General features: G+C 48.2%; 3 protein-coding genes across 9 annotated transcripts in view; 1 reads left to right on the top strand and 2 right to left on the bottom strand.

Annotated features, from left to right (window-relative positions):
• The window catches only part of SH3BP2 (SH3 domain binding protein 2), a gene marked incomplete at its 5' end in the record, with an annotated part of 17,675 nt that extends 5,095 nt beyond the window's left edge, over nucleotides 1-12,580 (bottom strand). The window contains 7 exons of one of the 2 annotated variants that reach the window (XM_079707376.1): nucleotides 1,187-1,255; nucleotides 1,516-1,604; nucleotides 2,459-2,529; nucleotides 2,885-3,002; nucleotides 4,539-4,641; nucleotides 5,812-5,951; nucleotides 12,498-12,580. In XM_079707376.1, the coding sequence (XP_079563502.1) occupies nucleotides 1,187-1,255; nucleotides 1,516-1,604; nucleotides 2,459-2,529; nucleotides 2,885-3,002; nucleotides 4,539-4,641; nucleotides 5,812-5,951; nucleotides 12,498-12,580 (673 nt within the window). Of the gene's footprint in view, nucleotides 1-1,186; nucleotides 1,256-1,515; nucleotides 1,605-2,458; nucleotides 2,530-2,884; nucleotides 3,003-4,538; nucleotides 4,642-5,811; nucleotides 5,952-6,954; nucleotides 7,119-12,497 lie in introns of those variants that run through there. The other variant, XM_079707375.1, reaches the window with a different exon arrangement.
• A 47,116-nt stretch (nucleotides 12,581-59,696) lies between these two features.
• TNIP2 (TNFAIP3 interacting protein 2) lies at nucleotides 59,697-87,209 on the top strand (the record flags this gene model as incomplete). 4 transcript variants are annotated; one of them, XM_079707913.1, is made up of 6 exons in its annotated part: nucleotides 59,697-59,975; nucleotides 81,547-81,831; nucleotides 83,755-83,844; nucleotides 84,660-84,926; nucleotides 85,032-85,136; nucleotides 86,451-87,209. In XM_079707913.1, 6 exons carry the CDS (start codon nucleotides 59,697-59,699, stop codon nucleotides 86,712-86,714), a joined length of 1,290 nt encoding a protein of 429 aa, XP_079564039.1. In that variant the 3' UTR covers nucleotides 86,715-87,209. The 4 variants fall into 4 exon arrangements, with proteins under 4 accessions (XP_079564039.1, XP_079564038.1, XP_079564040.1 ...); XM_079707912.1 differs by having other exon boundaries at nucleotides 85,032-85,151; XM_079707914.1 differs by having other exon boundaries at nucleotides 81,547-81,838; nucleotides 83,759-83,844; nucleotides 85,032-85,151.
• A 9,404-nt stretch (nucleotides 87,210-96,613) lies between these two features.
• FAM193A (family with sequence similarity 193 member A) lies at nucleotides 96,614-273,631 on the bottom strand (the record flags this gene model as incomplete). 3 transcript variants are annotated; one of them, XM_079704779.1, is made up of 21 exons in its annotated part: nucleotides 96,614-97,320; nucleotides 107,608-107,689; nucleotides 118,237-119,089; nucleotides 121,752-121,982; nucleotides 123,028-123,211; nucleotides 123,799-124,072; nucleotides 125,605-125,877; nucleotides 126,844-127,042; nucleotides 137,257-137,508; nucleotides 143,219-143,398; nucleotides 143,514-143,667; nucleotides 146,029-146,271; nucleotides 146,406-146,518; nucleotides 148,111-148,188; nucleotides 158,565-158,712; nucleotides 163,453-163,577; nucleotides 169,672-169,906; nucleotides 172,954-173,121; nucleotides 173,459-173,604; nucleotides 198,782-199,027; nucleotides 273,404-273,631. In XM_079704779.1, 21 exons carry the CDS (start codon nucleotides 273,629-273,631, stop codon nucleotides 97,227-97,229), a joined length of 4,506 nt encoding a protein of 1,501 aa, XP_079560905.1. In that variant the 3' UTR covers nucleotides 96,614-97,226. The 3 variants fall into 3 exon arrangements, with proteins under 3 accessions (XP_079560905.1, XP_079560906.1, XP_079560907.1); XM_079704780.1 differs by having other exon boundaries at nucleotides 173,459-173,601; XM_079704781.1 differs by lacking the exons at nucleotides 172,954-173,121; nucleotides 173,459-173,604; nucleotides 198,782-199,027; nucleotides 273,404-273,631 and having other exon boundaries at nucleotides 143,514-143,661; nucleotides 169,672-169,851.
• Nucleotides 273,632-288,358: the final 14,727 nt, after the last annotated feature.

Below are 288,358 nucleotides of genomic sequence, written 5' to 3'. Positions count from 1 at the left end.
GGGGAGCGGGCCAGGCCTGAGCCCCAGGGTTGTGCGCGTGGGCACCCCGGGCAGCACAGGGCTGGGCAGGAGGGGACTTGGAGCACCAGGTGTGTGGGGCTGGCGAGGCAGCTGAGGGCAGGGAGGGGGCCCTAGGCCAAGTGTCACCCTCGGGCGCTGGGGTGGGAACCCTGACGAGAGCGTTCTGGGTGAGGAGCTGGGAATGCGCAAGCAGGTGTGCAGGAGCGCTGGGCCCCTGGAGGTCAAGGTGGGGATGAGGGTAAGGCCTCCACGGGCACTCTCCAGCCGGGGGTGGGGCAGACAGAGGCAGGGCTTCACCAGGGCTGCGGTCACAGGCCCGAGAGATGAGAGAGCGAAGCGGACGAGCGCGGGCGCAAAGACCAGGGGACGGACGAGGGTCTGATGTGGGCTCGGTGCTGGCCGGCAGGTCCTGGTGGGCTGAAGGCCTGTGGGAGCTGGGGCCCCAGAGGGAGGGAGCCAGTAGGAGGGAAGAGGGCTGGCCCCAGGTGCACTTGAGGGAGACACAGCTAAGAGGAGGCCACGAGGAGTTGAGGGGGGCAGAAGACAAGGTGGATGGAGAGGAGGCCAAGGAACAGGGAGTCCCCGGCCATGATGAAATCAACAAGAACAAGAGGAACTGAGGGAGGAGAACTGGGGGTGGAAGGAATAGCGAGTGATGGGACAGACGGCAGGACAGAGGCATGGCCCTCCCCCACTCATCCCTGCGCTTCCCTGGGATGCCTGGTACAGGCCTGTCTCCCTTGCCTGGCTGAGTGCTCTGGGGGGTGGGGGTGGGGTGGGGTAGCTGAGTGACCATCTGGCCACAGGTGCTCACGGAGAGCTATCCTCCTTCCCTGTTCTCAGCCCCCAGGGCCAGCCCTGGCTCAGCATCCCACGAGTGGGGCTCCCCCTCACCTACCTCTGCACCGCCCCTCCCCCATCCCAGGCCAACTGGAGGAGGTCAGAGGAGCAGGTGAGCATAGCCAGCCTCTTCTGCTCTGTTCCTCCCAATACTCGGGCTGAAGGAGAAAAACTGAGGCCCGAGGTGGAGACGGTCAGGCCTCAGGCCACCCAGAGCCGTACCCAGGCTGACAGCCCCAACCCAGGGTGGGGAGCCTCTGCTCCAGGCCCCAGTCCCTGTTCTCTACTCCCAGGGCTCCCCAGGCCCACCGGCTGCCCCCCCTACCCTCAGGCTTCCCGGACTCGGGGCAGTCGGGCTCCATGTAAGAGTCGTCCTCGTCGTCGTGCTCGTAGTCTGTGGGGCAGATGGAGGGTCGGACTCAGGGCCACCCAGGCCAACTGCACCCAGGCTAGGGTAGCCGGGCGGGGCTCTCAGGACCTTGCTCCCTCAGGGGGGCCTGGGGCCAGGATGAGGTGGGCAGGATGGGAACCCAAGACCCAGGCTGCCTGGGAAAGCCGAAGGGACGGAGCAGGGAGGCCAGCCAGCTACGTCTCCCGCCTGGGCAGCAGCCAGGCGTGGAGGGACGGCAGGCGGAGGATGGGGACGCGCCTCACCTTCATTGTCAGTGGGGTACGGAGAGAGGCTGATGTCCACGGGCCGCTCGATGGCACCGTAGAAGCTGTCTGTGTCCGAGCTGGAGTCGCTGAGCGCAGGGCGGGCGGGGCAGTGAGTACCGGGCAGGGGGTCTCCTGCACTCACACTCTCGGACACGCAGACAGACACACACACATACAGACACGGACGCAGCCACATGCACGTGGACACTTCGACATGCGGATGCAGACAAACACACAAACACGAGAACACACACGGAGACGTGCGGACACAGAAAGATCTAGACACACATATACACACAAAACAAGGGCAGACAAGGGGACTGGAGGCTGTGGTGTCTCCCTCCTCAGCCCCACTGTGGTTCTCACCACAAGTACACCCCGACTGCCCAGACGGTGCCAGGCTTCAAGGCTGGGCCCACGTCCCCACCTGCTCCTGCCCTGGGGGCTCAGGCAGGGGCCTGCGGGACAGCCTAGGTGTGCCCAGCCCTACCTGGGCCTCCCTATCCTCATCTCTGAAAGGACCGGGTGGATGCAGTTCCCGCCCAGAGAGCCCCTGCTGCTTTTGAGCCACCTTCACCCTGCGGTCATCAACACCCAGACAGGCTGGGTCACTGCTCTGGGCACTCACTCTGCTCTCACTCCCTAGTGAGGGGTGCTGGGAACCCAAAGGCCTGAGCTGCTAGAAACGCCGGGCTTCCTGGGTGGGCGAGTAAAAGCACGTGTAATCCCCAAACAGGAACTACCAATGGGGTGCATGCATACACATGCTTACACACTTGGGTGCACACACACAGGTGCACACACGTGGCCCAGCTGGCACCTTCAGAAAAGCCTTCAAGGAGGGGATTCTGGGCCAAGCCCCCAGGGGTCAGGAGGCAGGCACACGTGTCAAGTCCAGGGCCCTAGTGACACCCGCCCACCATCACACCCCCAGGCCCACCTGGCATCCAGAGGCAGCTCCTTCTTCTCATGGAAGTGGCCAATCTCCCTGCGCAGCAAGGCCATCCAGCTCTGCGGGTCAGTCAGGCCCTCAGCGGGCATGATGTTGCCCAGGGGAGGAACCCACCCTCATCCCTCCTCCCCTGCCCGCACTGGCTGGTCTGTGTCGACCACCAAGGTTGGGGAAGACGACCCTGGCTGGCCCTTCTGGGGCCGCGGCCCCGCTTCAGCCCACCCGGGGTTCCTCCTGAGACAGCATGCTCTGAATATGAGGGGGCTGGCGCCAGGCCCTGGGCGTGAGGACCGGAGACTGGGGGGCGGCACCCACCCAGCTGCCCATGCCCCAGCCACGGCCCCTCAGGGCCTGGACGGGGGCCCTGATAGTTCCCCGTCCCCACAAGGTAGGTCCAACCCGGCCCCCCATCACCTTGCGCTCATCCTCAGAAGAGGCAGAGAAGAACCACGTGCGGTGCTTCTTGCTGATGTGGACGATCTTGAAGGGGAAGACGTTGCTGGACGTCGTCTCCTCAGCTGCCCGCATCACCCTGAGGGCAGTGCCAGTGGTCACCATGCGGCCCATGCCCGCAGGGACGGCCCAAGCACAGCCCCGCCCCTGGACAGGTCTTGGCACCCAGCACCACGCCCCGAGGGACATGGGAAGATCTGGACGGTCGGCCCATCAATGCTGCTGGCTGAAGGCCTGGATGCGTCAGGCACAAGGAAGCGTGTGGGCAAGGGTGGGCAATGAGCGGAGGGCACAGGGGTCCAGGAGGGTTTCCAGGGAGCAGCGCGTGCAGGGCTCTGATACGAGGACTTGCCACCCTCGCTGCCCACCAATGCTACTTTACTTGGATGCCTCGGGCCCTGCCTGGCCCCTGGCCTACCTCCTGGGGACACTCATGGGGCTCATGTCACCCTCAGCCCTGCCCCTGCTGCCAGGTGCCAGAGGCCCAGGGAGGCCACAGAGCCACTTTGCTGGCCTGAGAACATTTCAGGGAAGTGACTCACTGCGGCCGCTCCTGCAGCCAGGACATGGGGTTTGCGTAGAGATCACAAACTCTACCATGGGGGGCGCTGTCAGGCTGGGCGCCTGGGGCAGGTGTGTCCATCCGGCCCATCAGAGGGCCTGGACCATCCCCTGCTGCAAGGCTGCAGTCCCACCAGGCCAGGGGTGGTGTGTCTGGGGAAAGGAAATGTCCCTCCCCAGGGGACACCAGAGTCTGATCCACCAGTGCCCGCTGGCAGCCACAGGGCCCTGGAGCCTCCCCTGGCCTCCACCTGGGGGATGGGCACTGGGCTGGGTGCTTGGGGCAAGTTTCCCTACTGAGCTTGTGGCCAGCATGTGAGTGGAAGCCTAGAGTCACTCCCCAGGGGCGCCAGTCCTGCCACTGCACCACGGGACCCTCAGGTTCTCATAGGCAGGAAGGGCTGGGCCCTCCCGGTGGGGGGGGAGGCCGGCAGGGGCACAGACTAATGCCATTGGGTGCAGGACCTGGGTGGTGTGACACCAAGACCTAGAGCCAGGAATCACACTTGACCCCCGCGTGCAGGCCTGAGGCCATGGGTGGGCCCACACGTGCCAACATGCCCCATCCCCCCAGGGGGTGGGGGGGAGACCCAGTGCCCATGAGTCAGAGAGCTCCTTGAGGGCAGGCTCGTGCCCAACTGATAGACTGGCAGCCCGCAGCAGGGAACTGGCCCCAGCCTGGGAGGCCCCGGGAGCCAGGGGGGCCTGGGGCGGGGCCTGGGGTAGTGGGCTGGGCTCTTGGCCAGAAGGAGGCAGAGATGGTTGGGGGGGCAAAGGTGGGGAGGAAGGAGGGACGCAGAAGTCAATGGGCTGTGACCGAATGGGGACTCTGTAGAGCAGGCTGTTGCAACCCTTGAAGCTGATAAAGCGGCAGGAAGCCCCAGCCTCGACCCCGGCCCTCGGCAACGGCCTGAGGCTAGGATGGAGCGGCAGAGGCTGGACCCATCTGAAGGGCTGGGGGTGTGAAACATCTCAGGAAAGTCTGGACTTGCCTTGGGTGGGAACCGGGGGCGAACCCACTGGCCGTGGGGCTGAGGGTCAGTGGGGCACTTACCGGTTGTAGCCACTCAGCGAGAAGGCGCCCTGCGGGGAGGCGGACGTGCTGCTCTTAAAGTAGTAGATGCAGCGCTTGTGGATGATGACGAAGCGCAGGGGCCCTGCGGAGCGGGGCGAAGGCAGGGGCTGAGCCTCTGGGCAGGCCCCACTCCAGGGACCACGCCTGGAGGCCCTGGGTGACTCCAGGCCAGGCCTCCTGCCCCCTCCCCAGGAGTCTACCACGGGGCCAAATGCTGACAGATGGATGGGCATGCTGGTCCCTCCAGGGCAGGGGAGATTCAGGGGGCTGTGTGGCGCTACCACAGGCCCCAGGGACAAGGGACTAAAGTGGCTCGAGGAAGGGCAGAGCCAGGGCTAGAGGCCCAGGGAGGCCACAGAGCCGCCTTGCTGGGTGGAGCGAGGCTGGGGGCAAAGAAGCCCAGAGATCTTGCCAACAAGAGCGGCAGGTGTGGAGCCAGTTATGGTGAGAACCCCTGGGGCTACTGCCCCATCCCTGAGCAGCCCCTCCCAGGCCTGGAGGCGGCTCATTTACAGCCACTCCTTGGAGGCTCCCTGTTCAAAGAGGAGAGCAGACCAATCGGAGCCCACAGAGAAACCAAACCAGTCGGCCTGGGGCACCTCAACCAGGCAGCACAGGGCCAGGGAGTCCCTGGCAAAGGGCACAGCTTGAGCAAAGGCATGGGACGCTGGTGGCTGGTCAGAGGGGTGGGCAAGGCCCTGATGCTCTTGGGCTTCAGTGTCTCGAAGCCTGGGCATCTCCCAGGCCTGGGGGCTCTCTCCCTCTCCCAGCCTGCTGTCCTAGGCACCAGAGCCCCGGTCTCATGAAGCTCTGGAGGTTCAGCACCCAGATGGCTGTTGGCCTGGTACGTGAGTTCATTGCAGACGGAGTGACTGCCTGACTCACTGAACACCCACCTGATAAGGCGAGGGCACCTCCCAGGGGCCAGACCTACCAGGCCAACAAGGGCTCCTGCCCCTGGCCACAGGCTGAAGCTCCCTTGTCCAGCTGGTCAGCACTGTGCACCAAATGTCCTCCTATCTCCACCCGCTGCACCACCCCAGACCCTTCCACAGTCCTGGGGGCTGGGAAGGCCAAACTCAGGGCCCCGAGGGGGTGCCGGCAGGGAGAGAAGGGAAACTCTGGAGGGCCCACCAGGTAAGGAAGGAAGAAGAAGCTCAGAAAGGAAGGGTGCTTGGCCAAGGAGGTCCAGTGGGGCTCAGCCCTGTCCCCACGTCCTCCCATTGTGCTCCCCACCACCCAGGGGACTCACATTTGAGCAGCTGCAGCTGGGTGCCGCCCTTCTTGTGCAGGTAGCCAGCCTTGGCCACACCCCCAGGCATGGTCAGCAAGTTCTGGGCACCAATGGCCTTCATGGGGACGGGCCAGTGCATCTCCTCGGCCGCCATGAAGCTACAATAAAAAGGGAAGGGGACATGTCTCAGCCAGGGGTGGGGGCCGCACCCTCGCCAAACAATCCTTTGGTGGGTTGGCTGGGATCCACGCAGTCTCCCAGTCAGCCTGGGGCATCGTTCGGGCAGGGGCCACCCAGTGCACAGTCTCCAGGGGCAGGCTGCCTGCCTCAGGGTTAACCCAAGCCCGCAGGGCCCTACATTCCAGGCCCGGCTGTAAGGCCCCGCCGCTTAACAGCCTCTTACTCATGTTCCAGCTGCTCTCCCAGAAACCTGGCAGGTTCTTTCAGTTTCACACTTCCGGTCTCTGCCTGGAATGACTGCCACCCCTCCTCACACGGAGAACTCCTACTCGTCCTTCAAGACCCAGATTCAGACTCCCCTCTTCTCTGACGCACCTCAATGCCCAGTCACATTCGGGGCCTCCCGCACCGCACCCCTGGTCCCTCTGAACAGCACCCACCCACCCCGTACTGTTTTATCTAGTGCCTGCCCCCACCCCACCCGGGGGTCCGTCCGGTGGCCCCAGTGGAGTTGGAGGAGCAGTTGGGGTCACACCCAGAGGCCCAGCCTTGCTGGAACTCCTGCCCCATCCCCAAACACACACACACAAAGAAAACCACTCCGCTCTCAGCAAACCGGCAGGCTCCAACAGATGTTTACCGCCTCCCGCGTCCCCGGACGCCTGCTCCTCGGCCCCTGCCCAGGTCGCTCGGGCTGCCCGCTCCAGCTCCACCTGCGCACAAAGCCACCCCTCTGGCCTGCGCCCCAACCAACAGTGGAGCCTCCGACAAAGCGCGCCACCCCCGCGCCCGCCCGGCGGCCCGCACCGGACAGAACCCCGCGGGCGTAGGGAGGAGGGGGCCCCGCGCCCACCCGCCCCGGGAGGTGCTGGCAGACGGACAGGCCCCCGCCCCGTCCGAAGCCCCCAGACCCGCCGGAGCCGGCCCCCGCCCGCCTTTGTTCCCGCCGGAAGCGCCGGCTCGGTCCGGCTCGGTCCTCACAGTGTCCACGCGGCGGGCACGGCCGGTTTCGGGGGATCGGCCCGCGCCCGCCTCCCCTGCGCGCACCGACACGGAATCGGGCCGCGCGGCCGGGCCGCCGCCTCGCCCGCGGCGCCCTCCTCCCGCCGGCCCCTGGCCCGCGGCCGCAGCCCCTCGCCCTCCATGCAGCCGCGCCCCCAGCCCCAGCCCCGCCCCAGCCCCGCCCCAGCCCCGCCCCCCTGCCCGACCGCCGGCTCCGCCCCTCGCAGGTGAGGCACCGCCCCGCCCGTCAGCCCGCGGGGCCTCAGTTTCCCCGCCGGCTGCTGCGAGGGTGGGGGTGCAGGGGCGCGTGGGCGCGGGGCGGACGCCTGAGGGGCCGCCCGGAGTCTGGAAGCCACGGAGGCGAACGGGCAGCCGGCCTCACGGCCCCGCGCGGCTGGAGGGCCCCCGACCGCCCCCACACCCGGGCTCCAGCCCCTCCGGCTCCTGGCGGCGGAGACCTCGGGAAAGTGCCTCCTCCTCCTCCCGGAGCCCCAGCCCACAGCTCTGTCAAGGGTGAGTGCGGGCCGCCCCGCCTCCCGGGGCTGAGCTGGAGTTGAAGCGGGGCTGGCTGGCGAGTTTCCCCTCCCCTCGCCCCGCGGGGCGCGAGCACTCAGGCTCCCGGGCGGGGCTGCCGGTCCTCCCTCGTTCCTCCCCCGTGGCCCCCTCTGGGCGGGCTGCGTCGCCTGTCTGACCCGGGATTCCTTGCAGGGGTCAGGGCTCCGGTCCTTGGCAGCTCCACCTGCCTGGAAGGATGTGGGCACCTCTCCCAGGAGCCCCCTAGGCTGGCTACAGGCTGGCCTCCCAAGCATGCTGCCTTCTCTACCTCCACTTGCATACAGGCTGCCACCGAGATGGGCCACCTGCAGCAGAGGGTGGGTCTAACAGCTTCCGCCCTGCTCCCACCCAGCGGGAGGTCCCTGGTTTCCAGGCCTCTGCCTCAGGCCAGCGCTCTGGCCCCTTCCCGCTGCAACCAGCCCCTGCCTCTCATGCCTCTACAGCAGCCTCCCTACACTGAGGCTCCAACCAGCCTCTGTGCCTGTTCCCAGTGCCCTTGCCAACCCCACGCGCCCAGCATTCCCAGCCCTCTAGGCTGCCTCCTCGCAGCCCCCTGCCTGTGCCCCCCTCCACCAACTCCGGGCAGCCCCACCCCACCTCCTCTCCTCAAGTCCCTCCCTGGCCTCCAGTCTCTTTCCTCCATCACCCTCCCCTCAGCACAGGCTCCAACACACACGCCATGCCCATCACTGCTCTGTTCTAAAGCTCAAGGACCTGCTCATGTCCAGCTGGCCCTTCCGGATCCAGCCCCTGTGGACCTTTCTCACGGGCTGCCCTCCAGCCCTCCACCTCCCGTGCGTGTGCCTCTGCACCAGCCAGGCCCGTGGCTTCTGTTACTCAAATCAACCGCGCTCCCCCCTTCAGGCCTCTGTCCACACTGTTCCCACTGCCTGCTGTTACAACTGAACTAACTCACCCTCAAAAGAGTTGGTTCAAATGAACACCAGTCCTTCACAGACTCTTCCCAAAACCGAAGAGCAAGGCACTCATTCTATGAGGTCGGCGTTACCCTGATACCAAAACCAAAGACCTCGCAAGAAAAGAAAACTACAAAAAAAAAAAAGAAAGAAAAGAAAACTACAGACCAATATCCCTATGAATGTCAGCGTAAAGTTCCTCACCAAAATACTAGCAAACTGAATCCAGCATCATATAAAAAGGATTCTACACCATGTGGGATTTATCCTAGGAATGCAAGCTTGATCTAACATTCAAAATTCAAAAAATGTGGGGAATTGCCTGGTGGTCCAGTGGTTAGGACTCAGTGCTTTCACTGCCAGGGCCTGGGTTCAATCCAGGTGGGGGAACTAAGATATCGAAAGCCTCACAGCACAGCCAAAACAACAACAACAAAAAACCCAAAAAACAAAATTCAAAGCAGGTAATACATTACATCAATCGAATAAAGAACAAAACCCACATGCTTATGCTGATAGATGCAGAAAAAGCATCTGACAAAATGTGACAATCCGTCATAATAAGAGCAGCCAACCAACTAGGAGTGGGAGGAACCTCCTCAACCTGGAAAGGATATCTACGAAGAACCGAGAGCTAACATCATAAACAATGGTGAGTGACTGAAAGCTTTCCCCTACAAGCAGGTACAAGGCAAGGACATCAGCTCTTGTCACTTCTATTCAACATTGTACCAGAGGTTCTAGCCAGGACAATTATGCAAGAAGAAGCAATAAAAGCTATGCATGGGCTTCCCTGGTGGCGCAGTGGTTGAGAGTCCGCCTGCCGATGCAGGGGACACAGGTTCGTGCCCCGGTCCGGGAAGATCCCACATGCCATGGAGCGGCTGGGCCCGTGAGCCATGGCCGCTGAGCCTGCGCGTCCGGAGCCTGTGCTCCACAACGGGAGAGGCCACAACAGTGAGAGGCCTGCGTACCGCAAAATAAAAAAAGAAAAAAAGCTATGCAGGTTGGGAAGGAAAAAGTAAAACTATTCAAAGGTTAGATGATTAGAAAATCCAAGGGATCCACTAAAGAAAGAATGATTAGAACTGATAAACAAGCTCAGCAAGGTGGCAGGATACCAGATGGATATACAAAAATCAGTCCTATTTCTCTACACTAGCAACCAACAATCCAAAAATGGAAGAGAGTTAACTCAAATGTCCCCTCTTTCAGGTGGTTCCACCAGCTCAGGTCCAGCACACAGGGGGCACCCAGGCAGTCCCAAAGGAGGTGTAGAAATGTTGACCCCACTGGGTGCTGGGGAATACAGGTTGCCTGGAAGGCGCAGGAAGCTGAAACAGAGCCCCACCCTACTCCATCGCCTCCTCCCCCATCTGTAAGGAGACCTGGCATCTGTGTGGGGCAGGGGGTGTCAGAGGCAGAGCTGAGGACAGATGGGGCCCACCCCGAGTCCTGGCTCCACACCTGAGCGAGTATGGGGAAGGAGCCGGGGCAGCCCATGGTCCCACCCTGGTCAGCTCGGTGGCCAGGCAGGTGCAGGCCTGTGAGGGGCTCAGTCTCACCTGGCCACCGTCCCTCTGTGGGCAGGAGGAGGGCTCTTGGGTGTCCACGGGCTGACCTTGGGTGGGGAGGGTGGGCTGTGGCAGGCCTGGTCGTGCTCCACCTTCACCTCCCCTGGGAATGTCCCTGCTTCAGGGACAGACACCGACATCCACCGCCCCTCTCCAGAAGATGGACCATCGAAGGGGAAGCTCATCCTGATGGCCGGATATCCTCTGGCTGCCCGGCCCTGCCCGGCACCACTGGGTGAGCTGGGTTGGGACCCGCCCAGGAGCACGGTGCCAGGCACGCTCCCCAGTCTCTGCTCCGTGCCCACCCCCACCCTCTCTCTCAGCTGAGATTGGTCTGTGTGACCCAAGGCCCGAGGCTGCAGGGGTGAGGGAAGAACAGGCCGGGGAAAGCCTCTCTTTCCCACAGAGACAGCCCCGTTGGGCTCCAAGAAGCGCAGGCTCTGTGGCTTCCACCTGCCTTGGGGCTGCGAGCCTCCGGGGCGTGTGGTCATCCCCTGCACAGGCCCACACATGAGCCGTGGCTCCCCACACTCGGTCATTGTCACAGACGGTGCACCCAGACAGGATGTGTGCATGAGCCACACGGCCCGAAGGCAGAAGGTTCTGTGTGTGCACATCAGTGTGTGTGCACACGCGTGTGTACCGGTGTGAACCTGTGCACCAGGTTGCCTGGAAGGCACAGGAGGAAGACGCTGGAGGGTGGGGTTCCCTCAGCTCTCCTCTCCCACACCCGCAGGTGCGGTCTTGGCTGTGGCGAGGTAGCTGGCACCTCGTGGGACCACAGGATCAGGGTTCCGTCAGTGGTGACCAGGCCACCCATGTGTGGGAGCTGCAGGGTGAGGGGGGCCTGGGGGGGTCCCAGCCCCGACGGAGAGGAGACCAGGTCCCCCAGTGCACTCACTCACACCTATGCACACACTCACTCATCATAGGCCTGCATGCACACTTACACACTCACACCCGAAGACACACTCACATACCCACCTGCATATAATCATACACGCACACATACACACATGCACTCGCACATACACATGTACTCGCTCACACAGGCTCACACGCATACGTATGCACACACTCATCCTCACATGTACATGCTCACATTCATTCTTTTTTTTTTTTTTTGCGGTACGCTGGTCTCCCACTGCTGCGGCCTCTCCCATTGCGGAGCACAGGCTCCGGACGCGCAGGCCCAGCGGCCACGGCTCACGGGCCCAGCCGCTCTGCAGCACGTGGGACCCTCCCGGACCAGGGCACAAACCCGTGTCCCCCGCATCAGCAGGCGGACTCCCAACCACTGCGCCACCAGGGAAGCCCTCACATTCATTCTTATACATACACTCATTTTCACACATGCCTGCTTGCACTCAAATGTACTCATACACACACACTGACTCACGTGTATATTCACAAACACACATACACACACACACACACACACACACACACACAGCCTCCAGGGGCTAGCAGGACCCTTCATGGGTGGCCCCAGTGCCCTGGGCAGGCAGCTTGGGCACAGGTCAGAGTAATCATCACTACCCCACAGCCCTGCACTGGTCCAGAACCAAGTCTGACCCGACAGCTCATTAAACCCCACAGGCGTTGCTTTACCTCCATCTCACACTAATAAACAAGCTCAGCAAGTTGTCAACTCGCATGGAGCACACCGGGCACTCACCGTGGGGACCAGACTCTGTGCTTCTCGAGGACCACCCCATGTCACCATCCTAACAGCCCCTGACGTGTGAACCTGTGTCACCCCCACGTCACTGATGAACACACCGAGGCTCGGAGAAGCTGAGTAACTCAGAAGTCATACAGCCAGTGAAGAGTGGAGCGCTCAGCCTGTCCCGCCCGCCACAGAGCGGGCGCTAGGTGGCGCTGGAGGGGCGGGACCCCGGCGCCTCTCGGTTCCGTCTCTCCTTTCAGTTTCTCCTCCCCCTTCCTCTTCCCAGAATCTTTCTCCATAAAAGAATGAAAACCAAAAATCTCCAATGAAGGCCAGTGACGAGCCATGCCAGAGGGAGGGAGGGAGGCACGACCTGGGCTGGGGTCCCTGAGCCCCTGAGGCTCTTCGGCTCCCTGCGGGGCCCCCCAGCACTGCGCTCCCAGGGCAGGCAGGCAGTGGGGGCTCACACAGCTCTCCGTGTCCCCGCAGTGCAGGCACGGTCACACTGACACACCATCACACTCACACACGCACACACACAATGTGTGTGTACCCGGGACCCAAACGCCAAGGCCACCCAGGCAGGGCAGCACATGACCGGGGGCGGGGTTGTCCTCTCTGGGCTCCCACTTGCCCCGTCCAGCTGAGGGCTCTCCTCTCGGGGGCCCAGGGCCAGCGTCCTGTGCGCCCCACCGCGGGCCCCGTTGAGGGGGGCTCTGACTCCACACGGGGCCTCCCTGAGCGGCTCTACAGGTGCTGGGCCGGCACCACCTCCCGAACCCCCAGCCCCAGGGCCGCCCTGCTGACCTGGTGGCACTGACCCAGCACATGACTGTCTTCCTGCCTGGCGACGGCTTGGGGGCAGGTGTCCTGGGGCCCAGGAAGGCCATGTGGCTCAGGGGCCACGGGGCGGGGCTTCAGCCGGCCTCCCCCAGGCAGGCGCGGTGCGGTGCCCCGCGCAGCCCAGAGTGCCGGGCCGGCTACACCCGCGGTGCCTCCTACTGACAGCCGCCTGCTGCATCTGGGGCCCGTGGCCTCCAGGGCTTCCTCCCCGCCCAGGGTTTCCTGTTGCCGGGCCCCTGGGCAGCCCCGGGTAGCCAGCACTTCCTGCCTTCCACCCGTTGAGGTCCTGAGGCCCAGCGCTGTGCCCAGTCAGTGCCGTGTGGCCTGCTGGCTTTGGGCCATGCCCACTGTCGTCAGAAACCACAGGTCACCAGGCCCTGGGATGAGGCCAGCTGTGCCCCCGGGAGGCAGCTCCCCGCCGGTCCCCCCTAGGGACACCTCTGTACGTTTGACTTCTTCCCAGCAAATCGCTGAAGCCCCAAAGCCCAGGGCGCCAGGCCTGGCCTCCCTGACCCCAGAGACAGCCACACAAGAAGTCGGTGCTTACGCCCCGCACGGGGAGCTCACTTCTACCCGGGCGTGCTCCCACCACCACCACGGGCGCCACTGCCCAGCTCTGCCTTCAGAGGCTACACAGAGCAGCTGTGCCTCTGGCACCAGAGCCTTCTGCGTTTCAAGGTGGCCACCTCTCTGCCCTTTGACACCAAGGGACCAAGGGATGGATTCCGAGCCTGGGCCCAGGCGTCGGCCCGTCACCTTCCCTCCGTCCCCCAAGCCTTCTGCCCCACTCCATCCCCCCATGCCAGGCACAGCCACTCTCTGCTGCCTCTGTGAACACCTGGCTGGCTAGAAGGCACTTACAACCCCCGTGGCAAAGCACGGTCCTGTCACCACTCCTTGGTCCCTGACTGGGTCCCTCCCAAGCCTGCTCTGCCCCACCAAGCCGGGCTTCCTCTCCCCGCCGGGTCCACAGCCAGGAAGCTGGGAGCAGGCATTCAAGCCCAGGCTGCTTGGTGCTGAGCCCCCAGGCCCCCTGCCTCTCCTCCCCTGAGCTTGGGTCTCAAGGTCACACCTCGCCCAGGGAGGACAAGACCAGCTGGAGGAAGGAGTGCTTTGGGGCCACGCCACGGCAGGATTTGAGGGTGACAGAGGCCACAGACTACGGGTCCTCAGGCGTTGCAAAGGCCTTGTCCTGCCCGCCAGGCTTCCCAGGGCATAGCCCCACAGCCAGCTGTGCCAGTGCCTAGTCAGCCTGCATCCCTGCGTGTCGGGGCCTGAGGGAGGCCGGCCCTGGGCTGGGGGCCTCCATCTCCCACTGTGTGCACAGCACCAGACCCCTGCCAAGGCCCCCGCACCACCCGGGGGCCAGTCTGGGGTGTGAAACTACCTGCTATCTCCTGGAGGATGGGGAGCTGGGGCTTTTGTGTGCGAGCTGTCCTCAGGGCGGGACCCTGGCCTCCGCAGCCTGTGTCAGCCTCAGTGCCCTCGGTGACCGTGGGCAGGCCATGCCTTCAGGAGAAAGCTGACACAACAGATGGACGGGTGGTGGCAATGGGGAGGTTCAGTGGGGCCCCCTGCCCTTCCCCTTCGCAGCCTGCCCAGAGTGGGGAGAGGGCTCCCAGTCAGACTCAGCTGGGCACACCACCCACCTCTATCCTCTGCCAGCTGTGGGCCTCAAGCTACTGACTTAGCCTCTCTGAGCCTTAGTTTCTTCATCGGTGCTGAGGGTTGAGATAAAATAGCAGGTTAGGAGCCCCTGGGGCTTGGGCGGCCAGGACAAGCCAGTGGAGCAGTTCTGGGACGGGGCAGGCACTTCAAGGGGCCGTGAGGTCCAGAGGAGGTGCCCAGCAGGCACTGGATCAGGGGAGGCCTCCAGATGAGGGGCCAGGTTTGACTGAGAAGGAGTTTGCTGGGGCAGGGGTGGCCTGAGGAAGTCAAAGTCCGGGCAGCAAGTGGCCAGAGCGGGGGGAGGCTGGGGCGGTGGCGGGGGGGAGGGGGAGGGTGTGGGTACAGGCCTGCAGATGAGAACTGCCCGGAACTGGGAGCCCGCCGGCTCTCCCTGGGACATCCCATCCCTCACTGGAGAGACAGAAGGATGGATCAGGAGGCCTGGGGTCCAGGAGCCACAGCCTCCCCTTGCCCCTGCCCCAGAAGGGCCACCAAGCACTATCGACAGCAGAGGTGGAGTAGGCAGAGGGCCACACCCGCTGGAGCCCTGGCTCAGCACTAAGATGTCATAGGGTCAGTCACAGCCCGAGCAGAGGAACAGGGGTCTGCGTGGAAGTCAGACCTACGTCGGCTCCTTCCCCAACCCTACTCCCTCTGGGAGTCTGAGGTCAGGATTCCGGGGCTGCTTTGTGACCTCTGAAGGCCCCACCACTCCAGGCCTCCTGTGCCCTCCCATCTCCCGAGGCAGCATTTCATCCCTGCAACAAATAACACAGCGATTCACATTCCTCAAACAGAGGACATTCAGGGCCCCTCCTTCAATAGTCTTCCACCCCACCCTCCCCAAGTTGCAGCTCTTCCCCCAGCTCCCAGGGCGGCTGCCTCTAAATTCCAGGCTTGGGGACCACCCACCATGCCAGACGCAGCACACTTAGCAGGCTGGGTGGGACTAGACTAGCGGCGGGGCAGGGGCCAAGAGTCGGCCTGAAAAAGAGGAAGGGAGAGCCTTCTGCGTTCCTAGGGTCCTCAGCCTGCTCTGGAGCCAGGCAAAAGCCCAGGCAAATGCCCACCACCTCTGCAGCAGGCCATGGAGCCTTCCCCACCCTGATGCTCACAGCCCACTCACCTGCGGTGACCATGGGGATGTTAGGGTTCAAAGAGCAGGGCACTGGCCGGGCCGATGGCCAGGGAACAGAGGTGTGGGGACTGGAACCACGTCCCTGGGAACCCCAGCCCGGTGTCTCCCGCAGTCTCCCAGAGCCTTGTGCCCAGTCCGGTGCCCACCTGTCACCTTCATGCCAAGGAGGGCCTGCCAGGCTCAGGGAGGGCCCTGGGCCCAGGGAAGGGTGGCTGGCACCTCCACTCGTGAAAACCTCAAGCTCTCAAAATAAGATGCTTTGCATCAGTCCCTCACAAAGGGCCCAGGGCCACCCACAGCCAGCCTGGGACCTACGTACTTAGTCCCCACCCTCCCGGGCCAGGGCCACGAGCCCTTCCCCTCTCTGAGCCGCACTCCTCTCTGCACAGGTGCTGTAACCTGCCTTCCTGCGCAGGGCTGCAAGGATTCCCGGGAATTTGGTCCTGGGTACCATCCAGCTGGGCAGAGGGAGCGGGTGGCATAGAGGGCAGGGTCCTGGTCACGGTCATCCAGTGTAGTGGGCTGAATGGGGGCCCCCAGATACTTATGTCCAAGTCCTAGTCCCTGGGAACTATGATCCTGACCTTACTTGGAAAAAGGATCTTTGCATATGTAATTAAGGATCTCACCACGGTTTAGACAGATGGGCCCTAAATCCAACAACAAGCATCCTTATAACAGACAAAAGAGGAGGGGGAAAAAAACTCAGAAAAAGAGATCAGACTTGTGGTTACCAGAGGCGGAGGGTGGAAGGAGGAAGAATTGCAGGAAGGTGGTCAAAAGGTACAAGCTTCCAGTTATGAAATAAATAAGTCCTGGGGGTGGAATTGCAACACGGTGACTGTAGCCAACAGTGCTGTATGATATGCAGGAAAGTTGTAAAGAAAGTAAATCCTAAGAGTTCTCATCACAAGGAAACATTTTTTCCCCTTTTTTCTTTTCTTTTTATTGTCTCTGTATAAGAAGATGGATGTTAGCTGAACCTATTGTAATCATCTCACAATATATGCAAATCAACCATCATGCTGTGTGCCTTAAACTTAAAAATAAAAAGAGAGAGAAAGTGAAAAGACACAGAGGAGAAGGTGATGTGAAGACAGAAGCAGAGATTGGAGTGATGTGGCCATAAACCAAGGAAGCCGAGGGCTGCAGGCAGCCACTAGAAGCTGGAAGACAAAGAAGGAAGGAAGGATTCTCCCCTGGAGCCTCCCATAGGAGCATGGCCCTGCTGACACCTTGATTTTGGAGTCTGGCCCCAGGACTGTGAGAATAAATTTCTGTTTTTTTCAGCCCCCAGCCTGTGGTACTTTGTTAGGGCAGCCGTGGGAAACTATTTTACACGGGGACTCGCCGAAGTTCTTCCCCTGGATGAACTCACAGTCAGTTTGAAGTCCTGGGTGTGCCAGCAGGGTGAGGCTCGCTCTGTGTGAGGCCCCCTGTGGGCATCCAGCTGGATAGGGTAAATCTGAGTGGGCTTCCACAGCCTCACCACCTCCCACCCTTCCCGTGCACGGGGTCGGAGGCCACACCCAGCCTACACCCACCAGACTTGCTGGGCTCACCTCCTGACCCTGGTTCCCAGCCCTGGCCAGCCCTTCCTTGGCTCTGTCCAGCCATTTCCACCACGAAGCAGAGGCCAGGCTGGTTCCCTGGCTGAGCGTATGGGGTCTGGCCCCTGCTTGCTGCCCTGAGCCCTCGACTCTGGGCCTGTCACACAGGACCACCGTGCCCCACTCTGAGTACGTGCAATCTTCTCCACCTGGAAACTATATTCTCTCCAACAAATGCTCCTTCATCCTCTGAAAACAGAACCATCTAGAACCTCACCCCCTCCTCTGCAATCTCCAAGTCAATGGCACAGCCTTGCCCACCAGGGTGTCACATATGTATGTATCCCTAGCACTCCCCATGGGCCTGGGTCCCACTGACTCCCTAGAGCCCGGTGCCTGGCCCACAGAAGGGGGCCAAGAGCCCGATGGATGGGTAGACAGATGGGTTCAGCATCACATCTACACACACGGCCATACCCCTGATGTGGCTATACCAGCACATGCCTGGACCTCAGAGCCAGAGTGAAGCACTAATCTGACCCCCACCAAGAACTGATGCCCAGTGGCTGTAGCAAAGTCCCATGGCCCCAGGACCCCCGCCTGGTGAGGTAAGCCGCCAGCCAGCGCTGGGTGAACACTGGAGTCTGCTCATTGCAAAACAGAGAACAGGCCAGCATCCCCCGAAGACAGCAGTGTGCTGGGGTCTAGGAGGCCCCCAGGGGCTTCTCAGGGCTACCCAGGGTGGAGGCGAGAAGCAGTCCAGCCACTCCTGTGTCGGCGGCAAAGGGAATTAGGGGAAGTGCAGAAATAAGCCCACATGCACAGATGCCCACATGAAGCCTGGGCTTCGGAGGGTGGTGGCCAAATGGGGTTTCTACTCTGGGACCCTCGGCCCTCGAGCTCTGTCCCCATAGAGGACTCGTAAAGCCCACGTATCGGGCTTCCCTGGTGGCGCAGTGGTTGAGAGTCCGCCTGCCGACGCAGGGGACGTGGGTTCGTGCCCCGGTCCGGGAAGATCCCACGTCTTGCGGAGCGGCTAGGCCCGTGAGCCATGGCCGCTGAGCCTGTGCGTCCAGAGCCTATGCTCCACAATGGGAGAGAGGCCACAAAAGTGAGAGGGCCGCGTACCACAAAAAAAAAAAAGCCCATGTATCCCTGGATGCCTCCCACCCCGCCCCATAGCAAATTGGGGCCCTCGTCTCCAGGCCTGGTGTCTCTGCCTCTAGCAAACATTCCCAAACTGGGCAGCATCTGTCAAGGGCCGGGGTTGAGGGCTGGATTAGCCTGGGGAGCAGAGCTGGGGCCCCTCAAAGAGTCGGGGCCGCTGCACACCCCACACCAGGTGCGGGACACACTCAGCAGAGCCCTGGGGAGGAGGGAGCTTGGGGCCTGGCTAGCATGTGGGTGGGAGGGAGAATGGCTGGGCAGGGGCTCCAGCCCCAGGGTCCCTGTCCTTGGATACGGCCATGGTGGGGTTGGTCTGGGGGAAGCATAGGTTAGCATCGTCACTCTCTTGACTCAAACCACAAGCCAGCAGAGGCGTTTCAGGATTCACACTTCAGTTCATCACAACACTGACAAGTTTCCACTTTTTAATTGCTTGAGGAAAAAGCTCTCCAGAGTGCTGACGTGTGGGCCGGGTCCACCCCCGCGTTCCTGGCCCCCCCGCCTGCCCGTGGATGCTCACTGCTGAGCATCACAGCCGGCGCAGGCACCGCAGGTTCCCAGCCCCGCCCACCAGGACAGGGCTGCTCCACCGTGGGACCTTGGTAGGCAGGACGGCGCAGTGGTGATGGCACAGGCTTCCTTGGGGACTGGATGGGCTCAGTCCTAACCTTGTGGCCCACAGCTCCTGTGCGGGGCTGTCCTGAGTACCACCGGGCATGGCTGGGGGGCAGGGTGACTCCAGGGATTCCGTCGGCCACGCCGTCATCACCGTCACGTCAGGAAGGGAGAGCGCTCTCCTGAACCGCCCCTGCTCAAAGCCAGGCGACACCTTCCCATCCTGCCCCCGTGGGTCTGGAGCCCCGAGTATTCCCGCCTCCTTGCTCACCACTGGCCCCATCTGAGCCACACTCGCAGGGTTGAAAATTCCAGCCGAAGGTGACGGACACCTTTGCCCAGTGCTGTGCTTGGCCTGGAGCGACATCTCCCTTCCCCTTGGTCCCACCCCTGCCTCCTCCGCCCCACGTCCAGACCCACTACCTGCACACACAGCCCATGCCCTTCTCCTGCGTAGGCTCCGCCCACGGGCAGGGCCACACTGACTGCGGCATTTTCAGCCTATCTGTTGACTCTCTGACCCTCCTTCGACACAGCTCGATGGGGGGTGACATGACAGCCACTCCTTGTGTCTGTTCCCTGCAGTGTCCCCAGCATGAAGCTGGCCTGGGCACCTCCTGCAGCAGGAACAGATCCCACCTCGTTAGCTGGACACTCCCGACTCCACATGGGGTCCCATCACGGAGCTCCTTCACTGAATGAAACCGTTCATCTCTCCCTAAGACCCCCCACTGCTCCATCCCTGGGGGGCCTCTGGCTGCAATGACAATGCCTAGTGCGGGGGCTCTGCCACCCACTGAGCAAGGCCTGGACACCCCGGGAGTGACCTCGGCCAGGCACTTGACCTCTCCCAGTCTCACTCTTCTCACTGTCCTTGTCCACAAAGCGACCAGCAACCGGCACCGGCAGAGCAGGTATAGGGCCTGGACAACGCACCCTCACACCCCGAGCGCCCGGTGGGCTGAGCCCCAGGCAGACCAGGCTGCCCGACACTGCTGCCCATCCTCCAGGGGCCAAGGGGGTGTGGCTGGGCTGGAATCTGCAGAGCCCCGCTGTCAGGTCACCCAGAAGGGGACAGACCGTCTCCTCTGAGGTCACTCCCGGCAGACGAGGAACACACAGATGGCAGGACTTCCCCAAACCCAGCCTGCTCCACCCTCTTCCCAGCGGCCACCATGCATGCTCCTTGGGTCATGTCACCGTGGCTTCCTCAGCACTCCAGAGCCTGGCCCTCAGTGGAGGGTCTGGTCCCTGACAGCAGCCCCAGGCCTCAGGAGCACAGGCTACCACCAGCCAGACCCTCCTGGGGACACATGTACATGTCACATCCTGTGGGGACAGGTCCCCACCTGCTGAAGCCAAGGCAGGGGGGGTCACAAAGGCTGGGGGCGCTTTCCTGTCTATGGTCCACCTCTTGTGACAGGAGGGACAAGTCAGTGGGCCAGGGCAGGGGGCACCCTCTGGGAATATCCGCCCAGTGCCAAGCCGTCAGACCCCATGGCCCACTCAGTCCCCAGCTGCCCGTCTCCTGCTCTCCCGATGAGGAAGCTGAGGGTGAACGGGCTGCAGCAGTGGCCACACAGCCAGCACCACCCATGTGGCCCAGAGCCAGGGCCACTTCACCCACCACATGCAGCCTGGCACTTCCCGCCAAGCCTGGGTCTCAGGGGCATGAGGAGGAGGAGCCCCAGGGCCTACTCTCAGGAAGGATGCCAGCTCCCACCCGGCAGAGAACCCAGCAGCCCAGAGGAGGGCTCCAGGTTCTGGCCAGAGGCTGGGGCACACGGGGCTGGGACACACAGCCTGGGGACGCGGGCACATGCCAGCCTGTCCTCGTGAATTCAGAGTCTGCTTCTGTTTTACACGTATCCCCAGAGCCCAGGGGGAGCTGGTCAGGAGACTGTCCCAGCCACAAGCCCCCACCCTGAGCCCTGTTCACCGCTGCCACCGGTACTGGGACAGAGGGAGGCCATCAGGGCATCGCCACCTGTCAGCAAACGCCGCACCCTTCACCCCCGGATCCAAGCTGGGCTCCCGATCTGCTGGGGAGGTAGCCACCTCTGACTCACATCCTTGTGACAATGCTTCCACCCAGATGGGGTGACACATCAGCCAGCATCCGCACGCCATAGCCAAGCAAGAAGATCACACGGAAAGTGTCTTGAGTAGCAAAGAGCTTGTGCAAAGGGCCTGGGGTTGGGGTGAGAGGAGGCATCCAGAGAGACCTGGCCCCACTGCTCCTTGCAGGAGCCGAGGGTGGAGGCCAGAGGCTGGCCCTGACAGGCACGCTGCAGGGACACTTGCTGTCCACCGGTGCCAGGCCAGGGCAGCTGTACGAGCCCTCCACACTGGCAACCACCTGCTGGGGCGTCCCAGGGTAGGCCACCAGGGGCACTGACCTTGACACCAGTAGCATCTGTTCCTTTACTCATCTCTTTAGGATCTTTCGTGCCATGGTGGCCTCCCTCAGACCACAGGAACCAGAAAGTTCCTGAGTACCTTACAGCATTTCACCAAGTCAGGGCTCCCGGGTCAGGGCAAAGGGCATCAGGACCCAGGGGCATGAGGTGTGGCCCCGCAACTCAGCTCCATATATCTCTGGGGGTCCCTGGACCACTCACTCACCTAGGAACCTGGTTCACCAATTGTCCAGCAGTGTTTTGGTCTCCTGCCCACCCTGCCACAGGCTGGAGCCCGTCAAGGCCAAGTCCATACCACAAGGTCCCTTCCCTCCTTCTTTTCACTTCAGCATTTTAGGGTTTGGTGTCTCTTCAGTTTTAATCCATTTATTTTTATCCTTTTATCACTAATGTTCTTTTTTTTTTTTTGGCTGCACGGCCTGCAGGATCTTAGCTCCCGGACCAGGGAGCGAACCCCGTGCCCCTTGCGGTGGAAGCGTGGAGTCTTAACCACTGAACCACCAGGGAAGTCCCCCTAATGTTAATATTTTTAGGCTGTTTTCAAACATTTTTTTCTTTGACGCTGTTGATTAACCTTCACTCTCTGAGTTTTTTTATTTTATTGCATTGTTTCTGCTTTTGCTCACCTTTTATTCCTCGGTCAATTTTAAGTTGGCCTCAGGAGGGTCTTCTTGCCCTCTCACTGGCTACTTCCTGGGGTTCCCTGCAGTCGGGGGGGGGGCGCCCCGTGACGGGGCAGCCCCTCCGCCGAGCTGCCATGGACAGGGGCTGGGGGAGCAGGCCGCAGCCACTCCCAGGCCTGGGTCTCTGGCTGGACAGAGGCAGGGGGACAGGGACACACCCAGAAGGGAGGGAGCCAGAGAGAGGCCGCAGGAAGAGGCACGGACAGAGGGGCAAAAGAGGGAAGGAGGAGCAGGCTGGCCCCACGTGTGGTGCGGGGAACCGAGAACGCTGTTCCTCCTCAGCCTGGGAGCCCTGGGCCGGGCGCTGGATGGATGACTCACGGCCCTGGCTCCCCTCCGAGCCCCTCAGCTGGGCCCACAGGGGGCCTGGCTGGCTTGACTGTTCCCAGGCGCCCTCACACTGCCCCATTGTTCGGAGGCCCAGAGAGGAGAAGGGTCTGGCGGTGGGCCCAGGATGGCGGGAAAGGGGCCCAGCCCCAGCTCTCCTGCCCCTCTTGGGCAGCCTTGACAGATAGGACAGGGGACAGGAGGGGGTGGGGGAAGGCTGTCTCCATCCAGCCATGCTGCCACCCTCCCAAGGCTGGTGGTCCTGCAGGATGCTGTGCCCCGGCCCCTCTCTCTGAGCCGCTGTCCCTGCCACAGCTGGGAGGCAACTCTCAAAGGCAACCGGGCTCAGTCTCAGGCTCAAGGCCGTCACCCTGCTGGTGCTCAGCCACGACGACGGACAGCTCGCACGCCTTCCCTGACCGCCTCGTGCTGTCCCCACCCTGCAAACTTAGGTCACCCCGGGACACCCTGATGCCCCACAGTCAGGCTGCCCTCAGGGGACCTCAGAGCCCAGCGCAGGACTGGAGGAGAGGGCCTCTGCTGAGGCTCATCCCGCTGCTCCCTTCCCCCAGGCCCACCCCCTTCCACTGGCACAGCAGCCTTAGAAAGCTTCCCCAGATCCCACAGGCAAAGTGCCCGCGGGGCCCTTGTGGGCAAGGCAAACGCTCTCATCTAGCCCTCAGCCTAACTAAGCCTCCCAGAGGCAAGGTGGCTCCTGATGGTCAGCAGAGCCAGGGGTCAAGCTCCCGAGTGCCAGCCCCTAAGGCCTCCTCCTGGCTGGGGAAGCCTGCACCAGGTGGGGGAGGGGCATGGCTCGGTGGTGCTACAGGGACACCCTCCCCTCCCCAGGCAGACAGCCATGGGGTCACACCACTGTCGCCAGAAAAGCCAGCAACGAGGACTGGGGGCGCAGGGGGCGGAGGGCAGAGGCAGTACGACCAGAGCCGGGTGCTACCCCACGTCTGCCTTCCCCCGGCCCTGGCGGCCCCTCAGCGTGAGTCACTGACTCCATCCTGCTCAGCTGAGCCCCTGCGCCCACCGCACACCTAGCCCTCCTGCAGGTCCGATTCACCTGCTTTTGCCGAAGCTCCTTACAGCCCCAGCTGCGGTGCGGTATGTGCGGTGGGGGGCAGGAGGCAGTCTTAAGACCCCAGAGTGAGCTTTCAAACCACAAACCAGCCCCTGCTCAAAACCCTCCCATGGGGGCTTCCCTGGTGGCACAGTGGTTAAGAATCCTCCTGCCAAAGCAGGGGACACGGGTTTGAGCCCTGGTTCGGGAAGATCCCCCATGCCGTGGAGCAACTAAGTCCATGTGCCACAACTACTGAGCTTGTGCTCTAGAGCCCGCAAGCCAAAACTACTGAGCCCACACTCCACAACTACTGAGCCTGCGCTCTAGAGCCTGCGAGCCACAACTACTGAGCCCATGTGCCACAACTACTGCGCCTGCGCTCTAGAGTCCACGAGCCACAACTACTGAGTCCGCGAGCCACAACTACTAAGCCCACGTCTCACAACTACTGAAACCTGTGCACCTAGAGCCTGTGCTCCGGTGGCAAGGGAAGCCACCGCAATGAGAAGCCCCCGCACTGCAACCAAGAGTAGCCCCTGCTCGCCACAACTAGAGAAAGCCCGTGCGCAGAAACGAAGACCCAACGCAGCCCAAAATAAACAAATAAATAATTAAATTTATAAATAAGTACATTTATTTAAAAAAAACCCTCTCAGCCTGGCCTCTCCTGCCCCCTTCCTGCCCCCACCCCAAGAAGGCCCTACCCCAAATGGCACCTCCTACACCATTCTTGGGGGCCACCCCCCTGCAGGGCGAGGAGGTTCCTGCTGCCTCTGCAGGGCTGGGCCTGGGGCTGCCTGTGGGGAGGGGCCCCTGCGGGTCCTCCAGGCGGCAGGTGCATCAACACGGAGGCCACTAGGGTGGGGCCGTCCGCTCCTGCTCTCCAAGGCCTCACTCTGGAACAACTACCTGTAGGTGCCCGGCTGGCAGGAACCTTGGGCTTGGGGCAGGGCCTCCTAGGTCCTGTGTGTGTGCGGGGGGGGGGTCTCTTTCTCAACACTCTTCCTTCCCCAAGTGACTTTCTGCCCCCAGAGCAGGCACAGCCACCACTGACCACAGAACTTCACCCTCCTGGTCACATTCTCGAGAGAACGGAAGGCTGATCTCAGAGAGCTCCCGTCCCAGGTGGCAAACCTTCCAAGACTGGTGCCCAGGAACCCCAGGATGGCTGGGCAACTCAGGGATGGGCTCCATGCCTCACTCCATTTTATAGCAAGTGGACACCAGGGCCACCGGTGCTGAGGCCCAGCTGGGCCAGAACCTGGGCCCTGCGTGCAGCCTGGGGCTCCCCCTTACCCCACCCTCAGGTCCGGGACACCTCTTCTGACAGAAGGACCGGGCATCGGCCTCCTCTGGCAGCTGCAGCCCAAGGTCTGGAACCAGATTAGGCTGGGTCCTGGTGAGGCCCCGAAGGGAAGTGATTCCAGAGTCTCCTGCCCCCATGGCCCACCCCTGAGCAGCTCCCCTGTGTGGCAAGGAACCGGCACTGGGGGCCCCAGCCCTGGTGCAGCGAAGTGCCAGGGTGGGGTCCCCTGGAGCAGCATATCCTTCCCCCTGGGTGAGAGTCCAGAGAAGTCAGGAGGTGGGGGTTTGGGGGAGGACTTCGTGGGGTCCGGCTGGTCAGTGGGGCTGCAGCACAGCATCGACAAGCTCCCGAGATGGGGGTTGGGGGGTACGTGGTGGTGATACCTCCTGCGGGAGGCTGAGGCTCTATCCCCAAGTGCCTTCGGCCCCGCCAAGATCTGGGTGAGTCAGCAGGGAGGCCTGGCGCTGACCCTGGGGGCTCTGAGGCCGTCTCGTGCATCCAGCTCACAGCCGGGCACTACCATGGATCTCGCCCAGCATCCAACAGCCACCCTGCGCTCCTAGAGGTTTCGGGCCAGATGGTGATGGCAATGGGAAGCCGCCTCTCGTCCTGTGCTGAAGAGCAGGGGACGCAGTCACTCCGTCCTCTGCCCACCGTGGTCAAACCCACCAGCTGATCACTGACCTGCCTGCCAGGGCCCGGCCCCTGGCACTGTGTCTGCCTGGGCATCAGGGGACCCAGCGGCTCTGTGCCAGCTGCCCCTTGAGAAAGGGTCTTCCTTTTCTGGCCTCAAATAGGAGGAGAGGAAGCAGCTGGGGTTACGGAGGACATTCCTCAGGAGACAAGGTGAGTTTCCTGGCATGCCTCCCTCCCCCTCTCACCTGTCCACGAAGGGCTCCCAGGCTGGCTTTTCTGGCTCCTTCCCCACCACTCTCCTACTGGTGGCAGATCTAAACTTGCCAGGCCCCATCTGGGGCACTGGGTCTCTGGGACCCAAAGACCAGGTCTCCGCTGTGGCCGGTGGGTCAGGGAAGCTCAGGCTGACCCCAATCTTGGCCCCAACGTGTGTCTCTAGGAAGGAACAGCCACGGAGAAAGGAACAGCTTCCACTTAGGGTGGAGCGCCCCAGACTCCCCGCCTGTCTCCCCATCTGAACCACTGCTGGGGCCCCTGAGATCAGGTAACCGCAGTGGTGACTATTAAGGGCTGTGGCTGATGGAGCCCAAGGCTGGGAGCCATGATAGAAACCTGGAGGGGTTCACACAAGGCCAGAGCACAACCACCCACTGTGATCTGATTGGAAATGTGGGAGCTCCTGGGATGCTCTACAGGGGGTCGTCCCTCTTCTGGGCCAGACCCATGTGGGCACCGCTGGGCAAGGGCACTCAATTGTGTCCCTGTCCTTCATGAGACCCCGGTTGGGCAAGGAGAAGCAGATGGGTAGACAAGGTGACCAGGGAATGGGCTGGGGCTTGTAGAAGGCACCTAGCTCCGGGAAGCAGGGGCAGGGGCCAGGGAGGGTCCCTGAGCACCAAGCAGGACAGACACTTATGCCTTTTATTAAACTGCTTCCGAGGGAGAGAGTGGCAGGGTGGCTAGACAGGCTGAGCTGCTACCTGTCCACGCCTGGCCCTGGGCTTGGTACACAGGGCACCCAGCATGAACGAGAGGAGCAGAGGTCTGGGGGCAGCAGCTTCTGAAGAGCACCCACCACTGCCCCAGGAGCAGAGCTCGTAGTGGGGTGGCACGGGCCCAGGCGCCCAGCCAGGGCCCTAAGTGGACTGTGGGTGCTGCCCCTGGCTCCCAAGGCTTTGGGGTCAAGCCAAGGCCTACCCTGATATTCCAGGCCCCTAGGTCGACCCCTGACCCCACATCACCTTGCAGGGGGCAGCCAGCAGTGAGGGCTGGGGCCACAGGGGCAGCCGGGGTATGAGGACACAGAGCTCTCTAATGCCACAGAACAATGTTGCCAGATTACAACATCCCCTTGGGCAAGGCTAGAGGAAATCCCCCAAATGGAGCTGCAGGGTCAAGGGCAGGGAGGCCCCAGCCTGGGACAGGGCTCAAGATCCCACAGTGGGGGCTTCTCTGCAGCATCTCATTTAACTTTTCCGAGGACACCATGAGTTATAACTGTTTTTAATCCCATTTCACAAGGAGGGACCTGAAGTCCGGAGAGTCACTGAGACTTGAAGGGGACAGGCTGCTCCAGCGCTGGGAATGCGGCCCCCGACTACTTCCTGGGAGGAGCTGTGCTGGCTCCAAGAAGCCCCTGGGGAGCCTTCCCTGGGCTGGCTCAGCCCCAGCCGTGGGGCAGCCCACCCTCCTCCCAGCAGGCATGGAGCCAACTTGGAGCGCTCACCCGTCAGCCTGGCAGCTCCTGGAGACAGGGACCTCCCCTGCCTCTGCAGGTTCCAGCAGGCAGACGCCCCACACCCCAACCAGTGGCCTGGAACGTGGTTGGCAGTGGGCCGCCCCTACCCTGGGCTCAGCCAGCATGCAATAAACATCTGATTCACAAGGAAGCAGAGGGCACTTCTCGGAATTGCAGCACAGTTGTAGGGGAAGGAGTACGGATACCAGGAGGGTGCCCTGCCAACCCCTCAGGCCCCACCGACCTCCCCAGGCCACTGCCTCGGCCACCGAGCCCACACCCTTCCCAGAGGCCAGCAGGCAAGGAGCACTGGAACCCGCTGTGCCTAGCCCACGGGGGCCAAGGATCAGTCGCCTCTGGACCTGGGGACTGGGTGAAAGAAGCGCCAGTCCTGCCAGCAATTTCCAGCGTGGTTCATGACCTGGGACGGGGACGGGCAGGGGCTAACCTGCAGGTGGCCCCAAAACTGGAACTTCAGAAGTTCTGCTGCCCAGGGAGAAGCAGGGCAGTGGGGGGACCTCAAGCACCGTGAGGCACACCCGCCGATGAGGGCCCAGCCTTGTTTTGCACTTCACTGGGATGGCGCCTAGAGTTCAAGGGCAGCTCAGGAGCCTGGCCCCCGAGCCCAGATCCTTCAGTGTGGCCCAGAGCCAGGGGCTTCTATCACCTGAGGGTGGAGAAGTGTAATTCACTCAGGAGGCTCAGGTCTCCTGGCCATGGCTGAGAGGCAGCTCCATTTCTCTCGGCATCATCCTGGCTGCCCTCCGGTGCCTAGGCCCAGGGGTGGTAAGGAGGCACCACGAGAGTGCCCTGCCAACCCCTCAGGCCCTGCCGACCTCCCCAGGCCACTGCCTCAGCGACCAAGCCCACACCCTTCCCGGAGGACAGCAGGCAAGAACCCAGAGGTGGGCGCTGCTGAGCCTGCCTGCCTGAGGCTACAAAAAGCCCAGAATGCTCCCCCTCCCCACCTCTGCGACTTAAGTGGCCCACATGTGGGACTGTCCCCAGCCCTTGGATGACTGGTCAGGGCCACTGGAGAGATCCAGAGGCCTTTTGGAGACAGGCCACCTACCTGTGGGTAGGATTTCAGCGTCCTGACAGCCCCCTCTCCCTGCCTAGGCCCCGGTGCACTTTCATCCATGCCCCCATCCACACTCTCACCACAGCCGGTGCACACCAGGCCACTCTGGTCAAACTGGTCTGCCACCCTCCCCTCTGCCAGCCTCTGGCTCAGTCTGTTCCTACCTTCATGGTCGTCCGCGTGGCTCAGACAGTCCTCCTTCTGATCGCAAACCCTGCATTCACTGGCCACCTGCCACCCACCTCCCTCAGCCAGGCTGCCGACTGCTGACCATGCTACCTGGGGTTATTAGAGAACCACATATGTGCATGCCCAGGCCTTACTGAGGCCCTCTATTAGCCAGCCAATGAGGGGAGAGTGGGGCCTGCCAGTCACTGACCCTTGGTGTCCCATGATAGAGCTTCAAGGACAGAAACCAGGAGGACGCAGGTGGTTCCCTGAGCCTGGCCACTCATAAGAGACCCTGGCCTTTGCTATGAGACCCAAGTGGGCAGGGACCTAGGAGTCTGCCCTTTGCCCCAGATCTCTCCAGGCCCAGCCCTACCCCCACTGCCAAGCAGAGGTGGCCCAGCTATCCCTGCTCTCCAGCCCTGAGGGCCAGGGAAAGCACCCCCAGTGGCTCACAGTTACTGAACACCAATCATGTGCCACCATCAGCCCCTGGACATTCAAAACCACCTATAAGGCAGAAAGTGGTTCACTACCCCCATTTTACAGATGAGGAAACTGAGGCTCAGCAGTGTGAAGCCCCCTGGCCAAGATCACACAGCTAGTAAATGGTGGCAGCTGGATTCAAAGCCAGGACCCAGCCACTCTGTGTCTCTCTGTGCTTCCTCAGGCTTCCCCCATGTAGGCCTGCAAGCTTGCGGGCATCCATGTGGGGGGAGGGATGGTGGGGGCTGACTCAGCATCTCACTTTCCTCTGTCCATGTGAACAGGAAGGGCCAAGGGAGGTTTGGAGCCGCCCACCCTCCTATCTCTCCCAGGCTGGCCTCCTTGTTGGGCTCCTCACTGACTCTGCAGGCCTGAGGGACTCCCCAGAAAGGCCAGGCCCTCTGTCAGCACCCCTCTTTCCTGATGGCCAACAGGGACTAGCCTGGGCCATCTACGCATCTGTCCTTCTGCCTGCCCCCTCTGGCCCGGGTGTGCCCCAATACGGGGCACAGAGCCAAGTAATGGAGTGGTGGCTGGCGGGGGGGCAGGGGAGGGAGGGGAATTTGACAGAATTCTCACCTTGGAGCCCCCATCCTGGCCTCCTGGTCTACCTGGAGTGGAGCCCTGACTCCCAGAGGGCCCTCTGCATGGGTGCCCTGGGTATTGGACACAGTGGGAGGAAAGCCAGGAGATAATAGAGCCCAGCCCCCTCCTCTGGTCTCGCAGAGCCTGGGCCAGAGAGGGCAGAGGGCCAACCCAGGGTTACACTGAAATCAGTGCTGGGCTAGACTTAAACCTGGAAATCTACGCTGACTCCAGGACTTGCCATGCTCCCTTGGCTGTCAAACTGTCGTGAAAAAATTCTACACATCATCATCACCGCAAGTAACATTTCCTGAGCCCCCTCTGTGCTAGGGCCTGGTTACCTGTCTCATCAGCAAGATCACATGTGTGTCCTCGACTCGGCAATCCCAGGGGTCCCACACAGAACCCCGCCCCAGGCCAGGGTCACTTAGAGGGGCCCTTTACTCAGCATGACCACCTGACCAGCAGGCACGGACGTCATCAGTGTTGACAGATGGACAAACCGACGCACAGAGAGAGGATGTGAGGCGCTCAGGGTCCAGCAGGGCGGCAGAGGGAGTGAGCTCCAGGCTCTGCAGCGGGGCTCAGGCCCCCTCAACACCCCCAGTGGGAGCACTGTCAGCACTTCACCAGGGGAAGCGGAGGCCCAGAGCAGGAGGAAAGAGCCGGGCTGCTGGGAGGGGCCGGCCCACATGTGGAAGGACAGCTGTCTCTGACCCCCAACTCTCTGACACTCGCTGTCCCCCAGAATAAGAGTCGCAGACACCCCCAGAGCCACTGGGCTATCATTCACTCATACTTCAGTATGAGTCGGCTCCAACAGGCAGCTTTTCTCCACCCTTCGTTGCATGACTTGAGGGAAGGAAACTTTGGATAACCGGGAGGAGGTGGAAGCAAATTCCCCGCCCGGGCCTTCAGAGGCCGGGATGTGTGTGTGGGTCTTGTAATGCGGGCCTGCGGAGGTCTGCGAGCCCCAGGGGCCTGGGGAAGCGGAGGCCAGAGGGACGAGGGGGACGCGGGACAGACGCGACGCCTTCGCCCCCGCTCCTAGGCCTCCAGGGTGCACCCCGCTCACCCCTGAACCCTCGCGCTTCCTCGGGCAGTGGCGCCGCCAGGCCCGGCGCGCGCTGGAGCTGACCGCCCTCCCTCCCGCCCTACGGAGAGAACCCTGGCCCCGGGGACTCCGGCCAGCCCGGGAGACTCGATCGCGCCCCGCCCGTCTGCGCCCCGCTGCCGTGCCTTACCTCCGAGGCTCTGCTCCCAGCCCGCGGGGCTTGCGTCCCGGCGGTGGCTCCCGGCTGGGCCGCCAGGCTCCCGCCCTCCCGGCGGGTAGCCAGGAGCCAGGTCCCACCCGGAGCTGTGCCCGCCCCTTCTGTCTGGCCCCGCCCCGCCCCGGCCGCCCGGCCCCGCCCCTTCGGCCTGGCCTCGCCCGAGGCTCTGGGCCACGCCCCTTCCATCCTACCCTGCCCCTTGAGTCCCCACCCAAAGAACCTGGCCCCGCCTCCTCGGGCTCCCTGGGCCCATCCCACCAACTCCTTTTGCAATGCGGAGGTCCCAGACGCAGCCAGCCGTCCTCGGATTTCGAGGTTGGGTGCGGGGTGGGGGGGGTCAAGACGTCGGAGTCCGGGGAATCCCCTCCTTTCCCCACTCCTGGTCCCGGGGAGAAGGCAGGAGTTGGCTGCGGGTGTGGACACGCCATCCCTGCACAGCACACAATAGATGCGCCGTAAATGCAAGTGGCACCTGGTGGCCCCACTGGAGAAGGTGCTGCCCCCCCAACCCACTGATCCTGATCCTGCAGCAGGAGGCGGCCTCTGACTCAGGTCAGGAGGCCAGGGGCAGGGGCAGCGGCTGACCCCTCCGCCACCCCCGGCAGAAGAGGGCTTGCTGGGAACCGAACCTCTGGAACCTCGCCCTTGTTTCAGAAAGGTCTCTAGGGCACTTTTCAGCCACTTCCAAACAGGGACACAGCCCTTGTAACAAGTCTGGACTCCCAGGGCCCAGGGTTCTGGTTCCAAGAGTGCGAGGCCCAGAAAACAGGGTACTTTAAATTTTACCTCCTGGGAGGCGCCCATCCAAGGCCCTTCCCCACAGCCATGGTGGGAGGGGGGACACAAGTCCAGCTTTAGACCCAGGTTACCCTGTTTAAGGGGCAGGGGCCTAGGGAAAAGGGGGCTTGTCAGATCCTGTAGGGGAAAGGGCTTTCTGGGAGAAAATGGCTTCCTGAGGGGAGCCCCAAGGGGTGGGGTAAGTGGTAGAGATAGAGTGAAGATATTCTTGGGAGAGGGAGCAAGGCCAGCAAGTTTGTAGGGGACTGGAGCCTTCCAGGGCAGGGGTCAATGGTTTGGGGCATGATGCGGTGGAGGGGATGGGATCCCTGGTCCCAGAGCCTAGGAAGCTGCAAGCAGGGGAAGGGCAGGATCTGGCTGGGGCCTGAAGGGGCTGGGAGGGAGAGCAGAAGGCCAGCCCAGCAGAGGCTGAGCCTTGTCCGGGTGGGAGGCCAAGGTCTGCCCCTCTGTGCTGCACTGGGCACAAAGGGCCAGAGTCCAGCAGGGCAGCAATGGCAGGGGCTGGACCAGCTACTCCAAACCAGGCAGGGTGGGGGGTATCCAGGGGCTGGATTTGGGTTATGCTGAGGCCGAGGTCCCTGAGAGGCTGGACGAGGCATAGCCAGGCTATCGGGGTGCTCAGAGTTGCAGCTGGACAGAACTTGGGCCATGTCACTGTCCACCTGTCCCAGAGCTGCCCAGCAACGGGTCCCGCGCCCCAGAAAGAGGAGACCTGGCTGCAGCAGCACACTCGGGGTCAGAGAAGTTAACTGAGAGTGGGGGGAGGTGGGAAAGGCCAGAACCAAGTGGCTGTGTCCACTGGGAAAAGACCAGGACCAAGGCAGGACCACTGGAGAAGAAGGACAAAGCCAAAGAGGGACAGCTGGAGGCAGGCGAGGCTATGGGAAACTATTTAGCCAACAGGGCCTCAGTTTCCCCATCTGTAAAACCTGGGAGGGGGGGAGGCCCATTTGCTGGAGAGGTGGCAGGAGAATTTTTTTTTTTTTTTTTTTTGCGGTACGTGGGCCTCTCACTGTTGTGGCCTCTCCCGCTGCAGAGCACAGGCTCCAGACGCGCAGGCTCAGCGGCCATGGCTCACGGGCCCAGCCGCTCCGCGGCATGTGGGATCTTCCTGGACCGGGGCACGAACCCGTGTCCCCTGCATCGGCAGGCGGACTCTCAACCACTGCGCCACCAGGGAAGCCCCCAACAGGAGAATTTTGATGAAGGGTGGGAGCAAGCAGAGTGCCCAGCACCCCAGCCCTTCAGACCCCAGGGTTGACAAACATTCACCCAGCCTGGCCCAGGGCCACCCCTCACTCACAGCACAGCCTGGCTCTCAGGGCTGGACTTGGACCCCAGAGATCCTGAAATCCTGCCCCTCGCAGCCCCCAGAGGCCATTATGGAGGTGGCCTGGCTCAGCCACCATTAGCACCCCACGTGGTCACCTCACTCTTGGAACAGGGCTCCACGTGGAAGAGGCTTGGTGTTGGCTCAGCCGGGCTGGAGCCCCTGACAGAGTGCTCACTACCTCGGGGCTGGACACGTGATCCCTGATGTCTGGTTCAGCAGACCCGGCACGGAGACGCAGGATACCCCGAGAGGATGCAGGGAAGTCCCCGCCCCTGTGGCTCATGGGAGGGAGCAGATGAACACACGAGCAGTCTCCACCATGTCACCATGTCCCGGGGTGGGTGACTGGGGAGGGGGACATCAGTGCCTCCAGCCAGGGCACGACCACAGGGCCCAAGCTCCAAGGAGACAGGGCAGACCAGGACGGAGAGGCCTCACCATCAGGGTCACTACAGACAGTTTGGACAGACCAGGTGCCCCAGAGAATTATCACCCAGGAATGCAAACTCACCTCCAAACGGGGTGCAGCCTCCACTTTGGAGGGAACCCGACAACTGAGGTTACGTTGTTCCAGCCCAACCCCAGCCCTGTGGGGGAAAGGGACCCTGCTTAGGACCTCAGGGCAGCTCGGAGCAGGCTGTCAAGTCAGGAACTGCAGGAGGCAGAGGCCAGAGGAGCTGGGCACCCTGGGGGTTCCCACTGGAGCTGGCAGGCCTGGTGTGGGTAAGAAGGAGGGTCTCCCCTCTGGGGAGGGTGTGCAGGCAGGCCCTGTGCTGCAGGTGAGCAGAGGTGAGGCAGAGACCCCTGTCTGACCAGGGGAGAGGTGTGGAGGGCCTCTGCAGAGCATGTCCAAGTTAAAGGCACACAGGTGACAGCTGAGCCATATTCTCGGGACAGCCAAAGAGCAGGACCTGTCCCCCTACCACACCCACCGCTGGGTAGCCATGGCTGCTGATTTGGTGGGCTGCACCAGGGCCCAGAACATGCAGAGGCAGCTGCAGTCTGGGGTGGGGGACAGGACCCTGCTAAGGTCAGTGCGGGGAGGGCACGATCTGCTGCCAGCCCAGGGGTCATCGCCTCCCCAAAAGCCTTGGGCTTTAAGCGGCACCTGGTGAGCCCTGCCCAGGCCCAAAGTCACTGCCGGCCTCTGCGCTGCCCGCGTCAGGCTCACGATCCGTGGCCTACTCACTGGCTCTCCCTGGGTGTCTCTAAACATCACAGGCTTAACACATCTGAAAGTTAGCCCCTCATTTTCCCAACCTTCCCCTTCTCGGCACCGAAACCTCGGAGTTTCTGGCCAGCCAGTCTGTCTGGGAGTCCTAGTGGCTCTGTCTGCAAAGTACACCCTGAATCCTGTCCCTTCTTGGACCCTCCCTGCCCCATCTCCCTTCATCTGCTCCCCCTTCCTGTCCTGTCCTGGCCGTGTCTATGGTCACACCAGAGGCATCTAATCACGAGGTCAGATCATGTCACTTCTCCACTCTGGACCCTGAGTCCTCCCTGGGGGCACACACCTGCGCAGTCCCGCTGTTCTCTCTCCGGTTCCCACGCCAGGCACGTCCCAACTCAGGGCCTTCTTGCTCGCTCTTCCCTCTCCAGGATCACTCTTCCCCGATTCCTGCATGGTCCACCTCCTCACTTCCCTCGTCTCCGCTTCAGTATCATGCTGTTAAACACTCCTCACTTCTCTTTTTAAGGCTGTCCACGGTCCTCGTGTTCCCTCCCTCCCCTGCCCCCTTTACCCCTGTATCTTTGTATGTGTTATGGCCAGGCCCCCTCTGGAGTGTCATCTCCCAAAGTTGGGACCATGCTGCGTCCCCGGGACCTCGGTGCTTTCCTGGCACTGAGTAGATGCTCAGTAACTGGTTGGTGAATGAGTAGACAAAGGCCACGAGGGGCAGCTGGAAGGAAACGGCAGGTTTAGGCAGAGCTGCCCAACTGGCTCCCGTGTCCAGAGGACCCTGGAAGCTTCAACCTTCTGGCCCATCCCAGCCCCGGGAGTGGCCCCCCGGTGGTACCCAGCACCTGCTCACCAGGCTGCCTGGGGGGAGAGGGAGGGGCTCGGAACAACTTGGCAGCCCATTCCTGGGCAGGGCCGGGGCCAGGGCTGCACCACTGTACCCTCTGGCAGCTCGCCCGCTTGGCTGGGGATGGCGGGAAGTGAGTTCCCACCCACCCCAGCCCCTCCAAGGGGAGGCCACTGGGAGTTGCCCTGGGCAGGGGCTCTGGCTCCACAGTCCAGCTGGTGAGGGAGGGGAGTGAGTGAGGCTGAGGGGCTCTGCCTGCTGCGCTGTGGGGAGGCCAGGAAGGCTGCTGCGGTGGCTGTGAGGCCAGGGCCCGGGGCTGGGACCCACTCCAGGGGACTTGCTGCCAGTTTGTGCCCTGGCAGGGAGGACAGGCTGGGCAGGGGCCGTCCACCTTGGGCTCCAGGCCGTTCCCTCATCCCAGCCCGGCCCTGGTGCTCTCTCGCACCACCTTGCCCTGTGCGGGAGGTGGGTGTGTTTTGCCTTTGCTGGAACCAAAGGGGAGGGCAGCAGAGTGGGCGCCAGGGCTGGAGAGTGGGCAGCGGAGGGTGGCTCACAGGATGACTGTGCGCTGGGCTAGAGACGGGGCGTGTCGTCCAGCCTCCGTCTGAGCCATAGCTCCTGCTGCTGGTTTCCCCTCTGCCTCCCGGCCTCCTCCCTCTTGCATCTCTCCTGGGCGCAGGGCCCTGTCAGCCATCTCTGGGTCCCAGCACAGGGTCCTCCTTCCTGCTTGGAGGCTGCCCTCAGTGGGTGGTGGCCCAGCCCGTGGGCTTGTAGCCAGGTTGCCCGCTGTGAGCACCCGGAGGGCAGGGCCTGCACCCCACCTGCCTGCTGCTCCTCCTGACCAGTTCTGGCTCGGCCTGAGTGCGTGGGTCAGCACATCCTCGCCATCGGCCAGCGGGCCTGAGCTGGCCCTGGTGACCTGGGAGGGCTCCCCTGGCGGGGGCCCAGCCTCTGCAAAGCCCCGGGTCAGGAGGAAAATGGAATCATGGGGCTGTAAGGCCAGCTCAAGGGCCGGCCAGTGCCCCCCCCACCCTCTCTTTCCCCACGGGCTGCACCCCGACTGCGGGCCTCCATCAGCACCTCCGAGCCCAGATCAGCTGCTGCTTTTGCTCTCCGAGAGGTTTGTTTGGGTGAATTTCCTACCTACCGGGTGTCAGGCAGACCCCACTAGGAAGATCTATTTTAAAACACCAGCCCCGCAGGTGGAGGATGCGGGGCCCACGCAGACACTCCTGTTTCTATTTTTACAGCCCCCGGAGCCCAGTTTGGAGCTTGAAAGCAACCCATTCTATTTCGGGTGGCTTCCGCCCTCATGGTGAGGAGGTGGGTGTTTTGTACACAGGAGCCTTCTCTGCCCTCCTCCCACCCAAACCCTCACGTCCTGGCGGCCCCTGCCCCCAGCCCCGTGGGCCACGTGACTTCCAGGAAGGCGCTGCTGGGGTCGGGAAGGGGAAGCCCATGTGGGGCTTGGGAAGGGGAAGCTGTGGCCCTCAGGATGCAAAGGCCTGACGTCACCCTCAGGGGGGCCCAATGACCTCCCCAGCCCGGGGTCAGGGGCAGCCAGCCCTTCCCTGGCCAGCGCTGGACACTGGGATGAGGTGCCTGAGGTGAGACGGGGTGAGGTAGCCTCTGCAGCTGTGAAGCCCCCCTGGACCAGAGGTGGGAGGAACAAGGGTAAGCCTGGGCAGCTCCCAGGAGCACCAGGAGGGACTCAGCTCCCCAAGGCCTGCCCTGCAGGCGACATCAGGCTGCCTGGCAGGAGCCCACCAGGCTCCTGGAACCCACCTGGCTGACCCCCTCTCTGGTTCTGGGTGGTGTCCCCAGACCTTCAGCCAGCGGCTCAGCCCAGGGCCCCAGGGGACCACTCCCTTCCCACTTTCTTTCATCCAGCCTCAGGAGTGGATTTTGGCCTCCATTCCCACTCCTGTGGGTCCCTCAAACCACGGTAGGCCACTTGAAGGCCCCCAGCTGCTGCCCTAGGTCACTACCCTATTAAACATGCCACCATCTGGCCCATCAGCCCAACTTGTGAAATGTAGCCTGACACCACAATGCCCTCCTGTGCTTCCATCCCCACCCGGGCTGAGCTGGGGGTCCCCTGTGCCCCAGCTTAGTACCTGGGCCAGCACCCAGCCCAGTAGCTGAGGATGGCTCGGTCCAGCCTGCCCTGCTTCTGAGCCCCTGCCCACAGCCCCCCTCCTCCTGTCCTCTGACGGTGGGATGAACAGGGTCCACCCACAGAGAACTTGTGAGCAGTGCCCAGCCCGGGACCGGTCTGGCGGGGGAAGGAGATGAAGCCCTAGGGTGTCAGGGGAAGTGGGCAGAGTCTGCCTGACAATGAAGACTCCGGGAGCAGAGAGGTTTCCGTCACAGGGAAGCTGGGATCAGCCTGTGAGGAAGGCCCGGAGGGGAGTGAGGCGGGGCTGAACTGGGTCCAGTCTGGGGGGCGCACCCATGGCCTTCCCTGGGACTCCCGTGGGGGAGTGGGGCTTTAGCCCAGCAAGTCTGTCTGCAGAGCCTGTGTGCAGCTCCCACAGAACCACTCAGAAACACAAGGTTGCCTTTTTTTTTTTTTCTGTTTCATGTTTCAAAAAATTCAGAGTCTGCTTATCTCAAGTTGTGCCTGCTTATCTCATTTGTAAATAGTGTTGGAATGCCTGGTTGATCATTAGGTAGAGAAAGAGACCTACCTCACATCTTATGCCAACATAAATATCAGCCACACCAAAGACTTAAAATGCGAAAGGAAAAAACCCCAAAAACGTATTAAAAGAAAATGTAGATGATTCTATACTATGGAGATGAGGCAGGATTTCTAGGTACCAAAGATAAAATAACTAGCATTTGAGTGTATAAAGGAAAGAACCAGTAGATATGGTGGCATAAAAGTGACCCCAAAAAGGTGAATGTCAAAAACACCACAAACAAAATTGAAAGGAAAACTATAAACTGGGAAGGAATATGTGCAAAGTGCATGCATTAACCAGGGGTATATATACAAAGCATTTTTTAAGTTATTTACAAGTTTCTACCTTGACTTGAAAATGGGCACAAGTAGCAATTCATAAAAAAGAGCTATATGTGACCAGTAAGACACGTTTAAACAGGTTCTACCTCACTAGTAATTAAATAAATACAAATGGGAAAAATGAGATAGCATTTTTTTGCTTTTTGAAGATAAAACTCTCACGTGGCACCTCAATAGCCAACAGCAGGTAAAAGCAGCATGAATATACATTCATGTATTCACCTATTATAAGGAGAATCTGTATTCACTCTTTCCAGGGCTGCCCAAAAATGAGTCCACCCTGAAGCACAAGTTCACATCCTGCTGATTTACCAACAAGGTAAAATTGAGCACGTAACTCATTAGAGTGTGTGTGTATGTTTGTTTGTTTGTTTGTTTTTGCCATGCAGTTTGCAGGATAGTTATCGAACCTGGGTCCCCAGCAGTGGAAGCACGGAGCCCTAACCACTGGACCGCCAGGGCAGTCCCTAGGGTGTGTGTTTTAAATTTAGTTTCTACTCATTATCAGAGTTATACATGCATGCAATTTAAAGAGCGAGTTTTACAAGCCTTCTTACAAAACACAGCAGTCCCCCACCCCTCATTTTCCAATGCAACTTTTAACTCACTCTTTTGGTTTCACCTTTGTATCCCCAGACCACACACTTACATTGTGACTTCCTGACCCCCAAAATCATCATACCTTCATTTTGTTCAGATCAACGGCCATGGTTGACATCTTCATGATACTACATAAACACTGTTCATGTCTGAGCCACATAATTTATCATGATAACTTTTCCTTTCTTGCTCAACTTCTCGTTTCCCTGGAGTTAATGTCATCTTTTTTATTTTGCTTAATTCTCAATACTAATTCAACTCCAAATTCTGCCAAAAGTTCAAATCTCCCCAGAGGCATCCTGGTGTATCAGGTATTCTATCACCTGGAAATAGACTCTGCTTTCTCAGCTGGGGCACAGCCTGCAGTCTGGGACCACCACACCAGCACCCTGAAGTCCCCTTCATCCTTTGCTCCGCGGCAGGATCCCCTGCTTCCTGCTTCCCACGACTTCCTCTTTCTTGCTTTCCTCCACCTATTTGGTGGAACACACCAAGTAGCTTCCTGAGAAAGGGTGCAGGGATGTAAATTTTTTGAGACCTTATCGTTCTGAAAATATCTTTCTTCTACCCTCACTCTTAATGAATAGTTTGGCTGAGCATAGCATTTTGGCTTAGAAAGCATTTAACTTCAGAATTGAGAGATTTTATCCGTCGCCTTCCAGCTGTGAGAAGTCTGAAGGCATTCTGATCTTAGTTATTTGTATGTCACCTGTCATTTCTCTCTGGACGTTTGTACGGTCTTTTCTCTTTGTGTCCAGTGTTCTGAAATTCCCCTTTGCTGTGCCTTTACTGTGTATCTATTTTCGTGCTTGGATCTGAGCATTCAGTGGCTCCTTTCAATCTGGAAACTCAGGTTTAATTTCTGTGAAATCTCTATTTTTTTTTTTTTTTTTTTGGCCACATGGCTTGTGGTATCTTAGTTCCCTGACCAGGGATCGATTCCGGGCCCTCAGTGGTGAAAGCATGGAGTCTAACAACTGGACTGCCAGGGAAGTCCCAAATTTCTGTGAAATCTTTTCCACTGTTTCTTTGATTGTTTTCTTCCCTCCAGTTCTCTTTCTAGAACTCCTATTGTATAGACATCAGATCTCCTAGACCGGTTCTCTAATACTTCCCTCTCCTGTTTTTCTCTTATTTTCAACTTTTTTCCCCCAGCTTTTTGCTCTACTTTCTGCAAGACTTCCTTAACCTCATCTTCCAACTCTTCTACTGAGTTTTCAATTTCCATGATTGTATTTTTTTTTTTGGCTGCGTTGGGTCTTCGTTGCTGCACACAGGCTTTCTCTAGTTGCGATGAGTGGGGCCTACTCTTTGTGCGGTGCACGGGCTTCTCATTATGGTGGATTTTCTTGTTGCGGAGCAGAGGCTCTAGGCATGTGGGCTTCAGTAGTTGTGGCACGCGGGCTCAGTAGTTGTGGCTAGCGCGCTGTAGAGCGCAGGCTCAGTAGTTGTGGCGCACGGGCTTAGTTGCTCCACGACATGTTGGATCTTCCTGGACCAGGGCTCGAATCTGTGTCCCCTGCACTGGCAGGCAGATTCTTTTTTTTTTTTTTTTGCGGTACGCAGGCCTCTCACTGTTGTGGCCTCTCCTGTTGCGGAGCACAGGCTCTGGACGCGCAGGCTCAGCAGCCATGGCTCACGGGCCCAGCCGCTCCGCGGCATGTGGGATCTTCCCGGACTGGGGCATGAACCCGTGTCCCCTGCATCGGCAGGCAGACTCTCAACCACTGCGCCACCAGGGAAGCCCGGCAGGCAGATTCTTAACCACTGTGCCACCAGGGAAGCCCTCCATGATTGTATTTTTAATTTCCAAGAGCTCTTTGTATTCTGTAATGTTCCTTCTTTATAGCACCCGGTTTTTGTTTCATGAGTACAACATTTTCTCTTTTCTTCCTGGGGATGTTAACGACGGTTTTTCTAAGTCGTCTTCTCCCAGCGATCTCTGTTTCCTCCCAGTTTCCGTTTTCCTTGTTTGTTTTATCCCGATCTTCCATGTTACAGAGGTCCCTCAGACGTCTGCTCAAACTGGCTGGCTGCTCAGGCTGGAGAGTTGGGCCCGTTGACTGTGAGCTTTATCAAGCGGTGACCTGGTAGGATCTCTTGGATGATCAGATTCCCCCAAGAAAACCCCTCTGACATCCTGTCTCGGGGCGAGACCCTGTTTCCAGGGTTCTGGACACTGAGGGTGGGACACAGCTGGGACACAGCTGGTGTCTCAGCGTTATGTAAATGTGCACTGATGTCCGCTAGTCCAGAGACCCTCTGTTGGCCCACCCAGGGAAGGAGCCTTCAGTGGGTGGCCTGGGGTGGGGGTGGTCCAGAGGCCTGGCTGTGGATGAGGGTTGTGGGAGGATCTGGCTCTCTGCCCTATTTCCAACCAGCCCTGCTCATTTCGTGTCTGTTTCACTTACACTTATAAAGGCTCCCAGGGCCATCCATTCTGAGCCTTTTCCAGGGGAGTGTGAGGCTCTGGGGTCATGGGGACATGGGGAGCCCTGCCTCTACCCTGGTGTCACCAAGGCTAGAGTTAGCCTTGCTCTCAGAACCCCAGCTCCCCATGTGCTCATGAGGATGGTATTTTCCTGGGCTGTTCCTGCCAGAAGGGACTTTACACCCAGGGAGGAGCTTCCCCGGGAGTCTCAGCAAGCACGGGGGAGCCCAGCCTGCTGTGACCTGACTCGCCACCCTAAGAGCTTCCCTCCCTGGGTTTGCCTGCCCTTGTCAGACTCTGTCTTCAAAAATCTCTTTGTTATCGATAACTCCAATCAGCATTAAGCTTTAACATCAAACATCTTAACTCAAAGGTAACACTTTGCTGTCACTCAACACCAGAGTTGACAGGTAACAACTTGATTATCAGTTGACACCTCAAATATCAGCCAATACCCTTGCTGATAGCCAAGAAAGAGGCTCTGTCTGGGAATGAAACACAGACATTCCCCTGTGTGGGTGGGTGGCTCCTGGGAGGAGGAAAATGGCTCCAACAAGGAACAGAGACAACAAAGACCTAAGAGCCGGGCTTCCCTGGTGGTGCAGTGGTTAAGAATCCGCCTGCCAATGCAGGAGACATGGGTTCGAGCCCTGGTCCGGGAAGATCCCACATGCCGTGGAGCAACTAAGCCCGTGCGCCACAACTACTGAGCCTGTGCTCTAGAGCCCACGAGCCACAGCTACTGAGCCCGCGTGCCACAACTACTGAAGCCCTCACGCCTAAAGCCCATGCTCCGCAACAAGAGAAGCCACCACAATGAGAAGCCCACGCACTGCAACCAAGAGTAGTCCCCACTTGCCGCAACTAGAAAAAGCCTGTGCAGCCACGAAGACACAGTGCAGCCAAAAATAAATAAATTAAATAAATAAATTTTAAAAAAAAAGAAGCTTTGTTAAAAAAAAAACCTAAGAGCCACCATCACCATGTAGCCCAGGGACCGTGGCACTGGGAGCTCTGGTGGGCATCACCCTCGCAGGTGAGTTCACCTCCAGTTTATAGGCACATTACTCTCATCCGGATGGGATGGCCTCTCTGGGAGCAGGGGCCACTAGCCACATTGTAGGCCCTCGATACAAGTGTGTTTAATAAATTATAAAAGCAGGCTGCACACGGCTTCTCTCCAGTGAACAGATGTAAACAGTGAGGCCAGAGAGGGGAGAGATTTGTCAAGGCTCCCCACTCCAGGGCTTCGCTGGTTTCCTGCCCTGCCCATCCTCAGTTGCCACGTCCCGTACCCACCCACTGCTGGAGGCTGCCAAAGGTGCCCAGCCTGCAAGGGCCCCCACTGGGGTCCTCACTTCTTCTCCTGGCCCTGGGGACCCTGACTGGGAGAGCCCTGCCTTGCTGATCCTTTTAGAAGACTCCTACTGCCCAGGACTGGAAGGGCAGACTGAGGGTCCCAAGAGTGGGCTTCTTGGCCCAAGGTGGGGCTGTGCAGGCCCCTCTGCTCCCATAGGAAGGCTTAGAACCTTCCTGAATCCTCTCTCCAGGGCCAGAGGGTCCGGGAAGATCTGTCCCAGCACTAAACGTGTCTGGAAAATGGAGCAAGATAGAGAAAAGTGATGTTCCCAGGAGGGCTCTCAGGGATATAGTGCATGTGCTGGGCAGGGCGGGGCCTGCAGGACCGGGCTAGGAGGCTGCCTGCGGGGGAAGGCAGCAGGAGGGGGCAGGCCACACCTTCACTGGGCTGCTCCCGCAGAGCTGGGGTTACCCTGCGATCCAGCCCCGGGATGCCTATCATGCCGGCTGGACAGGACAAAAACGGAGGGAGCCCCAATCCTGCAGGGGCCACTAGAGCTTGCTTGAGCTCCAGAGACTGGCAAGATCCTCTCCCGTCCCCCCACCCCCAGCTACCCCTTGAGACTGGGGTCCCAGGTCAGCCTCATCAAATCATTATTCAACCATGCATGGCATACATATTTACTGAGCGCCTAAACATTCATTCATTTTGCAACCGAGAGCTGGCAAGGTGGCTACCAGCCACCCCACTCCCCCGCCCCAGGCGAGGGCAGCGCTTCGCTCAGGCCCATGACCCCAGGTCCTCCTCCAATTTCCCTCTCACCCCACCCTAGTCTGTATGTGTTTCCTCTGGCTGCTGTAATAATTACGTCAAACTCAGTGGCTTAAAACAACACAAATTTATTATCTTACAGTTCTGGAGGGCAGAAGTCTGACGCAGGTTGAAATCAAGGTGTCTGCAGGGCTGCATTCCTTCCGGAGGCTCTTGCCTTTCCCAGCTCCTAGAGACTGCCACATCCTTCTGCCCTTCCTGCATCTGGAAGGCCAGCAACAGCAGGCTGAGTCCGGGCCTCTCCACAGCCGTTCCCTCTGCCTGGAGCGCTCTTACCCCAGAAGCTGCATTCCTCACTCCTTCGCGTCCTACAAGTCCTTGCTCAAAGGTCCACCTCATGTTACCACCAACCTCTGTTCCAGCACCACTATCCCTCTTAGCCGGCTGAGGAGGGAGCAAGTGCTCCAATACCAGGGCGTGCTGCAAGACAGCAGCCGCGGGCCTGCCGAGGCCTGGGGAGTAACTCTTCACGCTCCTTTCTCGCCCCCTTTAGTGAAGTCACAGCTGAGCCACGGCAGAATGAAGACTTCTCCCGTGGTGTGGCCAGGATGCTCTCAGTAGCAGAGCGTCAGGGAAACAAAAGGACACAGATTGTGGGAGGAGAGAGGACAGCTGAGGGGAGGGAAGTGCCAGAGGCGTGTCCCACCAGGCTGCCCAGGGAGATCCACGGTCCAAGTGTTTAAATATTTCAGAGCTACACGTCAAGCTCTAAACCATGAACTAGACATACTCTCTCCTTGCTTCACAGCAAATCCAGCTTGCAGCACCCTGGAAGGCCAGGTCTGGGTTCAGTCTTGGGCTCCCTGAGTTCTTTGCATGAACCTCCAACAGAGCAGGAGAGTGGGCCCCGTTCTGTGACCTTCAGGCTCCCCGCTCTACACCCCCAAAGTGCCCACCCCAGCTCCCTGCTGAGCTCTGTCTACAGCTCACCAGGGCCACACAACCAGCGGTGTAATCTGCCTTCAGTGTGACAGAGCTGGGGACGAGGCCTGCCCAGGGCCATTTGCCCAGGGAATTCCACATCCTGGCCCCCAGAGGGTGGTCTAGTAGTGAAGCGCAGGCTCTGAATGACCATATGGACCCCTCCCATAGAGGGAGGACATGGGCAGAGGAAGGCAGAATGGGGTTCAGGGCAGAGGACGCCTGCAATCAGGAGGACAAGTGTCATCACCATGGAGACCAGTCAACACCAACCAGCTCACCCAAGGTCTGCGCCACAGCAGGGGCTGCCTTCCCCAAAGCCTTGGGACCCGTGAGTTCCCCTCACAATCCTTCTAGACACCATCCTGGAGGGAGGAGCAGGGGAGGGGGGGCAGTGTGCCAGGGCCTGTTTCTTTCTCTTTTTTTTAATTAATTAATTTATTCATTTACTTAATTTTTGGCTGCTTTGGGTCTTCGCTGCTGCACACGGGTTCTCTCTAGTTGCTGAGAGCGGGGGCTACTCTTTGTTGCGGTGCGTGGGTTTCTCACTGTGGTGGCTTCTCGTGTTGCGGAGCACGTGCTCTAGGTGCGTGGGCTTCAGTAGTTGTGGCACACAGGCTCAGTAGTTGTGGCTCGCGGGCTCTAGAGTGCAGGCTCAGTAGTTGTGGAACACCGGCTTAGTTTCATGTGGGATCTTCCCGGATCAGGGCTCAAATCCGTGTCCCCTGCATTAGCAGGCGGATTCTTTTTTTTTTTTTTAATGAAAACTGATATGTGAAAGCCTTTATCTTTTTAAATTTTATTCAATTAATTAATTAATTCATTCATTTATTTAATTTTTGGCTGCTTTGGGTCTTCGTTGCCGTGCGCAGGCTCTCTCTAGTTGCGGCGAGCAGGGGCTACTCTTCGTTGTGGTGCGCGGGCTTCCTTTTTTTTTTTTAACATCTTTATTGGAGTATAATTGCTTTACAATGGTGTGTTAGTTTCTGCTTTATAACAAAGTGAATCAGTTATACATATACATATGCTCCCATATGTCTTCCCTCTTGCGTCTCCCTCCCTCCCACCCTCCCTATCCCACCCCTCTAGGTAGTCACAAACCACCTAGCTGATCTCCCTGTGCTATACGGCTACTTCTCACTAACTATCTATTTTACGTTTGGTAGTGTATATATGTCCATGCCACTCTCTCACTTTGTCACAGCTTACCCTTCCACCTCCCCATATCCTCAAGTCCATGCTCTAGTAGGTCTATGCCTTTATTCCTGTCTTACCCCTAGGTTCTTCATGACCTTTTTTTTTTTCCCTTAGATTCCATATATGTGTGTTAGCATACTACAAAGCTACAGTAATCAAGACAGTATGGTACTGGCACAAAAACAGAAATATAGATCAGTGGAACAGGATAGAAAGCCCAGAGATAAACCCACACACATATGGTCACCTTATCTTTGATAAAGGAGACAAGGATATACAGTGGAGAAAAGACAGACTCTTCAATAAGTGGTGCTGGGAAAACTGGACAGGTACATGTAAAAGTATGAAATTAGAACACTCCCTAACACCATACACAAAAATAAACTCAAAATGGATTAAAGACCTAAATATAAGTCCAGACACTATCAAATTCTTAGAGGAAAACATAGGCAGAACACTATGACATAAATCACAGCAAGATCCTTTTTGACCCACCTCCTAGAGAAATGGAAATAAAAACAAAAATAAACAAATGGGACCTAATGAAACTTAAAAGCTTTTGCACAGCAAAGGAAACCATAAACAAGACCAAAAGACAACCCTCAGAATGGGAGAAAATATTTGCAAATGAAGCAACTGACAGAGGATTAATCTCCAAAATTTACAAGCAGCTCATGCAGCTCAATAACAAAAAAACAAACAACCCAATCCAAAAATGGGCAGAAGACCTAAACAGACATTTCTCCAAAGAAGATATACAGATTGCCAACTAACACATGAAAGAATGCTCAACATCATTAATCATTAGAGAAATGCAACTCAAAACTACAATGAGATATCATCTCACACCAGTCAGAATGGCCATCATCAAAAAATCTAGAAACAATAAATGCTGGAGAGGGTGTGGAGAAAAGGGAACCCTCTTGCACTGTTGGTGGGAATGTAAATTGATACAGCCACTATGGAGAACAGTATGGAGGTTCCTTAAAAAACTAAAAATAGAACTACCATACGACCCAGCAATCCCACTACTGGGCATATACCCTGAGAAAACCATAATTCAAAAAGAGTCATGTACCAAAATGTTCATTGCAGCTCTATTTACAATAGCCAGGATGTGGAAGCAACCTAAGTGTCCATCAACAGATGAATGGGTAAAGAAAATATATATTCCACATATATACAATGGAATATTACTCAGCCATAAAAAGAAACAAAATTGAGTTATTTGTAGTGAGGTGAATGGACCTAGAGTCTGTCATACAGAGTGAAGTAAGTCAGAAAGAGAATAACCATAAGTTCTGAACCACACTTTAGATCAACAGGACCGAGGTCAAATTCTCCCCCTAGTGCACCTGGGCCCACGAGGGAGAGCAGGTTGGTGTCTCTACCTCTGAGGTGAGCTTGGAGATGAGCAAGATTGTTGAGTGGCATGAGGAGAGGTTCGGGGCCAGCAGGGGCGGATTCCGAGTGCCCAGCCGCAGCCAGGAGTTGGGGTGCGGGCCCCAGTGCTCAGGTGTTGGGGAGGGGTGTTCACACACACTCTGTTTCTGTCTAAGGCTCAAGTCCCCAGTCCACTGGCCCCTGGAAGTGCTGGGCCACATCACCCCCTTGTGGACACTCGCGGGAGGGCCCCTTTCCGCCCCTGGGGCTGAGGGTGCCGCCCCAGGCATCCTGGGGCCCGGAGCGTGGTCTCAGGAAGGAGGCGGCCCAGAGGAGCATGGCCCCGGGTCTCCTCCGCTGCACCTGGCCCCTTCCTTGGTGTCAGATGCCCCTGAGCTCTGCCCAGGAGCCAGGCTGTCCTGAGGCACCTGTGCCCACCAGAACCGAATAGGAATCCCTCAGAATTTGCATTCTGATCACTCAGTCAAGAAACGACTGTGGGCACCTGGTCAGGGGTTGTTCCTCCAGGTGGGCCCCTGGGCAGTGTGGCCAGAGGTCAGGTGGCCGGAGGGCCCTCCCAGGGCCTGTATCCACCCCGAGGGTCCTGTGCTCTCAGGGCTCCGGCTCTCCCTGCTGACTCTCCACTGCCCACTGCCCATACCCACTGACGGGGAGAGGGGGTGAGGTCAGAGAGGTCACGTGCACAGAGGGGGCCAAGGGGACAGAAGCAAGAGGCCGCCTCCGGCTCAGCGATGGTGCTTCACCCGGCTCAGCTTCAGGGGCCTAGACTCTTAAGCAACTGGCATTTCCTCTCTCTTGCCGGCCTCTCAGGGGCAAATGAGACGGTCACTGCAAGCTGCTCAGACACAGCACTGGGGCGACCTCCGTGTCCTTCCCCTGCTGTCCTGGTTCCATCGGCAGGACAAGGAGAAGAAGCTTCCCTCTGGAGCCAGGGGCGGGAGAGCGGGAGTGAGACGACAGACCCCTGTGTGCACACGGCTTGCGGAGGGCTTTGGGGAAGACCCAGGCCCAGAGCCTAATGCCCACCCTGTCTGGTCCCTCCCATGCCCCTCCCGCTTGCTCCCCGCCGGCCGGCCCTTGATCAGGCCCAGGACTGGCCGCTGAGGCCTTGCCCTGGCCATCCCCTTGCCTAGAAGTTTCCTTCCCCAGATCCTGCACGGCTCCCTCCTCCCTTTTTGTGTCCAGTGACAGGTCACCTGCCTGTCCTGACCTCTCTGGACAAAAGCCGGGAAGAGTGGTTGGGGTAGAGCTGGGAGTCCTGGCGGGGGTCAGAGAAGGAGGGGGGAGGGACATGAAAGGGTGGGTGCGGTGGGGACCCCGTCTGCCCCTAGTGCAGTCTCCCTGCTGAGCGGGACCTGGGGAGCCCTGGGGTGCTGTGGGGATGGTGAGCAGGTGGACGGGGGCGGGGACGCTGGGCCTGGGAGGGCCTCTCTTCTGGGAGCTGACCCAGCACGGTCAGTTCTGTGAGGCCCACCCCCTGGGTGCGCCACCCCTCCTTCTGCGCCCCCAATCCCAGCATGACGCACGTGCCCACCCCATGGTCTGCTGCCACTTTCCGATGCGCGAAGGCCCCACGCATCAGAGTCAAACAATACAAAACGATAAACAAAGCCAGTAGCGCTGAGGCCGAGGCCACTCCCTCTCTCAGGGTCACACCCTGTGACGTGGGCACAGGGCACCTGGGATCCAGGGGCGCGTGGGGAGCTGTGGGCGGAGGAAGGATGGCCTCCTCTGGGACGCTGGGTGACGGGGGTGCTCTTGAGCTGTCATTCTCAGCAGGGGTCTTGACAGAGTGGGGAGGGGTGCCACGCCCAGGTGGTGGGGCTCACGAGTGGGCCCGAGGCAGGCAGAGCAGACTGTGCCGGTTGGGCTTCTGGTGTCTGCCCGCTTCCGTGGTTTGTGGCCGCATCACTCCATGACTCTGTCTTCTCATGGCCTTCTCCTCTGTGTGTCTGGGCTTCTCCTCTCCATTCCCTTATAAGGAACATGTCATTGGATTTAGGGCCCATCCAGATAATCCAGGAATGTCTCATTTTGGGATCCTCACATTAAATCCCATCTGCAAGACTCTTTCCACATAAGGTCCCATTCACAGATTCTGGGGGTTAGGACGTGGACATGCCTTTTGGGGGGGCCACTCCCACCCATTGCAGAGAGGATCCACGTTGCTGCTCAGAGGATGTATCGTGTCATAGAATGCCTGCTGCTGGCTGGGAAATCTGGACGAAGGGGGATCCACGACCTCATGGGAGAAACATTTCAAGCTGCAAGAGGGCAGGGGGACAAGGGCAGTGGTGGCAAGAAACATACTCGGTCACCAACCAAACACAGAGGGCCCAGGCCAACCTGGCGCAGGCTGGGTGCAGCTGCCTGGCTCACCCCTAGGTTTTCAGCCATATCACCCAGCTGCCAACCCGGGGAGCTCACCCGGCCTTGATACCGGTGGGGAGCGCTGGTGTGACTGGTCCTGGCTACTCAACCTCCAGCCCCTCCAGAGGTCAAGATGATACATCATGGCCCACAGCCCCTGCCATAGATCACACTGCTAGCACAGACTATCTGATGTGACCCAAGGCCTCCAGGTGAGCAAAGATACGCTTACCAGGCAGGATATTCCCGGGGCTTAGGGGCTGTCTCCCAGTAGCTGGTCCAGGGCCAGTCCTGAGAGCACTTGCCCCACAGATGGTTCTGCTCGGTGGATAGGGTGTCTTGATGGGAACCCTGTTTCCTGCTCCCCACTAGGCTCTGGTACCCCAGAAGCTGGAAGGCGGTGTTACACACTAAGAAGTCCTTCTGTAACATTACATCCAGGGGCTTCCCTGGTGGTCCAGTGGTTAAGAATCTGCCTTCCAATGCAGGGGACTCAGGTTCAATCCCTGGTGGGGGAACTAAGCCTGTGCACTCCAACTACTGATGACTGCGCCCTCTGGAGCCCACGTGCCACAGCTAGAGAGAAGCCCGGGCACCGCAACTAAGAACCAATGCAGCCAAAAGTTAAAAAAAAAAAAAAAAAAAAAAATTACATCCAAATCACCCAGTCTTTGTGTGGATTTTGAACTTGCTAAAAACAAGTGGACTTCACCTATTTGTGATTTGGGCTAATGGAAATCATTTAACAGTCTGCTAAATATAATGGATATGGGGAAGCTGATGGTGAAAGTCTTTCTTTTTTATTCTTGTAAGGCTGTCAAAGAGGGAACCCAAGAAGAAAATGCAGCAAAGAAGAGAGATGAATTGGATTTCTTTTTATTTGATTTATTGTTTTTATTATTATTTAAGTATGGCTGATTTACATAGCCACTGTTTTATTTATTTATTTTTTTGGCTGCATCATGCAGCATGCGGGATCCTAGTTCCCCAACCAGGGATCAACCCCATGCCCCTGAATTACGAGCACGGAGTCTCAACCACTGGACCACCAAGGAAGTCCCCGAGATGAATTGGATTTCTAAGGAGGTAGTGTGAAAATTAATAAAGGGAAACCTCACTAAACTGGAGTCAGAAGGCCAGAAGGGGGAGCTCTCAAATGCAAACCACTGGACATCCATACAGATGGCAAGGGAAGAGACGAATCCTGAGTCTCCTGCATGAAGGGACACTACTTTATCACCAGCAGGAGGAAGAAAGATTTTCTCCTCGCCCTGCAACACAGCCAGGGAGAGGCTATCACATCCCAGCCAATGAAAAGCAACTATGCTTTGATCTCCCAGTTTCCTCCAATGGACTCTTTGTTTAGAACAGCCCCTGCCAGCTTCCCCTTTTCCTCTATAAAAGAGTTTCCTCGGGGCTTCCCTGGTGGCGCAGTGGTTGAGGGTCCGCCTGCCGATGCAGGGGACACGGGTTGGTGCCCCGGTCCGGGAAAATCCCACATCCCGTGGAGCGGCTGGGCCCCTGAGTCATGGCTGCTGAGCCTGTGCGTCCAGAGCCTGTGCTCCCCAACTGGAGAGGCCACAACAGCGAGAGGCCCGCGTACCACACACACAAAAAAGAGTTTCCTCTTCTTTGCTTTATTGCACCCGCACGTAGTTTGCCAGGTTGCATGTCCTGAGTTGCAATTCTTTGTTGCTCCCAAATAAACTGGTTTTGCTGGTAAAAATAACTGGCGGTTTCATGTTTTGGGTTAACATTACATGGAGGTCCCAGGGCAACTCAGAGGCTGATGAGCAAACAGGTGCGGTACCCACAGAGCCCAAGGAGCTCACTGCTTTCTCGCTGACCCCGGAGTTGGAGGGTAAGTTTCTCTTTTGGATTTGAGTCCGTTCTTTCTGTGTTTTGAAGCTCTCCAGGTCTTGTTCGGGATCTGTTTAAAGGCTTTGTCCTTTCTGTTAAGGCTTTGCTTTGTCCGTAACTACTCGTTTGGCACTTCGGCCTGACTATTTTTTTTATAATAAATGTATGTATGTATGTATTTATTTTTAGCTGCATTGGGTCTTCGTTGCTGTGCGTGGGCTTTCTCTAGTTGCGGTGAGAGGGGGCTACTCTTCGTTGTGGTGTGCGGGCTTCTCATTGTGGTGGCTTCTCTTGTTGCGGAGCACGGGCTCTAGGTACGCGGCGTTCAGTAGTTATGGCACTTAGGCTCAGTAGTTGTGGTGCACGGGCTTAGTTGCTCCTTGGCATGTGGGATCTTCCTGGACCAGGGATCGAACCTGTGTCCCCTGCATTGGCAGGCAGATTCTTAAACACTGTACCACCAGGGAAGTCCCTGGCCTGACTCTTGAAATCAGGCTGTTTCTACTGGAACTGTGATGGCCTTCAATCTGACTCCTTTTGGAACTGGGCGGTTCCTATTGGAACTGTGCTGGTATTCGGCCTGCAGGCTAAGAACTATTATTATTATTTTATGCTCTAGAGAAAAACCTCTGAAAAATGGGATTCCAGTTATCTAAATGTTTTGAGAGCACCCCCCATTCAGGGACCCCAGCCAATTTGGGGTTTTTTTGGCTGCACTGCACAGCTTGTGGGATCTTAGTTCCCTGACCAGGGTCAAACCCATGCCCCCTGCAGTGGAAGTGTGGAATCCTAACCACTGGACTGCCAATTCCCCCAGCCAATTTTATCTTCAGAAAATGCGGTCCCTCCTATGTGCATTTCTAACTAAATTGACTGATTTAACCAAAAGTAATTTAAAATACCTGTGACCGAACCAAACTTGGGTTCGCTTGCCCACGCAGTAAAGCCAATCTACTCACACCGGTTCATGGTGAAGGAAACTGCAGCGTTTATTGCAGGGCCAAGCAAGGAGACTAGGGCAACTGGCGCTTAAAAGACCCGAACTCCCCAAAAGTTTTCAGGGAAAGGTTTTTGAAGACAGAGTGAGGGAGGCAGGTTGGAGGAGTTTGCGATCAGCTGGTGGACGTTCTTCTGATTGGTTGGTGGTGAGGTAACTAGGAGTCAACATCGTCAACTTTCCTGTTTCAACTGCTCTGGGGTCTACGTGATTATGAGAAACATACAGTTAACTTCTTCCACCTGGTGGGGGGTTCTGTATCTGCAAAACAGCTCAAAGGACATGGCTCAGAATATTATCTATAGCCCTTGAGGAGGGACTAAATGTCCTGGACTTTGTTGAATGGCTAAACTATTATTATTTTGTCTTGCTTGACTGTTTTCCTTTCTCTACATTTTCTCACTTCTGTGATTAAATGTATTCTTTGGAATGGGGGGAAGGCCTACGAGGCTAAAGTTTTTCTACAAACAAGAGGCAGGTGGAGGACATGGTGGCGGGGTGTGTCCCAGGAAGGCCCCACAGGATCCTACTCGGTTACACATCAACGGCTGTTATGAGGAACTTTTGAACTCCCCAAACTTAACTTTCTTAAAACTGTGTTAGGGGCTTCCCTGGTGGCGCAGTGGTTGAGAGTCCGCCTGCCGATGCAGGGGACGCGGGTTCGTGTCCCGGTCTGGGAGGATCCCACATGCCGCGGAGCGGCTGGGCCCGTGAGCCATGGCCGCTGAGCCTGTGTGTCTGGAGCCTGTGCTCCACAACGGGAGAGGCCACAACAGTGAGAGGCCCGCGTACCGCAAAAAAACCCAAAAAACCCCAAAAAACTGTGTTAGATAGCCATGGCTCGGAAAGAGTCAAAACTGAATTGGATGCCTATTTTGATTGGTATTTTGCTAAAACTTTTGTCTTTAAAGGGACATAAAGTCTCCAAAAAGAATTGTAGTTTTCTCAAACTCAGCATGGATATTTAGGGCACTTGATCTTGGAACAAGGACGACATTTGGATCTGGACAGGCCTCATGGCATCCTGAACTTCCCCAAACCTAAAACTAAGTGCTGATTACAAGGTTTTCTCGGGCTAGCTGGCTACTACTGAAATTGGATTCAAAGTTTCTCTCTGATGGCTTTGCCCCTGTATGCCTTATTAAAACCCAGCAAACCTGACCCTAATTAAGGGATCAAGATGACACAGCTTTTGAAGCCTTAAAGAAAAGCTTAATGAGACCACCTGCCCTTGGGCATCCTAATTACCAGCTTTGCTTTTTCCTTTTTGCATGTGAGAGGGAAGGCAATGCCCGTGGAATATTCACCCCAAAACATGGGGAAGGTCACCCACCCATCGAGTATTACAGCTGGACCCTGTGGTGCAGGGATACCCCTTTGTCTCAGAGCCATTCCTGCCACTGCCTTTCTGATTAAGGCAGAAAGACAGTGACAGGAATTAAGGAATTAAGGCCTTAATCAGAAAGGCCACCGAATAGTTAATCATGGGATCCCCTTTAGCCATCTTCACACCCCATGCAGTAGAAACCCTCGTGAATTCTCATCACATTTAACACTTTCCGGTCAGTTGCCCCACCTCCTATGAAATCCTGCTGCTAACGCCTCCTCACATGACTCTTTCACATTGTAACAACCTCAACCTTGCTATTCTTTTCCCCTCCTTCTCCGATAAAACACCTCAGGACTCTCTAACACTGACAGGTCACCTTCTGACTCCCCGTAGTAATTTATAGGGGACTCCTCTAACCAGTGCGGATTCTTCATGATTTACTGATGGCTCCTATTGAAGATGACAATGGTAAACACCAAGCTGGGTGTGCTGTTACACCTCCCCTTGAAATTGTCAAGCCAGCACTTTTACCTTTGGCTACTTCAACCCAACAGGCTGAAATATGTGCTCTCATTTGGGCTTGTACTTTAGCCAAGGGCAAAACCGCCAACATTTATACCATTAGTCAGTATGCCTTTGGGGTAGACCATGAGCTTGGGATGCTATCGAAACAATGAGGTTTCCTTACCTCTAATGGGGAAAAGATTAAAAATGGCTCTTATATCCAAAATCTATTAGATGCCATACTCTTGCCAGCAACCTTGGCTGTTATTAAGATCCCTGGCATATAAGCCTGACATAGAGGATAAAAACCTACGTCACTGATAATCCTACCAAAATACTACTCTCAGAGCCCAGGCTCAGTAGTTGTGGTGCACAGGCTTAGTTACTCTGCGACATGTGGGATCTTCCTGAACCAGGGCTTGAACTTCTGTCTCCTGGATTGGCAGGCTGATTCTTAACCACTGTACCACCAGGGAAGTCCAAAACCCTGATTCCTGATCAGCCATACTTTCAGAGAAAGATCTTGATCAAAGGGGGGAAGTGGTGAAAATTAATAAAATGAAACTTACTAAAATGGAGTCAGGAAGACAGAAGGGGAAGCTCTCACACACGTAACACTTAACGTCAATACAGGCAGACCTAGGAGATATTGTGGGTTTGGTTCCAGACCACTGCAATAAAACATATAGAACAATAAAGTGAGTAACATGAATTTTTTGGTTTCCCAGTGCATATAAAATTCAGTTCACACTAATTATAGTCTATTAAGTGTGCAATAGCATTCTATCTAAAGAAATAATGTTGGAAAAGTGGTGCTGATAGACTTGTTCAATACAGGGTTGCCACAAACCTTCAATTTGTAAAAAATGCAACATTTGCAAAGTGAAGTAAAGCAAAGCATAACAAAACAGGCTATGAATGTACAGAACCCAACAGAAAGAGGCTTAGCTTGCGTCTCTGGCAGGAAGTGACATTGTTTTTCTACTGCAGGCAGGAGGAAGAAAGATTTTCTCCTCACCTGGCAACACCTCAGCTACTGAGACGCTGTCACAATTCAGCCAATGAAAAGTCACTTTACTTTGAACTCCCAGTTTACTCCAATGGACTGCTTGTTTAGAACAGCCCCTCCCAACTTCCCCTTCTCCTCTATAAAAGAGTGTCCTTTCCTTTGTTTTACTAGACATGCATGTGGTTTGCCATAGTTGCATATCCTGAATTGCAATTCTTTGCTGCTCATGAGTAAACCCATTTTACTGGTACAAATAACTGACTTTTATTGTTTCAGGTTAACAGTAATTAATCCATTACTTCTGATGTACAAAAGAAAGTTTATTGGTGGATAATTTTTAAGTAAAATATATTTTGTTGTTTAAAAATAGGGAGGGCCAGTTTTTTCTTTGGAGTGAACAGGGTTTGAACACAACAAACCTGCAGAGTTGACGCTTTACTGCACAAATCCAAACACTGCAGAGTTGTAGGATGTGGAAATCCAATGTTCCCTGTATCAGCTCCCACCCAGCTTCACTCTGGGTCCCTTTGTGGAGCAGGCTTCTCATATCTTTGTCTCAGGTTATCTGAGTAAAACAGTGGATTTGGTTCTGGACGTAGGAGAATCTGGGTAGCAGGTGAGGAGTGGGAGAAGGTCAGAGAAAGTGGCTGGACTGGGGGGCCAACTCACAGAGGGGGTAAGAATGGTGGGCAGTGGCCAAGCTGCCCCTAGAACTGAGGACTCTTTCCTCAACCTGGTGCTCTTTCTAATGCTCCAGTGCACCAGAAGCAAGGACATCACACACAAAAAGCAAATGGTAAAAAGAGTACCCAGTGGAACAGCTCATCATTTGTGCCGTCTTGGCTGGGAAGGCGTGGAGACACTTGGGAGACTGAGGTTTGCTTGTTCTTCCATTTGCCATGGCAGGTATGTCAGTTCCATACAGGAGCTGGAATGGGCTCCGCCCAGGCTCTCCAGGACCACCCTCTGTCCCCTAGTCCTTCTCTGTGTTCCACCTCTTCCAAGGGCAGAGGGGACATACCTTCATATGTCAGATACCTTACTAAAAAATTCTTTGTGCTACTCAGCAGCATCCTCTCTGTTAGGGACTGAATTGTGTCCCCCACCCCCACCCCAAATTCATATGTTGAAGCCCTAACCCCCACTGTGACTGTATTTGGATATATGGCCTTTACAGAGGTAATTAAGGTTAAATGAGGTCATAAGGGTGGGTCCTAATCCCATAGGACTGGTGTCCTTGTAAGAAGAGAGACACTGGGGATGTGCACAGAGAAGAGGCCATGTGAGGACACAGCAAGAAGGCAGCTGTCTGCAAGCCAAGGAGAGAGGCCTCAGGAGAGACCAAACCTGCTGGCACCTTGAACTTCCAACTTCCAGACTGTGAGAAAATGAATGCCTGTTGTTTAAGTCTCCTTGTCTGTGGCATGTTGTTATGGCAGCCTGAATTGACTAATCCATTCACTTTCCTACAACTGGGAACTTTGCATTGTGAATACCTTGGGATCCATAGAAGGGAAGAGCTGGGTAGGGGAACATGACAGCAGGTACATGCATGTGTGAGAGTGGTTGCTGGCATAGGTGTGCCAGGGGTCAACCTCACTGGCTACTATTCAGTGGATGGGCTTGGCTCCTGGGGAGGCCTCTGGCCCCTCCACCGCCTGCTTCTTGGCACAGCTGCTTCCAGAGGCTGATCACAACAAGGGCTGAAGTCCCAATGTCCAGACAAAGGGGAGAAGGAGGCCAGGAAAAGGCCGCAGGCCCCGATAGGACCCCAAGTAAGACGCCAGGGGAGGGAGACCTTTGGACGAATTTAGATTTAGTAGTTTTCCATCAGGGGAGGAACCAGAGTTGAAGAAGCAACCCATCCCCTGTCTCTTCCTGTACTTTTCACCCCTCTCCCTCCTTCCTGGTCACCTCTGCAGGAAACCCTGTGGTTCTCACTGTTCTTAGAATAAGACCCAACCTCTATGTAGGGCCTGACCCCTCCAGATCTGGCCCCTACATCCTCCCTGCCCACCCTAGGCCGCAGTCTAGGGCGTCGGCCCCGGCACTCCCCGCCAGGCCGACTCACGGTGTCCTCCCTCTGCTCAGGATCCACTGACTCAATTCTGTGCGGGCTCCTTCTCATCCTCCTTATTGCAGCTGAGAGTCCCCTCCTCTCTGTTTCTGTCCCATCCTCCTGTTTCTCTTCCTAAGCCTCTTATTTGTTTACTTTAAAAAAATTTATTTATTTATTTATTTTTGGCTGCATTGGGTCTTTGTAGCTGTGCATAGGCTTTCTCTAGTTGTGGCGAGCGGGGGCTGCACTTCGTTGCGGTGCGCAGGCTTCTCATTGCGGTGGCTTCTCTTGTTGCGGAGCACGAGATCTAGGCGCACGGGCTTCAGTAGTTGTGGCACTCTGGCTCAGTAGTTGTGGTGCACGGGCTTAGTTGCTTCGCGGCATGTGGGATCTTCCCAGACCAGGGCTCGAGCCTGTGTCCCCTTCATTGGCAGGCGGATTCTTTTTTTTTTTTTTTTTTTTTGCGGTACGCGGGCCTCTCACTGCTGTGGCCTCTCCCGTTGCGGAGCACAGGCTCCAGACGCGCAGGCTCAGCGGCCATGGCTCACGGGCCCAGCCGCTCCGCGGCATGCAGGATCCTCCCAGACCGGGGCATGAACCCGTGTCCCCTGCATCGGCAGGCGGACCCTCAACCACTGCGCCACCAGGGAAGCCCGACAGGCGGATTCTTAACCACTGAACCACCAGGGAAGTCCCTTTGCTTACTTAAAAAAAATATTGATTGATTGATTGATTGATTTGGCTGCATTGGGTCTTAGTTGCAGCACGTGGGATCTTCGTTGTGGCATGTGGGCTCTTTGTTGCGGAGTGCAGGCTTCTCTCTAGTTGTGGTGCACAGGCTCCAGAGCACGGGGGCTCAGTAGCTGCAGCACGCAGGCTTAGTTGCCCCGAGGCATGTGGGATCTTAGTTCCCCGACCAGGGATTGAACCTGCGTCCCCTGCATTAGAAGGCGGATTCTTAACCACTGGACCACCAGGGAAGTCCCTTTTATTTGTTTTCTTAAAGAATTTTTACCCCCTTTCTTTTCTATACAGAGTTTCCTTATCTTGTAATTTTTTTGTTTTTTGAAAGGAGGTCTGTCTCTGCCACTAGAATGTTTGCCCATGAATCCCGTGCTTGATTCAGTCCCTGGATATTAGTTGAAGGCACAAGCATGTTGGGTACTTCCTACCTTAACTTATTGAATCCTCACAATGCCCTATAAGGCAGATGTTGCTTGAATTCTGCCATCCCTCATCCATAATTCTGAAATCCAAAAAGCTCAGAAACCCAAAATGTTTTTCTTAAACTGGGTGCGACATCTGACTTGAACAGCTGTAAGGCTTTTCATGGTCTTTATCTCACTTGGTTTGAATGGTCATCCTGCCTTTGCAACAATGTTAATGTATCTGGTTTTGGGGGGCTGTCCAATGCCCCAGTGGGAGCACTGAGCAATACACTATTTGCTGGTTGTCTATTGCTGTGTAAAAAACGACTCCAAATGTTAGCAGCTTAAAACAATAAACATTTATTATGTCAGACAGCTTCTGTGGGCCAGGAATGTGGAAGTAGCTTAGCTGGGTGCTTCTGGCCCAGGGTTTCCCATGAGGTCGCGGTTAAGATGTGTGCTGGGGGTGGAGGATGTGGTCCCAAGGTAGCTCAATTACTATGGCAGGGAAGTTGATGCTAGCTACCGGCATGAAGTCTCATGTCCTCATCACATGGACCTCTTCACAGGGCTACTTGAGTGTCTTCATGATACGATGGGTGGCTTCCCCCCAGAGGGAATGATCTAAGAGAGGGTGAGGCAATGTCTTTTGTGACCCAGCTGCAGAAATCACTCCATCATTTCTGCAATATCCTCTTGCTTACACAGGTCAGCCCTATTCAGTGTGTCAGAAGGTGAAATCACAAGAGCATGAATCCCAGGAGTGGGATCCTTTCTGGATGTTGGCTACCCACCCCAATTATATGTACCTATCTCAAATCCAAAGATTCTGAATTTTGAAGTACATGTGATCCCCCGAATGTTAGATGAGAGACTGGGATGCCCATTTTACAGGTGAGAACCAGGTTTAAGGGCAGTTGAGTGACATGTGGGAGGTTACACTTACATCAATAGCAATGATGACTCACCTATCTCTAACAGCTCTGGGGCCAGTGCTACTTGGTTTTCTCCATCACTGCTCCAGCCAACAAGAGTGTGTCATTCCTAACCTTAGTCACGTGGACTGTGGGCTCGCAGGGGCAGGCACTCTGCACTCCATCCTCTAATCCCCACAGCACACCTATGGGGTAAGCGGGGCAACTGCCTTTGACCTTCCCTCTGCAGCGGAGGAAGTGTGAGCTGTCTTCGCTTATACTTGTCTGATTCTACCAGCCTGCGGGTGTCTCCCCGGGCTCAGCCCAAGCTTGGTATGGGTTACAAAAAGGGGAAAAAACGCCATGCTGCTCTCAGGGGATCTGGCGAGGAGGGCAGCTCTGGGCACGGGCCGGCAGAGGAGTCTGTGGGAGGGAACCTTTGAAAGATCACAGGTGTGCTTGGGCATCATTGCCGAGGACACTCAGACTTTGAAAAAGAAAATAGCCGTGGAGCCACGGAAAACCCCTCGGAGTTGGTCTGGGGAGCTAGGGGGAAGGAAAGGGATGGAGTAACAAGGACGGGAAAGGGCCAGCTCCCTCCTGCCTTCTGCCCTAAGAATAGTTCTTGCGACCTTAGAGAGGGGATGGGGGGTCTGAGCATGCTCAGTACCTCGCTGGGCTCAGCTCGTGGAAGGTCGCCGTTTTCCTGGTGCTCGGTGTGGCCAGCCGGCCTGCAGCCCGGGGATTCGGACCCACGCTCGGGGCTAACACTTGGGGTCATCTTTGGCCCCTTCTTTCCCTTCCATCAGTAACTACATCGCAGGCCGTTTGACCCCTCTCCTCGCCCGGGCCCGAGTCTCCGAAAGCTCCCCGACTCGAGGCGATGGGGCGGGTGGGACATGCCAGTCACCCGCGGGCGGAGAGGCCGCAGGCCCCGGGCGGGATAGGACTGGGGCGGGGCCACGTTCCCGGCGGCCGGCAGGGCCTGGCTTCTCGGCGGGGGGCGGGACCAAGCTCTCCGGGGGGGCGGGGCCTGGCCTTCCTGCGGGGGGGAGGGCCCGGGATCTCCGCGGGGGGCGGGGCGCGCCGGGAAAAGTTCCGGGAAGGTGGGCCTCCCGCCCAGACACGGCGCGGAAGTTGCCGGTGGCCTGTGCCCTGGTGGCCTGTGCCCTGCCGGCCAGGCCCGCAGCCATGTCGTCTGGGAACGCGGGGTCCGGCGGGCGGGAGGGCGCCCCGCGCGCTGCTGCTGCGCTCTGCGGCCTGTACCACGAGGCGGGGCAGCGGCTGAGGCGCCTGCAGGACCAGCTGGCCGCCCGGGACGTCCTCATAGCGCGCCTCCGCGCCCGTCTGGCCGCGCTCGAGGGGGACACGGCGCCGTCGCTCGTGGACGCGCTGCTGGAGCAGGTGGCGCGCTTCCGGGAGCAGCTGCGGCAGCGGGACGGCGGCGCCGCGGAGGCCGCGCTGCGCCAGGTGCGGGGCGTAAAGGGCACAGGCGGCGGAGGGGCCGCAAGGGGGCCGCGTGAGCCACGCTTCCTCGGCGTGCGGGGCCGCGTGCCCGCCGTGTCCCCGGAGTGTGTGCGCCCGTCGGGCGTGAGGGCTGTGTGGTCCGGTTGGGTCTGAGCGGTTTGTGTCTGGGGGGTTCTGGGCGGGTGCGCGCCGCGTTAGGCGTAAGGGCTGTGTGTCGTGTCGGGTCTGAGGGTGTGTGTCTGGGTTGTGTTCCGAGGGGTCTGCCCCCGCGTTGGGTCTGAGGGCTGTGTCTGCCTGTTTGAATTCTGAGGGGGTTGTGCGCTTGTGTTGGGTCTGACGAGTGTGTGCCTGTTGGGTTCTGAGGGGTCTGGCCCTTGTTGCGTTTGAAGGGTGTGCATTGCTGGCTCGGGTTCGCAGAGGTGTGTGTGCCAGTGCTCAGTCTGAAGGTTGTGTGTGGGCCTGTTGGTTCTGAGGGGTGTTTGTCCTTTCCGCTTATAAGGGAGGGGTGTCGAGTTGAATCTGAGGGGTGTGTGCGCGTGTTCGTGTGTGTGCGGTGTTACCATGTTGGGGCTGAGGGGTGTGCGTCCATATTGGTTATGAAGAGTGTGTTTGCTCCAACGCTGGGTCTGAGGGGTGGGTGCGGCCACGTTGGGTTCTTAGTTTTGCATGTGTCTGTGTTATTTCCGAGGTGTGTATTTGTGTGTTGGCTTCTGAGGGTCATGTGTGCCTGTGTAGGATCTGCTGGTTGTGTGTCCATGAAGGTTCAAGGAGCGTGTGTGCCCGTGTTGGGTTCTAGGGTATGCTTGCACCTATCTTGGGTTCTAAGGGGTCTGTGCACTTGTGTTAGTTAAGGGTTGTGTGTCATGTTGGTTCTGAGGGGTGTGTGTTTGGGTTATGTAGAGGGGTCTGCTCCCTTGTTGGCTTCTGAGGGTTGTGTCTGTCCGTGTTGGTTCTGAGGGGCATGTGTTTGTGTTGGTTCTGAAGGATGTGTGTTTGTGTTGAGTTCTGAGTGTTGTGTGGGCTCACGTTGGGTTCTGAGGGATGTGTGTGCCTGTGTGGGTGTGAGGCTTGTTTTGTCGTTGTTGGTTCTCAGGGGTATACCTGTCTGTTTTGGTTCTGAAGGCTGTGTATTTCTGTGTTGGTTCTGAGGAGTGTGTGTTTCTGAGTTGGGTTCTGGAGGGTGTGTCTGCCCTTTTCTGTTCTAGGGGGTTGTGCACCTAGACCTCAGGGTGGTTGCGCCCGCGTTGGCTCTGGGGTGTGTGTCATATCGGTTTCTGAATGATGTGCTCCCACGTTAGGTCTGAGAGCTGCGTCTTCCCGTGTTCAGTTCGGAGAGGTGTTTGTGCTTGTATGGATTCTAAAGGGTGTGTGTCTGTATTGGGTCTGAGTGGTGTGTGTCTGTGTTGATTCCGGATGTGTTTATCCCTATTGGGTCTGAGTTGTGTGTGTGTCCCTGTGTAGAGTCTGGGGCTGTGTCTGCTCCCATGGTGGGTTCTGAAGGGTGTGTTTCCCCAGTTGTGTTGAGGGGTGTGTGTATGTGTTGATTCTGAGGGTTATGTGCTCATTTTGGTTCTGAGGGCTGTGTGCCTGTGTTGTGTTTGAGGGTTATGTGTGTCCATGTTAACTCTAAGGGGTATGTGTTTGTGTTGGTTCTGAGGCATGTTTGTGTGTGTTGGAGTCTGAGGGGTGTGTGTGTTTGACTAGGGTCTGTGGGTTGTGTGTCTGTGTTGGTTCTGATGGGTGTATGTTCATGGTGGGTCTGAGGGATATGTGTGCTTGTTGGCATTGAGGATTGTGTTTCCTAGTTGGGTTCTGAGTGGTGTGTGTCCACTTTTGGTATAAAGGGTATTTATTTGTTCGTATTGGTTCTGAGGCGTGTGTGTGCCTGTGTTGGATCTGAGGGGTGTGTATCTCTGTTGGGTTGATGATGCCTATGTCGTGTCTGAGTGTGTGTTGCACATATTGGATCTCAAGTTTTTGCATCCGTGTTCGGTTGAGGAAAGTGTGCCGTGTTGGTTCTGAGGAGTGGAGTCCTTGTTGGTTCTCAGTGGTGTGTCTGTGTTGGGTGTTGAGGGGTGTGTGTCTGTGTTCGTTCTGAAGGGCGTCTGCATGTGTTGGGTTCTGAGCAGTGTGTTCCTGTATGAGTCTGAGGGGTGTGTGACCCGCTGGTTTCTGAAGGGTGTATGCCTCCATGTTGGGTTCTGAGTGGTGTGTGTGTGTGTGTGTGTGCACGCCTGTTTTGAGTTCTGAGGGTATGTATGCCTGTTTGGACTCTGAGAGGTGTGTATGTGTGTTGGGTTCTGAAGGTTGTCTGTCTCTGATGGTTTTGAGGGTTGTGTGTGTGCTGGTGTTAAAACTGATGGTTGTGTACCAGGTGAGTTCACAGGGGTCTGCTCCCATGTTGGGTAGGAGGGGAATGTGTGTCTGTGTTGGGTTGTGGCGTGTGTACCTGTGTGGTATATGAGGTGTGTGAGCACTTGAATTGGGTTCTGAAGGGTGTGTTCACCTGTGTTGGGTCTTCAGTTTGTGCCCATTTTGGGTTCTGAAGAATGTGTGTGCATGATCAGTTCTGAGGGGTCTGTTGCTGTGCTGGGTTTTGAAGAGTGTGAGTGCCTACATTGGGCTCTCAGGGGTGTGTGTGTGTCCATGCTGGGTCTGAAAGGTGTGTGTACCTTTCTGAGGGGTGTGCGCCTGTGTTGGGTCTTAGGGATGAGTGTGTATGTTATTTGTATTTGGAGCGTGTGTGCACCTGGAAGGTTCTGTGTATGTGTGTGTTCATGTTGAGTTCTGCATTGTGTGCGCAGACGTTGGGCCTGGGTGTGTGTGTAGGACATGCGTATAGGCTCCTGGTGTGTGTGTCTGAGTTGGGTTCTTGGGTGTGTTTGTGTTGTGTTGGGTTCAGGGCCACATGAGCCATAGTTATGTTCTGGATCTCTTTTAACCCCAGCTGTGAATGTGTCTTTCAGTAGTAACACTCCTGCTCTGCTGGGAGTGATGACAGAGTGGGAGCCTGCCAGAGTGTCTGATAATAGACTTAAATCCTTACTTTTTGACCTTCATATCCTTGTCAGCGATATTATGTCTATCTGTGTGAAATATTAAACACCCAGCTCAGGAGCGAGAGTAACAGTATTTTTCTACAACAGTTTGGAAGTGCCCCAAACATTTTGGTGAACTCTGGTCTATTATCCCATTCGGTGCATAGCTATTATCTGGGTTTTCCCAGGAAAGAAATTAGGCCTGCAAAAGACAATTTTCACTTCCAGGCTTGACCCTGCAGCCGGATTTTAGAGTGAAAAAGAGACATGCCTTTTTTTCTTTTAATAAAAGTAATTTTGAATATCGGAAAAATATCTGAAAAAAAAATCAAATAAAAGTAATTTTGAATATCTGAAAAATAGAGGAGAGAATAAAGAATAGAATAACCACCACAATCCCACCACAGAGAGATGACTACATGGCATAATCTCTTGGCATGCCTCTTCCCTGTCTTTCCTTTAACCATAGGGTATGTATATACTTGGCGTGTTTGAGTTCAAGCTGTCTATACAGTTTTACTTAATATCATGTCAATATTTTCTTATCTGCATCATTTTAAATGCCTTTAGAAGCCAGATGTCTTCCTCGCTCCAGCTCTCTCCCTTTTCCTGGGCAAGGTGGATTATTACTCATCAGGGCAGAAGGAAGTCACCTGGTCTGCACCACTGATCTTAGTGTCACGGACACCAGGAGCCATAGATGAGTGTAGATTGGGGTCCAGAGCACATGCTACCCAGAACGGGACTCTGCTTGCAGTCTGGTGGCCATTGGTGCTCAGTTGACATGTGTCCCCAGCATCCTGTGGCCCCAGAGCCTCTAACCAAAACCCAGACAGAGTCAGGTCTGTAATCCTAGTACTTTCAGTGTAGGTTTTTTTTGGTCTGCGTTGGGTTTTTGTTGCTGCGCGCGGGCTTTTTCTGGTTGTGGCGAGCGGGGGCTACTCTTCGTTGTGGTGCGCGGGCTTCACATTGCAGTGGCCTCTCTTGTTGCGGAGCACGGGGTCTAGGAGTGTGGGCCTCAGTAGTTGCAGCATGCGGGTTTAGTAGTTGCGGCATGCGGGCCGTAGAGCGTGCAGGCTTCAGTAGTTGTGGCTCATGGGCTCCAGAGCGCTGGCTCAGTAGTTGTGGCGCACGGGCTTAGTTGCTCCGCGGCATTTGGGATCTTCCCGGACTAGGGCTTGAACCAGTGTCCCCTGCATTAGCAGGCAGATTCCTAACCACTGCACCACCAGGGAAGTCCCTCAATGTAAGTTTTGTTTTAGGATTTTGAATTATTTCAGGAGCAATTTAATGATCTGATATCTTATGCAATTAAATATTTGTTGCTTACCCCTACATCTTTCTGGGGTTGGTCAGAGAACCTGGGGAAGAATGGAGAGGTTTATCACCTCCCAGAGGCCCTGGATTCATTGAAGTAGCCGTGCAGAGTGAAAACAATGAGAGGAATTGGTCAACAGGTTGGTCTCATCAGTGGCCATGTCAGCCAGCTGGTTAGGAGCAGGGACCCTGGATTGGTGAGGACTGAGGGCTCCCAAAGAGGATGCTGAGGCTCACAGGTGTGGATGGACTGCCAGGTGACCAGTGCATCTGTGGCCAAGGTGTAGCCAGTGTGTGATGGGACCAGATCAGTCTTGAGAATTCTGGTCTTTTTTGCCACCACAGTGGGACTCAAGACCTTGCCTTATTTGTAACATGAGACTCTGCAAAGCTCTTCCAGTTAAGATTTTCTGGAATAATAGCACTGATTTGTTGTGCAGGCTGTAACTGCTCAACCCCATCTCATCACTGCCTTGGGGACTAGCCTCATGGACCCTGCTTGGTCCTGATATAGCAACTTGTGGCTTTTCTTTCCCTATTCTGCCATGCTCTCTGTAAGTGGAACAGCATACACTCTTTACAGTAGGTTATATTAGGTTTTGTGTGTGTGTGTGTGTGTATTGTGTGTTTATTGTGTGTTTGTTTTTACCATCTATCGTCATACCTCTTTTGATCTTGTGCAACTGAAACTCTATATCATTAAACATAATTCCCCACCTCCCTACTTTGTCCCCTACCGACCCCTCCCCCCCCCACTGGCAAGCACCATTTTACTTTCTGTCTCTATGATTTTGACTACTGTAGATACCTCCTATAAGTAGAATAATGAAGTATTTGTCTTTTTGTGACTGGTTTATTTCACTTAGCATGATATCCTCAGGGTTCATCCATATTGTAACATATGTCAGCATTTCCTTCCTTTTTGAGGCTGAAGAATACTCCATTATAGGTATATACCACATTATAGGTATATAATGTCCATTATAGGTATATACCACATTATAGGTATATAATGTCCATTATAGGTATATACCACATTTTGCTTATCTACTCATCTGTTGATGGACACTTGGGTTGCTTCCATGTTTTAGCTCTTATGAATATCACTGCTGCTATGAACATAGGTGTGCAAATATCTCTTCGAGATCGTGCTTTCAACTCTTTTGGGTATATACCCAGAAGTGGAATTGCTGGATTATATAATAATTCTATTTTTAATTTTTTGAGGGGCTTCCATTCTGTTTTTCCACAATGGCTGCACCACTTTACATTCCCACCGACAGTGCACAAGGGTTCAAATTTCTCCACATCCTCACCAATATTGTTATTTTCCGTGTTTTTGATAGTAGGCATCCTAATAGGTGCGTGCTAATTTAGTACAAAATGATTGTAGTTTTGATTTGCAATTCCCTATAATGATTAGTGATGTTGAGCATCAATTCATGTGCTTACTGGCCATTTGTATATCTTCTTTGAAGAAATGTCAAGTCCTTTGTCCATTTTTGAATTGGGTTATTTTGTTGTTGAATTTTATGAGTACTCTACATTCTGGATACTAATTCTTTTTTTTTTTTTTTGCGGTACACGGGCCTCTAGCTGTTGTGGCCTCTCCCGTTGCGGAGCACAGGCTCTGGACGTGCAGGCTCAGTGGGCCCAGCCGCTCCGTGGCATGTGGGATATTCCTGGACCGGGGCACGAACCTGTGTCCCCTGCATCGGCAGGCGGACTCTCAACCACTGCGCCACCAGGGAAGCCCTGGATACTAATTCTTATCAGATATATGATTTGTAAATATTTTATCTCATTCTGTAGGTTGCCTTTTTACTTTTACTTGTCTTTTGATGTGCAAAATTTTCATTTTTATTTTCATTAAAAAAAATTCCAATTTGTTTACTTTTTCTTTTGTTACCTGTGCCTTGGGTGCCATATCCAAGAAATCACTGCCAAATCCTGTGTTATGAAGCTTTTGCCCTATGTTTCTTCTAGAAGTTTTATAGTTTTAGGTCTTATGTTTAAGTCTTGGATCCATTTTGAGGTAATTTTCATGTATGGTTTAGATAAGGGTCCAACTTCATTCTTTTGCATGTAGATACCCAGTTTTCCCAGCACCGTTTTTTAAAAAGACTGTCCTTTCCTCACTGAATCATCTTAGTACCCTTGTCAAAACCATTTGACTATCTGTGCAAGGGTTTATTTCTGGGCTCTCTATTCTGTCTCTTTGGTCTGTATGTTTGTCTTTATGTCAGTGCCACAGTGTTTTGATTATTGTGGCTTTGTAGAAGTTTTGAAATTAGGAAATGTGAGTCCTTCAGCTTTGTTCTTTTTTTTTGTTTTTTTTTCTTCTAAGATTGTTTTGGCTATTTGGGGTCCCTTGAGATTCCATATGAATTTTAGGATGGGTTCTTCTATTTCTGCAAAAAAAAAATTGAGCTTTTGTTTTGTTTTTGTTTTTTGGGGCTTTTTTTTGGCTGCACTGCACAGCCTGTGGGATCTTAGTTCCCCAACCGGGGATTGAACCTGGGCCACGGCAGTGAAAACACCAAGTCCTAACCACTGGACCACCAGAGAATTCCCTGGGATTTTGATAGGGATTGCATTGACTTTGTAGATCACTTTGAATAATATTGACATCCTAACAATATTAAGTTTTCCAATTGTGAACATGGGCTATGTTTCTATTTATTTATGTTTTCTTTAATTTCTTTTAGTAGTATTTCATAGTTTTCATTGTACGAGTCTTTCACCTCCTTGATTAAATTTATTCTTTTTGATGCTATTGTAAGTAGAATTGTTTTTATAATTTCTTTTGCAGATTCTTCATTGTTAGTGTATAGAAATACAGCTGTTTTTCATGTGTTGATTTGTATTCTGCTCAATTGCAGAATTCATTTATTCTCTCCAACAGGTTTGTGTGTGTGTGTGTGTGTGTGTGTGTGTGTGTGTGTGTGTAATCTTAAGAGTTTTCTACGTGTAAGAGCATATCATCTGAAAACAGATACCATTTTACTTCCTTTCTTATTTGGATGTGTTTTATTTCTTTTTCTTGCCTAATTGCTCTGGCTAGAACTTCCAGGGCTATGTTGAATAGAAATGATGAAAGCCAATATCCTTTTCTTGTTCTTTTTTTTTTTCCCAGCCGCGCCATGCAGGGTCTTAGTTCCCTGACCAGGGATTGAACCCATGCCCCCTCCAGTGGAAGTCCTCCTTGTCTTGTTCTTGATCTTAGAGGAAAAGCTTTCAGTCTTTTACCACAGGGTATGATATTTGCTATGGGTTTTTCATATGGCTTTTGTTATGTGGAGGTAGTTTACTTCTGTTCCTAGTTTGTTGTGTGTTTTTATTATGAAAAAGTGTTGAATTTTGTCAAATGCCTTTCTGCATCAATTGATATGATCATGTGTTTTTCCCCCTTCATTCTATTAATGTAGTGTATTACACTGAACAGTCCTTCCCTTCCTTTTTTTTTTTTTTTTGATGAAATATGTTTGTGAACTTAACCACAGCAGAGTAGTATATTACCTAAATCTATGTGGAACAAATCTGGTGAAAATTTTTCTGATTAAAAAAGTTTAATAATATCATTTTCATTTCATTCCAAGGGATTGATGCTGAGTCATAGAAAACAAACATCAAACACATAATTGTGCTTCATGTCCCTCAAAAGGCCTCATTCTCATATCATTATTGTTTACTAGATATTTATCAACAATTATCTAATTGTCTTCAGATATTAGAAGTGAGACTTAATGATAAAGTTAGGAATGTCAAGAACATGTCAAGATCAATTCAAGGCCTATCATACATAATGAAACTGATGCTCAAGAACTGCCTAGTCACTTTGCTAAAATTGGTCTCTGAACCTTCTACACGGCTGCCCAGAAGATAAATATGCTGCACCTCTTATTCTTTTAAAAAGCCAAGAATAACCTTAGTCATGTGTTTAGTATTACCTTTTCACTATCTGTAAGAAGAAACCATGATGAAGCTTGCTAAAATTTTCTTGTGAGAAGTTCACAGGGATTTGTAGAACTACTTTGGGTAACAAAACTGGCTCTTTATTAGGCACCAATGAAAAGCAAATATTACATTGAATGTTGAAAAACTGTGCACTTAAATCTGGTTCTGCCACTTTCTTAGCTATTTTAATTTGGGCAAGTCATTTAGTATTCTAGTTTTGTCATCAGTAAAACTGAAGTAATAATACCTAGCTCATAGGGCTATTTATTCATTCATTCAGCCAATAGTTATTTGTTGAATGCCTATTGTATGCCAGATGTTTTGGTAGGCCCTGGAAATGCAGAAAGGATTGAGAAAGGCAGATTCCTATCTTTATGAAGCTTATATCTTAATTGAGAAAATAGACATTGGAGAAATAATCAATTGCCTTTGTGGAAAATGCGACATAGAACAGATATATGGGATATTGTGAGTTTTCTATTGTGAGGAACACATGATTTGACATGTATATATGTATATATATAATAATCTCATACACATAATTGGGACCCAGAAGATGTGAATGTCATCTACCATAGCCACTCAGGTGTTTATTTACTGAGCTTGCATTTATTGGGCGTGTTCTGTATGTAAGGGGAATATGTATAAGCAGGCATCATGGGTTATATTTTTCCATTTCTCCCAATATGTATAGTACATTCATTTCACAATGATGTGTACATTATCAGGGTTGCACCAGTAGCAGTGTTAATCTATAGCAGTGTTAATTCAGTGTAATTAGAGTGAGGAGTGCGTAGAGAATAACACAGGAAGTGGCTATAAAATTAGATTGGGGGCAAATTTTGATGGCCTTTACTACCTTATAAAGTTGTTAATTGCACATTCTATTAACCACTAGGCTAGGGGAATGCAAAGATGATCAATATCCAATTCTTGCCCTCAAATTGTGGAATCATACATGGACATACATGATCACTGCTTAAAGCAAGTTGTAAAAGTGATGGAGGGATGTGTAGTGGGGAAATACTGAACATAGTATAAGTATGGAACTAAGCCAACTTAAGTCTCCAAATCAGAACACCGGTATCATAGTGTCAACTGCTATTTTTTTTCCTTTAGATATAATTGACATATAACATTATATTAGTTTTAAGTGTACAGCACAATGATTCAATATTTGTATATATTGTGAAATGACTACCACAATAAGTCTAGTTAACATCCATTGATCATGTTTTGTATGTTTAACCACCCTTGCAGTCTGTGAAAAAAATCCCACTTGTTCATGGTGTATAATCTTTTTAATATGCCGTTGAATTTGCCTGTTAGTATTTCATTGAGAATTTTTGCATCAACATTCATAAGGGATATTGGTCTGTAGTTTTGTTGTAGTGTCTTTGCACTTGATCTTAGCCAAAAGGCCGAGAAGCGATTGTTGTAGTGTCTTTGTCTGGCTTTGGTATCAGGGTAATGCTGGCCTCATAGAATGAGTTAGGAAGTGTTCCTTCCTCTTCAGTTTTGTTGGAACAGCTTAGGAAGAATTGGTATTAATTCTTCTTTAAATGTTTGATAGAATTCACCGGTGAAGCCATCAGTTCCAGGACTTGTTGTTGGGAGATTTTTAATTAGTGATGCAATTTCCTTACTAGTTAGAGGTCTTTTCAGTTTTTATATTTCCCTGTGATTTGGTCTTGGTAGGTGTTATGTTTCTATGAATTTGTTTCATCCAGGTTATCCAATTTGCTGGTGTACAGTTGTTCATAGTACTCATTTTATAAGCATTTTTATTTTTGTAGAATTGTCAGTAATGTCTCTACTTGCATTTCTTTTTCTTTTTCTTTTTTTTTTGGCCATGCCACGTGGCTTGTGGGATCTTAGTTCCCTGACCAGGGATTGAACCTGGGCCCTGGGCAGTGAAAGCGTGGAGTTCTAACCTCTGGACTGCCAGGGAATTCCCTCTACTTGCATTTCTGATTTTAGTAATTTGAACTTTCTTTTCGTAGTCTGTCTAGCTAAAGGTTTATCCATTTTGCTGATCTTTTTGAAGAACCAACTTTTGGTTTCATCAATTTCTCTAATAGTTTTTCTGTTCTCTATTTCATTTGTCTCTGCTCAAATCTTTATTCTTCCTCCCTTTTGCTAGCTTTGAGTTTAGTTTTTTCTTCTTTTTCTAGTTTCTTAAGTTGTAAAGTTAGGTTGATGATTGGAGATTTTTCTTGTTTTTAAATGTAAGTTTTATATCATTAGATTTCCCCCTTAACACTGCTTTCACTGGATCCTGCAAGTTTTGGTATGCTGTGTTTTCACTTTAAGTATTTGCCTTTAAATATTTTCTAATTTCCTTGTGATTTCTTCTTTGATCCATTGGTTTAAGAGTGTGTTTTCTAATTTCCACAGTTTTGTGAATGTTCCTTTTACTTCTGTTGTTGATTTCTGACTTCATCCTGTTGTGGTTGGGGAGGAGATACTTTGTGTGATGTCAGTCTTTTAAAATCTGTTGAGACTTAATATGTAACCTAACACATGGTCTATCCTGGAAAATGTCCCATGTGCATTTGAGAAGAATGTGTATGTTGTTGGGTAGAGTGTTCTGTAGATGTCTGTTAGATCTAGTTGATTTATTGTGTTAAGTTCTCAATTTCCTTACGTATATTCTGTTTGGTTGTTCTATCATTGAGAGTAGGGTTTTGAGGTCTCCAGCTATTATTGTAGGATTGTCTATTTCTCCCTTCAGTTCTGTCAGTTTTTGCTTCATATATTTTGCCTGTCTGTTATTAGGTACATCAGTGTATATAATTGTTATATTTTTTTGCTGTATTAAAACTTTTATTAATGTATAACATCCTTTTTTGTCTCTTGTAGCCTTTTTTGAAAAAAAGTCTCTTTTGTCTGATATTAGTATAGCTACTCCTGTTCGCTTTAGTTACTAATTGCATGGAATGTAAATATTTTTCCATCCTTCTACTTTCTTTTTTTTTTAATTTTTAAAATTTTATCTTTGGCTGCATTGGGTCTTCATTGCTGCACGTGGGCTTTCTCTAGTTGTGGTGAGCAGGGGCTACTCTTCGTTGCAGTGCGTGGCCTTCTCATTGCGGTGGCTTCTCTTGTTGTGGAGCATGGGCTCTAGGTGCATGGGCTTCAGTAGTTGTAGCTTGCAGGCTTCAGAGCTCAGGCTCAGTAGTCGTGGCACATGGGCTTAGTTGCTCCGCAGCATGTGGGATCTTCCTGGATCAGGGATCAAACCCACGTCTCCTGCATTGGCAGGAGGATTCTTGACCACTGCGCCACCAGGGAAGTCCCCATCCTTTTACTTTCAATCTATATATGTCTTTGGATCTAAAGTGAGTCTCTTGTATATAGCATGTAGTTGGATCATATGCTTATATCCATACTGCCAATCTCTTTTAATTGGAGATTTTAATCCATTTACATTTAAAGTAATTACTGATATGGATGAAATACTTGTTATTTAGCTATTTGTTTTCTGTGTACCTTATAACTTTTTTTGTTTCTCATTTTCTGCATTACTATCTCTTATGTTTGATTTTTTAAAATTGTGAAATATTTAAATTCCTTTCTTGTTTTTTTGTGGGTATATTCTGTAACTATTTTCTTTGTGTTTACCATGCGAATTACGTTTAACATCCGAAAGTTGTAACACTCTAATTTGAATTTATACCAGCTTAACTTCAATAACATACAAAACCCCTGCTCCCTTATAGCTAAACCCCACCCCTTTTGGTTGTTGATGTCACAGAATTAAATCATACATTGTGTGCCCTCAAACATAAATTAATCTTTTAAATGCCTTAGTCTCCTAAATTATGTAGGAAATAACGTGTGGAGTTACAAATCAAACTTACAGTAATACTAACTTGTAGACTAATAATTAAAAAAATATTTATATTAGCCTCTTAAATCATGTGGAAAACAAAAAAAAAGAGTTATAAACTGTTGTTACAATAATACTAGCTTTTATAACTTCCCATGTCTTTACCTTTATTGACATTTTTATTTCTTCATATAGCTTTGAGTTAGTGTCATTTCATTTCACTCTACAGGACTCCCTTGAGCATTTCTTGTAGGGCAGGTCTAGTGGTAACAAACTCCCTCAGCTTTGGTTTATGTGGGAATGTCTTAATTTCTCCCTTGTTTTTGAAAGACAGTTTTGCTGGATATAGGATTCTTTCTTTCTTTCTTTCTTTCTTTCTTTCTTTCTTTTCTTTCTTTCCTTTCTTCCTTTCCTTCCTTCCTTCCTTTCTTTCCTTTCTATTCTTTCTTTCCTTATTTTTGGCTGTGTTGGGTCTTCGTTTCTGTGCGAGGGCTTTCTCTAGTTGTGGCAAGCAGGGGCCACTCTTAATCACGGTGCACAGGCCTCTCACTGTTGCGGCCTCTCTTGTTGCGGAGCACAGGCTCCAGACGTGCAGGCTCAGTAGTTGTGGCTCACGGGCCCAGTTGCTCTGCGGCATGTGGGATCTTCCCAGACCAGGGCTTGAACCCGTATCCCCTGCATTGGCAGGCAGATTCTCAACCACTGTGCCACCAGGGAAGCCCTGGATATAGGATTCTTGGTTGACAGTTTTTTTTCTTTTTTAAAGTATTTATTTATTTATTTATTTATATTTATTTAGTTATTTGGCTGCATCAGGTCTTAGTTGGAGCACGTGGGATCTTTGTTGCAGCATGCAGGATCTTTTGTTGCAGTGCATGGGCTTCTGTAGTTGTGACGTGCAGGCTTCTCTAGTTGCGACGTGCGGGCTTCTCTAGTTGCAGCACGTGGGCTTCTCCCTAGTTGTGGTGCACGGGCTCCAGAGTGCATGGGCTCAGTAGTTGTGGCACATGGCATCTCCAGTTGTGGCACGTGGGCTCTAGAGTGCGTGGGCTCAGTAGTTGCTGCGCATGGGCTTAGTTGCCCCATGGCATGTTGGATCTTAGTCCCCTGACCAGGGATTGAATCTGCATCCCCTGCATTGGAAGGCAGATTCTTAACCACTGGACCACTAGGGAGGTCCCCAGCTGTTTTTTTTCTTTTAGCACTTGAATATATAGGCCCACTGCCTCTGGCTTCCAAAGTGTCTGATGAGAAATCTGCTAATAATCGTATTAAGGATCTCTTCTATGTGACATGTTGCTTCTCTCTTGCTTCTTTCAAGATTCCTCTTTTTATCTTTTGCTTCCTAAAGTTTGATTATAATGTGTCTTGGTCTTTTTGACTTCATCGTACTTGGAGTTTATTGAGCTTCTTGGATGTTTAGATTCATGTCTTTCATCACATTTGGGAAGTTTTCAACCATTATTTCTTACTTACTTATTTATTTCTGTGTTGTGTCTTCATTGCAGTGCATGGGCTTCTCATTGCTGTGGCTTCTCTTGTTGTGGTGCACAGGCTCTAGGCACATGGACTCAGTAGTTGTGGCTCACAGGCTCTAGAGCGCAGGCTCAGTAGTTGTGGCGCATGGGCTTAGTTGCTCTGCGGCATGTGGGATCTTCCCGGACCAGGGCTTGAACCTGTGTCCCCTGTATTGGCAGACGGATTCTTAACCACTGCACCACCAGGGAAGCCCTAGCCATTATTTCTTCAAGTATTCTTTCTACCCCTTTCTCGCTTCTCCTTCTGGGACTTCCACAATACGTATGTTAGTCTGCTTAATGGTGTCCCACAGGACCCTTAGGCTCTGTTTACTTTCCTTGAATCTTGATAATTTTCATTGTCCTGTTTTCAAGTTTGCTGATTCTTCTCCTGATCAAATCTGCCTTTGAGTACCTCCAGTGAATTTTAAAATTTCAGTTAATGTACTTTTTAGTTCCACAATTTTTTTGGTTTCTTTTTAGGTTTTCTGTTTCTTTATTCGTATTTCCATTTTATTCCTACATTGCTTTCTTGACTTTCTCCATATCTTCTTTTAGTATATTGAGCATCTTTAACATGGTTGTTTTAGAGTCCTTGTCTAGAAGATCCACCATCAGGTCTTTTTCAGGGACAGCTTCTGTTGATTTATTTTTTCCTTTGAATGGGCCATATTTTCCTGTGTCTTTGAGTGCCTTTTTTGTTGTTGCTGTTTAAAACTGGACATTTGGGGGCTTACCTGGTGGTGCAGTGGTTGAGAATCTGCCTGCTAATGCAGGGGACATCGGTTCGAGCCCTGGTCTGGGAGGATCCCACATATCGTGGAGCAACTAGGCCCATGAGGCACAACTACTGAGCCTGCGCGTCTGGAGCCTGTGCTCCGCAACAAGAGAGGCCGCAATAGTGAGAGACCTGCGCACTGCGATGAAGAGTGGCTCCCGCTTGTCACAACTAGAGAAAGCCCTCGTACAGAAACGAAGACCCAACACAGCAAAAATAAATAAATTAATTAATAAACTCCTACCCCCAACATCTAAAATAAATAAATAAATAAAACTGGACGTTTGGATCTAATAATGTGGTATCTCTGGAAATCAGATTACTCTCCTTGCCTAGGATTTGCTGTTTTTGTTTTTCTTTGGTTGTTGTATATTGTCTCTGTACCAAGGATCAGCCTGAGGCATAAATTAAGGTTTTCTCAGCCTGTAACTGGGAATGTGTGGTCACTTTCAAGTTTTCCCCTTTTATGTAGTTGCTTTTGAATATCATAATCTTTAATGTCTGGCTCCCTAAAGCAGAAAAAGAAAAATTAAAAGGGGAAGGAAAGGGCACTGGCCCTTTAAATCCCGTAGCACTTCAGCTGGAGGGGGAGGGTCCTGTAGCAATGGGGGAGGTGCAACAATGGCCGCCTGCCTGTTTGGCTGCATCTCTGTGATCAGAAGCAGGACACAGTGGTCAGAGCACAGATACCCAGTATTTGGAGGACAGGGTCTTTTTTGCCCACCTTGGCTCCTGCAAGCTGTGTGCAGGCTGTTCCAGAAACAGGTGTATGGCCTCCAGTGGCATGGCTAGGGGTGGGATGGGTAGCTACTATTGTAGGAAGAGCTGAAATTGACTGAAATTAACCTCAATTTACTGTCCAAGTGCTTATATGGAAGTTGCAAGTCTTTAGGACTTGTGATCCAAAATAGTCACACTAGACAGATTTCTGCCATTGCACTGTTTTTCAGGTGAGGAGAAGATTCCCGGTGCTCCCTCCTCTGCCATATTCCCAGAACCTTCCAGGCTGTGCTCATTTTTGTCCGTACCTGTTTGCCTGCTCCCCCCTGCACTCTTCCAGTGGGAAGGAGGTGTGCTGCGTCCTCATCAGTGCCTCCCCTGGTACATCTTCAGTGCATGGCACTTGTGGTGAAGGCCCAGTGAACTGACTTTTCTTAAATTCCCTGCTTGCTCCTGTTATCTCACTCCCCCTTCAGCTGCTGGTTTCAAGGTAACCATGGGCTGGGCTGCATTCTGCACATGGCCAGCCACTGAGGGCTGCCCAGGAAGGAGAGAGAAGAGGACTGTGCTGGGCTGGATAGTGTCTCCCCCAAATTCCTTTCCACCTGGAACCTGTGATTATGAGCTTATTTGGAAGTAGGGTCTTTGCAGGGGTGATAAATTGAAATGAAGCCATATTGGCCTGGGTGGACCCTAATCCAGTGACTGGTGTCCGTATAAGACAGCCATATGAAGATGGGGGCAGAGACTGGAGTGAGGCATCTACAAGCCGAGGGTTACCAGCAACCCGCAGAAGCTGGAAGAGATGAGGAAGCATTCTTCCCTAGAGTCCCGGAAGGCACGTGGCCTGCTGACACCTGGATTTTGGACCTCTAGCCTGTGAGAGGATACATTTCTGTTGTTTTAAGTTACCTAGTTTGTGGACTTTGTTATGGCAGCCCGAGCAGACTAATAAAGGGATGAAGTCCAAGAGGCTATGCCTCCTTTTTTTTTTTTTTTTTTCTTCAGTACGCGGGCCTCTCTCTGCTGTGGCCTCTCCCGTTGCGGAGCACAGGCTCCGGACGTGTGGGCTCAGCGGCCATGGCTCACGGGCCCAGCCACTCCGCGGCATGTGGGATCTTCCCGGACCGGGGCACGAACCCATGTCCGCTCCATTGGCAGGCGGACTCTCAACCACTGCGCCACCAGGGAAGCCCTACGCCTCTTATTTTTAAGGTTGATCCACAAGACTATTAATAGAATTCCTCACACTTTTGTATCCTGAGAATGGAGCCATGGGAGTTTAGGTCCCAGTGACAGGGTCTCCGAGGGGTCATTGGCCATTTGCTGACTTCTGTGCATCACGTCTGTGTGTGTAATGCCGGGATTCTAGGACAGGCCTTGCTTTTTGACAACAGTGGTCTATGTTCTGTATCCTAAGAACTGTTACTGATTGGACAAGGGCACTTAGCCAGATGAGCCATTATGTGTCTCTCCAACTTCAGAGCAAGCAACGAGTGCCCAAAACTGGGGGCTCCAGGGGTCCTGGGGCCTCTTACACTGCGGTGGGGAGGGCAGGTCAGGCAGCCCTTTTCAGGGGTGGGTTGCCCTACAGTGCAGTGCACCGCCTCCCGGTGGTCTTACCTTTGTTTCTCTACCTCTGGCAGCTTCCCAGCGGTGAGGGAAAAAGCCAGCCCCAAGTATGGTATATGTTGTCACCCAGCAAGTCTCCACGAGAGCCAGATCATTTCTAAAGTGGTGTTTGAAAGGAGGTTTTTAAGACAGACAATAAGGGCCTGTGAGTCCTTCCGATTCAACTAATCTCACCACCAGAGTCAGCTGCGTGTTTGTGGTTTTCAGTCTCTGTGTTGTAAACAGGTTGAGAACAGGGCCCAGGTCCTGGCCATTGTACCCCCCAGTCTTCTTCTCAGACATTTACTGGGGATCCTCATGGGGCTGGGCTGGACCCAGGGCTGGGGTGTGGCGACGAGAGAGTGTGTCCTTGGGAAGCTCCATGAGCCCCCGAAGCCCGGGGACCTTCTGCCCCATTGTTTCTCTTCCTGTGTCCGTTTGACCAGCAAGGAAAGATGCTCGGAAATCAGGTGTTGTTTGAAGTCCCCCAGCCTCAGAGGGTGCGAGGGAGCTGTGGTAGGTGGAGGTGTCGAGGCTGGGGTGCCACTGCCTCCTTACCTGGGCACTCCAGCAGCCACCTGGATCCCGTGAGCCTCAGTTTGCCCATCTGTGGGATGGGAGACATGATAGCAGCTGTCTCGTAGGATGTATGGAGACTGCATGGTTGGTGCATTTGCTGCTGCTGTTGTCAGTGCAGTTATCTTAGGGACTTAGAAGTCTGTGAAATGTATGATTCCATGGGAGACCAGCCTTCACTGGTATTACAGACTTTCTATCTGTGTTTGTATTGTACGTATTTGTATATATATTGATACCTCTTCTGTATGCATAACATGTATTTACTCTGAATACACTTCAGTGTCAGATAAAGACAAGGATAGAGACGTTTCTCTGTTGCGCTGTTGAAATCACAGCTTTTTTTTTTCGCGGTACGCGGGCTTCTCACTGTTGTGGCCTCTCCCGTTGCGGAGCACAGGCTCCGGACGCGCAGGCTCAGCGGCCATGGCTCACGGGCCTAGCCGCTCTGCGGCATGTGGGATCTTCCCAGACCGGGGCTCGAACCCATGTCCCCTGCATCAGCAGGCAGACTCCCAACCAATGCGCCACCAGGGAAGCCCTGAAATCACAGCTTTTGATTTGAATAGCTCTAAAATGTAATGAAAGTCCATTCTCAGGGCAGGTCTCTCTTTACCATCCGTGTCTGCTCCGGGTACACTTCTGAGCCACTGTGGAGGGTGACTAGGTCCAGCTCGGGGGAGTGTGGCAGGTCTGTCCCACCAGTAGTGACAAGGCCACCCCAGAGCTGTGATGCAGGCAGGGGAAGACGAGTCCAGGCGACGGGTGGGCCGTGGCGGGCCTGGCATCTGTGACACTGTGGAGGGAGGGGCTCCTGCTGCATTTTCCACGGTAAAGACGTGGGACAGGGGCCTTGACCAGCTGGCACTGCCTTCAAAAGCGGCCAGTTTTTAAAGAGAACAAATAAATCCAAGGCCAGGAAACAATCAGCAGTGAGAGCCTGAGCTTTCGTTGGGGTTTGGCGTTCTTTTTCCTGTTTATAGTATTTTATGCTAAAAAGGCTGTAGTTGGTTCTCAGCTGTGTAAATGCCCCATCGCACTGTCTGGACGTGGCTTCACCCAGACCAAGTGACTTGGCACCAGCCGGCAGCCCCAGCTATGTGGACAGGCTCAGAAGGCCATGCGTGGTGGCCCCCAGCACCCCCTTCCCAGTCCTGCAGGTGCAGCCTGGTGCTGAAGGGCCATCTGCTGGGAGGAGGTATGGATGCCGACTGGCCAGCTTGCAGAGAGAGGCCTCTTCTCCTCCTTTGGTTCAGGGGTGAGGTCGTCGGGGCCAAAAGGTGGAAAAATGAAAGTAATGACCTTCCAAGAGTGGATCTCACCTGGCTTGGCTGGCACCCCTGAGACTGTGACATCTGTGAGTCGAGGGCAGGGAGGTGTGATGGCGTGATGCCAACGCCACACGCCTTGGGGCGGAAGTCCCAGTTGACGGGCTCATTCCCAGTGATGTGTCACACCCGTCGTCACCAGTCCTGCTACTTCTTCCGCACTTGGTGGTGGACGTTTCCCACTTGCCGGGGCCTGACCTCCTCATCTCCCCGCCGCCCTCACGGCCTGCCTCGCCATCTGCCAGGCCTCTGCTCTTTCCTGTTTTGAGTCCCTGTTGCGAAGTGCAGATCTAGAGCAGCCTCTTCCTCTAGGCCTTTGCTAAGAGAGCCGAACCGGTCATTCTAACTGCAGTTTTTCTTCTTTCCTCTCTTTCTGTTCATTTCTAGAGCGAAGTCCAAGGAAAATGGGAAGGAGAGGACTCTTAAACATTCCCTGAGGGAATTCCCTGGGGGGTGTCCAGTGGTTAGGACCCGGCGCTTTCACTGCTAAGGGCCTGGGTTCGATCCCTGGTTGGGGAACTAAGATCCTGCAAGCCACGCAGTGCGGCCAAAAAAAAAATTTTTTTTTCCTGAGAGAGGGCGAGGTTTCCAGAATGTTTTCTGGGTCACCTGGTTGGAGTGATTTGGTCACATGCTGGGCTTATCCATGGATTGGTTATCACAGGTGCACGGGGTGTCTGCGTGCAGGAGCGCGGGGAGCAGCCCTTGCCTCGTGGATGTGCGCGGGCCCAGGGAGCCAGGCTGGGACCCGGAGACTGGCTGTGTTCCTGAGGTCCACCACTTATTGTTTTATTAATTTATTTTGTTGAGGTATAGTTGATTTACAATGTTGCATTAATTTCTACTATACAGCAAAGTGATTCAGTGACACACACACACACGTACATACATACATTCTTTTTTGTATTCTCTTTCATTACGGTTTGTCACAGGATATTGAATATAGTTCCCTGTGCTATCCAGTAGGACCTGGTCGTTTACCCATTCTCTATATAATAATGTGCACCTGCTAACCCCAAACTCCCAATCCATCCCTCCCCCTTGGCCACCACAAGTCTGCTCTCTATGTCTGTGGGTCTGTTTCTGTTTCGTAGATAAGTTCATTTGTGCCACATTTTAGATTCCACATATAAAGTGATACGATACGGTATTTGTCTTTCTCTTTCTGACTTTATTTACTATGATAATCGCTAGGTCCATCCCACCAATTACTTCTTAACCCCAGTATTAAACACAATCCCAGCCATGTGACTTCTGGGCATTTATCCCGTGGCTGTATTTGCATAAGGGCACAAGGAAGCAGCCACATGTCTCCCAGCTGGAGGTGTGTGTTCAGTAAATCTGGAATCTGTCGTGAAGCTCCAGGCTGTGGCTGAAAAGAACAAGGCAGGTTCTGTGCTGCTGTGGAATAAGGTATATTGTGCTAAGGAGGAAAAAAGCAAGGTGTCGGACAGTGTTGTAGCGTCTGTTTGTGTAAAAATACATGTGTTACAGATGCTTATAAACACTCTGGAAAGGTCCGTGCCCAAATAGTGAGTGGTTGCCTCTGGAGAGTGAAGCTGGGGGCAGAGGAGCTGTGGGAGAAAGGAATTTCAGTTTTCATTTGATTTCCTTCTGTATGTTTGAATTTTTTATAACCACGCACATGTTTTTTTTTTTTTTTTATTAGTTTCTGCTTTATAACAAAGTGAATCAGTCATACATATACATCTGTTCCCACATCCCTTCCCTCATGCATCTCCCTCCCTCCCACCCTCCCCATCCCACTGTTTTTGTTTTAAAGCAGTTAAGAGAGTAGTAATTCAGGGTTCCGTTAGTAATATTGGCCCTGTATTCCATTCCACTGTGGTAAGAAGGTTCTCGGTTCCTGGTGTCCATCCCTCCTCGTGAGCACGCAGGAGGGAGCTTGAGCACTTCCCCGAGTGGAGCCCAGATCCTTCTCCTGCCACTTCCTCACGTGGAGCTCAGGCTCAACCCTGGCTTCAGAAGCTGTTTTTTCATTTGTAGGATGGACTGGTTCATCCTGCTTTACCTCCCTTATGTACTGTTTATGCTGGTGATTACTTTGAAAATGGGAAAGCACAAAACTAAGGTTGGGTTTAAAGTAAATTGTAATTTTAAGGACTTTTTAAAAAAATTAATTGGGGTTGGGTATATTAGTTTCCTAGAACTGCTGTAACAAAGTACCATAAACTGGGTGGTTTACAACAACAGATGCTTCATCTTTCGGTGTTCTAGAGGCCAGAAGCCCAAAATCAGGGTGTCGTTGGCAGAGATGTGCTCCCTCCGAGGCTCTGGGGGAGGGCCCTTCTTTTTCTCTTTCAGCTTCCAGTGGCTGTCGGCATCCCTGGTGTTCTTTGGCTTGCGGACACATCACTCTAGTCTCTGCCTCTGTCGACATGTGTGGCCTTCTTCTGTATCTGTGTCCATGTTACCTTCTTATGAGGACGCTAGTCATTGGATTAGGGTCCATTCTAATCCAGTATGACTTCATCTTAGCTCAGTGCATCTTCACAGACCCTATTTCTAAGTAAAGTCACATTCCCAAGTATCGGGGGTTAGGGCGTGGGCATATCTTTTGGGGGGCTACCCACTGCAGTGGAGTTTCTACCCTTCCCATCAAGAAGTATTTGGAATTGCCGCACTTAGTAATTTGATGATGTAAAATCTAACATTATGAATTTGCTCATGAAAATAGAATTTTAGATGAAGTTTCAGATAGAACTTTATGGGCTGAAAACTCCAAAGTTAATTATTCGTTCAGAAGCCAACCTCCAAATGAGCGTGTTTATTACCTACTGATAGGTGTCTGTGCCGGACTTTCTTCTGCTCTATGAATGTTTGTTCCTGATATTGCTTCTTTTAGTCAAATCAACTGTGCTTTTAAATCTTCCCCTTAGGAAATCGAGAGACTTTCTGAGCAACTAGAAGAAAAAGAGAGGGAGACGCAGCAGCTGTTGAGCCAGCCGGAGCGGGAGCAGAAGGAAGTGGCCCTGCTGAGGAGAAGCGCGGCCCAGAAGGGGCGGGCCCCGGCCGCCAGTGACATTCTGTGCCGCTCCTTGGCCGACGAGACCCATCAGCTGCGGAGGACTCTGGCCGCCACCGCCCACATGTGCCAGCATCTGGTCAAGTGTCTGGATGAATGCCAGCGCGCACAGGGGGACGCGGGGGAGAGGAGCCCTGAGGTAGGCCGTGGTGTCAGCACGCCAGGATACAGACCAAGGTGCAGCAGGAGGTCTCCTCTCGCTCCTCAGGATCCCTCAGCCGTCATGGAGGTCGGGGCACCCAGGGCGCCCCCTGCTCTCCACAGTGAGGGTTGCAGCAAAGCCCGCCCATCCGGGGATTTCTTCTAGCATGGTGGAAGGTGCAGAACGTGACAGGGAAGCAGGTGGCCTGCGTCACCAGCTGCCACCCCCAGACCTGCAGCTGACCCTGGTCCCCGTGGGGAGATGGCACTGTGGTCTCATCAGCCTTCGCTGAGGACGAAGCAGTCAGAGCAGGGGCGGGAGGGGTGTCCTGAGCAGGTGCTGGCACACGTGCAGGCCGGCGAGGGGCAGCGCCTCCAAAGGCCGCCCAGGGCCAGGCCCCGGCCCCAAACACAGTGAGGAATCGGGCCGGGCGGGCCGGGGCTGGGGAGGGCTCCACGTGTCTGAGCAGGGCTGGCCTCACAGGGGCCCTCCTGCAGGGCGGGTACCCGCGTCAGGGACACGGAGCCCTTCTGTGTACCTGGCGCTGTGACCCCTGGCCAGGCCCTAGGTAGGGTGGGGCCAGCAGGGAGGGAGCCGGGCAGGGGACAGGGGGCAGGGGGCGGGGGCCGGGGGCCGGGGCGGGGGTCCTACAGGACTCAGTGGAGCTGGGCTGTGGCTGTGTGTGCGGTCTGGTCGGGGAGGGGACAGCGTGGGTTTCAGCATCAGAATTCCCTACCTGGGAGATCAGGGGGCTCCTGGCTGGGGCTGTTGGGAGCACGGGGCAAGGCTGCCTTCCCTGCCTGTCTGATTCCACCCCCTCCCGGCATGCAGTGCACACGCTGCCCCACCCAACCCAGGTTACTCTCGTGGGGTCTTTTCCAGGCAGTTCTCTGATCCTCTGAGGCTGCAACCAGGCTAACTCAGAAATGCGGGGGAGGCGGGGACAGGCCCTCCAGCCCCTTAGCAGCAGCTCCACTGGGAAGCCCGCTGGGGAGAACCTCGGTCTGAGAACCGGTCTGAGAACTGTCCGTCTCCGCGGGTGGATTCCACGAAAAGGGAACCTCAGAAAGCACACAGGCATATTTCAGATACCACAGTGCTCTCTGGGGGCAGGCTGTGTTCTCGTCTGGTTTTGAGTCACTGTGTCATTTCCCTCTGGGGATTTGAACACAGCTGCCTGGGCAGGGGTGGGGCTGGGGCTCTTAACAGGCTCTACATCGGCGTCACTTCTCAGCCCTGGACTTGGGTGAGTCACCGGGGTTTCCCGGTGCCCGCTGGGTTAGGACATGTAGTTCCTTTGTCATTCGAGGGGAATTCTCAAAAATAACGGCACCAGCATACAGCCCACTGTACTGTTAAATGCACTGAATTTCTAGGATTCAGATGGACTTTTCAGCTAGTTCTGCCCACCGCTGTTAGGGCTGGTTTGGCAGGTGGGTTTCCAGGCATGACTCCCGAGACCCCGAGTGAGGCACAGGTGGACTGCCGTGTACAGAATCACTGAGGTTAACCCTGCTTGCGTGACGTGACGTGACAGTGTGGTGGGCTCAGAGGGAGGGAGCCGGGTCCCTGGCTGGGCCTGCTTGTGGCGTCCCTGTGGCCCTGGGCTGGAAGGTTCTCTGATGGACGGTGAGATTAAGCTTCCTGCCCTCCCGACTCCCGTGATGATGGAAAGTCTCAGGCATGAGAAGATTGTGCGAGGCTCGGCCCCAGCGTGCGGTGGGCTTGGGCGGGGTGAGGACCACCCCTCCCCCACCCTTGGGAAGGGGCACGTCCTTTCCTGTCTCTGTCCCACCTGCCACAGTGCGGGCTGCAGTGACCATCTGCAACCTCAGTCTCCAGGTGTGGCTTCCTCCCCTCTTGCCGCACGCGGCAGTCACGTTCGGTGACACGGTGTCTGCTCTCCGTCCCTTTACGCAGCCAGCGTGTGCAGATGGGGACGGCTCTGTCCACGCGGTTGTTGAGAAGTTACGGGAGGAGAATCGACTGCTGAAGCAGAAGGTGACTCACGTGAGTGTCTGTTAGATGTCACTCGGGAAGAACTTTCCCCTCATGGCCCGCAGATGAGGGTCCTCTCCTCGGCTGTGCCCAGGGGTTGCCCCTGCCCTCAGGCCACTTTGGCTGATACACGCAGTCCCTATAGGCCCGACATATTTGCCTAAAAGGACGTGTAGAAGACGCTTGTCATTCTCCGGCCCCCAAGTTAACTCACATGTGGATAAATGAGGTACAAGAATTACTATCAAGTACAGCTTTTACGGTGGGAAATTGTAGCAAGTCTGCTTCTGTCTCCGGCAGTTGTTTGTGGCCATCGTTGCCACGTCCTACTGTCCCCTCTGCACAGAGCAAACTGAGACTTTTTTTTTTGGCCTTCATTCCTTTTATTTATTTATTTTTTAAAAATTAATTAATTAATGTATTTATTTTTGGCTGGGTTGGGTCTTCATTGCAGTGCGCGGGCTTCTCATTGCTGTGGCTTCTCTTGTTGCGGAGCACGGGCTCTAGCCGCGCGGGCTTCAGTAGTTGTGGCTCACAGGCTCAGTAGTTGTGGCTCATGGTCTAGAGCGCAGGCTCAGTAGTTGTGGCGCACGGGCTTAATTGCTCCGTGGCATGTGGGATCTTCCCGGACCAGTGCTTGAACCCGTGTCCCCTGCGTTGGCAGGCGGATCCTTAACCACTGTGCCACCAGGGAGGTCCCCTGAGGCAACTTTCATTTAAGGGGAAACTCACTCTGCTCCTTGTTGCTAGTGAATAGCTTCACAGTTCAGGTTGGCTTGAGAGCAGCTTCTCAGCCGCCGCCACCGTGAGCTTTCCGGCCTCCTCAGGTGGAAGACCTCAATGCCAAGTGGCAGCGCTACGACGCCAGCAGGGACGAGTATGTGAGGGGGCTCCACGCACAGCTGAGGGGGCTGCAGGCCCACCTCGAGCCTGAGAGGCCCTCCCCGCCCGAGCTGATGAGGAAGGAGATCTCCCGGCTCAACACACAGTTGGAAGAGAAAATCAATGACTGTGCAGAAGCGAGGCGGGAGCTGGCGGCCGTGAGGAGGGCCCGGGACGCCGCGCTGGAGCGGGTGCAGATGCTGGAGCAGCAGGTGCCCCCCGCCCCGGGGCCGGGTGCTGGGGGGCGCTGGGGGGCTTTCTCCGTCTGAGCAGAAGCGGCACTGCCGTCTGACGGCTGAGTGTCTGTCTCCTCACAGATCCTCGCGTACAAGGACGACTTCACATCGGAGAGGGTCGACCGGGAGCGGGCTCAGAGTCGGATCCAGGAGTTGGAGGAACGGGTGGCCTTGCTGCAGCGCCAGGTACCCTGCAAACAGGTAGAATGGAGGCCCATCTCCTCCGGTCCAGGCTGGGCGTTTTCTTCATGTTTCTTTCATCGGTTTCAAGCCCTTCTGCGTCTGCCGAGACCCTGATTCTGTGCTCCGGGCAGAGCCACCGTGCCCGGTGCCTGGGGCCCGGTGGCAGAAAACCTCCCTGTCGTACCGTGTCTGTAGAGGATGTTGGCGTGGTGGCATGTGACTTCAGGGGTGGCTCTCGGGCCTGTCCTGCACCCAGAGGGCACGTCCTGGGCCTCAGGCTCCCTACTGGGAGCTTCGCACACACGTGTCCCCTCCTTGCTGTGCAGCAGGGACCCTGGTTGCCCTGTCACACACACGCAGCCGCTGAGGCTCCAGGCGTCTGCTGGCGCCCCCCAGCTCACAGCCCCCGTGCACGGAGATGGGCCGTGCAGGCGGGCAGGCCCCACAGCTCACTCTGGGCTCCGTGCTGCCCCGCCACAGGGGCTGCTTCTTGGGAGGCCGGGCCTGGGTGGGAACTGACCGTTTCTCACTGCAGGACCCGGGGCGCCCACACGCCTCTTCCCTGCTCCTTCATGGGTCCGCCCAGAGTACCCGATACACATCCTCCTGGGGGGCTAGCACCCTGGTGGGGCGGGGATGCCAAGCTGACCCTGGAACCGCCCTTCATGGTTGGCCTCAGGGCGGCGGGAGCCACCCTTAGTGCCCCGTCCTGCGTGGCTGTGGACCCCACTGGTGGACAGAAGGGTGGCCCGGCCTGCCGAGGCTCGGGGCCTGTGCACTGAGTGGCCTCTGAGCCCCTTTCAGCTGCAGCCTGTGGCCGCTGAGCTTTGGGAGCACTTGCTCCTGCTCGGCCCCTGGGCGACACCCCGGGGCGGGTGGTGGTGAAGCTGTGGGCCAGGAGCCAGGGTCCCGCCGCCTGGGCTGAGGCTCCCACATGAGGTGTGATGAGCACTGGGGGTCACGGCGCTTCGGGGCTGACGTCGGGGGTGAGCGTGTCGGCCGTGCCCCAGGCACCCCTGCTGCCTCCAGAGACCCCCAGCCCACCCAGGAGGGATGCAGTCTGCACGGCGGCGTGTGGGAGGAGTCTGCTGGGACCGTGGCGGGGGTCGGGGGAGGGGAGCACCCCCCCTGCCCCCACCCCCAGCTCGGGCCTGTTCCTCTGTGAACACAGGCAGGAGGTTGCTCACGGAGCACGTCCTCATTTGGGCCCCAGCACCAGGCAGAGCGAAGGTGCAAGTCCCACTGTGCAACAGGTGTATGTCTAGTTGCTGGAGCCTGAGGCCAGCCTCGTAAGCTGACCCTTTGCCTTTTTTCCAGGATCCTCGAGAGCCAGGCTCTTGCCGGATTCACACTGGGGGCAAAACTCCCGGGTACTTAGAGACTGACGCTTCGGAGCTTGTGGCACCCGGTGGCTGGAGGCCTGGGACGGGATCCCAGCGGCCAGAACTCCCCGCAGAGGGCGGGAGCCCCGGAGCAGCCCAGAGAGGCCAGGGGGACCTTCAGTGTCCTCACTGCCTGCAGTGCTTCGGCGACGAGCAGGGGGAGGAGCTCTTGCGGCATGTGGCTGAGTGCTGTCAGTGAGCCCTGCTGGGCCGCCGGCCCGGGGCGCGGGTGGGGGCTCCCAGCACGCAGCATCGAGATGCGGGGCCCCCAGAACAGGCTGGGGGTGCTTCAGAGCCTTCCCCTTGGTCCCGCTTGGGTCAGGGGCACTTCCGGTAGGGCTGGAGGGAGAGGTGGGGTTGGGAGCATTCGTGCCCAGGAGGGCTCAGCCTTGCCTCTGGTGTGGAGTCTGATGTCCGAAGCTGTCAGGCCGAGGCCGTGCGAGATGTGGTGTGGGGTTCTCCCGGACCCGCAGGACAACCCTGCCCCAGCCACACCTGGGGACGCTGCAGCTCACTGGGACGAGGTGGCTGCCCATGGGAAGTGTGCCCACGCCCACCAGGAGGCGTGCACAGCTGAGCACTGTGCCTGTGCTGAAATAAGGCTGCACTGCAAGAGTGGTTGCTGCATATCCGGAACTTAAACGTGTTTATGTCACATTACTTATTTTTGTAATAAATGCACTTGCTACAGCGACTCCTGAGAGTGTGCGCTGGGGGCTGGGGTGCAGGGACCCGGCAGCATTTCCATCTGGGCCTGAGTTACACCAGCCGGGGAGGAGAAACACACTTTCTTACTGTTTGTCTGTCACCTGTTTGTTTGTTAGGGCATCCCGAGGGGGGGTCAGCGGGAGTCCAGCCTGCCCAGCACTCTGCCATCGGCCTGTTTCAGCTCCAGCCAGGATGTGAAGGGCTGGGGGTGAGGCGGGAGGAACCAGGCGCCTGGCGAAGGCAAGTGAGAGGCTTGCAGGGCAAGGACTGCGTGCATAGTCCTGGCGGGGTCAGGGCTGTGTGACTCAAGTTAACCCTCAGAACAGTCGCAGGAGGTAAGTACTTCTATTAGTAGGTGTGGAACACAGGTGTGGAAGACGAGGCACAGAGGGGTAAGGTCACTTGCCCAAGGTCACAGTAGCAGGGGACAAAGCTAGGATGTAAACCCAGGCCATCTGGCTCCTGAGCCCACATTCTACTTCCCAACACGTGGAGGAGCTGCCGGCATGGTGAAGGGCCAGCATTGGGCGCATGTGCTGTCCCTCCTGCCTGGAACACTCGTTCACCCTCTCCACTGGCTAGGTCAGTCCTCCTCCAGTTGTAGTTCAGGCGTCAACTCCTCTGTAGCATCCTGCACCCCACTTTACAGGGGCCCGACTGGAAGGGATCAGTCTGTGCGGCGTGGGTGCTAGAACGTCACAGGAAGCCTCCGTCTCACTGTCCTGAGGAGTTGGAGGAGTTTGGAAATAGATGGGGACCTCCCGGAGAGAAGGGAGCTGCAGAAGGGGGAGCCCTCAAATCCTTGGCTGACCCCTGAACTGTGCGAGCTTAGCGTTAAGACCCCAAGAATCCTGGGGCAGGAACAGCGGCTGGAAGGCAGGATGTGCTGAGCAGAGCTCCCAGCGGCTGTCCACCGTAGGGTGGCAGTTCCGAAATTGAGTCCCTTGGGGTTAGAGGGGCTGGAAAACCTTGGTTTTTCCTTTGAAACCCTCGAAGGGCCACATTTTAAGAGTAAAGTTGACATCTTGGGGCCAAAACAAAACAGCGCTGCTCTTCCAGGCAGCCAACCAGTAATTCACTGGCCTGTTGGAACAAAATCCGGCTTTCTTCAGAGCCAGGACCTTGTACTATATTAACTACAGTCCAATATACAGTAAAAAATCCTAGACATATGGAAAAGCATAATGAAGATATATTCACACAAATACGAGCTAACAAAAATTTATATCCAGCAGATTGTATGACAAGAAAAAAAATTTCCATATACTATGGAAACTACTCAGGCTAGAGGGAAATGATTCTGGATAAAAACAAGCATAGAAAGGAATGAAGAGTATGGGAATGGGGACTTCCCTGCTGGCATAGTGGTTAAGACTCCGTGCTTCCAATGTAGGGGGCCCGGGTTTGATCCCTGGTCAGGGAACTAGATCCCACATGCATGCTGAAACTAAGAGTTCGCATGCCACAACTAAGGAGCCCACGTGCCACAACTAAGGAGCTGGCAAGCTGCAACTAAGGAGCCCGCAACTAAGACCTGGCGCAACCAAAAAAAAAAGAGCATGGGAATGGGTAGATATGAACGAATATTGACTGTTTAAAACAATAATGTCGGGAATTCCCTGGTGGCGCAGTGGTTAAGAATCCTCCTGCCAATGCAGGGGACATGGGTTCGAGCCCTGGTCCAGGAAGATCCCACATGCTGCGGAACAACTAAGCCCGTGCACCACAACTACTGAGCCTGCACTCTAGAGCCCGTGAGCCACAATTACTGAGCCTGCATCCCACAACTACTGAAGCCCACGCGCCTAGAGCCCATGCTCCACAACGAGAGAAGACACTGCAACGAGAAGCCTGCGCACCGCAACCAAGAGTGGCCCCCGCTCGCCTCAACTAGAGAAAGCCCGCGCCCATCAACAAAGACCTAACACAGCAAAACAAAAAACAAAAAAACCCAATAATGTCTTGAGGGTTTTAAAACATGCAAACGTGACCACAAGAACTTTCTAGGTGAGGGACGGGAGTGTTATAAGTGTAGGGTTTTTGCGTTGATTTGTGGTGGACTAATGAACTAAGGAAACATAATCTCTAGGGTAACCACTAAAGTAGTAATGAAAATATCTAATTAGAAAGTTAATAGAACAGAAAAATAATGTTTTTATTAATCCAAAGCAAGACAAGTTAGGAGAACCAAAGGGATAAAGGAGCGATGAGACAAAGAAAGCAGCTGGAAGATGGTAGACTTAACCAACTGTATCAGTAATTACATTAAAAATAAATGGATGGTGGGATAGGGAGGGTGGGAGACGCAAGAGGGAAGAGATATGGGAACATGTATATGTATAACTGATTCACTTTGTTATAAAGCAGAAACTAACACCATTGTAGAACAATTATACTCCAATAAAGATGTTAATAAAAATAAAAATAAATGGACCAAACACTCTGATTGAAAGACAGTGATTGTCATACTGGATGAAAATGGAAGTCTCACCTGTGTGCTCATTAGAAAAGATACACTTATGCCAACATTAACCAAGAAAATGAGAGTGATTATCAGACACAGTGGACTTTTAAGACAAAAAATATTACCAGAAATATAGAGCAACAGTGCATAATGATAAAAGGGTGAATTTATCAGGAATGTACAATATACCTAAATTTGTGTAGAGCTAATAATATAAAGCAAAAGAACTAGACAAATGCATAATCACTGTTGGAGATTTTGGCATACCTTTCTCAGTAACTGATAGAAGCAGGGAAAAAAGTAAGGATACAGAAGATTTAACCTATCTACTTGGCCTAATTTCATATGTAGAACCTAAATTACACTGAACAAAAGTTAACTATAATTCTTTTCATGTGTACATGGAATGCTTCAAAAAGAGACAAATCTGTGGACCATAAATCAAGTCACAACATATTCCAAAAAACCTAATCATTGAATTCATGATCACTGACCATAGTGAAATTAAACCACAACTCAATAACAGAAAGATAACTACTAAATTCCCAACACAGTTCTAAATGATCCATGGGAAAAATAAACACAATGAAGATTAGAAAGTATTTTGAACTGAGTTGAAAATGAAAATACAACTTGCTAAAAATTATGGAATGCAGCTAAAGCAGTGATCAGGGGGAATGTATTAGCTCCAAAGGCATATATTAGAAATGAAGAGAGGTTAAACTTCAGTGATCCAAGTGCTCATCACAAGAAGCTAGGAAAAGAACCACAAATTAGGGACTTCCTTGGTGGTCCAATGGTTAAGAATTCACCTTCTAATGCAGGGGACGCAGGTTCGATCCCTGGTCAGGGAGCTAAGATGCCAGCCACATGCTGTGGGGCAACTAAGCCCCTGTGCCACAACTACTGAGCCCACATGCTCTGGAGCCTGCGTGCCACAACAAAGACCCGACGTAGCCAAATAATAAAAATTTAAAAATAAAAACTGCAAATTAAACCCAAAGAAAATGGAAGGAAATAATAAAAGCAGAATCAATGAAATGGAAAGCAGACAAAAATCAACATTGCCAAGAGTTAATTCTTTTAAGTAGTGATAAAACTGATAAACCCACGGCATGACTGACAAAGAATAGAAGAGAAAACAAATTGCTAATTATCAGGAATGAAAGGTGGGCATCACTGTAGATCTCTAAGATATTGAAAAGAGTATATACTATGAACAATTTATAAAGCGGATAAATTTGACAACTTAGATGAAATGGATAAAATCCTTGAAACACACCACTTACTAAAATTGACATAATAGAAAACCCAAATAGCTCTATGTCCATTAAATTGAATCTGTAATTAAAAATCTTTTCACAAAGAAAATTACAGTCTCAGATGACTTCACTGGTGAATTCTTCCAAACATCTAAGAAAGATATACCAATCTTACACTCAGGAAACAGAAAGTGGGAATGTCTCCCCATCTCATTTTATGACACCAAAACCTGAGAAGGACAAGGCAAGAAAGAAAATGACAGACCACTCTCTCTCATGAACATAGAGGCAAAAATCCTAAACAAAATATTAACAAATTGAATCCAGCAATATAAAATGGATAATACATTATAACCAAGTGGAATTTTTATTACAGGAATACAGGATTGGTTGACATAAAACAAAAACAAACAAAACCCACAAAACTAATTCACCAGAGGAGAAACCATAGGATCATCTCAACAGAAGCAGAAAAAGCATGTGACACGATTTAATCCCCACTCATGATAACACTGAGCAAACCAGGAATAGAAGGGATTTCCTCAGTCTGATCAAGGCGTGTGTCCAAAAGACGTACGGCCAACTTTCTACTGATGATAAAATATTGAGTGCTGCCCCGCTGAATCCCATCAGGGCAAGGTGTTCACTTTCTTAAATTTTTATTTATTTACTTTTTGGCTGCGTCGAGTCTTCGTTGCTGCATGCGGGCTTTGTCCAGTTGCGGCGAGCGGGGGCTACTCTTCGCTGCGGAGCTCAGGCTCTAGGTGCGTGGGCTTCAGTAGTTGTGGCTCGCGGGCTCTAGAGCGCAGGCTCAGTAGCTGTGGCGCACGGGCTTAGTTGCTCCGTGGCATGTGGGATCTTCCTGGACCAGGGCTCGAACCTGTGTTCCCTGCATTGGCAGGCGGATTCTTAACCACCGTGCTGCCAGGGACGCCCCAAGGTGTTCACTCCTTTTGCTACAATTACACATTGTACCGGAGATGCCCAGTGCAATCAGGCAATAAAAGGGGAAAAAAGGACAGAAAAACTGGAAGAGAAAAAAATCAAACTATCGCTATTCACAGATGACAGACTGTGGATATAGAAAATCCCTAGGGGATGTTAAGAAAAAAGTTTAGAATTAGTAAGTGAAGTTGACCATCTCAAGATACAAAGACTGTATGAAACACCTACTGTATTCCTGTATATCTGCAACAATTGGAAAAGCAAATTTATAAACCTGTTGTGGGTTGAACTGTCTCCCCCAAAAGATATGTTTACCAAAAAGATGTTGAAGTCCTAATCCCTAGAATGTGTGAATGTGACCTCATCTGGAAATAGGGTCTTTGCAGGTATAATCTCAGGTGATGTCCTCCTGGATTAGAGTGGGCCCCAAATGCAATGACTGGTGTTCTTATAAGAAAAGGACAAGAGACAGACACAGGTGAGAATATACCGTATGAAGACAGAGGCAGAGATTGTAGTGATGCATGTATAAACCAAGGACTGCCAGTGACCACCAGAAGCCAGGAGTGAGGCACGGAAGAAATTTTTCCTCACAACGTCTAGAAGGAACCAATTCTGCTGGCACCTGGATCTTGGATTTATAGCCTCCAGAACTGAGAGAATAAATTCCTAAGCCACCTAGTTTGTGGCACTTTTTTATGGGAGCCCCAGGAAACTAATGCATAACTCTACTTAGGTAATGTCAAAAACATAAAATGCTTAGAAAAAAATTATCAGAAGTGTGCAAAACCTTTACAATAAAAGCTGCAAAATATTACTGAGAAATTCAAGAGCACACAAATAAATGAAGATACCATGTTCATAGACTGGGAACTCAGTAGTCTTTAAGATGTCAGTTCTTCCCAAGTTTATCTATAGACTCAGTACAATCTCAGTCACAATCCCAGTAGGCCTCTATGACAAACTGATTTTAAAATGAGTACGCCCCCGCCCCCCATTTCTTGGACTCCAGTTACATGTGTGTTAGAATGCCTGATATGGTCCCACCGGTTTTTTATTTTTTGGCTGTGCCGCACAGCACGTGAGATGTTAGTTCCCCGACCAGGGATCGAACCCGTGCCCCTACAGTGGAAACTTGAGTCCTAACCACTGGACTGCCAGGGAATTCCCTCCCACAGGTCATTTTTTTTCCCAGTCTCTTTTCTCTCAGTACTTCATTTCTGGTAGTTTCTATTTATATGCCTTCAAGGCCACAGGTATTTTCTTCCAGAGTTTCTAATCTGCTGTTGTAGTATTTTTCATTTTAGATATTGTATCTTTTGTCCTTTGGATTTGGATCTTTTTTACATCTTCCAGTTCTCCATCTTGTTCATGTTTTCCTTTATATCCTTCAGCATTGTCATAAGATTTGTAATGGTCATTTTAAAGTTCTTGCCTGCAAATTCACCGTCTTTGGTTCTGTTTCTATTGCTTGTTTGATATTTCTTCCGATTTATGGTTTATATTTTCCTTCTTCTTGGGATGGCCTGCTAATTTTTTGCCTGGATTCCAACATTTTGAATTTTACTTTGTTTAGTGTGGGATGGTTTTGTATTTCTTTTAAAAGAATGTTGGACTTTGTTCTAGCAGGCAGTTACTTAGGATCAGTTTGATCCTTCTAAGACTTGCATTTAGCTTTAGATTCCATACTAGGGTAACAGAAGCCCACTGCCAAGCTGAGACCCTTCTGAGGGCTCCACGCCAATACCCGTGTATCACCAGGTCTCCCCACCCTGGTTGGTGGAAACTTTCCCCCTGGATTTATGGAACTTTATGCCACACGTGCACAGATGAGTAGATTTGAGGGGATTCTCTGCAGACCCATGGAGTGCTCTAAGTGCAGCCACCCCCATGCTGGTCTCTGCTCCCTCTGCTCAGAAACCCTGCTGGGCTCCTCCCCGTGCTGGGGCCTGCAGGCTGCCTCCAGGCCGGAAGCTGGGGCCCTCGGAGGCTCACCTTGTTCCCTGCTCTTCACTCAGGAAACACTGCCACGTGCCGCCTCTGTTCCAACATCCAAGAACACCGTTAAAAAAACTTCCTTGGTTTCACAATTGTTAACAGCAGGAGGACGGTTTCTGTAGCCACTCTTCCTCCACAGATGCTGCTGAGTATAATAGTCCAGGCACATGGTTCTCACTCTCCAGACGACACCGCATTCTCCACCAAAGACAAGCCGGGGCTCCCAGGACCCAGCTGGCTCCACACACTCAGCTACGTGACTTGTCTTGACAGTTAAGTTCTTCACAGTCCAGAGCTGTCTGAAATCTCCTTCCGTGCTTCGTGTCTCCCACCCCTCAGTGCTGTTTACTCTTAACATTTAGTAGTGGATCCAAAACGGACAGTGATCGCCTGTGATTGTCAAGATGAAGCAGCAGAAAGTCACTTCCATTCTGTCATTCTCTGTGATGATTTGGAGGTTTTATTTGTGTTTAAAACAGTAAAACAGTATGAACTGTGGGTTAAGTTTTTCTTCTTTTAAAAAATATAGTAATGAAATTGAGAAGTATCAATCCTTTCTGGTACCATAACATTTTGATTTTTTAATGGCACGAGTATGTAGGCAAACTTCAATAAAAGAACATTTTGCTGTTTTTTTCGCTATTGTTATTTCATCGTAAGATTACTTGTCAACGTGATCTGAAGAGGCTTCCCCAGAGGCTGACCCCAGGTTGGGGAGTGACCTCATCGGGAATCTGAGGGACTCGCCTGGGGCTTTGGTGTCCCCATCTGTCAATGTACGGACTGGGGTGAGGACCTGGCTCACACCTAGACCACAGTAACAAGTCACCAGAACCCTTGACCAGGGCCTGAGCATCCCGGGGCCTGAATCCATCCTCTTTTGTGTTCCTGAGATGCCCCCTTGAGGAGTGATCCAAAGGAACATTAGGGTTGGGTCTTGCGGGTTGGGTGGCATTTCCAGGGAACTCAGGAAGCGCGTTCCCGGCAAGGAGAGAGGCCGGGAGGTCTGAGGGGCCAAGCGTGCAGACTCGGAACCAGGTGTAGACGGCAGGCCCACGTGCTGGGCGGAGCCGGGTGTGGAGGCAGCAGGGGCCCCTCAGGAGCCGCATGTGGTGGTGTGTGTGGTGCTCAGTGCTGGGGCACACAGGGCTCCCCTCACCACGGCTCACCTCACAGCGGGGAACCTGTAGCTCTCAACAGCCAACGCGGCCCACAGGGCAGACGAGGAAGCGGAGGCCTACAGGTGGCTCGGCCCCCGGACGGCCTCAGGACTGTTCCCCGGGAGAACAGGGATGGGCACAGGCGGGTCTCAGGGCCCGAGCAGGCAGCTCCCCCAGGGGGTCCAGCCTGGACTGGTCCCAGGGTTTGCTCCCTGGCCCTGCCTGTGGTCTCACCAAGTGCCCGGCCTCAGCCAGGGGGGGATGAGCCCAGCCCTGGGCTTGGGGTCCCGGGGGGAACGTGGGGGGTCTCTGCCCCTCCCGAGGACACCCTCTGGCGCGGTCACGGCCCGGCCTCAGTTTCTTCCTTTGCTGGATCACCCCGTCACCCAGAAAAACGAGCCTCTCGACCCCAAAGCCCCTCTGCCTTGCTGCCCCTCCCCTGCTCTCCTGTAAACTAGCTTCCACTGGGCGCCGGCCAGGGTCACCTTAGCATCAGAGCCACGTGGCCAGTCTCTCCCTGCCCCACGGCCTCCAGGCTGCCCTCATCCCCACCTGCTCTTGATGCCTGGTTCCGGGGCTCGAACCCTGGTCCCGTCTACACAGGTTCATGAACACTTCACCGGGTGCCTGATGGGCACTGCAGACGGGACCCCTCCAGGGACCGCAGCCCATCCTTCCCAGAGCTCAGACCACAGCCTTGGGGTCCTCCTTGTCCCCTCTCATCCTCCTACCTGCATCCCGTCTGTCCGGAAGCCCTGTGGGTCCAACCGTCAGAATAATTCCACAGGCCAGTCCCACTCACCCTCTCTCAGGCTAAGAGCCAGGCCGGGCACGGTCTCCACACAGAAGTGGGGCCCTCGCCGTGCCCCCTTCACTCTGGGACCAGCCATATCCTCATATGTGCACAGAAGCAGCTTCACCAAGAGGCCGGGAGCAGCAGGAGCTATGGAGTGTTCTAGGGGGTGAGTGGAAGCTAGGCTGCAACCAGGCGGTTTCCACGCCAGCTTTCTGCACGCTGATGACAGAGCTCAGAAGAAAGGGACCACGCTGGGATTCCTTTTGTTCACTCTAAATACTATTAGCACATTGTTGCCAGCTTATACCCAATTAAATATTTGTAGTTCTTCACTGCTGTATTAGAGATCACCCTCCCCACCCCGAGACTGGGTGGGGGCACCTGCCTACAAGGCCATACGGAAGCCCAGCCCACTCCCCACTTCCCCCTGCTGGGCCCCCCAGCCCCTTCTCCACACCCCTGCTGTCCTCTTGGCACTTACCACTGTGGCCCACCGACAGCGCTGAGTCCCTGGCTGGGCTCTGTCCTGGGCACGTGAAGGCCCGGGTGACCTGCTGGATGGAGGATGGTGAGGGCACCAGGAATCGAGAGCTGCCGCTGCCGGCGACCCTAGAGGTGCTCCAGGGCCAGGGCCCAGGGTCCCCTCGGGGGCATAGCCATCAGCTTGCCCGCCCCCTCCCCGCCGCAGCCCATCACAAAGCAACCAGACGAGGCCTCCTGCTGTACTAATGTATTCCATCTTTCAAAAAGAAAGACATGATTTTAATATTACTTAACAATATGTTAAAAAAGTAGCCAGGCAGGCCTCCGTGTTAATACAGCCGAACACTCTAACAGACTTGATGGTGTGAGTACTGGGTGGGTGTTTTGTTTTTGAACTTTCTCATTCTGCAAGGGATCTTACACAAGCTGGCTACAAGTCAGGGGGATCAGACACGGACAGCGCGACGTGTACACTCTTAAACAGTAGATTGTGGAGGAGAACGGAGAGCCCCGTCCTGCCCGGCCGCCTCGGGTGGGACGCAGGGCACAGAGAGCTGAGCGCAGCGACACCCCGGCAGGACAGGTGGCGGGACAGGGCGAGACACAGAGGCAACGGGCCACGTGGGGATGCGAACCCATCCGGCCGCGGCCCAGGCCTCCGAGGCCGCGGCGGTGGAGAAGGTGGCAGAGCTACTGTTCCGATCCGACGGCAGAGCTACGGTCAAGGCGGCTCACTCACAGACTACACGCACACGAGCTAACAATGCAGGTCGAGCAGCAAGTTCTCGGTCGGGAGGGGGCTCGGGTGCGGCGGCCCACCCGCACAGCCCGGGGCAGGCATGGCAGCTCCGGGCCCGGCCCACCGCCCGCGTGTCCCTCTCCAGGCGGTCCTCGTTCAGTGGGCAGCAAAGGTGGCTTTTTTCAAGCTGAAATTGGACCAGTTGATGGACAGTCTCTGTCGGGTCTGCCTAGCGGAATCCAAACAGAACCTGCGAAGAAAAGAAGCCCAACGGTCACGGGAGGAAGAGGCCCACACCCGGGATGCAGCCGGCGAAGCCCAGAACCCAACAGGGCTCAGTGTGCAGGACACCGCTGGCGTCCACCATCTCCCCACGCCTTGGTGCAGGAGGAACAGGGTCCCACCTTCAGGACACTGGCCAGCACCCTGGACATCTCTGGGGCTTTGTGTGCTTTTCTCTCGTTCTTCAGGAAGCTGCCCGTCCCAGCCAAGCTCTGCCCACGGCCACCAGCCTGCCCTCATTTATCCACGAGGTCACAGTGAGTGTGATGTGGAACAAGAACTTGCATGAGACACAGTTACAACACTGCCCGCACCTCCCTCGCCCCCGCCCCCGCCCTCAGGGGCAGGTCGAGTGCACAGGAATGCCCACAGGCCTCCAAGGCCAGTGCAGCCTCACCGTCTGGCTCTTGAGCACCACCTGCGTGCTGCCCCCTGCTTCCCAGGCAATGATGGCCGAGTTCCGTACTAAATGAAGCAAAGAACATTTTCTTTCAAAAGCCCTTACTTTTGCCTAATTTCTGAAATTCTCACCCTTCCAGCACTAACATGGGTAGCAGGAATTTGGATTAAACTAGAAAATGGTATTGTTGTCACTCATCCAGCAGGTGAAATGAAGTGTTTTTGCTTCAGCTGTGGTTAAATCGCTGAACCAGTCGTCGGTGCTGTGTACCTGGAGGACTGTGTCCAGGTAGATGAAGCCCCCGGCCACCCCGCCCCTCGGCGAAGGGCTGCACCGTCTCCCAGGATCCAAACTCTCTTTCCCTGGACACAGATGGTCAACCCCAAGTCTTAGTGGTGTTACCTTTTAAACCTTCTGGAAGCTTCCACCTCCTCCTCCACTGTCTCTGCATCAGCACGTGTGTGTCCCCACCCTTCACGCCGCAGCCAGAACGCTCGGAAGCACCAACCACGTCCCTGCTCTAAGCCGCTCAGAGAAGAGCTGCAGCCCGAACCAAAGCAAGGTCTCCACGGGGCCCAGGCGACCTGGTCTGCATCCTCCCCACACCCTGGCTCCACTCTAGACACCACCTCCCATCAGGCCTCCGTACTGCCAACTGTGGACTGGGTCACGCATACTTACATACACGTGTACAGAACACGCGAATACAGGTAACTATAAGGCAAAAGCCTGGGTACCCACCCCCCCAGGTCAAGAAACCCAACACTGCCAACCCTGGGGTGCCATGCTGTGCCCTCCCAAGCAGGGAGCCACCATCCCAGCCTTTGCAACCAGCAATCCTCATGGTTCTTTGTAATTTCACGACTCGATGGTGGCTCGTGTTGATTTCTTTCTTTTTTTTAACATTTAATTAATTAATTAATTAATTAAGGCTGTGTCAGGTCTTCGTTGCGGCACGCAGGATCTTCGTTGAGGCACGCGGGATCTTTTGTTGTGGCGCACGGGTTCCAGGGCACGTGGGTTCTGTAGCTGCACCACACAGGTTCTCTAGTTGAGGCGTGCGAGCTCAGTAGTTGTGGCACGTAGGCTTAGCTGCCCCGTGGCATGTGGGATCTCAGTTCCCCGACCAGGGATTGAACCCACGTCCCCTGCATTGGAAGGCAGATTCTTTACCACTGGACCACAGGGAAGTCCCTCATGTTGATTTCTAAACACACAGGAACAGAACTGTGCTGTATGCTTTCATGTTGCTCCTTTCATTCAACAGTACGTTCATGCGATTCCTCCGCAAGGCCACAGGCGCGTGGGACTGTTTGCTGGAGTATGTGGGACGCACAACTTGGCCGTTGCAACTTTACAAGAGCCGCCAAGCTCTTCTCCAAGGTGGTCTGACCTGACCTGCTGCTCCTCGCCCATGGAGGGGGTCGGGCCCAGCCGCTCCCCAGTGCCAGTCGGGCTGAGGCCCCCCACAGTTAACTGGTCACAGGTTTTCTGTGACATCGACTGTTTCATTTGCCCGCTTGTCAACAGGGCTGTCTTTCCTTAATGGTCTGTAACGTTTACACATCTTGATACTAATCCTTTGTGATGCACTGCAAATATTGTTTTCTCACTTTCTTTAAAGCAAATTGTTGATTCTAATGGAGCTTAATTTATCCATCTTTTATTTTATGGTTGGTGTTTCTGAGAAATCTTTCCCTATGCTCGAAATTTAAAAGGTTTGCATATGATACTTAAAATCTTAACCCATCTGAAGTTGACTTTGAGTGTGGTGTGATGCAGGGGTAACACACTTGCACAGCTCCATTTACGAACACGCCTTCATTCCCACAGTGATCAGCCAACCCATCTTTTGTCATACACCAAAGCTCAGTGTTCGTACAGGCCTGTTTCTGGGCACCAATGTCACCATATTTTAATAACCAGGACTTTCCAAGTCTTTACAATGGGTAGGAAAAGGAGCCTTCCTTATTATTCCTATTATTCTAGGAGGATATTAGCAATCCTTTACAATTTTTTTTCTTTTTTGCGTCAATGTAACACATATATAGCAGGGTGAATAAAACAAATGTCTAACATAAAGAATCATTATAAAGCAAATACCGTGGATCACCAGAGTCAAGCTGGGGGATCCCCCTGCCTGGTGCTTCCTCTCCTCAGAAGTAATCACCATTCTGGCTTTTTACGTTGCTCACTTCCGTGTCTTTCTTTAAAGTCTTAACGCCTCCGTACGCATCCCTGAACAACATACTTCACTTCTAAGAACATACTTTATTTAGGTGTCATTTATGTACAGCAAATTGCAGTTAGTGTAGAGCCCACAGTGCTGACAAACTTACATGTCTGGGAAACCATAACCTCAACCAGGACACAGAACATTCCCACAAAACCCCAAGTCTCCTTTTCGCTCTGGCCCCAGGCAAACAGCAACCTCTTGATCTGTGACCACAGATGAACCTGTGTATTCTGGGATTTCGTGTCAGTGGAACCTCTGCACGCATTCTGTGTCCGGCTTCTTGCACTAAGCACGCCGCCTCTGAGGACTGTCCATGTGCTGCAGCAGCAGCTTTTTACTGCTGAGTAGCATCCACTGGATGGACAGAGCGCTGTTTTGTTTATCTGCTCATCTCTGTGGACCTCTGGGTTGATCCCAGTTTGGGGCTGCAAATAAGACTTCTAGGGACATTCAGGAACAAGTCGTTGTGCAGGCATCCACTCTGCTTTCTCTTGGGCTTTTGGGCAGACCCCAGCAGTACAGCTGCCGGACTGAACAGTAGGCATATCAAACAAGGTACTTTAGTTTTGCCTAATTTTTAGTTTATATAAATTGGATATCACATATATTCTTGAGCATTCTGTCTCTTTTGTTTAACATTCAGTTTGTAAGTTGCATCTGTGTTGCGGATTGCTCTGGTTTGTTCCTTTTTGTTGCTATAACACTTCTCCTTTGACTGTATCACAATGTGCCCATCCCAACAAGTTTTAGAAACACTGTGTTAAGTTCCACAAAACCCTTCTTGGGTTTTAAATCCACAAATAAACTTGCAGAAGCTGGAGAGCTTGAACGTACTAAATTTTTTTTTTCTTTTTGCTGTGTAGTTCCATTTATATGAAGTTCAAAAATATGCAAAACTAATGTATGGTGAAAGATCATCTTTACTTTGGGGGTGCTGGTAATGACTGGGGACATATGAAGTAGGCTTCTGGGTGCTGATAATGCACACCTTGGCCGGGTGGTGGTTACCTGGATGTGCTCACTTCGTTAAAATTCACTGAGCTCAAAGGCACTAATTCTTCTACGAATGAACACGAAGAACCTGTGTGACCCGGGTCCTTCAATGCTCTTCTGTGAAGTCTCATCGCTTTCTGTGCACGAGTCTTGTGCAACTCCTACTAGATTTATTCATGGATACTGCACAGATCTTGCTGCTGTGATAAACGCTGTCTTCACGTAAACTACATTTTTGAATTACTGATGGTGTAGAGAAAAATAACTTCTGTAAACTTATCCTACAGCCAGGCTCTTGCTAAACTGTCCTATGTTTTCTTCCGTAATTTCCTACATAGACAATTAGATCATCTGTAAAATGAAATTTTACTTCCTCCTTTCCATGCCTTATGCCTTTAATTTCTTGTCTGTCTTACAGTGCTCGCCAGGAACCACGGCTTAGGGTTGACCAGAAGAGGAAATAAGAGGGCGGCAGGGCGGCTCTGTTTTGAACGTGCTTCATCTTTCGCATTTTGGAAAACGTTTCATGCAGCTTTCTTTTCTCTTCTTTCTCTTCCTCTTTTGGTAAATTCCTTTTCTAAGGTTAAAGATATTTTCTTCTATTGCTTACTATTAAAAAAAATTAGCTATAAATGGGTGCTAAGATTTTAGCAAAGGTTTTTTCCTGAACTCACTGAAATGATCACATGGCTCTTCTTTACTATGTTAATGTGCCAGATAACACTGCGGATTTCCTAACATCAGAAACTCCTTGCATTCAATCCTGGGGTAAGCCGGTTTGGTAACATGCTGCTCTTTGAAAATACTGTACACTGTTGGATTTAGCATGTGAATATTTTCGTGATTATTTTTGCAACTAATATTCATGAGAGAAACAAATGTGTAATGTCCCATTTTTTTTCTGGTATTGTTTTTGGCAGATTTTGGTATCAACATTTTACTTCTCTCATAAAACAAAGTGGGGAGCACGCTCCTGTGCTGTCTCATTTCAATTCTCTGGTAGAATCTACAAGACTGAATAATCTTTCTTTGAAAGTCCTGGACAATTCTCTGTGAAACTGTCAGAATATAGTTTTCTTACTGGGAAGACTTAGAACTGCTGCTTTAATCTAATTGTTACTGGACCATTCATGCTATTTTTCTATTGGGTTAATTTTGTGTCTTATTTAAGTTTTAAAGTTAATTGTTGTAAAGTTGCTCCCAGTCTCTGGAGTTATGTCCTCCTTTTCACTTACGTACTCACAAAATCAAAGAAACCCTTTATATTACAGAGAATTTCAAACACACCCAAAAGCAGAGAGTGGTAAAATGAACAGAGCCACCATCCAACTTTGATAATTATCAACATTCTGTTTCTTCTTCCATCTAACTGTGGTATTTTGGGTGTCTTTTTTCTACTTTTCTTGACTAGTCTCTCAAAGGTTTATTTATTTAATGTTTTCAAAGAATCAAATTTTGGCTTTGATGATCTTATCTTTGTTTCCTATTTCATTATTGCTCTTATGTATTATCTCCTTTGTTTCACTTTGAGTTTATTCTATTGCTGTTTTCCTAATTTCTCAAATTAAATCCTAAACTCATTAATTTTCAGGGTTTTTTTTTTTTTTTTTTTTGCGGTATGTGGGCCTCTCACTGTTGTGGCCTCTCCCGTTGCGGAGCACAGGCTCTGAACGCGCAGACTCAGCAGCCATGGCTCACGGGCCCAGCCGCTCCGTGGCATGTGGGATCTTCCCAGACCGGGGCACGAACCCGCGTCCCCTGCATCGGCAGGCAGACTCTCAACCACTGCACCACCAGGGAAGCCTTAATTTTCAGGTTTTTAATACTTAGCTCCATCATTTAAGGCTTCAGTGGAAGTGCTCCCAAGGGCAAACCTTTTCTTTTTTTAAAAAATTTTCTTGAAGTATAGTTGATTTATAATGTGGTGTTAATTTCTGCTGTACAGCAAAGTGACTCAGTTTTATATACATATGTATATGTGTGTGTATATATATATATATATATGTATATATATATACTCTTTTTCATTGTGGTTTATCATAGGGTATTGAATATAGTTCCCTGTGCTCTACAGTAGGACCTTAGTTGTTTATCCATTCTCTATATAATAGCTTGCATCTGCTAACCCCAAGCTCCCACTCCCCCCTCCCCCAACCCCCTCCCCCTTGGCAACTACAAGACTGTTCTCTATGTCTGTGAGTCTGTTTCTGTTTCGTAGATAAGTTCATTTGTGTCATATTTTAGATTCCATATATAAGTGATATCACATGGTATTTGTCTTTCTCTGTCTGACTTACTTGACTTAGTATGATAATCTCCAGTTGCATCCATGTTGCTGCAAATGGCATTATTTCGTTCTGTTTTATGTCTGAGTAATATTCCATCGTGTATATGTACCACATCTTCTTTATCCATTCATCTGTCGATGGACATTTAGCTTGTTTCCATGTCTTGGCTATTGTAAACAGTGCCATTACAAACATAAGGGTGCATGTATCTTTTTGAATTATAGTTTTTTCTGGATATATGCCCAGCAGTGGGATTGCTGGGTCATATGGTAGCTCTATTTTTAGTTTTTTGAGGAACCTCCATACTGCTCTCCATATTGCTGTACCAATTTACATTCCTACCAACAGTGTAGGAGGGGTCCCTTTTCTTCACACCCATGAGCAAAACCTTTTCTGCATTCCACAGGTTTTCACGTGCAATATTTTCCTTATCTTTTAGTTCTATATATTTTTAAATGTCCACTGTGGTTTCTTACTTGACCCATGAGTTATTTACACTTACATAATTCCAGATTTCCAAATATTTAGGGACTTAAAATGTACCTATTGTAAATATGCAACTTCAACATGTTGTGGTCAGAGAACACAAATTATACATCCTTCTTTGACATGTTTGAGCCTTGCTTTCTGTGGGCCAGCACATATCCCGTTTCTGTGGATGGCCCCGTGTGTGTAAGAACTCAGCTCTCTGTTTCTTGGATGCAGGGTTTCACCTACATCCGTTAGACTAAGCTTGCCAGTCAAGCTGTGTTGATCTTCCACATCTTCACAGTGGGGCTTGGGCTGCTCAAGCCAATCAGGACGCAGAGAAATGGTCTGAGATTTCCCACCAGGATGGTGGATTTGTTTGATTCTCTGTGAAGCCCAAATTGCTTTTTGTATCTTGAGGCTATTTCATTAAGTACTTGTGTTTAAAATTCCTATTTCTTCCTGACAAATTGAACATTTTATCATTATGTAGCAAACTTCATCTATCCCTTGTGTTAAAATATACTTCGTCTGAGAATAACAACTGTAACAGTTTCCTTTTTCCTTTCTCTTTATTTCCACCTTTCTTTTCATTATAGTTTAGGTATTTTCTTGTAAACAGTATATATACGTGTGTGTGTGTGTGTGTGTGTGTGTGTGTGTGTGTATATAATTTAACACAACCTGACAAACTACTTTTTTTTTTTTTTTTTTTTTTGCTGTACGCGGGCCTCTCACTGTTGTGGCCTCTCCCGTTGCAGAGCACAGGCTCCGGACGCGCAGGCTCAGCGGCCATGGCTCACGGGCCCAGCCGCTCCGTGGCATGTGGGATCTTCCCGGACCGGGGCACGAACCCATGTGCCCTGCATCGGCAGGCAGACTCTCAACCACTGCGCCAACAGGGAAGCCCTGACAAACTACTTTTAATTTTGTCTGCTTACTGCCTATCATGGTTACCGACACAACTGGACTTGTGTCTATCATCTTTTTAAAATTTGTTTATTGTACTTTCTCTACATTTATTTATTTTTCTTTTTGTTTTGATTTTTTTCCTTCTACTGATTAGCAATTTATACACCCTATTTCTATTCTTTTAATGCTTGCTCTTGAAATTGTGTCCTGCCCATTTAGCTTAAAGTCTGAATGTTAACTACCTGAACAACAGAAGGACTTCAGGATATTCAGCTCTGATTATTTCACACTTAACTGACATACTACTGCTGTTCAGTACTGGGGTTCTTTCAAACATAATGTCAGTTAGACATTTACCTAGACTTATCAGGCTGTTTTTCATTCCTTCCTGTGTATGTTACAGTGATCTTCTGAGATCACTTTCCTTTTTCTTTTCTTTCTTTTTTTTTGGGGGGGGGGGCACGCTGTGCAGCTTGCAAGATCTTAATCCCCTGACCAGGGATTGAACCCATGTCTCCTCCAGTGGAAGCATGGAATCCCAACCGCTGGACCACCAGGGAATTCCCGATTTCCTTTTTCTTAAAGTATAATTTTAGATGTTTCCTTTTAAAACAGGTCTCTTTGTAGCAAGCTCCTACAGTTTTTCTTTATTATGGGAAAGAATAGTTTTGTGGGATACATAATTATAGACTGACAAATCTTCTTTCAACACTGTAAATATCACTCCATGGTCTCTGGTTTCATATGCTATGTCTAGATATGGATTTTTGTTTGTTTTATCCTACTGGTATACGTTGTGCTTTTGAATTTGTAGATTCAAATTTCCCATTAGTTCTGCAAAATCCTCAGGCATCTTATCTCTTTAAATCCTGTTTTTCTGTGGTCTCCATTCTCTCTCAGAGGGGCTTCCATTAGGTGTATGTCAGACTTAGCCACTCCTCCGTGTCTCTTAAGCCCTCTTTCACATTTTCTATTTTCCTTATATCTTGGTGCATTCTGGGTACATTTTCCAGATATATCTTCCAGTTCATTAATTCCCTCTTCAGCAGTGTCTCATCTGTTTATCAGGTATCTATCTACTGAGGTCTTGACTTTAATAATTCTATTTTTCATTTCTGGATTTTTATTGTTGTTCCTAGGTCTTGGGTGTTTGATAATCTTTGTTTATAAGGTCATGCATGATTTTAAGGTGTGTGAATCCTGCAGGTCTACCTTGGGAAAATATTCCTCCAAAGCTTTGCCTACATCCAAGAAATGCCCCTATTCTATCCCCTGCTCCCCAGAATCCAGCTTCAGGGCAAACTGTGTTAATAATTCAAGTAATTTAGGGACTTCCCTGGTGGTCCAGGGGTTAAGAATCCTCCTTCTAATGCAGGGGATGTGGGTTTGATCCCTGGCTGGGGAGCTAGATCCCACATGCCGCGGGGCAACTAAGCCCACGCGCTCTAGAGCCTATGCACCACAACTAGAGAGACCACGTGCGACAACTACTGAGACTGTGCGCCAAAACTAGAGAGCCTGCGCGCTGCAACGATAGATCCTGCATGCCACAACAAAGATCCTGCGTGCCGCAACTAAGACCCGACACAGCCGAATAAATAAATAAATAAGTCAATAAATAAATATTAAAAAAAAATTTAGGGACTTCCTTGGCGGTCCAGTGGTTAAGAATCCACCTTCCAATGCAGGAGACGCGGGTTCAATCCCTGGCTGGGGAACTAAGATCCTACATGCCGCAGGGCAACTAAGCCCACATGCCACAACTACTGAGCCCACACATACCACAACTGGAGAGAAGCCTGTGCTCCACAATGAAGAGCCCACTCACCACAACAAAGATCCCGCAGGCCGCAACTAAGACCCAATGCAGCCAAATCAATCAATCAATCAATCAATTTAAAAAAATAATTCAAGTAATTTAGCTACAGATTCTTTTGGACTTTGTACAAACACATTCATATCATCTGAGAATGACAATTCCACTTCTTCATTCGAATCCTTATCCCTTTTGTTTCTTTTTATTTCTTTAAAAATAGAAGTTGTGATAAGGGGCATCATTGTTATTATTTTTTTAATCTCAAGGAATGGCTTGTAATGTTTCACCATGATGTATATAACATTTACTGATTTTATGGATGCCCTTCACCATGTTTAGGAGAGGCCCTTCTCATCCTAGTTAAGGGTTTCTACTACAAATGCTTAACTTTAGCAAATGCTGTACCATCTGCTAAGATTTAAAAATACACACACACATTATAAATATATATAATTTTAAGAAACATTTAGAATTTTACAATACTTCATTTATGAATTTATGACTTTTTGTACTGCAAACTGCTTTTGTGAGTGTGTATGTACATGTGTGCGTGCTTTCTGAAACAAAGAGATTAAAGTACTTTCCAAGAGAGAACAAGGCACTTTAAAGAAAAATTTTCTTGCCATGACTCACATTGTAGATATTATTGAACATATTATGACAAATATTATTAAACATGTACTAATAAAGTCTGCATATCAGGAAACCTGAGTAAATTATCCAAAATGTTACTTTTCTCCTTAAAAGCATGCCATATCACTGTGTTCCAATGCCAGCACATACAAAGATCAGCTGGGAGGCTTGTGAGAACACGGATGTGGGGTCCCAAGTTCCTAGGTGATGTGATGCTGCTGGTCCAGGACCACTCTGAGATACGCTGCCATAAACCAGTCTTTATACACACGGGGAGGGAGAAGTGAATGAAGTGTGAGAGTGTGGGCGAGAAGGCTAGTGCGTGTATGCTCGGGGTGTGGGTGGGATGTGCACGGCAGGCCTTCACGTGCTAGAATGTTACAAAGGAGCCGGGCTGCTTGGCTAGCTGACACAACTTCTGTCCAAGACAAGCGGCCGTGCTATGTGGGAGGGTCATGCATGGTAACCACGAAACCATCCTTTTTTCGGACCACACTCCTAACAATTACCTTTTGAAATATTCCACTTCCCTCTCTGTCTCGTCCATGTCCACACTGTCTAGGTCGATATCTTTAGGCAGAAAGACATCATCTGTAAGATGAAAGAAAAGAGGCAAGTCAACTAAACAGCAGGCCATCTTAGCGGGACAGAGCAAAGCATTTGGTTTTACTTAATTTCAACAAGTTCACAAACTAAAAATCCCTTCTAAAATGAGATTTTGCATGGAACTTCCCAGGCGGTCCAGTGGTTAAGACTCTGTGCTTCCAATGTAGGGGACATAGGTTCCATCCCTGCTTGGGGAACTAAGATCCCACATGCCGCGGGGTGTGGCCAAAAAAAAAAAAAGAAAAAAGAAAGTGAGGGGCTTCCCTGGTGGCGCAGTGGTTGAGAGTCCACCTGCCGATGCGGGGGACACGGGTTCGTGCCCCGGTCTGGGAGGATCCCACATGCCGCGGAGCGGCTGGGCCCGTGAGCCATGGCTGCTGAGCTTGCGCATCCGGAGCCTGTGCTCCGCAGCAGGAGAGACCACAGCAGTGAGAGGCCCGCGTACCACAAAAAAAAAAAAAGAAAGTGAGAACTTGTCTAATAAAACTTTTTAAAAAATTAAAAAACAAAAATGAGATTTTGCAAATGGCCACAGGTGGGCAGACCTCTCTCATGCACTTGGGAACATCCAGGTCACCTGGAATTAGTGAACTTCTGTGCTGAGTGAAGGAACCATTGCTTCAGGCCCGGCAGAAGAGACATACCTGCTGCAGCCACCGGGAGAGCCCTTGAGAAGACAGAGGCTGTCTGCCCCAAGGCCCCGCTGGAGGGAGGGCGGGGGGGTGGGGGTAGCAGGGGCACGGCTGTCAACAGACGCCGTAGACGTGTCTGTACCCAGGACCCAGATGTCAGCCTCTGGAGGAAGACGGCTCTTCTAGGCATTCAGTTTATCCAAGCAACATCCAGAGACTTCATCAAAAAGCTTTTCCGGTTGTCCCTACCAAACGCAAGGCTATATTTCATCTTGCAGTTGAGCAACCCTCTTTGAAAATAGGCTACAGCAGGGAGACGACTGATGAGGGAGCCTTGGCACCTCTGAGGGTTTTAATTCCCTCTTCTGCTCTGCCCACCCTGTTTGGTACCTGCCAGGCGCTCAGAGGCTCCATCCGTGCACACCTGGGTGCTGGGGGGCACTGGCGGTGTACGCACAGCACCCGGTTCCACCCATGGACGAGTGCAGACCACCGACAGTGCTCTGTTAAAGCCAGTCTCCATTCCCTGTCCCCACCTTAGCATGGGACAATCTTTCAGGATCTTCAGTAAAGGACCCCCTTTCCTCCCATCACTGGGCATTTGCACAGCAGCGTAATGAAGGCGCGGTTTACCTGCACATCAGCAGCTAACACTGCTGAAGACTCCCAGCGCCACGCGGAGTGCCTTCACATCCGCCAGCTCACGGCAACGCCGTGGCCACCGAGGAGCCCCCGCACGCCCCCTGCACGACCACGGCCCCTCCCGCACAGACAGCTCCCGGCCTGGGTCTTCCTCAACTCCGCCCCCTGCCGCTGTATCCCTGTGGTTTCAGCCACACCTGGATACCAACACCACCAAACCAACCCCGCCCCAGACCTCCTTCATGAGTGGCTCGTCCATAAAGCCACCTCCTCTGTACATCCACCCTTCAGGCAGCTGACCCCCAACGCGGGCAAAGCTGTTGCGATCTGCTGCGGCCGCTCCCTTTCCGACAGTGATCTAGAAATGATCCTCCCCCCACCCCCTTCCTCATACTCATGTCCCACCTGTCGCCCCTGTCACCATGTTGGGCACGTTCCTCATCAACAGTTGCAGACGCCTGTCTCCATCCCACTGCTGCTGCTTCTGGGGTACCCCCCCAGCCCCCGCCCAGGCTCCCTAGTCCAGGCCGCCAGCATGCATGAGTCACCCTCACAACACGCTCCTTCCCAGCCACTGAGACCGTTCGTCAGGCCTCCGCTGCACACCTACCACAGGCATCTCCTGGAGGCCCACTGGCTGACACTGGTCAAGGAAACAGTGATGCACGAGGAAAGGTGAGGTGGGCCAGGAGTGTTTACAGAGGTAAAGAAGGTAAAGTCTTAGAAAGGCCGAACTCAAGTTATTCCATAAAAAAGTTCTAGAAGAGGAGTTGGTTCAACCACAGAAGCAAACACAGAGCAGACACGTCTGCTGGGAGTGCTCTCATTATAAAGTGATTTCTAATACTCTTCTAATTAGAACTGATAACCAGTATTAAAAATCTTGGCATAAGAAAAAAAATGGGATGGAACTATAACCAGATTCAGTATCAGACAGACATTTTTCACAACAAAACTGTTATTAACCAGGGTGGAAAGAAAGAGCGACCTAAAGAATTTCATACCCGCCAGGCTGTCTGTTCACTGTTCAGACCACAGGAAACAGTTTGCTTCGCCAGAGCTTGGAGGACTCTGTGCCCCTGACCCCTACTTGAGGACATGTGTCTGGGAACACTGCTACACGAGGACCAACACGGGCACCTAATGTATTCACGTGCAAACCTACAAATACTGTGCACTCTGACAAAGCAGAAACAAATGCAGCTGAAAAATGGGAAGAGAAAGGACAGCAAAAGAGGGCAGAGTAGAGAAAACAGGGTCAGCGCACGGCTGTCCCCCAGGCAGTAAGTGGTGCCACAGGCCCCCATTTGGAGCAGGGATGGGGCACCAGACGTATAAGTGCAGGGGCAGCACCAGTACAAAGTCATAAACATTCCTAAACACCAAGGATATATAGAAAAAAAGGCAATCATCTTACACAGAGAGAGAATCAGCGAATATAAAATAGAAGACTTCCCTGGTGGCACAGTGGCTAAGATTCCACGCTCCCAATGCAGGGGGCCCAGGTTTGATCCCTGGTCGGGGAACTAGATCCTGCATACATGCCGCAACTAAGAGTGCTCATACCACAACTAAGGAGCCCACAGGCCACAACTAAGACCCAGCATGGCCAAAACACACACACACACACACACACACACACACACACACACACACACACACACAATAATTGATCTAATAATTACAAAATAATGCCAGGGCTGTCCTATCAATAGATGGAAACAGGCTCACCTCACCTGTAGATAAGACTGTCAATGTGGCTCACACAGCAGGACGGAGGCATCTCGGCTGTATGCAAGGAAATGACCTAAAACCAAGTGGCTCAGATAGGCCAGAAATGAAGGGATGAGGACAAAGGTGCCCTACCAGGCAAACAGAAACAGAGAGAAGGGGTAGCAATCACCATCTTAGACAAAGGAGAATTCGAGCCAAAAGTGTGAAACACAACAAAAAGGACATTTTTAAACAATAAAAACCACAATTCAATATAAGAAATTAGTTAGGAATATGCACCAAGTAACAAAGAAACCACCTTTATAAAGCAAAACTACAGGAAATGCAAGAAAACACAGAAACTCAATAATAAATAACAGAATATATGTCAAGAGGACAAAAAACAAGTAAGGATACAGAAGACCTAAACCTAAACCTAACTCAAAGATATATCATGGATATAAATATATATTTAGTTTAATACCATGATAACAAAGAAAATATACTTGTATCTCAAGTGAACACAGAGCAGTCACAAAAACTAGTCACAAAGAAAATACCAGTAAGTTTCATGAAGCAGAAATATTACAAACAACACTCTCGGATCACAGTGTACAAAACCTAGAAATTATTAACATAAACAAGGCTCTCCCACCTGGAAACCTAAAAGCCACTTATTAAACTATTGGGTGAAAGGGGAAAAGAAAACCACATGGAAATTACTGAATTTCTAAAAAAGAAACCAAACGGAAACATTATCATACACTGTGGGATATACTTCAAGGAATGATCAGAGAAAATTCAAGGTGCTAAATACTTTGATCAGTAAAAATGAAGGAATGAAAAGAAATGAACTCAATTCCCAAATCAAAAAGTTAGAAAGGGGCTTCCCTGGTGGTGCAGTGGTTGAGAGTCCGCCTGCCGATGCAGGGGACACAGGTTCGTGCCCCGGTCCGGGAGGATCCCACATGCCGTGGAGCGGCTGGGCCCGTGAGCCATGGCCGCTGGGCCTGCGTGTCCGGAGCCTGTGCTCCGCAACGGGAGAGGCCACAACAGTGAGAGGCCCGCGTACCGCAAAAAAAAAAAAAAAAAAAAAAAAAAAGTTAGAAAGAACAATGAAGTAAAACAAAAGGAAGCACAGGAAAAAAAGATAAAAGTAGAAATTAATGAGGCAGAGAAAAAAACAACTGTATATACCTAATTGATAAATCAAGAGCCTGGCTTTTGAAAATATTATATAGATAAACTATTAACTTTAACTGAGTCAAATATAATAGGGAGAAAGCACAAACATACAAAATAAGAAATGACAAGAGGAAAATAACCACTGAAAGAAATTTTTAAAAAAGTATGTACTCGGGCTTCCCTGGTGGTGCAGTGGTTAAGAACCTGCCTGCCAATGCAGGGGACACAGGTTCGAGCCCTGGTCTGGGAAGATCCCACATGCCATGGAGCAACTAAGCCCGTGAGCCACAACTACTGAGCCTGCGCGTCTGGAGCCTGTGCTCTGCAATGCGAGAGGCCGCGACAGTGAGAGGCCCACACACCGCGATGAAGAGTGGCCCCCGCTCACTGCAAGTGGAGAAAGCCTTCGCACATAAACGAAGACCCCAAAACAGCCCAAAATAAAGAAATTTTTTAAAAAAGTTTGTACTTTGCAGTCATCTATGTAAATAAGCAGAAAACTGGCTGAAAAGAGAATTTACTACGGAAATACAGTTTAGCAAATTAACCTCAGTGAAGAAAGAAATACTTAAATAGACCAATTACCATAGAGGACAGAGAGAATACCATCAGGAAACTACCCCACAAAAACGCACCGGGCCTGGGGGCTGTACAGGAGATTCCTATCAAATCATTAAAGCCTAAATAGTCCCAATGGAAGGTGAATTGCTCTAGAATACTGAAAATGAAAAACAAACAAAAAAAGCTTCCTAATTCTTTATGAAGTATAACAGGTCTAAGAAGAAAAATTATGTTTAATCTCCGTAGATACTAGAAAACCTCTGACAAAATTCAACACTCATTCCTGATAAAATACTCAAGAAAAATAGGAATTGTTGGATATTTTCTTAACATGATAAAATATATAAACCTTACCCTAAAGCCAGAATCTTAATGTAGAAACACCAGACGTTTCCATTAAGTTCAAGAATGATGCAATTAAACAAGAGAAAACAAGAAGCATAAGAATTGGAAAAGGAGAAGTAAAGCTTTCTCTATTTGCAAATAGATGACAGAGTACCTGGAAAACCCCAGAGAATCAACAATAAGACTCAAACAATGAAATAATCTGCTAAGGTAGGAGATATAAAGTTAACATACAGAAAGCAATAGCTGTCATATACACAAATGACCAGTTAGAGGAGCACTATCCAATAGAAATACAACATGAGCCACATACATAATTTAAGATTTTGTAGTAGCCACATTGAAAAAATTAAAAAGAAACAAGTGAAATTAATTTTAGTAATATATACTTTATTTAATTAAATATGTCCAAAAGATTATCATTTCAATATGTAATCAATGTAAAAAATTATACTGGGACTTCCCTGGTGGTGCAATGGTTAAGAATCCACCTGCCACGGAAGACCTAAACAGACATTTCTCCAAAGGAGACATACAGATTGCCAACAAACACATGAAGAGATGGTCAATGTCACTAATCATTAGAGAAATACAAATCAAAACCACAATGAGGTACCACCTCACACCGGTCAGAATGGCCATCATCAAAAAATCTACAAACAGTAAACGCTGGAGAGGGTGTGGAGAAAAGGGAACCCTCCCACACTGTTGGCGGGAATGTAAACTGATACAGCCACTACAGAGAACAGTATGGAGGTTCCTTAAAAAAACTAAAAATAGAACTACCATACAACCCAGCAGCCCAGTCCCACTACTGGGCATATACCCAGAGAAAACCATAATTCAAAAAGACACATGTACCACAATGTTCATTGCAGCACTATTTACAATAACCAGGACATGGAAGCAAACTAAATGCCCATCGACAGACGAATGGATAAAGAAGATGTGGCACATATATACAATGGAATATTAGCCATAAAAAGGAACGAAACTGAACTATTTGTAATGAGGTGGATGGACCTAGAGTCTGTCATACAGAGTGAAGTAAGTCAGAAAGCGAAAAACAAATACCGTATGCTAACGCACATATATGGAATCTAAAAAAAATGGTACTGATGAACCTAGCGGGCAGGGCAACAATAAAGACGCAGACGTAGAGAACAGACTTGAGGATACGGTGGGGGCGGGGGGGAAGCTGGGATGAAGTGAGAGAGTAGCACTGACATATATAAACTACCAAATGTAAAACAGATAGCTAGTGGGAAGCTGCTGCATAGCACAGGGAGATCAGCTTGATGCTTGGTGACGACCTAGAAGGGTGGGATAGGGAGGATGGCTCAAGAGGGAGGGGATATATGGATACGTATAGCTGATTCACTTTGTTGTACAGCAGAAACTAACACAGCATTGCAAAGCAATTATACTCCAATAAATATATTAAAAAAAAAAAAAGGAATCCAATGCAGGGGACACGGGTTCGATCCCTGGTCCAAGAAGATCCCACATGCTGCGGAGCAGCTAAGCCTGTGTGTCACAACTACTGAGCCCGTGCGCTGTAACTACTGAAGCCCGCACGCCTAGAGCCCATGCTCCGCAACAAGAGAAGCCATCGCAATGAGAAGCCCGCGCACTGCAATGAAGAGTAGCCCCCGCTCGCCTGAACTAGAGAAAGCCCGCGCAGCAACGAAGACCCAGTGCAGCCAACCACCCCCCACCAAAAAAAAAAAAAATATATATATATATATACTGAGTTATTTTAAATTCTTTTTTTTCATACTAGGTTTTCAAAATCTGGTTATGTTTTTACACTCACCCCCTCAATTTGGACCTTCCACACTTCGGTGCTCAGGGGTGACATGTGACTGGCTACTGCACCAGATGGACAGAGTTAGAAGGTATGATTGTAGAAAACACCCCGTTAAAATTAAAAGCAAGGAAGATTAAATACTTAGGAATAAGCTCAAAAAGAAATGTGAAAAACCTGTAAGAGAAAATTTAAAACATTCCTAAAAGACATAAAGTAGACTTGAACAAATGGAAAAACTCCCCTTGTTCTTGGGAAGGACGAACAACATCATAGACACCAATTCTCCCTAAATTATCTTATAAATTTAATGTAATACCAATAAAGATACCAACAAGGTTGTTTTTTTCTTTTTTTTTTTAAGGGAGCTAGGCACACTGATATCAAAGTTCTTATGGGAATACAAACATGAAAGAATAGCCAGGAAAACACTGAAAAAGGCTATGAGGAGAGAAGAGCCCTGTAAGTCATTAAAATGTACAGAACTTCTAAAGTAGCTAACTCAATGCAATAATGGCGTGTGAATGAACACAGAGGAAAAGAAGAGAAATTCCAGAACAGACCTGAGGACACACAGTGTAGCACACGGTGGCATCCTGAGTCACTGGGGCAAGATGAGCTTTTTAATAACTGGTGTTGGGACAACTGGTTAACTATTTGTAAAAGATAAAGCTGGATTCATGCATCATATGATACAAAAGAATAAACTCCAAATAAATGTATCAGGGAGCTAAGTGAAAAAAGTGAAACCACGCTAATACTAGAAAAAAACTTGGGCACATTCCTCCTTAACCTTCGTGTTAGTATAAACAATTCTGACAATTATTTAAAATCCAGAGGCAATACAAAATCAGTGAACTGACTATGTAAAGTAAAAAAGAAAACTTGTGCATGGCTAAAAAGCATTGTAAACATAGTCAAAGACAACTTAACGACCTCAGGGAATATCTGTAGCATGTAATGCAGTTAAAAGGCTAATATCCCCAATTCATAAAGAACTCTTAAAAAATGGAAGGAAAAGACCAAAAACCCAATTAAAAAATGAGAAAAAGATATGAATAGAAAATTCACAAAAGAGATATAGAAACAGCCCTTAAAAATATGACCTCACTGTAATTAGAGAAAAATGCATATGAAAACTACAGGAATAAGTGTGCCTAACAGATGGGCTCAAGTTACAAAGCCTGACAACACACTCTCTTGGTGAGGCTGTGGCCAAACAGGGGCTCGACAGGGTGGGAGTGCAATGCAGAGTTCAGAGGACCAGGCCACATCAACAAGCCCTGTCTGCACTGACCTCTGACCCAGCACTCCCACAGAAACACCCACACAGAGCACCTGCAGTCCGCCCCGCTGTGTGTCATTACAAACCCCGAGAGCGGGGCAGTGTCCAGCGGAGCCCACTCAGCACCTGAAACCACAAGGAAGAGCTGCAGAGGGCCTTCGGAATACAGGATGTGGGGAAAAAGCCACGGGGAAAGGCATCTCTAATATGCCAACTTTTTGTGTAAAAAACATAAAAGCAAATAAGAAACTAAGTAGGAATGGGATAGGGAAAAAGAAATCAGGATTAAGGACGGGAAACAAAACAAAATAGATACAATCAGAAACAAAGGAAGCCGGTTGCACTTCCTAGGAGTCCCCGTGGCTGTACTAAATGTGCCGCACTAGGTCCCCTGGGGGGAAGAGACCTACCAACCCTCAGGCTAGAGAAGGAACCCTGAACAGACACCGAGGGCAGGTGTGCCGGCTGGTCTCCCACCGCGGTGGCAGCAGGCAATTCTGAAGCCACCCATGTGTCCCCCCAGGACCGCAAGGAAGGAGACACGCTGTGGACCGCAGGAAGGGGGCTGCAGGGAACGCAGTGGCACCGGAGCCGGACTGCAGCTGTCAGGGTGAACGGGTGGTTTTTACTGCAGAGATTAGATACCGAAAGACACAGATGTGGTGCTGGTGGCGGGGCACGAGTGCACATGTGCCCGTGTACACACACTCACTCCTCCTCCTAGGCCCTGCCAACCACACACCAGCAGCACCCAGGTCTGGGTCTCAGAGCCAGGACATCTAACTGTGCACAGAAGGGCTCAAAGCACAACGGGGTGCAGGGGCCACGCAGAGGGGGCTCCCACCAACTGAATCTGGGGGCATCGAAATAAACAGTGTTAGTAAAGGACCGTAACCTATAGCATAAAGAAAGAATCCACTAACCCGCCCTTATATAAATAATGAAGTAAATGAAAAAAATACATGGGGAAGGAGAGCTCTTCCTATAGAACGCTGAGTAAGAAATGGAGAAGGAATAACATCAGAAAAGTCACCATCATGTAGGCAAACAGCACAGTAATAATCCCCCTGGGCAATAACTGTCGTCGACGGATGCTAAAAGTAGTGGATGAATGTCTGATATGGCATAAGGGACTTGTCTCCCCATGAGACACTCCGGGTTAGCACAGGTCAGGTGTCAGCCTGGCAGAGGAGAGACGGGCCGACCGCACGCACCACGGCCCAGGAGGAGAGTTACCGCCACCGGGCAGTGTGCCTCCTGACTGCAGGGCACCCACCAACACAGACCCGTCACCCCCAAGGCGCTGCCGCCAAAGCTGCGTAATCTGAACCTGGCTGTGAAGGAATGGCACCAAATTGAAATTACTCTAGATAGTCATTTACTCTAAAAAATGGATGGGTCACACTCTCTAGAGATGTCAGGTTGTGAGAAAGTGAGGAACTGACCCATTAAAAGAAATTAAAGAGATATGACGCGTGACCCTGGGTTGGATCCTGTGTCAGGAGAAAACAACTTTGTTTCCTAGGACATTAAAGGGATGAACAGAAGAAACATGAATAAGCCTACAGCTAGATAAGAGTCTTGTGTCAGTGTTAATTTCTTGATTTTAACAACTACACTGCGTTCCCTGCAGCCCCCTCCCCACGGTCCACAGCGTGTCTCCTTCCTTGCGGTCCTGGGGGGACACACGGGTGGCTTCAGAATTGCCTGCTGCCACCGCGGTGGGAGACCACCCGGCGCACCTGCCCTCGGTGTCTGTTCAGGGTTCCTTCTCTAGCCTGAGGGTTGGTAGGTCTCTTCCCCCACAGAGGACCTAGTGCGGCACATTTAGTACAGCAACTGCGACTCCTGGGAAATGCAGCCGGCTTCCTTTGTTTCCGATTGTACCCATTTTGTTTTGCTTAGTTGTTAAAATCAACAACTATATCGTGCCCCCCCCATCTGTATCTTGCTGTATCTAATCTCTTGTTTTGAGGAAATACACACAGCAGTATTTCAGGGTAAAAGGACACCATGTCTGAAAGCACTCTCATTTGGTTCAGAAAAGTAACCAAGAGGGAGAGACAGGACAAAGCAAGTGTGGTGACATGCTGAGCTGGACGGGAGTATGTGGGAATCCTTCGTACTCTTTCCTGCAGTTTGGGGGAAGTCTAAAATTATTTCAAGGTAACCAAATATAACAACAATTCCTACGTGTCCCTCATGGCTGGTGAAGAGGCCACACAAAGCACGAAGCCACGACACAGATGGCAGCATCCACCTCCAGGAGGGATGGACCCTGAGAGGCACCCGACCCAGCGCCCTCCTCGTCCCAAGATGCCCCAGCTAGACACACACCCCTTTCTGCTCTGTATTTATTTACCGATTGAACTGCTGCCTCTGTCTCCCTTCTTCTTCTTGCTTTTCTTGCTCTTGCCCTTGGGCTGCGGAGAGTCTGCTGGCACCGGCTTGCCGCTCAGTGGGTGCTCGCTGGGCGCGGCGGGCTCTGCGGGGCCCGGGCTGGGCTTCTCCTCCCGGACGTGGTTCAGCTGCTTTCTGTTGTTGTTGTTGCTGTTGACTTTCCTCTCCTCCCTTCTGTGCTCCGCCAGGGGCGTGAGGTCAAGCGCTCTGGTCTTTGCCTCAGCCTGGGGCCGGGGCCGGGGCTGGGCCTCAGAGGCTCTGGGGGGCTCCAAGGGCTTCCTCGCCGGCTCGCTGCCCGCATTACTGGTGTGCTTCAGCTTCTGTCTGCTGCTTCCCTCCTTGTGCTGATGCATCATGTCCAGGAGGAAGGACAGCGGCTGCTGCTGCTTCCCGTTGACCCTCTTGGGCAGAAGGAGCTTGGAGTCTCTGGTGGCCACGGGGTCGGGGGTGTCCGCGTCGGCCCCCGGCCCCGGCCCCGGCCCCGTCTCTCTGTGGTCCGTGTATCTGCAGGGGGAGCGAGAGGAGGTTTCTGGGTCTTCGGTCGGCTCCAGCGAGCCGTTGTGGACGCGGTCAGAGCCGGGCGCAGATTCTGTGGTTGCCTGCAGACTCCTGGCAAGCATGTCCAACTTGGGACAGGCCCTCCCTGGCCTCTCCTTCTTCTTCTTTTTCGCGGCTCTCAGTGTCTGGAGGCCCTGGAGCCGCCGAAGCTCCTCCTGGAGCCGCTCCTCCTCCGCCTCCCGCCGCCGCTCCTCCTCTCGGAGGTGCAGGTGCTCCCGGGCCCGGGCCTCCGCTTCAAGGCGTGCCTTCTCCTCCAGCTGCCGACGTGAAAGGAAAAGGCAACTTAGGACAAGAGTAAGTGCTCTAAAAAGTGAGACACGCACACAAAAGTGAGATAAAAACTGAATCGTGCGATAAGAATAGAAACCCTGAAAGGGGCTGTGATAGGTCAAAAGCTTAAAACACACCTCCATCAGAGCAGGGGGCGGTAGTCAACAAAACATCCCTTATAGCCTCTGACGCAGCCCCGAGCACAGAGGACAAGGTCAGAGAAGCTGCCGTGCTCCTGCCCCGCGTGGGCTGTCCCGTCTGTGCGCGGCAGGCGGGGGATAAACTGGACAATAACAAGACTGATCGCAAGGCAGAAGTTACACAGCCGCAGAGGTGCCACCAGAACCTTTCCAGGTGGGGAATGCTGCTGATGCATTCATGTGGGTCAAAGCAACATTCAAGAAAATGTGTATTGAAAAGCTCGAAATTTCTTTTTCCCACCCTAGCAGGTAAAATTCCCAATATATTTTCACTAGTGTGATAGAGCAAATGACTTCCTAAAATATTCAACATGATGTGGCAAACAGACAATGGTTATTTCTGCTGTCCAACTGGCAGGAAATTAATTTTCAACTCAAGCGAAGATTGTATTTTTTTAGTGACGCACATTCCAGGAGCATAAATGGAAAAGATTCCTTCCGATTAGAAAACAAACTAGGGACTTCCCTGGTGGTCCAGTGGTTTAGACTCTGCACTCCCAATGCAGGGGGCCGGAGTTCGATCCCTGGTCAGGGAACTAGATCCTGCGTGCCGCAACTAAGACCCAGGGCAGCTAAATAAATAAATAAATAAATAAATAAAAGAAAACAAACAAAAACCCAGAAAACAAACAAAAACTCAGTAAGAGTAAGGAGAACAGCTCCTCCATCACTGGGCTCCAGTAAGGCTCATGCTCGTAAGAATCTTTGAAAAAAACATTTTGCATGGGAAAATGTAAAGGTCCTTCCGAATTTAAATATTTTTCATGTTTCAGAAGGCAATATTTTTAAGAGACAACTTGCTTGTTTTTCTAAATAACTTAAACATAAAATTAGGTTAAAAATTCAATGACAGGTTTCAAAAAAATGTAACTTGACAATTCAAGTAAAGATTATTTAAAATTCTTGCTCCATCTGTTAAAGGAAAGCTTTGCTGGAGGCAGCACCTGACAGACAAACTCCCGCAGTGTCTCCCGCAGTGGCCCCTGCAGGCACTCCAGGTCCTCCAGTCTGCAGGCCTGACCTGCCACAGGACAGAATCTACAGTGAATCCGACCCCGGTGTGTGCTGCCTTCATTTCAACAACCGGCCGGCCAACAAGAGACAAGGCAGCTTTGTGGGTCCCTCTGCAAACAAGGTGCTCGGCAGAGAGCACGAAGGGTGTGAGCGGGTGCCGAGGACGACCTGGGATACACCTGCAGCATGGTCTGGATCCAGGCCGCTTGCAAGGACAGAGGATAGGAGTCCAGGTGGGGGCAGCCCTGAAAGCACCTGAACCAGTCCAGAGGCTTCCAATGAAGCCCAGTGGCGAGTCCCCAGGGCCTCGGACCACCTGGGACCCCGGGCGCTGAAACACCCCGGTGTGGAGGACACACCTTCTCCCCACACCAGGTCTGGAGCAGAGGCAGACCGCTCCCTCCAAGCCCCCTAATTAGACCTGTGGCCAATCCAGACCTATCTCGGGACTGGGGGTGGATACAACAGTGGCAGTGAATCCACTCAGTTCAATCACAGCTACCTTAAGAGTCACGGCAACTAAGTTGGAAGCAACACCACACAAGTGGCCCGACCCTGGGTCCACCGCGGGCACGTCTCCTCCTTCGCAGGGGCCTCACGCCCTTCCAAAGCAACCCATCCTACGGTCAGAACCCTGTGGCCCTGACGAGTCCCCTCTGGGCACAGCCCACACCTGCCTGCTGAGGCAGGCTCATGGAGCCTGACACCTTCAGGGGGCTGAAACCGGGAAGAACCTCCAAAAGAACTGGCGGGGGCGGGGAGGAAACCCTAGAGGAGATGCTGTTCCCATCACTTTCAACATCGCAGGAAGTAACGGATACAATTTCTTGCCTAGCGGCACAGTCTGCGCATCACACTCACGCGTTGAGACCGCGCTCAGGTCCGGCTGCAGCTCACCACTGGGCCAGCCTCGCCAGTCTCGGCAGCTACTTGCTTTTATGGCAGCCCTCGTCCTAATGGTGAGGTGGCCGCCTTACTCTCGACCTCACTGCCACGTGCAGGCCCTCCTTGGAGTGGTACCGCCTGATCCTCCTCTGCCAGTGGGGCCGCTCGGGGCCCTGTACCAGCCTCGGGTCAAAGGTGCTTCTTCAGCCCTAGTCTCCGGAAGCCCACAACGCCCTGCCCTCGACAGCCAGGGCTGCTTCCTCTGCTTTCCTGGGAAAGAAGTTCCTTTGACAGACAAGAGGCGGAGGGGCTGCTGCCGCCCTGACGCTGGCCAGCACAAGAACCGGAGGCCTGTTTTAGAGCCATTAACAAACCCCTGGCACAGGAGGGGGCTCCATGGCCTGAAAATACAACATGGGTCTTGAAGCAGCATCCAGTTCAGGCTGGCAGGGGCGGTCAGGGGCTCTTGAAGCAACACTAGGAGCCTGTCGCCCAGCCCCAACCTCAGAGGCCCCCCTGGGAGGCCGCCTGGTGCAGACCTTCTGTTTACCTTTCTCTGCTTATGCCGTGCACGCTTGGCGGCCCGGGTGCTGCTCACTGGTTTGGTCTCCGAGCTGTTTATAAACTGGAGCAAGTCTTCCACCCTTCGATGGTCAACCACACTCTCCCTTTCTGAGAGCTGATCCGTTTTCTTAGGTTGCTCTTCTTTCCTCTTGGTCAGCCGTAAACGAAGCTTTTCCCTCATTTCTGCATAATTTCTACTTGTTGGCGCAGCAGGAGGCTAAGACAAACGAAAACATGACGAAATGCAAGTTTTAATGATTTTGAATATACCAAATTTCAGACCATAGCATTAAAAGTGAAATTTTTATTGCTCAAGTAACACATGTTCATCAGGAAAAGTAACTAAATAAAAGAAACAAATGGCGAGAAAAAGAAAAACCTTTCATCACCAATTACCCGAAGGTATTATTTTGGCACTGACCTGTCAAGCTTTACATAGTCACAAAAAAATCTGGCAGAGGATGTACAACTATGTACACAAATGGTTATTTTTAAACTAAAAAAGAAACTATTATACATGCTGTAATTGATCTACTTTTAATGTAATATGGTGTGATTATCTTCTCACGTCAATAGATGTGTCTATAGTATTTTTCCATCCCCTCGCAGGTTTCCTTTTCAGAGCCGAAAAGACTTCTCACTGACTACTGAAAACACCTGCATGAGTTGAGGAAATGCGGAGAGACTAAAGCAGAAAAAGAACAGCTCCCGGCCCCTGCTCTTCCCACCACCCACCCCAGACACCATGGCTGACACCTGCTTGTACGGATGAAATGACTGTCCTGGGACACCACACAGTATGGATGTGTCTCAATGGACTGTGCAGTCGAGCAAGAGGAATCTGCCTGTACAGGCTTGTCCATTGTGTGGACTCAACAATTCCCACGCCTGGGTAGTCAGTAGGTCCTATCTAATCAGACGCAAAAATGCAGAGATGAAATACTCAAAACTAACTTTGGGCAAATACGTGTTATTATTTCTTTACGACAACTACAACCTAGAAGTGGAACCACCGTTTTAGACCGTATCTTGATTTTAATTATGCTCGCAAATAATGCTTTACACACAGTGTAACCATACCCTGAATTCAACCAGGTACATTATTCTTGCAAAGGAGTTTGCACATTTTACAATTCTAATTTAAACACGCAATTTACAAACATCCATGGCGAAACACTAATTTTACGCACTTAAGTGCGCTCTCCGGCACCTGCCCCTCCCCTGAGGAGGCCCTCCAGCAGAGGAGAGGCCCAGGCACTTACCCCGCCGTGCCCGAAGAACTCACAGTAGCAGCAGTCACAGTACTTGCCCTCCTTCTGGTTGGTGGAGGTGGAGGTGCTGGAGCTGTGCTCGGAGCAGCTGTCCTCGTCCGCAGTCTCGTCCCCATCGTCCTGCTGCGGGTCATAGACGCCGTTCTCGCAGCGATGCCCTTCACAGTCGGGGTCGCTGCAAAACCGCGCAGGGCCCGTCAGCAAGCAGCCTGCCCCTCAAGGGGTGTGAGCATGGCAGGCGGTGGCCAAGGCGGTTCTTTCCTACCAGCCTGCCCTTGCCAACGAGGCGCGGGGCCTGCACGACCCAGGGGCTGAGCAGGCAGGACAGACGCAGGCCGGAGGGCACACCCAGAGGGGCTTCTCAGGTGCACACACACAGCCTCTCCACTGTCCCTCCCACCACCATTTCATCCTGGGGGATGTCAGGGCGGGGGAGTGGCGGTAAGTTCAAAGGTAACGAACACTGACTTTTTAAAGAAAGCTGTTGAGCGTCCATTGCATTGTTCTTTGCTCAGTGTGTAACAAACGCGACTTCAAAACACCCACGGGCCCCCTGCCGCTGCCGGCAGCCTGTGCACAGACCCACAGTGGCCCTGTGCTCTGCGGAACTGGCCAAGACCAGAGCCCGCCCCTCCCCACTGCCATCCTGGCTGGTGAGCTGCGAGGCCCCAGGCGCCAGAGTGTCTCGGGCGGTCCTGCAGGGTTAGGTCGCACGGCACCCATTCTGAAGCGCGCCGGCCTCCCCCGCCGGCCCGGGCTCACCTGCAGACACTGGGAGGCGCGCTGACGGAGCCGTCTGTGGTGGGGGCCACGGGAGCAGGACAGAAGCTCTTGCGTGAATCCGCAAACCCGGGAGAGGTGGCGGCCGTTTTGGGGAAGGACGGGGCTGCCAGACTGGCAAGGTGAGGCGCAGAGGCTGGAGAGAGGGCGGCGGGAGGGAGGGCGGGAAGCGGCACCAGACCTGTGGGGCTGTTTCTCGGGGCCGCCGGCACCCCATGCCTGTGATCCTCCTTGTTGATGCCGTGAAAGACGTCACCTGCGTTCAGAGATGCCAGAGTCACTGCCGCTGGCCAAGGTCAGGCAGACGTTCAGCCTTCTCTAGGTTAAACTTTTTTTTTTTTAAACCAACTTTTGGTCTGAAAATGTTCAAATCTATAGAAAACTTGAAGGAATAGTACAAAGAATACCCATACACCCTTCACCTAGATTCAAGACTATTTACTATTTTGTTATATTTACTTCCTGTCTCTCTCTCTCTCTCTCTCTCACACACACACACACACACACACACACTTTACTGGTGGCTTAACATGTGGAAGCAAGCTGCACTCACTCCTAAACATTCCAGCCTGGACTCCTGAGAACATGCACGCTTTGCCGTAAACCTCGACACCAGCGCCAACTACAGACAATTAACCTCAAGGTGACATTCTCATCTCATGTATAACCCCATCCAGGCTTCTGGCCTCTCCCACAGTCCTTTGCAGGTTTTCCCCCAACCCAGCATCTTTTTAAACTTTCTTTCTTTCCTTCCACAATAGTGACATTTTTTGAGTTGAGGCCAGCTGTCCACAATTCTGGATTTACAGTCTCATGTCCGATTTAGCTGAAAATATTCTACGCACGAATCCTGCAAAAGTTATGCTGGATCTTCCCATCTGATTGCACAGGAAGCACCTAATGTGTTTGCTCCTGTCGGTGAGGCTACATCTGATCAGGTGTGCAGGGGGGCAGTCGGCACCTTATCTTCCCTTTGCAACCTGGCAGTCACCTGTGGGTGCTGCTCCCAGACACCGGAAATACTGCATTCCCCAAACTGAGATCCAACGTCCTGACGCCCATGAGGACGCTTATCCGGGCCCCTGTCACCGGCTGGCTGCAGAGCGGCCTTCTATCTGTACCGGTCTTGCATACGTAGTCAGCAGCAAGCTTCCACCCAGACAGCTTCCCACCTGACTCCCTCTTTTGAGCGTCCCGAAGGATTCTCGACTTTAGCTGCATGCTACAATCCGTTTCCTTATTCTTTCCGATGCTCAAACAGTCCTAACTTTGGCTAGTGAGGCCTCTCTGATCCGGCTCCCGTGTCTCTTTGACATTTGCCACTGGTCTCTGACTGCCCCCTTGCTTTCAAGCCCCCTCTTCGCTGTGCTCAGGTCAGACTGTGACAGCAACACCACCTCCACACCAGGGATCTGCACGGCAGCAGGGGATGCATCTCGGGCTGGTCAGCAGCCCCATCAGCTGACTCTCCATGAGGCTTCTACTTTCAGATGCCTAAAAATTCCTCCACGTGTTCAGGAAGCAACGACCTCTTCCTACCACAGAACAAGAAGCGCAGAGAGGAAAGGCAGGACACAGTGTGGCAAAGCCCTAGAGGGTGTCAGTGTGACAGTAAAATTCTCATCAGAGTCCTAGAGGACATGCTCTTCATGCATGAGCATTCTTAGGTGTTAATTACACTGACATCTCTGGCCAGGCCGAGTGAAAGGGAATTACCGAGATGCTGAGGAAGAAGGAGCGAATACGCAGTGCCAACCCCGAGGGTCCCTGCGAGCTGGTGGGCCTTACCGAGGGAGGGTGGTCTCTTGGACGACACTCTGAACTGGCTGTTGCTTGACTGCACCGTGGTGGCCGTGCAGGACACAGAGGAAGTGGCTGACGACGTGGCCATCACAACTTTGTTCGCTTCCATAAAAGCATCTTGGAAATTATACAAACATTTCTTTTTCGCAGCGTTTTTTTTCTCTTTACTATCAGGAACTGCAGGCGTTTCATTGCTAGATGGAGGTGGAAGAGCTTCAGGTCTTGTTTCTGAGAGTGTTGGCCCTAATATGTCATTCCCTTCAGAGAAGAATGGGAAAATTAAGGCTTCTAAAAGAAAGAGCATTTAGCTAAAACCTAAAGGACACCTGCTGACTAAACTGTTAACACTGGGGCTGCTACTAAGTTAGGATTCCAATGGGATGACACTAGTCAACTAGTTTTCATCTCAGAAGAAAAATTTATTGAGCACCTACTATGTGCCAATTCCTGTGCTAGGTGCTTTCCAAAAGTTATTTAATGTCTTAAAACTACTTTCTGAGCTTAGTACTATCATTCCTATCCTGAAGATGAAGAAACTGAGGCTCAGAGAGGCTAAGCAACTTGCCCAAGGTCACACAGTTAGAAACCCTTTCTACGCACAGACCAGATGTCAAGTCTAGCTTGCTGTTCTGAGCACATGCAGGGGCGGGGGTGTGGGACCACCAGGGGCTCTGACCACGTGAAGACAGAGATGAGGTAGAGGTACCAACCCCTCTTAAGGCATGCCCTGCCCTGCCACTGAAGGAACAGCTGCACCTCAGCAGTTGAGGCCGCAAGGAGGAAGGTGCTTGTTAGAGGGGACAGGTCCCATGTAGGGTCAGTGCAGAAAGAGAGAAAAGGAACGTAAGTCATAGCATTCAAGCCACACCACCCTGCTGCACTGGGTCGAGGTCTGCTGGTCACCAATGCTCGAGAACCAAAGGCCCAACACTGCACCCTGGAGCCAAGACGCTCAGCAGCCCTGGGGCGGGAAAGACCCAGTGTCCGAGGCCCGTCCGGCTCCTGTGCCGGCAACGGGCCACCAAGCCCAGAGCCTTGCTCCGCTCCTGGCGGCAGGCATGGGTGGCTGGAGCAGCCTGAAGGGGCCAAGGGGCCTCCTGCCAGAGGTGGAGGTGAGGGGAAGCAGCAGCCCGGGCCCCTACTGGGGAACTGCAGCAACAGAGAGGGCAATCCACTCAGCACAGATCATTTTAAACTTTAAGAAAGTTTTAATGAGTTCCTTACCAGAAATTGTATCTGGCAAGAAAGTGCCAGGATTCCAGTTCTTATCATTCATCACTTCTGATCCCCAAAGACTTATAAATTTAGAACTATTCCACTCTGGAGTATTCCCAAAACAGCTCGGATAAATATGGTCTTGAAGAGATGCATTGAATACCTGATGTTTATTTGTGTGATTCTGAACAGGTGCTGGCGGTAAAGCCTACAAAAAAAAATGTTCTAATCATATATCAAAATTAATATTCTATTTACCTAAGTAGTTAAACTACAAACAGACAAGTCATTACTGAAACCTTGTGGGATACGCCTGCCGTGAACAGGTGTCCTGGGGAGCACATCTCGCAGAGGCTTACTTATTTATGAGGCTGTACGTGACGGGGCAAATTTGAACCAGATGTAGATTTTAAAAGCAACTGATGCTCAAGGAATATATCAGACAAACTTTAGACAACTCAGTGACTTCTAACATTCCTCCCTAGTCACATATTTTATTTTTTTAAATAAAATTATTTATTTATTTGTTTTTATTTTTGGCTGTCTTGGGTCTTCCTTGCTGCGCGCGGGCTTCTCATTGCGGTGGCTTCTCTTGTTGTGGAGCACGGGCTCTAGGCGCGCAGGCTTCAGTAGTTGTGGCTCGCGGGCTCTAGAGCGGGCTCAGTAGTTGTGGCGCATGGGCTTAGTTGCTCCACAGCATGTGGGATCTTCCCGGGCCAGGAATGGAACCCGTGTCCCCTGTATTGGCAGGCAGATTCTTAACCACTGTGCCACCAGGGAAGCCCCCAGTCTCATTTTAAACGAGGTCCATTTGCATGAGATCTGTTCCTGTGGCTTATTCTCATCTGACATTTTAAAAATCACCGCACACCGCAAGGAAGAGTAGCCCCTGCTCGCTGCAAAGTCAACTTTGGAATCACTCATAAAAATGTTCCCTCACTGTTCCCTCCCTTACACTGTTCCCTCACACTTGGACAAAGTGCAGTGTAAGTGTGAAGAAAAGATGGATTCTACATTGAGCTCTAAACCCACCCTCCCCGGGGCGGGGAGGGGAAGACCCTTGTCTTAAGGTGCCAAGGGAGGGCGCTGGGTCCACACATTTATGGGGTGACTGGCCGTCAGCTGCTCCCTGTACACGTCCTGGGCCCTCCCTCCCCTTGGCCCCCGTCTCACAGCCCCCTGCCCCCGCCCCCCATATCCCCAACAGTCTTCCCCACCGCAGCCAGAGTGGGCTCATGGAATGCGAGTAGGAGGGCGTCACTCCCACACTTCGGCTGTGCCACTGGTCTCCCACTGCTCTGACGTAAAACCCAAAGTCCTGAACGTGGCCGGCCTCCCCCGTCCTTCCTGCTCACAAAGCCCCTGGACACACGGGTCTTTCCTTGGTCCTCAAACTCCAAGCTACTTCTTGACCCACAACTTGGCTCACACTGTGTCCACTTTCTAGGAGGTCCTAATCTCAGCTCAGACCTTGCTAACTTACACTTATCCTACTGGCAAGAGCCTAGATGTCACGTCCTCGGAGAAGCCAGCACTGCCTTTGCTCTCACCACCCAGCACCCAGACCACAGTGGGCCTTCCCATCAAACACACTATAAAGTCCATTAATTTTCCCTCTCAGCACTTACCACAGTCATAATTCAAGACTTATCTTTAACCTATTGGTTTAATGTCTGCCTTGCCTCAAATTACATAAGATGCAAGGGGACGGGGCCGCCTGGATCCTGGCCCAGCATCTCACGGATGCAGCACACGGCCTTCCCTCTGCAGGTGTGTGCCCAGGCCCACCCAGAGGAGCTACAGGTCTGCGCTGGGAATGTCCCTGAGGACACAGGAATGAGCAGTGAGTGCTGTGAGCTCACGTGGGAGGGTTTGGGGATGATTCCCAGAGGTGGTGATGGTCTGGCAGAACCCTGAGGGCCTGGCTGGGCAGAGGGTCGAAGGGAAGGGTCAGAGCACGGGGATGGCCAATGTCCAGGGGCAAGTCTGCCACAACCTGACGGGCTGCAGGGGCCACAGCAGAGACAACTCCGTGTGACTTCCGTCCTGAAGGGGCTGGGGAGCCACAGAGGTTTCTACGCAGCAGGGTGAGACGGTCTGGTCAGCTGATTAGAAACATGGATCTGTGGCAACCTGGTGAAGGAGCCAGAGGGGCAAGGATGATGCGGAGAGCAGTTAGTAAGGGGCCGGGGAGGGCTGGAGCGCTGGCGGGGCAGGTGGGGAGGAAGGGGAGGGTTCGACAGCTCCAGGCCGGCAACGTCTGAGCTGAGACTGAGCTCAGGTCAGAGCTGCTGTCTCTGGCCCCACCCCTGGGAGGCGTGGCCAGTGATGGAGCTGGACGTTCCGGGCTGCCCAGTCTGAGGGGTTCAGGGCCAGCTCGCCCTTTACTAGCTGTGTGACCTCAGGCAAATTACTCAATCTTTTTGTGCTTTAGTTTTCTCATCTGTAATTTGGAAATACCTACCTCCAGGGGACGCGGTAAGAATTAAACCAGACAGTGCATGTCAAGGGTTTAGCGTATGGCCGGGCCCAAAGGAGGCATTTCCCGAGTGCTAAGGTGGGTCTCCCTAGACACGAGCCAGCCCCCAACCCCACCCCCGCCCCCGCTTCCCTCCCTCATCTCGGGCCGCTGAGCAGCTTAGCGCACCCGCTGACCCTGAACGGGCTCAGAGGGACGAAGGTGGAGGGTGAGGCTGGAGCGGATTCAGGATTTGAAAGTGGGAAGAAACAGGGCTAGACTGGACGCCCAGGACCAAAGCAGAAGCCTGGACCAGCTGTTCTGGTGGAGTAGCCCCAGGGGCAAGGGCAAGGACAAGAAACCTGTATTTCAGCAGATGTCAGTTTCCACAAAGAAGTGACAAACTAAGAGCTGCTTTGCTGAGAAGGGACGGATGAAAACTAACGATCAAATGGAAGAAGGTTTCTTAGTCTTGAAGACCTTCTGCTAAGGGCAGACATACCTGACAGGTGGGAAGCAGCCGCTTGCTCACCATGTCAGCTCTGAGAAGCAGCTTGGAACAGCAGAAGCACGTTGAGGGCTCGGAAGCTACTCAAGAACTTCGGAGACCCTCTGGGCACGGCCAAGCGTTGCTGGCTCCTTCCTCCTGGAGAAAGCCTGGCTGACCGCCGGTAGCCACCGCCTGCATCTTTCCAGAGAGCTTTTGCTCACCCTTCAGGACTCTTGATACCTGAGCATCACGTCTTTGCAAACCCACCCCACAGGCTCAGGGAGTTCTCCTTCTTCAGTGTTACTTTCCTACTCCGCATCTACAATTCCCATTAAGGTACGTCATAGTATTTTGAGTTTTCAAATTTGACTATGTTTTTGTCTTCTCTTTAGACTGCGAGGTCTCTGAAAACAAGGACTGGGACTAACTGGCTTTTATCTTTCTAGCATGTAGCACAGGGCCTGGCACATACTGGATGTTCAATAAATGTTGGGCAGAATTTAACTTGGCAGAATAAGGGGATGTAGCCATGGAACTGTTATGTTGGAGACATAAGTTAGCGATTCTATACATCTGATTCACATACTTCTTCAGAAGCCCATCTACTCAAAACAGGAGGCCCAGCCAAAGAGAACAAAGGGAGCAGGGGTCCGTAACAAGCAAGCTGTATTTGTACAAATGCTTCTGCACAAGACGCCTACTAACTTCCATAGCTATGGGTTTCCTTCAGGGAAAAAATAGGCACCTGTCACCCAGACCATTCTGGGGCCACGCCTCCATAAAAACACTAATGATTTAAGCACAAAATAAGCCTCTCAACATGTGGATAACGCTATTAAATTGGAACACTGCTTTCAATCTTTATACAAATCCACATGGCTTCAATTAACAGAAGTTCTCAATTGTTCTCCTCTTTGAGACAAAACTGACTCACGGGAAAGCAAAATTTTGCTTTCAGTGGAAGCTCCGACACACACACTAACTGATGCCCTCACCACGCACGCCTCTGCGTTTATGTAGGAACCTAAGACCCAGCCCGTCTCACACCCAGATGTCATCCCAGATGCCATGAGCACGGAGCCGAGAGAGCACAAGGCTGAGCCACTGAGCACGGGTGGGAGAGGCCGCTGACGCCCAGCATGCAAACAAAAGGGTCCACTTATATCCCAGCGAACAAAAGAGTGACAACCCCTCTACTCTGCACTTCTTCTCAGAGGCTCTTCAATACTCCTGCCAGAGGAGAAGAGGCAAGAGCCCCACCTCTGTTTCGCTGTTTCTTAGGCTCAGAAGAACTGAACTCTGCCTCTGAAATAAAACGCAGATCGCAGGTCACAACATGACCCCCAGATGGCAATCTATTTATGTCCCTATTTTCCACACAGCATTTTTCTCCCTCGAATTCCAACTGAACTTACACTTGTACCACGTTTAACTTTATGAGACACTTCTGCAGTGGTTGTACACAAGTAACCCGGCGAGGGGGTGACAGGTTCACAGGCCCACAGCCCCGTGGGAGTCACGCCACCAGGCTCCGCTCATTGCACTGAACTCACTGACTGTTTCCAAATAACCCTTATGCTCCCGTGGAGACTTCAAGACATGTGTCCACCTTCAGCTCCAGGCCCTCCCTAATGGGGCAATTGCTTCAAAACACATTCTCCAGATGGAGAAGACATAGGACTTAAAGCTGGAAGCCTCGAGCACTGCTCCCGGGCCACGCGCAGCAGGGGAGCCTGCTCTGCTGGGGAGCAAGAGGTGTGGCCCATGCACTCGTCTCCAAGGCCGCAAGTTCTCCCTCCCCGGGCGGGCGTGTTCCAGTGAAGGGGGGCCACTTCACTCGACATCCCAGATAAACGGCACCAAACACTTTTGTAACAAAGGGCTGAGCTATGGAGAAAGCAAGGGAAATGGTCCACAAAGAACCAACAAGAACATGGCAAGAAAAACAGGACCCAGTGGAGGTGCGGGAAGGGATGGCTGCCCTGGGGACGTGTGCGTCATCGTCACCATGAGGAGGGGATGGGTCTGTGGTCCCACGGGAGGAAGGAGAGCTGGAGACAAGGGGAGCTGGAGGGTCCCAGGGGGTCAGCTCCCTGCTGGCACCTTTGCACCAGCAAATGTGAACCCTCTTGAGGAAGCATCCCCCATTCAGCACCTGCTGAACAAAACATGATCTCATGATAAAAACAGATTTAGATCCTCAAGGTTTCATTCAAACACAGAATAACTATGTGTAAAATGCTTAAAGAGAGGAAAGATGAAAGAAAAAGTGATCAAGGAACAAGAGAGTATAAAAAGTTTCTAACATATTTGAAAAATAAATAAATTAAAGCTTAGAAATAAGAAGTACAGGTGAGATTAAAAACTCAAACTTAAGAGGCAGGTTAGACCCAATTATAGAGAACCACTTAACTGGAAGACTGATCCAAGAAAAGTTCTCAGAACAGACCAAGAGACAAGGAGACACATTTCAGGTATGGAGAGACCATCAGGTATGACGTGCAGGATGAGAAGGTCTAACCAGAGGTCCAGGGAGAGACAGCAGAGCAGTTAAGAGGGAATACAAACAAGATAAAATGGCTGAGAAGCATCAGACAGGGAATTTAAAATTACTCATACGCTGAGGGCTCTGATGGGAAAGGTATACAACATGCATGAACAAATGGGTAATATGGGCAGAGAGATTCTAAGAAAGAATCAAAAAGAAATGCTAGAAATAAAAAACACTGTAAGAGAAACTAAGAATCGGTAGACTGGACACAGCCAAGAAAAGAATCAATGAGCTTCAAGATAGGTCAGGAGAAACTTTTCAAACTGAAATGCAAAGAGAAACAAGAATTTAAACAAACAAACAAAACCCCCGAAAAACCACCACCAACAATGACCAAAAAAAAGAACAAAATGTCCAAGAGCTGTGCAATTTCAGAAGACATTTCAATATGGTGCCTGGAGTCTGGAAGGAGAGGTGGAACAGGCAGGAGGGACATCTGAGGGAGTAACAGCCAAGAACATCCCACACTCACAACAGATACCAAACCACAGACCCAGGAAGCGCGGAGGACACCAGACAGAATAGATACCTGCAAAATCCACACCCGGGCATATCATATTCAAACTGCAGAAAACCAAAGACAACGAGAAAATCTTGAAAGCGGTCTAAGGGGGTGGGGTTGGGCAGGGGGAGAAACCCCTGCACATACAGAATGAGGAACGCAATCACAGAGGACATCTCATTTAAAACCATGCAAGCAAGAAGAGTGGAGTTAACTGTGTTTTAAGTGTTCAAGGGAAAAAAAACCCCACCAACCTAAAATTCTGTATCCAGCGAAATTATCCTTCAAAACTGAAGGAGAGGGCTTCCCTGGTGGCACAGTGGTTGAAAGTCCACCTGCCGATGCAGGGGACATGGGTTCGTGCCCCGGTCCGGGAAGATCCCACATGCCGCGGAGCGGCTGGGTCCGTGAGCCATGGCTGCTGAGCCTGTGCGTCCGGAGCCTGTGCTCCGCAACGGGAGAGGCCGCAGTGGTGAGAGGCCAGCGTACCGCAAAAAAAAAAAAAGAAAAAAAAAGTGAAGGAGAAATAATGACTTCCTCAGACAAACAAAAACTGAGGGAACTCATCTCCAGCAGACCTGCCCTGCGAGAAATGTTAAAAGATTCTCTTCAGGCAGAAGGAAAATAATATAGGTCAGAAATTTGGATCTACATAAAGAAAGGGAGAGCAATGGAGAAGGAATAAATACAAGTAAAATAAAATGTCTTATTTTTCTTATTATTAATTGATCTAAGAAATAACTTTGCTTGAAGTAATAATAACAGTGTACTAGGTGATTAATATATGGATAAATGAAAATAATGACAGCAATGTCACAAGGGATGGGAGGGAGGAATTGGGAATAATCTGTTAAAAAGTACCTATGCTACATATAAAGCACAATAGTGGTATCTGAACAGGGACTGAGATTAGTTAAAATATATGTTCTAATACAACTGCTAAAATTGAAAAAAAGGCATAATTAATATACTAAGAGAAGACATAAAATGGAATCAGAAAATGCTCAATTAAAAGTGGAGAAGGCAGGGCTTCCCTGGTGGTGCAGTGGTTGAGAGTCCGCCTGCTAATGCAGGGGACATGGGTTCGTGCCCCGGTCCGGGAAGATGCCACATGCCGCGGAGCGGCTGGGCCCGTGAGCCATGGCCACTGAATCTGTGCATCTGGAGCCTGTGTTCTGCAACGGGAGAGGCCACAACAGTGAGAGGCCCGCATACCACAAAAAGAAAAAAAAAAAAAAGTGGAGAAGGCAGAAAAAGAAGCCTCTGATAAACAGAAAACAGTTACAAACATGGTTGTTATTAATCCAAACACATAAAAGAATCACTTCAAAAGTGAACGGTCTAAATACACCAATGAAAATACAGAGATTATCAGAGTATATTAAACAACAAGAACCTTCCCTCCTCCCAAAAAACCCAAGATCCAAGGATACCTGTCTACAAGAAACCTACTGTAAGTGGTGGGTGGGGAGAGATACACCATGGAACACTAATCGAAAGCTGGTGGAGCTATACTAACTGCAGACGGAGCTGACTGCAGAGCAAGGAAAGTTATCAGGGATAAAGAGGGCCATTACTTAATAATAAAGGGTCAACTCTCCAAGAACATATAACAATCCTAAACATGTAAGCACCTAACAAAAGAGCATCAAACTACATGAGGCAAAGCCTGACAGAGCTGCCAGGAGAAACAGGTGGATCCACTATTATAGCTGCAGACCTCAACCTTCCCCCATCAGAAACGGGGAGATCCATCAGGGAGGGATCAGTAAGGACACCCCTGAACTCAACAGCACCATCAATCAACTGCTACTTCATCCAAAAACAGCAGATTACGCATTCCTCTGAAGGAACATGGAGCATTCACCAAGAGAGACCACATTCTGGGCCACAAAGCACACTTTAACAAATTCGGAAGAACAGAAATACAGTGTATGCTCTCAGACCAGAATGTAATTAAAGTAGAAATCAGTAACAGAAAGATAGCTAGAGGATTCCCAAATATTTGGAAATTAAATCCCCTATCACTTACAGTTTTAATTTTTTCTCTAGTATTTCATCACTATATTTACCTCCTGCAACTACTTTTAACTTTCAAATAACACATCTGAACACACAAATGAAATGTATCATTGGTATGAAGACATCTGAAAACAGAAATAGTCTTCAAGTTTTTCTAATTTCAAGAAAATAAAATTTTAACAGCACTCATTCCAAGCATTTTAGGTCCTAAATATATCTGCCCCTGATGGCAAAAGTATGAATTAAAAGAATTACAACTACAGTGACATAAAGTCTTCAAGGCGACAGCTGTCATTTAACCAGAGCAGAAATTTCTAAAGGCCCTGACAACACAGAAACACCAGCAGGTCAGAAGAGCCTCAATGGGGACAGCTGCCCGCCACACTCAGCACCACCTCCCTCCTCCCAGCTGTGCGTGGACCATCACGCTGAACGGTGCTGGCCTCTCTGAGAAACCTGCTCTGACGGAGCTGAGGATGAGTCTGTGTCCTTCTAACACAGTGCATTTCTTCTCTACCGTCTCCTACGGGGCTGGGAACAAACGATGTATTTAGGTACAGACGCAGCCACAGTACTCAAGTAAGTCAAACTAACTCCAATAACACAAACCAACTTTGCAAAACCTGGTTAAGTGACAACGTAAGATTGTTTAGAAAAGCAAACATTTTTATACCAGGTACAAATGAAGTTTTCTGTCAAATGTATCTCATTTTTCCAAATAAAAATGGCATCCAACTAGTGTATTTTAAATGTATTTGAATAATCTTGACCTTAATACTAAAGTGGCTAAAATACAGCTTAACAGCTTGTCCTCCATATTTGCCTTTCCAGCCACGAATCTTTCACATCTATCTACTGGATTACAGTTTAATGGGTATCAAATAAATAGATTTCGATACAGATGATGCTCCCCCCGAAATGTTCTCCTTCCCCTTTACCCTTCTATAGACTACTTATGACGTCCTGAGAAAAGGCCAAAATTCAGGGGGAAAAAATCAGTTTTAACTAGAGGTCCCAATAGCCTTTGGGAATAATCAATTTCACTACTTTACTTGAAGATTTTTAGGAACTAATTCTTGAACAGCTTCCACCAGCAAGAAAGTATGAGAGACCATTCTATACTCTTTTCTCTGGGTAGTTCCCTAGGGACTAGAAACTGGAGCTCTATGCAGGGAAGAACAGGGGGCCAACAGCTTCCCGAACTCATACGTTCACCCAGAGGGCAAGGGCTGTGGATCAGGGAGACCATGAGAATAGCCTGGCCTTGAATACATAGCTGAATAATGCTACTTAAAATCACCCGATTAACAAAGCTATCATTAAGTGTTCAAACTGAGCAATTCAATCTAATAAAATTTAAGCATAAATGTGAGTGGTCACCAAGCACTTATCATAAGAGAACATGACAAGCTGATGACACTCTGTTATAAACCAGTGCTTATAATCTCTCGCCTGTGCCCCTCCCCAGCTATGGCAACGTGTGGCCTTCTTGAGAAAGCCCCTTGCAGGCCACGTCCTCCCTTTCTCTCCCAGTGGAGAATCACTGCTTTAAGTAACGTTATCAGTAGAGTTTGGGGAAAATTCTACTTTTGACTGACTAGAACTAATAACACGAGGCAGAATAAGTGACCAAAAAATAAAAATTCATGATAAGAGTCAATAAAGGTAAGTTCAAAATAGCTAGAGAGGCACAAAGAACAAAACTAACCTGAAAATCTCACTGCAAAGTCTAAGATACTAAACAAACCTGAGGTTCTCGGAGAAGAAATGCACGCAAAACACACTTTCCCAGCCCCTCACTACTCTCCTGGCCAGGCCTCCCGGTCTGCCCCCAGCCCCTCCCACTCACCTGCCGGCACACGGGCTTGCACTGCATGGCACCCAGGGTCCCTCCTTCAAGCTTGTTCCTTTCTACATAAAAGTCCTCGGTCTCATGCTTAGAGGACAGTCATTTTAATTTTAGACCCTGTAGAGCCCAGCCAGCGTTAGAGGACTCATGTCACATTCGAATTATTTTACCCACCACACTGAGAAAAAGAGTCAGGCCTCGAAAAGCTGCGGGTAGAGAACTGACCTGCTCTCTGAGTGGGGAGAAGCCCCGTGTGGAAGGTCCCTGAGCACAACCCGTCACTCCGGCACCATCTGAAAAAACTCTTCACGTACTAGTTAATTCTGGAGGAATAAACCATGACTTTCATGATTGTTTTTACAAGTGTAAAGGTTCAAAATTCTAAGAGTTTAAGGTATTACGGTAAAAGGAAACATTTACAGACCCTCCAATCAAGCGTGGATGCTGTCCTACACAAGCTGCCAATTTCTGGATTTCCGTTTGTTTCAACATGTACCCCTCAAGGTCTGAGTGACGGGTGAGCTTTCCAGCCCTTTCTGCCCTGACTTACCTTACTGTGTGTGAAGGGGGGCGCTGTGTACAAGGTGGGGTGGATGAGAGGGCGAGGCAGGTGTGGGACGGCGTGCAAGGGCACATGTCCATGGATGTGGGGGTAAAGATGCAGAGCGGGGTGTGTGGGCTTCTCGGGGCTCAGGAACTGGTGGCCGGGAGGAAGGGCTCCAGCGGTCACTGCCGACGGCGTCAATCCAGACGCCTCTTGTTTACAGACGTGACATTCACAAGTGTTTGGGGCTTGCTCTGCCTAAAGGGAAAGAAAAAAGAAGTATTTAGTAAATGAGTATTTAGTATTTAGGGAAACAAAGAATTGTACGGACTGAATTAGAGTCAGTCACACAGCAGATACAAAGGCAGCAGGGCCCGTCCTGACACCCCAGGTTGACGGGTCCCTCCTTGTGAGGTAAACGAGGGCCCCCAGGACTGGGACTGAAGAGACCTGAAAAGAGAAGGGGGTGCGCACCTCACCCCAGCTGGGTGTCTGCTGAGGCAGCAGCCACACCCACCTGCATTCCGTGCCTGTCTGAGCAGGGGCAAGGGGACTGGCACGATGGCAGAGTGGAGAGAGGGAGCTGGGACCAAGGACAAGGCCACCAGTGCCAGGCTCCGCCGGGCTCACACTGCTTAACGGATGGTTACACAGAGATTCTTCAAAATGCACCAGAGATGGGACTTTGGCTAAGTTGGAATGAAGCAGTCGGTGACTCTGCTCCCTCAAAACAAGTGTAAAACTGAACATAATTGTCAAAGGCAATCGTTTTGAGGCTCTGGAAATCAACCAAAGGAAAAAAACAAATTGAGAAGCGTTTATTCATGCAAATCTGCTAGAACTTTTAGGTAAGAGCAGAAGGAGTCTAGCCTTCTCACCCAGGGCTCTTCCTATTCCCAACTCCCCACACTCCTTAAAAAACTAAACTTTAAAACAAACAAACAAACAAAAAAATGTAACTCTAGAATCAATAGCAGAATTAAAATGGTACACTAAAATTTTCTTTGATATGAAAAAAGGAAGTAAAGGAGGGACAGAGGTACAAAAAACATGATACATATAGAAATAACCAGCAAAATGGTAAATGTAGATATTATCAATAATTACATTAAATGTAAATGACTCATTTCAAACAAAAGGCAAGGACTGATAGGATAAAAATATGAGACCAAACTAAAAGACTGGAAGGCAAATTTTAGACTCAAAGACACAAAGAAGCTGAAATTAAGAGCTGAAAAAATATATAACATAACAATATTCCGAAGACAGGTGGAGTATTAATATTAGACAAAATAGTCTAAGATAAGAAGTATTAGCAGGGAAACCGTTCATAATGACAAAAGGGCCAATATATTAGGGAGATAGAACAATAATTACATGGATACACATTCAACAACACTGCCCCAAAATGCATGAATCAAAAACTGGCAGATTTGAAAAAGGAACAGACAACCCAAAAGGTATACTTGAAGACTTCAATATGTCTCTCTCAAAAATTTTCAGAACTAGATAGAAAATCAGTAAGGATATAGAAGACTTGACTAACGCTATCAATCAACTTGACCCAACTTTCATTTACAGGCAGCTCCACCTAACAGGGGCAGAATACAAATTATTTTCAAGTGCACCTCTAGCACAGACCACATGTTAGGCCATAAAACAAGTCTCAATATTTGGAAGCTCTAAAATCAGTTATCTAAGCTTTAGATTCAACAAGCTAGAAACAGAACAAATCAAACCCAAAGAATATAGAAAGAAATAATGGAGATCAGAACAGAAATCAATGAAAGAGAAAAGAGACAAACAGAGAAAAGTAACAAACCCCCAAATTGGTTATTTACAAAAATGGACAAACCTATAGCCAGACTGACTGAGGGGGTTAAAAAGGAGTAAACAAAATTACCCAAATCAGGAATTAACATCACTACAGACTCTACAGAATTAAAAGACAGTATAATAAACAACCATATGATATCAAATTAGACAACTTAGATGAAATGGATAAATTCCTAAAAAGACACAAGTTATTAAACTCAACCCAAGAAGAAACAGAAAATCTGAATAGACCTGTAGTAAGTAAACAAAATTTGAATTAGTAATTACAAAATTTTCCACAAAAAGAGACCAGGCTCATGGGATTTCACTTGTGAATTCTATCAAATATTTAAGAAATCTCAATCTTAGACAAATTCCTTCAGAAAAAATAGGCAGAACAAACAATTCCCAACTCATTCTATGAGGCAGGTATCACCCTGATACCAAAGCCAGACAAAGACATCATAAGGATGGACAACTATAGACCAGTATCTTTTATTAGCACAGATGCAAAAACCCTAACAACATAACCAATCAAGCAACATATGAAAAAGGGACTCTATGCCATGAGCAAGTGGAATTTATCCCAGGAACACAAGGTTGGTTTGATATATGAAAATCCCTTGATGAGATACACCACGGTAACAGAATAAAGGATGAAAACCACATGGACATCTCAACAGATGCAGAGAAGGCATCTGAAAAACCCAAAGCATGTTCATGATAAAACTCCCAAGAAACTAGGAGTAGAACAGAATTTCCTCAACTTGACAAAGGACATCTATGAAAAACCTACAGCTAGCATCATACTTTACTGGTCAAAGACTGAATGCTTTACCCCTAAGACTCGAATAAGCAAAGACATCTGCTTGCACCACTTCTATTCAACACTGTACTGGAGGTTCTAGCTAGCTCAATAAGGCAAGAGTAGGGAATTAAATGAATCCAGATTGGAAAGGAAGAAGTAAAACTGTTTATTCACAGACAACATGATCTTGCATGTATAAAGTCCAAAGTAATCTACCAAAAAAAAAAAACAACCCAAAAACAAACCCACAAAACTTCAACCCTTCTAAAACAAGTTTATTAGCAAAGCTGCAGAATTCAAGATCAGTATATAAGAATCTATTGTATTTCTATATATTACCAACAATCAACTGAAAATCAAAATTAGAAAACACCTTTACTATAGAATCAAAAGACATCTAATACTTAAGAATAAATTTAAGAAACATGTTCGAGAACCACAGACTAGAAATTTTTAAAAACTGCTGAGAGAAATTAAAGATGATCTAAATAAATGGAAACAGCATGGTCACTGACTGACAGATTCAATTTTGTTAAGACTGTATTTTCCCAAAATTGATCCTTATCATCCCACAAATAAAAGATTAGGCCCAGAGAATTTTGCTGATGAATTCTATCAAATATTCAAGAATTCAATGCAACCTCTATCAAAATCCAAGCAGGACTTTTTGTAGAAGGTAACAAATTGTTCCTAAAATGTATACGGGGAATTCCCTGGTGGTTCAGTGATTAGGACTCGGCGCTTTCACTGTGGTGGCCCAGGTTCAATCCCTGGTCGGGGAACTAAGATACCACAAGCCATGCAGTATGGCAAAAAAAAAAAAAATAAATAATAATAATAATAAATAAAATAAAAAATAAAATGTATATGGAAATGCAAAGGACTTTGAAAAGCCTAAACAATTTTGAAAAAGGCCCGCCAAGCTGCAGGGCAGATCCTACCCAATTTCCAAACTTACAATAAAGCAATAGTCAAGTAGAGTATGGGTTTAAGGACGCAGAGATCAAATGAACAGGATACTGAGTACAGACATTAACCCATACATTTATAGTCAATTGATTGCGACAAATAGCCAATGCAATTCAACAGGGGAAAGGATGGCCCTTTCAACAAATGGTACTGGGACAACTGGATACCCAAATATGCAAAAACATGAATTTGGACCCTAACCTCAGACCATAAGCAAAACTGAGTCAAGGGCTTCCCTGGTGGCGCAGTGGATGAGAGTCCGCCTGCCGATGCAGAGGACACGGGTTCGTGCCCCAGTCCGGGAAGATCCCACATGCCGCGGAGCGGCTGGGCCCGTGACCCATGGCCGCTGAGCCGGTGCGTCCGGAGCCTGTGCTCCGCAATGGGAGAGGCCACAACAGTGAGAGGCCCGCGTACAGGAAAAAAAAAAAAAAAAAAAAAAAAACTGAGTCAAATGGACCACAGACCTAAGTAAGAGCTAAAATTATAAATATTATAGAGGAAAAGAGAGTTTTGTATTAGGTAAAATTTTCTTGGGTATGACTTCAAAAGCATGATTCATAAAAGAAAAAATTTATAAACTGGAATGCATCAAAATTAATAACTTTTGCTTTTCAAAAACACCATAAAAAACTAAGACATACCACAGACCAAAAGAAAATATTTGTAGATCACATACTTGATAAATGACCTGTACCAATATATAAATAACTTTTTTTTTTTTTAATATTTATTTATTTGGAGGTGCTGGGTCTTAGTTGTGGCATGCAGGATCTTCATTTTGGTATGCGGGATCTTTAGTTGTAGCACGTGGACACTTAGTTGAGGCATGCAGGATCTAGATCCCCAGCCAGGGATCGAACCCGGGCCCCCTGCATTGGGAGTGTGGAGTCTTAGCCAATGGACCACCAGGGAAGTCCCCACAAAGAATTATTAAACTCAAAAACAAGACAGAGGGGCTTCCCTGGTGGCGCAGTGGTTGGGGGTCCGCCTGCCGATGCAGGGGACACGGGTTCGTGCCCCGGTCCGGGAAGATCCCACATGCCATGGAGCAGCTGGGCCCATGAGCCATGGCCGCTGAGCCTGCGCATCCGGAGCCTGTGCTCCGCAACGGGAGAGGCCACAACAGTGAGAGGCCCGCGTACCACACACACACACACAAAAACAAGACAGAGAAGGAAATGCAACCCAAACGGCCCTTAAATATATGACAGAATGCTCAACTTTGCCCATAAAAAATGGAATGAAAGCTGAAACCTCACGGGGTTACCACTTCTCATCTATCAGACTGGCAAGAGTTCAAAGCTCTTCCAAGGGTAGGGGAGGACATCACGCTCTGACCCAGTAAAGCCACTCCTGGTTACCGCTCCTAGGGACAGAACTGCCTACGTATAAAATGTCAGATATGTAAGGTTACTCACTGAATAGTTTATGATGGGAAAACAAACGGAAGCAAACACAAGTGTCCATCAGCAGGGACTAAAGATAAAAACAAAACAAAACTATGACACGTCCACACGATGGAATACAAAGAGACCAGCAGCGGAGCAAGAGGAAGTGCGCTCTGTACAGGTGAAGCCTGTCAGGACACACTGCTAGGCAGGGAAGAGAACAGAGTGTGCATTAGTATAAGCCTTTTTCATGAAAAGGCGAAGAATATTTGTATTTGCATAAATAAACACTGGAAGGACCTAGTTTTAAATAGGTAAAACTGGTTACGTATTGGGACTAGGGGCTGGGGGTGAGCAGGCGCTGCAGCCGGTAGATGAGGAAGGAGGTGGGAGCGAGACTTCTCAGGGTAATAATACCTTCTAGTGTCCTTTCCTGCAGATTTACACCACCTATTAAAATGGTTTTAATCAGCCTGGACCTTCATTTGTTCTTCCTTTTATTTAAAAACTGCTTGAGCATCTATTATAAAACTCTAAGTCTCTAAGAAAAAACAATAGTCTGGTAAGGTACCCGCACCTTCGGTTAACAGAAAAACAGATACCTATCAGGAAAGAAAAGCTTCCTTACAAAACCAACCTTTTCTGAAATTTTAACATTCCACTCTTTCATTTTATTAAAAAAAAAGCCCTTCCCTTGCTTCCCAGACAAAAAACCTCCACAACACTTAAATATCTGGAGCTACTCTGCGGTGCCACAAAAAAAAAATAACGTTGATTACAGATTCAGGAAAGAGGAACAAGATTAAAGTGAGGGTACGAGTCACATTTGCTTATTTTGCAAGTATGCCTCGACTCTCTCCAGGTCTAATCTTCAGAAGTTTTTCGAAATAAAATAATTCTGTATTCAATAACGCTCATGTTTAGAGAAACTAGAGGCAGAAAAGAGACCTCTGGCAAAACAAAGTTCGAAAAAATAAAATCATACCTGCTGAGTTGAGTAAGACGGGGGTGGACTGTCCACTTTACTTTCCTCCTTCCCAGGGCCCCCGTTTCCTAGAGCTGTGTCTTCCTTTGGGGCTCCCGGGGGCTCCCCACTACTTTCGCCATCTGCCTCCTCGTCATCAGCCTCTGAAGAACTACTGCTGGTACTGCTTACCTGAGGGGACTTTAAAAACAACCCTTTGTAATTTACACTTTTTGAAACAGAAGAATGGAGGAAACTGACACACCAGACACCGTCTGATGTCACTTACTGTCACTATGAAGACGCATGCCCATACCTCATCCTTCAGGGCCATGTTTTCCCCGCCGCCGTTCAGTTCACTGTGGATTCCATTCATGCTGGCCACCACCTCGGCATCATCATAGTTACTCAGCGGATAAATATCAGCAAATTTAGCTGACAGTGGTGCAACATCTTCATCATCACTACAACTGAGAAAGCAGAGACGTCAGCACGAGGCCGCTCACGGCGAGCACAGCGAGTGCACCACCTGCCAAGCAGACGCTGCTCTCGCTCACAGGAGTGTTACACTGAGTGCCACGCGTGCTCCTCAGCATCTCCTAGTAACCTGAACGCAAGAGGAAATGCCTGGAAGATTACCATTTGTGCTATTTGGAAGAACGGAAAACAAGACTCCAGAAGGAGAAACATTAAGGAAACCACAAAATTTCATCAGATTAATTGATGTTACAAATCTATTCAAGTTGAAGTGCCCTGGTGTACAACTGTTCTCTCTGCCATTTCCAAGCAGACACAATTTTTGATTCTAATTAAAGGGGTACGGAGAACAACCGTAGATCTTTACCATTTGTTTTTATAACTGCCAATATTTCAGACACAGCCAGCTGAACAAAACTTAAAGGCACTTATGCGACAAAATACTACGAGATTTTTCACTACAAGGCCAGCTGTGGCCAAGTCCAGTCATAATCTTAATCATCAGCTTTTAGCAAGACATCCAAGCGATGGGCAAATGGAATATCTACCAAAAAAAAGTAAGAAGACTTCACGGCTAGAGCCTATGAAGACCACTTAAAATGTATGACTTTCTGGTACGTGAAAAGAGCTGGCGCAGAGTTCCTGGCTCAGCGTGCATGGTTCAAGGCATGACTGTAAGTGGACACCCCACGGGTCCACGTAAACATGCCACCACGTCCGCCTTGAGCCTCAACACTCAATGGCCTCCAGAAGGCACAATCCTAAGAACTGGAGACCTTTTGGCTTTAGGGAAGAGTGTCCAGAATTGCCAAACTCAGGTTCTTTTCCACTTTTAGGAAAACAAGAGTCAAAGGACTACAACGTGCTATCATCCGGAGCTCATCACAGCAAGCACGGACGGTGCCCAGCAGGCCTCCTGGGGGCCCACTGCACCTGAGCTAACAGCAGGCTTTGCCCTGGGCTGCACCCACACCCGCTCCTGAGGTGTTAGCATCACCACGACCCAGAGGAGGAAGCCAAGGCGCAGAGATGAAGGAACTAAACCACGTGCTCCATGCGATGGAGGCGACCCCAAAACCTGTGAAGTCCAGACAGCACTGCAGCCCAGCAACTAAACTGCCACGCTTCCATTTCACCAACTTAGAAGCGGCACCACGAAAGACAACACGAACCAGCGGCCACATGGAGGTCCGCGGATCACAGAGTGTCTACCGGGAAGACACGGATCACAAGGTGCTGGCGGCCAGACGCCCAGAGCATCTGCATGTGGCCCCGGCTCCGCCACTCAACAGAGTGTGGGAGGCCACGGCTGGTGCCAGCCGCCACAACACAGGAGTGGGGCGAGCTCTTCCAATGTAAGTTCTTATTCGACCACACAAGCTGAGCTGCGGGACGCGCCTGTGACGAGCTAGCCAGCTGCTAGCCGGGAAGCCCCCAACACTCTGCGCCGGCTCTGAGAGCACAGGGCTTCTACAGCTTCTACGGCTACGAAGCACCTTGAATTCAGTGAAAGGAGTCACGGCGTTCAGGCCAATCAATCCCTTTACACTAATTTTGTGTTTGAGACCAAATCCATATTGAGAATTGAAAGACTCCAAAGGAAAGCCTCAGAGTCACCGTGCGAAATCCAGACGGGGGAAGCGAGAAGTCTGAGAAATGCGGGGCCCCATCCCTCCACTGGGAGCCGTGGCGGGGGGGCCGGTCACCTCCACAGGGCTCCCGGCACCCACACACACTGTGACATGCAGAAGGCATGTTTTATTTCTTAAATAAAAGCACATACCCGCGTGCAGCCTGTCCAGAAGCTAGAGCAGGTAGCCTCAACACAAGACATGGCCACAAGTCCGAAGAAACACGGGCCCACTCCCCTCCCTGTGAACTGGCGACAGCTGCACAGCCACCTCGCTTGTACAAAACATCCTTCTAGGTCACGTGGGAACACAGAGAACAGAACCCTTCAATCGCTTGCTAAAGCGATCATCTGAGTTCTCAGCAAGACATGGAACAATCATGGATGCTGGGCTGACGATGAGGCGGAATGAGCAGCGGGCTGGCCACCCACGATCCAGTGAGTGCGGGCCAGGCCGGCGCTGGGAAACACTTCCCTGCAGACCAGCATGTGTTTGTTTGCCTTACTGCATTTATTCATTCACCTTCTTTTAGGCAGGTCATGAAACAGTGTCAAAGTTTGGGCTTACTGATTCCATGTTTTAAAAGCTGTTTAAAAAAATGAAGGGTCCTTTTTCTTGAAAAGCACTATAATGCTATCCATCCTTCTGCAGACATTACTGTCTCTACTTCTCATCACTGGATTAGTTAAATTTCTGAAACCTTACGACAAAGTCACGACTTACAAAGTTGGTGCAGAGCCATTGTCTGTGAGGATGAGTCTGGGATGTTGCTGAACTGTAATGGGAGAGCTGGAACCTGACCCTGAGCTTGCTGATGACACGCTAGGTGGGCGCATCTCAGAGAGATAGTCGGGAGCAGAGTCCACCTGGAGTGGTAGCTGGTGAATGTGGATGTCGCCAGTGACGGGGGGGTCCATGATACCACAAGTGAGGATGTGTGAGAGGCTGCAGTCATCGCAAGCACATCTGATTGGGAATTAAGGACAGTTACCGAGACAGCCAACAGAGAAGGTCAGACCGTGCTCTTTAGAGGTCGGTGCCGGCCCTCTGTGGGGTCAGCGAGGGTCCCGCAGGCCCGCGGCGTGCACACGCAGGCTCACCTCCTCCTGTAGTTGCAGTTGGGGCAGTCGGGCATGCTCAGTCGCGACGACAGCACGTGCCTCATGGTGTCTGTGAAGCTGTTCTCGCCAGTGATGGCCTTCTTGTTCGTCAACTGGAGGAAACCACGAGACAACGGGTTAGTTTTGCAAGACGCGCTGCCCCATGACACAGCTTATATCTTCCAGTAATTATGGTAGTGTGTGTCACACTCAGAACCAATGACCACAGCTTCCTAAGGTGGGGCAGGGCCAGGAAAAGGGGCTGCAGATGTGTGATGCACACAGCCGTGGGGCTGGGAGAGGCCCTGACACAGGCCAGGGACCAGTAACCCCTAACAGCCTTCCTCACCAGCAAACACGCTGCAGTGCCCCTCACAGCAGACACCCAGCCTTTACCCTGAATCTGCCATGGGCTTGGTACTTGCTAGGTACCAGGAATGTAGAGATAATCACTGCCCTCAAGGAGCTTAGATTCTGGAAGAGGGGACAGGCAAGAAACCAAATTTGAAAACCGTGATGTAGAAGGTGCCCCGGGAGATCTGCTCAGCATGCTGGAGAGGTGGGGAAGCTGCCCGGCAGGTGCCAAGACTCAGCAAGGCCCAGGTGCAGTGCTGGTAATCCCATCAGAGGCAAGGAGGGCGTCCGGGCGAGCAAAGAGCACTGAGCTGGGCATCCCCTCACAAGACTCTCAACAGCTGCTGAGCCTGGGCTGAGCAGGAGTGAGTCTCGGGGAACAGCCTCACCGCCATCAGGCCTGTGCACACAGAGCCGTGGCACCCAGCGCCCATGAGTTTAACAGACGTTTATGAGGCAAGATGGAAGCTGGACAGTCAGCACCAAGATAGCAGTGGGTGGGTGGGAAGGAGCGCAGCAGGGAGGAAGGCCAGCTGGAGAGGACGCCAGTGGAGCACGGAGAAGGGGTGGACCCGGGAACCACCTGGGAAGCAGCACCTAAACTTCCACTGGAGCGGGCGAGCCTCTGGATTTTAGAGAAGGAGCCTGTGGACCGGCTTGGGCAATGGGATGGGTGGTGGCCAGAAGAGCCATGGGACAGGACAGAAGCCACACAGGTAAGCGAGTGGAGCACGGGTGCCCTCTGTCTACCTGTGGCGCCCAGAGGAGACCACAGGTGCGGGCGAGGCTGGGGCCACCGATACCTAGGGAAGGCCAAGGGAGCATGCCCGGCAAGGGAGACTAACTGGGAGAGAAGCCGGCACATGCATGGGAAGCAAGTTTCCCAATGAAGTCCAAGGCCCTGAGACCACCACACCGCAGCCCCCGGGAGTCCTGCCAAAGCGGCAGGCAGAGGGGTGGGGGGAAGAGCCGCTGGAGGAAGGGGTGCGCCGGGGCCGCCAGCAGCCATGACAAAGGCACGGCCCCTGGCACATGTGGAGCGCACCAAGTCCCAGCCCTGCGACTTCACTGTATGCACCCTGGCGAGTAAACCGGGGACACGCCACCCACCTAGGAGGAGTCCGTGGGGACTCAGGGGTGGCTGTGGCCCGAGAGGGTGGCTCTGTAAACGTGGATGTCCCCTGAGGGATGCAGGAGAGAAGGAAGTCGGAAGGAAAACCAGTTTACACCACTGCCACAAACAGTGAGCAGAACATGCAGTGTGGTGTTGAAGCGCTGGTCTTTTGGAGCCGTCCACCCGCAGGGAGCAATTCCCATTCCTGTGAACCGCCCCTCCGGCCCACAGCCTCACCTGCTCTTCCATGAACCGCCTTTGTTTAAAGAGCTCCCAGTCTTCTGTTAGCATGCGCTGTTTGGTTTTCATTGTCATCTAATTCATGGGGGATGTAAAAAACAAAAAGTCTTAGTACCAGCAAGAGCTACCCCGGACATTTTCAAGGGGAGACTTTTAAAATGATACATACGAGAGACCGCGTCTGCAGACAGAAGCTGCAGCACTACAGAAACGCTACCTGACACTCGATCTCAGCGCCTCACATGACTCGCTCAAAATCATCGCAAATACTTTTCTTGCATGAAAAACACAGCGAGGAGTTCAGGTTTTAAAGAGAAATTAACATATCAGAGGTGGATCTGTCAATACGGTGAGTGGACAGTCATGGTTCACTGAACAACCACGAGGGGCCCTGCACGTGAAGTGTGAGCCCTGGGGACGTCACCCTGAGTGCCACAGCAGGCACCAGGGGCTGCGGAGGGAGGGGGCAGGGGCTGCTGTTTAAGCACAGGCTTCAGCTTGTGAAGATGAGAGAGTTCTGGAGGTGAACAGCGGTGACGGTCACAGCAATGTGAGCGCACTCAGTATGAATGAACTGTGGACTTAGAAATGGTTAGGGTAGTAAATTTTGAGTAATGTAGATTTTACCACAACTAAAAAGAAATTGAGGGGAATAGGGAATTAAGAATGGGCTCAAGGCACTGCCTTATTTGAAGGAGGAGGCTATGAAATGATTAAATCTTGGTGTTTATATAAATGTATTCTTGTAAATTAGTCACTGAAAGGATATGGGATACATATCTTCAAAATTATTAGAAGAAAAAAAAACGGAAGAGGGCATATATTCAGTCCTACAGGGAAGAAAACACTACCAACCGGGAGCATGCTCCCAGCTGCTGGACGGGATGCTGCTCGATTTACGAACCACCTAATAAATAGCCTATTAGATCTTCAAATTAAAACAAACAAACAAAAAACTGCCCGTAAACCCTCCATAATAAAACAAGAGGAACTCAATAAAATCAAATTCATGCACTTAAAATTTTTTAATAGTTTAAAAGTATTAGAGAAGAAACCGAAGTTGAAATTACAGTCTGTTTAGAAATAATTGACAAGGAAAGTCCCACAAATCAAATTTTATAAGATGAGCCCAAGATATAGAAGAAAATGTATAGTTTGGTGGCATTTATGAGAGAATAGAACAAAAAAAAAAAGCCTGAAAAGTATGCGTTCAATGTAAGAAGCCCAAACAAAATGAAACAAGAAATCAACTAATAAAGAATTAAAGGTAAAAGCTGAAATTTGGAAAACCAAGAAGTAAATGTGATCAATAAACCCAAAAGTTGGTTCTCTGAACTTCCTCCCAGGCCGAACAAGGGAAGAAAAGGAACAACAAAAACAGCGGGAGTGAAAAAGGACACGGACATATACAAAGATTTTCTAAAACCACAAGAGAAAACATCTATACAAGTTATGCCTTTCATATCTAAAGAACAGCTGCAAACAGGTGGCTCACGGCTATCTTGTTGGCCCTGCACAATGTGTTTTACAAGCTGAGTCAACATGAAAAAGCTTTTGAGATTTCACCTAACAATCTAGACTTCTGGCCTCTCTCGACAGCTGGACAGCTCAGAGGGCAGGCTGTGGGCACAGCTGGGACACCAGGAGCACTGGCCAGCCTCCTTTTAGGGGAGCAAGTGCTCTCCCATTACAGTGTGAAGTTAGAGGTAGGGGAATTCTCCTGTAGCCATCATGCACCCATTTTCATCAGCTGCCCTGTAAGCACAAGCTTAAGCCCACCCCTTTATATGAATGATGTGGATAATTTCCCAGGCAAATATCAATTTGTAAAACTCACTTAAGAAGTAGAAAACCCCAAGTAGGTTCATGAACACAATGTTTACTGAAAAGGCAGTAAAAGATACTGAGTCCTTGTTCCTTCCCCTGCAAAAATGAACCAGGCCCCAAAGTTTCATGGTGGGGTCTATGCAAACACTTTGTAGATTAGGAAAGTTGAACTATTCCTAAATACTGGAAAAACATGGAAAGTTCTCAATTCATTCTATGAGATTAGCATAATTATCCTTTATACAAAACAAACAAGACCTCAAAGATGAAAACTCAGCAATACCTCAGAATACAGATATAAAAATCCTAAATAAGATACCTAATAATGGATTAAAGAATAATAAATTATAATCTAGTAGGATTTAATTCCAGGAATGCAAGGATGTCTCAAAATTAGAAAGCCTAATCTAATTCATACAGAAACACATAAAAACAGAAAAAAAAATACAAATTTAATGTCTATCCCTACTTAAAAAAATTTTTTTTAATTAATTAATTTATTTATTTTTAGCTGTGTTGGGTCTTCATTGCTGCACACAGGCTGTCCTAGTTACAGCGAGCCGGGGCTACTCTTCATTGCGGTGCGCAGACTTCTCACTGTGGCGGCTTCTCTTGTTGCACAGCACAGGCTCTAGGCGCACGGGCTTCAGTAGTTGTGGTGCGTGGGCTCTAGAGCGCAGGCTCAGTAGTTGTGGCGCATTGGCTTAGTTACTCCGCGGCATGTGGGATCTTCCCAGACCAGGGCTCGAACCTGTGTCCCCTGCATTGGCAGGCAGATACTTAACCACTGCGCCACCAGGGAAGGGCTCTTTAATTTGCTAAAAAGTATCAAAAATTTGTATGGCAAGCATCAGACTTAATGTGAAACCTCCAAAGATTTCCACAAAAGCCAGGAACTGAACAAGGATGCTACTGCTAGTAACACTTTTACTCATGACGCTGTGAAGATTCTAGCTGAAGTGAAAAAACAAAACACAAAGTTCAAATGCTAATAAAGAGGATAAGACAAAACTATTATTATTTGTAAACGATATCACGGTCTCCTAGAAAACTCAAAGCAATCAATTCCAGAACTATTTGAGAGATGATAACATGGTGAGATGACTGGACACAAAGCAGAACTCAGCTTTCCTATAAGGACCAGCAATAACTCCTTAGAAAATTTATTCCACCATTTAAGATGCTACTAATGATAGTCCCTAAAAACTGTAAAACACCTACGTATAAATTCAGTAAGAAATGTACAAACTATAAAACCATAATATAGGCTATAAAAGACAACCTAAAAAAAGACATACATGCCATAGTTTTGGATGGGGAGATTCAATATTGGTGCTAATTCTCCCTTTACGTAACGTGGGTCTTCAGTTTTCAGGAGAAACATTTTTCTTTCATGAGTAACTATTATTGTTGCAAATTTTAAAAATGATTTAAAGTGAGCTAAACATTAGAAAAAGTAATCATTTCTTTATCTTATTACAGAGCTCAGTACAGAGTTGTTTGATAAATATAATCAATAGAAACCTCCTCTTTGACCTTCTCTTTGCAGCCTCTGGGATTAATTTTGTGGAACATTTGGGTACCTGTAGGCTTATATATGCGTCACACAACAAATAAAGGATAAATCTTTACAAGCAAACAAGAACAACGGATTTCAAAGCTGTCAACTGTCTCCCCATGGCCATACTTATTTGTGAATACTAATTATTTTACAGATGTGCAACATTTTGCAATCTTGAATTACTATGTAGTTTCTAAAATGCTACTTGATCAGAAGAGACTGATATCCATTCCAAGGATTCTAGAATGACTGGTACCCTCTGGATGCAAATAAAATTGCTCGATTTCCCTAATTGGTATTAATGGCATTGTAGTTCCTTGACAGGTGAATGAAAATAAGAATGCACCTTTGGGTTGCTTTAGTGAAAGAGGATGGTTTTCCACTGTGAAAAGACAGAGAATGCTTTTTTTTTCCCCTTGTAAAATACGTGTAACATAAAATAAACCATCTGAACCATTTCAGTGGTATCCCCATCTCTCTTCATCTTGCAAAAGTGAAACGCAGCCCCCATTAAACAATAACTGCCCACCTCCCCTGGCCCCCGGCACCCACCCTTCTACTCTCTGTCTCTATGGATTTGCCTACTCTAGGGACCTCAGGTGAGTGGGATCAGACAGGATGTCTTTTTGTGTGTCTGGCTTATTTCACTTAGAGTAATGTGTTCAAGGTTCTTCCACGTTTTTAGGTCTTCCACGTAGGTCCTTGATTCACTTTGAGTTACCTTTTCCATATGGTATTAGATAAGGGTACAACTTCATTCTTTTGCAGGTGGATACCCAATTTTCCCAGCACCATTTGTTGAAAAGACTGTCTTTTCCCCATCGAAGGGTCTTGGCACCCTTGTCAAAAATCACCTGACCATATACGCAAGGGTTTGTTTCTGGGCTTTCTACTGTATCCACTGGTCTGTATGTCTGTCTTTATGCCAATACCACACCACTTTGATCACTGTGGCTTCGTAGTAAGTTTTCAAATCAAAAGTGTGAGCCCTCCAGTTTTGTTCTTTTTTTCCCCAAGATTGTTCTGGCCATTCTGAGTTCCTTGAGATCCCATATGAATTTTAGGATGGGTTTTTCTATTCTTCAAAAAACATCATTGGGGGGCTTCCCTGGTGGCGCAGTGGTTGAGAGTCCGCCTGCCGATGCAGGGGATGCAGGTTCGTGCCCCGGTCTGGGAAGATCCCACATGCCGCGGAGCGGCTGGGCCCGTGAGCCATGGCCGCTGAGCCTGCACCTCTGGAGCCTGTGCTCCGCAATGGGAGAGGCCACAACAGTGAGAGGCCCGCATACCACAAAAAAAAAAAACCATCATTGGGATTTTGATAGAGATTGCACTGAATGTGTAGACCACTTTGGGTACTACTGACATTTCAACAATATTAAGTTGTCCAATCCAGGAACACAGGAATGTGTTTCCATTTATTTATGCCCTCTTTATTTTCTTTCAGCAATGTTTTGTAGTTCTTATTGTACAAGTCTTCCACACCTCCTTGAGTAAGTTAATTCCTAAGTATTTTACTCTTTTCAATGCCACTGTAAATAAAACTGTTTTCATAATTTCCTTTTCAGATTGTTCACTGTTTGTATGTACAAATGCAACTAATTTGTGTGTGTGCACTCTGTATCCTGCTACTTTGCTGAATTCACTTACAGTTTTTAAATTCTAACAGTTTTTTTTTTACAGAGTCGTTAGGATTTTCTACATATAAGATCACATCATTTGCAGAGATCGTTTTACTCTTCCTTTCAGATTTAAATGCCTTTTATATCTTTTTCTTGCCTAACTGCTGTGGCTAGATTTTCTAGTACTATGTTGAATAGAAGTGGTGAAAGCAAGCATCCTTGCCTTGTTCCTGATCTCAAGAGGATTAAAGGCTTTCTTTTAATCTTTCATTTCTTTTAAAATTAATTTTTTTGGAGTATGGTCACTTTACAATGCTGTGTTAGCCTCCACTGCAAAACAAAATGAATCAGCCACACACATACAGATATCCCCTCCCTTTTGGACTTTAATCTTCCATTACTGAGGATGATGTTTGCTATAGGTTTTTTATATTTGTGGCTTTTATTATATGGAGGTAGTTTCCTTCTATTCCCATTTTGTTGAGTGTTTTTAATCATGAACGATGGTGAATTTTGTCAAATGCTTTTGCTGCATCAACTGAGATGATCATGTGGTTTTTCCTTATTGATGTGGTATGTTATATTAATCAATTTTCATACCTTGAAACATCTTCGCATTCCAGGAATAAATCCTACTTGATCATGGTGTAGAATCCTTTAAATATGCTGAGTTCTGTTTGCTAGTATTTTGTTAAGGATTTCTGCATCAATATTCATAAAGGACACTGGTCCGTAGTTTTCTTTTCTTGTAGTGTCTTTGTCTGGCTTTGGTATCAGACTTATGCTGGCCTCACAGAATGAGTTAGGAAGTGTTCCCTCCCCTTCAGTTTTCTGGAAAAGTCTGAGAAGGATGGGTATTAATTCTTCTTTAAATGTTTGCTAGAATTCACCTTTGAAGCCACTGGGTCCTGAACTTTTCTTTGTTGGGAGATTTTTGATTACTGATTCAATCTCCTTACTAGTTATAAGTCTATTCAGATTCTCTATTTCTTCATGATTTAGTCTTGGTTGGTTCTTTGTTTCTAGGAATTTGTCCATTTCATCTAGGTTATCCAATTTGTTGGTGTACAATGGTTCACAGTACTCTCTGGTAATTCTTTTCATTTCTGTAGGACTGGTAGTAATGTCCCTACTTCACTTCCGATTTTAGTAATTTCAGTCTTTTTTCTTTTTCTCTTAGTCCATAAGCTAAAGGTCTGTCAATTTTGCTGTTCTTCTTGAAGAACCAACTTCTGGTTTCACTGATTCTCTCTACTGTTTTTCTATTTTCTGTCTTTGTTTACCTCTGCTCTAATCTTTATTATTTCCTTCCTTCTGCTAGCTTTGGATTTAGTTTATCTTTTTTTTTCTTTCTACAAGTTGCAAAGTTAGGTTGTTGATTCGAGATCTTTCTTTTTTAATGTAAACATTTATAGCTATAAGAACAAGTTTGTTTTTTTTTTTTGCAGTACGCGGGCCTCTCACTGTTGCGGCCTCTCCTGTTGCGGAGCACAGGCTCCGGATGCGCAGGCTCAGCGGCCATGGTTCACGGGCCCAGCCACTCCGTGGCATGTGGGATCCTCCCGGACCGGGGCATGAACCTGTGTCCCCTGCATCGGCAGGCGGACTCTCAACCATTGTGCCACCAGGGAAGCCCAAGAACAAGTATTTTTAAAGAAATAAATTCACTTTCAGTTTTACTTTTTAAGATCGTATTTTCCTTTTAGAAAAAACATGTATATTGTTATTTTTACACACACTCCATTTTTATCAGAATAGCAGTGATAATACTGTGTATTATATTCCTAATATATTATATTCCTAGCAGCAAGGAGATTATTGCTTAGCACAGTGCTTAGCACACTGCACAGTAAGTCACCATTTATCTTCTTTCTCTTCACCTGAATTATCATTTTAGTTACACTGTTTTCCTGAAATCATCTAAATAAGATCACAAGTTATTGATATCATCAGAAGCTTACACTGACAAAACATAATGGAAAAGTCAGGGATAAATCAGACCCCCCACTCTAGTGGATGGTACCAATCTCTGCAGAAGGAACCACCAGCTGCAGTGGAAGCCCCTTCAGATAAACTCCAGACTGAAGGCTCCTCTGCGACAGACAGCGAGCCCCCTGCTCGACACGAGGACCAGCACTGCTTACAGGCCCGCAGGCCTTCGTTTGCACTTGTACTCACAAATGAGCGGCTCCCCACTGCCACTATGGAACTCTGCAAACTCCCCGAGTAGCGTTCAGCATCAAACACGAAGTTCAACAAGCCCCACTGTCAGGGCCAGAGATGCAGGGGACCTCACAGGTCACCTAGTCCAGCCACATCTAAGATTCCGATGTCAGGACTCCCCTGGTGGTGCAGTGGTTAAGACTCCACGCTCCCAATGCAGGGGGCCCGGGTTCGACCCCTGGTCAGGGAACTAGATGATCCCACGTGCATGCTGCAACTAAGAGTTCGCGTGCTACAACTAAGGAGCCCACATACCACAACTAAGGAGCCGGAGAGCTGCAACTAAGGAGCCCGCCTGCTGCAACTAAGACTCAGTGCAGCCAAATAAATAAATATTAAAATAAATAATAATTAAAAAAAAGACTGCTGTCAATTCACTTCTGCATGTCTCCTCTAACAGGGAGGGGGCAGCTCTGTCTTCCTGTGCTTCTCCCTGGGGTCAGACTTCAGTCGCTGGGCTGGAGGTCTCTCTCTCCATACCTCCTCACAGCACTGAGGACAGGGGCTGCCCCAAGTTCCTGAGGCTGCACTGCCATTTCCTGTTGGGGGTCTGGCCTGTTCAGAGATGCCTTGAGGACAGACAGTGCAGCCCTCCCATCTGGACTCCAGAACTCTGTCTAGGACTCTCCCCAGCACAGGCTTCTAAGTGACAGTCTGTTTGCTGCTGCCCATCAATCTTTCAGCATCTGATCCGCCCTCCAGTTGATTTGCCAGGACCCAGCTTCTCTCTACACGTGTGTTACTACTGTAGATACTAACGGGGTGGCAGAGGGGCCCAAGGCAGAGCTGCCAGTGTCGCTGTCCAGGCCCACAGCAAACACTGCTGGGGGCGCCGTCTGGATGGACTGTCTGTTGTTTTCCTTGCAGCAGTTTATTGCCCACATGGACCCAGAAGGTTCTCAGAGGACGCGGCACATGGCTTGTGAGGTTCTAGGGTGTCCATACAAATGGTGCCTCCCTCCTCTCCTAGTCCAGGGACCCTGAAGACAAACTGAGGGCAGTGTAAGCAGCAACCCTTGGTGAGGACAGACTCATCCTCAGTCTGCTGGACGGGGGCTATTTTCTTCAGCCTAATGTTGGGGACAGGGGTTCCGTGACCTGATGCAATCCACCCTTCCTGTAAGCCGAGCCGGCAGGACAGAGACTTAGCAGGTGGCGTAACCTCGTGGGTTCCCACAAAGCAGCCCAGACCAGCTCCTGTTTCTCACACGTCTCTCTCCCTGAGAAGCCTTCGCACATCACTCGTTCTTTTAAAGCAAGAATGCCTCATCAAATTTCTTCCATCATCAGCTTGGGCCCCGATGACAAGAGTTTAGCCAGGGAGAGGCTGGCGTCTAGTCTTTGGTCTTTTTCTGAAGGTCCCTCCTTCAGAGAACTGATGCCTCAACGTCCCGGCAAACCACGGCTCCCAATTCTCCCCCCTCCTCTGTACTCTGGATAAACCACCGCACTTAACTGACGTGGGGTTCCCTCTAAGGGTAACCCAGTAACCGGCTCGGTGCAGCTCAATTCAGAACACAAGGGACTGTTTACTGAAGTCCTGCTTTTTAGTAACCACACACACACAAAACTGATTCAGAATTATAAAATACAAAGGCTCAAACAAAACCAAAATGTCATCTAATCCGATTCTGTCATTTCACAAGTGGGAGACTAAGGCCCAGGGAGGGGAAAGGCTTGAATGAAGCTCACCAATCTGGGGCAGGGCCTGGCACCAAGTGCCCTTCAGGGTCCTCCTCAGGACCTGAGTCCAGAACACCCCGAGGAACAGGCAACAGCCCCTGTCCCCACGCACCAGTCTCCCCTCCGGGCTCCTGTGCCCTCTACTACCTGGACAGCAAACTCCTGCAAACGGGCTGGTGCACGTGCAGGCAGCAGAGGGGAGGGAGCTGTCTGCTCCTCTGCCTCTGAGTGACTCAGCTGCCGGCTGCCTGGCTGCACAAGGCCTCAGGGGACGAGCTGGTTGCAGGTCCAGGTGGAGGATGCACAGGGATGGCAGCTGGAAGGCAGCCGGGGTCACGGCTACCTGACCCTGCGCCAACATTTGCAACCTGGGGCCAGCCCTGCCCCCACAGCGGCCGAAGCTAAGGCGTCAGTGGTCAGGGATGAGCCACAGCTGGAGAATACGAGTGCCCCGGGGGCCCCAGGACAGCGGGGAGCGTGTGCCAGGTACAGGGTGGCTCCCGAGGCCACGTGCTACACACGCAGCAACTGTGGAAGAGGCCAAGCGCATGGCGCCGGCGGAGCCACCTGCCCAAGACAAGCTCGGCTCCACAGCGCTGAGTCCTGTCACGTTACCAAGGCACACCTGACAGAGGGGAAAGTCAGTATCACGCGGGAGAATGTAGTCAGAACCGTTCTCCTAGGTTCTGAATGAGAGACTACTTATAGTAACGGTCCCTGAGGCTGCAGAGGGAGAACTGCCACACAAAACACGGAGCGAGGCTGGCATGAACAGTGACATGGGCACACGCCAGCCCCTTCCTTCTTCCTAATCCCTCACCACGCTCAGGTGGCAACGCCGAGACGAAGCGTCATAGCCAGCGGCCAGGCGGCACCCAGGATCCCAGGCAGACACTGCACCAGCACCCGCCCTATGCCAGAACCAAGGTTCTGTTTTCCTACAGCCTCACAAGTACAACACAGAGCTCCGTCACTGTTTCCTTATTACTCCTCACACCCTGCATTACCCTGGAAAACATCCACACTGAACGCCTCCCCTGCCCAACCCTCCTGGGGGTTTTAGAAAGGCGGGCTGGCTGGCCGGGACGCCGGCTGGAAGCCCTGCCCGCAGGCCCCATCCCCACAGCAGCGCCTGCCTTCCACCCTCCTCCACCCCTGCAGACCACCTGCCCAGCACAGCCGTGTGTGTTCGTGTCTGCGCTCCCACTCGACATGCTTAGGGACGGGGGGAGAATGGGCTCTGAAGCTCACGTGTGGCCAGTGTTCAGTAAACGGGTCCTGACATGACCAGGCTCAGCCGTTTCCAAAGGCCTCAGAGGCCCCCGCCGGCAGCACCGAGGCTGGGCAGCAGCCTGTGCCCGTGACCGTGGCTGTACCCAGGCCAGCAGGGACCTGACCGGCAGCTGACCCTGCGGGCATGGCTGGGCGTCCCCTCCGGAGCAGCAGCAGCTGGGAGCCCCCGTTCACACCCCTCCCCTGGGCACACGGCCCCTCGCGGTGGGCTCCTTGCGGCCGCCCCGGCGGTGCACACCCACCTGCTCGTCCACATAGGCGTCGATCCTCTTCTGGCACTCCAGCCACTCCTCGGCCACCCCGCGCAGCTCCTCCTCGGAGCGCTGGTACCGCTGCAGCAGGGTGCTGTACGTGTCCTCGTTGCAGGTGTCGTGCGTCGTGGTCCCCAGCCTGGGGAGAGAGGCCTTTCAGCACTCTGGCCATCATCTCCCCTCCCGAGGTGGCAAGCGGGGCACCACCACACACCCCACGAGGCTGCTGTGCAGGATGAGTTAAGCACACAGCCCAGGCACCCACGACAGTCTGGCCTAGAGAAGAAGCTCCAGGAAGCAACAGCTCCTAAGAAAAAAATGAGTGGTGAGTAACGCTGTTCTACAAAGACTAAGGCCCAGAGATTCAGTTCACTAGATGTGGGGTCGTAAACTATTTTTCCCTACTGAGATTCACTGACCCAGAGAGAACAAAACATTTAATGAGAAATACAAAATTTGGACCTGGTTTTCAAATCAAGTAAAACAGGAAATTCAGTTCAATAAAAAATATAATTATAGTTTCATTTACTCTGTGTATCTTGTTAAGAAAGATGGTAAGATGGCAGATGAGAAAATAAACAGAAAACAAAAGACACAAATAGAGGTAAACAGCTGAGCTTCTCAAGAGGAGGGTGGCATGGAAGAGGAGAAGCAGGAGAGTGGGGGAGGGGTGCAGGCTCACAGGCAGGTTCTCTTCAGACACCGTTCCTTTTCCTAATACCTAAACATGTCAACATCTGAACCAAAGCAATGGTGATAAAGACCTCATAACAAAGAATTTCAAAATCAAAGGCAACACTTATAATCGCTCAGGAGCACAAAGATGATGTGCAGGCTTAATAACCACTGCTGTTTACACGGAAGAACTGAAGTTACCCACTGGGATCAGTGATGCCACACCAGACAAGGCTTCTAATTATAGGCTAAGTTACACCTACTTGTTCACACTCAGACTCAGACACACATGCACTTACAGACATATGTTTTGAAATGGAGATGCTCCCATGTTAAGTGAGGAAAGGACTATGTCACCATGTGTAAAGATGCACATGTGTGGGAGGCATGGACACTGGAAAAAATCTGGAAGCAGCACCCAGTTGTTTATGGTACCTACCTCTCTTCAGGGTTTCCTTTGCTTTCAGAATTGTATTGCAGTGACAATCTAATAATTTTATAATGAAAATAAACAATAGCGATTTAAAAACAAGAACTTTTCCACGGGTGCAGACACCTCCCTTTCCACCCTGGTGACCACTGCATAAAGACGCACGTCGTGCGAATGGACTCATTCTTGCCGAAGCCGTCTACACCGGCTCCATCACTTCAAGGAGGGAGCACGTGGAAAACAGGGTCACTGAAAAGCTGCACGGGAAAGCCCAGAGCCAGGAAAGGACACGACGCAACCCACGTGGTGATGGGGCTGGCTCAAACACCAAGGCTGTCCCCAGGAAACAAAAGTCCTCAAGACCCAGAATCCAGGGCCTCTCGAGGCCCCCCTGGCTCCGCCCAGCATGTGGGCGACCCCAGGCCTGAGAGCACGACAGCCCACGAGGCAGCGATCTTCTCCTCAAGCCCTGCCTCTGCAGCCCTGCTCATCACAAGCTGATTTCCACTCTTCGTGCAAACCCCACCTTCCCCATTAGGCCACCCAGAAGACTGGGGTGGAGGCGGAGGGGACTCGTGCTCTCCCCCCGCTCCTGCCCGAGGTGAGAACTGCTCCCCTCCTGTCCTACGCGCAGACTCTACTTAGAGCCGGTGGAGGGCAAAGCAGCCGGGGGTCCTAGGACTTCTGTGGTGGGGCACTCAGAGCACAAGCTGTAGGCACGGGGCTGGAGTCCAGAGAGGAAACGGGGAGCTGCTAGACTGCAGAAAGTGTCCTCAGGGTCAACAGCATCAATGGGTCAGCAGACAGGTTACTACCTAAATATTCACTCTGCAAACACATGACAGTTAACAGCTGGTAATATCTACTATGAATATTGTCTATGTGAAACAGTAAGTGATAAGGAAAATGAGATAAAATCAGTTCAGGTACGTTTACTGACAAGCCTAATTAAACATTCCCCTAACAATGAATATATCAGTATACTTAAAATGAAGACCACATTGGGCAATAGCTACTAAAACCACCACAACAAATAAGGAGACACAATGGGGCTCCTGGTCTTGCCAGAGGGATGGAAGCAGAGTCTGACAGAGCTTCTGGTTTCTCACGAACTCTCAGGCAGCACAGACAGTGGCCTGCTGGAGGACCCAGACCCTGGCATCGCTACACGACAAACGGAGCTGGTTCCTTAATGGGTAAGTTGTAAGGGAAAGTGGACAGGGGTGGGGGCCTGCATGTTAAAGAATCTCAAAAGGCACAGAGAAAAAGGGGCCAGGAGTGGAGGTCAGTGTTTAACGGTGACAGAGTCTCTATCTGGGGTGACATCCAAGTTTTGGAAATAGTGGTGACAGTTGCCCAACGTTATAAATGTAATTAATGCTATTGAATTGTACACTTTAAACTAGTGAACTATATCATGTGTGAATTCTATCTCAATAAAGCTGTTAAAAAACAGAGAGACATAACTTTCCTAAATTAAGTCAGTTCCTTTAATGAAGTCAACCTTTGGGTAGATCATTTGTATTTAAAAAAAAGAAAAAAAAAACTACAGCAAATAAAAAAGCAGGCAAGACTATGGAAATGCACATGAGCAATAAGAGAATAAAGAAAGGGGGACTTCCCTGGCGGTCCAGTGGTTAAGACTCCACGCTTCCACTGCAGGGAGCACACGTTTGATCCCTGGTCGGGAAGCTAAGATCCCGCATGCCGGACAGCGTGGCCAAAAAAAAAAAAAAGAGAGAGAATAGAGAAAGGGAATCACGGGATCGCTGTGTAAGCCAACTGAGTGACAGCTCTGGGCGAGGCTCCTGTGCCCGGTGGGGCATGCAGATGGACTTGCTTCTAGGTGAGCACACTGGGGTGGGGCTAAGGGATGTTCACCTGCTATCAATCCATTCAGTTTACATTTATTTTGTGTAGTTTTCTGTATCTGTATTTTACTTTAAAATAAAGTTAAACAAAATGCAGGCCCAGAGACAAAGTGTCAGTGTTAAAATACTCACAACTATGGATTTTGTGTGCCACAGACATAGTTATTACTTTAGGGGGTAGTGTTTGTATATAAGTTGTCACAAAATTTTTAGGAGTTGTTAAATAGGTATCTGTAAACTAGAAGCTCAAATCTGAACTGTTCTTGGGTCCAACAAAGGTGTCTCCTGGGGAACTCGAAGGAATGGCTCCTTCTGGTGCCCCAGAATCCTGGGGAACGCCCTGCTTGCCTTCTCCCCAGCTTCCATCCCCATCTCTATGCACCCTGTTCCTCACCCGCTCCTGGGAGCAGCTCTGCAGCTTGACCCCAGGATTAACACTTTAGACTCTAAAACGCTGCTGATCTTTGGAGACACCACCATTCGCAATGAGCAAGATGAGAAATCCAGAGCCAGGGCACAGGAAAAAGTGGAGTTCTATAACACATTTCAGGCTTCTGCCACCCACCCACGGTTTGATGAGAGGCCCATCAAACTCCCTGGCTCACCATAAAAAGAAAAAACAAGGCTAAATACCCTGGAATGCTACTATAAGGACCCCCCACCCCCCCATGCACACACAAGATGCGTGTCTTTTCATAAAAAGCACTCTTGCTGGATTTGAGCATTGTAACTGGGCACAATCTCCATGAGGGTCGCGGTTAGGACACTCATGTCTCTGTGCACCCACCATGGAAAGTAACGGCGCTGTCAGAGTGGGCGGGAAGCAGGCGGTGGTGCGGGAGATGCTGGAAGCAGGGTGCGGGCCACACCAGTAACTCTTTGTCCTGACCACTTTAGCCCCAGTCCTCCTTCCCTAGCTGCTTTTAAGGTTATTCTTGCTCCGGAGGTAAGGGTGAGAAGTGGGAATAGCTAGGACCCCTCAAATAGGAGTTAGGAATACAGGAAACAAAGACTGGATTGAAACATGGATTTCAAGAAAAAAAAAAAAAAAGGTGACTACTGTGTAAGTTAACTGCAACAATAATATACTGACGTAAAAATAATTCCCCTTCTTTGCGAATCTGGCCCAACCATACTTTGATGTGGACCTTTAAACCAAGATGACTACAGTCTGTGCTGTTCTATGATGCATCTACAGCCTGGGAATCTGTTCACAGGTGGTAAGCAGATGAGGAACAAAATCACCCGCTCCTGGGCTGAGGTAGTTCACACCTGGCTCTCTAGCACAGGGACAGCAGATCCAAGGAGGGGCCCAACTTGTCAAGCCACCTCGGAGCAAACACCCTGGCTGCACTTTCCCCTTCCCCCTCACCAGGGCAAGCGACCCAAGGCTATACTTGGGACTCCGGGCTTGGCACACCTGGTGAAGCCCCACGGAAGCTCTAGAGCAGAAAGAAGAACCAAAGCCATGAGCCGCGATGTGGAGCGAACGCTTGAGAGACCTGACAGCGTGTCTAACACCTCCCCTAGCGCCCCGGAGCCCTTAGCACCACCAGCCCTCCCCTGGCCCCCCAAGTGCCCCAGCACAGACCACACCACAGCCACCTGGCAAAGCCTGGGACCTGTCAAGTGAACTGCTATGTTTACCGCAGCTTTTCCTTATTCAGGAGAAATCTGTGATGCTAAACCTTAGTAGCAATGATACTGGGTTTATTATTTTACAGTTCAATCGTATTACTCTTTGGGTTTTGAGCTTTCTAGCCAAACTGTATTTTCCCCTAAGCCCGGTAATTTTCTGGCAAGAACTGCCCCTGCAGTGGCATTCAGGTGCACACCTGCTGCACCCCAGGGACAGGAGCAAGCCATCACGCCAGCAGGACACATGCAGGTGGAGACCGAGTACCTGATCTGTGACACTAGTGCCGGCAGGCTGCTCTGGAGAAGCGGCTCCGAAAAGACCAGATCTTCAAAGAGGTGCTTATTGTGCAGCTCCCACGTAACCTGGAACTTTTTCAAGTGTTCATTTTCCTAGTTAGATAGATACATAGAAGATACACCCAATCAAAGACTGAAAAATTCCCATAAGGGTTTCTCCCCCCCCCGCCAAACCCACATCCCTCTGTCCAGGCCCAGAACATTCTGCTCATGAGGGGTTGCTACTCCCTGTGCATCCAGCCTCCCTTCCAAATGACTCCACACAAAACAAAGGGGTGGCAAGATGCACACAGATGAGGGGACAGAAAAAAGAGAAACCAGCGTACACGACCGGCAGCCATTTCTCATAACCATGCCTCCCAAATGTATCGCAAGCCCTACCTCTCAAACAACTTAAATAAATGCACACAAATCCTCTGATGCCAAAGGACAACCGTCTCTGAACCTGTCTTGAGAAGTCTCCCGTTCCGACAGACACAGTAACTTCCCTGATAGTGACACTGTGTGGAAGGTCAGCTCTTTCTTTCCCTGGTAAACATGGGCGACCTCATCAGTTGCTTTCTTTCTTTCTTTTTTTTTTTGCTGTACGCGGGCCTCTCACTGTTGTGGCCTCTCCCGTTGCGCGGAGCCCAGGCTCCAAACGTGCAGGCTCAGCGGCCATGGTTCACGGGCCCAGCCGCTCCGCGGCATGTGGGATCTTCCCGGATCGGGGCATGAACCCGCGTCCCCTGCATCGGCAGGCGGACTCTCAACCACTGCGCCACCAGGCAAGCCCTCACCAGTTACTTTCGACAACAACTTTTGAACATTTGAAAGCATCCTGGTCATCACAACAAGTGACCTCCAGAGAGACCAGGGTGACCGGGGCAGACAGCGCCACGACCTCCCCACGTGCAGCGTTCACATTCAACAGCTTCTGGCCGCAACCACGCGTGTGTGAACCCACACGTCCGTCTGTCAGTCACACGTACACTACTCATGGTGCATCACCTCGCACCTGGGGAAACACTCCTCACCTGAGTGACCAACAGTCTGGAGAGGCTTCACTGGGCATCACACTCCAGTCCCCTCTGAACAGGTGACTCATGCCACCCCATGTACTGGTCTGTTCCTATTTACTGTGTAGCCCAACTGAGCTGAAATTATGACACCTGGAGACGTCAGGACACGATCTACACGTGGAGATCCCATTGCTCTGTGCCCTGATCACCGGTGGACGGAGGGGCTGAGAGAGCAACTTAGGGTGAGCAGCTCCTGTTCCTGAGCACACACCTGCAGGACGCTGCTGAGCACGTGTGCTCCTGCCCTACCACGCATGCACACCTGCTCTCGAGTCGCACGCAGCCCTCTGCTTGTACTTGAGATCCACACAGAGACTTGGCAGGGTATCTATGACATCTGCAGGGAAACTCAAACCCTCAACTCTGTCAACGTTTCCAGTGCCTGTCCTCACTGTACGTTTTACCAAAACACCAGTGCCTCCCAGGTCTAAATTTTATCATTCTTGTTTCACACGCAGCATCTCTTGGAGCAATTACGATACAGGAAAGCTGGGTGGGGCAGGAGACCAGCGTCTGGGAACCGAAAAACTAGGCCCAAGGCCTGGAATGAGGCCTGATTACAAGCACATAATATTAAGAACGTGCTTGTAATAATGACATAGCCACCGAGGCAGTGAGGAAAGGACATGTGTCACACACTTCAGCAGAGACCACTCTGCACAGGCGCTGTGCCAGCATGAGGACACAGAGACTAGCGCAGCAGGTCCCTGACTGCCGGGAGTCCCCAGGGGACAGAGGATTGGCGATGGTCTGATTTATGATTTGTCTCCATGACAAAGGAGCTAAGGCAGCAGCCAGACTAGGCCCTCAGCCAGATGAGAGAGGGTCCAGGGAAGGCATCCAGGAGAGCCGAGGTCCTGCCTGGTCCCCCCTGTCAATCTCTGGGACAGAGTCAACAGTCCCTGCCCGCCAGCCTGTGAGCAGCCCTGGGCACTGAGCTACAGTACTTGCAGGGGTGGGACCACAGCTCTGGATCTGGGCTCACATTAACTAAAGGTAATAAAGGTCAAGACCAATTCACGAGGAAGATGTTTGGCATTGTTTATGAAATCTGAAATTATACTTCCAGGTGAGTCACGCAAGAGAAACACCAGACCCCAAACTCGTTTCACAACCTCAGATCAACTTGGGACAACAACACGTGCTAGTAGTACGAGTACTTCCCGTGGGCCAGGCCTGGATCCTAGTGCTTCCCACGTGCGAACTCATCAGCGCCCACAGGAACCCTGAACTTGGTGCTGCCGTGCCCCATTCACAGGCCAGAAACAGTGTACAGAGGCTGAGCAACATGTCCTGGGCCTGGGGGGACGGGGTCTGTGGGGGTTGTGCTGTCACAGCTGCTACAAAAGACGAGACCCGGGGGTCGGCAAAGACTTGGTGCTGCCCCAGCCGGAGGCCAAAGAAAAAGCTCCCGGATGACCTGAGCCTAGGCACTTCCACCCAAACCACTCGCACTTCTCACTTCACCTGCAGGGAGGTGTTTGGGGGTTGGAAGAAGAAAGAGGAAGTGTGTACAGTCAAGTCCTATAGCAGAGCTTGAGAAACAGCTGGAGATTCAAGATTCTTCTGGCCTTGTAAATGGAAATTCAGATTTCACAATTCTTACAGCCTGGGAAGGCATTTCCTAGGTGAATGGAGGCCTAACTTTGGTCCCAGTTTTATTTCAGTGTGTACAATCATTAGAAAACCTGTGGCCAGTTTGATGCCCGGGGGCACGAGCACATTTCCCAGGAAAGGCATGTGTTTGAAGACGCCTCTCTACGCCCTGACATGGTCCGTGGTCCTGCAGCGGCAGGAGGGCAGGAGGGGCTGTCTCCAGAGAGGCTAAGGGAGTGAGCACAGCATGAGCTGGCAAGGTGTGCACGGCGAGTGAGCTTGCTGCTTCAAGGACAACTGACCCCACTTGTGGCCAATCCCAAAATCTGAGCTCTCAAGCAAAAATCAGAACTTTGGAAAACTTACACCTGCCACTGTGGCCTTGAAGCTTCTCCACATTTAAAGATCTTTCTGATGAGGGTGACAGGGATGGTGACAAAGGCCATTTTTTATATTGAATATCGTGTTGCCTAACATGACACTGAATATCTTCAGCAAGATCTGTGTAGCTCACTCAGTGAACCAGTGTTTTCCAAACGACCGACGTCTGATGCTAGAAAATGACTTGAAGTGTGAGCTTCACCAGTGAACTGTGACGGAACACAGCCGGCTCAGCTCAGTGACACGGTTTCAGGTTCTACACTGCAGCTAACCATTAAGAAGCACTGGGACTCCGGTGTATTCTCTCAAAGAAGAATATCCACAACAAACTGAAAAGTCTATTAGACTATTCTTCCAAATACATATCTGTGGGAGGCCCAATTTTCTTCAAAAACTTCAACCCAAACAACCTATGAAGACAGATGGAGCACAGAAGCAGATGTAAGAACCCACATGTCCTCCATTAAGCCAGACACTAAAGAGATGTGCAAACATGTAAATGGTGTCCCTCTTCTTACTAAACGTTTTGTTTTGGAAAAGTTTTTTTATTTAGAGATATGTTGTTTATGTTATGCAATGAGCTGTTATTTTAAAAGTGATTTAATGAATTATCTTTAAATTTCTCCGTTTTAATTTCACCACAGTAAATACTGATAGATAAAATCTGCACAAACAAAAGCTATTTGGGGCTCTCAGTTTTTTTTGTTTTTTTTTTTGCGGTACGCGGGCCTCTCACTGTTGTGGCCTCTCCCGTTGCAGAGCACAGGCTCCGGACGCGCAGGCTCAGCGGCCATGGCTCACGGCCCCAGCTGCTCCGCGGCATGTGGGATCCTCCCACACCGAGGCATGAACCCGCGTCCCCTGCATCGGCAGGTGGACTCTCAACCACTGCGCCACCAGGGAAGCCCCGGGGCTCTCAGTTTTTTTTTTTTTGCGGTACACGGGTCTCTCGCTGTTGTGGCCTCTCCCGTTGCGGAGCACAGGCTCCGGACGCGCAGGCTCAGTGGCCATGGCTCACGGGCCCAGCTGCTCTGCGGCATGTGGGATCCTCCCGGACCGGGGCACGAACCCGTGTCCCCTGCATCGGCAGGTGGACTCTCAACCACTGCGCCACCAGGGAAGCCCCAGGGCTCTCAGTTTTTAAACTGAAAGGAGTCCAAGTCCAAAGATGCTGAGACTCTGAGACACGGACTTGGAAGTTAATCTCACCTCGGCTCTGTCAACTCTTACCCTCCTCAGATCATGGGGTAGACTTGGAAAGACGCTGTTATAAATCTGTGAACTGTTCTCAATCCGGTTTAAACAGCCCAAACACAAAAAGAGGTTTTTGAGGTAACTGGGACACTTTTCTGAGTGCACAGAAATCACCATCAGTTTTCTCAGGTGTGACAACGGTACAGTGGTTACATGGGATGAAGTGAGCTCGCAGAGGGGATCTGTGTGTTGCCCAACTCACTGACTTCTAGGCTTGGGGGTTTTCACATCACATCAACAGCCCCCCACCCCTGCCAAGGTCACCCTAGGCACAGGCCCTTGCTGTCCCTCCGGTGGGCAGGGTCTCTCCTGCCCCCTCAGACGCTGTGATCATCTGTGGTCCCAGCGTTATGTGCTGGACCTAGGCTGTACCTCCTATCTCCCAGGAGGAGAAGAAATCTTTGGAGGGAATGCTGGCTTCTGAGCACATGACTTTCTCAGGATTCCACCAGCTTTTGATTTGTTTTTCCCTCCAAGGATTCTTGCCTTTCATGCCAACTCAGCAATGCGTTTTAAAAGATGCTACCTTGTTTTAGCCTGTGTTATCCAGAGTTCAGCTGTCCCCCCTGGAGGAAGGAAGAGTCCAGGTTACTGGTGTGGTGTCTCACTGGAAACCAAAGTGAGTATCTCCATGTGCAAAGAAAGTGAAATAGATCACTGACCAAATAGCTGTATTCTAAGCTTAGAGCTTATGCTCAATAAACACGGTTCAAATTATTTTCTGGTAGCTGAGTAAGATGGCGTGCACTCTAACCGGCCGAGGAGGGTGAGGCTGAGCTGGCCCTGGCTGGTTGGGGGGCGGCAGCAGTTCTCCGCACCGCTCTGGGCACCAGGCTCAGGCCAGTGTTGGCACAGGGGAAGCCGCAGGGGAGCTGGACTTCTGGAGGACAGGGAGACATTCAGTGAGCCGGGGGCGGGTGCTGCTTGGGACGCCCGGGGGTCAGCCCCTCAGGCTCGGGGCTGAACAGGGTAACCGCCCGCCCATGCATTCACCCGCTCCTTTTCTCACAGTGGGAGCTTCCCTCGAGGTTTTCGGGACTCACTTGCAGGAACGGCAATGCTCTACTGAAGTGATGCTTCTTGAGGAGCTCCGTGAACCCCCCGAAACTACCTGCAAAATTGGTTAATTTTTCTATCGAGGTCTATCAACTTTAGAGTCACATAAAGACCTTACGCTTAAAACCTTCGGAACCACTGGTTACTGCATTTGTTTCAAAATGCAGTTTTACCACTAAGAAAGCACCCAAAACCAGCCCAATGAAGTCTCACTTAATAATAAAATTTGAGTGATGATGAGAAGCTCCACAGACTATTAGTAAGTCGAGAAAGCAAAGACGGCTCGTCCCTCCTTCCAGCCGGCAGGTGCGCTTGAGGCTGTCGAGGACCAGGCCCAGGAACTGAGTTTCTACCAGAGGCCTCCTTCCACCCCGTTGTGGTCACTTCCCTTCTGAGGCGGTCAGAGACCGCCCGCAGGGGGTCGGCGACTTATGTGGTTCTATGACCCTATCCTCAGTGCAGCGCTGGGCTGGAGAGTATATCAGTGACGGCGAGCCGGGGGGCTGGACACAGGTGCCCTGCCGTCCCCATGCTCTGCACTCCACCTGAGAACACAGCCCCATCTGCAGAATTCACAGCACAGCCACTCCTCTGTCTCCTTCCTACTGTCACCCGCTCTGGCCCTCACCTCACACGGTCCCCATACCGTGCCCCCAGGACCCAAGGTCCCCGAGCAGTATTTCCGCTTTCACCCAGCAGCCAAGTCCAGAGGGGAGAGAAAGAGGAGAGGAATCAGGCCCCCAGCCCCGCCTGCACATCTCGGAGGAGGGGAGGGGCGTGACGGGCCTCCAGACCCCCCCACCGCCTCCCGCCCCGGGCAGGGGACGCAGCCAACTCACCAGGGTGCCGAGGAAGGTGCTGATGGTGCGTGCCGCCTGGCACAGGGCACCGTACTCCTCGAGGAGCAGGGAGATGAACTGGTGAGCTTGTGGGGGGCCCTGCAGGGCGGACGGCGCCTTCACCCTGGATGCCGCCGACAGCTGCCGCAGGAGCCGGACCTTCATCTCTAGCACGTACTCTCTGGCCTGCTGCTCCAGCCGCTGGTATAGCTGGTAGGGGTCCCGCTCGCAGAGCCTGCACAGGACAGAGAGTCACCACTCGCCCGCAGGGGGACCCTGGGACCCCGGAGGGTGCCCACCTAACAACAACCGCCGTCTTCTCATAGTCAGCCCGCTCGACACAGGGGGAGCCCCCAGAGTCACTGGCCAATCGGCAGTGACTGGCATCCAGTGAGAGCTCGCTGTCAACCCCCATGGCGACGCCGGGTCAGACGCAAAGCCAGGTGGCTGGGCAAGTCCCCGGACTCAGGCAGCCAGCAGGTGGCAGAGCAGGCACAGAGGAGCCGTGCAGGGGCCACAGAACTGCCGAGCCCGGGAGACCCCAGCACTCATCTCTGACCGCTTATATGCGGACAGGTGAAAAGCCACGGCCCCCAGAGGTGACACCTGGGCTGCAGCACGGGAGTGGGCTGCTCTTTCTTCTTCCTAGGAATTCAGTATCTGATCCAAATGGGCCTCTTCTACTATTTTCATAATCAGAAGAAACTTTACAGACAGTATATCTCCTTTTAAATCATCCCACCAAAAAAAAAATAAAAGCGGTAAGATAAAATGTGTAAGCTGAAGATCAGAGACAACAAATCGATACATGCCCCAATCAGGCCACACAGCAATGATCATTTTCATGAATTTCTTCCCTAACTTGGAGATCATCAACTTTCACAAACTTGTTCTATAGTAACTGGCATGACTATGTCTAAAGTGACCACTCGCTTCAGTTGTGCACTTCTGAGGAGCCTCCAGATGGAAACCTACAACCGCTGAAGCGACAACTACAATACCCGTCTAGAGCCCGTCACCAGGAGGAACCACCGTGACTTCAGCACACAGGCTGTGAAATACATTAAGCTGTAGTTCCTGGATTTGGATAATGAATCCTTTCACCTCTGGGCACCACGCTGGGTCAAAAGAGAAGACGGTAAGTTGTCACCTATTCCACTTTTAAGTCACCACACTACCTAGGTTGTAAAAGACAAGAGCCGAGTGAAAATGGAACTTGTGTAGCCTTACAAAAAAACGTGGCCAGAGAAACAGTAAGAACTGATGGGACTCCCACTGTGGTGAGTCTACTTCAGATAGATATATTAATTTTTTAGCTTAGCATGACAATCATAATTTTAATTACTAGTACAGCAACTGTTCTCTGAAACAGAATGTATTTCATCTCTTAAAGTCACAGAAGACTCAAAATGACACAGGGACAATCGAACTTACAAGGAGACTGGATGCCTCCTTCTTGGTTCTCTTCGCCTGCTGGAATTAGATATGTGTTGCATTTTATTTCTTTGTCCATTTCTGTATCTTATACATTTAATGACCTGACCACATGGTACTTTTGCAAGTAGACTTTTAAAAAGTGCTATGGCCAAGGGGCAGGAAGATGAAGACGCTGTGGAAGCTCACCGAGCCGTGCGTTCAGCAAGCACTGGCCCAGGTGGCTGTGTCAAACCCACAGCAGGAAGACGCCAGGAAAACAAACTCTCAGGCCGCTGGATGCTCAGAGCACATGCACATACAGAGTGTAATTCCAGGTAGTGGCAGTAACACGATAAAAAAGAAGGGAAGGGTTGATAAAGAATGATGGGGGAGGCCCCTTGGAGTTTAGGTCAGGTGGTCTCTTTGAGATGGTGACTCTGCAGTCTAAAGTGAAGGATGGAAGGGAGGAAAAAAAACCCTGAGCAAGGAAGAACATTCCAGACCGAGCAAAGAGCAGAAACCAGCAGGTGTGTGGAGGACGGCACGAGGGCCAGTGTGGCTGAACGCAGTGATGAGGTGCGAAAATGGGGGGCGGGGGGGGAGGGAGGCAGAGCAGCAGGATGCCGAGGGCCACGGAAAGGGGCAAAGGAGAATCGCCGCCAGCTGTACAGGTCCTAGACACAGGCTTTACAGACAGCCCTTCCTGGTGTGTACTGGCATTTAGACAACAAGAGAGGGGTCCTTAGACATGGAGACTAGGAAAAACGTAGTACATGTAAAACATGTGAAAAACACACGACATATATATACCCAGACCTCAAATGGGGACGTGGAATTTTTCCACTCTTAATGGTATGTTTCATTACTAGAATACTGCTGTTTCCCAAACCTCTCTGCCATAACATCCCATCTGAACAATTATTTACTGAGCATTTCCTTTCAATTGTCTCTTATTTTATTTTGGTCTCTTCCTAAGCATTCACAAGCTGTGAAGCTGCAAGTGTGACATGCAAGTTATATATACTTTCCTAATATTCACTAGGAAACCTAACTTCTAAAAAAGGCACACACCACCTAGAGACATTTCATGTAGTCAAACCCTAGACACACCGGTCGAATCACTAACTAGTTAATACAGCCCATAGCCAGTCACCACACCCATCTCCAGGATGAACTCTACAGTACAGCGAACAAGATGTTACAGAACCCCAAAGGCGCTGCATTCAAAACGTGAAAAAAGGACCAAAATGAGAATCAGTTCATGGAATGCCTCGCTCAAATTTACTGCTTTCACTTGGAACATCTCTAAAAAGAGGAAAAAAATGGTACAAACTCTAAGGAAGAATAAAAATTACACCCACTTCAAACTCTGTGCTGTCACTGAGCACAAGGTCCCCGCTTGCGCAAGCGCGCCCTGCCGTGAGCCCCGCCCAGTGAGAAGCACCTGTGTGAACAGGCCTGTGACAAATGGCTCTCCATCCGCCACCGGACCTCACGGGGCCTTGGTTTTCTCATCTCCGAAGTGGCATAACTGCCCCTCCTCCGTGGGGTGATAAAGCAGGAGAGCCTGAGAAAGTGCTCAGCATCATCCCGGCACAGCAAGTGCCCAGAAGGAGTCTTACTGTCAGCCTCAACACTAAGGAAGGGGAGAAGTACGTCCATGCGCTTTCATTACAAAGGTAATAAGCCTTCCATCAGAATGAGAATCTGAGAGTTCACCCAGCCTGTCTGCTGCAAGCCTGCCACGTGCCCGGGGCTGAGCTCGCGGGACAAGCTCTCCCAACCCCGAGAGGGGAGTCCCCCTGAGCAGAGGGGAGGCCCGGGTGGGCGGCTGGTGGGGGAGGGCCGCGCCTGGGCAACACGCACCTGTCCACGAGCTCCTTCACCCCCTCCTTGTCGGGCACCAGAGACTGGTCCTGGTCGTCCGCCAGCGGGGTGCCCGCCTGCCGGTAGATGCAGCGGACCGTGTAGCGCACTTCCGACCAGTAGTTCTGCAGCTGCTGAGGTTCCCGCTCCGCCTCTGCCGAAATCTCCCTGGGGACAAACGCCCATAGGACCGGCGCCATCAGCCCCGGCACAGCCCCCAGGGCCCTTGGCCGTCAAGGCTCCCATGTGCCCTGGTCCGCCTCGGTCGAGCCGGGCCCAGAGGCCAATCAGGACCCGCGCGTCTGGCTCCTCTTCCCAGTCCTCTGGCAGCGGCAGTGATGGCCTCCCCAGCCTTCAAGTCGGAGGCATCCATCGACCCGAGATCCTAACTATTTCGGGGAGGCTCCCGCCCTTTGTGAGGACGTGCCTCCTCCCACCAGTCGTCAAGGGCAGCAATGAAGGAGGACCCCACCCCCCACAGGCGGAGGGTCCCCCATATCCGTACCTGCGCTCGCTGCAGGCCTCGCAGGCGCACGCGGTGTCTGAGGGGGCGGCCGTGGGCAACGGCTGAGCGCCCAGGGTGAGCCTCCCGCCACCGGCCTCGGGCTGCGAGCCGCCGAGCGGGGAGTGAAGGAGGAAGTCTTGACCCTGCTTTAGAGAAAAGAGAACAGACTCATTATGAGTAATGCTCACGGCCCAAATTCGTTACTAACTATTCAGGACAATGCCTTTCAGAAAAAATGTAAAACCTACACATCAGAAAGAAAATATTTCCACCGACACTACATAGGAAACTTTCTCTCTGACACCCAAGAATTTTGTCTGGAACCGATTATTTTTCTACCTTCTGATAGTCACATCATAACCACATGAGGACGGTCCATGAATCTCCTTCATACATTAAAAAAGAGCAAGTCTACTCCCAGTGCCCTAACTGGTACCTGCAACCACCATCCCGGGGGACACCGCTCAGCAGAAACCTGAGCCTCTGCCCCACAACATCCAGGAGGAGGGGGGCTCAGACCCTGCCACCCAGCGGCCGCCATGGAGATCACGACCCCTCACCTCCCCCTGCCTAAGGACACGGTCCCACAACCGGCACAGCCACCACCTGGTCCCTCAGGGATGCGGGCTCCAGGTTTAGGGCAGAGGACCCCCACACAGTGCAGGAAGGTGCTTGCACGTCCCCCAGGGCTCGTGAGCAGGGCAGCCAGCTCCAGCCAGCACCCCAGTGGCCTGAAGAGAAGGGCCGAGTCACGGGAGAGGCTCCTGAAGGGAGGACAGCATCGTTCCTCCTCCCGTCACCGTCAGGTCAAGTGTAAAGGCCCTGAGACAAGCCCGGCTCAGCCCTCAGCCGGGTGCCAACTCCCCCACCTGCGGCCCCACCCCATCCACTGCTGGATGAAGCGCAAGAAAATCCTCCAGTGGAGGGGCCGGGAGCAGGGGAGCCACTCCCAAGCCGAGGGCAGGGCTTGCGCCATCATCAAAGAACACCCCCCAGCCCAAAAACGTTCCTGCTGGGTGAACAGACCCCGGAGTTACGGGGGCAGAGGCAGAGTGGGGAGGGGGGTGTCACACAGTCCCTAGCAGTCAGTCCAGTGCAAGGTCTCGACTGAGGCCTAGGAAAACCTCAACAGGGCCTCCTATGGGCAAGAGCCACCTGCCAAGGACCACGTGTGAGGACCGCAGGGCCTGGGCACCAGAGGGGACCACAGGGAGACCAGCAAAGAACGGAAGAGTGGGGGGCGGGGGTGGCAAGGGGAAGGCCGCAGGACAGGCACCGCTGCCCTCCAGCCCCGCAACATGCCCTTGGGTGACGCCGACGTCACTCATGGAAGCTTGGGAGAAGCTCTGAACCGGATGAGACACTTGCGTTTTCTGCAGATGGAACATGCATTCCTGAAAATGAGACAATGCTGATTCTAACTGGGACTGGAGAGGCCACGGGTCTGACGGAAAGTCAGCGAGGGGCAGGAACGGGCGGTCAGACGAGACAGGTCTGAGGCAGTGGTGGAGGAAGCAGCTACTCCCCGAGAGCAGCGAGGCTGCCCGTCCTACCTCCACCCACCACGCACCCACACTCCACCCACGTGTCCAGCCCAGCCGAGGCCACTGTCACCCACCCCAGGCCTGGATACCCCGGTGCTACAGCCACCTTGCATACCAAGGGTCCGGTCTCCAAGCAGCAGCCAGAGTGGTGTTTAACGTACCAATGAGACCATACAGATCCCTGCAAAGACCCTCCCACACCATTTGAATAGACCCTCAATGTCTTCCCGCTCTTCAAGGTTGGCCAGGACCAATGTCTGCTTTTATTTCACTGCACTTGCTCCCTTCACCCAGAGCGCTAATCTACTAAGCCTTTGAATGGCTTCCGACAAAAGAAGAATTCTCTCCATCAATCACGCCTCAGCAAAAAGATACCTACTCAGGGGGGCTGGTTGAACCAGTTCTCAATTCTTGCGTCTCAGCTCCAAACCCACCACTTTCTGCCCTGCAAACACTGCTCCTCTGCTGTGGTCGGCATCTGGCCTCTTCTGCAGAGGCCTTCCTCCGGGTCCCCGGCTGCACTGGCCCACTCCTACCGCTCCGAGGCCGAGGCACCGGGTGCAGCCCCTGCTCCGGCGAGCCCGCCAGCTGCTGCTTCAGCCTCCCAGCAGCCCCTCTGCTCCAAGTGTGTCCTCGAGCCCTCCCCTGACCCAGAGTGGCTGCTCCCTGGATGCACCACGGCTGTATCCTTAGAGCTCCCTTCTCGGGTCTGGGCACGGGTCTCCTGTCACTAGCTCATCACTCTCCACATTCAAGTGACCCTGTTCACATCAGTGGTGCACTGCTGCCTCCTGACCTTGGTCACCCTGGCTAATCTCTGACATCACAAACTGCTATCTGAATTCCTGGGGTTTTCCTGTTTTAGACCTGTCTTCACCACAACAAGATCAGTTCCGTGAGAGCAGGACCCGTTCTGATCCGCCTGCCACTGCACACGAGCACCAACGATGCTGCCTGGTACCCTGGGCAGACTCAGAGCAGCGGCCAAGAACCTGAAAAAGTAACCTTTCCTACTGACACGGGAGGAAGCTTTAGACCTTTCAAAACAGGGCGCGTGGCGACCATATGGTAAATCCTTAAACGTGTCACCTTACGGTGTGCGTCTTAGACAGATTTAACTTCAGGTACTATGTTCTGCCCAAATCCAACACAGTTTAAAAGAATACAACAAAATCCAACACTTCAACAATGTGAAATGTACAATGTCCAGCATCCAATAACAAAGCCAAGAGGCAGGAAAATACAACACATAACCAGGAGGGAAACCAATCAATAGAAACAGACCCCCAAATAACAGAGACGACGCAACCAACAGACAAGAATCTGGAACTAGAGACTATGAATAAACTCCATATGTTCATGAAAGTAGAGAAAAACAAATATGATGAGGTGAGAGGCCAAAGATGTAAAAATAAGCAAATGGAACTTCTGGAGATGAAAAATAAAAAATATCTTGAAAGAAATAAAATACATGAGATAGGCTTAAGAGCAGATTAGACCCAGCGGAATATCAATAAACCTGAAGACAAGTAATAAAAATAAATATCCAAAATGAAGCATAGCGAAAAACAGGATTGAGAAAAACAAAGCATTTGTAAGACAAAATCAAGATGTCTAACACACAGGTAATTGTGTCCCAGGAAAAAAGGGGCTAAATGATTGAAGATTTCCCAAATTTGATGAAACTGTGAACTGACCTATCTTAAAAGCTCCTGCAATCCCAAGCACAATAAACCAAAGCTAACAACCAAGGCACACAGAGCAAAACCGCTAAACACCAGTGAGAAGTACACAGCTGAGAAGCAGGCAGAGGAAATCACCTTCCGTCTACAGGAGCAAAGAGAAGAACAACAACGCCACTTCGCATCAGAAGCGGGTTGGGCAGCAAAGACCTGACCTACAGCCTAGAATTCTGAACCAAAGTAACAGTTAAAAATGAGGGCAAAATAAAAGCCCTCAGTCAGACAAACAGAAGCTTCCCTGCACGACAAGAAATGTTAAAGGCAGTTCCAGTTAAATGGCCCCAAGTGGAGATGTTGGGCTACACAAAGGAACGAAGAGGACCACACATGATAAAGATGTGGGTCAAAGACCTCTCTCATTTGTAAACTCTTCTAAAAAGATAACTAACCTGGGAGGGGCGGGGGTGGGGTGGGGAGAGGGATAAATTAGGAGTTTGGGATTAGTGGATACAAACTACTATATATAAAATAGATAAAAAACAAGGTCCTACTGCACAGCACAGGGAACTATATGCATAGCACAGGGAACTATATTCAATGTCCTGTAATAAACCATAATGGAAAAGAATATGAAAAAAGAATATGTATGTATAACTGACTCACCTTGGCTGTACACCAGAAACTAACACAACACTGTAAATCAACTCTACTTCAAAAATAAGAGAGAGACTAAGCAAACTATGATATCAGAATGATGGAATACTCTGCAGCCATTAAAATATGTATAGAATCTATACAGGGATATGAAAAAAGAAAGTTAACTATTTAAAGCAAAAATAATAAAATCTATGGTAAAGTTTACAAGAGATATGCAAAAAATATATGACTACACTAGCACAAAAAATGGTGGTGCTCTGAGTACAATATTGAAAGGTTCTTACACTACATATTAAGTACATAACATTCTTTGAAAGTAGAGGCTGAAAAGTTGAAGATATATACTGTAAACTCTAGAACCATTAAAAATTATGAAACAAGGTGATACAGGTAATAAGCCAAGAGGAGGTAAAACAGGGTCATAAAAATATTCAGGGACTTTCCTGGTGGTCCAGTGGTAAAGAACGCACCTTATAATGCAGGGGACGCGGGTTCAATCCCTGGTCAGGGAATTAAGATCTCACATGCCACGGGGCAACTAAGCCCACGTGCCATAACTACTGAGCCCACGCGCCTCCACTAGAGAACCCATGTGCCGCAACTACAGAGCCCACGCGCCCTACAGCCTGCACGCCACAACTAGAGAAGAGAAAACCTACACACCACAACTAGAGAGAAGCCCACGTGCCTCGACGAAGATCCTGCATGCTGCAACTAAGACCCGATGCAGCTAAAAATAAAAAAATAAAAAATCTTTTAAAAAAGAAAGAAAGAAAGAAAGAAAAATATTCAATTAATCCAAAAGAAAAGAAGGAAAAGAACAGCAAACAACAGATGGGAAAAATAGGGGGAAAAAAAAAAAGCAAGATCGTGTATTTAAATCCAAAATATCAATAATTACATTAAATGGAAATAAATATTCCAATTGTTAGCAGAGATGGTCAGATTGGATTAAAAAGCAAGAGCCACTATGTTTTCTACAGGAGATTACAAAGACACAAATAGGTTGAAAATAAATGTTAGGAGACAAATTCCATGCAAACACTAACCAAAAAAAGCTGGGTGGCTGTATTAGTATCAGCAAAAGTTGGCTTCAGAAGAAGGAATACTGGCACCAGTGAAGGAGACGATGAATATGATGATGATAAAATAATGACAACGAGACTGATTCAACAAGAAGCAATAACAATGCTAAATGGGTAAGCACTCTAATAACAGAGCTCAAAATACATGAGGCAGGAATTAAAAGGATAAATGTAAAAGTCCACAATTACATCTGGAAATGTCAACACTCCTTTCAATAACTGGACTAGATGGAAACATCAGAAAGGGTGTCAACATGACCACCACCGTCAACCAATCTGATCTCACTAACACTCACAGTACACTCTTCCCAACAACAGCAGAACACAAATTCTTTCAAGTGCACACGGAACATTAACCAAGACTGAACATAAAACAAATGTCAACACGTTAAAAAAAATTCAATCATATGAAGTACGTTCTCTGATTACAGTGATAATAGTAATAAAAAGAAGGTCAAAAGGTACAAACTTCCATTTATAAAATAAATTAAGTCAAGAGGATCTAATGTACAGCATGGTGACTGTTAATAATGCTCTACTGCATATTTGAAAGGTGCTAGGAGAGTATATCTTAAAAGTCCTCGTCACACACACAAAAAACTGTTTTTGTAACTATGTATGATGATGGACATTAACTAGACTTACTGCAGTGATCATTTTGCAATATATACAAATACTGAATCATTATGTTGTACACCTGAAACTAACAGAATTTTGTATGTCAATTATACCTTAAATCTGGAAACTCCCTGGTGATCCAGTGGTTAGGACTCAGCGCTTTCACTGCCAGGGCCCAGGTTTGATCCCTGGTCAGGGAACTAAGATCCTGCAAGCTGCGTGGCACAGCCAAATTAAAAAATACATATATATATACATATACCTCAATTAAAAAAAAGATATCTAGAAAACACACCAAATTATAAGGAAGTTTAAAAACACACTTCTAAATAACCCATGGGTCAAAGGATAAATCATGCTAAGAGTAAGTATAAAATATTTTGAACAGAATGAAAAACACAACATATCGAAATTTGTGGGATGCAGCTAAAGGAATGCTTAGATAGAATTTTAGGGAATAAAACACATATCAGAAAAGAAGAAAGGTCTCAAATCAATGATGTAAACTTCTACCTTAAGAAATCAAAAGAATAACAAATTAAGTATAAAGTAGAAAGAAAGAATAAAACTAAGAGCAGAAATTAATAAAATAGAAAATGGAAAATCAATTAAACCAAAATGTGGTTCTTTTCCCTATTATTGAAAAGATCAATAATCAGGGAGAAAAAGAGACAAAAACAAAACCCAAACAACAGGTATCAGGAATGAAAGGGAGGGCCCACCATCACTACAGATCCTGTGAAAAATTAAAAAATAACAAGGGAATATTCTGAACAACTTCATACCAATATATTTGACATAAAAAGGGCGAATTTCTTTTTTCCCCCAGTTTTACTGAGACACAATTGACATATGTCACTGTATATGTTTAAAATGTACAGCAAAACGACTTGACTTGCATATACTGTGAAATGATTATGCAAATTTCTTTAAAGACAAAAATTAACAAAGCTCACTCATGAAGAAAGACTATCTTTACTAACTAAATTGGACTCACAGTTCAAAACCTTCCCAATAATGCCAATTCTAGGTCAAGATAACTTCACTGATGAATTCTACCAAACATTTAAGGCAGAAATAATACCAATTCTACGCAAACTTTTCCAGAAAATTAAAGGAGAACACTTCCCAGCTCATTCTAAAAGGCAAATATTACCCTGACACCAAAACCATATAAAGATATTGTCAGACAAGAAACTTAGAGACTAATATCCTGCATGAACACAGATGCAATAATCTTTAGAAAAACATTAGCAAATCCAATACAGCAATCTATAAAAAAGATAATACACCATAACCAAGTGTGGATTATCCCAGGAATGCAAGGTTCATTCAACATTTCAAAAATCACCATAATTAATTTTGTTAACAAACTAAAAAAGAAAAGCTCTATGATCACCTTAATAGATGTAGGAAGAGAATTTGTCAAAATTAAATATCCATTCATGATAACTCTCAGCAAACTAAAAACAGAAGTAAACTTCTTCAACCTGATCTACAAGATTCTACTCCTATACTTAACGGTGAAAAACTAAATGCTTTCCCCTTAACACTGAGAACAGGGAAGGATGTCTGCTCACACCACTTCTATTCAACATCATACTGATGGCTCCAGCCAACAGAATAAAGAAGAAGAAGAAGAAAAAAGACATACAGATTGGAAATGAAAAAACACATTATTTTTAGATGATGTGATCAACTATGTAGAAAATCCTACAGAGTCTACCAAAAGACCACTAGAATTAATAAATGAATATTGGGACTTCCCTGGTAGTCCAGTGGTTAAGAAGCCACCTTCCAATGCAGGGGACACAAGTTCAATCCCTGGTTGGAGAACTAAGATCCCACATGCCGCGGGGCAACTAAGCCCAGGCGCCACCAACTACTGAGCCCACGCACCACAACTAGACAGCCCGCGTGCCACAAACTACAACTCTGCAACTAAGCCCGTGCGCCATGACTACAGAGCCCACGCGCTCTGGAGCCCGTGTGCCACAACTAGAGAGAAGCCCACGTGCCTCAACAAAAGATCTCGTGCCGCAACTAAGACCCAATGCAGTCAAAAAATAAATAAATAATTTTAAAAATAAATGAATCCTCACAGGATATAAGGTCAATATACAAAAAACAGTTACACTTCTATAGACTAGCAATAAATGATTGGACACTGAAATTTTTTAGAAGTACCATTTAAAATAGCAAGAAAAAGATGAAATGCTTTGGAAATGTTTCAATATACTGTGTGTAAAGCCTACATATTGAAGACTACAAAACTACTCTTAAGAATAAACTTAAAAACTAAATAAATGAAAAGTCATATCATGTTCATGGACTGGGAGACTCAATATTACTTTGATGTCATTTCTCCCCCAGTTGGTCTACAGACTCAACACAGTGCCAGTTAAAATCTCAGTGGGTTTTTCTGTAGAAACTGGCAAGATGATTCTAAACTTTATATGGGAATGCAAAGGACCTAGAACAGCCAAACACTTTTTAAGAAGAACAAAGTTTGAGGATCTTTACTACTTAATTTCATAACTTACTATAAAAAGCTTCAGGAATCAGGACAGTATGGTACTGGCAAAAGCATGGGTATATATGTAGAGTGGAAGTCCAGAAGTAGACCCACACATACAGCATCAACTGATTTTTGACAAAGATGCCAAGGTATTTCAATGAGGAAAAATAGCATTTTCAACAATAGTTCTTGAACAACTGGATGTCCATATACAAGGATGAACCTTAACCCTTACTTCACAAAAGATACAAAACTTCACTCAAAATGGATCAAGAATCAAATGTAGAAGCTCAAACTATAAGACATCTAGAAAAAAACACAGGGCAAAAAAATCTTTATTAACTTTGGGTAGCAAAGATTTCTTATATAGAACACAAAAAGCTCAAATCATTTAAAAACTGATGAACTGGACTTGACCAAAATGAAAATTTTTTGATGTTCAAAAAACAGTGTTATTGGGACTTCCCTGGTGGTCCAGTGGGTAAGACTCCGCGTTCCCAATGCAGGGGGTCTGGGTTCGATCCCTGGTCAGGGAACGAGATCCTGCATGCATGCAGCAACTAAGAAGCCCGCATGCCGCAACTAAAGGATCCCGCATGCCACAACAAAGATTCCGCGTGCCACAACTAAGACCCAGCGCAGCTAAAATAAATGAATAAATAAATATTAAAAACAACAACAGGGCTTCCCTGGTGGCGCAGTGGTTGAGAGTCCGCCTGCCGATGTAGGGGACACAAGTTCGTGCCCCGGTCCGGGAAGATCCCACATGCCGCGGAGCGGCTGGGCCCGTGAGCCATGGCCGCTGAGCCTGCGCGTCCGGAGCCTGTGCTCTGCAACGGGAGGGGCCACAACAGTGAGAGGCCCGCGTACCACAACAACAACAACAACAACAACAACAACAGTGTTATGTAATGAAAAGGCAAACCACACTGGGAGAAAATATCTGAGAAACATACCTGATAAAAGGCTTGTATTCAGAATATATAAAGATTTCTGGCAACTCAATAGTAAGATAAACCACCCAATTAAAAATATGCAAAAGGGGCTTCCCTGGTGGCGCAGTGGTTGAGAGTCCGCCTGCCGATGCAGGGGACACGGGTTCACGCCCTGGTCCAGGAAGATCCCACATGCTGCGGAGCGGCTGGGCCCGTGAGCCATGGCCACTGAGCCTGTGCTCCGCAACGGGAGGGGCCACAACAGTGAGAGGCCCGCGTACCGCAAAAAAATAAATAAATAAAATAAAATATGCAAAAGGTTTGAACAGTCACTTCACCAAAGAGACAGAAAATAAGCACATGAAAAGATGCTCAACAAGTCATTAAGAAAATGCAATTTAAAACCATAATGAGATAACACTAGAAGCCATTATTAGACTGGCCATAATTAAAGACTATCAATATCCAACCTTGGTGAGGATGGAGATACAAAGGAGAACTCTCATACACGGCTGGGAAACAGTATAAGCATTTTGGAAAATAGCATGAGAGGTCCTTATAATGTTAGTCATACACTTACCCACAACCTAGCAATTCCACCCCTAGGTATTTATCAAAGAGAAATGAACTCTGTCCAAACAAAGACTTGTACTCACATGTTACCAGCAGCTTTATTCATGATAGCCCAAACGAGGAAACACCACTGTACGGTTCATCCACACAGCAGAATACTACTCAGAAATAATTAACTACTGATACATGCAAGAACATGGATAAGACTTAAAAGCATTATACTAAGCTAAAAAAGCCAAAGACTACCATCCAGATTATCTTTCTGTGAGGCTGACTCAAGTTCTGCCCTCTCGATCTGACAATCATGGTAGCAGTGACACATTTTATTAGCACAACCACTTCCATGAGGTTCATTACAAAGGAATTTTATATGTTTGCATTATGAACCAAGACTCAACAGAGCAAACATTCGAGATAAGGACGACTGTTAGCAAACTCTTAAATGGTTGGTTTAAATTGGAACTATATGCCTTTGATTAGAACTGTGGTCATGGTAACTATTAAGAGAACCTGGCTCCTTAGTGTAAAATGCAAGACTCACATTTTAACAATATATATGTGAACACAGACACAAATGCTAACGTCCACAACCAAAACAGAGCCTTTATACATCAGTCAACCTTGAAAACAGAAAAGGAGAATATTAATTTGCTAAGTAGTCATCCTTGTGGCAGGATGCCTGAGGGCTACACAGGCCCCTTTCAAGAAAAAATAGGGACTTCCCTGGTGAAACAGTGGTTAATAATCCACCTCCCAATACAGGGGACAGGAGTTCGATCCCTGGTCCGGGAATATCCCACATGCCATAGAGCAACTAAGCCCGTGTGCCACAACTACTGAGCCTGCACTCTAGAGTCCACGAGCCACAACTACTGAGCCCGCATGCCTAGAGCCCGTGCTCCGCAACAAGGGAAGCCACCCCAATGGGAAGCCCACGCACCGCAATGAAGAGTAGCCCCCGCTCGCTGCAACTAGAGAAAGCCCGCGCACAGCAACGAAGACCCAACGCAGCCATAAATAAATAAACAAACAAACAAATAAATAAATAAAAGAAAAAATAATTCTCCAGAGTACCATCTCCCACTCCCCCACACCAGACTTAAAACTGTTTTTGTTACTTAAACAAACACAAATGTAAAATGCAACATAATTTATGTTTTTAAGGCCTTTTTACAACTATAAAAAACCAAGCTGGTCTACAACTTAAATACAAAAACCCCTGAAAATCATTCAAATTCAAATTAACATTATTTTAAAGACACAGATGGGGGAATTCCCTGGCGGTGGTCCACTGGTTAGGACTCGGCACTCTCACTGCTGAGACCTGGTTCAATCCCTGGTCGGGGAAATTAAGATCCCACAAGCCTCACAGCAGGGCCAAAAAAGAATTAAAAAAAAAAAAGGATGATTGGTTGAAACCAAGTTGCTAAATTCAACACAGCCTGGTTCTGACAACAAGTGCAGGCAGGCTCTCCTGAGTCAGGCCTGCACCCCGGGGGTCTCTGCACAACGTCTCAACCATCCCACATCTTTGCCTGTCTGAATTTCTCCTGCACAGAGCGGGTCACACCTTTGATGGGTCTTTGCTTGGCTTCAGCATAGAATGTGCACATCAAGACAACTTCTGCTGCTGCCTCAGTAACCCTGAAAAGCAGTGCACCCAGGCCCACAGAAGTCAGGGGCAAAGCCCTCCACATGATCTGAGCGGGCCCTCCCCCGTTATCAGAATACAAACCGTCAGAGAATTCACAGATCAGGAACACACGTCCACAGCCCCAACAAGGTGTGAACTCTACTGTACAGGATGTATACTGTAAACATTCTTAAATCCTGAAACATTATCTGTGGATACAAATCAAAGGCAGGCTCGGTCCTTCATTCAAAAATCATTCCCAGGTACCTGCTCTGTGCCAGGCCTGTGTAGACACCCTGAGATGGGTGAGACAGGAACCAGGGCAAAGGAGTTGCAGTAGAAATTCGGGGTGGGGTTAGAGGGTGCCGGCAGGTCGGAAGGGCTGAGGTGCATGCCGGCGGTAAAGGGTAAGCGACTCTGCTCTCAGTTACCCTGGGGCCAGGCCTCTGCTGGGCCTGTTCAGCCAAGCTGTCCTGCCTGGCTCTCTCTCTCCAACACCGGATGCTGCTGAGGGGGAAGGTTCTTGCCGATGGGCAGGTCGGGGCCACTGCTCAGTGATGTCTCCACCTTCAACAAGCACCTCAGGCTGTCCAGCAACCCGGATGCCCTGCCAGCTTACTGTTCTCACTGAAACCTTACCCACTCCCTTGCTCCTTCCCAGTCCCCTCAATCCACTCTCATTCTCAAAAACAAGTTTATAAAAAAATTCTGGCAGCAATTTTCTCAACTTCTACACTCCTCACCCAATCTTACTTGCATCCTCTACAGGCTTGCCTGCAAATCTGTCTCTTCTAAAAACAGATACTGGCTCTCCTGTCTTAGTGGGACCTCATGAGGGCCACCATCTATCTACCTTACTGCTCCCTCACTCCAGCCTCAAGCTCTGCCTCCCTGATGCCAAGCCTAGGTGAGAACACAGGCGACCGGGACTCAAGTGCTGTTGGCGCTCACTCCAGAAGCTGGGACTGCCTTACGAATGTCTGAATTACCTGTAACCCAGCAACTCTACTCCACAGATAAACACTCCGTGATGACTGATTTTGTGTGTCAACTTGACTGGGCTCAGGGATGCCCGGAGAGCTGGTAAAATATCATTTCTGGGAGTGTTTGTGAGGTGTCTCTGAAGAGATCAGCACTGGAATGGGCAGACTGAATATAGAAGACGGCCCTCCCCAGTGAAGATGGATATCGTCCATTCCTCTGAGGGTCTGAACGGAATAAAAAGGCAGAGATGTCCATCTTCTGCCCTCGGACACCAGCACTTCTGGTTCTCTGAGTTGCAGAATGTGCATAGTGAGACTTCTGGCCTCCATAACCACTTGAGCCAGTCCCTATAATAAACCTCCTCTTCTTTTCTTTTCCCTATCTATCTATCTATCCATCCATCCATCCATCCATCCATCCATCCATCCATCCATCTCCTGTTGGTTCTGTTTCTCTGGAGAATCCCAACTGAAACACACCCTAACAAAACTCTTACAAACGAGTACCAAGAGATGGATATATAGATGCCCAACAGCATTTTTTTAAAATAACTGCAAAAACCAGAAAACAACTCTGTATCTTCCAACAAAATTTGTTTAAGTAGTATTTTTTAATGGGAATTTTGTTTTCGATACTGGGCTTTAATTTTTCCCCCAGATTTATGGAAAAATAATTGATGTACATCACTGTAAAGTTTAAGGCACATAGCATGATGGTTTGATTTACCTATATTGTGAAATGATTACCACAATGGGTTCAGCTAACACCCATCTTCTCATACAGATACAGGACAACCTTCTTCCTTGTGATGAGAGCTGTTAGCATTCACTCTCTCAGCAACCTTCCTATGAATCATACAGCACCGTCGGCTACAGTCACCATGTTGTACATCACATCCTGGGGACATGCTTATCTTGAAACTGGAAGTTTGCACCTGTTGACCACCTTCTTCAATTCCCCATTCTGTCACCCTCTGCCTTTGGTAACCACAAGTCCGATTTCTTTTTCTCCAAGTCTGGCTTTGGGTTTGTTTTTTTTGTTTTTAGATTTCACATATACGTGAGATCATACAGTATTTGTCTTTCTCTGTCTGACTTACTTCACTAAGCATAATGCCTTCAAAGTCCATGTCTATCCATGTTGTCCTAATGGGAAGGCTTCCTCATTTTTTATGGCCAAATAACATTCCATTGTTTTTATATGTGTGTGTGTATACAAACACACACACACACACCCCCCACATCTTCTTTATCCATTCATCCAACAATGAATACTTAGATTGTTTCCATGTCTTGGCTGTTGTACATAATGCTGTTAGGAACATGGTGTTGCAGGTACCTTTTCTAGTTAGTATTTCATTTCCTTTGTATATATTCCCAGAAGTGGAACTGCTGATGCATATGATAATTCTATTTTTAACTTTTTGAGGATCCTCCATACTGTTCTCCACCGTGGCTCCACCATTTTACAATCCCACCAACAGTGCACAAGGGTTGCTTTTCTCCACATTCACGCCAGCATTTGTCATCTCCTGTCTTGCTGATGATACGGCCTTTCTAATAGGCCTGAGATGATATTGCACTGTGGTTCTGATTTGCATTTTCCTAACGACAAGTGATGTTGAGCATCTTTTCATGTACCTGTTGGCCTTTCATATATATTATTTAGAGAAATGTCTATGGGTCCTTTGCCCATTTTTCACCTGGCTTATTTGGTTTTTTGCTGCTGAGTTGTATACAGCTCTTGAAATATTTTGGATATTATCCCCTTAACAGATATATATATGGTTTGCAAACATTTTTTCCCATTCTGTAGATCTTCCTTTTCACTTTGTTGATGGTTTCTTTTGCTGTCAGAAGCTTTTTAATTTGTTGCTTGTGCTTTAGGTGTCAAATCCAAAAGGTCACTACTAAGACCCATGTCAAGGAGCTTTAGTCCAAGGAGTTTCATGGTTTCAGGTCTTACATATAAGTGTGTAATCCATTTTGAGTTAATGTTTTTGAGTGGTCTAAGATATGGGTCAAGTTTCATTCTTTCACATGCGAATATCCAATTATCTCAGAACAATTTATTGAAAAGACTGTCTTTTCTCCACTATTCAACAAAATTATTGATGAATAAATTACAGTATAGCAACATATTGGATTATATGTGAATTGTATTGTGTGAAAAATGAATGAATTATATTAGGGAAAATGAACAAACTGCAGCTACCCAGACAGCATGAGGAATCTTATAAACAGAGAAGACAGCATAAGCACACACCACTTTCATAAAGGTCAAAAACAAACAAAAATAAATAATTTATTATTTAGAGATACACATATAGGCAGTGTAACTTTTTTAAAGGGTTTAAGAAAGTAAGGGAATGATCAATACAAAACGAAAGTGTTTACCTTGGAAGGGGAGGAACAAAGATGGAGAAGGGAAGAGCACACAGGCACACAGGTGTTAGGGATGGCCTGATTTTTAATGTTGACTGGTGTTCACTTTATCATCCCTCATAACATGTATACTGTAGACATAATTCATATATATATCAAATATCACATAGTAAAAAAATAAAATTTAAATGGGAGGTAAAACCTCTCCCCACTACCAGTTCTTTTCTTCATTATTTCAACATTTCCAAGTCCCTCCTCCAGCTGGGTCTGTCCTCTCCTCCCCTCACAGTCAAGCATCTGAAAGATCAGCCCCTTAACTGGACTTTCTCAGCTTCCTCTCCACTGAGTTGTTCTTCACACAGTTCAGCCGGGCTTGTGCTCCAACTGAACACAGGCCTATCAAAGGTCATATACCACTTCTCTGCTGCCACACCAACACTCTGTGTCTTCTCTCAGCTAACTTTTCTCAGTGTCTGTCAGGACTGCTGGCAGAGTGTCCGCCAGGGGCATCCCAGGCTCTCCTTGTCCTGCTGAGGTACCAAAGCTACAAGGCTCTGTCTCCCCTGCCCACTCCCCACAGGCCACTTCTCAGGGCTGTTTATGCAGCTGAGGACCTTGAGACAAAGGGCAGGCTTGCTTACTGCTTACAATAAAAGGGCCAGATCCCCGCCCGCACTCCACCCTCCCCAGCCAGTGCTCCTGAGCTGTGACACAAACCCACTATACCCCCTGCACTGATGCGGGCCTTGGGGAGGGGAGAGGGTGAGGAGAACCCAAATGTTCGTGTGCGTTCGGGATGTTTCTGCTGTGCTGAGTAACAAAGTCCTTTGTCTCTGACTCAGGATTCTCAAGTCTTCTGCCAGCACCCATGAAACAGGAACAAGCCAGCTTATTACCTTCAGGTAGGGTAAAAAAAAAACTAACTCCAGACCCAACGACGATGACCTTCTGCTTGTCACACTCTCTTGCTTTTCGTTCTACTTCTCCACCGTCTGCTGCTCAGTCATCTCCACCTCCACTGTCAGGTGTTCTCTAGAACTCCTCCTCAGGATCCCACCCCTCCCTCAACCCACTGACTTGGGTATCGTGCCAGGGACCAATGTTGAGAAGAGGAGTAAAAGCCATCTGTTTGTTTGTTTTTTAAATTGAAGTATATAGTTGATTTACGATGTTATGTTAGTTTCAGGTGTACAGCAAAGTGATTCACTTACACACACACACACACACACACACACACACACATATATTCCTTTTCAGATTCTTTTCCATTATAGGTTATTACAAGATATTGAATGTAGTTCCCTGTGCTATACAGTAGGCCCCAAAAGCCACCTGTTTTAATGACTGTTGCATGAATGACCAGCAAAGGACATCTGAGACAAACAGCCTGTAACCTAAAATTGCAGATCTTGAAAAAAATTTGGGATTCCACTTGACAGAAGTAAAGTCAAAAGACCTGTTTAACGTATATTCAGATGGGGGGTGTCTAGCAATGTCCCATTAACAATTTAAAAAGAGAAGTCAATTACATCTACACCAATAAAGTTAGAGGAAGAAAAATTAAAAGATATCATTTAAATAGTATAAATAAGGGACTTCCCTGGTGGCACAGTGGTTAAGAATCCGCCTGCTAATGCAGGAGACATGGGTTCGAGCCCTGGTCTGGGAAGATCCCACATGCCACGGAGCAACTAAGCCCGTACGCCACAACTATTGAGCCTGCGCTCTAGAGCCCATGAGCCACAACTACTGAGCCCACGTGTCACAACTACTGAAGACTGCCTAGAGCTTGTGCTCTGCAACAAGAGAAGCCACTACAATGAGAAGCCCGCACACCGCAATGAAGAGTTGCCCCCGCTCACCGCAGCTAGAGAAAGCCCGCACACAGCAATGAAGACCCAACGCAACCAAAAATAAATATAAGATAATAAATAAATTTAAAATAAATAAATAAATAGTATAAATAAAAGTATCTATGGGTAAATGCTTTTTTTAAAAAGGTGCAATGGGGACCTCCCTGGTGGTCCAGTAGCTAGGACTCCACGCTCCCAATGCAGGGGGCCTGGGTTTGATCCCTGGTTGGGGAACTAGATCCCACACGCCGCAAAGAAGATCCTGCAGGTGGCAACTAAGACCTGGTATAGCCAAATAAACAAATAAATAAAAGGTGCAATGGCATAATACAGAAAAATATGAAACACTTATAAATGCAGAAAGACCCCATTCTTACGGGATTAGAAAACTCAATATTCAAAAGAAGTTAATTCTTCTCCTACTGACTTTCAGTCAGTGCAATCCTGGTCAAATCTCAACAGGGTTGTTGTTGTTGTTGTTTTTGGGGGGGGGAATTGATAATTATCATTTATACAAAAATGTAAGGAACCAAGAATAATCAAGACATTTTTGATGAGTACAAGGTAAGAGGGCTTTCCCTCTGAATACATTTGTTACAGAGCTACAGTAATTATGACAATATACGCAGCAAAGTAGACTTAGTAGCCACTGTGTTCTTCACCACCACGTGCTTAGTTAAAAAAAGGCCAGTGCCACTTAAGAGTGTCCTAGATGCTGCAAAATCATTAACTGTATTAAATCTCAACCTTTAAGCACATGGCTTTTGAATATTCAATGTGATGAAATGGGAAGTCTGCATAAAGCATTTTTGCAATGTTCCAGAGAAAAGCACTGTGCACTGTGAGCTGAATGAGCCACTTTGTCCATGAAACATCAATTTTACTTGAAAGAATGCCTGACAGACCAATCTATGCTTATTCAGACTTGGATACTGTCAGACATCTTCTCAAAAATGAATGAAATAAGCCTGTCCCTTCAAGGAAAACAGCTGATACTACTTGTGGCCAATCATAAAATCTGAGCTTTCAAGCAAAAATTGGAAGTTTGGAAAACTTGTATCCATCACTGTGGACTTGAACGCTTATCCACATTTAGAGACCTTTCTGATGAGATCTGTGGTGATAGTGACAAAGTGACTTAAAAAAAAAAACAACCTGAATGATGAAAGGTGTCACTATCTCAAAGACCTCCCTTACTCAGTAAACTGCTATTTTACAAATGACCAACGCGTGGTGTTGCAAAAACATGTGTGGGTAAGAGGTTCATTGAGAGTGCAAGATAGACAATGGATTTCAATTTAACAGTGTAGGAAAAATTCTTTGATATCATTTCAGATTGTACATTACAGCTAACCATTAGGAAACTATTACCTGTCATGGTTTGGTGTGGTATCAAAGAATATCCACAGTTACCTGAAAAAGCCATTAAAATATTTTCTTCATATAACTTCAATCAAAACAACCTATCACAAAGAATGAACACAGATGAGAATTCAGCTGTCTTCTATTATCCAAACATTAAGAAGATTTGCAAAACAGTGCTATTCTACTTACTATTTTTGTTTTGGAAAATAGTTTTCATTTTTCATGAAACTGAATAGTTTTCAGTTTCCATGACTCCGCAATTTCTTTCCTACATGTATACACAACAGCATGTGTGAACGCGTGCTCCGAGAGCACCATTCGTAAGAGCAAAATTTGGAAAACAACCAAAATGTAGTACAAGTTCACAGAGGTGAATAGTATACAGTAGCGAAAATGAAAAACGACAGCATTTATGAATCTCAAACATAATGCGGAACAAAATAAATCAGACACAAAATAACGCATACTGCATGGTACGTGTATAAAGTTCAGACACCAGAAGAACAGGACAACACTGTTTAGGTATGGAGGTGCGGGTGCTGTAACTAAGGAAGAGGAGCTGGAAAGGCTGCAAACTCTGTGGAGAGGTGGGGGGGGGCAGACACGGAGGGGATCTAGGTGAAGGGCAGTGTTTGACTTGTGACCTGCACTGTAGCAGAAATAAACCCAAACAGATCAGCAATCACAGGAAGTGACAAGTATTAATTTCACCATTAAGAAGTAGCTTCTCACGTGCCGCAACTAAAGATACCACACATGGCAACGAAGATTCAGCACAGCCAAATAAATAAATTAATTAATTAAATTAAAAAAAAAAAAAGAATCAGAAGAAGTAGCTTCTCAAATGCAAATCGAAACAATGAGATATCACGTCACACCTGTCAGAATGGCTATTCTCAAAAAGGCCACAAATAACAACCACTGGTGAGGATGTGGAGAAAAGGGAATCCTTGTGAACTGTTGGTGGGAATGCAAACTGGTGCAGTCGCTGTGGGAAACAATGTGCAGGTTTCTCAAAAAACAAAAAACAGAACTACCATACAATCCAGCAATTCCACTCCTGGGTAGATAGCTGAAGAAAATGAAAACACTAATTTGAAAAGACACATGCACCCCAATGTTTATAGCAGCACTATTTACAATAGCCAGGACAAGGAAGCAACCGAAGTGTCTATCAACAGATACTGGATAAAGAGCATGCGGTACATAGATACACATGTATATGACGGAATACTACTCAGCCATAAAAAAAGAAATTTTGCATTTGCAACAACATGGATGGACTTGAAGGGCATTATGCTGAGGGAAATAAGTCAGAGAATGACAAATACTGCATGCTATCACTTACACATGGAACTGAAAAATAAAACTACTGAATATAACAAAACAGAGAAACAGACTCACATATAGAGAACAAACTAGTAGTTGTCAGTGAGGCGAGGGAAGGGGGAGGGGCAAGGTAGGGGAAGGGATTTAAAAGATACAAACTACTATGTATAAAATAGATAAGCAACAAGGATATAAGGATATATTGTATAGCACAGGGAATATAGCCAATATTTTATACTAACTATAAATGGAGTATAAACTTTAGGAATTGTGAGTCACTGTGTTGTACACCTGAAACTTACTGTGTATAAACTTTACCTCAATAAAAAAATAAATAAGTGGCTTCTCAAAGGAGACCAAATTGAGTATACTTCTATGCTGACTGCACAAGGCCACTTACAAGATGTAACACAGAGCAAATGAGAACAAGAGGCTACGAAAAGGAGAGGAAGGAAGGGAGGGAGAGAGCTCATCGACCTGCACAAACAGTAAACAAAAAGCCCTGAGGAGGGGCCACCACAACCAAAGGAACAATGTACTGAGATTTAATCATTCAACCTGTACTCATCCAGCACAGCCTTAAAACCTAGAGAGCAAAAATGGAAACATTTACAAGAAAAAAGGACAAATACACACGCACAGTGGGAGGTGTTAACTGACCTTACTCAGAAATCAACAGATTAAGCACAACAAAATTAGTTAAGAACACAAAAGGATCTAAGAACACAATTAACAAGGGGTTGATCTAATGGGAGTACACAGAGCCCTCTATCTAAACGCTGAGAAAACATTTTCAAGCACACATGGAACTTTTATAAGAACCTAACCACATATCAGCGTAACTGACTGATAAGGAGTCATTGTAATACATGCCATGATCTCCAACTGTAACAGCATTAAATTAAAAGTCAATATGATTAAAGGTGATCTGAGAGATAATATGTTTGGATATTTACAGATACTTCAAAACAATTTATGGTTAAAAACAGAAATAATCAAAATTGGATAACAATTAAAATTGAGCCAATACAACCAGCAATTCAAAATCTAGAGCAGTAATTAGAGGTTTCCAGCACACATCAGGGCAGAGTAAGAAAAACTGATGAGAAGAACTGCATGTAGAGAGACAGAAGAGTGGCCGCAGGGGAAGAAGAAGAAAGGAGACTTGTGGTGGCCTCAGCAGGGTGCGTGGTGAGGGTCGCCTGGCCATCAGAGAGCGGCGCTGGGCTGTCTCCCACCCTCCTCCCAGTAGGTGGGCTGAGCAAGGCCAGGTTCCCGCTAGGTCTCTGGGGTGAGACAAGCACAGGAATGGAGCTCCCAAAGCAGCTGGCACCAAGCTCAGGCTCCCCAGACACTTGTCAGCAGCCCTGAGAAGAGGCCTAGAAAATGGAGAGCCCCCCACACTGACACGCACCCCACCTTGTCACGGCATCTGTACCCCGCTCCCAAGAACAAGAAACTGGGAGAACCACATGTCTCAACTTACTGACAGCATCTGTCTGTAATTCGGGACCCTGTGGTGCTTTTGCCACCACTACCTTTCAGCACACTGAACAGAACAGAACATCTGTGGAGGGATAAACAAGAATCTGCCCACAAGCGAGCCTCTGGGAAGACAGAGGATGGTGAGGAGACAAGGTAGAGGGATGGACTCGGCACCACTCTCTCTGTGCCCCGGAACTTCTATCAGAGGTACCACAGCGTTAACCAATCAAATACTGCCGTGTGCACACACGCACACACACACACACACACAAACAGCAGTAATTAATGAAACAAAGTGAAAGAGAGATTTTAAAAATTAAAAAAAAAGTTCTTTGAAAAGACGAAATCAATACACTTATAGAAAGACTGGTTAAAAAAAGAGAAAGAAAAAGCACAAATATGAGGAATAAAAAGAGCTGTATCTACAGGTATGGTAGGAATTAAAAACAGACCACCCGGGGCTTCCCTGGTGGCGCAGTGGTTGAGAGTCCGCCTGCCGATGCAGGGGACACGGGTTCGTGCCCCGGTCCGGGAGGATCCCACATGCCGCGGAGCGGCTGGGCCCGTGAGCCATGGCCGCTGAGCCTGCGCGTCCAGAACCTGTGCTCCGCAATGGGAGAGGCCACAACAGTGAGAGGCCCGCATACCGCAAAAAAAAAAAAAAAAAAAAAACAGACCACCCACACACAACTTCATACCCAAAACTGACAATTTCTAAGAATATAATTTACCACGACTAACTTGAATAGAAATGGAAAACCTCTTATCACTTAAAGAAACTGAACGAAAAGTTTAAAAGTTACCCAGAGACATGCCTGTCTGTGAAGGGAACAGGAGGAGGCTGACAGCAGGAGGGGCATGGCCACAGGCAGACGACGCTAGAGCATCTGCACTCTGCTGGGCGTGAGCCGGACAGGAGCAAAAAGAGGGAAAGAACAGCAAAAGCAACAGAGCCCTGCAGAGGATGGAGAGGGGTGGGCACTTGGGAGGCGACTTCCCTCAGCCACAGGGGTGGGAGACCAGCCAAGCAGGGCCAAGTGGGTGGGGGGTGTTTGGGAAGAGAGGAGAAGGAAGGGTGTGCTCCATCTCTGCATCTGGGGGCGCAGTGACAAAGCCAGGGCGACACGCTGGACGCCCTTCCACGACCTGGCACCTCGCAGGCGGGAAGCAGTACCCCAGCGGTGCTTTTCTCCAGTCATGTTCTGCCAGGCAGGGGCAGCACTGAACCAGGCCCCAGGCAGATAAGTTAGGCGGCTTTCCAAGAGAAAAATGACAGTGAGCTCAGAGGGACCTGACGGTGGGAAAGGGACCGAGGAGGTCCAAGAACTATGGTAACGGAGGACACTCAGGCAAGTGACCTAGAAAGACAGGATCCAGTCGGATGTGTGAACCGAAGTCCTCTTAGGTGTATGGGAAGGACAAGGTCTAGGCACAGAAGAGGAAGTCTCTGGAGAAATGGACAACGTGGAGCTGGCAGGCACAGAGTAGGGAGAAACGTCAGTGCCCCACCACAACTTCTGGTAACAGAATGCGTATCTGCAAGGGAGTGATTCAGAACCAGGTCCACTGTCCATGCTCAGAGCCCTTACCCTGATGACCTGAGAGAGCGGGACAACACACAAACTCATAACTCTGGGCCCACCAGAGAGCACAAAGGACCAGCTGAACTGGACAAGTGTGACAGGCCATCTGGGGACAAGGCGAGGAAGGCAGGCAGCCATGAGTGGGTCGGAGGACACAGCTCAGCGTATGACAAGTTCTTAAAGGCTGGGTGTGGCTGGTGGGACTTGCCGGGCCAGGCCCTTCTCTGGGAGCAAGCAGAAGCCTTCACTGCTGGGGTGGTGGGTGGTCTCCACCCGAGGCCCAGGCTGATCCACCGAGAATAGGGGACCGAGCCCTCCATGAGACAGGCCCAGGACTCACACGGACACAAGCACAGGCCACACCCCGAGGCCCCTACAGATGCAGGCAGAGTCTGGCTGCCACGCGGCAGGGGCAGGATCACGAGGAAAGCTGCACCCCGAAGTCCGGGCACAGGACTGCCCAAGGTTCAGGCCAGACAGGGGAACCAAGGAGACACGAGGCAGGAGGCTCTCGCCGCTGGCACACAGCACGGGCAGAGTATGGAGAGAGACCCTCCGCCCGAGCCCCACCCCCCGGCCCGCACAAGCAGAGGGAGCAGCAGCCGCCAGGGGGACGAGTCTGTGGGGCCACAAGTGCAGAGCCACAGCAGCCCCAGGGCCCGTCAGACTGGCCGACCAGGCCCCCTGCCTCTGCACGCGCTGCCTGGCACTGCCCCCAGCAAGAGCAAGGAGCAACAACACTGAAGGAAGAAGCAACACCAACACTACACAAACTCTTCCAGAAAAGAGGAGGAGCAGGAACACATCTCAACTCACTTTACGAGGCCCTGAAAGACATAAAAGACAAGAAGACTTTAATGAGCCTCCATAAGCAGACCCTCTTCACAAGCACAGATGCAAAGTTCTCAACCAAACGTGAGCAAATCACTCCAGTGACATGTAAAAAGCATGTCCACGGAAAGACATGTACAAGAATGTTCACAACAGCTTGACGTAAAAAACAGTCCAAATCTGGAAACAACAGAAACATCCATCAATGGTGAACAGGTAAACAAACTATGGTATATCTCTACAATTTATTCAGCAATAAAAAGGAACAAACTACTGATGCACAACTCTCAAAGCACGACACCAAGTTAAAGAAGTCTATGGGACACTCCAGAAAAAGCAAATCCATGGGGACAAAAATCACGTCCGTGGTTATTACGAGGGGTTGGGAGGAGGGCAAGGGCTGCCTACCAAGGTGAACAAGGGAACACTTAGGGGTTCTGTATCTTAGCCATGGTAGTGGTGTTTACACAACCGTATAAATCTGTCAAAACTCAGTGAACTATATACACTTTAAAATGAGTGAATTTTACTAGATGTAAATTACATCTCATTAGTTTAAAAAGTTCAGCAATTTTAACCAGCTTGAGCAAAGAGGCCAACTGTACAAAAGCAACAGAAGGTTTACGTCTACAAATATAGGTCAACATTATACCTCTGTGGTCCCTGGGGTCACTTTTTTGATGAGGAGAGAAAGCCTCGTGTGTCGATTCATTATCCAGGACAAACTGGGAGTCAGGAAATGAGACTCCCCTCGTGGCAAGACTAGTTATGGGAAATGACAGGCATTTTCACTTGCCTCCAAAACCAGGATGAGCAACAGCAACCCTTCTCCCAAAGGCACAGTCAGGCCAAAACACAAGAGCAGGACTGGAAACAGGAAGAAAAGACAGCAAAATTTAGGAAGCAAAGAAAATGCGTTAGCCAGGGGGAAGACAAGAATGCTGACTGGAAGTGAACAGGGAACAAATGAATATCAGTAAGCTAAACAGCCTTCCATTAAAAAATGGAGAAAAGACTAAATACTTTAAGTGGACACAGAAAGAAAACAAAAGTAAAATAAAATGATAAAAGCACAAAGATCTGAGGGTGAAAAAACTTAAGATCGACTATGCCATCTTTTTAATCCCTAATTCCAGATTTATCCATTGCTTTGTTCATTCGTTTATTTATGCATCAATTCAAATATTTTGGGTACCTAAAATATGCCAGGCTAGCACTGTTCTTGGTAAGAAAATACACAAAAAGGCCTGCCCTCTTGGAGTGTATAATCCAATGAAGGAAAAAGACAAACAAAATGAATAAGTAAAATGCACAGTATATTAGGAAGAAGTGCTAAGGAGGAGAACAGAGCAGGAAGAGTGGTGTGTGGGAAGAGGCTGAGTGAGAAGTAAATTTCTATTTTGATAAACAACAGATTTTGAGTTTTAGCTACTAAAGCACTACTATAGAAACTGGCACATGAGCTGGGGTGCTGCCTTCAAGGAAACCCTAAAACAGAAGTCACTGGCTCAGTGGCGGGCAGCAAGGAGGCTCAGGCGAAGAGGCAGCAAACTGTTGGCAACCAATGTGGAAAGCAGTCCCAGGTCAGGAAACAGAATGTGGTGCTGGGTGCTGCTGTCATCGGCCACGTGCAGAGCGGCATTAGCAGAAAGACAACAGCTCAAAAAATAATCATCAAGCAGAAATCAAAGGAACAGAAGAGCCCTAGAATGTGGGGCCTCAAATGGCTGCAAAAGCCAACTCCTTCCAGAACCCAAAGAGCAGGTTTGAAAGCCCTTTCGGAACCAGGGCCCATGAAGACACCGTCTGGGCTAAAGATCCTGATGTTCTCAAGAAGGCCTCATTTAGCTGAAGCAGGAAATCAAGGGAAAAAGAGGGGGGCAGGGTGGGGGTGGGGAGTCCGACTTGAGAATTGCATCTGGGAAAGAATTTCAGGCAAGATACCAGCGCATGGAATTGTCTAGCACTAACAAGCACACGAACGCCTCTAGCTTTTCACCAAACTACACTGCCAAAGACAACCTGAGACCAGACTTAAAAAGCCAAAACCCACCCTTCGGGCCCCCCAAGCTTGCTGACGGAGCTGTCTGACCAAGGAGGGCAGGGCCCTTCCTACTGACTACAGGTGTCATCAGGAAGGGTGGCGGGGACCCCAGCCGCTGGAGCCAGGGACGAGGAGATGGCGCGGGAGGGAGTTCCTCCAGAAAGCAGAGCCAAATGAGCCATCTCACCGGCCGGTCCGCTCCTCTGGGCCGGGCACTCACCGCCGGCGGGTCGAGGCTGCCGCGCCGCTCCTCCTTCTCCACGGTGCGCCGGCAGTCCGGGCACACCCACAGAGGCAGGTGCAGCACGCTGTTGCCCTTGGGCGCCATGGACAGGGCCAGCTTGCTTGCAGTCTTTACTCCACTCTCTAAGAACGAAGAGTCTTTCCGCTCGCTTCTGCACAGAAGACAGTAATCCCCAGCGGGGTAGGGTGGTGTTCTATGATTCATGCCAAAATTAAAAGGAGTCTGGAACAGAAAAAAAAATTGTATTTTCAAAACATGAGCCCAAGAAGGGTCGTCTGCACCGTAGAGAAATCATCCTGAAAATCCTGAAGACAGGTTCGAGAGAGGGACACCTGGGCAACAGGTGAGCAGGGAAGCCAGAGTACACATGGGATGGAGCTGTCAGGACCCCCAGGCCTCTCTCCCATCTGGAGTGCCCCTACCGTGAACCCATCAGGCGGGAAGGTGCACCAGGACCCATGCCAAGCCTATTCTGGCTGGAACGTTGCCCAGATGCCCCCCCAGCCCTGCCCAGCCAGCAGCCCAGCTCTTCCCTCAGCCCATGGCGCTCTCCCTGTCTTCTTGTACTCAGGCTCGCACAGGCCATTGGCTGTGCTTGTTACCTGGAATACGTATAAGCATGTACACGACTGGTGCCACAGCTGACAGAGTGCTCTTAAATGGGCCCCAGGCTCCATTATCAAAGCCTGGAATGACCAGGTATCAGGTGCTTAAACAAGGGGGCTGAATGGATAAATGAACAAATGAGTGATTAAAAAAATGAATAAAGGGGCTTCCCTGGTGGCGCAGTGCTTAGGAATCCGCCTGCCAATGCAGGGGACACAGGTTCGATCCCTGGTCCAGGAAGATCCCACATGCCACAGAGCAACTGAGCCCGTGCGTGCCACAACTACTGAAGCCTGCATGCCCTAGAGCCCACGTGCCGCAGCTACTGAACCCGTGTGCTGCAACTACTGAGGCCTGTGCGCCTGGAGCCCATGCTCCGCAACAAGAGAAGCCACTGCAATGAGAAGCCTGCGCACTGCAATGAGGAGTGGCCCCCGCTCGCCGCAACTAGAGAGAGCCCGCGCATAGCAACGAAGACCCAACACAGCCAAAAATAAATAAAATTAAAAAAAAAAAGAATGAGTGACGGCACCACTAAGACGCCAAAGACTTGCACGTATGTTCTTACCTGCTTTCATAAACCAGTGATCAAAACTGCTTACACCTGTCACATCCACAGGGTTCCCCGGATTTAACCAAACCCAGCTCAGCAGCCATCTGAATGTCTGGGGTGCAAGGGGAGAGAACTGAGTACTATCTCCCATGGAAGTAGCTGTCTTTCTCTGTCCCAACAAATCCAAGAAGCCTGTCACCAACAGAACAGCTACAGCCTTCAAACCTCTCTAGGCCGCCTTGCTTACCCAGAGCAGGAGATGATGGGCCCCAAGGTTAGAAAGGTCCCCGAACAGAAATCATAATGCTAAGAGCCAGAACTGTCTTGCGAGCACCCAGTTCATTATGCATTCATCTGTCTGTCTGTCCATCCGTCCATCCATCTAGTGTTTACCGGAAGCCCACCGTGTGCCAAGGCACTGGCCCAGGCACTGAAGACACAGTGGTAAATAAAACAAAAATCCTGCCGTTAGGGAGGTAATTCTTGTCAAACACAAGAAGAAAGTAAAAAATACAGAACATTAGACAGTGGTAACTGAGAAGGAGAGAAAGAGCAAGAAAAAGTGTCTGGGGCCGGGGACGATACCCTTCATTCACTGTGGCCATCAAGGGCCTCCTTGAAGAGACCTCTGAAGTGCGGGGCTGGTGGAAGCCGCACAGACACCTGAAAGCAAGCGCAGAGGCCCCGGGGCAGAGATGGAGGGGAAAGGGAGCAGGGAGCCAGGCATGGCCTGGCCTCACTCATGTCCTAACGGGGAGACAGGACGTGTGTGGAGAAGAGATGCGATGGCGGAAAGGAAGGGGCCCAGGAGACCGGGGTGAAGCCGCTGTGAAGGCAGAGCCCACAGGACGGCTGTGGAGCCCGACGTCGGGGGAGAGGAGAGAGGCCAGACAGCCCCACAGACTGTGGACTGCGCGTGTGGAACAGCTCCGAGGTGAGGAGGACTCGGCCGTAGGTATCTGAAACAGACTGCATGCCAGGCATCCTTACAGGTCAGATGACTGGGTCCTGCTGGTCCCAGAGGGACACCAGACAAGCACAGACAGAACCAGCTGACGTCCCATGGCAGGATGAAGGCCGGAGGCTGAAGCTCGGGCCCTGTGAGGGGCTGAAGATTGCTCAGAAGGGGATGGCGTGACCCAATTTTCATCTTACAGGGAAAACCTGTTGTGTGAACAACGGACTCTGAGGAGGTGACCACACGTGAGGCAGTTCCAGGTGCAGGCGGCCCTGGAGGAGCAGAGCGGTCAGACTCGGGGGCTCACCCGCCCGGGCAGTGGACCCACCAGCAACAGGGGACAGGCTGCAGCGGTGGAAGGAGCAAGGGTTGGCTTTGGCCACTGTGCGGTCAAAGTGTGCATCAGCCACCCGGACAACATGGAGCACGACACCCGCTGGAGTAGCCACCGGAGGGGTGCAGCTGGATATGCAATTTGGGGTCTGTAAAGCCAGAGCCAGACAGGATGATCCACGGAGGGCGTGCAGCCAGTGTCCTGAACGGAGGTCAAACTTCTTGATTCTCGACCACTATGCTCAAGAAGGAAGCGAGTCCTCTCAGGGAGGTGAAGCTCTACTCTGCGAACCTCTTTCAGACAAAGCAAGTGACACGCTCACACAACAGCAAAGCCTGACTAAACCTCGAGCTAACCACATACTAGTGCTTGCCACATGGTCACTCTCCCGTGATTAAACGTGAGGGACAAGTCTGTCATACAGAGTGAAGTAAGTCAGAAAGAGAAAGACAAATACCGTATGCTAACACATATATATGGAATTTAAGAAAAAAAATGTCATGAAGAACCTAGGGGTAAAACAGGAATAAAGGCACAGACCTACTTGAGAATGGACTTGAGGATATGGGGAGGGGGAAGGGTAAACTGCGACAAAGCGAAAGAGAGGCATGGACATATATACACTACCAAACGTAAGGTAGATAAGATAGTGGGAAGCAGCCGCATAGCACAGGGAGATCAGCTCGGTGCTCTGTGACCACCTGGAGGGGTGGGATAGGGAGGGTGGGAGGGAGGAAGACGCAAGAGGGAAGGGATGTGGGAACAGATGTGTATGTATGACTGATTCACTTTGTTATAAAGCAGAAACTAATAAAATAAATAAATAAATAAATAATAAAAGCAGCAAAAATATCAAACACACACACACACAAAAAAAAAACGTAAGGGACAAATATAAGTCCCACTGGTTCTCGTAAAAACATTTTACAGCTGCACTGAAGTATAACTGAGGAACAATAAGCTGAAAAGATCTAAAGTGTGGGACGTGAATAGTTAGGACACGTGAACACACGCGTGAAACCATGCGACAACCAAGATAACAGACATCATCCTAACCCCCAAGGTTCCAGGAGGCCCTCTGCTCCCTCTTTCTCCCCACTGCCTCTTCCCTCCACCCTTCAGAGGCCACCACTGGACTGAGTTCTGTCTCTGCAGATTACTGGGGAACTTCTAGAATTGTTTATAAATGATGTCACACAACATATTCTCTTCTGTCTGGCTTCTTTCACTGAGTATCATTACCTGGTAGTCCATTGTGTGGGTGAGCCACAGCTTGCTCATCCATTCTTTTTTTTCCCCCTTAATTTTTATTTATTTATTTATTTATTTTGCTTACCCATTCTACTGTTTGGAAGCATTCAGGTTATTTCCAGTTTTCAGCTATTACAAATAATAGTGGCTATGAACATTCATGTATAAATCTTGCTGCGAACACGTTTTTGTTTCTCTTGCATAAATACCAAGGAATAGAATGACTGGGTTGTCTAACTTTTAAGAAAATGCCAGGACTTCCCTGGCTGTTCAGTGGTTAGGACTCCATGCTTTCACTGTCAAGGGCCTGGGTTCAATCCCTGGTCGGGGAACTGAGATCCCACATGCCACGTGGTGCAGCCAAAAAAAAAAAAAATAAGTAGAAGAAATTGCCAAACTTCTCCCAAAGAGCAGTGTTAAAGAGTTCTGGTTAACCTATATCCTCATCAATAAGTTTTTAAATTGTAGCCACCGTAATGAGTGTATAGTATTGTCTCAATGTGGTTTCCCTAATAATACGTTAAATATCTTTTCACAGGCTTATGCAGTATCTATTCAAACTTTTGGCCTGGCTCAAGGTTTATCAATTTTATTATTCTTAAAATAATCAGCTTTTGGTTTCATGGATTTTTCCATATTAAAAATTTTTCTTTCACTGACTTTTGCTTTTATGTTATTATTTCATTTCTTTGAGTTACTTTGGGTATAAGTGGCTCCTTCATCTTCTATTTTCTTAAGGTGGAAGCATAGGTCATCAAGCCCTCTCTCTTGCATAAAAAGGTGGTTAATGCTGTAAATTTCCCTAGTAAGCACTGCTTTGGCAGCATTTTACAAGTTCTGATGTGTTCTCATTCTCATTCAGTTCAAAATACTTTCTAATTTCCCTCTTGATTTCTTCTTTGACTCATGGGTTGTTTAAAGTGTGGTTTAGTTTCCAAATATTCGTAGTTTTCTAAATATCTTTCTGTTACTGATTTTTTTTTTTTTTTTTGCAGTATGCAGGCCTCTCACTGTTGTGGCCTCTCCCGTTGCGGAGCACAGGCTCCGGACGCGCAGGCTCAGCGGCCATGGCTCACGGGCCCAGCCGCTCCGCGGCATGTGGGATCTTCCCAGACCGGGGCACGAACCCGTGTCCCCTGCTTCGGCAGGCGGACTCTCAACCACTGCGCCACCAGGGAAGCCCCTATTACTGATTTTTTAAAATATAATTCCACTGCAGTCAGAGAGGATATTCTGTACTATTTTAATTATACCAAATTTATCAATACTTTTTGATGGCCCAGAATATGGTCTATTTTAGTAAATGTTCAATGTTTACTTAAAAGAATGTGTATGTATGCTGCTGTTGTTGGGTAGAATGTACTATAAATGTCTGTTTGGTCATGTTGGCCAATGGTGTCATTCAAGTCTTCTATAACTTCACTGATTTTCTATTTACCTTTTCTATCAATTATTGAGAGGGATATTAAAATCTCCAAACACAACTATGATTTGTCTATTTTTCCTTGAAGTTCTATCAATTTTTCCTCCATATATTGTGAAGCTTTGTTATTAGGTTCAAAAATGTTCAGGCCTGTTATGTCCTCTTGACGAACTGACCCCTGTATCAGTATGACGTGAATGTTTTTACCCCGGTAACATTCTTTATTCTTTGCTCCTGTATTGATTTGTCTGACACTAGTACAGCCACTCCAGCTTTCTTTTCACATAAGCAATGCATACCTTTCTTTATAACCTTTTTTTTTGGCTGCACCACAGGGCATGTGGGATCTTAGTTCCCCGACAAGGGATCAAACCTGTGCCCCCTGCAATGGAAGCTCGGAGTCTTAACCACTGGACCGCCAGGGAAATCTATCTATGACTTAACTTTTAGCTTACCTGAGTCTTTATATTTAAAGCAAGTTACCTGCAGAAAGCATACAGTTTCTTGTTTCTGTTCCAATCTCACAATCTTTTAAAACTGGGATATTTAGACCATTTACATTGAATACAATTACTGATATGACTGGGTTTTTTAAATCTACCATCTTATTCTTTATTTTCCTATTGATTCATTTTTTTGTTTCCTTTGTCTTTTTAGCCTTAAAAATTTGAATTTTTTGTGATCCTATTTTATCTCTTTTGTTGGCTTGTGAGCTATATACCTCTTTTCTTTTTGAATTGGCTGCTTTAGTGTGTACAGTATACATTTTACCTTGTCACAATCAGTGATCAAATAAAACTTTATCACAAAACATATAACCACCTTACGTTTCCCATCTCCTGGTCTTCTTTATGCTATTGCTGTCATACCTTTTACCTCTACCTAAAAGCCCCATTAACTCATTGTTATTTTTGCTCCAGACAAAAAATTATATTTTAAAGTAATTAAAAAAAATTTACCCATATATTTACAATTTCCAGTGCTCTTCATTTGCTTGTAAAGATTCAGATTTCCATCTGGTGTCATTTTTCTTCTGCCTGAGGACTTCCTTTAACATTTCCTGTGATGAAGATCCCCGGGTCTTGAATTCTTTCAGCTATTTATGTATGAAAAATCTTGATCTCATTTTCTTTTTTTTTTCATTTTCATTTTAAAAACTTTTTGCTGGTTTAGAATTCTAGGTTATGTTCTTCTTCCTTTTACTATGTTAAAGCTGTCCTCCTCCTATCCTCTGGCTTGTACTATTTCCCATGAGAAGTCTGCTATTAGTCTTATCACTGAAGTTTTCTTTTAATCACTATTTTCAGCATTATAAAATTATGATGTGACTGGGTGCAGTTTTCTTCATGTTTCTTGTGCTTGAGGCTTTTTGAACTTCTTGGATTTGTGGCTTAGAGTTTTCATCAAACTTGAACATTTTTCAGCCATTATTCCTTTAAATATATAAAATTTTATTCCTCATCCCCACTCTTTCTTTCTTTCAACATACATATAGTGTGCTGTCTGAAGTTGTTTCACAACTCCCTGATGCTCTGTTCTTTATAATTTTTTTTTTTTTTTTTTTTTGTGGTACGCAGGCCTCGCACTGTTGTGGCCTCTCTCGTTGCGGAGCACAGGCTCCGGATGCGCAGGCTCAGCGGCCATGGATCACAGGCCCAGCTGCTCTGCGGCATGTGGGATCTTCCCGGACCAGGGCATGAACCCGTGTCCCCTGCATCGGTAGGCGGACTCTCAACCACTGTGCCACCAGGGAAGCCCTGTTCTTTTTAATTTTTAAAAAATTTCAATCTTCACCTACCTCATGGTTCTTTTTGGGTAGTTTCTATTGTTAGCTCTTCAAATTCACTAATCTTTTCTTCTACAGTGTCTAATCTGTTGCTAATCTTCACATAATGTATTTTTTATCACAGACTGCAGTTTGCAACTCAAGATGTTCATCTGGGTTTTCTTTTATTCTATGTTTCTTCTTAACACATTCATGCTTTCCTCTATCTTCTTGAATGTGGAGGATATTCAGTAGCAATATAGCAATAACAACTGTCGTTATCTAGTAATTCTATCGTATGTGTCATTTCTGAGTCTGTTTCTATTAATTGATTTTGCTCCTCATTGTGCACTGTATTTGCTTGCTTCTTTCTTTGCCTGGTAAATTTTGACTAGATAACAGTTTTACCCTGTTAGGTGCTAGGTATTATTTTATTCCTTCAAATATTTCTGAGCTTTGTTGTGGGCCATGGTTAGGTTATTTGGGAAGAGTCTGGTTCTTTGAAGGCTCACTTGTAAGCTTTGGGAGGCAGGATCAGAGCACCTTTAATCTTCCCCACTACTGAGGCAATACCATTGGGAGCACACACTGACTGCTGGGAACACTAACTACTTGGGGCCCTATATGAGCTCCAAGGATTGTTCTACTACTCACTTCCAGGGTTCTTTTCCTGTGCTCAGAGTTTCCACATATGCATGTGCTTATCAGTACCCACATGAAGACTGGAGGGGAACCCCATGCGTCTCCAGAGCTCTACTGTTCTCTTTGCAGCTCTCTCTCTTCTCTGGTATTCTGCCCTGCAGATTCACTCTGGCCTCCCCAAATTCTCCACTCGGTCTCCTCGACTCTGTTTGGGCTACTCCTCCTTCCTCCTCGAACCATGGCCTGCAAACTCTTTCCAGGTAGTAAGTTTGGCCAATCCTAGGGCTCACCTAGCTTATCTTCTTCACTCAGGGATCACGGTCCTGCACTGTCTATTGTCCAATGTTGGAAAACTGGGATGTTTATGTCCTTCATTTAGTTAAGGTAGGAGGATAAATCCAATGCAATTACACTGATCAAAACATCAATTTAAAAAAATGTACCAGAATGAACATAACCAAACAAGCGCTTTCCCCCAAATCCTACACACACAGAGAAAATATATTTTATATATATATATTAAATTAAGGGACTAAGGTAACCAAGAAATTTTTCCCTAAGAGCATGTACATATTCCTAAAATGGTCACACTGCTGAAAAAACTTGAAAATGCACTACTACTGAGTCCCTACACCTATGATGTAAAATATTTTACCCTTTCTGAGTAAACTGATTTTCTACTCTCAGGTAAAAGCTACCATTTGTGGCCAGCATTTGTGTGTACCAAATCACAAGTATTCACTTTCTTACTAAGCTTATACTCTAGCTTTGAAAGTAATTTCCAAAAGAAATTCCAAATTCAACATGAAAAACTCAGACTTACTCTTTAAAGACCTTACAGGTAAACTTCTTATAGACAAAAAGAAAACATGGCATTTTAGGGCATTAAAGACACTAAAAAGCCACAGCTTCGCAGGTGATAATGGCACATCTCAGATCACACAGCCAGTGAGGGCTAAAGCCAGGACTCGCCTGTACACAACACACAAATGTGTCTGTTTTCATTGCATTATCATCTCCTGCCTAGAACACGACACGATTATCTCCTCCTGACTGATCCCCAGCCTGCAGGTCTGTCTGCCTTCCACACATCCTTTGCCCCTTGCAGAGCGACCTTACACACTGCACATGTGACCAGAACATTCCTCTGCTTTGAACCCTCCAGCAGCTCTTACCGCCAAAAAGGATCAAGTATGATCACTGAGTTTCTGCCTCATTACCCAGATGAAATTCCTTCCAATTCTACTGGGTGGGCCAAAAGGTTCCTTCAGTTTTTTCCATAAGATGGCTCTAGTAGCACTTAGTTGTCTTTAACTTCATTCGAAACGTTGTTAGACTCTATGTGACAGCTGTCATATCAGCATGCATTTAAAAAAAAAGACTTATCAAAACTGGTGAATTTTTGTGTAGCTATTTTAATACTGAAGATGAAAGAAAAAAGCAACATTTTTGGCATATTATGCTTTATTATTTCAAGAAAGGTAAAAATGCCAACTGAAACGCAAAAAAAGATTTGTGCGGTGTATGGAGAAGGTGCTGTGACTGATCAAATGTGTCAAAAGTGGTCTGTGAAGTTTCATGCTGGAGATTTCTCGCTGGACGATACTCCACAGTCAGGTAAACCAGTTGAAGTTGATAGCGATCAAATCGAAACGTTAATTGAGAACAACCAACATTATACCATGTGGGTGATAGCCAACATACTCAAAATATCCAAATCAAGCACTGAAAATCATCTGCACCAGCTTGGTTATGTTCATCACTTTGATGTTTGGGTTCCACATAAGTTAAGCAAAAAAACCCTTCTTGACAGTACTTCCACATGCAATTCTCTACCTAAACATAATGAAAATGTTCCATTTTTAAAACAAATTGTGACAGGTGATGAAAAGTGGATACTGTACAACAATGTGGAATGGAAGAGATTGTGGGGCAGGCGAAATGAATCACCACCAACCACACCAAAGGCCGGTCTTCATCCAAAGACGGTGATGTTGTGTATATGGTGGGATTGCAAGGGAGTCCTCTATTATGAGCTCCTTCCAGAAAACCAAATGATTCATTCCAAGGAGTACTGCTCCCACTTAGACCAACTGAAAACAGCACTCGATGAAAAGGATACAGAATTAGTCAACAGAAAACGCATAATCTTTCATCAGGGTAATGCAAGACCACATGCTCCTTTGATGACCAGGCAAAAACTGTTACAGCTTGGCTGGGAAGTTCTGATTCATCCGCCTTATTCACCAGACATTGCACCTTCAGATTTCCATTTATTTTGGTCTCTACAAAATTCTCTTAATGGAAAAAATTTCAATTCCCTGGAAGACTGTAAAAGGTACCTGGAACAGTTCTTTGCTCAAAATGATAAAAAGTTTTGGGAAGATGCAATTATGAAGTTGCCTGAAAAATGGCAGAAGGTAGTGGAACAAAAGGGTGAATACGTTGTTCAATAAAGTTCTTGGTGAAACTGAAAAGTGTGTCTCCTGTTTTTACTTAAAATCCAAAGGCACTTTTTGGCCAACCCAATACACCCCTGCCCCATTCAACTATGGGGCTTTAGTACATGCCATTTCCCACCCCAAAACACCAATCCCCCCTCCTTTAACCAGGCAACTGTTAGGCATCCTTTCGAACCCCACTGTGGTATCCTTCTTTTTCTGTGAATCCCAGTCTCCTCCAACATGCTCCCTCCTCAGCCAATACAAGCCACCACATAGCTAATCACTCCAACTCCTGTAAACCTTTATACTTACACAGGTTTTCTTATACTTTCACATGTTCATCTTCTCATTAGACATTAAGTCCCATAAAGCACCCAGAATACAGAAGGCATCTAATAAATACTCACTGAAGGAACTGAAACTACTCCAAATCAGTAATTCACATTTTGTCTTCCCTATTTCAACTACAATTTTTCTTTCCTTATTTCACAATCTTTTATTAGCTGCCTGTGCTGAAGTCCAGGGATGACTCCATGTGTGGTCAATCCTTTCTGCTGCTTTCCTGAATTCAGCTTTCCCGAAGCACATGCAAATGCCTTGAGCAAGTGGCACTGCTTGGGAAATAATTACTAACATTAATACTTAAGTTCCCTTCTAACTGGTTACAAAAAAACTGTTAACAGAACCATACCATGAGTTAGGTGCAAAATTACCTTAAGTATTTAATGCTTTGTCATTTATAATTTATGCAATCTTACAGAGTAAATATTTAGCAATTTATAGATTTCAAAGTTGTTCCCTTTAAATTCAATAAAATTCAATAAACATTAATTATTGATTCCATATTATTACATTATTATAGCATCCTTCTTATAGTTAATGTGAAAATGAGTTTTCTTTAGGATTTTTCATTTCAGTTTTTATGTTAAAAAAAAAATACAGAAAGCCTAGAGAAAACTGCAACCATTTTTTCTTACTGCTGCAAGTTAACTTCCTGAATTGGCCCAGCTATTAACCACCAGTGGGTCTACAGAAGTAAATAGGGTGGTTCTGTGAACTAATGAGGCAAAGTGGTATTTGCTATCTGCCAAAACCATGGTTATAGAAAATGATTTTATGCACGTAACTGTTATTAACATGGCTTTCCTTTACAAATGTAGTTATGTTTAAGTCTAGTAAACAATGTAATTACTGTTATGTTTTTCTTTTTTTTTTAAAGAATGGATCATTTTTATTTTATATTTTTTGGCTGCGGGGCATGTGGGATCTTAGTTCCCTGATCTGCATCCCCTGCATTGGAAGCATGGAATTTTAACCACTGGACCACCAGGGAAGTCCCTACTGTATGTTTTTTTTTTTTTTTTTTTTTTTTTTAAAGAAGATGTTGGGGGTAGGAGTTTATTAATTTATTTATTTATGGCTGTGTTGGGTCTTCGTTTCTGCGCGAGGGCTTTCTCTAGCCGTGGCAAGCGGGGGCCACTCCTCATCGCAGTGCGCGGGCCTTTCACTATCGCGGCCTCTCGTTGCGGAGCACAGGCTCCAGACGCGCAGGCTCAGCAGTTGTGGCTCACGGGCCTAGTTGCTCCGCGGCATGTGGGATCCTCCCAGCCCAGGGCTCGAACCCGTGTCCCCTGCATCAGCAGGCAGATTCTCAACCACTGCGCCACCAGGGAAGCCCCCTACTGTATGTTTTGATGCTACTTATCTGGAAGAAAATAAATGTCTAAGTAAGCCTCAGGATGCCAGGACAAGTTTAGTATCACTCACTGCTCCTTCATCTGATGGCTCAGCAATTCACCCATTCAAATACTTACAAAATACTTCAGGTCTCTGCATTCAAGTTCCACATGGCAAAAGAGAAACATAACTTGAATTTATTAATAGCAGCAAATCAGACAGTTAAAAGACTTACAGCTCTGGAAATATGTATTTCCTACATTTCTCTTCACCAGTCTTTAAAATACAACTAATCTACTACAGTCAAATGAAAAATTGATTATCAGAGTACTACTAACTTCTCAGACTGCAGTCTGCATCCCCTTATAAATCTGAAGGTACCTGAAAATCACAGCAGCCAGTCATTTTGTATAGGGTGTTAACAGTCTTTACAACAATACATCAGAAGGGAGGGGAAAAAAAACACATAAATAGAACAGAGACTGGGGAAGGCTTTTGGTCAGTCCCTAAATGGGTCAGCCACATTTGAAAACTGAGTGACCTGGAGTAATTCCAAAGGTAGCCACTCACATGTTGGTGAACTCCAAGTCATCAACATGGCCCTGCTGACATGAGCAGAGAGGCCAGGGCCGGTCCCCTTCATCCACCCCTCCCCACCACCATCACCACCACTCACTTGGCCACAGGGAGGCAGCTGGCTCAAGGACAACCAAACCAGAGGCTGGCCAGGGACCTTAAGTACTGATGCCCACAGATGGTGCCTGCTTTTTGCAGGACCCTCTACTCCCGTAATACAGAATTGATAATGCTGAGTCAGCCTCCAGGGTTGTTACTAAAATTGTTATGGTCCAGGGACTTCCCTGGTGGCACAGTGGTTAAGACCCTGCACTCCCAATGCAGGGGGCCCGGGTTCAATCCCTAGTCAGGGAACTAGATCCCACATGCCGCAACTAAAGATCCTGCATGCTACAACGAAGATCCCGAGTGCCACAACTAAGACCCAGAGCAGCCAAATAAATAAATAAATTCAAAAAACTGTTATGGTCCAAAAAATTCACAAGGCTGGGAGATGAGTTAGGGCGAGGGGCACAGGAACGGCCATCAGCGGGTTAAGAGTGTGTTAAGGGAACAGGGCGGGGTGCCTTTGGGCAGGAGCTGGAGAGAATGGGGAGCAAAGATGCAGACACCCAGCTCAGGGAAGGTGGAGCAGAGACTTACACATGAACCACGGGCAGGGCGCACACGTGGGCAGCAAGAGTAGGCGGGCTGGGCTCTGGGTCCCCATACAGACTGGGTGTGTCTGCTTCAACAGGGGATCCTGGCCAGGTGAGTAGGCGCCTGCCAAAACATTTGGTCTCCTTCAGTTTCGGAACAAGGGGAAACTCTGAAAACATTTACTGAAGATTACAAGGACTCTTGGTGCTACAGAGAGTGAAGGAAGATGGGTATACTCCACACAGCTGACGGTGGCATGAAGGTGCAACAACCTTTCCGGAAAAACCACTTGGCAGTACGTTTCCACAGGCTCCCAGCCATCTACCTGCACCTGTGCCCTCAGGCATGCCTACGCTACACGTGCCTCCTCACCTAGGTGAAGCCTTCTGCGCAGGCACCAGACCCTGCCAGCTGCCTGAGGACTCTGTTCCACTAATCGTCCCCTCTCCTTTTTTTTTTTTTTTTTATTTATTTTATTTATTTATTTTTTTTTTGTGGTACGTGGGCCTCTCACTGTCGTGGCCTCTCCCGTTGCGGAGCACAGGCTCCGGACGCGCAGGCTCAGCGGCCATGGCTCACGGGCCCAGCCGCTCCGCGGCATATGGGATCCTCCCAGACCGGGGCACGAACCCGTATCCCCTGCATCGGCAGGCGGACTCTCAACCACTGCGCCACCAGGGAGGCCCCCCCTCTCCTTTTTAAATCATCGATTTTTCCTTCTTTCCTGCATTGTTTCCATTAGGATAAACAAAACACCCTCCTCTTAACCTCACTTCCACCTCCTGCTACTAACTGCCTATCTTTTCCTTCGCTTTCAGGAAAACTCCTTCAGAGCTCTCCACCCCAGCTCTGTCTAAGAGAAATATAATGCAAGTCACAAACGTGAGCCATGTAATAAGTTAAAAACAACAACACAGGTAAAAACAACAAGATGATAACACTCCACACTGGTCAGTATGGCCAAAATCCAGGACACTGACAACACCAAATGCTGGCTGGCGAGGGTGTGGAGCAGCAGGGACCCTCATCACTGCCGGTGGGAACACAGAATGGTGCAGCCACGTTGGAGGACAGTTTGGTGGTTTCTTACAAAATTGAACATACTCTCACCATACAACCCTGCAACTGTGCTCCTCAGAATTTACCCAAATGAAACGAAAACTCGCATCCACACAAAAACCTACACACAGATGTTTATAACAGTTTTACTCATAGCTGCCAGAACTTGGAAGCAACCAAGGTGTCCTTCAGAAGGTGAATGGATACATAAACTGTGGTACCTCCAGATAACGGAATAGTATTCAGTGCTAAAGAGAAATGAGCTATCAAGCCATGAAAAGACATGGAGGAACCTTCAATGCATATCACGAAGTGAAAAGACTACAGACTGCATGTTTCCAACTATATGACATTCTGGAAAAGTCAAAACTATGGAGACTGTGAAAAGATAAGTGATCGGCAGGGATTGCGGGGGACAGAGGGTGCACAGGCAGAATACAGAGGATTTTTAGGGCAGTGAAACAACTCTTTGTGACACTGTAAAGATGGACACATGGAAAATCCGGACTTTGGGTGATGATGATGTGCCGGTGTAGGTTCACTGACTGTGACAAACCATGGTGGGGACACTGACACTGAGAGGCTGTGCATATGTGAGGATATATGGGAACTTTCTGTACTTCCTGCTCAATTTTTCTGTGAACCTGAAACTGCTCTAAAAAAAAAAAAGTCTATTAAACACCCCCCCCCAAAAACACAGGTGAATTCTAGTCAGATTTTATTTAACTCAATATATGTGCAACATTATCACATCGAAGGTAACCAACATAAAGTGAGATATTTTATATTTTTTCTTCATGCTAGGTCTTCAATACGTGGGGGTATATTCGCACTTAAAGCACATGTCAAGTGCTCAATGGCCCCACGTGGCCAGGTGCACCTGTGCTGAGAGGTGTGGTCCACGCTCACCCTCCAACCGTCTCCTTCCAGGAGGGCTCTTGCTACCCACCAATCTTCCAGCATCACACTGGACTCCATCGACATAAGACACACAAGCTCACCTCCTCCTATCTGATATTTTTTCTTCAACTGGCCTCCCAGCTGTCACACCCTCTTGGTTTTTCTGAGAACCCACTCCAAGCCCAGAGGCTGTGCCCCTAAGCAGAGATGGCAGATGCGCTTCTCCGGACGGGATTCCTAACTGCAGGGTAAGTCCCAGCCCACCTCCTCGCTCTCTCTTCAGAGTTTGCGCCTCGTTTCCCTTCCCTCCCTGGTAACTTTCAAGGGAGAATAGAGAAGAGAAGCCTTTTCCTCAAGTCCTCAGGGGTCTACAAATGGTGCCGTGGATCGGGAGGTGCAGGAGGGGGGCCCACAGGACGCCCGCTTCAAGTCCCAGCTACATCTCAATGAGTGTCAGACAAAAAGCAAACTTTCCTCAAAAGGGGAGTTCTAGAAGCTGAAAGGGCTAGCCCGCTGGTGACATAACGAGTCCTCGAGCTCAACGCCCTCCTGCCAGGAGGCGGCCACCTCCCCTGTTCAGTCAGGATCAAGACACTACCTCCTGTGAGGAGGAGCGGCACTGCGGCACCGGAGGGGACAGTGGACAGGGGCCAGGGGCAGGTCTCCAGAGGACAGCATCGCGCGGACAGCATTGCACCTGCACCCGGTAGGCCTGACCTCAGCCCGCGAGTCCCCCCGCGTGGACCCCAAGCCCACAGAGAACGACGTCTCCCACTGCCAACAGGGCACACAGGCCACCTGCACCTGTGGCTCCCAGGCTCAGGGAACAAACTCCACGGATTGACAAGCAGTGACAACCGGTAAGGGCCATCAGGTGAGGAATGGGAAACCAACCTTCCCACAGGCAAGAAGGGTCACCACATCCTTACCTGAGGCCTGAGGCACAGACATTTTTGCATGTAGAGTGAAAAGCTAGTATATCAGAATTTCTAGAAATGTACTGTATTTCATTTTCAGTATTTTCCTAACTATAATCTCATATTTTGATTGAAAAACACAGACTGTATTTCCTTTAACTATATGCTTAAGCATTTTTTCTGGCATTAAGTATGAGATACACAAGGTTATACATAAAATTGTACCTAAGACATACAATGCTCACTATTATACAAAACAATAAAAAGTTTAATAAAAATCTACTCCAAAGAACTTTTGAAATCTGTTTTTAACCCTAACGATCTCATCTCAGTTAGTAGTAATAGCTTATTTCGAAAAGAGCAGTTATCATCTCACACCTGTTAGAATGGTCATCAACAAAAGACAAGAAATAGCCAGTGCTGGCGAGGCTGTGGAGAAAGAGGAGCCCTCCTGCACCGTTGGTGGGAATGTAAACTGGTGCCGCCACTACAGAAAACAGTATGGAAGGTGCTCAAAAAACTAAAAATAGAGCTACCATATGATCCAGCAATCCCATTTCTGGGTATTCATCTGAAGAAAACGAAAACGCTAACTCAAAAAGATATACGCATCCCCATGTTCACTGCGTTATTGTTTACAATAGCCAAGAAAGTTATGGAACAACCTAAGTGTCCACCAATAGATGAATAAAAAAGATGTGTATATACATATATATCTGTATCCACACAAACAATGAAATATTACTCAGACATAAAAAAGAATGAAACCTTGCCATTACAGACAACATGGATGGACCCTGAAGGCACTATGCTAAATGAAGATTACATCAGAGAAGGACCAATAGTGTATGATCTCATTCATATGTGGGATCTAAAACAAACAAACAAAATCGAGCTCATTCATACAGAGAACATATTGGTGGCTGCCAGAGGTGGGGGGGTTAGAGGATGGACAAAATGAGTGAAGGGAGTACAAACTTCCAGTTGTAAAATAAGCAAGTCATGGGGATGTAACGTACAGCACAGCAACTAGTTAATAATACTTGCATATTCAAAAGTTACTACAGTACATATGAAAAGTGCTCATCACAGGAAAAAAATTCTGTAACTGTGTGTGGTGACGGATGTTAACCAGACTTATTGTGGTGATCACTTTACAACATACACAAATATCCAGTCATTACGCTGTACACAGGAAACTAACATAATGTTGTCATTATACCTGAAAAAAAATTTTAAGAGCAAAATCAAAAGAAATATTAGATAGCTTTAAGATAATCGCCAAACTAACACAACACTAGAGGTGCACATCCAACTTAGTAGCCACCAGCCACAGCTGGCTACGGAGCACTTGAAATGTGACAAGTTCAAACTGAGATGTGCCAAAGTATAAAATGCACGCCAGATTTCACAAACTTAGCATGAAGAAAGGAAGTAAATTCTTTAGTAATCATTTTTATACTGATTCTATGTTGAAATAATCTTGTGGCTACTTGGGCCACAAGTAATAGATACTAATAAAATTGATTATACCCGTTTCTTTTTACTTTTATAATATGGTTACTGAAAAATTTCCAATTACGTATGTGGCTTACATTCCATTTCTATCAGGCAGTACTGGGTTGGAGTGTCACTACTCCTCTCTTTTCCCATCTTCTATGAGTGCTAATAAAGAATAAAATATCCAACACTGGGTACAGAAGGAAAGGAAGCCACAAGGAATAATTCATTTACAAACAGGAAGAAGAACAGCTAGAAAATCAGAAGTTGACTACAGCCGACAATAACTCTATATACCATGTTTGTTTTAAACCCCAAAGTCTTTTAACACAGAACCGTAAAACTTCTGTAAAACACAAGGTTTTTTTCGTAAATACCAAACTTAGACAAAATGTCTGCAACACAGAGGCAACGGGCCAATGTCCTAAATATGTGCAGCAGCTTCCCATCACCCCAATAGCCCTATACTACTGCTAGTGTAATTATCATCCCCATTTCACTGAGAAGGAAACTAAGGCATGGAGTTTATGAGACTTGCTCAAGCTAGTAAGTATCAGAGCAAGGATTCAAAACCAGGCAAACTGGCTCCAGACCACTGGAGGGTGTGCTGGGGTCACCTCCTGGGCGAGGCAGCTTATTGGATGAAGGTCACCTTCCCAGAGAGAATGCAGCTGTGAACCCTAAGGCTCACCTTAGCTGGGACACGGACATCCCAACCAGGTAAAGGAGGCTGAGCCTAAGCGGGCACCAAAGTCAAACACACATACATTAGAGAAGATCAACAAAGCCAAAAGCTGTTTCTTTGAAAAGACCAACAAAATGGACAAATACTGGTAAGAATCATTAAGGGAAAAGTACAAAACACCGAAGTCAAAAATGAAAAAGACATCATTACAGACCAAACGATCACTTAAAATAATAATAAGGATATTACCAGCATCTTTAGGTGAAACTTTAGATGAGAGTTTGATGAAGTGCTCAAAGAATTCCTAGAAAATATAACTTTCCAAAATAGATAAATAGAAACTAGAGTGATAGTATAATTATTAAATAAACTCAAACATATGTAACTCCAAGCCTAGATGGCTTACACCAAAAATTGAGTAAGAAAGAAATCTAATTTTAGACAAACTATTGCAGATGATAGAAAAGAGTACACACTAAAAACTTACCATAATCTGTATACCAGAATCTGACAAAGAGAAAGGAAAATCCTAGCTTACTCTCACTCATGAAAATAGATGAAAAATTCTAAAGGAATTTATGAGCAAACCAAATCTAGTAATATGCAGAAAAGGATAATACTATTACCAAATGGGTTTACCCAAGAATGCAAAGTTAGTTTAATACTAAGCTGATTTTCTAATTACTCTGTCATATTACAGAATAAAAGACAAGTAACATGTAATTAAAACAGATGCAAAAAAGGCTTTTGATAATATCGAACATCCGTTCATTAGTAAAAAGCATTCGTAGGAAATCAGGAATATAAGGTAACTTTCTTAAACTGATAAAGGCTGTCTTAAAAAAAAAAAAACCCTATTAACACTAAACACAGTTAAAGATGAAACAATGAAAGTATTCCTCTTGAGATCAGGAATGAGATGACGGTACCTACGATCGTCATTTCTATTCAGCATTATAACAGAGATCCCAGCCAGTATAGTAAGGTAAGAAAAAAAATAAAAGGACTAATGATTAGAAAGGGGGAAAAGAAGTGCCATTATTTGTAGATGATACTATTGTACACACAGAAAATCTATAAGGATGTAAAGATAAAAAAGGAGAATTAATTGTTTTCAAAGGTTGACTTTTTAAAAATTTCAGATACCACTTAATTATAACATCTAAAAGAGAAAACTCAAGCACTGCCCTCGCCCCCTTGGAAGCTTTGGCCATCATAGCTGGTGTGAATGAGTGGTGCTGAGGGGGAAGGACAGTCCTGGGTAGGATGCACCTGTCTGAGGTGCGCCAGGGCTGGGAATGTGGCTGGCAGTTGGAGACTGGTACACACAACAGGATTGAGTAAATAAGTAAACATGCTGAAGACAATGTAGCCAGGTTTTCCCTGTAGGAGAAGAGAGGTACAAATACAGAAAGGAGGAAGGTTAATAATAAACTCCAAGTGTTGGACTGGAATTGAAAAGATTCAGTGTGAACTCCTGGTTTCAATAGATTAAAAAACCTGCTGAGGGGGCTTCCCTGGTGGAGCAGTGGTTGAGAGTCCGACTGCCGATGCAGGGGACACGGGTTCGTGCCCCGGTCCGGGAAGATCCCACATGCCGTGGAGCGGCTGGGCCTGTGAGCCATGGCCGCTGAGCCTGTGCGTCCGGAGCCTGTGCTCCGCAACGGGAGAGGCCACAACAGTGAGAGGCCCGCGTACCACCAAAAAAAAAAAAAAAAAACCTGATGAGGAGTGTGGGTGTACACACACACATACACATACACACACACACACCTGCTTCCTAGCTCTTGTACCTGTGAGAACATTTAGCACCCAAATTTTTACTTGTAAATACTACTGTCCATTAAAAGGAACCGGGGCTCCTTGATTGAATGGCTGATTTTAGGACTGTGGAAGAGAAAACTCAAGATGAGAATGGAACATCTGGTACAATAAAGTAAGGAAATATTCAAAGAACGATGAAGACATGTCAAAAGGATTCGGCAGCCAGCCTGAAGGGGCTCCCACTGACTAAATCTGATATATACTGAATAAAACAGGAAACCACACCAAAAAAAAAAAAAAAAAAAACCCAAACAGGAAGCCATAAGTCCATACTTATACAGGGGATATACAAATAACAAGGAAGAAAGGAAAGTTCTAGCTCACTACAGAATGTCAATAAACGTAGAAGGAATAATGGAATTAGAAGATCACCATTTGGCTACCACTGAACTAATGGATTCAGCCAAGAATTATCAATGGATGCTAAATTAGAGGGAAAAAGTCTGATGAGAAACAGGATATTTATGATAAAGTATTTCTCTACAAAAACATATTAATTACTTATTATTAGTAAGTACAAAATATTACTAATTAACTTTTACAATGAAAAAGCTAGTCAGACACCACCTTAACCACGTGATAAGAGTTACCACCACCTGTAACAGAACAAATCAATGTCACAAACTCCTAAGATGATGTGCTGCAAAGAATACAGCATGACTTGCGTGGAATTCCCATCAAAATGCAAAATTTCAGTCCAATCATGAGGAAACATCAAATATACCCAAATTGAGAGTCATTTACAAAGTGTGTGGCCTGTTCTCATAAAAAATGTCAAGGTCATAAAGGACAAGAAAAGACGGAAAAACTCTTCCAGATTCAAAGGAGACTAAAAAATATGGCAACTAAATGCAATGAGTGATCTTGGAACTTATTCTGGACTATAAAGGAAAGGAGAGAAGCAAAGGTCTTTTGTTTGTTTTTGCTTTTAAGAACATATTTTGGACAAATGGCAAAATCTGAATAGAAACTTTGGGTGAGATGCTAATACTGTAATAAAGCTAATTTTCTGATTTTGATAGGTATACAATATATGCGGAAAAGAGTGTCTTTGTTTTTAGGAAATACATACTGAGGGGTAATAGGCATTATGGTTGCCATTTTTCTTCAAGTAGTTCAGAAAAAAATTAAAAGATATATGTGGGGGAGGAAGGAGAGAAAGAAAAGAAGGGTGAGAGAGGAGAGAAAGAAACAGAGACAGAATAATAAAGCAAATGTGATAAAATGTCAAAAAACTAGGGAACTGGGGTCAAGGGTATATAAAAGTTTTGTACTATTTTTGTACTTTTCTATAAATTTGAAATTATTTCTAAGTTAAATCATTTAAAAAGTTATCAAGCACCAAAGGATAAATCTAAAGCAAGAGAGAAACCATACATACAGAGAAGATTATAAACCTTTATTGAGAAAAGATGTCCCAAATAAATGGAGAAAAATACACAGATTAAAAAAACTCAAGGTGACAAAGTCAACATTCCTCAGAATGATCTATATATGCAATGCAATCTGAATCAAAATCCAAACAAATTTTCATGTGGTAATTGAGAAAGAGTCTAAAATTTATATGGAAATACAAAGGGCCAAGAGTAAGCCAGCACTCTAGAAGTGTAAGGAGGACTACTGAGACTTACCAAGAAGCTGTAGTAACTGAGAGTGTGGTGCTTGCCCAAGGACAGACAGAGGAAGGAACAATACAGAACCAAGGTACATATGGACTCTAAAACTATAACAGAGATTGCATTCCACAGCACTGGAAACAGTCTTTTTAAATCATGATGCTGGGACAACTAGATATCTAAATGGGGGAAAAAATTAAATTGAACCCCTATCTCACACCATACACAAAACTCAATTTCAGAATTATAGATCTGAATGTGAAAAATACTGGTATCCTCATGATCTCAGGTGAAGAAAAACATTTTTAAGCAAGATATCAAAAGCACTAAAACATAAAGGAAAAGATCAACAGATTCAACTCCTTAAAATTAAAACTTCTATTCAAAAGACAAGAGTAAGAAAGTGAAGGACTTCCCTGGTGGCGCAGCGGTTAAGAATCCGCCTGCCAAAACAGGGGACACAGGTTCGATCCCTGGTCCAGGAAGATCCCACATGCCACAGAGCAACTAAGCCCGTGTGTCACAACTACTGAGCCTGCAATCTAGAGCCCATGAGACACAACTACTGAAGCCTGCGCACCTAGAGCCCGTGCTCCACAACAAGAGAAGCCACCACAATGAGAAGCCCGCACACCGCAACAAACAGTAGCCCCCGCTCGCCACCACTATAGAAAGCCTGTGCGCAGCAACGAAACCCAACACAGCCAAAAATAATTTTTTTTTAAAAGTGAAAAAGCAAGAAAAATATATACAACCCAATAGAAAAAAATAGGCAAAAGACCCAAACATCACAAAAAAGGAAACCCACATAGTCAATTAACATATAAAAAGGTAGGGCTTCCCTGGTGGCACAGTGGTTAAGAATCCGCCTACCAATGCAGGGGACACGGGTTCAAGCCCCGGTCTGGGAAGATCCCACATGCCATGGAGCAACTAAGCCCGTGCGCCACAACTACTGAGCCTGCGCTCTAGAGCCCACGAGCCACAACTACTGAGCCTGAGAGCCACAACTACTGAAGGCTGCGCACCTAGAGACTGTGCTCCACAACAAGAGAAGCCATCAAGATGAGAAGCCCGCGCACCACAGCAAAGGGTAGCCCCCACTCGCCGCAACTAGAGAAAGCCCGCGCTCAACAACAAAGATCCAACGCAGCCAAAAATAAATACATAAATTTATTTAAAAAACCAAAAACCTTGTTTAAACATATGGAAAGGTAAAATTTACAGTGAAACACCACCATAAACCAAGCAGAGTGCCTAAAATGAGAAACTGTGACAAAACCATATTTAGTCAAAAATATGAAACAATGGGAACTTACACACTGCTGGTGGAGTGGAAATATGTATAACCATGCTAGGAAATAAGCATTATATTAAGACTCTGAAAACACACATACACTATGACCCAGTAATTTCTCTTCTAAATATATATCCTTCCTGATATGAAGTCTTATATGAGCCAAAATACATGTACACGATTATTCATATGAGCTCCAAACTGGAAATAACCCAGATAAATTGTGGTCTGTTCATACAGTGAAACACTATTCAGCAATTAAAATGGACAAACTGTAGATCTGTTCAAAACAAAGATCTGTTCACAACAAATCTTAAAAATACTGAGTAAAAGGAGCTATACACCAAAGACTACATGTAGTAAGCTTTCATTTATATAAAGTTCAAAAACAAAGACAAAAAATTCCTATAGTGCTTAGGAATGTATGTTTAGCGGCTACCCGTGAAAGGAAAGAAAGGGAACTGTAATCAGGATGTAGCCTTCGTGGGCTTTTGGAGTCCCCAAAATGTTCTATTTCTTTATCTGAATGGTGCTTATACCAGGGATCAAACTAAAATGATCTGCAGAGCTGTAAATTTCTGTATGCACTTTTATGATATTTAACGATAAAAAAGTTTTGAAAAAAGAGAAATAAATATTTGACAAAGGAACAAGGTAATCCCATGGGGAAAGGAGAGGCTTCCCAATAACTGATACACAACTGGATATCCATCTGAGGGGGACACCTCCAACCTTACCGCACACACCATACATAACAACTAACTTGAAATGAATAATAGACTTACACATGAAAGCTAAAATTATAAAACTTCAATAAGAAAACAAAGAATAAAATCTTCCTAATCTCAGAGTAGACAAAAATTTTTTCTACTTAAATTAGACAAGATTTCAACCTTGGGGTAAAGAAATTTGGGGGGACCCCTAAAGCACTAACCATACTTGATAAACTAGACTTCATCAAACTTAAAGACATCTGTTTCTCAAGACATGGTTCCTTCTGGCTTCAGCTCCAGGATGGAGACGGCCGGGAGGAGCACTGCTCCCACCTGTACAATAAAAACCAACCAGCCTAACTTCAAATCCATGACTTTTTTTGGAACGTATCAGGAAACTAATGTCACAGAGCAAACTGCCCAAAACCTAAGTGCCTGCAAGAAAAGAGAACACACACTCACCCGAGGTAGATGCAACCACACACTGGTAAGAAGAGTTCATTGAGAACAGATGACATATTGGTGAAGGCTGAGTGCAGGCTGGCAGGACTATGTCTGGGGTCACAGAAGTCAGGGGAGTCTGTACCCTTCTGCAACCTCCCTGTGAAACCCACCGGACGGTAGCTGGAAAGATTTGCAAGAGCCCTAAGAAGCATCGAGCGTGGTGTAGAACTGGGGAGGGGAGCAGCAGCCATGTGTGAAGGGCAAGAAATTCCACCCCGATCCTTCTCCATATCCACTAAACCCACAAAGGTAAAAGCCCTTCCCTGTACAGATCATACAGGGAAAGGCGTTGGTGAACACTCACTGCAAGCTGGGAAAGGAAAAAGGGGACTGGGGGAACTACTCCTGGAGAATGGGCCAGATTACACAGTGAGCCCACAACTACGGCCAAGGAAGGGCAGGAGAGCTGAGAGGGCTGTACCCCAAGACTCAGGGTCCCCATACACACCTAAGACTCAGCCTTACTCCGAATAAGGAGCCAGCACCACACCACTACCACACATGTCCAAGTCAAAAGCTTGAAGTAGGGAGTTCCCTGGTGGTCCAATGGTTAGGACTCCGCGCTCCCACTGCCAAGGGCACGGGTTCAATCCCTGGTCGGGGAACTAAGATCCCACAAGCCACAAGGCATGGCCAAAAAAAAAAAAAAAAAAACTTACAAAAAGCTTCAAGTGGGACTTCCCTGGTGATGCAGTGGTTAAGAATCCGCCTGCCAATGCAAGGGATACAGGTTTGAGCCCTGGTCCAGGAAGATCCCACATGCCGCGGAGCAACTAAGCCTGTGCGCCTCAACTACTGAGCCTGTGCTCTAGAGCCTGTGAGCCAAAACTACTGAGCCCATGCACCTAGAGCCCGTGCTCTGCAACAAGAAAAGCCACTGCAGTGAGAAGTCTGCGCACCACAACGAAGAGTAGCCCCCGCTCGCCACAACTAGAGAAAGCCTGCGCATAGCAACGAAGGCCCAACGCAGCCAAAAATAAAAATAAATAAAATAAATAAATTTATTTTAAAAAAAAAGAATGCCCGCTCTAAGGCCAGACTGCCCAGTTTCACTTATTAGCATGTCAACATGGGTGTTACTTAACCTTTTGTCTCAGCTTCCTCATCTTCAAATACCTGCCTCACAGGCCTGCCATGAGGAGTGAGTGAGTGAATACAGGTAAGGTGCTCAGAGCCCCTACCTGGCACATAGTGAAGGAACACCACACGTTAGCTAGCGTCACACAGGAGCACAGAGGTCTGATCCTCGAGGGGGAGGTCACTGTCATCTGACCAAAGACTGTCAGACTGAATTTTGAAATATCACTGTGAACCAGGGAACTCCCTGTCACTTCAGCTCCAGGATGGAGACGGCTGTCACTGCTGGGGGCCTGGGTTCAATACCTGGTCAGGGAACTGAGATGCCACAAGCTGCACAGTGTGGCCAATTTAAAAAAAAAAAAATCATTGTGAACCAGAGAGCTCAAAAACATTCCACCTAGGCACTGTATTCATATTCTCTCAAGATACATATATTTTTAATTACTCTGTTTTGGGAGTTAAGATACAATTAACTTTTTAAAATATTCACTGCGTTTACGTTTCTCTAAGTGAAAAGAAACTAGATGATCATGAGTTGAGAGCCCTGGAAGCACCCCCTCAGAGAGGCTGGCTCTTCTGGAAGCACGTGGTAAGGGCCTGGGGCCCTAGGACTGAGCACTACCCACTCAAACCCGTGCCTGAAAGGTCTGGGCCACGTTCCATTGAAGAGCAATCATAATGGTGCAAAACGGGCTGCCAAGCAATCACCCAGTGTCTGTTCTCACCTGATGGTCTATGGTGAATGCAAGGAAAGGTAAATGCAAACAAAGTACATCATCAGAAATATACTGACAGAAATAAACCTCATGGTTAGAAAATAATCCCTTTTTCCTACACTCCTACTTCTTCTGTGCAGTACAGGCAGTATTTACTGAAGACGTACAAGGTGCTGGAGATGGCTCCAAAGACCATTCTATCTCCTAGCCCTTGGGAAAATGGCATGGGGATGAACTGTTCCAGGAAAATGAAAGCCAGGAGAAGAGGAGATGACTCATCAGGCCACACAGCTAAGTGCCGGGCACTGTGCTAAACGCACTCAGCTGCTTCCTCCCCTAACTGGTACAAGGACTCCAAAGGTAGGCACTATTACCTCACTCTAAAGTCCTTAAAGCTTAGGAACAGGACCATTAAGTAACCGCACCTAACATCACAGAGCTAGGATTCAAATCCAGGCAGTCCAGGGGCTTCCCTGGTGGCGCAGTGGTTGAGAATCTGCCTGCCAATGCAGGGGACACGGGTTCGGGCCCTGGTCTGGGAGGATCCCACATGCCGTGGAGCAACTAGGCCCGTGAGCCACAACTGCTGAGCCTGCGCGTCTGGAGCCTGTGCTCCGCAACGGGAGAGGCCGCGATAGTGAGAGGCTCGCGCACTGCGATGAAGAGTGGCCCCCGCTAGCCGCAACTGGAGAAAGCCCTTGCACAGAAACGAAGACCCAACACAGCCAAAATAAATAAATAAAAATTAAAAATGAATATCTGCTTAAAAAAAAAATCCAGGCAGTCTGAATCCAGGACCTGAATTCACAACACTGTGATTAACTGCCTCTGCTGGTCTACTTCCTGGGAGGGTCAGGGAGGGCTTCCTCCTCTCATGACCCACCTGGAAAATGGCTCTTATCTTTCAATATAATTCATGCATCATCTTCTCTTTAAAACCTGACTCATTTGACTCCCATTCTCTCCCGGTCTTAGCAATTAGTAATATCCTCTTTCTGCTCACACAACTTTCTCACTAGGTGTGCCTGTCTCTCTCTCCCCCAGTGAATTGATGGCACACTCCTTGAGACCAGAGACTTTGTCCCAATCACATTCCTCCTACTAACACCTTCCATAATATCGCTCATAGGGCAGGCAATGTCCACCGAATGAACAAGCAGAAGAAGACCCTTCAGTCTTCTTAGGCTTATCATCCATCACACCCAATGGTTTTCAAAGTGATGGCAGCAGTTAGGAAAAGGCTGACTGCCTGACATGAGAGGTACCTGAACTTCCCATCAGGATAACTTATGCAAGAAGATCCTGAAATCACATGTATATTGCACAATCAAGTTGCTACACTGCCACTTCTTTAAAAACTACACCTAGGGCTTCCCTGGTGGTGCAGTGGTTAAGAATCCGCCTGCCAGTGCAGGAGACATGGGCTCGAGCCCTGGTCCAGGAAGATCCCACATGCCGCAGAGCAACTAAGCCCGTGCGCCGCAACTACTGAGCCGGCGCTCTAGAGGCCGCAAGCCACAACTACTGAGCCTGCGTGCCACAACTACTGAAGCCCATGTGCCTAGAGCCCAAGCTCTGCAACAAGAGAAGCCACCGCAATGAGAAGCCCGCGCACCGCAACGAAGAGTAGCCCCCGCCCGCCGCAACTATAGAAAAGCCTGTGCGCAGCAATAAAGACCCAATGCAGCCAAAAATAAATAAATAAATAAACCAATTAAAACAAACAAACTACACCTATGGCCTCTTGGTGAGTTCCTTATCACCAGTAACGAAGGAAGAAAAACTTAAGTCCGTGTACAGATAGTGGTAAATGATATCCTGGCACTAGTCAGCAGTGGATGGCTGCAGCAAGATACTGCACTCAGAGATGGTCCTGAAGGCTCCGATGAGGAAGTGAAATCCAGCCAGTGAGCAGACATTCAATTAGTATGCATGGGTGTACCCCTGGTCAGGAAAGAGAAATGGCCAGAGAGGCAAATCCACACCGACTCACTGACAGTAGTTAATGTTTGGCTGGAGGGTCAGGAATCTGGAAAGAACAAGGAGGGATAATTGGTGACAAAGAGATCTAGAGAAGGGTGTGAGAACGGGCACGGAGTGCAAGGACGGCTGTGTCCTACGCAAGTGCCCACAATGACAGCCACTGCAGAAGCAGGTGGACAAGATGACCTGCCCTGTGTGTCTCTCTCAGCCTCTTTCACCAACTCTCAGTGAGCTCACGAACAAAGAGACATGGCAGCAGGGACTGGAGTGATGAATCTGCTCAATGACATGAACTTCCACCAAGGATGATCCGGATTTTCCAATGTCAGGTATCTATCTGCAGGGCATAGCTTCTCGGGTATTTGGCATTGTGTGGTTCCTCCAGCTCTGGACTTGGGAAGCAGCAACGTAGCTGGGAGCCCCAGAGAGCTGGACCTGTGCCCCAGCCCCAGTTACTGCTTTCTGCACCCTCTCCTCGGTGCCATACCTCCACACACCAGGGGTCCTTCAGGGCTGGCTGTCCAGTGAGCCTGCTACCCAACCTTTGTCCCACACAATGCCCTGGAGCTGCCCTGGCCCAGGCGATATACAGAAGTGTAGGAGTTCCTGTAGAAGGGGACTACTGCGCCAGCAAGCAGCTCCAGCAGTGGTGCACTGACTCTTTCCGTGCACCTGTCCACCAACCTTGGCTCACGTGAGCCCTAGAGGTGCATTTCCTGTGGCCCATCCAACACAGAAAACACACACCCCAGGACTCACTAAAAGGGTACCCTAGCTGCCTCTGTAGGCCCACCCACCAGTCTCAGATCCCCTGAGCCCCAGACTGCTTCTGTGTGCCCAGTAACTGCGAACTAGCCCTGGCCCAGGCCATCCAGATGCAACCATACCTACTCCAACAAGGTATGAACTCCAACCCTGGGAAGCAGTCCCCTTCCAAATGTGTCCTTCTTTAGGTACTATCCCTAAGCCCTAGAGTATAGAGTTCTCTTTCCAGTTTACAGTTATTCTGGGACTTCCCTGGTGGTGCAGTGGTTAAGAATATGCCTGCTAATGCAGGGGACATGGGTTCGGGCCCTGGTCTGGGAGGATCCCACATGCCGTGGAGCAGCTGGGCCCGTGCGCCACAACTCCTGAGCCTGCGCTCTAGAGCCTGCAAGCCACAACTACTGAGCCCATGTGCCACAACTACTGAAGCCCGTGTGCCTAGAGCCTGTGCTCCTCAACAAGAGAAGCCCGTGCACTGCAACAAAGAGTAGCCCCCGCTCACTGCAACTAGAGAAAGCCTGTGCGCAGCAATGAAGACCCAACGCAGCCGTAAGTTAATAAATTTACAGTTATTCTCCTATCACAGCTTAGTAATTCCTTAATATATTAAATTTGCCTTGTTTAAATGACTATGGTTTTGTCTCCTCGTTGGACCCAGACTGACACACTGTGTCTGCTCCCCAACGTCACCATCTATGGAGTCACTGCATGCCTTATTCACTGTTATGACACCACAATGACCAAGGAGTTTGTTTCAGGGTAAAAGTGAGGTGACGGGCCCACAATCACTGGATTCACTCATCTATCACATACCTCATCATTCAGAAGCAACTGGCTTTAGAGTATGGGGGAATGGCCTACTGGGAACTCACTGCACCAAATAGGGGACCTTGGGGTTAAATAGCTGCCCCACAAGCTGCAGCTGTATACACTCTGCACAGATGGCCAACAGACACTGCTACATCTCCTACTGTCCAGAAAAGAGGGGTCCTAATGAGAGTAGCATCTCACTGACACCTAATGACCAAACCAGGAAGTTTTCCTTCCAGCCCACTCAACTCTGGTTCTGACAGGTTAGAAGTCTTAGTACCCAGAAGTTTAAAGTTGCCCAGGGTGACACACTTTCAGGATAGCAGAAGCCTGCCTGACCAGCTGGACTCCTAATGCCTTTGAACCAACAGACTAAAAAAAAAAAGGAAACAAAAAACAGTGACTAAATACAGTGATGGTCAAGGATAAAGAGAACATGAAACAGGCAGCGAATCCCAAAAAGTATGTCTTTAAAAAATATATGTATTTCTAAACTAAGCTTCCTTCCAAAATGTTAACATGTCTCCCAAGAATAGTAACATTAATGCTGATAAATTTTTTCCAACCCTCTGAATTCATGTCATGAAACAGAATGAAGAAAAATTAATAAAACATCACCCCAGAACCATATTCCCTCCCCTGAAAAAATTCAGTCAGCTATGGTTTTGTTTTTCTACATACACATGCTTCTAAATAAAATATATCTAAAAGCCTATGAAGAACGTAATGGAATAAGTCAATGGGGGCAGGCTAACAGAATGCCTTCAATGTCTCCTCAGCACCTCTCACTGCCAAGGGCCGACCAGCACAAACAGATGGAGCATCGGTGGCAACTGAAGAAGAAAAGGCAGGAAGACAGTGTTTTGTATGAAGAGCCTGGGCCTCTGGAGTCAGAATGCCTGGACTTGAATCCCAACTCCATCTCCTATCAAGCTACATAACTTTGAGGAGTCACTCAACCTTTGTAGAACTCATTTTTTTTTCTTCTGAGAAACTGACACCCCATAGGTGTTAAAAAATATTAAGTTTATTTTTTAAAACAACACTGAACCCTAAAGCTGCTTAGAAAATATACATGCAAAATAAAATATAGTACAACAGTGGTTGAAGGCTACTCACTGTTTACCCTTAAGCAAGTCATTAAGGCCTCCAAGCCTCAGTCTCCTTATCTATAACTGGAGGATTTTAAAAAAACCCACTCAGAGGGTTGCCATGGAATCAAATGAGATATTACAAGTAAAGTACTTAATAGAGAATCTAGCACATAGTAATCATTAAGTCAAATAACAGCTATGTGTTATCATAAAATGACAAAAGTTTTAAATGGGCAAAATAAAGCAGGTAACTGCAAATAAAATAAATGCATGGGTAGCAATATTAAAATCAGAAAAAATATAAGTAACAAAGATTACTCTGTTAATAGGAGGTAAAGTTTTAATGAAGACATGTTTATTTTCTGTATGAAAATAAACATGTTGAAATACATAATGCAAAAACCATTAAAGTCTCCAGATAAAAATTAACAGAATTTACCAATGGTCATACAGGGTACCTATCAATCTGTAACAAACCAAGTAAACAAAATAATAAATGACAAATTTAAACAAGGCTTAACTGTTGCATTTATGTCAAGATTTAAACTCCACTGAATACTTCTTTTGTTAAGCTCCAAAAATACAAACCAATCAAACAATATTCTACCAAAAAAATTAACAAACAAAAACCTACATTTCAAAAGGCACAAGTTGTAGAGGCCATATTCACTTAAAAACAAAAAAACTGATGAAATATAAAATTCATAAAAATTGAAACCATATACTTCAAAATCCAATTCACTTCAATATTCAAAGCTCTCTCAGATAAATACTGTAACAAAGAAGTAATAAAATCTGTAATTACAGTCCCACCAATAATTAATACTAGAGGACAGAGATCATCATTGAGTTCTCAGTAACAACTGTAGTAACTAGCAAATAGTATGTACTAAATGAACATTTGCTGAGTAAACAGATTTAGAGTAACAACAAAACTGAGAACAGTGTATCTCAAAACTTTAGGTGTCAGGCCAAAGCTGTACTTAAAATTAAGTTCACGGCTTTAACCACCAGTATTATTTTGAAGGAAGGGAAAGAAAAAAAAAAACTTTGGCTAAAGATTAGAACCAATTCAGAAAGACCCAAAAGAAAACAAGGACAATTTACTTTAAAATATTAAAAAGTTAATGACATATAAAAGAGAACTGTTAAACAGTAAAGAGTAGTTAAAACTTGGCAGTTCTCACTGAATTCTATGCTTAAAAATGGTTAAAAAGGCAAATTTTATGTTACATATATATTTTACCACAATTAAAAAAATAATTTTTATACCTTAAACTAACACAACATTGTAAATCAACTGTATTTCAATAAAATTTAAATATAAGGACTTCCTTGGTGGGCCAGTGGTTAGGACTCCACGCTTCCAATGTAAGGGGTATGGGTTCAATCCTTGGTTGGGGAGCTAAGATCCCACATGCTGTGTAGCACAGCCAAAAATATATATATATATTTTTTTTTGCGGTACGCGGGCCTCTCACTGTTGTGGCCTCTCCCATTGCGGAGCACAGGCTCAGCGGCCGTGGCTCACGGGCCTAGCCGCTCCGTGGCATGTGGGATCCTCCCGGACCGGGGCACGAACCCGTGTCCCCTGCATTGGCAGGCGGACTCTCAACCACTGCACCACCAGGGAAGCCCAAAGTATATTTTTTTAACTAAAAAAAGTTTTTTTAATTAAAGAAGAAGGAATTCCCTCGCTGGCCAGTGGTTAGGACTCTGTGCTCTCACTCCCGAGGGCATGGGTTCAATCCCTGGTCAGGGAACCAAGATCCTGCAAGTGCGGTGCGGCCAAAAAATAAAAATCTCATGATAAAATGAAAAAAATACAAATAAAATAAAAACAATATTTTTTTAAAAGGGCAAGTCTAAAGGGGGGAGATTATTGAAAATAAAATAATATTAAAAAACAAAGAGTACAAACATTAACTAAGCACCAAGTCCAGAAATAAGTCCCAGTATATCAAGTCAATTTAAAAGAAAAATGAAAGGAATAAAGATTTTTAAATTTTAATTAAACAAAGGATCAAAATTGACTCAGCCAGAAACATTAAACCTAGACCAATGACCATGAAGAAACTGAAAAATTTGCAGAGAATCACCTCCTTTAAAAGTTCCAGACCTGGAAAGTTTAACAAGTGATTATCCTTTAAGAAACAGAATACTCCTGGGGACTTTCCTGGTGTCCAGTGGTTAAGAATCTGCCTTCCAATGCAGGGGACGCAGGTTCAATCCCAGGTTGGGGAACTAAGATCCCACATGCCGCAGAGCAACTAAGCCAGTGTGCCACAACTACTGAGCCCGCACGCTCTAGACTCTGTGTGCCACAACTAGAGAGAAGCCTGCACGCCCAACGAAAGATCCTGCGTGCCGCAACTAAGACCCAACGCAGCCAAATAAATAAATAAATGAAACAGAACATTCCTGAGCACAAACAACATGCTTACTTAATGGAGTTAAAGATTAAATACTCTTAAAAACATCTTCAAGTTATGAATGGCACATGATAATTAACATTTACTGAGTCCTTCTAAGATTATCACTCTCTCATCTACCTCAAACTACCAAAGTCATAGTTTTAAATAAATTTCTACCACTGTTCCACTATTTATGGATGTTCTGAAGTCAGTTTATCTTGTACAACAGACTCCTGACATTCTCAATGGACACATCAGGACCTTCAAGAACACATGATATGACAAATAACTAAAACATTTAAATGACCTCATCAGACCTTTAAGAAATATGTAAGATTACACCACGCACTGCTTTTTTTTTTTTTTGCGGTACGCGGGCCTCTCACTGCTGTGGCCTCGACCGTTGCGAAGCACAGGCTCCGGACGCGCGGGCTCAGCGGCCATGGCTCACGGGCCCCGCCGCTCCGCGGCATGTGGGATCTTCCCGGACCGGGGCACGAACCCGTGTCCCCTGCCTCGGCAGGCGGACTCTCAACCACTGTGCCACCAGGGAAGCCCTGCACTGCTCTTTTTGACTTTACTTTATTAATCTCATAAGATGGTCACTGTTCACAGGGCGGAAAAATCACAAAAAAGCTTAAATGAAATAGGTGTGCGGGGAATGAGCAGTCCCCAGATAAGTGACTTCCAGGAAAACCTAGGAACTTCAAGGTCTTCTCCATTCAAATTCCTGCCTTTGTAAAATTAAGAACAGAATGGTACCAATTAGTTACACCCAAAATAATGAACATCTCTAAGAAATATTACATGGACTCCTTATATCCTCAATATTTTGAGGTATTTTAGTCTTCACATTAACTAAAAACCTTAGGTAATGTAACAGTGAGATCAATCCCTATACAAAGAAGTCTAATAAAACTCAAGCGACCACATCAAGGAAGCTGTGTGTATATGTACAGAAATTACCCTCCAAACTACGAAGACTGGTCAGAGAACAGTGCATCTCCATCCTAGGTTGCCCACACCTATTACAGTACCTCCCCCAGGTACTGTACAGGTACAGGTACAGAGTCAGCTCCCAAAGCTCAGGTACTGCCTGGCTCTGGCCCCTCACTCCTAGCTGTGCAGCTGGCCTTGAACAAACCCTTAGGCTTTCCATGCCTGCTTCGTCAACATAAAATGGGGATAACAGCACCTCCACTTCAGATTACTGAGGGCAAAAAAACATACAACCTAAATGGTTAGCACTTTGCCTGACACAGAGTAGGTGCTATATAAATGCCAGCTAATGTTTTTGTTGTTGTTGTTTTGTTTTCGGCTGCACCACACAGCATGTGGGACCTTAACTACTTGACCAGGTATCAAACCCGTGCCCCGTGCAGTGGAAGCTCAGAGTCTTAACCACTGGACTGCCAGGGGAGTTCCTAAATGCCAGCTAATGTTAATATATACTAATAATTGGGTTTGTGGCAGAGCTACTCAGCGATTACTAGATACACTGTAAACTAATGCCAACAGACCATATAAACTAATTTCTGATCTGTCTTCCATTATAATCCTGGACAGCTGCTACTTCTCTCTCTCACTGCTGTCCCAACTCACCTAAAACATAAGCCTCCTGGGAGTTCCCTGCCGGTCCAGTGGTTAGGACTCAGCATTTCACTACTGAGGGCCCGGGTTCAATCCCTGGTCGGGAACTAAAATCCCACAAGCCACACGGCACAGCCCCCCCCCCAAAAAAAAAAGCGTCCTGAGAGAAGCCGCTGCACGTGACACCTGCTTGCAACCTCGCCATGCCCAGCAGCACCCAAGATTTACATGTGTTCCTCCAATGTTACAATCCCAGTATCTAGCATGTACCCAACACATCAAAAAGCCTCAGCAAATGTCTGCTCAGTGAGTAAATTTGCAGTCTTTAAACTACACCAACTTGCAATCCAAGTTCCTGACCTGGCGAGTCTGGCCCTTGTTGCCACTGACCAGATTCTACTCATTTGTGGGGCATCAACCCTGACTTTGCTCACTCGGTACACTCACTCCAAAGCTGGCTCCCAGATGGCTGCTGTGGTTCTCTGCCCCCACAATGATGCGCTGTCCTTGCTCCCTCCCCTCCCCTGAGAGGTCAGCCATCTCTAACCCAGGGCCTGTGCAAGAGGCAATGCAAGTGTTTGGGGGTGGGGCTAGAGGAGCATGAACCAGCAGATGGAGGGGGTGGGTCATGAGGCCTCCTTTCCCACAGGTGGGTCATGAACCCAAAAGGCTAGAAAGCTTTTATTCCCCATATTTTTTAAGAAGTTTAGTTCAGCTTCTCAATGCTTCTAATAGGGCAAAAGGCCTACTTCCTACCCAAATAACTAACTGTTCAGTAGCCAGACTTAAATGATGAGTTAATGTTGCTACTGATTTTAATGTTTGTTTCTAAATTAGTGCAAAATAATTCATATAATAAAAGATGCCGTACAAGTAATATTTTTTTAATATAAATTTTATTTATTTATTTATTTATTTATTTATGGCTCTGTTGGGTCTTCGTTGCTGTGCGCGGGCTTTCTCTAGTTGCTGCGAGCGGGGGCTACTCTTCTTTGTGGTGCGCAGGCTTCTCACTGCAGTGGCTTCTCTTGTTGCGGAGCACGGGCTCTAGGCACACGGGCTTCAGTAGTTGTGGCGCGTGGGCTCAGTAGTTGTGGCTCGTGGGCTCTAGAGTACAGGCTCAGTAGTTGTGGTGCACGGGCTTAGTTGCTCCGCAGCATGTGGGGTCTTCCCGGACCAGGGCTTGAACCTGTGTCCCCTGCATTGGCAGGCGGAGTCTTAACCACTGCGCCACCAGGGAAGTCCCTGTGCATGTAATATTGAAAACTCCCGTGTTCAAATTTATTATGGCAGTTTAGATGTAAGCAGTAATACTAGGAAAGAGGTCGCAGCTTCTGAACGTTAGAGAACCCTGAGGCCCTGGTCTTGGCCTCTGCTCACTCTATGCTGTCCCTCCGCCAGCCACATCCACTACCATCAATACACACACAATTCCCAAAAGTTGGTTTTGGGGGCACTTCCCTGGTGGTCCACTGTTTAAGAATCCAGCTTAAACGCAGGGGATGCCAGTTCAATCCCCAGTCAAGGAACTAAAATCCACATGCCGCAGGGCAACTAAGCCCATGCACTGCAACTACCGAGCCCGCGCACCACAACTAGAGAGCCCACGTAATACAACTACAGAGCCCACACGCTCTAGAGCCCGTGTGCCACAACTAGAGAGAAGCCCACGCACCACAATGAAGAGCCCACGTGCTGCAACGAAAGATCCCGCGTGCCACAACTAAGACCTGATGCAGCCAAAAACTAAATTAATTAATTTATGAAAAAAGAAAAAGAAGTTGGTTTGGGGGCTCCAATGTCTATGGTACAACTGTCTAATCTGCACCGCCCCCCCTTGGATGTCTCAAGGCACTCTGAGCTCAACATGTCCAAACCCAAATTTACATGCCTCGGCCTCTGTGGCAATGGTGAGCCAGAGCCCCTGGCAGCGTCCACTGCAAAGAAAACGGCAAGAGAGCAAAGGGACAGTCCCGCCCAATGCAAGGAAGACCTGTGCCCTGATGAGACACCCACAGCCCATTCTCCACATCCATCCCCCCATTTTCCACATCCCATAAGCAAAATTCAAGTAGGCACACCACATGCCCTGTCAAATGCCCACCCATGCCTGACACCAGGCCACTAACTAGTCTTCCTGCTTCAGCCTCTGCCCTTACATCCGTGATGCATCTGCAATCACTCTTTTAGAACCTAAGTCACAGCACTTCATTCTTCTGCTCAAAACCCTCCCATGCTCCCATCTTAACAAGATAAAAACCGATGTTGTCAGAGGGACAGACAACACCCTCTGTCCAGAACAGAGCCCAAAAACAGACACTCAGCAGACACTGGTGGGACGGAGGGACAAGCGTGATGTACACATGGCAACACTGGATCCCCAAAACGAAGCTGCGGGCCAAAGTAAGAGTAGTACCCGCGTCCCACACCATTCGGTAATAAACACACAAATACATACAAGAGAATGAAGACCTGTCCCCCAGACATAGCCCTTCTGCAGTATCTCCTATCAGGAGAAATCCTTTCTGAAGTCAGACTCTTAAGAATTCGCTTTGGCCCTCCCACATTCAATGCACCTCATTCGCCATCTCCACTGCCACCGCCACCTCTCACTCGGGTTACTGAAGTGCCTTCCACCCGTCTCCCTGTAGCCACTGTCACCCAGCAAACAAACCATTATCCTCACTGCAGCCAGAGAGGTCTTCTCTGCTTTTCAAAGCCCACCAAGTGTCTCCAGGTGCTATTAACCAAAAGAGCAAAACCCTCTGGCCCAGCCCTGCAGGCCCCACCCAGAGCTTCCCAGTCTCCCCCTCCAAGCCCCTTGCTCCAGCACACCTGGGGTGGGGGGGGGCGGGCATGGTGAAGCTGGGCATGGCATAGGGCTTCCCTCCTACCTGGCCTAGTGATAGTTCTAACCCACAGGCAGCCACCAGGCACAGCCTGAAACGTTTAATCCCACCTAAATCTCTCATTTTACATACCAGAGGAGGACAAGAGACTCTCTGGGTCACACCGTGAATTTCTAGCAAGGCTAGAAAAATGCCCAGGTCCCCTGTCCAGCCAGTGCTTGGAGGCTACATTCTCAGACAATCTGGTTTCCAGTAGGTGCCATACAGGATCTCATTCAGGGGGAAAAGGTATTAGAAAGCAAGCTTGAAATGTTACTTTCAGCTTAACTTTTAGCTGAAACTCAGTCTTCATACTCTGTTTTGTTGTCCTGACCAAGATTTTAGGAAGTGGTAAATAAACAGTTCTGCTCTAGAATTTTACTTCTAGAGGTAAATTTTACTAAAGTTTACTTCAAAACTTTCTTCCGCCAAGACACCTTTAAATAAAATTAGATTTTCTGCCTCGAAACCACTAACTTATAAACTCATATTGCACATGTGAATTTTTTACAAATAACTAAACACAAGCGCACTGTCCTAACAGATGTGCATCTCCAAGCTTGCCTGCAAGGTGGCCCTCATCAGGGAAAGTGTCCCCACAGTCCCCCTGCCTTGTACTTCAGGCCCTGCCCTCTCCTTCATGCCTCAGAATGGATAATAAACCCATGGGGGAACAGGCAGCCCATTACAGCATGGTCGGGGACCCACAATGAAGCCTAGCATAAAAACACGATCTGGTCCACTTCTGAGAAACGTGAACCAAAATACAAAGCACAATCAGCCAGTAGTCATCAAAGGCTACCAGGAGGAAGAGCTGGTGCCATGGCAAGCAGAATGGTCCAAGAGCAGAATCTATGGGTAAGGTGGGCCAGCCAGAAGAGGGAGGGGCTCAGGGAAGCTGCCCCACAGCAAGAAGGACCTACAGGACTGGCGGGGTGCCCGTGCGTGGCAATTCTTATCTTAAATTAAGCTCAGTGGGGCAACTTTCTATTTCATGCAATCTAAAGAACCCTAAATACAACAGAGAGTGGGGGGAGGAGGGAAGGATCAAGGTGAGGAAGAGGCACTGACATGGTAGCACTTAGAGCACTCGACTTCCATCTGGGAAACACGACCAAAGGCAGCCCACCTGAGACTGAAGCTTAACAGAAATAATTATTCTCCTAAACCGGCAGCACAAAAGCTCCCAGCCCTCAGAGTGAGGGCTGAAAAGTAGCCCGGGCTCCTCTAGCCAAGCCCTGCTCTAAGCAGGAGCTCTCCAAGTGCTGCACCCATGGGATAATTGCACACCTTCTTCTAAATGGCACACAGCCTTACATCTAGATGTGGGAAGGTTTATTTCCTGTGTCACCATGATATTTCAGCAATGAAGGGGAGAAAAGAGTTTCAATTATTCCAGTCACGAGAGCGGGCTGGAAGGCCCTTCAGTGCTGCGTGATATACCAAAAGACTGTGTGGTGACCCCTGCAAGGAGGAATAACAGGAGGTGACCAAGAGCATTACTGTTCTTCCCCAGTACATGAAATACTTAGGAAAAGTTTAAAATATACTGAGAAAAAAACATAGAGATTTCATTTATTCTGATACCTCCTGAGCATGTCATCAAAGCTGTTTAAAAGAGATTTACAGAGGGCTTCCCTGGTAGCGCAGTGGTTGAGAGTCCGCCTGCCGATGCAGGGGACATGGTTTCGTGCCCCGGTCCGTGAAGACCCCACATGCCGCGGAGCGGCTGGGCCCGTGAGCCATGGTTGCTGAGCCTGCGCGTCCGGAGCCTGTGCTCCGCGACGGGAGAGGCCACAACAGTGAGAGGCCCGTGTACCGCAGGAAAAAAAAAAAAAAGAGAGAGATTTACAGAGATGCTTCTTCAGCTCAGAATGACCCTCTCAACTTAATAAAATGCTTTAAGAAATCCAGATGACCAAATCCACGATGGTTCCCAGAATGTACTACCTTCTTACAAATGGAAGATCTGAACACACTGAATCCAACCCTGCAGGCAGAAATAAGGCTAAGGTGATTTATCCAAGGGAGCACAGACCCAGACTGGTCCCAGGCTGAGCAGATGGCAACCAGAGACTCCGAACACTCAGTGCTGCCTAAACGCCCAGAACTAATTCTGAAGAACTCCTGGGCTATTTCATTGAAGAGGGTCACAAATACAGAAGATACTCCAAAGTGAACATTAGAAGTCATACTTTAAGTTTCTGTTGCTTAAATATTAGTTGTGAAAACCTCCAGATGTATGTGAATTATCCAGCCTCTGACTCTTAAGAGTATGGCTCCACTTTCAAGGGCATCTGAATGAGATTAAATCAAATTATGACAATACACCAGTCCTAAAATTTCAAGGATGAACATATGAATCCCAAGACCATCCAGAAATTTCTGTCATCTTTAACTTCTTTTATCAGTGTCTTATCGTTTTTGGAGTACAGATCTTTTGCCTCCTTAGGTAGGTTTATTCCTAGGTATTTTAGGATACCTTTTTGATGTGATGATAAAAGTGATTGTTTCCTTAATTTCTCTTTCTGATCTTTTGTTATTAGTGTATAGAAATGCAAGAGATTTCTGTGTATTCACTTTTTTATTTCATTTTATTTATTTATTTTTTTTTTTGCGGTATGTGGGCCTCTCACTGTTGTGGCCTCTCCCATTGCGGAGCACAGGCTCCGGACGTGCAGGATCAACGGCCATGGCTCACAGGCCCAGCCGCTCCACGGCACGTGGGATCTTCCCGGACCGGGGCATGAACCTGTGTCCCCTGCATCGGCAGGCAGACTCTCAACCACTGCGCCACCAGGGAAGCCCAACTTTTTTATTTTAATAGGAACTTTTTTTTTTTTTTGGCTACACTGGGTCTTCATTGCTGGGCAACAGCTTTCTCTCATTGAGGTGAGCAGGGGCTACTCTTCGTTGTGGTGCATGGGCTTCTCACTGCGGTGGCCTCTCTTGTTGTGGAGCATGGGCTCTAGGTGCACGGGCTTCAGTAGTTGAGGCACATGGGCCCTAGAGCACATGAGCTTCAGCAGTTGCAGTGTGTGGGCTCAGTAGTTGTGGCTCACAGGCTCTAGCGTACAGGCTCAGCAATTGTGGCGCACGGGCTTAGTTGCTCTGCAACATGTGGGATCTTCCCAGACCAGGGATCACACCCATGTCCCCTGCACTGGCAGGCGAATTCTTAACTACTGCACCACCAGTATAAACTTTGTATCCTGCCACTTTATCAAATTCATTAATGAACTCTAGTAGTTTCCTGGCAGTGTCTTTAGGATTTTCTATGTATAGCATCATGTCATCTGCAAACAGTGACAGTTTTACTTCTTTTCCAATTTGGATTCCTTTAATTTCTTTTTCTTCTCTGATTGCCATGGCCAGGATTTCCAAAGCTACATTGAATAAAAGTGACAAGAGTGGACATCCTTGTCTTGTTCCTGATCTTAGAGGAAATGCTTTCAGCTTTTCACCCTTGAGTATGATGTTAGCTATGGGTTTGTCATATGTGGCCTTTATTATCTTGAGGTAGATTCCCTCTATGCCCACTTTCTGTAGAGTTTTTTTTTTATCATAAATGGATAAAATACCTAGAAATAAATCTACCTAAGGATGCAAAAGACCTGTACTCCGAAAACTATAAGACGCTGATGAAAGAAAATGAAGATGACACAAACAGATGGAAAGATATAACATGTTCTTGGATTGCAAAAATCATTATTGTCAATACTGACCCAAGGCAGTCTACAGATTCAATGTGATCCCTATCTACTTACCAATGGCATTTTTCACAGAACTAGAACAAAAAATTTTTAAACTTGTATTTTTATGGAAACACAAAAGACACTGATAGCCAAAGCAATCTTGAGAAAGAAAAATGGAGCTGAAGGAATCAGGCTCCCTGACTTCAAACTATACTACAAAGTTATAGTAATCAAAACAGTATGCTACTGGCACAAGAACAGAAATATAGATCAATAGAATAGGTTAGAAAATCCAGAAATAAACCCACACACCTAAGGTCACCTAATCTATGACAAAGGAGACAAGAATGTACAAAGGAGAAAAGACAGTCTCTTCAATAAGTGGTGCTGTGAACACTGGGCACCTACAGGTGAAAAAATGGAATTAGAACATTCTCTAACACCACACATAAACATAAAAATAAATTCAAAATGGATTAAAGACCTAAACGTAAGATACTACAAAACTCCTGGAGGAAAACACAGGCAGAACACTCTTTGACATAAATCACAGCAATATATTTTTGGATCTGTCTCCTACAGTAATAGGAAAAAAACAAAAATAAACAAATGGACTTAATTATACTTAAAAGCTTTTGCACAGCAAAAGAAACCATAAACAAAATGAAAACGCAACCTACAGAATGGGAGAAAATATTTCCAAATGATGTGACTGACAAGGGACTGATCTACAAAATATACAAACAGCTCTTACAGCTCAATATCAAAAAAGCAAACAACCCAATTAAAAAATGGGCAGAAGATCTAAATAGACATTTCTCCAAAGAAGACATACAGATGGCCAACAGGCACATGAAAAGATGCTCAACATCACTAATTAATAGAGAAATGCAAATCAAAACTATAATGAGGTATCACCTCACACCAGTCACAATAGCCATCATCAAAAAGTCTACAAGGACTTCCCTGGTAGCACAGTGGTTAAGAATCTGCCTGCCAATGCAGGGGACGCGGGTTTGAGCCCTGGTCCGGGAAGATCCCACATGCCGTGGAGCAACTAAGCCCACGCACCACTACTACTGAGCCTGCACTCTAGAGCCCATGAGCCACAACTACTGAGGCTGCGCGCCGCAACTACTGAAGCCCACATGCCTAGAGCCCATACCCCACAACGAGAAGCCACTGCAATGAGAAGCCCGTTCACCACAACGAAGAGTAACCCCGCTTGCCGCAACTAGAGAAAGCTCGTGCACAGCAACGAAGACCCAACACAGCCAAAAATAAATAAATACATTTATAAAAACCAAAAATCTATAAATAATAAATGCTGGAGAGGGTTTGAAGAAAACGGAAACACTGTTGGTGGGACTATGAATTAGTACAGCCACTATGGAGAGCAGTAGGGGGATTCCTTAAAAAACTACAACAGAGCTATTATATGATCCTACAATCTCACTCCTGGGCATCCATCCAGAGAAAACCATAATTTGAAAAAATACATGCACCTCTATGTTCACTGCAGCACTATTTACAATAGCCAAGATATGGAAGCAACCTAAATGCCCATCGGCAGATGAATGGATGAAGAAGATATGGTATCTTCATGCAATGGAATATTACTCAGCCATAAAAAAGAATGAAATAATGCCATTTGCAGCAACATGAGTGGACCTAGAGATTATCATACTAAATGAAGTAAGTCAGACATAGAAAGACACAAATATCACAAAATATTGCTTATATATAGAATCTAAAAAAAAAAGGATACAAATGAATTTATACACAAAACAGACCCACAGACATAGAAAACAAACTTATGGTTATCAAAGGGGAAGGGGAGAGATACATTAGAAGTTTGGGATTAACATATATACACTATTAATATAAAACAGATAACCAACAAGGACCTACTGTTTAGCACAGGGGACGATACTCAATATTTGGTAATAACCTATAAGGCAAAAGCCTCGGAAAAAAAATAGATATATATGTACGTATAACTGAATCACTTTGCTGTACATCTGAAACTAACACAACATTCTAAATCAACTACACTTCAATTAAAAAAAGAATTCGTGGGACTTCCCTGGTGGTCCAGTAGTTAAGACTGCACTTCCACTGCAGTGGGCTTGGGTTTGATCCTTGGTTGGGGAACTAAGATCCCACATGCCACATGGTGCAGCCAAAAGAAGAAAAAAAAATTTGTGATTTTGTGAGCAGATAATATTTGAGTCTAACTGATTATGAAAGCATATTCATTTTAATTTTAATGGAATTAGCTAAAATAAAAACTGGGAGTCACAGGGCCTTGACTGACACTTGCTGTTCCCTCGGCCTACAATACTCTTACCCAGATGTCTGCACAGCTTTGCTCTCTCACTGTCTTTGGGTCTCTGCTCATTGTTACCTTCTCAGGGGGGCCTTCACTGACCCCGCCCCCCATCACTTAACACTGCAAGCATTATGCGCACATGCCCCACCCCATCACTCACCACCCCACACCACCCTACCTAATTTACTGTCTCTTCCCACGCAAGGGGGCGGGGGGATCTTCAACTGCTTCATCCACTAATGTATTCTCAGTGTGAAGAACAATTCCTGACACATAATAGATGCTATAAATATATGATGAATGAACCAGTGATTCAATGACGCTAGATCTCAGGTGTGCTTCTCAAGCTCCCAAGAGTATTTCAGGATGGTAAACACCAGAATTCGCACTCTTAACACTGACAAAGAGCACTAGCCTCACACCTGCACAGTTATGTTTAAATATGATGGAATAAACTACCTCTAAACTGCTTTTGTTTTACTATTAAATAAAACCTAGTTTTTAGAAAGTTATGTTCCACCACTCTTAGCAACAGAATTTCCATTACAATTTCTCAAGCCCACACATGGATTTCTAATCAACCTGGCTCTTTACAAGAGTCTGGATGAGTAAGCCCATGAGCGTTTCAGTAAATAACTAGGATGATATTGAAACAAACTGTGTTTAACTTCCTGAACAAGCTAAAGACTTAATCCTACCCAATCATGAGTTTCCATGCAACAGGAAAGGGAAGAAAACGATCTTAAGATTCTCCTATGTTCCAGAATCAGAATTAACTAAATCTGGAATCAACTTTGCACACAAGGAAACATATTCAGGCATTATCTCCTAAGACCTAAGTTCTAATTCTCCAAATAACCAACTCCCCCCTTTTTATTCCCCCCTCCTGTTTTGCCCCTTACCGTGTAGTCGATATACCTGGTAGTAACACACACTCCTTATTGCAAGAAATGCTGGCCTAGAATGCTTTCCTGTATCTTTCCGTTTAGCACTTTTGAACCTCTGGACTAAATTGGCTATACTGTCTAAACTCACATCATGGAAAATTTCTGCACTTCAAATGTGATACTGAAATTTTCAGGTATCTTTCTAAAAATTCCTAATTCTACATTTCATTTGATCCGTTCAACAAACACTTACTGGGGGGGCGGAGTCAAGATGGCGTACTAGGAGGATGCGTAATTCGCATCTCCTCACAACTAGGGCATCTACCAGGCACTGGTGGGGGACCACAGACACTTAAGGGGCCAGGAGGAACCCCCAGTGACAGGCTTGCGGGATCATGGTTCCCAGGCCGGAGGTCAAGCCCAAGCTCTGAGTGGGAGCTCCAAGTACAAACTGCTGTACTAACAGAGAACCTCAGACCCCAGGGAATATCAATCGGAGTGAGGCCTCCCAGAGGTCCTCATCTCAGCGCCAAGACCCAGCTCTATCCAACTGCCTGCAAACGCCAGTGCTGGACGTCTCAGGACAAACAACCAGTAAGACAAGAATACAGGACCACCCATCAAAAAAAAAAAAAGAAAAAAAAAGAAATGACAAAAAAAATGTTACAGATGAAGGAGCAAGGTAAAAACCTACAAGACCAAATAAATGAAGACGAAATAGGCAACCTAACTGAAAAAGAATTCAGAGTAATGATAAGAAAGATGATCCAAAATCTCAGAAACAGAATGGAGAAAATACAAGAAACACTTAACAAGGATCTAGAAGAACTAAAGAGCAAACAAACAGTGATGAACAACACAATAACTGAAGTTAAAAATACTCCAGAAGGAATCAATAACAGAATAACTGAGGCAGAAAAACAGATAAGTGAGCTGGAAGATAAAATGGTGGAAATAACTGCCAAGGAACAGAATAAGGAAAAAAGAATGAAAAGAACTGAGGACAGGGCTTCCCTGGTGGCACAGTGGTTGAGAGTCCGCCTGCCGATGCAGGGGACACGGGTTCATGCCCTGGTCCAGGAAGATCCCACATGCTGTGGAGTGGCTGGGTCCGTGAGCCATGGCCGCTGAGCCTGCGCTCCACAACGGGAGAGGCCACAACAGTGAGAGGCCCATGTACCACAAAAAAAAAAAAAAGAATTGAGGACAGACTCAGAGACCTCTGGGACAACATTGAACGCACCAATATTCAAATCCTAGGGGTCCCGAAAGAAGAAGAGAAAAAGAAAGGGTCTGAGAAAATATCTGAAGAGATTATAGTCGAAACTTTCCTAACATGGGAAAGGAAATAGTCAATCAAGTCCAGGAAGCACAGAGAGTACCATACAGCATAAACCCAAAGAGAAACACGCCAAGACACATATTAATCAAACTATCAAAAATTAAATACAAAGAGTGATTATTAACATTTATTCAAAAAATACACACTTCCTGAGGTTGCCTGAAGATGGCGGAGTAGAAGGACGTGCTCTCACTCCCTCTCGCGACAGCACCAGAATCACAACTCGCTGCTGAACAATCATCAACAGGAAGATGCTGGAGCTCACCAAAAGAGATAGCCCACATCCAAAGACAAAGGAGAAGCCACAATGAGACGGTAGGAGTGGCGCGATCACAATAAAATCAAATCCCATAACTACTAGGTGGGTGACTCACAAACTGGAGAACACTTATAACACAGAAGTCCACACGCTGGAGTGAAGGTTCTGAGCCCCATGTCACGTTTCAGTCTCCGGCAACAGGAGGAGGAATTCCTAGAGAATCAGACTTTGAAGGCTAGCGGGATTTGATTGAAGGACTTTGATAGGACTGGGGGAAACAGAGACTCCACTCTTGGAGGGCACACACAAAGTAGTATGCGCATCGGGACCCAAGGGAAGAAGCAGTGACCCCATAGGAGACTGAATCAGACCTACCTGCTACTGTTGGAAAGTTTCCTGCAGAGGCGGGGGATGGCTGTGTCTCACCATGAGGACAAGGACACTAGCAGCAAAAGTTCTGGGAAGTACTCCTTGACGTGAGCCTTCCCAGAGTCTGCCAAGAGCCCCACCAAACAGCCCGGATAGGCCCCAGTGTTGGGTCACAACAGGCCAAACAACCAACAGGGAGGGAACCCAGCCCCACCAGATCAGGACACAAGTGGATTAAAGTTTTACAGAGCTCTGCCCACCAGAGGAACAGCCAGCTCTACCCAGTACCAGTCCCTCCCATCAGGAAGCTTGCTCAAGTCTCTTAGATAACCTCATCCATCAGAGGGCAGACAGAAGATTCAAGAAGAACTACAATCCTGCAGCCTGTGGAACAAAACCCACATTCACAGAAAGACAGTCCAGATGAAAAGGCAGAGGGCTATGTACCAGATGAAGAAACAAGATAAAACCCGAGGAAAACAACTAAATGAAGTGGATATAGACAACCTTCCGGAAAAACAATTCAGAATAATGATAGTGAAGATGATCCCAAACCTCAGAAAAAGAATGAGGCAAATATCGAGAAGATGCAAGAAATGTTTAACAAAGACGTAGAAGACTTAAAAAACAAACAAACAGAGATGAACAATACAATAACTGAAATGAAAAATACACTAGAAGGAATCAAAAGCAGAATAAATGATGCAGGAAAATGGGTAAGTGACCTGGAAGACAGAATGTGGTGAAATTCACTGCCGCAGAACAGAATAAGGAAAAAAGAATGAAAAGAAATGAAGACAGCCTAAGAGACCTCTGGGACAACATTAAACACAACAACATTCACATTATAGGGGTTCCAGAAGGAGAAGAGAGAGAGAAAGGACTCGAGAAAATACTTCAAGAGATTATAGTTGCAAACTTCCCTAACATGGGAAAGGAAGTAGCCACCCAAATCCAAGAAGCACAGAGAGTCCCATACAGGATAAAGCCAAGGAGAAACATGCCAAGACACACAGTAATCAAATTGGCAAAAATTAAAGACAAAGAAAAATTATTGAAAGCAGCAAGGAAAAAACGACAAACAACATACAAGAGAACTCCCATAAGGTTAACAGCCGATTTCTCAGCAGAAACTCTACAAGCCAGAAGGGAGGGGCAAGACATATTTAAAGTGATGAAAGGGAAGAACCTACAACCAAGATTACTCTACCTGGCAAGGATCTCATTCAGATTCAATGGAGAAACCAAAAGCTTTACAGACAAGCAAAAGCTAAGAGAATTCAGCACCACCAAACCAGCTCTACAACAAATGCTAAAGGCACTTCTCTAACTGGGAAACACAAAAGAAGGAAAGGACCTACAAAAGGAAATGCAAAACAATTAAGAAAATGGTAATAGGAACATACATATCGATAATTACCTTAAACGTGAATGGATTAAATGCTCCAACCAAAAGACACAGGCTCACTGAAAGGATACAAAAACAAGACCCATATATATGCTGTCTACAAGAGACCCACTTCAGACCTAGAGACACATATAGACTGAAAGTGAGGGAATGGAAAAAGATATTCCATGCAAATGGAAATCAAAACGAAGCTGGGGTAACAAAACTCGTATCAGATAAAACAGACTTTAAAGAATATTACAGGAAACAAGATAGGACACTACATAATGATCACGGGGTCAATCCAAAAAGAAGATATAACAATTATAAATATATATACACCCAACACAGGAGCACCTCAATACATAAGGCAACTGCTAACAAATATAAAAGAGGAAATCGACAGCAACACAAAAATACTGGGGGACTTTAACACCTCACACCAATGGACGGATCATCCAAACAGAAAATTAATAAGGAAACACAAGCTTTAAATGACACAATAGACCAGACAGATTTAATTGATATTTATCAGACGTTCCATCCCCATACAGCAGATAACACTTTCTTCTCAAGTGCGCAGGGAACATTCTCCAGGATACATCACATCTTGGGTCACAAATCAAGCCTCAGTAAATTTAAGAAAATTTAAATCATACCAAGCATCTTTTCTGACCCCAATGTTATGAGATTAGAAATCAATTACAGGGAAAAAAACATAAAAAACACACATACATGGAAGCTAAACAATATGTTACTAAATAACCAAAAGATCACTGAAGAAATCAAAGGGGAAAACAAAAAATACCTAGAGACAAATGACAATGAAAACATGATGGTCCAAAACCTATAGGATGCAGGAAAAGCAATTCTAAGAGGGAAGTTTATAGCAATACAAGCTTACCTCAAGAAACAAGCAAGATCTCAAATAAACAATCTAACCTTACACCTAAAGGAACCAGAGAAAGAAGAACAAACAAAACCCAAAGTTAGCAGAAGGAAAGAAATCGTAAGGATCAGAGCAGAAATAAATGAAATTGAAACAAAGAAAACAATAGCAATGATCAACAAAACTAAAAGCTGGTTCTTTGAGAAGATAAAACAAAACTGATAAACTATTAGCCAGACTCATCAGCAAAAAGAGGAAGAGGACTCAAATCAATAAAATTAGCAATGAAAAACAGGAAGTTACAACACACACTGCAAAAATAAAAAGCATCCTAAGAGACTCCTACAAACAACTCTATGCCAATAAAATGGACAACCTGGAAGAAATGGACAAATTCTTAGAAAGGTATAACCTTCCAAGACTGAACCAGGAAGAAACAGAAAATATGAACAGACCAATCACAAGTAATAAAATTGAAACTGTGATTAAAAATCTTCCAACAAAGAAAAGCCCAGGACCAGATGGCTTCACAGCTGAATTCTATCAAACATTTAGAGAAGAGCTAACACCCATCCTTCTCAAACTATTCCAAAAAATTGCAGAGGAAGGAACACTCCCAAACTCATTCTATGAGGCCACGATCACCCTGATACCAAAACCAGACAAAGATACTAGAAAAAAAGAAAATTATAGACCAACATCACTGATGAATATAGATGCAAAAACCCTCAACAAAATACTAGCAAACAGAATCCAACAAAACATTAAAAGGATCATACACCATGATCAAGCGGGATTTATTCCAGGGATGAGAGGATTCTTCAATATACACAAATCAATGTGAAACAACATACTAACAAACTGAAGAATAAAAACCATATGATCATCTCAATAGATGCAGGAAAAGCTTCTGACAAATTTCAACACTCATTTATGATAAAAACTCTCCAGAAAGTGGGCATAGAGGGAAGCTACCTCAACATAATAAAGACCAGCATACTACAAACCCACAGCAAACATCATTCTCAATGGTGAAAAACTGAAAGCATTTCCTCTAAGATCAGGAACAAGACAAGGATGTCCACTCTCACCACTATTATTCAACATAGTTTAGGAAGTCCTAGCCACGGCAATCAGAGAACAAAAAAATAAAAGGAATCCAAATTGGAAAAGAAAAAGTAAAACTGTCACTGTTTGCAGATGACATGATACTATATACATAGAGAATCCTAAAGTTGCCACCAGAAAACTACTAGAATTAATCAATGAATTTGGTAAAGTTGCAGGATACAAAATGAATGCAGAGAAACATCTTGCATTCCTAAACACTAATGATGAAAAATCTGAAAGAGAAATTAAGGAAACACTCCCATTTACCACTGCAACAAAAAGAAAAAAATATCTAGGAATAAACCTACCTAGTGAGACAAAAGACCTGTATGCAAAAAACTATAAGACACTGATGAGAGAAATTAAAGATGATACAAAGAGAAATACACCATGTTCTTGGATTGGAAAAAATCAATATTGTGAAAATGACTATACTACCCAAAGCAATCTACAGATTCAGTGCAATCCCTATCAAATTACCAATGGCATTTTTCACAAAACTAGAACAAAAAATCTTAAAATTCATATGGAGACACAAAAGACCCCAAATAGCCAAAGAAGTCTTGAGGGAAAAAAAATGGAGCTGGAGGACTCAGACTCCCTGACTTCAGACTATACTACAAAGCCACAGTAATCAAGACAATATGGTAATGGCACAAAAACAGAAGTACAGATCAATGGAACAGGAGAGAAAGCCCAGAGATAAAACCACGCACCTATGGCCAACTAATCTATGACAAAGGTGGCAAGGATATACAATGGAGAAAAGACAGTCTCTTCAGTAAGTGGTGCTGGGCAAACTGGACAGCTACATGTAGAAGAATGAAATTAGAATACTCCCTAACACTATCCACAAAAATAAACTCAAAATGGATTAGAGACCTAAATGTAAGGCCAGACACTATAAAACTCTTAGAGGAAAACATAGGAAGAACACTCTTTGACATAAATCAGGGCAAGATCTTTTTTGATCCACCCCCTAGAGTAATGGAAATAAAAACAAAATAAAACAAATCAGACCTATGAAACTTAAAAGCTTGTGCAAAGCAAAGGAAACTACAAACAAGACAAAAAGACAACCCTCAGAATGAGAGAAAATATTTGCAAATGAATCAACAAAGGATTAATCTCCGAAATATATAAATAGCTCATGCAGTTCAATATTGAAAACACAAACAACCCAATACAAAAATGAGCAGAAGACCTAAATAGCCATTTCTCTAAAGAAGACACACAGATGGCCAACAAGCACATGAAAAGCTGCTCAAAATCACGAATTATTACAGAAACGCAAATCAAAACTACAATGAGGTATCACCTCACACCAGTTAGAATGGGTATCATCAGAAAATCACAAACAACAAATGCTGGAGAGGGTGTGGAGAAAAGGGAACCCTCTTGCACTGTTGGTGGGAATGTAAATTGATACAGCCACTATGGACAACAGTATGGAGGTTCCTTAAAAAACTAAAAATAGAATTACCGTATGACCCAGCAATCCCACTACTGGGCATATAACCAGAGAAAACCATAATTCAAAAAGACACATGCACCCCAATGTTCACTGCAGCACTATTTACAATAGCCAGGTCATGGAAGCAACCTAAATGCCCATCGACAGACGAATGAATAAAGAAGATGTGGTATATATATACAATGGAATATTACTCAACCGTAAATAGGAATGAAATTGGGTCACTTGTAGAGAAGTGAATGAATCCAGAGACTGTCATACAAAGTGAACTAAGTCAAAAAGAGAAAAACAGGGCTTCCCTGGTGGTGCAGTGGTTGAGAGTCTGCCTGCCGATGCAGGGGACGCGGGTTCGTGCACTGGTCTGGGAAGATCCCACATGCCGCGGAGTGGCTGGGCCCGTGAGCCATGGCCACTGACCCTTGCATCCGGAGCCTGTGCTCCACAACGGGAGAAGCCACAACAGTGAGAGGCCGTGTACCGCAAAAAAAAAAAAAAAAAAAAAAAAGGAGAGAGAAAAACAAATATCATATGTTATCACATATATGTGGAACCTAGAAAAATGGTGCAGATGAACCGGTTTGCAGGGCAGAAATTGAGACACAGATGTAGAGAACAAACATATGGACACCAAGAGGGGAAAGCGGTGGAAGGGTGGGGTGGGGTGGGGTGGGGTCATGAATTGGGAGATTGGGATTGACATATATACAATATGTATAAAATGGATAACTATATAAGAATCTGCTGTATAAAAATTAAATAAAATAAAATTCAAAAAAAAAATTAAATACAAAGAGAAAATTTTAAAAGCAGCAAAGGAAAAGCAACAAATAACATACAAAGGAATTGCCATAACATTAACAGCTTATTTTTCAGCAGAAACTGCAAGCCAGAAGGCACTGGCAGGACATGTTTAAAGTGATGAAAGGGAAAAACCTACAACCAAGATTATTCTACCCAGCAAGGATCTCATTCAGATTCGATGGAGAAACCAAAACCTTTACAGGTAAGCAAAAATTAAAAGAATTCAGCACCACCAAACCAGCTTTAGAGCAAATGCTAAAGGAACTTCTCTAGGCAAGAAACACAACAGAATGAAAGGACCTACAAAAAGAAATGCAAAACAGTTAAGAAAATGGTAATAGGAACATACATATCAATAATTACCTTAAACATGAATGGATTAAATGCTCCAACCAAAAGACACAGGCTGGCTGAATGGATACAAAAACAAGATCCATATATATGCTGTCTATAAGAAACCCGCTTCAGACCTAGGGACACATACAGACTGCAAGTGAGGGGATGGAAAAAGATATTCCATGCAAATGGAAATCAAAACAAAGCTGGCGTAGCATTTCTCATATAAGACAAAACAGACTTTAAAGACTATTACAAGAAAGAAAGGACAGTATAAAATGATCCAAGAAGACGTAACAATTGTAAAAATTTATGCACCCAACATAGGAGCATCTCAATACATAAGGCAAATGCTAACAGCCATTAAAGGTGAAATCAACAGTAACACAGTAATAGTAGGGAACTTTAACACCCCACTTTCACCTATGACAGATCATCCAAAATGAAAATAAATGAGGAAACACAAGCTTTAAATGACACCGTAAACAAGATGGACTTAATTGATATTCATAGGACATTCCATCCAAAAACAACAGAATACACTTCCTTCTCAAGTGCTCATGGAACATTCTCCAGGATAGACTGTATCTTGGGTCACAAATCAAGCCTTGGTAAATTTAAGAAAACTGAAATCATATCAAGTATCTTTTCCGACCACAATGCTATGAGACTAGACATCAATTACAGGGAAAAAAAACTGTATAAATACAAACACATGGAGACTAAACAATACGCCACTAAATAACCAAGAGATCCCTGAAGAAATCAAAGAGAAAAATCAAAAAATACCTAGAAACAAATGACAATGAAAACACGACGACCCAAAACCTATGGGATGCAGCAAAAGCCGTTCTAAGAAGAAAATTTATAGCAATACAATCCTACCTTAAGAAACAAGAAAAATCTCAAACAACCTAACCTTTCACCTAAAGCAATTAGATAAAAGAAGAATAAAAAGACCCCAAAGTTAGCAGAAGGAAAGAAATCATCAAGATAAGATCAGAAATAAATGAAAAAGAAATTTATGAAACAAGAACAAAGATCAATAAAACTAAAAGCTGGTTCTTTCAGATCATAAACAAAATTGGTAAACCATTAGCCAGACTCATCAAGAAAAAAAGGGAGAAGACTCAAATCAACAGAATTAGAAATAAAAAGAAGAAGGAACAACTGACACTGCAGAAATACACAGGATCATGAGAGATTACTATATGCAACTATATGCTGATAAAATGGACAACCTGGAAGAAATGGACAAATTCTTACAAAAGCACAACCTTGCAAGACTGAACCAGGAAGAAACAGAAAATATAAACAGACCAATCACAAACACTGAAATTGAAACTGAATAAAAATCTTCCAACAAAGAAAAGCCCAGGACCAGATGGATTCACAGGTGAATTCTATCAAACATTTAGAGAAGAGCTAATAACACCTACCCTTCTCAAACTCTTCCAAAAAATAGCAGAGGGAGGAACACTCTCAAACTCGTTCAACAAGGCCACCATCACCCCAGTACCAAAACCAGACAAAGAGGTCACACATACACGCAAAACCACAGGCCAATATCTCTGATGAACATAGATGCAAAAATCCTCAACAGAATACTAGCAAACAGAATCCAACAGCACACTAAAAGTATCATACACCATGATCAAGTGGGGTTCATCCAAGGAATGCAAGGATTCTTCAATATACACAAAACAATCAATGTAATACACCACATTAACATATTGAAGGACAAAAACCATATGATTATCTCAATAGATGCAGAAAAAGCTTTTGACAAAATTCAACACCCATTTATGATAAAAACTCTCCAGAACGTAGGCATAGAGGGAACCTACCTCAACATAACAAAGGCCATATATGACAAACCCACAGCCAACATCATTCTCAATGGTGAAAAACTGAAAGCATTTCTTCTAAGATCAGAACAAGACAAGGATGCACACTCTCACCACTATTATTCAACAGTTTTGGAAGTTTTAGCCACAGCAATCAGAGAAGAAAAAGAAAAGGAATCCAAATCAGAAAAGGAAAAGTAAAACTGTCACTGTTTGCAGATGACATGATACTATACATAGAGAATCCTAAAGATGCTACCAGAAAACTACTAGAGCTAATCAATGAATTTGGTAAAGTAGCAGGATACAAAATTAATGCACAGAAATATCTTGCATTCCTGTACACTAATGATGAAAAATCTGAACGAGAAATTAAGGAAACATTCCCACTGACCACTGTAACAAAAAGAATAAAATACCTAAGAATAAACCTACCTAAGGAAACAAAAGACCTGTATGCAGAAAACTATAACACACTGATGAAAGAAATTAAAGATGATACAAACAGATAGAAAGATACACTATGTTCTTGGCTTGCAAGAATCAACACTGTGAAAATGACTATACTAACCAAAGCAATCTACAGATTCAGTGCAATCCCCATCGAACTACCAATGGCATTTTTCACAGAACTAGAACAAAAAAATTGCACAATTTGTATGGAAACACAAAAGACCCTGAATAGCCAAAGCAATCCTGAGAAAGAGAAAAGGAGCTGAAGGAATCAGGCTCCTGGACTTCAGACTATACCACAAAGCCACAGTAATCAAGACAGTATGGTACTGGCACAAAAAGAGAAATATAGATTAATGGTACAGGATAGAAAGCCCAGAGATAAACCCATGCACATACAATCACCTTAACTTTGATAAAGAAGGCAAGGAAATACAATGGAGAAAAGACAGTCTCTTCAGTAAATGGTGCTGGGAAAACTGGACAGCTACATGTAAAAGAATGAAATTAGAACAGTTCCTAACAGCATACACAAAAATAAACTCAAAATGGATTAAAGACCTAAATGTAAAGCCAGACACTACAAAACTCTTAGAGGAAAACATAGGCAGAACACTCTATGACATAAATCACAGCAAGATCCTTTTTGACCCATCTCCTAGTGTAATGGAAATAAAAACAAAAATAAACAAATGAGACCTAATGAAACTTAAAAGCTTTTTCACAGCAAAGGAAACCATAAAAAACACAAAAAGACAACCCTCAGAATGGGAGAAAATATTTGCAAACGAGGCAACTGACAAAGGATTAATCTCCAAAATATACAAGCAGCTCATGCAGCTCAATATCAAAAAAACAAACAACCCAATCCAAAAATGGGCAGAAGACCTAAACAGACATTTCTCCAAAGATATACATATTGCCAACAAACACATGAAAGAATGCTCAACATCACTAATCATTAGAGAAATGCAAATCAAAACTACAATGAGCTATCACCTCACTTCAGTCAGAATGGCCATCATCAAAAAATCTACAAACAATAAATGCTGGAGAGGGTGTGGAAAAAAGGGAACCCTCTTGCACTGTTGGTGGGAATGTAAATTGACACAGCCACTATGGAGAACAGTATGGAGGTTCCTTAAAAAACTAGTATGGGGCTTCCCTGGTGGCGCAGTGGTTGGGAGTCCGCCTGCCGATGCAGGGGACACGGGTTCGTGGCCCGGTCTGGGAAGATCCCACATGCCGCGGAGCGGCTGGGCCCGTGAGCCATGGCCGCTGGGCCTGCGCGTCCGGAGCCTGTGCTCCGCAAGGGGAGAGACCACAGCAGTGAGAGGCCCGCGTACCGCAAAAAAAAAAAAAAAAACTAGTATGACCCAGCAATCCCACTAACTGGGCATATACCCTGAGAAAGCAATACTTCAGAATATATATGCTCTAGGTAATCCCACTACTGGGCATATACCCTGAGAAAGCGATACTTCAAAGAGTCCATGTACCACAGTGTTCACTGCAGCACTATTTACAATAGCCAGGACATGGAAGCAACCTAAGTGTCCATCAACAGATGACTGCATAAAGAAGATGTGACACATACATATAATGGAATATCAATCCGCCATAAAAAGAAACGAAATTGAGTTATTTGTAGTGAGGTGGATGGACCTAGAGTCTGTCATACAGAGTGAGATAAGTCAGAAAGCAAAAAACAAACACCGTATGCTAACACATACATATGTAATTAAAAAAAAAAAGTTCTGAAGAACCTAGGGGCAGGACAGGAATACAGACACAGACGTAGAGAAGGGACTTGAGGACACGGGGAGGGGGAAGGGTAAGCTAGGATGAAGTGAGAGTGGCATGGACGTATACACACTACCAAATGTAAAATAGATAGCTAGTGGGAAGCAGCCACTTAGCACAGGGAAATCAGCTCGGTGCTCTGCGACCACCTAGAGGGGTGGGATAGGGAGGGTGGGGAGACGCAAGAGGGAGGGGATATGGGGCTACACGTATGCATAAAGCTGATTTACTCTGTTATACAGCAGAAACTAACCATCACTGTAAAGCAATTATACTCCAATAAAGATGTTAAAAAAAAAAAACACTTATTGGGCTACGAACAAGGTTACAATACCCTTAAAACTTTTCTGCATTTAATAAACTTCCAATCTAGAAAAAGACAATAAATGTGCAGGTACATACAAACATATTACGTGTCATAGAGCTAACGGCTGTAGCTGAGAAAGGATCAGGGTACGCAGAATGGAGAAGGAAGCATCAGGTTTGCCCTGAAGGACCGTAGGAGTCTTTGGAGGCAGAACTGGAAGGAAGGGTGAGGGTGGGAGAAGAGAGGAAGTAAAAGAAAAGCTTTCCGGGAGAGCAAAAGTGGGGAGCCAAGATCCAAATGAGGTGTGAGAAAGCACAGGATGATGGGAGAAAGGAAGAAGCGCCCCAGCTGGCCAAAGGTCCTGCCTGGTCACCAGCACGTGGCACTCCTGTGGAAGGAGTCCAGTCAGGAAGACTTGAGCAGCCACATAACAGACTGTTATGTCCAGGGAGGGCACAGGGTATGGCTTTGAGGTCATCCTGCATCTATTACCAGAAACAAAGAAGGCACTCAGACTCAGTTGATGAATGTAATTTACATGCAATAAAAAATACACTCAAAACATACAAACATTGGGGGCTTTCCTGGTGGTGCAGTCGTTGAGAGTCCGCCTGCCGATGCAGGGGACACGGGTTCGTGCCCCGGTCTGGGAAGATCCCACATGCCGCGGAGCGGCTGGGCCCGTGAGCCATGGCTGCTGAGCCTGTGCGTCCGGAGCCTGTGCTCCACAATGGGAGAGGCCACAGCAGTGAGAGGCCCGCGTACCGCAAAAAAAAAAAAAAAAAAAAAAAAAACCAAACATACAGTAACATAAAAACAAAATTGTATTTTTGCAAACTTTTCTTTCTTATTAATACTGAAAACATTTTATATCACAAAAACTCATGAGAAAAAATTTTAAGAAAACCAGTGTGACTGAATGTACTTTATGATTTTTTAAAATCTTGGTATGTTTGTGTTAAAACCAGATTTCTGGAGCACTATAAATTCAATTATTTAGAAAGCTAGCTTTATTGCCAGTCTTCACTGAAAATGGTGCTTCTCCTTTATAGACACACAGATCTAAACGGAAGAAATACACTGCTGGCTATATTTACTAAATCATGTTAGTCAATTTTCAATCCTATCAATCAATTGCACAAGGATTTTTGTTGAAATTCAGCTAGTCAATTTCCATCTTATCATCGGAGTTCTTTGTTCTTACACAGAATCAGGAAGCATAACATTCTTGTATTTTTAAAAAATAAGGTTAAAATTAAGTGTTAACAGGAAATTTTAAAACAGGCTAAAAGTTCATTTCCAAGTTTAAGGGTGCAGTAAAATGACTATTTACATTATTCGTAGCAAAACAAAAACAAAACAAATAACGAAGACAACTCTATACATCCATTTTCAAAATGCTCTCTAAAGCAAGAGTTTCTTTCAAAAAGCAATTTTCTACTCATTGTTAAAGTCACCTTTACTTCGAGAAAGCAGATTAAGTATTTATTTTCTCAAAAATACTAAACTTGCTAGGTAGCTTTCTACTGACAGCCGCTCATTACAGAAAAGGTCCGCAAATTTAGACCACTTGTCCTTAAGTAAAAGAAAAACACTCAGTTCACCTCAGAATAGGCAATGCTTTCAATTTTGTCACAAGATAACCAGCAAAGCTCTGTGTCTTGCCAAGTATTTTCATAGTTACTCCCAATCTCATCATAAACATTGTAAAGATTTACTACTTTGTAAAGGTCTCAGGCTGATCCCTTCTGTGCTTCTGGCTTCAATTCGTTGCTTTAAGAACTTCTCTATGCATCATGCAGTGAATAACTTTCACATGTGCTGTTCTTGCTGCAGTCCTACCCTATCCAAGAATTTTTTTTAAATTACAGTGGCTGCTCCATCACTGGTTAGAGCTAGTTTTCCCACAAAACCCTGTTTATTAAAGAAGTCGTTTCAGAATATATATGCTCTAGGCTATTCAGCAGCTCACACACAAAAAAAGTACTCAATCTGAATCTACCAAAAAGCATAAGCTGAAAACTGTTAAGAAACAATGGTGTTTGCATCATCCCAGGGCAAACCCTCCACACATCATTTATTCTAATAATTTACTTCTTGCAAACCTTCTGCAATATCTTCTGTGAATACCCCAAAAGTATTTGCTATCAAAGGAATGTGTTTATTTTGTTGCCATTTTGCTTCCCGGGAATTATTCAGCCCTTCTGCCTACTCCCTCACTCCCAGCTGGAAGAGCTGGATTTCCCAGTGCGTGCGTGTGGCCCTTTCGTCTGTTAGTATTAGACAAGTACAGAAGATGCTGTGGATTAGCTTGACCAGCTCCATGGCTGAGTAAGGTACTTTTGTTCTGCAAATCATTCTCAGCAGCGCAGCCTAGAGACCCTGTTCCACCAGCCCTTTTCCAAAATGTTGTATGTTCCTGATTCTCCATATTAAATGCCTGTCTGTGCAAAACTGGCTGCAGTTGCTCCTGCAACTGAACCTTATAGAAATGTAAGTTGCCTCAGAAGGAGTTTATCCTTAAGCTTAATGAAATTTTATAAAGTACCAGATGGAACATTATATGACTTTAAACACTGCTGCAAAATGCATAGGTGCTGTTTCTCTTCCGGATGCTTAGTTTGTAAATATTCTGCTGACTGTGAAGGCTATATACTTTCCTTCTCTAAATCTCAAGACAACATAACCACTTTGGGGCTTCCCTGGTGGTGCAGTGGTTAAGAATCCACCTGCCAATGCAGGGGACACGGGTTCAAGCCCTGGTCCGGGAAGATCCCACATGCCGCAGAGCAACTAAGCCCGTGCGCCACAACCACTGAGCCTGCACTCTAGAGCCCGCGAGCCACAACTACTGAAGCCCGCACGCCTAAAGCCCATGCTCCACAACAAGAGAAGCCACCACAATGAGAAGCCTGTGCACCACGACAAAGAGTAGCCCCCGCTCACTGCAACTAGAGAAAGCCAGCGTGCAGCAGCAATGAAGACCCAACGCAGCCAAAAATAAAATAAATGAAATAAATAAAAATTTTAAAAGATAACCACTTTGGACATGATTAGTCATTAATAAAAGTGGATATAGGGCTTCCCTGGTGGCGCAGTGGTTGAGAGTCCGCCTGCCGATGCAGGGGACACGGGTTCGTGCCCCGGTCTGGGAAGATCCCACATGCCGCGGAGCGGCTGGGCCCGTGAGCCATGGCTGCTGAGCCTGCGCGTCCGGAGCCTGTGCTCTGCAACGGGAGAGGCCACAGCAGTGAGAGGCCCGCGTACCAAAAAAAAAAAAAGGTGGATATAACTCCACACTTCAAATAATCTTTGGGAGTCAATTACTAGTTCTGCTGAGATCATTTTCTCAACCTCATTACATGATTAATAGTTTGTACAGGAAGTAGTAGCGGTGGCTCTGCCATCAATTTTCTTGTTGTTTCATATGCTTTCATTATGGGCAGTATCTCCAATCCAGGGTTTCTTTTAAGACTGCCTGTTTTGCGAGGGCCTGTTTAATTAAAACTAGACAGCAGAAGTCATGAACGTACTTAATGAACACTCATTAACTGCCATAGGCGTCAACACTCTGTTAAGTGAACAAACATCCTCTATTGACTCAAGATACCTCAGAAATCACGCAAGACTCATGATTCTGAAATACAGATCAAGTGAGGGTGTCAGTCTTGATCCACATACTAAATATCTGTAAAGTGTAATGTCTTACTTGAAAACATAAGGACTAATATGCTCTTCCTGCAGCACCAAGGAGCATCTTACCTACTCCGCATGGGCCTCTGACATACACCACACGTTAGAGACCCCTGCAGTGGGCAATGCGTGGTCTCTCAAAGTGTGTGACCAAAGGAGTGACAACCAGAGAATCATAAAGTTGTAAAGAACGTCAAGATTATCTAGCACAATCTTCTTACCTGAGAGGTGTGTCCAATGTACAATCACATACAACTGGCCTGAGATCCTTAGAAAAAAGCTTCTCTTGATAAATTTTCTAGCAAACAAACCAGTAATACCTAACCACTACTTTGTAATGTGGAAAGAAGAATTTAGTCTAAACATGGACAAGCTGAGTTCACTTGGCACAAATGAGGGGAACACAGGCCTCCGCCATCATTCTAGTGAGCACAACCATAATGGTAGACTTAATCAACCATGTGAGTTTCTAACTATGATCAGAAATCTCTACCAACACATGGTAAAAATATCAAGTTTAAGTCTGAACTTGAGAGGAAGAGCTGGACATAGACTCACCTGTAACAAGGTGAGCGCTGTTAAGTGTGGGGGGAGAAGAACCAGGACACGGCCATACAAAGAAAGGCAAAAGAGAGTTCTAAAAAGGCATGTATGATCAAGGTCAGATGCAACAAGCTCAAAGGATATCAGAATTTAAAAACAACTACAGGATTTTTTAAGTATGATAACTTAATGACCTCTGGGAAGGCTGATTAAAGTGGTAGACGAAAGAGCTAGATCAGGGAGGAAAACAGGAGTTGAGGGTGAAGGAAGTAGAAGCAGTATTAACCAGTATCATTAACCAGTATTATTATCCATTATTTCAAGTGATTTGGCAGCAATGGGTAGGACAACGTCAGATATAAATGTGCCTAAAATGGTTATGCAAGGTCAAGAGACAGACTGAGGGGAAAGGGAAAATGGTAAACTCAAAATCTGAATGGAAAACAACCCAATAGAGGAGGAAAGATTCAAGACCCAGGAGAGAAAGGACAGAGAGCTTTGGAAAAGACCCTGAGGTAACATGCACACACAAATTTTGCCCTGAGTTCCCATGGGTTAACAGACTCACTCAAATCTATCAGTTAAGAACCTCTGGAGTATAGGATTAACTTTGAAAAAAAGGACAAATGCTTTCTTCCAAATTAGAAGACAAGGACAACACACTTCAGAAAAAAGGGAAAGAGGGAGAAATTGCAGGAGCTCACATCAGCTGGCCTGGATCCCAGAGCAGCGTTTTCTGAGTATGTACTATATACCGAGTAAGCCACAGAGCACGGTTTACAGAAAACATTCCAATAACCCAGGGAGTGCAATCCAGCCTAACCCAGGGCTGTGGCCAAGCTAAGGACAGGTATCAAGGGAACCCAGAGGGAGGCAACAGCCTGGCCTAGGGTGCTGAAGGCAACACTTCCCACATGGACAGACGGCACATGACCTCCTCCTGGAGAGACAGCAGTTAACTGGGCAATGAAGGGAGAGAAACACTGCGCAGAAGCAGCACCAGCAAAGGCACAGAGGACACGGCCCGTTCACGCTATGCAGGCCACACCGTACAGGCAGAGCAACATGGCTACTATGGTGCCAGACAAAGGTGGTGGCAGCAGCGGAACAACAAGGCAGAAGGAAGCTAGCTAAGAGCAAGAAGGATGAGAACCTGTCCGTCAGCCAGAGTCTGGCAGACAAGGCGCGGTAGGAAGAACAAGTGAAGGTGTCATCAAAGAAAAGTGAGAGCTTCCAGCTACTCAGGCCAGCGGCAGGTTTATGTGTAGAAAAGGTGAAGAAAGTAGTAGCAAAGCCTGACTTAGAGACAGACAAGATGTACAGACTGGGATGAGAATAAGCAAGACTAGAATAACAGGAGGATTTTATATCTTGGGTGACTACTGATAAGTAATAAATGCCACCAGGAGCTGAAAGGTGCAAGAGAGGACCCCCGCTAGGACAATTAAAAGAATTTTTCAAAGTCAACTCTTTGGGCCTCACTTTCCTCAGCTAGCAAATACTGTCTCAGCAATAAATGTGTGTTCTGCTGTTGTCCCGTCCAGTTCTAAAGTTCTATGAGTCTGATTTGTCAATCCCAGCATTCCAACTGGAACACTGGTATGGGCATCAGTAAATGTGCAAACACATAAAGGAGTATCAAATCATGGTTTGTAGAGAGGCATGTAATTGGAATGACTGGTTGACAGATCCAACCTTCCTATTTTTCTTTTTAAAAGTGAGATACAGGGCTTCCCTGGTGGCGCAGTGGTTGAGAATCTGCCTGCCAATGCAGGGGACACGGGTTCGAGCCCTGGTCTGGGAGGATCCCACGTGACGCGGAGCAACTGGGCCCGTGAGCCACAACTACTGAGCCTGCGCGTCTGGAGCCTTTGCTCCACAACAGGAGAGGCCGCGACAGTGAGAGGCCCGCGCAGCGCGATGAAGAGTGGCCCCCGCTCGCCGCAACTAGAGAAAGCCCTCGCACAGAAACGAAGACCCAACGCAGCCAAATAAATAAATAAAATAAATTTTTTTTAAAAAGTGAGATACAATTGTTCTTTTAAAGGAAAAGAGTATATTGGGGAGTTCTCTGGTGGTCTAGCAGTTAGGATTCGGCGCTTTCCCTGCTGTGGCCTGGGTTCATTCCCTGGTCGGGGAACTGAGATCCTGCAAGCCACCTGGCGCAGCCAAACGAAAAAAAAAACAGAGAATATTGATAGTAACTACAATTTAAGCCACTTAATGAGTAATGCTGCTTTTTATGTTTTTAAAAACAGAAACCAACAACAGTATTACAAGGAAAGTCAAGAATCCACTTATGGAATTTCTTTATCCAAGGCAACCAAACAGCTTTGGCAAAGGGCTGGTAACTCCCTTCTCTAAGCTGTCCTGAGCATCAACTAGGGATGTACCTGCACTGACAGGTCACCCCCTTCAGTAATCTCTAAAGAGGGGGCTAAACTCTCAGCAGGAATTTGTAGAGAGTGTTTCCCTTGCTGGGCTACTTTCACCACAGTGGAATAACAGCCAAGCACTTCTAGAGAAAAAAATTAGCTTGTAGCAAACTATTAAATAGTTAACGATCTCACTGAATTTTAAAATAAATATAGGGACTTCCCTGGTGGCACAGTGGTTAAGAATCTGCCTGCCAATGCAGGGGACAGGGGTCCAAGCCCTGGTCTGAGAAGATCCCACATGCGTGGAGCAACTAAGCCCATGCACCACAACCACTGAGCCTGCATTCTAGAGCCCGCAAACCACAACTACTGAGCCCATGCACCTAGAGCCTGTGCTCCACAACAAAAAGAAGCCACCGCAATGAGAAGTCCATGCACCGCAACGAGGAGTAGCCCCCCGCTCACCACAACTAGAGAAAGCCCGTGCGCAGCAACGAAGACCCAATGGAGCCAAAAATAAATACAATTTAAAAATAAATAAATAAAATTAATATAATATTACTACTATATTTTAAACATAAGTACTAATCAGCTTTTGTAGAACATTCTTGAGGAAAATAAAAATCAATATTCCCATTTCATAGATGAGGCAGCTAAAAATAATTAAAATTCTAGATCACTAAATGCAATGTGGTGTCCTGAATTCAATCCAGGAACAGAAATAGATTATTTGTGGAAAAATCAGTGAAACCCAAATAAAGCCTGTAGTTAACAATATTGTACCAATTTTAATTTCTTAGTTTTGACAAATATACAAAGGTTAAGGGAGACGTCAACATTAGGGAAAGCTGATTGAAGGGGCTATAAGAACTCTCTATACTAACTTGGAAACTTTTCTGTAAGTCTAAAATTACTCCAAAATAAAAAGGTTGTTAAAAAAATCCTGGGTCATTTGAAGTTAAATTCCTTAACTTCTCATTCAGTTTCAAGATGTAACTAATAATGTACTCAAATCAAGAGAAAAATGTTCTCTTGTTCTATGAATGAGAAAAAGTTAATTTCCATAGGAGGTGTGATAATTCAATGCCACAAATATTACAGGAATTACTCTAAGATAACCTAGAAACTAACATTGATTTGAACTGTAAAAAAAAAAAAAAAGTCTTGTAGGCTCATGAAATACAAATTATTCAATTTCAGCTCATTCTAGTTATATGGTCTCTAAAATAAAGTCACCTGTGTCTCCATCTGTATTCAGAAAGCCTATAGGGTCAAAAATAGTCCAACAGAGAGAGTCATACAATGCAGAGAAGCACCCCACACTAGCACCAAATAGATATTCAATTAGTAATCAAGCCAGGAAAAAAGGCCTCAAGTTATTAAACATATATCCAAGTAAATGAAATACAAGTAAAGGTGAAAATATGAATATGAATGATTAATGAAAATCAAGCAGCTGTCTATAAGAAACCCACTTCAAATAAAAGTATATAGGTAGGTAAAAAGGAAAAGAAGAACATATACCATGCAAATATCAATTAAAAGAAAGCTGGAATGGCTATGCTAGTATCAGACAAAGCAGTCTTCAGAGCCAAGAAAACTACCAGGGATAAGAGGAACATAAATGAAAAATAGGGTCAAGTCACCAAGAAGACATAACAAACATAAATGTATATGCACCAAACATCAGATCTTCAAAGTACATGAAGCAAAAACTAAACAAAGTGTAAGGAGAAATGAAGAAATCCACAATTTTAGCCAGACTTCAACACTCCTCTCTCAGCAACTGACAGAACTAGTAAACAAAAAATCATCAGGAATATAGAATTAATGTATAACTGATTCACTTTGCTGTACACCTGAAACTAACACAACATTGTAAATCAACTATACACCAATACAAATTTTTAAAAGGAAGGAATATAGCATTAAACAAAAAAATCTAGCTGACATATGAGAGATCACTCCACTCAATAATAGCAGAATAGGGACTTCCCTGATGGCACAGTGGTTAAGAATCCGCCTTCCAATTCAGGGTACACAGGTTTGAGCCCTGGTCCGGGAAGATCCCACATGCCATGGAGAAACTAAGCCCATGTGCCACAACTACTAAGCCTGCAAGCTGCAACTACTGAGCCCGCGTGTCACAACTACTGAAGCCCGTGCTCCACAACAAGAGAAGCCACCACAATGAAGAGTAGCCCCCACACACCGCAACCACGAAAAGCCCGCGTGCGGCAATGAAGACCCAATGTAGCCATAAATAAATAATAAATATTTTAAAATATTAATAGCAGAATATACATGCTTTAAGTGAATAATTAATACTCACCAAGGTATACCATAAAACCTTAAAATTCTCCAAATAATTAAAATCATAAAAGTATGTTCTCTGACCCTACTGGAATTAGACTAGAAAACAGTAACATGATAACACAAAATTCAAGAACATACTTTTAAATAACCTGTGAAACAGAAAGATTCAAGGGTAATTAGAAAATGTTTTAAACTGAATGAAAATCAAAGTACAACATACCAAAATTTATGGGATGAAGCTAAATTACAGCTAAGAGGGAAGTTTATAGCATATGTATATATACATATATATATATATATATATATATAAAAATATGTATATTGAGAACATGCATATTAGGAAAGAAAAATAGTCTCAAATCAATAATCTAAGCTTCTACTTTAAGGAATTAGAAAAGAAAAATCAAAATAAACCCAAAGAAAGAAATAAGGCAAAGAATAAAAAATAAAATAAAAATTAAAAAAAATTTTTTTTAAATAATGAAATCAAAAAAGAAAAATAATAGAAAAAAAATCAACAAAACTAAAAGCTGGTTCTTTAAAAAGATTAAAAACTTGAGGAACTCCTACAAGACTGGCAGAAAAGAGAGAAGACAAATTGCCAATATCAGGAATCAAAGAGAGGACAGACCTCCATAGACATTAAAAGGATAAAAGGAACGCTACCGACAATTCTGCACACATAAACTCAGCAACTAAGTTGAAATGGACCAATTCTTTGAAAAGCACAAACTACTAAAATAGAAGGGAACGATTCTTAATTTGCTTTATGAGGCCAGCATTATACTAACACCAAAGCCAGGAAAGGACAATATAAGGAAACTACTTACATATATCTTATAAAAAATAGATGCAACAAAGCACAACAATATATTAGTAAAGTGAATCCAGCAATTAATTTAAAACGAGTAATATACCACGATCAAGCAGGGTTTATTCCAGGAATGCAAAGCTGGCTCAATATCCAATAATCAAAAATGTGATCTACCACATTAACAGACTAAAGAAGAAAAAACACACGGTTATATCAATAGATTCAAAAACCGCTTGGCAAATTTTAACACCTATTGAGAAAATTCTCAGCAAACTAGAAATAGAAATTTCCTCAACATAATAATGGGCATCTACAAAAAAATCTACAATAGACATCACACTTTACTGTGAAAGAATGAATGCTTTCCCCCTAAAGTCAGAAACAAGGAAATTGTACTAAAAGCCCTATCCAGTGCAATAAAGAAAGAAAAAGAAAGAAAAAGAAATAAAAGGCATACAGAATAGGAAACAAAAAAATTCACTATTCACAGACACAATTACCTACACAGAAAACCTAAATAAATCCACAAAACAACTCTCACAATACGTGATTTTAGCAAGATCAACAGATAGAAGTTGAACACAAAAATTAATCACATCTTTATATACTAGCAATGAATAAAAAGAAACTGAAATTCTTAAAAACAGCATTTACAAAAGTTGGAAAAAAAATGAAATAATTTATGAATCTAAAAAACATGTACAGGATATGTATGCTGAAAACTACGAAACACTGATGAAAGAAATCAAAGATGTGCCATACGTAAATTCTACCTCAACTTTAAAAAAAATCAAAGATAATCAAATAAATAGAAACACACACCATGTTCACAGACTGAAAGATTCAACACAGTTAACATGTCAATTCTCCATCAAATTGATCTACAGATTTAAGGCTACTCCTATCAAAGCCCAGCAGAATTATTTGTAGACCCAGACAAGCTGATTCTAAAATGCATGGAAAAGCAAAATGACTAAATAGCAAAAACAATTTTTTTTAAGTTGGAGGAATCACCTTGTTAATTTTTTAAGACTCATAGTAATTAAGACAATGTGGCATAGGCAATGGGATAAACCCACAGATCAATGGAACAGAATACAGTCCAGAAATAACCCACACAAATAAGGTTAATTGATTTCTAACACAAGTGAAAAGCCAATTCTATGGACAAAGGGTATCCTTTCAACAAATGGGTTTGGAACAAACCTGACAACTATATGGGGGGAGAAAAAAAAAAGAACCCCTACCCAAATCTGGTACCTTATACAAAATTAACTCAAAATAAATCACAGACCTAAATGTACAACTATGGCATTTTTAGAATATAGGAAAAAAATCTTTATGAGGTTTTATAAAAGAAAGAGTTCTTAGATGTGATACCAAAAGTATGACCCAAAAAAGAAATAACTAGGAAGCCGAACTTCATCAAAATTTAATTTTTTTTCTTTACAAAAAAAACAACAACCCAAAAAACAGTTAATAAAGTATAAAAACTAGGTACAGGGACTTCCCTAGGGGCCCAGTGGTTGGGACTCTGTGCTCCCAATGCAGGGGGCCTGGATTCTATCCCCGGTCGGGGAACTAGATCCCACGTGCATGCTGCAACTAAGACCTGGTGCAGCCAAATAAATAAATAAATATACATTAAAAAAAAAAAAAAAAAGACTAGCTACAGACTGAAAGGAAATGTTTGCAAATCACAAATCTGACATAGGACTCATAACCAGAATTATAAGGAACTCTCAAAACTAAGAAAATAAAACAACTCAATTAAAAATAAGCAAAGTCCTGAAATAAATAAATAAATAAAAATAAGCAAAGTCTTAAACACTTCACCCAAGAGTATACAAGAATGGCAAATAAACAAATGAAAAGTGTTCAATAACAGTAGTCACTAGGGAGGGACTTCCCTAGTGGTACAGTGATTAAGAATCCACCTGCCAATGCAGGGGACATGGTTCGATCCCTGGTCCAGGAAAATCCCACATGCCGCAGAGCAACTAAGCCCATGCGCCACAACTACTGAGCCTGCACTCTATAGAGCACGAGAGTCACAACTACTGAGCCTGCGCACCTAGAGCCTGTGCTCCACAATGAGAAGCCACCGCAATGAGAAGCTCGCTCACCACAACAAAGAGCAGCCCCCGCTCACCGCAACTAGAGAAAGCCCGCGCAAAGCAACAAAGACCCGACGCAGCCAAAAATTAATTAAAAAAAAAAAAACTGGCACTAGGGAAATGTAAATTAAAAGCACAACACCACTACACACCTATTTATTAATGGTTAAAATAATATCTACTGACAATAACAAGTGCTAGCATGGATGCAGAGCAACTGAACTCTCATCATTGCTGGTGGGAAGTCGAAATGGTGCAGCCACTCTGGAAAATAGTCTGGCAGTTTCTTATAATGTTACCACATGACCCTGCTCCCACTCCTTGGTATCTACCCTAGAGAAATGAAAATTTACTTTCACACAAAAACCTGTACACATATGTTTTATAGCAGCTCTATTTATTATCATCAAAAACTAACAGAACCCCAATGTCCACCAATGGGAGAATGGATAACTGTGGTACATCCATACAACAGAATACTACTTGGCAGTAAAAAGGAACAAACTACTCATACCTGCAGCAACCTGGATGAATCTCAAAGTAACTAAGCTTAGTGAAAGGAACCAGTCTCAGGAAGTTACATACTAGGGACTTCCCTGGTGGTCCAGTGGTTAAGACTTCGGGTGGGTGTTGATCCCTGGTTGGGGAGCTAAGATCCCACATGACTTGCAGCCAAAAAACCAAAACATAAAAGAGAAGCAATACTGTAACAAATTCAATAAAGACTTTAAAAACGGTTCACAGGCTTCCCTGGTGGCGCAGTGGTTGAGAGTCCGCCTGCCAATGCAGGGGACACGTGTTCGTGCCCCGGTTCGGGAAGATCCCACATGCCGCAGAGCAGCTGGGCCCGTGAGCCATGGCCGCTGAGCCTGCGCGTCCGGAGCCTGTGCTCCACAACGGGAGAGGCCACAACAGTGAGAGGCCCGCATACCGCAAAAACAAACAAACAAAGGTCCACATCAAAAAAAAAAAAAAACTTAAAAAAAAGTTACATACTGTATGATTCCATTTATATGACTTCCCCAGAAGACAAAAGCACAGTAAGTGGCTGTCCAGAGTTTAGGGGTGGGGGAAGAGTGTGGCTGCACAGGAACAGCAGGAGGGAGCCTTTCTGGGTAATGAAATTGCTCTGTATCCTGACAGTGGTACATGAATCCACGTGTGTTAAAGTCCAAACAACTGTACATCAAAAAATATAAATTCGGGAGAGTTCCCTGGTGGCCTAGTGGTTAGGATTCCGGGCTTTCACTACTGTGGCCCAGGTTCAATCCCTGGTCAGGGAACTGAGATCCCGCATGCCACAAGCCCAATATATGGACATACAAAATATATTTTACTACACATTAATTTTTTTGATTAGCATACAGTAAAACCCCTTAGAAAACCTCTCTGGCAGTATCTATTAGAGTCAAACCACATGTATAACTAGCAAATCCACTTAGGGTATATGCTCAACAAAAAGGAACACTCTTATCCACCAAAAACATGTACAGGAATGTGCGTATCAGCTTGATTCATATCAGCCATAAAATAAAATAAGCCAAATGTCCATCAACATTAGAATGGATAAATTGCGGAATATTCACGCAATGGAAAACTGCACGCCATGGAAAAGAATGATGACTTGCTACATCAACAACACGGATGCATCTCAAATATAATGTTGAGCCAAACAGCACCAGCACAGAGTACTTTTAAGTGAAATTCAAAAACAGGCAAAACACACAAGAACAGTGGTAGGGATGACGAGGAAGGGAACAAGGGCACATTCTAGGGTACTGGGAATATTCTTTATCTATATTCTGTATGTTGAAATATTGGTCCCATGGGTATACACATACACAGAATACTGCATCACAGAGATGCTCTCTGCAGCTTTACCCACTGTCAAACTTAGCTAAATCACATAAGGTTCTAGATCTTTACTTCCTCAGGTCACTAAGGTAAGTGTGCACTAGACAGAGTAATGACTAAACTTCATTTCATCACGGCAGCTATATCTACAACACAGGGAAGGCCTCTAAGTGCACCCCAGTATATACCCCAAGATACATAATCACACCATCTGACCACAGGATACGCTGTATGGTGGCCTTTAAACAATAACATTATCTCCTTCTTGCCACCTTTTCAGCAATGAAAGAGGATTTATGTTATTACAAATGCTCCCTACACTACATGTTTCTCTGACTTTAAAACTGTAATATCACTGTTTGAAAAGTACTTTGATCCCTACCCCAAACAGCTTCCTTTTATAAACCTCTAACAGCATTACAAAAATAGCCCTAAATTCCCATTTGAGCTCTCCAAAAGTGTAAATTTTATGTAATTTGATATCCCAACAGCTAATAACACAGATCAACTTCCACAATACAAAATTTTGGTAAATAATATGTGTATGACTTAATTTTGCACACCGATTCAACTACAGAATTCTGATGGTATAAATATTTTTATTTTGTGTAAATACCTAAATGTTTAACTGTTAAAGAGTGGGGGGCTTCCCTGGTGGCGCAGTGGTTGAGAGTCCGCCTGCCGATGCAGGGGACACGGGTTCGTGCTCCCGTCCGGGAAGATCCCACGTGCCGCGGAGCGGCTGGGCCCGTGAGCCATGGCCGCTGAGCCTGAGCGTCCGGAGCCTGTGCTCCGCAACGGGAGAGGCCACAACAGTGAGAGGCCCACATACCACCAAAAAAAAAAAAAAAAAAAAAAGAGTGGGAAAAGCCAAAATCAGTTTTATTTGAAAAAGAAAAATTGTTGGTAATATCAGGTTGTAAAAGTATCATGCACCATTTTGTCCGTAAGTAATGTTCATTGTAGAAAAGTCTTAAAGCTTGAGGCATGTGTCAAAAGGAAAAAAGAAAGCCATCAGAACTTCCACCACAAAATATTTTGATGTGTATACCCTATCAGACTTTCCTATGCAAATATATATACACACAGACACTTTACAAAAACAGCCATGCCATGCCGCCTGCAGGATTTAGTTTTCTTTTTTTTTTTTTGGCCATGCCATGCGGCTTGCAGGATTTAGTTCCTGGACCAGAGATTGAACCTGGGCCCTCAGCAGTGAAAGCGTTGATTCCTAACCACTGGACTGCCAGGAAATTCCCACAAACACTGTTTTCTATTTTGTAAGCTTTTCTCTTTCTTAATACATCATGAACACTATGAAAATTACATTTTAAAATAGAAATGCAAAAAAGTAAGATATTTTCATGATATCCTTCACCTACCAAGTTTTTACTTAGGGCTAACCCTTTATTGTCACATTAGAGCAGACCAGCACACTGGGCTGTTAGAGCGGGACTTGTCCAAGACGCATGTCATCATTTTTACATCATCATTTCACAAGTGTGAAAGCTTCATCAATAACATCCTGCAGCAGAGCCCTATAAAGCAAGCCAGGCCAGCCTCCTGAAAACGACCATCAAGCACATGCACAGCACTGTGTGCCACTAGGTACTGTGTAAGCACCTTCCAGCCTCCACGTGTTTAATTCTTCCAAAAACCCTAGGAGCCGGAAGCCATACCACCTAGAAAACCAGGGCATGTGAGGCTGTGCCTGAGGGCACAGAACCTATCCGGTTTGTGTCCCCTGACCTTTGTACACCAGAGTTTTGTTGTGGGCCAAAGACTCTATAAGCTAAGTTATGTTTTCCTACTTATCCTACAGCCCTCATTTCTTTGTAGAGGCCACCTACATGCAAAAATGCCCTCTTTGCCTCAGAAGCCGCCTCTGATGAAGGTGGTCCTGGGTCTAATGCTCAGTGCTGTGCCCAGCACACTGGGCAGTGGGCCTAAGACCCCTCCTGAGAATCAAGACAGTCCTTCCACTCTTACTTCTCTTAGACACCTTCTGCCCCGGTGACCCAATATGAAATGGAAATATGCACCCCAAGAATCATAAGCCTCTCTGGGAAATGCAGGGCCAGTACCCATTCACCATTACTTGTTGACAAACGCCGTCTTGGGTGCCTGTTCTGCCCTAGATAAGGTGTCTCAAAAAGCTCACCATCTGTAGGGAGACAATTCAGAGGTTTCAGAATTACATGAAGGATTTTTGTGATTGGCATCACCCTGTTACCATAAAGAGTACCTTTGATGCACTATTATTAAAACACTTGTGAAGAAATTTTAAAACTAAAGACATAGCTTTAAAACTTTAAAATATAGTAAAAGAGAATGTTTTTAAAGGTTCAGGTCACAACTCAACAGTACATAAGTAAAATAATATTAATAATTCATTAATAAAATACAACCAGCATTTTATTAATGAAATTGAACAAAATAGAAAAGATCAAAAAGTATCAGAGTATTGTTTTGTAAAACATGCTGTGTGAGTGTGTGGGTGGTATATTTTATTGCTGATAGTGGGTCATGGTCAAAGCTCTGGATTCATAAGTTTAGCAGAAAACAGTCCTGTCAAACAAAAATAATACTAGGCGTATGGTTATGTGAGTTCAAAAGTGTGATTAGAATAATAACTGAGGGCTTCCCTGGTGGCGCAGTGGCTGAGAATCTGCCTGCCAATGCAGGGGTCACGGGTTTGAGCCCTGGTCCGGGAAGATCTCACATGCCGTGGAGCAACTCAGCCCATGCACCACAACTACTGAGCCTGTGCTCTGGAGCCCCGCGAGCCACAACTACTGAGCCTGTGCTCTAGAGCCCATGAGCCACAACTACTGAGCCCGTGTGCCGCAACTACTGAAGCCCGCGCACCTAGAGCCCGTGCTCCACAACGAGAGAAGCCACCGCAGTGAGAAGCACGCGCACTGCAACGAAGAGTAGCTCCCGCTCTCAGCAACTAGAGAAAGCCCGCACACAGCAACGAAGACCCAACACAGCCAAAAATAAATAAATAAAAGGAATTATGAAAAAAAAAAAAAGAAGAATAACTGAACGGTTATTTTAGCCAAATATTGCAAAGTAATGGAGAATTATTAAACCTGAAATTATGGTATGAAAGGCTAGTATAAGAATTTTTATTAAATCAATAAAAATGGGTGTATTTTACACCCAACTACAGCCAATATTATAAACGCTTTTGTAAAGCATTTGTTTAGGCAGACCTCCCAGCCTCCCCTGCCCAGCAGCAACAAACACTGCCCTTAATTTACACTCCGTCGATGCAAATGCATAAGCCTCACCCTGGATCCCAAGAACTACACCTGTTTCGCTCTCCAGTGTACTGGAAAATGGCAACCTCCAGGGCTACAACCCAGCACCCAAAACAAATCTGACAACATAATCTAAAGGAAGCTCCAACTGCAGAAAACACTGTGTATTCGTATAATAGTATAAGCATCAGAGAGCCATGCCATATGCAATGATTTCTTATCTGCTCTCACTACATATCGTTTCCAACACATTTAGAATCCCGCATAAAACAATTTGTCTCGGAATGTGGCACACAAATAAATACTCCTGATGAGGCTTTTGTTGTTACCGTTGCAAATGTCTTTAAAACAACTTAATTTAATAGTCCTAATAACATAACTTTTGAAAAAACCCATTATCTTTCAGGAGACAACTAAATGAGTGGAAATGACTGCCAACTGCATACCCACGTACCAGTACTGTGTCTTGTAAAGTGTTGTGACCAAGAGCGGAATAAAAGTGGCAGCAATCCACAACTGGCAGAGGCAGTGTGTGCTAGCTGCCTTCAAAAGCAAAACAGAAAAAATTACTACTCAATTTCCTTAAGTTCAAACCCTAAATATATACCTGAGTAACCAGACCACCAATTACCTCTAAAAACTTTTTAAAAGCAGGGGTGAAGAGCCAGGGCCGCCACCTCCTAAGACTGTCAGATATCTTTCAAATGACCGTTTTGGAGAAGAACAAGAAAACTTCTAGGAGGCACTTCCCGGCGATCATTCGCCAGGCGTGGAAGAGGTGGGCACCGCGAGGGAAGCCCCGCTCGTCACCTGACTCACAATTATTCTGGAATTGCACCCGAGTAACCTCAAGGACGACCTCGGCGCGGGGCGACACGGCACCAGCCCGGATCCGTGACAGCGCCGTGCAGGTGGGCAGGCGGCGCCGCGCTCCCGGGAGATGCGGCACCTGGCGCGCTGCAGCCCGGCCCGAGGCTCGGGGCGCGTGTCGGCGGCGCCTCCCACCCCGGCCCGCGGTCCCCGCCGGCCCCGCAGGAGGCTGTCAGGGCGCCACCCGCCCGTGGCCCCCGCCCCGCGCCCGCCCCCGCCCCACCGCCGCTTACCTCGAAGTAGCCTCCGGGGGCGGCGCCGCCCGCGCCCGCGCCGAGGGGCCCGTTGGCTGCCGCCGCGCCGCCCGGGGCTGCCAGGCCCGTGGCCTGTGAGCCGCGCAGCGCCGCCGCCGGGCCGGCCTTGCCGCCGCCCGCGCCGCCGTTGCCACCGCCCGAGCCGCCGCCGCCGCCCCGCTTGTTCTTCCGGCGCTTGGCCCCGCGCTTAGCGTCGGCCGGGCTCATGGCGGGCGGGCGGGCGGGGAGGGCGCGGAGCGGGCGCGGGGCGGGCGCGGGGCCGCGGGCGGCGGCGGAGGGCGGGGAAGGCGGGGAGGCTGAGGCAGCGGCGGGACGCTCCGGCCGGCCGCGGGCGGGGGGCGCTGCGCGGGGTCGCCTCCGGGCGGGGAGGGCCGGGCGGGCGGGAATTGCGGGGCGGCCGTTGGGCGGGAGCAACGGCGAGTCCACCGGGCCCGGCGCCGCCGCTGACCAGAGTTAGAGTCCAATATGGCGGACACAAGGGGAAAGGGATCCCAGTTTACGTCGGGGGAGGGGGAAGGAGCGGCGGGGAGGGGGAGGGGTGTGGGCGCCCTCACCCCCCGCCTTACTCCGCCCTCCCGAGCGCCTCTCCCCCTCTGCCGCGCCCTCCCCACCCGCCATTAACTTGCGCCGGCACGCAGGGCACGCCGGGAGCTGGAGTCCGCGCGCCTGCTCTGCCGCTGGGGGTGTCCGGCGTGGGGACCAGGATTCCCGTCAGGCTGCGCGCGACCGAGTGCCCGGACGCCGCGAGGGGCTGCGGCAGGGGAGCTGGATGCGGCGGTGACGTCACCCCGCGCTCGCGCTGCTCGGCCCCACCCGCGCCGCGCGGCCTTCTGGGACCTGTAGTTGGGCAGAGTGGTCCGGCCAGCTCAGGGCCGCGTCGTTCGTGGTGGATGAACTACAAGGCTGGCGGCGAGGAGTTCCGCCTCTTTGACAGGCTCCCAGACGCCCCAGCGCCCCGCGCCCCCGCCACCGGGTCCGCAGGCCGGTCCGGTCCCTGGGATGCGCTGGGCGGGCAGCTTCGGCTCTGGGCCGCCAGGAAAGGCCCGGTGACCTTGGCCCGGCTCCGGGTTCGAATCCGCCTCCTCCACTGGCTGGCTCTGTGATCTTGGGCCGGGCCCCTCGCCCGTGTCCAGGTGACTCATTGGGACGAGAATGACCCTCCTCGTGGGCTAGGCGGTTCCGGAGGGCGCCTGGAAAGCGCTGTCCCGGGCCGCCGTCGGGTCGGGGACCGCCCTGGACGCTGGGGCTGCCGCGAATCGGCAGACCTTGCCGTTAGCTTAGAACCCCTGGCCCAGAGGCACCCTTCCGAACTCGCCCTCTCCCTGAGGTCCCCTGCAGCCGTCGCCCGGCCTCCCGGTGCCTTGCGACCCTGCACGGTCCCAGGGCGGTCCAGCCATGTCTCACGACCTCGCAATCACCCCACCGCACAGGCCACGAACCTCGTCAGACCCTCCCGGGCCTTCCAGTGGGGCCGCTCCGTCTGGACCCTCCTCCTTCCCGGGCCCCTTGCCCATCATCAGCAAGCCCCAGGTACAGTTTTGCCCTTAGACCGGACCACAGGAGTCCCTCGCCTGGGTCCCACCCATCACAAACACCGAGACACAAAAGACATGTGTTCCCCTCTTTGGTTCCAAGGCTGGTTACGGGACCGAGATGCAGAGGAACTTGGTGCTAGGCTGTATAGTACGAGGGCCTCCATTTGCACTGTTTCCTGGACCCCCTACCGTTAGCTCTGGGCCTGCCAGGTTTCACTGCCTGGCTGTTATCCTTGCCCCAGCTGCAGCCGCGTCCTTCTAATCCCCTGACCCATTCTTCATACCACAGCCGGGATGAGCCAATGTGATCAAATTAACCCTCTCTTGAAAGCCTTTCAGTGATTCCATGTTATGTAGGCAGAATAAGACCCCTCACCCCTCCTGAAGTGTCTTGAATGACCCTGCTGCTGAAGGTAGAGTTTGAGAAGGTGGGTGGGGTGCCTGCCTTAGCACCCCACTGGGTGGGCAATGTTTTGGGTTGCCCCCTTCCCCATACAGGCTGGGTCATACACTCGCCACTCGCACAGCCCCTGTGCCTTCGCCTGTCAGAGCACATTGCGCTGGATTGGGGTTCTTGGTGCTCACCAGTATCCCCAGAGAAGTCAAGTCTTGGGCCGGGGAGAGCATGGGAGTGTCTGCATCCTGCGCCTCTGAATCCCAACTCCTGCCAGGCAAGGGCTGGGCACACATCAATCCACTATTTGCTGGATGAATGAATGACAATAATGACCGTTTGTCAAGCAATTATGCACCAGCCACTCTGTCTCCTGCTATATCATCTCATCTAATCCACACAACCACTCTCGAGATAGGCACCATTAGCCCTATATTATGGATGAGAAACTAAAGTTCAAAGATGGTGAGGGATTTGCCCAAAGTCACCCAGATAGTCAGAGGCAGGGCCCAGATTCCAATTCAGATGTGGCTCAGGTGTGACTTTTGTGTTCCAGCAGAGCACAGGGTGATACAGTGAAGAATCCTTCTGGCGCCTGGGGACAGGAACAGCCTAGCCTCTCTGAGGAGGTGAGCTGAACCAGAGCCAATCACTGTCAGAGCAAAGGACTTTCAGCAGTGCGAGACTCAAGCAGGGGGAAGCTCAGCATGTCCCAGGAACCAACAAAAGCAAGGTTGGGTTTTATTCTAAATACAGCTGAGAGCCATGCAGGGTTTTGAGTAGGGACTGTCATGGTAGGATGTATGTTTCTGAGAAAACTCTGGCTATTATGTTGAGAATGGATGTCAGGGGAGCAAGATTGGAGGCTGGCGCAGCAGGTGGAGAGGGTGCTCCTGGCGGACAGAAGTTACGAAGCAAAGGCATAAAGCAGTGGTTCTCAACCTTTGTTTTTCATTATCTCCCCCCTAAGGAAAAATTAAGATACTAAGGAGAAAATACTAAGGAATAAGATTTTGTCTGGTAGAGTTCAGCTTTGGGAGGGCCACAAACCACTGTAATATCTACGATTTGTTTCTCCTCTTAAGAATCAATTTTCACCCCCTTGAGAACCAATAGGAGATATATATATATATATATATACACATATATACATACATATACACACACACGCACACACACACACATATATATATATATATATAAAATAAGGAATTGGCTCACACAGTGATGGAGGCTGACAAGTCCCAAGACCTTCAGTCAGCAAGCTGGAAGCCCAGGAGAGCCAATGGTGTAGTCCAAGTCCAAGTCCAAAAGCCTGAGAGCCAGGAGGGCCAATGGAGTTGTTCTAGTCCAAAACCCAGCAGGTTTGAGACCCAGGAAGAGCTGATGTTTCAGTTTGACTCCAAAAGGTAGGGAAAAAAATGATCCAGCTCAGAGGCACTCAGGCAACAGGATTTGTCTTTTTGTTCTATCCAGGCCTTCAACTGATGGTATGAGTCCCACCCACAGGTTTGTTTTTGTTTTTGTTTTTTTTAATTTATTTTTGGCTGCGTTGGGTCTTCATTGCTGCGCGTGGGCTTTCTCTAGTTGCAGCGAGTGGAGGCTACTCTTCCTTGCGGTGGCTTCTCTTGTTGAGGAGCACAGGCTTCAGGCGCGGCCTTCAGTAGTTGCAGCACACGGGCTTTGTTGCTCCTCAGCATGTGGGATCTTCCCGGACTAGGGCTTGAACCCGTGTCCCCTGCATTGGCAGGCAGATTCTTAACCACTGCACCACCAGGGAAGTCCCCACAGTTTTTTTCTGTTGTTGCTGTTTTTTGTGGGGTTTTTTGGCCACCTGGCATGTGGGATCTTGGCTCCCCAACCAGGGTTTGAACCCATGCCCCCTGCATTGGAAGCATGGCATCTTAACCTCTGGACCACCAGGGAAGTCCCCCACCCACACTGAGAAGGGCAATCTGCTTTACTCAGTCTACCAATGCAAATGTTAATCTCATCGAGAAACACTCTCAACAAACACATCCAGAATTATGTTTAACCAAATGTCTGGGCACCGTAAGGCCCAGTCATGTTGACCTAAACTAACCATTACAAGGGAGAATGCAGGACATAGGGCCAGAAAGGTCTATGTATACTCTTAAAAGTAAAAGCAGCTCAGTCTGGCAGGAGCACCAGTGGTCACAGGGACTTGTGGGCAGTGACCATGGAGAGGATTTAGGCATGGGGATGGCCACTCAAAGCACCCTCATGATCTGGAAGGCTCTTAGAACCACTTACAGGAAAAGGTGGCATATGTTGGATATTTTTGTAAAAGTCAAGTTTTATTACTTTCATGTGCAGTAAATATTAACCAAGATATGAATATGTACTAGTAACACAAAACAATTTTATAAGAAAAATTAGATAAGTTCATTATCTCACAATTCATACCAGGGAGCATTACATAATAATGAATCATTACCTAGAAAGCCTTTTCTAATTTCTGGCTTTATTAAGTCTACAGAAAGAACAGTTGAGCGCCTTTGCTAAAGCCATTTCCTTGCCCCAGGCAGAACTACGGCAGCAGGCTTCCACCCTCAAGCAGAGTACAGGGAATTCTCTGTAGAAACTATACAATGCAAGAGCAGCAATGGGCATATTAATGTTTGGGGACCCCAAAGAATCAGGCAGTTCTTGATGCTCACCCAGAATTGAAGCCCACAGGTCAAAAGCTCTGCCCACCTGGAGCTTCTAATCAGCTTTTAAACATGTCACTTGTAAACATGAAGGGACAGTGAAAGATCACCAGTCATTTAAGAAATGGCTAAAGTGTGGATAGAAAAAATGTGTGTGCAGGGGGGCAGGCAAAGAAACTGTTAATGGAAGGAATCAAAAACTTTTTCTAAAACTGCTAATAGCCTCAGAGATGTTTAAGAAAGGAGTCTTGAAAATTAAAAATATAGCCAAAATTGTAAAAGAAATTCAATAGAAGGGCTGCAAGATAAAGGAAATTATTCAGAAAGCAGAACAAAAGACACAGAAAATCAGAGAGAAATGAGACTTAAAATCTCAGTCCAGGCGGTCCAGCAACTTTCCAATAAGAATTCTAGGGGAAAAAATGGAGGGAAATAACTTTCTTTTTTTTGTGGTACACGGGCCTCTCACTGTCGTGGCCTCTCCCATTGTGGAACACAGGCTCCGGACGTGCAGGCTCAGCAGCCATGGTTCACGGGCCCAGCCGCTCCGCGGCATGTGAGATCTTCCCGGACCGGGGCACGAACCCGTGTCCCCTGCATTGGCAGGCGGGCTCTCAACCACTGCGCCACCAGGGAAGCTCAGAAATAACTTTTGAAAGAAATAATACAGGGACTTCCTTGGTGGCTCAGTGATTAAGAATCCACCTGTCAATGCAGGGGACACGGGTTCGAGCCCTGGTCCGGGAAGATCCCACATACCGCAAAGCAACTAAGCCCGTGCAGCACAACTACTGAGCCTGTGCTCTAGAGCCCGTGAGCCACAACTACTGAGCCCACGTGCCACAACTACTGAAGCCCATGGCCTAGAGATCATGCTCCGCAACAGGAGAAGCCAACGCAATGAGAAGCCTGCACACCGAAACGAAGAGTAGCCCCTGCTCGCCACAACTAGAGAAAGCCCACACGCAGCAGCGAAGACCCAATGCAGTGAAAAATAAATAAATAAAAATTTTTAAAAAGAAATAATGCAATTTACCAGAAGTAAGGAGTTGAATGTCCAGATTGAAAGAGCCCACCAAGGAGGACGGTTAACTGTAGAAAACCAGAGATGAAAAAAAAAAAAAACACAGCCTAAAATGCTCAGGAAGAAAAACAGAAGTCACATTAGAAAAAAAAAAAGGCAGGAGAAAAGAACCTCACTAAATGTCTTAACAGTAACATTTGAAGCTAAATAATGGAGCAGGGCCTTCAAAATTCTGAAAGAAAATCAGATATACAATAGAATTGTATAGCCAGCCAAACTGTCAATCATGTATGGAGACAAAAAACAATTTTGGACAAACTATATTTTTCAGGTAAACAGACTGCACCACAGTAAAAAACCCTAAAATACCAGTAGGTCTATTTCTCACATACGGCCTAAGGCTGTTAAGTATCTCTACTCCACCTTTTAACTGAGATGAGGACTAACCAGGGACAGGTGCTCCAGTGCTCAGTGGGAAGCCCTAATGGTATCCTAAAGGTGGAAGTGAGCCAGTGGTGAACAGAACCTTACCAAACTGCAATACCACCCTGACGTAGCTTAGTGCACAGCCAGATGAAGGTGAGGAGCACCTGCTCCATTTGCCTAGCAGAGGAAAATAGCATCTGCAGCCTCTATGATTTTTTTTTTTTTAGCCACACTGGGTCTTCATTGCTGCGTGCGGGCTTTCTCTAGTTGTGGCGAGTGGGGGCTACTCTTCTTTGCCATGCACGGCTTCTCATTGCGGTAGTTTCTCTTGTTGCGGAGCACGGGCTCTAGGTGCGCGGGCTTAGTAGTTGTGGCTCATGGGCTCTAGAGTGCAGGCTCAGTAGTTGTGGTGCACGGGCTTAGTTGCTCTGCGGCATGTGGGATCTTCCTGGACAAGGGCTGGAACCCATGTCCCGCCTGCATTGGCAGGTGGATTCTTAACCACTGGACCACCAGGGAAGTCCCCGATTTTTTTTTCTTATGCACAAGTTCAACTTTCAATTAAAAATTTCTAGGCATATCAAGGCACATGGCCATTTTACTGAAAATAAAAAGACAAAAGACTACAAAAACTCATAGGTGAGTCACATATTGGAGTTGGTAGGCAAAGACTATACAATAACTATAATTAATATGTTCAAGAAAATAGAGGAAAACGTGTAAAAAAAGATGAAAAAATTGAGAATTGTAATCTATAAGGAAATTAACTAGAACTGAAAAAGTAACTGAAATTGACTTCAATAGATTAATAGCCAACTAGACACAGTACAAGAGAGGATTAATGAGTTAGAATTCAATATAAAACAGCACAGAGAGAAAAAAAAACTGATAAAACAGAAAAGGGAATAAAAAATACATGAGACACAGTTGAAAGTTTAACATATGTGTAACTGGTGTCCCAAAAGGCAAGAAGAGAGAATGCCACAGACAGAAGCAGATTCTCCAAAATTGGTGAGATATTCACCCAGTTTCAAAAATCTCTGTGAACACCAAGCAGAATAAAAACCACACCTGAGCACATCATTACTAAACTGCTGAAAACAAAGAAAAAACTCAGCCAAAGAAAATATTCATGTATCTTCAAAGGTATGTGACAGCTGACTGCAACAGAAATGAAGCTAGGAAACAACAGGATGACCAAGAGTAATTGGGGGAAAAAAAACTGTCAACTTATAATTTTTAAAAATTGTAATGTATTTAACACAATATATTCAAAATATCATGACTAAAACATGTAACCAATATAAAATTACTAACAACATATCTTACTACTCTTTTTTTTATACTAGGTCTTCGGAACCCTGTGTGTGTTTTATACTTGCAGCCTCTCTACACTTGGATTCATTGTGTTTCAAGTACTCAGCAGCCACGTGTGGCTCACGGCAACCATATTAGACAGCGACCTGTAATTTTTACTCAGAAACAAAAATATCATGCAAGAATGAAGGTAAAATAATGGCATTTTCAGATTAACAAAAATAGAATTTATTGCCAGCAGGAATTCACTAAAAGAAATACTAAAGGAAATTCTATGGGCAGTAGGAAAATTATTCCAGATTGAAATGGAGGAATAAAGACCAAAGACATACAAATGGTGTGTGTGTGTGTGTGTGTGTGTGTGTGTATATGCATATATATGACTTTATATATATAGATATATGAATGATAATAGTATGCTAGTATTTTTTTCATTTAAAAATCTATGGTAAAATAATACAAAATTTACCACTGTAATCCTTTTCAAGTGTACAATTTAGTGGCATACCTACATTCACAATGCTGTACAACCATCACCATTATCCACTTCCAGAATGTTCCACCATCCCAAACAGAAACTCTGTACCCATTAAATAACCCCAGGCCCTGGTAACCTTTACTCTACTGTCTCTATGAATTTGCCTATTCTAGATACATCATGTAAGTAGAATCATACAGTATTTGTACTTTTGTGTCTAGCTTATTTCACTTAGCATAATGTTATCATGGTTCATCCATTTTGTAAGTATATATCAAAATTTCATTCTTCAGGCTAATATCCCACTGTGTGGATATAGCACACTTTATCCATTCATCTGTTGATGGACATTTGGATTGTTTCTACCATTTGGCTGTTGTGAATAATGTTGCTATGAACATTGGTATACAAGTACCTGAGTCCCAAGTATCTGAGTCAATTCTTTTGGGTATCTATCTGGGAGAGAAATTGTTGGAACACATGGTAATTCTATGTTTAACTTTTTGAGGAGCCACCAAACTGTTTTCTAGACCAGCTTCATCATTTTATATTTCTACCAGTAATGCACAAGGGTTCTAATTTCTGCACATCCTCACCAACACTTATTTTCTGTGTTTCTGGTAATAGCCAGTGGGTGTAAAGTGGTATCTGTGGTTTTGATATATATTTCACTCATGACTAATGATGATGAGTTCCTTTCATGTGCTTATTGGTTATTTGTATGTCTTCTTTGGAGAAATATTTCAGTCCTTTGCCAATTTTTAAATTGGGCTGATTTTTTGTTCTTGTTGAGTTGGAGGAGCACTTTATATATTCTGGTTATTAGGCCCTTATCAAATAGATGACTTGCAAATATTTCCTCCCATTCTGTGGGTTGTCTTTTCACTCTCCTGATAGTATCCTTTGATGCACAAGTTTTTAATTGTAATGAAGTCAAATTAATTTTTCCTTTTGTTGCCTGTGTTTTTGGTGTCATATATAAGAAAACTTTGCCAAATCCAAAGTCATGAATATTTGCCTTCATGTTTTTTTCTAAGAATTTTATAGTTAGCTTTTAAATCTAGGTCTCTGATCCATTTCTTCATTAATTCTTTTAAAATTAATTTATTTATTTTTGGCGGTGTTGGGTCTTCGTTTCTGTGCGAGGGCTTTCTCTAGTTGCGGCAAGTGGAGGCCACTCTTCATCGCGGTGTGCGGGTCTCTCACTGTCAGGGCTTCTCTTGTTGCTGAGCACAGCCTCCAGACATGCAGGCTCAGTAGTTGTGGCTCACAGGCCTAGTTGCTTCGCAGCATGTGGGATCTTCCCATACAAGGGCTCGAACCCATGTCCCCTGCATTGGCAGGCAGATTCTCAACCTCTGTGCCACCAGGGAAGCTCCACCAACTTCATTCTTATGCACGTGAATATCCAGTTTTCCAAGCACCGTTTGTTGAAGACCTTTCTCCATTGAATGGTCTTGAAACCCTTGTTAAAATCATTTGGCCATAGAAGTGAGGATTTTTTTCTGGGCTCTCAATCCTACTCCATTGGTCTGTATGTCTGTCCCTAAGTCAGCACCACATTGTTTTGATTACTGTACCTTTATAATGTTTTCAAATTGGGAAGTGAGTCTTCTAACTTCTTTTTCAAGATTGTTTTAGCTATCCTGGGTCCTTTAAAATTCCATACAAATTTCTATTAAAATTGCCATGGGGCTTTGGTAGGGACTGCACTGATTCTATACTATATTGCTTTGGGTACTATTGCGATCTTAATACTGTCTTCCAACCCACAATCATGGGATGCCTATTTATTTAGCTTTGCTTCCTTCAGCAATGTTTTGTAGGGATGTGTATGTCTCAGTGTACAAATTCTGCACCTACTTGGTTAAATTTACTCCTAAGTATTTTACTCTTTTTGACGCTTTTGAAAATGGAATTTTCTTTATTTCCCTTTCAGATCGTTGATAGTGTATAGGAATACAACTGATTTGTGAATTTATACCCCACAACTTTGCTGAATTTGTACTGTAACTGTGCTCTAACTTTGGGTTTAGTTTGTTTTTTTTTCAGTTCCTTAAGGCATACAGTTATTGATTTGATCTTCTAATGTAGACATTTATAGCTATGACTATCCCCCTGAGCACTGGTTTCACTGCATCCCATGTTTTGGTATGCTGTGTTCTCATTTTCATTCTTCTCAAAGTATTTTCTAATTGCCCTTGTGATTTCTTCTTTGAACCATTGGTCATTCAAAAGTGTGTTGTTTAATGTCCACATATTTGTGGGTTCTCCTAAATGTTCATTCCCTATAACCCAGTAATTTCACACTTAAGTATATGTCCAACAGGTACGTGAGCAAAACTGCGCCAAAAGATATACAGAATGTTCATATTTGGCTACTAATAGCAAAAAACATAAATTAATGAATGAATAGATAAACTGAAGCATATTCATCTAATGAAATACTATACAGTATGGAAAATGAACAAACTACACAACGTGAATCTCACAAATATTGAGCAAAAGAAGCCACTCCCCTCCTCCATAAAATACACATTGATTCCATCTATTTATTTTTTAATTTGGCCACACCGTGCAGCATGCAGGATCTTAGTTCCCCAACCAGGGATTGAACCTGTGCCCCCTGCAGTGGAAGCACAGAGTCTTAACCACTGGACCACCAGGAAGTCCCCAATTTCATCTGTTTAAAGTGCAAAGAATAGGCAAAAGTAAAGTACGTGATTAGGATTATGCTTTGGTAACTAAACTATAATTATAGTTAAAGGAGTGATTTTCATAAGTCAGAATAGCGATTACCTTGGAGGAAAAGGTAGACTGTACTGACCAGGAGGGAGGACAAGAAGGGGCTTCTAAGGTGTTGGTAATAGTTTCTTGTTGCAGTTGGTTGTTTCACAGGCCTTCGCTTTATGGTAATTCACTGTTTTTTTGTTTGTTTGTTTTTTTTCTGTACGCAGGCCTCTCACTGTTGTGGCCTCTCCCGTTGCGGAGCACAGGCTCCGGACACGCAGGCTCAGCGGCCATGGCTCACGGGCCCAGCCGCTCCACGGCATGTGGGATCTTCCCGGACCGGGGCACGAACCCATGTCCCATGCATCGGCAGGCAGACTCTCAACCACTGTGCCACCAGGGAAGCCCTGAACTGTACTTTTGAAGTAATTCAGTGAGGTGTGCTTTTTGTGTGGTATATTTCACAGTATAAAAGATAAATAAATACAGTGGCTTTGAGTTGGTAACTAAGCCTTAAACACCTCATAAAAAAGCAAGGGTAAAAAAAAAAAAAAGGCAAGGGTAAATACTTTCTGGAGGAACCCACCTTCAATTCAGGTCTCAAAGAATTTTCAGATAGTTATCAAGTTACCTGGGTTCAAAGTAAGGGAGAAAAAAGTTTACAAAACACACAAAGAAGGAAGTCATCATTAGTGAGAGCCAGCCGGAATAAAAGGCCTCAGAATTAGATCCACGAAGACTTTGGGTACTGGAATTAACATAAATAGAATATGAAACAGACAAATCTCTAAAACTGATTAAAATGGAAAGCATAAATTCGTATTAATGATAAAAAGATGCTGCAGAGACTAATTAGCTTGAGAATATTTTGAACTTTATACCAAAGACTTGTAACGAGATGAAATACACAAACTCCCAGAAACCTATAACTTAACTGACTTAAATGTGAATAATTCACAAACATTAAAAAATCAAATCAGTATTTTAAAATCTTTCCTTAATAAAAATAATAGCCCAGAAATTTTATTGCTGAGTTCTACTAAACATTCAGGGAACAAATAATTTGAATCCAGGGTATAGAGACAATTCTCCTTAGTCTCACTGTAGGGAACTTACTTTGAAACCAAAACCTGACAAAGACAGTGTAAAAAAATGATAGGTCAATATAACTCATGAACATGGATATTTAGAAACCCTAAACCAAATATTGGCAAAACAAAGTAAGAAACGTGTAAGATAAAACATCATGAACAAAGTAGATTTACCCATGAAATATGCTGATGTGCACTGAAAAAAAATCACTGTGATACACTACATTAACTGATCTAAAGGGGGAAAATCCTATGTCTCAGTAGAAGTAGAAAAAGAACCAATAAGGTGATACATCCCTTGTGACAAAATAAAACAGAAATAAAATACAAACTCCTATCTCGTGGTTGGAAAAGGAACCTCCATTACCTGTTAGTTATCTAACAAGTTCATAAAGAAAAAGTTCCAAGAATTAGAAAGAACATTTCATTGCAGATGATATGGTTGTGAACATACAGAATTTAACAGAATCCAGACTCTTAATTAGAATGAGACTTTGGCAAGAATGCTTACACAACTAATTTACAAAACCAATTAAATTTCCATATGGCAACAACAAAGAAAGGTAGTTAAGATGCCACTTAAGTTTCAAAACTAAGAAACCTAGAAACAAGCCCCTTCTGTAGCCAGCTTTGGGGGACACCTTCTGCCAGTACACACCTGGTACACACTCCCTGCCCTTTCACGGGACTCTCCCCTCCTCCCTGGGCTTGCCGAGGATGGAGGACTCACCTGGCTCCTGGCTTCAGGACACTGCTGGTCTAGGGTGGCCACCAAGGAAGTGTCTGGTCAATCACACCCTCAGGTCTCGGGAGGCTGTACACCGGGAGGGCACCAGGCCTGGGATCTGCACTCAAGGACCCTTTCCTCTTTTTACCTAGGCAAGTTTCAGACCTTGAGGAGCACAGCTGAGCATCCCTTCCTGTTCTCTTGGACTCCGGTACCTCACCTTCGCCAGTTTTATTTTCCATTGGCCTGGGGAACTGTCTCCCTCGATGATGTACAGCCTAGCAGGGCAGGGATGCAGTTGGGTTTCTCAATACCCACCAAGCCAAGTGTGGTACCAGGATCATGGCAAATGTGCAATAAGCATTTGAATAACTGTATTTTTGTCGCTGGTGGTCTCCAACAGAAGGCAGGCAGGCGTCTGAAGTTTAGTACCTCTGTGCCCCCAAGCGCCCAGCACATTAGCCTGTTCTATCTCTGGCGACCATTTGATAGGAATGGAGAAGAGCAGGCAGGCAAAGGCCAGCTTTGCCATCACTTACTCTCGGGGACGTAAGCCAAACCCATTCTGTCTTTTCAGCTTTCCCCGCACAGCTTGCTTGGGGCTCTATCAGGCACGCCATGCACTCCTGGGCCCCCACTCCCACGCGGAGGGCAAACTGTATACAGTGGTTGGGGCAGGTGTGCTGCACTGCACTGCACCGCACGGACTCCAGGTCAGTCCGAGTCCACACTGCTCAGAGCTCCTCTCCTGAGCTGGCACTGGCCAGACTGAGCAGACAGCCCGCAGCCAAACTCGCTTCTTCAGGCCTGAGGTTAAGATTCTGCTTGTTTAGGGATTCTAGGGCCTGGACTTGTGGTTCTGCTCCAAGAATGACCTCTTACCTGCTGGCTTCTGGGTCAGCAGATGACCAAGCAACTTTCTTGCACACATACTATCGCAAAATACACCAAACCTGAGGCAAACAGGAATCACAAACCTTGGGCAAGGGTGGGGGGTGATATTGATCCAAAAGAGCAGCTGAATGCACAAACGAGACACCTGGTTCAAACTGATGGTTTATTTCCACCTGTAACACTAGCAGAGGAGAGTCCAGAACAGACTGACATACATGGATACAGTTTATAAATGCAACAAAGAAGATTTGAACTATGTACACGGAGGGAGGGAAAGGATTTTTCCTATCAACCTTTTCCTGTTTTGCAACTTCTGAACAGTAGAAACTAAATGTTTTTTTCCAACTTAAGTTAGTATGAAGGAATACAACTTTTATGATCAACCATTTGTCCTTAAGCATAAAACGTAAGAAATTTTGGCTGCACGGTTGTCTTGGCTCCTGAAGTCTGGGTATTGTTGGAACATAAAAAAAGAGCATTCCATGAAGCCCAGAAGGAACTTAATGGCAATGATGTCCATTCGAAGGGCAGACATGCTGCACACCACGCAGATGAGAACTGACGTCCTGCCCTCCTCGACTCCAAGTAGAAAGTAGTACTTTCAAACGAACCGGAAGTGAGCCAAACAGTTAAGAAGTCAGAATGAAGAATGAAACAATTTTCTTTTCACATAGAGGAGGGATACTCCTTCAGCCCCATTTAAAGTGAATTCTGTGCTGAGTCCCTGCTCCTCCAGAAGGAGAAACTGAAGGTCAGTTATTGCTAGCAAAGCCAGAGGCGGCCCCCTTTCCACCTCGAAGATGTTTCACACGAAAAGGCTGTTGGTTTGGCTTGAAGGCCTCGGAGGAAGGAGGGGTACAGAGGTGGAGGCAAGCCCTGTGCGGCAGGGGGGCAGCTCAGGTCAGCTCGGGCCACCTTCCGCCTCCTTGCGACCAGAGGCTTTGACCCACGTGTAGTCAAGCAGAGGGTGTTATCTGGGCCCCTGGGGAGGAGAGGCCACCGTACGTTGCCAACCAAAACCTAAAGAGCAATCAAAGCCCAAAGGATCAAAGCCCAGTGGCCAGAAGAGCAGCTTCGGAAATGAATGTCAGTTGCAGGGGTGGGGGGTGCCCAGCTCAAGTCTGGAGAGCCGAGGTCTTTGAAACGCAGGTCGGCTGTGACTTGGGCAACAGCATGGACACGGGCGGCTAATAAGGCCACAATTACTGCCACCACCGCCCAGGGTCTATGCTTGAGTAGACATTAGGCAGTGGGAACTGAGGACCGGAGGACATGTGGATAGCACAGGATGGATTTTTATCAGAAAAGAGAGAGGATACTCGACGACGTGCCTGCCCCATTGACCTTGCACGGCCTGCGCCAGGTGAACTCGGGCATGGGTAAAGTTCCTGAGAACAGGTGGTGAACCAGACGGGGCCAGACAGGCACTGCTCCGTAGGCGACATGAGGCCTCTGAAGGACACTAAGAGTGCTACATCTCCTGGGCTGCTGAAAAGTAGGCAAAGAACAGGCTTTATTGCACATTTCGTTCTTAGAAAACTGGAGATTGCCCTGCAGAGGTCCTTGTGATCTGCAGGAACCCGACATCAATGCAGGCGGAATCACGGGTGACCTCTGAAACTCAAGGGAAGAAAAAAAAGGCCAGT

This window comes from Hyperoodon ampullatus (genome assembly GCF_949752795.1).
Source record: "Hyperoodon ampullatus genome assembly, chromosome: 1".
NCBI lineage: Eukaryota > Metazoa > Chordata > Mammalia > Artiodactyla > Ziphiidae > Hyperoodon > Hyperoodon ampullatus.
Note: the sequence above shows the minus strand (reverse complement) of the source record. Positions and strands in the feature narration are given on the sequence as shown.